At 39.8% G+C, this 288,358-nt stretch overlaps 9 protein-coding genes across 31 annotated transcripts in view; 5 read left to right on the top strand and 4 right to left on the bottom strand.

The window, feature by feature from the left end:
- LOC125254009 (suppressor of tumorigenicity 7 protein homolog) overlaps positions 1–9,668 on the bottom strand; it is a 17,894-nt gene extending 8,226 nt beyond the window's left edge. For 4 of the 9 annotated variants that reach the window (XM_048168351.1, XM_048168354.1, XM_048168356.1 and 1 more), the window contains exons 1-5: positions 9,521–9,668; positions 7,479–7,720; positions 2,019–2,101; positions 1,324–1,483; positions 1,147–1,201 (exon numbers count right to left, since the gene is read on the bottom strand). In XM_048168351.1, the coding sequence (XP_048024308.1) occupies positions 1,147–1,201; positions 1,324–1,483; positions 2,019–2,101; positions 7,479–7,500 (320 nt within the window). In that variant the 5' untranslated portion in view covers positions 7,501–7,720; positions 9,521–9,668. Of the gene's footprint in view, positions 1–1,146; positions 1,202–1,323; positions 1,484–2,018; positions 2,102–2,213; positions 2,464–7,478; positions 7,817–9,520 lie in introns of those variants that run through there. The other 5 variants (XM_048168353.1, XM_048168357.1, XM_048168352.1 and 2 more) reach the window with 5 other exon arrangements.
- Positions 9,669–10,151: 483 nt separating this feature from the next.
- Positions 10,152–45,664, top strand: ppfia1 (PTPRF interacting protein alpha 1). 10 transcript variants are annotated; one of them, XM_048168341.1, is made up of 33 exons: positions 10,152–10,964; positions 13,321–13,581; positions 14,094–14,195; positions 14,464–14,628; positions 14,706–14,780; positions 14,864–14,965; positions 15,710–15,931; positions 16,008–16,154; positions 17,300–17,434; positions 19,360–19,443; positions 19,741–19,872; positions 19,952–20,014; positions 20,089–20,171; positions 20,256–20,397; positions 20,664–20,887; positions 21,160–21,391; positions 23,137–23,166; positions 25,074–25,198; positions 25,295–25,464; positions 25,803–25,899; positions 26,525–26,536; positions 28,116–28,197; positions 28,366–28,566; positions 30,265–30,327; positions 30,435–30,461; positions 31,232–31,407; positions 35,141–35,238; positions 35,315–35,490; positions 35,646–35,714; positions 35,787–35,946; positions 36,086–36,154; positions 39,660–41,777; positions 42,560–45,664. In XM_048168341.1, exons 2-31 carry the CDS (start codon positions 13,321–13,323, stop codon positions 36,142–36,144), a joined length of 3,714 nt encoding a protein of 1,237 aa, XP_048024298.1. In that variant the 5' UTR covers positions 10,152–10,964; the 3' UTR covers positions 36,145–36,154; positions 39,660–41,777; positions 42,560–45,664. The 10 variants fall into 10 exon arrangements, with proteins under 10 accessions (XP_048024298.1, XP_048024299.1, XP_048024297.1 ...); XM_048168342.1 differs by having other exon boundaries at positions 15,707–15,931; positions 20,670–20,887; XM_048168340.1 differs by having other exon boundaries at positions 10,153–10,964; positions 15,707–15,931.
- LOC125253945 (protein Bouncer-like) lies at positions 41,758–42,983 on the top strand. The gene is made up of 2 exons (XM_048168204.1): positions 41,758–41,777; positions 42,560–42,983. Exons 1-2 carry the CDS (start codon positions 41,758–41,760, stop codon positions 42,981–42,983), a joined length of 444 nt encoding a protein of 147 aa, XP_048024161.1.
- Positions 45,142–45,664, top strand: LOC125254010 (protein Bouncer-like). The gene has a single exon (XM_048168361.1). The coding sequence runs from the start codon at positions 45,142–45,144 to the stop codon at positions 45,541–45,543; it is 402 nt and encodes a 133-aa protein (XP_048024318.1). The 3' UTR covers positions 45,544–45,664.
- An 11,264-nt stretch (positions 45,665–56,928) lies between these two features.
- reln (reelin) lies at positions 56,929–146,410 on the top strand. Of its 4 annotated transcripts, none has more exons than XM_048168055.1 (65): positions 56,929–57,280; positions 76,167–76,274; positions 88,548–88,683; positions 98,309–98,379; positions 105,487–105,519; positions 105,620–105,698; positions 105,827–105,923; positions 106,096–106,147; positions 106,870–106,966; positions 107,100–107,340; positions 107,483–107,628; positions 107,873–108,024; positions 108,109–108,224; positions 108,787–108,995; positions 110,713–110,841; positions 110,923–111,032; positions 111,616–111,682; positions 111,769–112,002; positions 112,081–112,242; positions 112,339–112,575; positions 113,118–113,310; positions 113,561–113,673; positions 114,229–114,366; positions 114,820–115,006; positions 115,294–115,499; positions 115,698–115,869; positions 115,947–116,153; positions 116,954–117,189; positions 117,314–117,471; positions 117,547–117,760; positions 117,861–117,937; positions 118,262–118,420; positions 118,713–118,907; positions 122,038–122,311; positions 122,549–122,689; positions 122,769–122,946; positions 123,205–123,289; positions 123,380–123,562; positions 124,083–124,251; positions 124,422–124,524; positions 125,569–125,795; positions 126,193–126,416; positions 127,208–127,358; positions 127,439–127,697; positions 127,781–128,030; positions 128,120–128,288; positions 128,450–128,590; positions 128,661–128,838; positions 131,657–131,850; positions 132,038–132,288; positions 132,519–132,673; positions 132,878–133,092; positions 133,179–133,356; positions 133,444–133,619; positions 134,451–134,557; positions 135,064–135,306; positions 135,464–135,639; positions 135,723–135,796; positions 135,980–136,141; positions 138,044–138,201; positions 138,287–138,506; positions 138,600–138,797; positions 139,766–139,864; positions 140,477–140,482; positions 145,243–146,410. In XM_048168055.1, the coding sequence occupies exons 1-65, from the start codon at positions 57,052–57,054 to the stop codon at positions 145,337–145,339; spliced, it is 10,401 nt and encodes a 3,466-aa protein (XP_048024012.1). In that variant the 5' UTR covers positions 56,929–57,051; the 3' UTR covers positions 145,340–146,410. The 4 variants fall into 4 exon arrangements, with proteins under 4 accessions (XP_048024012.1, XP_048024011.1, XP_048024010.1 ...); XM_048168054.1 differs by having other exon boundaries at positions 144,767–145,386; XM_048168053.1 differs by having other exon boundaries at positions 133,441–133,619; positions 144,767–145,386.
- Positions 146,411–149,353: 2,943 nt separating this feature from the next.
- LOC125254032 (src substrate cortactin-like) lies at positions 149,354–164,691 on the top strand. The gene is made up of 15 exons (XM_048168386.1): positions 149,354–149,543; positions 149,894–149,977; positions 152,572–152,645; positions 152,963–153,092; positions 155,074–155,184; positions 155,264–155,318; positions 155,700–155,810; positions 155,889–155,999; positions 157,653–157,763; positions 159,657–159,712; positions 159,882–159,951; positions 160,037–160,203; positions 161,962–162,097; positions 162,188–162,256; positions 163,672–164,691. The coding sequence occupies exons 2-15, from the start codon at positions 149,894–149,896 to the stop codon at positions 163,806–163,808; spliced, it is 1,422 nt and encodes a 473-aa protein (XP_048024343.1). The 5' UTR covers positions 149,354–149,543; the 3' UTR covers positions 163,809–164,691.
- Positions 164,692–164,966: 275 nt separating this feature from the next.
- shank2a (SH3 and multiple ankyrin repeat domains 2a) lies at positions 164,967–199,985 on the bottom strand. Of its 3 annotated transcripts, none has more exons than XM_048168382.1 (20): positions 199,765–199,985; positions 199,346–199,417; positions 198,386–198,494; positions 197,933–198,084; positions 197,188–197,355; positions 196,871–196,987; positions 194,746–194,823; positions 190,233–190,299; positions 182,921–183,191; positions 182,640–182,779; positions 182,452–182,565; positions 179,165–179,246; positions 178,536–178,618; positions 175,794–175,918; positions 174,279–174,414; positions 172,903–172,983; positions 172,573–172,688; positions 172,096–172,207; positions 169,051–171,268; positions 164,967–167,273 (listed from the first exon to the last, which is right to left on the bottom strand). In XM_048168382.1, exons 1-20 carry the CDS (start codon positions 199,960–199,962, stop codon positions 166,760–166,762), a joined length of 4,953 nt encoding a protein of 1,650 aa, XP_048024339.1. In that variant the 5' UTR covers positions 199,963–199,985; the 3' UTR covers positions 164,967–166,759. The 3 variants fall into 3 exon arrangements, with proteins under 3 accessions (XP_048024339.1, XP_048024341.1, XP_048024342.1); XM_048168384.1 differs by having other exon boundaries at positions 172,096–172,204; XM_048168385.1 differs by lacking the exons at positions 190,233–190,299; positions 194,746–194,823; positions 196,871–196,987; ... (3 more) ...; positions 199,346–199,417; positions 199,765–199,985 and adding an exon at positions 187,737–188,222.
- Positions 199,986–248,257: 48,272 nt separating this feature from the next.
- rap2b (RAP2B, member of RAS oncogene family) lies at positions 248,258–253,372 on the bottom strand. The gene is made up of 2 exons (XM_048168387.1): positions 252,455–253,372; positions 248,258–250,746 (listed from the first exon to the last, which is right to left on the bottom strand). Exon 1 carries the CDS (start codon positions 253,046–253,048, stop codon positions 252,497–252,499), a length of 552 nt encoding a protein of 183 aa, XP_048024344.1. The 5' UTR covers positions 253,049–253,372; the 3' UTR covers positions 248,258–250,746; positions 252,455–252,496.
- Positions 253,373–281,008: 27,636 nt separating this feature from the next.
- p2ry1 (purinergic receptor P2Y1) lies at positions 281,009–284,592 on the bottom strand. Its single transcript, XM_048169207.1, has 2 exons — positions 284,340–284,592; positions 281,009–282,998 (listed from the first exon to the last, which is right to left on the bottom strand). The coding sequence occupies exon 2, from the start codon at positions 282,969–282,971 to the stop codon at positions 281,904–281,906; it is 1,068 nt and encodes a 355-aa protein (XP_048025164.1). The 5' UTR covers positions 282,972–282,998; positions 284,340–284,592; the 3' UTR covers positions 281,009–281,903.
- Positions 284,593–288,358: the final 3,766 nt, after the last annotated feature.

The raw sequence follows: 288,358 nt of genomic DNA, 5'->3' as shown, positions 1-288,358 counted from the left end.
TACAATAAACGTTATAAAACTCATTGGTAAAGTCGAACGGGGTCTGGTAACAGGCTTGTACTAATATAGTGGAAGACGACAATATAACTTATAGCTGTAATTGAACTAAACTATACCTGTTGTATCTCCATGCAGCGTATATTCACAGTTTCTGACATTATAGCGCGTCCTGACTGAATCCTGACACCGGAGAAACAGCTCTTGAAGCTCCGCCCTCTCAGGCCGAGAGCAGCAGCTCATTTGCATTTAAAGGGCACTCACTGAAATGGCACTTTTTTGCTTAACCCCAAAAATTGGCAATTTTAACATGCTATAATCAAGTATCTGTGTATTTTGTGCTAAAACTTCACATACACACTCTGGGGACACCAGAGACTTATTTTACATCTTGTTAAATGGGGCATAATAGGTCACCTCTAAAGGATCATTCACCGGAAAAACAAACATTCTGTCATCAAACCCATGAGACACGATCGCTTTATATGAACAGGTTTATATTAGGCTTCTATTCACATATAAACATTGATCAGGGAACATAAACAGAAGCTCAAACGTGCCATGTGACTCGTGAGAATGAACCTCATTGGTTCTCATGCTTGAGCTTCTGTTTGCCATTTTTTCTCTTTATGAACGTTTTGAAGCGTCAGTGTTTTGGATGAATAGACAGAAATCTCTCAGATTTCATTAAAAATATCTTCATTTGTGTTCCAAAGATGAACAAAAGTCACATGGGTTTGGAACGACATGAATGTGACAGAATGAGTGAACTATCCCTTTAAGAGCTTCAAGCAGGTTTCTGACAAAATAAAAGCTTTAATGTTTGAAAATGAGGAAATTAAGACGGCCATTATTATTTACGGTAAAATGAAACGATTATTATTATTATTTTTCTTGAATACTCAATTTTAGATTTTACAGTGAAATATTACAATAGTAATATGTCTAATTTTGTTTAATATTTTTTATTTAATAATAATAATAAAAATAATAATCTATATATATGTTATTTATATAGTTGTCAAATTGATATATAATCAAAGTTTTTGGCCAGTTTTTGCCTGACTTACTAGACAGTTAATGATAGTTTGGCTTGTTTTGGCATCAGATGAAGCACTTCAACACAGAGAATGTTTGACGGTCACTCACCGGTTATATTCAGCTCCTCTGAACAGATTGAGGGGATTTCTCCACACCTTACATTCTACACACACACACACACGAAAACATTATTAAATCAACACAAGCTCAAACTGCCTAGTAACTGTGTGCTAATGACTTCACTAGGCTTCGGTTGGTGCCGTACGGTGTGAGCGGAGGTCTGACCTGACACACTCTGCCGGCTGGAGTCGGCGTCTCCGTTGCTGGCGCTGGTGTTGCTGGGAGAACTGTTATCAACTCCACCTAACAGAGGACGCAGATGACTGACAGACACCTGCTCGATGAACGACGTCCCATACTTCCGGAAATACCACCACTCGAAGATCTACAACACGCAAACATTATATTATAGACACACACACACATCAAGAACATGTTCAACTGCTCAATAAATCATTAAATCATTACAACTGGATAAATATAACTTAGTAAAACCCACAGAGCTGCTTTACTGAAGCTGTTTGACAGAATCAGTGTGGTTATTCAACTGAGGAATTAATACAATAAAATGATAAATACAATAAATAAAATAGAGAAAAAAATAGAAAAATACAGCAGTTTAAAATTATATAAGATGTTTTATATTTTCATATGCTAAAAAACATTTCTGGTAAGATCTTTTTAAACACATCCTTAGGAGAGTTTACTAAATAAAAACATCATCTACTTGCATTAAAAGCAGGACAATAAAATATGATTTGTTTAATAGAAAGGGGATCTTGCAGAACATACATAAAGATGGACCTTCGTCCTTCAGCAGAAATGCATCTTGAATGTCCTAAACTTGATCAAATCTTGGGAATTACCGAGGATTTCAGGGTGGGTTTCATGTCATTTGTATCATGTACAGCGTAACTCACCAGTATGAGTCCTGAAATGAGGGATGAGGTGCCCGTCAACGCCACGTAGAACTTGGGGGTCAAAGTGTTGAGGAACATGCTCACTGCAGACACAACAGAGACCAATCAGAGCGTCTCACTGATCCCACACGTCACACACACAGAGAAACGACCCAACAGACACGAGAACAAACGAGAAACAATCCTCATGCTGACCTATCTTATTCATTCACGTATGAAGCGCTGACAGCACATGACGCGTCGTACCCGTTTTACGTGTATATTTACTCATTTACCGCCCCGGTCGCTCTCCGAGAGTAAAACGCTCATGATGTTTCTCTGAACACGACCTGCACATTCATCTGATACTGGTCCATCATCTCACACTCGTGCTGAGCTCATTCACACCTCATGAACCACACATGACATCACTTCCTGTTTTTCTGTCCATACAGCTGAATCAATGAACACCACTGACTCTCACTGTACACAAAAGTCATGCAAGTCATGTGGGTTTGGAAAGGCATGATGATGGAACCTTTATTTTTGGGTGAACTTCCTTGTTAACTGGTGAACGCTGACTCGAGACGTGACGGGCGTTCGGCCTGAGAGGAGCGACACACTCCATTAACAGCCAAACACACGGCGGCCGTCCGACAGCAGCTGCGCCCATTCATTCAGCTGGAGAGACTCTCCAACACACAAGATCCATTCATCACACACTGAAACTACAGGCCACACACACACACACACACACACACACACACACACACACACACACACACACACACACACACACACACACACACACACACACACACACACACACACACACACACACACACACACACACACACACTCACTCACTCACTCACTCACTCACTCACTCACTCACTCACTCACTCACTCACTCACTCACTCACTCACTCACTCACTCACTCACTCACTCACTCACTCACTCACTCACTCACTCACTCACTCACTCACTCACTCACTCACTCACTCACTCACTCACTCACTCACTCACTCACTCACTCACTCACTCACTCACTCACTCACTCACTCACTCACTCACTCACTCACTCACTCACTCACTCACTCACTCACTCACTCACTCACTCACTCACTCACTCACTCACTCACTCACTCACTCACTCACTCACTCACTCACTCACTCACTCACTCACTCACTCACTCACTCACTCACTCACTCACTCACTCACTCACTCACTCACTCACTCACTCACTCACTCACTCACTCACTCACTCACTCACTCACTCACTCACTCACTCACTCACTCACTCACTCACTCACTCACTCACTCACTCACTCACTCACTCACTCACTCACTCACTCACTCACTCACTCACTCACTCACTCACTCACTCACTCACTCACTCACTCACTCACTCACTCACTCACTCACTCACTCACTCACTCACTCACTCACTCACTCACTCACTCACTCACTCACTCACTCACTCACTCACTCACTCACTCACTCACTCACTCACTCACTCACTCACTCACTCACTCACTCACTCACTCACTCACTCACTCACTCACTCACTCACTCACTCACTCACTCACTCACTCACTCACTCACTCACTCACTCACTCACTCACTCACTCACTCACTCACTCACTCACTCACTCACTCACTCACTCACTCACTCACTCACTCACTCACTCACTCACTCACTCACTCACTCACTCACTCACTCACTCACTCACTCACTCACTCACTCACTCACTCACTCACTCACTCACTCACTCACTCACTCACTCACTCACTCACTCACTCACTCACTCACTCACTCACTCACTCACTCACTCACTCACTCACTCACTCACTCACTCACTCACTCACTCACTCACTCACTCACTCACTCACTCACTCACTCACTCACTCACTCACTCACTCACTCACTCACTCACTCACTCACTCACTCACTCACTCACTCACTCACTCACTCACTCACTCACTCACTCACTCACTCACTCACTCACTCACTCACTCACTCACTCACTCACTCACTCACTCACTCACTCACTCACTCACTCACTCACTCACTCACTCACTCACTCACTCACTCACTCACTCACTCACTCACTCACTCACTCACTCACTCACTCACTCACTCACTCACTCACTCACTCACTCACTCACTCACTCACTCACTCACTCACTCACTCACTCACTCACTCACTCACTCACTCACTCACTCACTCACTCACTCACTCACTCACTCACTCACTCACTCACTCACTCACTCACTCACTCACTCACTCACTCACTCACTCACTCACTCACTCACTCACTCACTCACTCACTCACTCACTCACTCACTCACTCACTCACTCACTCACTCACTCACTCACTCACTCACTCACTCACTCACTCACTCACTCACTCACTCACTCACTCACTCACTCACTCACTCACTCACTCACTCACTCACTCACTCACTCACTCACTCACTCACTCACTCACTCACTCACTCACTCACTCACTCACTCACTCACTCACTCACTCACTCACTCACTCACTCACTCACTCACTCACTCACTCACTCACTCACTCACTCACTCACTCACTCACTCACTCACTCACTCACTCACTCACTCACTCACTCACTCACTCACTCACTCACTCACTCACTCACTCACTCACTCACTCACTCACTCACTCACTCACTCACTCACTCACTCACTCACTCACTCACTCACTCACTCACTCACTCACTCACTCACTCACTCACTCACTCACTCACTCACTCACTCACTCACTCACTCACTCACTCACTCACTCACTCACTCACTCACTCACTCACTCACTCACTCACTCACTCACTCACTCACTCACTCACTCACTCACTCACTCACTCACTCACTCACTCACTCACTCACTCACTCACTCACTCACTCACTCACTCACTCACTCACTCACTCACTCACTCACTCACTCACTCACTCACTCACTCACTCACTCACTCACTCACTCACTCACTCACTCACTCACTCACTCACTCACTCACTCACTCACTCACTCACTCACTCACTCACTCACTCACTCACTCACTCACTCACTCACTCACTCACTCACTCACTCACTCACTCACTCACTCACTCACTCACTCACTCACTCACTCACTCACTCACTCACTCACTCACTCACTCACTCACTCACTCACTCACTCACTCACTCACTCACTCACTCACTCACTCACTCACTCACTCACTCACTCACTCACTCACTCACTCACTCACTCACTCACTCACTCACTCACTCACTCACTCACTCACTCACTCACTCACTCACTCACTCACTCACTCACTCACTCACTCACTCACTCACTCACTCACTCACTCACTCACTCACTCACTCACTCACTCACTCACTCACTCACTCACTCACTCACTCACTCACTCACTCACTCACTCACTCACTCACTCACTCACTCACTCACTCACTCACTCACTCACTCACTCACTCACTCACTCACTCACTCACTCACTCACTCACTCACTCACTCACTCACTCACTCACTCACTCACTCACTCACTCACTCACTCACTCACTCACTCACTCACTCACTCACTCACTCACTCACTCACTCACTCACTCACTCACTCACTCACTCACTCACTCACTCACTCACTCACTCACTCACTCACTCACTCACTCACTCACTCACTCACTCACTCACTCACTCACTCACTCACTCACTCACTCACTCACTCACACACACACACACACACACACACACACACACACACACACACACACACACACACACACACACACACACACATTTTTACTTTCTCAAAAAAACTCATTCTGTATGATTTATAAGCCTTTTGAAAAGTGGGGACATGGAGTAATGTCCTCATAAGTCACCTCTTTTTGTAATACCTATGTCATTATACACATGTGTGTCCTGATATGTCACAAACACACACACCAGTGAATGCTGGGAAATGAGCTGCAGAGGCCAATCAAACTACTCACATCACAATCTCATGAAGCCGTTTTGAAACTGTGTGTGTGTGTGTGTGTGTGTGTGTGTGTGTGTGTGTGTGTGTGTGTATGTGTGTGTGTGTGTGTGTGTGTGTGTATGTGTGTGTGTGTGTGTGTGTGTGTAATGCTCTTTTCAATACCGTTCAAAAGTCTGGGGTTAGTAAGATTTACTTCTTAAATAAAATTAAGACTTTTATTCATCAAGGATGCATTAAATTGATCAAAAGTGTCAGTAAAAACATTTATAATGTTACAAAAGATTCTATTTCAAATAAATGTTGTTCTTTTGAACTTTCTATTCACAGTATCACAGTTTCCACAAAAATATGTGTTAAAATATGTGAAAAATAACTGTTTTCAACATTGATAATAATCATGAATGTTTCTTGATCATCAAATCATCATATCAGAATGATTTCTGAAGGATCATGTGACACTGAAGACTGGAGTAATGATGCTGAAAATTCAGCTTTGATCACAGGAATAAATTACACTTTACTATATATTCACATAGAAAACAGCTGATTTACACTGGAATAATATTTCACTGTTTTTACTGTATTTTTGATCAAATGAACACAGCATTAGTGAGCAGAAGATCTTTCTGACCCCATGTAAAAGCCTCAGACACACTCCTGTAACAATATGGTCTAAAGCCTCACGGTAAATACATCTGAAAGCACGTGAATGTGATGTTGAACCAGAAGTGCTCTTATTGGATCACGTTCATGAAGCTCAATCACTCGTGTTCGTCCTCATGATGATTGACAGCTCAAACACGCTCGAGTCAGAAGTTTCTCAGTCTATCAGCGGCTCACAAACAGTGACTGTGAACATGAAAGATCATGAAAAGAGATCCATCCGATATCACATGATCCTAATTTACTACTGATAAAGAGCACATGACTCTGCAACTGCTCTGCTAATGGATCGATCCAACAATGATCCCAAAACACTGAACTCAAATAAGAGCTTCTCGGAATGATGAAGTGATCAGCATCAGCCTCACACACACACACACACACACACACACACACACACTTCTGATGTGATGAACAACACAAACACAGCGTTCAGAGCACAGGCCCACGAACCCTCACTGACTGAGCAACACGACGCTGTGCATCCGTGTGTTTATCTGACGCTTCGGCTCCGTAGCAACAAATATCATCAACACTGTCATAGGCAATCTAGAACGCTTCGGTCAGACACACACACACACACACACACACACACAGCAGAGAGCAAACACGCAGGTGTGCGACTCGAGCGCATCACTTTGTTTATGTAAGGTGAACAGAGTCTGGCCTTCAAATCACACACACACACACACACACACACACACACACACACACACACACACACACACAGACGAGGCAGAGCAAGCCACGAGCAGCTAATGTGCAGCACACAATGCATGCAGGATAAAGACAGCTGCGGTGGAGGATGGGCTACTTACATGAGGATTCGGTGCCAAACATGGCTGATCCAGGAGCTGTGATGGAGAAAGAGAGAGGGGAGACGGGAGGGGTGGGGGTGAGCGGACGGGCGGGCGGGCGGCTAAACAGCAGGGGTCATCAACGCACAATGCAACCAACCGCGCCAGATGCTGCGCTGCCGTCCTCACGCAGGCTCCTGCTGCATCGACGCCGCGGCCGACGGCTGGCTCTCCACCTCCGGCTGTCCGGCCGATCCCGAGCGCTGCGGACCAGAGCCACGGATCAGGTCAAGACAAAAGCCCAGCAAACACTGGATGACGTCACGAGCCGAGAGACACGGCCGACTGACAGACTGATGCTGATGATGGAGGAGGAACCGACCAATCACAGCGCGCACACACACACACACACACACACACACACACACACACACGCTCAGGAAGAGAGAACATGAATCAACACACTGAACCAGAGAGAGATGCAGAGACACGAGTGACGTCAGTCCAGCTGATCCATATGATTAAACAACAACAACAATAATAATGTTATTTTAGGAAAAGGGATTTAAAACAACAAAACATTATTTTAATGCAACCTTTAAAACTAGAACATTCTAAATCTCAATCTCGGCTCATGCTGATTTATTAATATACATTTGTTAATTCATACAACATAAAATGTTACGAATGTTTAAATCCATGCAGAAACTAACATTAACCAAAACTAATGAATGCTGTATTTTTAATCAATGACAATTAAGAGTGAGGATAAAGAAAATAAAGCACAAGCGTCTCGCTCTTATCTGCTCGAATTAATGACAAAAGCCAGAAAGTAACTTAAATCACGCACATAATTATTTTTACGATAGATTTTTCCATGAATTATTAATTCACAAATATTATTACATTTTAATGATCTGCTGTCTTAAAAGATTATTATTTCACACTCTTGATTCTATGATATAATTTATCATTTTTCCTCCATGACAGTTGCACCACATGACTTTAATTTGGAGCCAAACAAATGTTTTTCAAATATTAATAACAAGTGAAGCAGACTTTTTATTATTTACTTTTTACCTAAGAATTAGTATTAATAGATTATGGCAAAAACCAGGAACTTCATTATTTTTTCCTCGTCATGATCTCAGTTGACAGTTTTATCACCGTAACATTTTTCACTTTTTGCCCCCCAAAAATATTAAACTACTTCATTTTAAATGAGAAATTAAAAACATGCACACAAGAAAACATCACTTCAGGTCCTGCGTGAGCTCATATATTAATATTATTATTATTGTTAATGTAATTATAAATGTAATGTAATGATATTATTATTACCAACTTCCCCTATTTGAAGAGTCACTCAATGATTTTACATTTTCACTTTCTATATTTCTCAGATGTAAATTCACCCTCATGACCTTCTCTCTTCTGTAGATCACAAAAGAAGATATTCTGAGTTTTTGACGAAATTCAATGGTCACCATTCTTCGAAATATCTTTTTTTGTGTCCCACAGAACAAAGAAAGTCAAAACACAATGTTTATTTCGGGCGAACAATCCCTTTAGTTCAGCAGGCAATATGAACACCATTATATATTAGATCTAGTATCATTTCTGCTAAAATATGACTCATTTCACACATCATTTCTCATATATAGAGATGAGTGAACTATGTCAGACTGTACAGCGGTACAGTTTAAAGTACAATAGTTTAATAATAACGACAATAACTAACGTTATATTAATAAATGAGGTCTTTAGTGACACGTGTCGTGTTGTTTTTCAGGAACTTGATCTCCATATACTTCTCTGACTTACTAATGAACAGTTTGTAGAAGCACAGCAGGAGAAACACGCTTAATAATGTCCATAAACACTAGATTTATGGCAGATATTCATGTTTACACACTTCACAAGCACAGTTAGCATTGCTAAGACACAATAACACCTAAAGTTCATAAAGCCTGAAAGCAAAAACACGATCATAGCGATTATGAGCTGCAGTGGACTGTGTTTGGTCCATGTTTGTGTTCGCAGTCCATCATGTTTGATCTCACCTGCAGTCTGAAGATCGCTCGATCAACGTGGCACGACAGAAATCAGCAGCCGAAGAAAGAAAGACAGCAGACATGACACACAGCGAGACCACGCCCACTCGACCAGACCCCGCCCGCTTGAGATAAGCCCCGCCCACTGGTGTTCATTCCCTGTCCTCCTTTCTGTAGCAATATTTAGTTATTGCGAATGAAAATGTTTTTATACAAAAATAAGAAAAGAAGATTAAATCGATAAAATTAAGATTAAATCGATTAAAATGATAGTTAGTGTGGTCTCTCTCTCTCTCTCTCTCTCTCTAGTTTTATGCCTTTATAAAGCGAGATCTTTTTATCCTTATATAGAGTGAGATCTTTTTAGAAAGATTAATTTAAATCTAAAAAGAGTCATATAGTTCACACACATCACTAAATGCAAGGAATGGTTAGACATTATAGAGGTCCGGAGATCCTGCGCCCTCTAGATTTAATACAATTATTCGCATAAATTCACACAAAACCATCTAATTTTATTTACATTATTTACATAAATTAAATAAATAAAAGCAGTACATTATGATGAATTGATAACATCCCTGAAAACTTGGATTCGTCCCGCTTATCATATTTTTCTTTTCTTTTTTCAAACATGTCTTTGTATCTTCCATGGGATTTGGCGTGGTGACGTCAGCACGTCCTGACCTCTCGCGAGCGCAGGAAACTGGAGCAGCGACAAACTCTCGCTTTAAATTTAGTTTTAACTCTTTTTTCCCTTTTAATTGTTGTTTTTCGAACCCAAACCGGCCGACGAAAGGCTTTGTTTGTGGCCAGTGTCGTTTAAAGAGCGCGCTGTGCTTTAAAAGTGGTGGATTTGTACTTTTATCCCGGTGTTTTTCCTCATGGATCAGATGGTGACGCGTCAGAATAATTGACACTAATAAACGCGATTCATTAATTCATATTTTCTAAATACAACACGTCATTAAAGGTCGGGTTTGGGCGTAGATTTTAACCGCTGAAGTTGTTCTATTCCTGCGCTTTAAGGATTATAATTTTGATTACTCTTGTTTAGCTGCTAATGCTAACTAGCGCAGGCCGCTGTTGGAGTTTATTTATATTTAAGTATTTGTATATTGATGAGATTTATAGGTGTGTGTGAGTGTATATGAATGGCAGTGAGAATCTGATGGGCTTTGATCGATCAGGGATGTCTTCTCCATCACTTCAGACTCGGATCTCTGGGAAGGAGTGATGTTTCTCACTCGTTATAAAGGCCTCGTTTATTTTCTTTATTTTTTCGCTCACTCTGCGATCTTTTTAAAAGTGATCGGTGACTTATTTCGCTCATGTCGTAAAGTTTGATGGCTTGACGAACAATTTGCGTCTTAGTTTATCTTTTAAATGTATTAGCTGTGATTGAACTGGACATTATAGAGAAGAGGAGAAACAAACCCTGCTGAGAATCAAGGTAATTAAATACTTGTTACTGATCTGATCTTTCTTGTTACTGATCTGATATTCTGCCTGTTACTGATCTGATCTTTCTTGTTACTGATCTGATCTGATCTTCTGCCTGTTACTGATCTGATCTTCTGTCTGTTACTGATCTGATCTTTCTTGTTACTGATCTGATCTTTCTTGTTACTGATCTGATCTTTCTTGTTACTGATCTGATATTCTGTTTGTTACTGATCTGATCTTCTGTCTGTTACTGATCTGATCTTCTGTCTGTTACTGATCTGATCTTCTGTCTGTTACTGATCTGATATTCTGTCTGTTACTGATCTGATCTTCTGTCTGTTACTGATCTGATCTTTCTTGTTACTGATCTGATCTTTCTTGTTACTGATCTGATATTCTGTTTGTTACTGATCTGATCTTCTGTCTGTTACTGATCTGATCTTTCTTGTTACTGATCTGATCTTTCTTGTTACTGATCTGATATTCTGTTTGTTACTGATCTGATCTTCTGTCTGTTACTGATCTGATCTTTCTTGTTACTGATCTGATCTTTCTTGTTACTGATCTGATCTTCTGTCTGTTACTGATCTGATCTTCTGTCTGTTACTGATCTGATCTTCTGTCTGTTACTGATCTGATCTTTCTTGTTACTGATCTGATCTTTCTTGTTACTGATCTGATATTCTGTTTGTTACTGATCTGATCTTCTGTCTGTTACTGATCTGATCTTCTGTCTGTTACTGATCTGATATTCTGTCTGTTACTGATCTGATCTTTCTTGTTACTGATCTGATCTGATCTTCTGTCTGTTACTGATCTGATCTTCTGTCTGTTACTGATCTTTCTTGTTTCTGATCTGATCTTCTGTTACTGATCTGATCTTCTGTTACTGATCTGATATTCTGTCTGTTACTGATCTGATCTTCTGTTACTGATCTGATATTCTCTGTTACTGATCTGATATTCTCTGTTACTGATCTGATCTTCTGTCTGTTACTGATCTGATCTTTCTTGTTACTGATCTGATCTTCTGTCTGTTACTGATCTGATATTCTGTCTGTTACTGATCTGATCTTTCTTGTTACTGATCCGATCTTCTGTCTGTCTGTTACTGATCCGATCTTCTGTCTGTCTGTTACTGATCTGATATTCTGTCTGTTACTGATCTGATCTTTCTTGTTACTGATCTGATCTTCTGTCTGTCTGTTACTGATCTGATCTGATCTGCTGTGTGTTACTGATCTGATCTTCTGTCTGTTACTGATCTGCTCTGTTTCTGATCTGCTGTGTTACTGATCTGATCTGCTCTTTGTTATTGATCTGATCTGCTGTGTGTTACTGATCTGATCTTCTGTCTGTCTGTTACTGATCCGATCTTCTGTCTGTTACTGATCTGATCTGCTGTGTGTTACTGATCTGATCTTCTGTCTGTTACTGATCTGATCTGATATTCTATCTGTTACTGATCTGATCTTTCTTGTTACTGATCCGATCTTCTGCCTGTTACTGATCTGATCATTTTTGTTACTGATCTGATCTTCTGTTACTGATCTGATCTTCTGTTACTGATCCGATCTTCTGTCGTCTCTTCTGTGAAATATTTTTTTTCATTATGTCATAAAACAGCTTCCACAGCAAACAAACTAGGGCTGGGTGATATATCGGCATTTAATAGACAGAGCCGTAGTTCACTGACAAGCTACGCAATATCGCGTTCATTATCACAGATGAATCGCCTTCGATAATGAACGCGATATTGCGTAGCTTGTCAGTGATCTACGGCTCTGTCTATTAAATGCCGCTTTATTTGAAAGCAGGTGATGGCGATTTCGCGATAATCAGGGAACCGGCTTTACTGATGAAATGCGCGTGACAGTCGCATGCGATATATCGCCCAGCCCTAAAACAAACCATAGAAAAACAATTTGGGCAATAAAAAAAAAATAAAAAAATAGGTTTTTATATTACACTGACAGTAAATGCTCAGGCCTCTGTTACTAGTTCTGAAGTGAAAAACTAGTTCTGAAGAGTCTTTTTAACGAGTCGTGACACGGCGACTTTGGCTGTATTTTAGGGTTAAGGTTGGTAACTGGTAAAAGCCGACTCTGGTCTATTCTTTACAATAAATCTGTGAGACTGTAGCAGAGATGAATGCTGTTCTGGAGCTCTCAGTCAGAGCCGGTTCCTTCAGCAGCATCAGTTATATGACAGACAGGTTTGCTGAGGGCATGCAGAAGGAAGCAGAATCCTAAATGCATTCTTTGAAGAAACGATACACTTGTTAAACTCTTGTTTTGTTCAGCAGCTGTATCTTCAGAACGAGTCCAGCGTCAGTGTGGTAATGCTCTGCTGTCTGTGTGTAGATGATGTGCGAGGTGATGCCCACCATCAGCGAGGCGGAGGTCGGCGGTAACGGAAGCGCTCTGGGCTCCGGCTCTCCCGTGCAGACGGACTCTGAGGGCCACTTTGAGTCTCTGATGGTGTCTATGCTGGAGGAGAGAGACCGGCTGCTGGACACGCTCAGAGAGACGCAGGAGAACCTGTGTGTGACGCAGAGCAAACTACACGAGATCAGCCACGAGCGAGACTCGCTGCAGAGACAGCTCAACAGCGCACTGCCACAGGTAACACACGTCATCTGGGTCTGTTAGGACCCGCTCACACCTGCCGAGCCCGACGACAATGTTCTGTTTATCGTTATGATCGTGGCTGCAACGCCTAAGTGCTATAATTGATGAAAATTTACAGCAAAGGATCGATTTATCAGGTCTGTGAATGGAAAACTCCAGCCAGTAGCATGAAATCACATCAGTGAATGATGCATTTCTAATGACACTTTTGAAAGGTAGCAGAAGTCACAGAGTGAGGTGCTGCATGACCCGAGCGGCCCAAAATGCTTGATATTAAGCACTTCAGACTAACTCAAGCATATCACAGCACTTCAATACAGTGAAATATAGACCTGCAGAAACGGCTTTGGTTCTTTTGATGATAACCTGATGGATGACATTACTGTCAGCTGACGGATGACACTAAGTGCCGTTTGTCTGATGGATGCACAGGATCACTGTGTGCCACTTGAAGTCGAATCATCATTAGTCCATTTAATGTTGTTTTGTGTTTCATGGCGCTGAAGGAATTTGCTGCTCTTACGAAGGAAGTGAATATGTGTCGAGAGCAGCTGCTGGAGCGAGAGGAGGAGATCGCCGAGCTCAAAGCAGAAAGAAACAACACGCGCGTGAGTTCTCAGACCTTTAGAAGTTTATTTAAGTTTTACATGCAAGTTATATATATATAATTACACATTTTTTCTTCATCATTAGGAGTATCAGCTTCTTTGCATTCACAGTTATTCATTCAGCGGATCACAGTAATTTACCATAGCACCATAACATTTTCTTTTTTCCTCAAATTACCATTCACTGCAGCAAAATGTCTGGCGTCAAAACGTGTGAGAATGCCGTTCAGATCAAGCTGATCGGTGCGTGTTGTTTTCTGATTCTCAGTTGTTGCTGGAGCATCTGGAGTGTCTGGTGTCTCGTCATGAGCGCTCCCTGAGAATGACCGTAGTGAAGCGTCAGGCGCAGTCTCCCGCCGGCGTCTCCAGTGAGGTGGAAGTGCTCAAAGCTCTCAAATCTCTCTTTGAGCACCACAAAGCCCTGGACGAGAAGGTAGCGCATCAGGAAACTCACAGGTGTGTCGTTCCGTGGCACGTTTGGGCTGAGCTTCATGTGTGTGTTTTCATCAGGTGCGGGAGCGTCTGCGCGTGGCTCTGGAGAGATGCAGCGTGCTGGAGGAACAGCTGACCGCCTCTCATAAAGAGGTGAGACCACACACTCGTGCAGGATTATACTGACTACAGTCATCGTCACAGCTGGGTTAATGTCTGTCGTTGGCTTGTTGTAGCTGGCGTTTGTTAAGGAGCAGAGCAGTCAGAGGAAGGTGTTTATGGACGGATCAGCAGAAGTGAATCACAGCTCTGATGACGCACCAAACACTAATGGCAAGGTAAACATTTCTGTCCGTCCACTGAAAGTCCACGCAACCAAAACTTTCACGCTTCGAAATGAGATCTGTTGCCATTTTATCAGAGTCTTCTGAAGAGACACGATCACTTTATATGATGAACAGATTTTATTTAGGGTTTTATTTGCAATAAACATGATCATCACATACATGGAGCTCATCAGATATGATCAGCAGAAGCTCAACTGCACATGTTTGATGTGGAACAAATCTGAATCTGTCCAGTACTGAAGAATAATGTAGCTTTATCCCATAATCCAAATGATATATTTAATGAAATGGAATTGGAAATGGCTTTCTTTTTCCCTAACCAATCTTCATATCTGATGACACACAGTCGACTGTACCAGTAATTAAAGTCAGCTTTATTTCTACAGCGCTTTACACAATACCGATTGTTTCAAAGCAGCTTCATAGTAATAAAGGTGAAGGTCGTCATTTAAGAAACATTCAGTTCTTCAGAAGACAGTAGTGTGATTATTCAGCTCATTCAGGCAGTGTTCATGTTGCAAAGGTCATCAGTAATCCAGCTCAGTTCAGTTTTGCTCTTACCTTGCTGAATTCAAATCCATAATCATTTCTAATGAATAATTGACTTTTATGGCCCTAATTAAAGGAATACTCACAAAAAAATCAATCAGAATAATTGACATTAAAATGTTTGAAGTTTCCCAGAGTCTTCATGAAACAATCGGACAGTGAGTGGTGTGTGTTTGCTTACAGCAGCGCTTGTCAGACGTCTCTCTGGGTCCAGAGGAGGATTGTGGGAAGAACGGGGACCTGCAGGAGGCGATGGACAGACAGAGTAAAGAGCTCCTGCACATGAAGGAGCGTGTGGCGACTCTGAGCAGCCGCGTCGCTGAGCTGGAGGAGGACCTGGACACGGCCCGCAAAGACCTCATCAAGTCAGAGGACGTCAACAGCCGCCTGCAGAGAGACATACGCGAGGTACGACCGAACCTTGATCCCACAGAGTAGCGGATCTGCGGAGTGTGTGACCGTACGCTGTTGTTGTTTCTCTCAGTCTCTGGCTCAGAAGGAGGACATGGAGGAGAGAATCACCACGCTAGAGAAGCGCTACCTGGCGGCTCAGAGGGAAGCCACGTCTGTCCACGACCTCAACGACAAACTGGAGAACGAGATCGCCAACAAGGACTCTCTGTTCTGCCAGGTCTGCGGCACCTCATGTGTTTTCACGCTTGTAGAGAATAGTTCATCGTCGGGTTGCTGTTACAGTAGTTCACTTTTCCCAGCGTCCCTCACAAACACAACACCCACAGCAAATGAAGTGCTTCAATTACCCACAAATCTCATTCTGTAGATCAGCGGTTTTCAGTCTTTTAGATTTAGCCACGGACCCCCGTCCTGACATTCAGACTGCGGCTCAGTAGTTTCATTAGAGATTAACACTGTGAAAAAATAATATCATTGATAGTTTTTTTCCCCTCACTTTATTTTGATTTTCTCAACATTAACAGAATGCATCACACAATTACAGATACCACTGAAATATCACATATATGTACTTATAATCCTTAATATGTATAAGAATTTTGTCTCTCTTGTTAATAATATAAAGGGCCATGCAGCAAACAGAGACAGAACAAGGTTCATTCTGAGTTGAGAAGGTGCTGCACAATTATGGATCTGTCATATGATGCAAGTTATGTTCAAACAGCATTCTGCATGAACTAAAAATAAAGGGAGGTAGAGAATAAAATAATAGATGTACACAAGAACAGCAATCATAAGCCAACAAGCAACAACCACAAAAAAATAAGAAAAATAAAATAAAAACCAGCACAATGATAGAAAAATAAATAAATAAGGGACCGGAAAATATTTAGTTTTTATTACGTTTTTACACATTATAGTACTGCACTGTTAGATGTATTATTTATTTATTTATTTAAATACATTTTATTTATATCAATCAATTTATTTAAATGAAATTCATTTATTTATTTATTTTTTATCAAATGTATTTATTTAAATCAAGGTGTATTCATTTATTTATTTGAATCAATTTATTTATTTTGTATTTATTTCTTATTAAAAATATTTAATTTAAATTTACTTTTTTTTATTATTTATTCATTTTTACATGTTTGTTTTTTTTCCCCGGGACTTCCTTCCTCTAAATCGACCACAGTGGCTTCTTTCTAATTTAACAGATTTTCATTACAGACTGAATTATCAGCGATTTAAGTGAAAAGTTGAATTGCACGATGCTTTTGTAAAGTTTGAGTCATCAGTGAGAGTTGACTGTAATCAGCCAGTGATATCTTCTCTGATGAGCGTGGCGTGTTCGTGCAGGTGGAGGAGAAGAGCCGGCAGCTGCAGGAGCGACTGGAGCTGGCCGAGCAGAAGCTGCAGCAGACCCTACGCAAGGCAGAGACGCTGCCCGAGGTGGAGGCAGAGCTGGCGCAGAGGGTCGTGGCTCTCACTAAGGTACGGCTCGCTGAACACGTGCCTTCATGATGCTTTGAGACAGAAACAAATTCAAGCTGATCACATCTCAAACCACGGTTGGGCCCGCTTTGACCACGGTAATCGGCGGCGGCCTGAGGAGACACGATCAGGCCCCGGAAGAGACGAGGGAAACGGGCTGTGAAGGCCACAGACGGGTGTAGCGACAGCTGGTTTTATTTAGTTTAATTCTTGATTTGTGCAAGAGAAACACTCTTTAAAGCATCGTTTGTGTGTGCGCAGCATTAATAACAGGAAGCTTCCTGGAAAGAAAACTCCAGCTCAGCTGTGATGGGAAAATTGCAAAACAAGCTAATATACTTTTTTTTTTTTAACACTACGATGTAAAAACACTACAGTGTAACTTTTTGCCCACAGATGGCAGTAGAGAGGTCGAAGTTCATAGTGCAGCTTTAAAGGGGCTGTGTGTAAGAATTGCCATGTATTAATCGCCTTTTTTATTGCCAATGTGTGAACAGCTTGTAACAGAACTTAAAAACCAGACATTCCCTGACTTACTAAGTCGTCTATGAAAGCCTGTAGACTGATTTACGTGAAAGTCTCTCAAATGACACATGAAACTAATGCATATACAATGTTAAAGATAATGCTGAAAAAGCTGTTCTGTACTGTAATGTCAATGCAAAGAAATTTTCAAGTTCCTGCTGCAGTTCACTTAACAGCCACCGGTGTCGCTAATAACAAGAGTTTCTGAATTCTACATATAGCTCCTTTAATAATTGCCATAATGAACATCAACATGAAGGGAAATTTTGATCATTCATCTGCTAACTGAATTTACACGTGATTGTGTCAGTCCTGATGTGTTGGCTTGTTTTGTAAGACGTGTGAGATTGACATGTATGTAAGAGGAACAGCAAGAGGATATGTGTGTTTAACGCAGCTCTGTCTGCATCTGCACTTCCTGTCATCTAGTTCCTTTTTTCTCTTTAATTTTGTGTTTCTGTTGTCCCTCCTGTTCTAAGAGCTGAAGTCTTTCCCATGTTCCCTCTCCTCTATGACCGCAGCACCTGTCTGTCCTTCTCTCTCTCTGTGTGTGTGTGTAGCGTGAGCGCTCTGCGTTCAGTGTCTCTCAGGACAGTCACTCTCAGATGAAGGTACACGAGCTCATGATGTCGTTCTGTCGATGGACATTTCAAGCCATTTTCTAGTCGAGTACTTGAGAGGGAAAAAATCAGTTAAAAGTGAGTGATGCATTTAGTTGGTAAAAGTCGGCATGAAAGGGGAAGCGCTCGTCTTTTCTTCTCTATAGTGCCGTATATCCGAGAGAAACTCTTCTGGAACAAGAACAAATGTAGGGCGGGGCTTGATTTTGTCTGTGGGGAACTGATTGGATGGTTGTGGTTTGCTATTGGTGGATCTCATGTGAATGACAGGTTGCCCCGCCCTCATCATCAGAGAAGAGAAGAGATGCTGCAAGAGGAAGATATTCTGATTCAAGATTACCAGAACATGAATTTAAAACTGATAAATCATTTATAATAAACTATAAAATATTTTGATGTCATCAGGACTTTAACATAACAAGGTTTCCTTTCCTTCTTAAAAGCGGATCCTCATCTGTCCTGAGCAATTGGCCACTTTTACTAGCTGTTGTAGTTGCGTAACGAGTACTCGACTAGTCGGTGCTTGTGCACGTCCCTAATCGTGCCTGACGATCATCATCTCATTGTGATCTGGATGGTTCCGCTGCACGTGCTCGTGTTCATCATTTCACCTGTGATCCGAACGCAGGAACGCCACACTGATGTCTGGATCGAGACTGTCATTCTCACGCATCCGTTCGTCTTCACTAACTCCAGACGGATCGAATGACTTGTTTTCTGTCACAGCATGACGGATCTCTTGTATTTGTTGCCGTTTTCTCATGCGTGTGTCTCTCGCAGGCGGAGGAGCGTCATGGGAACGTGGAGGAGCGTCTCAGACAGATGGAGGCGCAGCTGGAGGAGAAGAACCAGGAGCTGCTCAGGGTATGTGTTCATCAGATAAAACTTCAACCCTTCTGAATCAATTCTGGGTTTTTCCCTGCATACACGCAATGACACCTGTGAGCTCTAGAGACAGACGTGTTCCAATCACACACACACACACACACACACACAAAACCATTGAACAAGTATATGAACTTGCATAAAGTTTCATGATTGGAGCGAAACACACAAGCAGTCGCAGCTTCATCACACACAACATGCGCTTGAAAATATGCAGGAAAATATGCCATATAAATTCTGTTTTCAAATGCTAATATTCCGCACACTGTTTTTAAGGCGCGTCAGCGAGAGAAGATGAACGAAGAGCACAACAAGCGTCTGTCGGAGACGGTGGACAAGCTGCTGTCCGAGTCCAACGAGAGGCTGCAGCTGCACCTGAAGGAGCGCATGTCTGCGCTGGAGGACAAGGTACGGCCTCGGTTCACGCACCGCACCGTCACACGCCACCGTCCCACACGCCTCACGCTTGTGTTTCTGTCTGACGCAGAACGCTCTGATCCGGGACCTGGAGCACACGAAGAAGCTGATCGAGGAGGCTCATCACGAGAAGGTCAGTGACTCGCTCGCTCGCTCTCGCTCACCGCCCGCCGCTGTTTGTTCACACGTGTTGGTCTGTGACCGCAGGAGCAGCTGCTCATCCAGATCGAGACCATGAGGGCGGAGCACGAGAGGGGCCGCAGCAGGAGCAACTCTCTGCTGCATCATGGGTAACTCGAAGACGTCTAATGAGAATCAGCCGCGGTGTTCTTGTCTTTGCTTTGCATTGTGATGGTGGCTTTTATTTCACGCAGGCGTTCTCATGCGAGTGGCACGCCTGATTTTAGGTACCCGGTGTCTGTGTCGTCAGCGATGGACAGTCACTACAGCGGCGCGCTGGTGCTCAGACGACCCCAGAAGGGCCGTGTGTCTGCGCTCCGAGACGAACCCTCCAAGGTGAAGTCCCGTCTGCTGCACGCCCTGCAAAACACCCGTCTCTCCTCTAAAACATAAGCCCTACACACATGATTTTGAACATGAGAGAGTGTAAGTTGAGTGTCCAGTGTCATTTCAGCTACTTCAGCCGGGACTTTCACACAAATAGTGGGAGAAAAACCATGACAATCTGGATTCAGATGGCAGTAAAAGCACAGACTAGCTGCGGTAAATGTTGAAATAACGTTATGATGCGGTTGATGTGATTTCTGCTGTGATGTTGTCAGGTGCAGACGCTGGACGAGCAGGAGTGGGATCGGCTGCAGCAGGCTAATGTTCTGGCTAACGTGGCTCACGCGTTTGAGAGCGATATGGACATGTCAGACGTGGAAGATGACAGAGAAACGGTCTTCAGCTCCATGGACCTTCTGTCTCCTGCTGGACAGGCAGACGCTCAGACTCTCGCCCTGATGCTGCAGGAGCAGCTGGACGCCATTAACAACGAGATACGGTACTGAGACGTGTGACGTGCTAACTAGAGCTGAAATGTCTTTTACTATGCTGATGCGTATATAATGCACACATAAAGCAATCTGAAATCATACTGGATTCATTCGGACTGATGAAAGTGAGTGCATGTAATCATCTAGTGACTGCCTGCTCGAAGTGTTGAAGTCCTGCTATTTCTGGTTCAGTGTTTGTATGTTCCTCTGTTGTGTGCAGTAAGCAGCGCTGCAGTGTCGCTCTGACCCTGTGCGTGTGTGTGATTGTGTGTCCTGACAGGATGATACAGGAGGAGAAGGAGAACACGACGCTGAGAGCCGAGGAGATCGAGAGCCGTGTGGGCAGCGGAGACGATCTGGGCGGCCGCTTCCGCTCCCTGGCGTCCCTCCCGCCCTCCTTCCACGGTTCATCTCACGGCGAGGCCTCGCCGCCCGGATCGGGTCACTCCACGCCCCGCCGGCCGTCCCGCAGCCCCAGCCGAGAGCTGGACCGCATGGGGGTCATGACCCTGGTGAGCCGCTGCCCTTCAGCGTGTCAGTCACGTGTGTGCTCCGTGAGCGTGGTGTAGTAATAGATCCGTGCGTGTGTGTGTCCCAGCATTCCCGCTGTGAGCCGTGTGTCCTGCCTCTGCTGACCTGTGCTCATGTGTTTGTGCAGGTATCGCTCACTACAGACCCAAATAAAGCGCTTGACCGTTTCCTGCTCTGTTAATGCTTGAGCTCTAGAGGAAGTTTACTGAAGCACTTCCTGCTTGTTCCCTCGACCGGGAAATGAGCAATTAGACCTTGAGAAGATAAAGCCAAACGACTGTTTACTCTGGACAGAAGAAATTTCAGTAGAAATATGAATAAATCTAAACACCTTCAAGTCTTAATGTTTAGATGTTCAGCACTAAAAGACAAATAATAATCAACAGAGCGAAGAACTTTAGAAAGACACAAAGTACAAGATTTCCACATTTTACTGCAGCATCAAGTGACGTACACAAATCGACAACATAATCAAATGCAAAATCAAAGTACTTAATAAACTGCGTTTGTAAATCAAGCCAAGAATAGATGACAGGAAGCGCTCATAATAGACGCGCAGCTTAAATTTGATAACATCTGTCTTCACTGCAGCGCTCGGGTAATTGAGTATTACCAATGAAATCCTTGCCCTGAGCCTCATGATGTACTTCTGATTTGAAATAGAACGGCTCGATATTTTCCAGTTGTATGTGTTTATGATGTGCCGCTGCTGCCTCGTTCCTGAAACTCATTTAAAATGAGCGATCGGAAGAGGATTTTACAGTCTGTAGATTCAGAGACAGAAGAGGAAATGAACATGACTGTTGTCAAGATGCACTGGGTTAAACGTTTTTTTTTTATTCAAGCCGATATGAGGAACTGGCTGATAAACACTGGAATCACATTTTGCGTGTTCATGTGCTCAACAGACTCGTCTGTGATTGGCTGCAGTGCTCAGTTCAAAAACACTCTTCACTGCGCATTCACAGAAATTAACGTCTTAATTTCTTTTCTTTCTTTTATATATATATATATAAAATATGCAGCCTATATGAGAGACACAACATTGCAATCATATGGTAGAATTTCACTGCAGCTCACTGTTTTAAGGCCTGTCGTCATTGAGAAATGCAGGTTAAAAATATTTGATTTATTATTCAGGAGCTCATTTGGAAAAAATATATTTAGAGGCAAATTCCAGTCCGGCCACATTCATGCCAAACTTTGTTTTAATTAACTGACAACCCTAAAAAGCTGAAAAAGTCTGACAATACTGGCAGCGTCATTGCCCCATCCACGACACGTTAATTTCCGTTTAACCAGTGTTCTCACCCAAAGAAAACATTCATGACGTTAAGCTTCACGCTTCCTTCCGGTCTGTGCCGCATCTTTGTCTCAAGTGAAATCACTAAAGAGCTCCCGAAACCGTTTTCTGTGTCAGAAATGCCACTCTTTCTGACAAACAGCTGCAGATATGCAGTCAAATATTTAGGTTGGTTCACTGGTGGTCCCTCCTCCAGTTTGACCCCTCAGTATCAGTGTCTGACCTCCAGAGTGAACAGTCTGTGGTGTTCCCGTGTGTGTGTGTCTCAGCAGTGACCCTGTGTGAAACCAGCGTTGATGCCTCTCATGCTTTTCTCAGTGTGTGTTTGTGTGTCTCTAAATCTCACCAGCTTCTGTGCTTTTATCTGAGCTGCTGCTAACTGCCTGTTTCTTCTCTTTCTCCATCTGCTTGCGCTTCCAACAGCCTAGCGATTTGCGGAAACATCGTAGGAAGGTAATTTAGAGAAACTCTGCCGCATGTGTAACCCTCCTCTAACATCTGCACCTGAGCGGTTCCAGACATGTTAACATGCGTGACCGCACACGTGTCGAGCGCCACACACCAGAACACGTGCACAGATGAACATCACTGAGAGATATTGATATCCTCCCGTCACATGACACACACATGATAAGCAGGGCTGAGTGCCATGACCAGAATCTTCCTTTTAATATATGCATGTTTAGATTTTATTGTGAATGATGTTTGTTTGTTTGTTTGTTTTTTTGGACCTGGTACAATTATCAGCTCAAGCTCCGCCCCTTTCTTACAGTACACTGCACTATCACATCCAGATCCGCCTCCATCCAATCAGTATGCGACGGATTGAATCAAGCCTCGCCCCACTTTTTTTTTTTTTTTTTTTTTTTTTTTTTTTTGGGATAATTCGCTTTATTTAGATGTACGTCACAATAAGATTTGTTCCTTTAAACATCCATGTGCTGATGAAAATGTGTATTTCATTTACAGTATTTCAACTCATTTGATGTACTTTTGATGGACATAAAGCAAAAGATCAGATTCACATCAAAGGAATGATTCAAGCACTAGCATTGAAGTGATGTTATAAATCAGATATGGCATCATCACAACACCCAGCCCTGCTTATTAAAGGGTTAGTTCACCCAAAAATGAAAATTCTGTCATTAATTACTCTCCCTCATGTCGTTCCACACCCGTAAGACCTTCGTTCATCTTCAGAACCCAAATTAATATATTTTTGATGAAATCCGATGGCTCCGTGGGGCCTGCATAGCCAGCAATGACATTTCCTCTCTCAAGATCCATTAATGTACTAAAAACATATTTAAATCAGGTCATGTGAGTACAGTGGTTCAATATTAATATTATAAAGAGATGAGAATATTTTTGGTGCGCCAAAAAAACAAAATAACGACTTATTTAGTGATGGCCGATTTCAAAACACTGCTTCAGGAAGCTTCGGAGCGTTATGAATCTTTTGTGGCGAATCATGATTCGGATCGCGTGTCAAACTGCTGAAATCACGTGACTTTGGTGCTCCGATTCACTGATTCGATTCATAAAGCTCTGAAAAATCAGCCCATCACTATATTGTTGAAAAGTCGTTATTTTGGGGTTTTTTTGGCGCACAAAAAGTATTCTTGTCACTTTATAATATTAATATTGAACCACTGTACTCACATGAACTGATTTAAATATGTTTTTAGTACATTAATGGATCTTGAGAGAGGAAATGTCATTGCTGGCTATGCAGGCCTCACTGAGCCATCGGATTTCATCAAAAATATCTTAATTTGTGTTCTGAAGATGAACGAAGGTCTTACGGGTGTGGAACGACATGAGGGTGAGTAATTAATGACATTATTTTCATTTTTGGGTGAACTAACCCTGTAATGTTATTATACACAACTTTTTTTCAACCATTATGGGACGTAATCAATAAGAGAGTGTGTACTGAATCTGACATTCACACCATCAGACGGTGTTTTAGCTGTTCTATACGTACTCAAGTAATCATCTGACCGCTGTATCATGTTACATTCATAGATTATGATTCTGAATGACCGTCAGTGTCTCACAGAGGATTAAAGGGACGGTCACCCAGAATGACAGACCCAAAACTTGTTTCCAAACTTGTTTGAAGATGTTTAAAGGTCCAAAAAACCCTACAAACTTAGTCATGCTGGTTTGAGATAACAGTAAAACATTTTTTATACATTTCATTTCTTTTTTTCTCTACATTACAAATAAATTTTACAAAATTTTACACCTTACATTTTCATCAAATTTAAAATTAGCTACAAAAATGATAGTTCAATCAGCCCTAATTTGAGTGTTTTAGGTTTGCGTGTTTGACTGATGTGTGTGTGTGTGTTCAGTGTGCTCAGGACGATAAAGCCACTATCAGATGTGAGACGTCTCCTCCGTCCACCCCGTCCTCCATCAGACTCCATAAAGGAGCGCTGCACACCGCCAGCCACGAGGACATCAGAGACGTGCGCGGGTCAGTGACGCTCACTCGTTCATCATCGTTACAGTCAGTGTTAATGCAGGATCAGACATGTGACGTGTGTGTGTGTGTGTGTGTGTGTGTGTTCAGCGCCGGGCTGCAGGACGGAGCGGGCAGTAATCCCAGCAGCAGCAACAGCAGTCAGGACTCGCTCAACAAGGGCGCCAAGAAGAAAAGCATCAAGGTCTCCATCGGCCGTCTGTTCGCAAAGAAGGAGAAGAGTCGACCCAATCCTGTGGGAAAAGAGTCTCCTGTCCCAGGTGTGCCATCAGCCATATACGTATCAGGGTCTACGGGTCCTTAAAACATGTTGCATTTAGTTTTGTCAAATTTAATGTTTTAAGTCTTAAATGGTTTAAGAAAAGTCTTGGGTCATGGGTTCGATTCCCAGGGAAAGCAAGAGCTGATAAAAATGTAAATGTGTACCTTGAATAGAATGTAAGTTGCTTTGGATAAAAGCTTCTGCCAAATGCGTAAACGTAAAATGAGAATTATCATGCATTATATAGTAGCTTTCACATGCTGTTAACATGCGTGTTTGTGATCAGCACTGAATACATGCAGTAAACTGGGATAATATGTTCTGTGATCGAATCAGTGCCGGCAGGAACGCCTGACGGAAGCGGCTCACCGGACGCCATGACGCTCGGCAAACTGGGCGGCCCTGCAGAGAAGAACAGAAAACTGCAGAAGAAGTGAGTGACGTCAACAGCATTCATCATTCATTTCTGAAGGGAAACATGACTTAAAACACATATAGAAATGACTCCAGACAAAACTGATGCTTCACTTGATCTTCAGTGGTTGAGATTGTGCTTCATCACCTTCACTCAACACCATCACTGACCTGCCGTCACGTCTGCTTTCGTTGTTCAGCCATCGCTACACCGCTTTAATTTTGCTCACCATGAAATGTGAATGTGAGGTGTTAAGGCCCCGATATACTCAGTGAAGTTTTTTTTGTTAGCGAACATCCCAGTGTCGTCCATCAATAACAAAATAAACATGAGAAAACAGAAAGCGTCGGATCAGAGTGATGTGGATCTGTGTGCACCAGCTCTGAGATTCGTTTATTTGTACAGCAGCAGCTTTACAGCATTAAACATGATTAAAGCCTGACTTTGTCGAAATGACGTCACATCGGTTCCTCCTCCGATCTCTCCTGAAGTGTATCGGGGTCTTGATCATGAAGGCGCTGTAGTGTTTGTGTCCGACGCTCTGTTGATGTCATTGTGATTCATGTCTCATTACCCATCAGTGGCTCATTCTGGTTGTTTTCCCTCCTCTCTCCTCACTCACTCTTTCATATGTCATTCATAGCCCAAACTCAGGGTAAGTGTCCGCAGACCGTCTTGATCATGTTTGGACCCGTGTGGAGCATGACAACCACCTGCACGTCTCATGCTTGCTGTGATGCGCTTCAGCACTACTAACATATACTGACCTTTACAACAACACACATGGTTTCTTCAGCTTGTCCGGCCCTTTAACCGCAGGGTGGGTTGTGGTGCTGGTTGAGATAACCAGATGGTGATGGTAAAAGTTTCATAACTGTATGGGTGAACTCCTAGATTTATGCATCACTCTCTCGCAGAGAAATCAAGTGTTAGGAAGAAAACTTCATACCTAGTATATTTGTGTTTCATAACAGCCTCCATACATAAACACAATCGCTGTTTCCTCCGTGAGGTGTATGTATGACACGAGAAAAGGAATAATCTCTCCTGTGATATACTGTATTTTATGAATATAGTTTTTTTTGTGTTGATGCCAGCCAAAGGAAGAGGTGCAATCACTTTTTTTCTTAGAAATTTGTAGTTATTCAAAATGAAACGGGAGTTACACTAGTCTTTTCTTCTCTATTGTGCCGTATATCCGAGTGAAACGCTTCTGGAACAAGAACAAATGTAGGGCGGGGCTTGATTTGATTGGATGGTTGTGGTTTGCTATTGGTGGATCTCATGTGAGTGACAGGTTGCCCCGCCCTCATCATCAGAGAAGAGAAGAGATGCTGCAAGAGGAAGATATTCTGATTCAAGATTATGAGGAACATGAATTTAAGACAATAATAATGATGATGAATGAATAATAATGAAACTCTGCAATATTCCATAAAAACAAGATTCTCTTTTGATTTCATGGTGACTTTAAGGCCCGTTTACAGTGAGGAACTGGCTCTTGTGTTTGAGTAAGTACACTAGCTGAAGTGCACTATGAAGGGCGTCAGAGCCTCATTCATGTCGAGTCCTGGACTGAACGCTTCTCCTCATTCTTCAGCATGTCTCTGAGACGCTTGATGTCATGCATGTTTGTCTGCATTCTCCTTTCATCTGAACACTTCAGTAGCTGCATCAGGTAATGCTGTGCGGTATGGATGGGAATCCTGCTGCATATAGTGTTGTTTTCAGAGCATTCACATCGTCAGGTGTCACAGGTGTCATGCTACCTTCTCTGCATTCTGTCATGATGAAGACATTATTTAGAGGAGCAGAAACTGAACAGAATGAACTACAGAGTGTGTGAGAGGAATATATTTGTCAGTTTGTGCAAACAGGTTGAAGATTCACCATCTATCATGAAAGAAAATTCACTTCTCTCATTTACTCCCTTCTAGAATAAATACATAATATAAATAAAGTCAGTGTTTATTTTCATTTTTGACCTTTGATATCAGAATTGAGATGGTTAAATCCCTGATTGTTCTGGCGATGTGTTGTTGGTGTAAATGAAGACGTCTGGATTCTTTCTCTCAAAACTCTTTTACTAATCCAGCTGCTGTTTCCTCACATCTTCACAAGCGCTGTTCGCTGACCGTACGACTGCTTCATATAAGTGCATATCATTCTTCCATGTTTGGCCCATGCCCTTTGCACACACATGCATGTTCCTAATGTTTCCTCTGTATTTTCAGACATGAACTGCTGGAGGAAGCCTGTCGGCAGGGTCTGCCGTTCGCTCAGTGGGACGGACCCACCGTCGTGGTGTGGCTCGAGGTACAGCAGTTCGGAAAACATTTCCAATGCATTTGCAAATCATAGATTAGTGTTGGCATGACAACCGAGACGAGTACAGGATGTGTGATAGTAAGGAAAGCACCCTTGTCCAGATGATGGCGTGTGTCTGGTGGATCTCATTGACCGCTGTCGTTGTGTTTCTCTCAGCTGTGGGTCGGGATGCCCGCGTGGTACGTGGCAGCGTGCCGTGCCAATGTGAAGAGCGGTGCCATCATGTCCGCCCTGTCCGACACCGAGATTCAGCGTGAGATTGGCATCAGCAACCCTCTTCACCGCCTCAAACTACGTCTTGCTATTCAGGAGATCATGTCGCTCACGAGCCCGTCGGCGCCACCTACCTCCAGAACGGTAGGAAACAGCCTGGTGTTCAGATATCTGACACTGTCAAACACATCTCAGGTTTTAAAGCTAAATGTGATTCTGTCAGTGTTTTGTTATCAGAGTAGATACTGCCAGACATCAACACACCAATGAAAATGAACTTTCTCACTCGAGCTTAGCGCTTTCAGAAACTGAAGTAGGCGAAATGTTGAGGGTCGAGCTGCACGATTAATGCAAATAAAACAGAAATCGCGATATGACTGCGATTTGCAATTGACTCTTTCCCCGCCAGCATTTAAAAAAAAAAAATTTGCCAGCCAGCGACAGCATTTTTGATCATATTCACAAACTTTTCATGGCTCCTAGTCAATATACCAAAAGAAAGAACAGAGCCTCTGCTTTTAAACAAACAATCAAAAAAAATATTCTTTTTTATCAACACTTGAATGTGGGGAACATTTCGCTCATAAAGCTGAGAAAATCATGTTTTTGTAACAGACTTCATCCGGAAGGGATTCAAAGCGATGAGCAAAACACAGAAGGAGTAGATCAACTTAAAGCTTCAGTCGTTTCCTCTTCATTTCATTCAGTAACGTCAGGCAGTTTTGATTTATAAGCTGTTTAATGTTTGATGATCGTGTTATTTTACATGAGCGTCAGCAACGCTTCTGTTTCTGCTTCTCCTTCACCTGTGTTTTGATTCTGCACTTTTTCAAGAGATGCATAACAGGGATTTTCGGAAAAAAAAGAGAAAAAGTTGAATAATATAAGTGCTGTGTGTTCAGAGTGAAGCCAGCACTGTGTTCACTTACACTGTTTTCAGCGTCTCGATTCACATGAAGTGCGTTTGCTCTGAGTTTGTCATTTTAACATGCATCCGAACATCTTCACAAACAAACAAAACAAAAGAGAAGCTTTAAGGACTTCATGCAGTTTTATATCAAAATAAAACTTTGCTTTATCATTAGAAAGTGGAGAAATTAAGACATTTTTATTTATTTATTTATTTTACATTTATTTGAATTGTTTATTTAATAGTTAATATTAATATATAATCACAAAATTTTGCCAAAATTCTGCATCCCTACAAACAAGCACAGCAAACCTGGAATGGTTTCATTTTAAATTGCAATCACAGTTTTTATCAGAAAAGATGCTGTTCAAATGGAGCAGCCCTAGTCGGAGATGGTCCTCACTGCAGAACACGAGATCCAGATCCAACTCCTCCCACTTTACATATCCCTAAATCTCCACCTCCTGGATCTGGATCTGGTGTTCTGCAGTGAGGAGCTGCTGCCTGCTCGAGGGTTATTTGGGTTTTCATTACCTCAGCGAGTTTCAGGCATGTTGATGTGAAATCCTCAGGTTTCAGAGGACTCGAGTAGAGACCGTTATTCATCAACAGCAGAAGAGCCACTGATAAGAGTGAGACAGGAACTGATGATCTGATAAAGCAGCACACTGATGTCAGGGAAACACACACACACACACACACACACACACACACACACACACACCTCCTCCTGTAGCTGTGAACTGGAACACGTGTTCACACCGCAGCACACGTCTGTTCTCTCTCTCTCTCTCTCGCATGCCTCACACATTAACACCTGATGGGATGTTTGACCGCTTTCACTAATGTTCCTGCTGCTCAATAACACATTCTTCCTCTTTCACTCCATCTTTCCTCACTTGTTTTCCCATCCTCACTCACGGATCATGTAGTCTTCTGGGAATGTCTGGCTCACGCATGAGGAGATGGAGAGTTTGGCCGCCACGCCGCTCACGGTCAGTCAGCTGGTATAGTTGTGTGCGTGCTGTGATGTTTTACTGTATTTTACCTTCTGATAATGACTCGCCTCCCCTCGCTCCACATGCTAACCCGCTAACACCAGGAGGACGAGGAGGGCGGCTGGGCCCAGGTTTGACCCTCTCACACACACACCTCTCTGCCTGATGCCTTTATTTTTATTGCACATGAATCACACATGCAGGAATGGACAGCGGCTGAATCTCGAGATCTGTCAGGAACACGTTCAAGTCACGTTTTACTTCACAATCAGACCAAAATGAATCAGACATATTTAGCTTTTGGAAAATCAAGCTTACAGTTTGACATGAAAGAATTGTTTTTGCGTCTCTCTGAGAATCTGCTGAGACTTGTGACCTGGACGTGTTCTCGACGGCTTTTGTGAGATTCACTGCAGTTCATCATTTTAAGGCAACGTTTGCTGGTCTTGGTCTTTGAAACCCTCGATCTGAACAGCCTGTGTTTCTGGATCACACTGACAGCAGGATCTCATGATGCTTTAATGTTAGGAAAGGAGGAGCTTTCTCTAATCTCATGAGATTGATCCATCATCACTGCTTCTGTATGAACTCAGTGCTGAGGTGGTGTTCTTGATGTATTTTGTTATTTTATGTCAAGTCAGCTTTATTTCTATAGCACTTTATACAATACAGATTGGTTCAGTTCAGTTCAGTGTAAAGTTTGTCATTTATGAAATGAGTTGAATTCGGCTATAAAGCAGCTCTACAGAAGACATTATTAGATCAATTCAGTTCAAGTTTTCTTCTCTTCTGATAGTCATATCAATAATATCACTGAATATTAAGTGTCTTTTAGGTAAGTAGCATTTGATTTTCATCATTGTGGTTTTGAGTGGACTGAATGTGTGTTGTTTGCTCTCAGACTCTGGCCTACGGCGACATGAATCACGAATGGATTGGTAACGACTGGCTGCCGAGCCTCGGCTTACCTCAGTACCGCAGTTACTTCATGGAGTCGCTGGTAGACGCTCGTATGCTGGATCATCTGACCAAAAAAGACCTCCGCAGTCAGCTCAAAATGGTGGACAGTTTCCATAGGTCAGTCATGGTCAGCTCACTGTCTCTTGCATCTGTCCATTTATTTCTCCAGTCAGAGTTTCCAGTCTGGGCTGCTGTTTTTCCCTTTGATTTTCAAAAAACCGAACCAGCCAGATTTAATTGACTTAATGCCTTTAATGAGAGGATGAACTACTTGTGTATAATAAAACTAGGATAAGTGAAGGTCATTTTCCAGTGGTTTCCAGTATTTGGGTGCTGATTTATGAATAGTATCTTAACGGTAAAAAGACGTGAAGCTGTTTTTCTCCCAATTTTTTTTTTATTGCCATTTTGTCAGGACAACATAAATGGTACATACACTGATGATCAACAACAATATCTCCTTGCCATAAACACATTAAACCCCAACCCTTAACCACCCCCACACAACGAGGGAAGAAGCTGTTTTATGTGTGAGTGGTAATGGTAACGAGTTGAATTTGTGAAAGCAGCTGTAACTGAATCCAAAACCAGTTATTTTAAAATACCATATTTTATACACATGCAAGTAGTTTGAGAATATAGGGGGACCAACTCCATTACATGCTCTGCAGTGCTTTGTAGGAGTGAGTGGTCTCCATGGTAACAGTGGCTTTTCTGATTGATGGATCTCTCTATTGGATTGTAGATGGTGTAGTTACATCCATACACACATGCATTCAAACATCCATCCATCCATCCATACATGCATCCATACATACATGCATTCAAACATCCATCCATCCATCCATACATGCATCCATACATACATACTTCCATAATCCATCCATGCATCCATACATGCATGCATCCATACGTACATACTTCCATAATCCATCCATGCATCCATCCATGCATCCATACACGCATGCATCCGTCCATGCATGCATCCGTCCATACATACATACTTCCATAATCCATCCATGCATCCATCCATCCATGCATGCATCCATCCATCTATCCATATCCATATATCCATACATCCGTCCATACATGCATCCGTCCATACATACATGCATCCGTCCATACATGCATGTATCCATCCATCCATCCATCCATCCATCCATCCATATATCCATACATGCATCCGTCCATACATGCATCCATCCATCCATACATACATGTATCCATACATGCATCCATCCATGCATCCATCCATCTATATATATATATATATATCCATGCATCCATCCAGCCATACATGCATCCATGCATGCATCCATCCATACATGCATCCATCTATCCATACATGCATCCCTCTATCCATACATACATGCATCCATGCATCCATCCATCCATCCATACATGCATCCATCTATCCATACATGCATGCATCCATGCATCCATCCATCCATCCATACATGCATCCATCTATCCATACATGCATCCATGCATCCATCCATCCATCCATACATGCATCCATCTATCCATACATGCATCCATCCATCCATACATGCATCCATCTATCCATACATGCATCCATCTATCCATACATGCATCCATGCATGCATCCATCCATCCATACATGCATCCATCTATCCATACATGCATCCATGCATCCATCCATCCATACATGCATCCATCTATCCATGCATGCATCCATCCATATATGCATCCATCCATCTATCCATACATGCATCCATGCATCCATCTATCCATACATGCATCCATGCATCCATCCATCCATCCATCCATACATGCATCCATCTATCCATACATGCATCCATGCATCCATCCATCCATACATGCATCCATCTATCCATACATGCATCCATGCATCCATCCATCCATACATGCATCCATCCATCCATACATGCATCCATCTATCCATCCATACATACAATGCGTTCCAAATTATTATGCAAGAGACAAATCAGTAAGATTTCTGTACAATAAACATTCAGATTTTAGTTTTTCTAAGAAAATGTTTGTTTGTTTATTTATCCATGTCTTTTTAGATAACTGGTATCAATCTCAGACAAAATAATTTGCCAGATCTATGGAAACCCTTTATTAAGCAAGTCACAGTTCTCATGCAATATGGAGAGGAAGAAAGATCTTTCTGAAGATGAAAAGCATGAAATGGTGCAATGTTGTGCAAAAGGCATGAAAACAACTAATATTGTGTGAAAGTGAATGGAGATTATCAAATTATCATAAGATTTGTGAGTGATTTAGAGCACAGCAGAACTCGGTCAGATAAAGGCTTATTGAGGAAAGTTCCTGTCAAAAAAATTAATTGTATTAAAAGGGCAGCTATAAAAAAAGCCAGTGTTGAGCAGCAAACAGGTATTTGAAGCTGCTGGTGTCTCTGGAGTCTCAAGAAGCTCTCCATGCAGGCTGGCAGTTGTGCGAAAAGATGCATTTCAGCCACTCCAAACCAAACTTCACAAAGAGAAACATTTACAGTGGGTTTAGAAATACATACTCAGACTCATTTTTAGATAGTTTTATTCACTGACTAATGCCGTACTACAATGGATGTTCTAAATGGATGGATTTCTGGATGGTTGGTGAATGGCCACCACGTTCCAACAAGACTGTGACGTCAGCAAGGAGTTAGAGGGTGATGATTTGGGCTGGAATATTGGGAAGTGAGATGGAGGGTATTAAAATGACTTTTGCAAGATATGTGGAGCTCATAACTGGCCATTTTCAGCTATGGTATAAAAAGGAGGATAGTGCATAGTACAACGCACTATTGTACAATGCACTATGCACTATCCCATGCTGCAAAAAAACACCACAGCAATAAAACTGTTTGAAAATGTATTTCTAAACCCACTGTAAATGTTTCTCTTTGTGAGGTTTGGTTAGTGGTGTCTAAAATGCATCTTTACGCACAACTGCCAGCCTGCATGGTGAGGCTCTCAAGACTCCAGAAACACCAGCAGCTTCAAATACCTGTTTGCTGCTCAACACTGGCTTTTTTTTATAGCTGCCCTTTTAATACAATTAATTTTTTTTAATAGGAACTTTCATTAATAAGCCTTTATCTGACCGAGTTCTGCTGTGCTCTAATCACTCAGAAATCTTATGATAATTTGATAATCTCCATTCAGTTTCACACAATTAGTTGTTTTCATGCCTTTTGCACAACATTGCACCATTCCATGCTTTTCATCTTCAGAAAGTTAATTCTTCCTCTCCATATTGTATGAGAACTGTGAATTGCTTAATAATGTGGAACAACCTCTAAGTAGGGTTTCCATAGATCTGGCAAATTATTTTGTCTGAGATTGATACCAGTTATCTAAAAAGACATGGATAAATAAACAAACAAACATTTTCTTAGAAAAACTAAAATCTGAATGTTTATTCTACTGAAATCTTGCTGATGTGTCACTTGCATAATAATTTGGAACGCAGTGTACATGCATCCATACATGCATCCATCTATCCATCCATCCATACATGCATCCATGCATGCATCCATCCATACATGCATCCATCTATCCATACATGCATCCATCCATGCATGCATCCATCCATACATGCATCCATGCATCCATCCAGCCATACATCCAGCCATACATGCATCCATACATCCATACATCCATCCATCCATCCATGCATCCATCCATCCATGCATCCATCTATCCATACATGCATCCATACATCCATCCATCCATCCATCCATACATGCATCCATCTTATCCATACATGCAACCATACATCCATCCATGCATGCATCTGGCATATTTTCAGGGCTGATTCGTCCTCACTGTGTTTGTGTTTCTCTCTCTCTCTGTAGGAACAGTTTTCAGTGCGGTGTGATGTGTTTGAGACGACTGAACTACGACAGAAAGGACCTTGAGCGAAGACGTGAGGAGTCACAGGTTGAAGTCAAAGGTGAGCGCATGTTGGTTTTCTCCCAAATTTCCCCCTCTGTGTGGTCATGTGTCCTTTAATGCTTGTGTCTGTGCAGATGTGCTGGTGTGGACGAACGAGCGCGTGGTCAGCTGGGTTCAGGCCATCGGCTTAAAGGACTACGCCAGCAACCTTCTGGAGAGCGGTGTTCATGGAGCGCTCATCGCCTTAGACGAGTCCTTCGACCACAACGCCTTGGCTCTGCTTCTGCAGATCCCTACGCAGTGCACACAGGTCAGACGCGCACCGTTTCAGTGACTCGTTGAGCTCACTCGATTCATGTTGACTGTTCTGTGCAGTCAGTGCGGACAACACAATAGAATCTTTCACTTGTTGCATTCGATTTATTGTTTTTCACACTATCTCCGTTGACTGTTGACTGTCCGCAGGCGAGAGCGTTACTGGAGCACGAGTACGGTCACCTGATAGCCGCGGGAACAGAGAGGAGACTGGAAGAGGTGAGTTGAGTCAGGTTCATCAGTCTGTCGTATCAGATCTGAGCTCTTCACATCACAGCCGTTCCTCCGCAGGATGACGACAAGAACTTCCGCCGCGCGCCGTCCTGGAGGAAGAAGTTTCGCCCCAAAGACGTGCGCGGGATGAGCGTGAGCGCCTCTGACACGCTGCCTGCGAGCTTCAGGGTGAGCGCCGGAGACACCGCCCTGCTGGCTAAGAAACCGCAGCTGGACGGTACGTGAGTGAGCGATGCACCGCACGCTTGATTCTGCTAGTCAGCTTGTGTTACGCGTGTAGCTTACGTCAGCGCATACGTGTGTTTAACATGTTGCCGTGTGTGTGTGACTAATGCGTGTGTGTGTGGCGGCTGCAGGCGGCGTGAGCGGAGTTCAGCGTCTGGACTCGGCCGCAGTCAGAACATACTCCTGCTGATCTCAACCAGGTGAGCCTCCATTACTCACATGATCTGAGCACAAGAGCATCTTCGTGATGCTACGCCTGAAGGCCCTGATATACTCACAGCGAAGTTCTTTGTTAGCGAACATCCTAACACTGCCCACACTGCTGAGAGTGGCGTTTAGACGAATGTGCTGCACGCTTTCCTCTCAATAACAAAAAGAAAACATTAGTTCAGAAAGCATGTGAAAGTTTGCACCAGCTCTGCAGTTCAGCGCTCCAATCACATCATGTTTATTTTTACAGCACTTTATACAATAGATTGTAAAGCTGCTGTTTTAAAGCAGTATTTAACATGAAAAACTGTGTCTGTGTCGCTCTGTTAGAATTACAGCTTCAGCATCCGCCACGCCCACCTATTACATCATCACCACAGACCAATGGTAGTTCAACTCCAGAAACAAACTCCAAACGAACTTCAGTTTGGCCTGATTTAGTTAGAAATGATGTCACGAAATGATGGAAATGACGGTTACTGTATGATTAATGAAATGATCATTTGAAAGCATGAAATGGCCTTAAACAATTAATAAATAAACTGCGAAATGTTTCGAATACATTTATTTCATGCACTGATAACTTCTGTCAGTGCTGCACGAGCTCGCAGACGAATGGGAGTAAAAATGCGCTGTTGAAACGGTGTTATCCGCCAGTTGCCCAGCATTTCAACAGTTCATGTTTGTGAAGAATGTTATATGACTTACAGTGATCATCAAATTTCAACGGTGGTGATGTAATTAATATAATTAATAGTCTGACGCGCTGCATGTTTCCGAGTAAAGCGCAGCACTGTGTTCACTTTCAGTTTCTATTCACAGTAAATGCTGAAAATGAAAAGCAAGCACACATTCAAGTGTTTTCAATACCCCACATGTTGAGAGCGGCTCCCTGATGCCCGCAAATTAAAATAAATTACCCAACTGTATAATTGTGGGAGAACGCAGAAGCATTGAAATATATTTTTTTTTCATCACATCTCATCACCATGTCCCTTTATGGCCTCCGTAGAATGCGTCATTTCCTTTCTGAACATAGTATTCATCTTCGGGCACATCACTAGTAACTGGAACTCTTTTTTGTTTTTATCATTATTATTATTATTTAAAGTCAGCATACATGGTAGCTCCCATTGGTCTCGTTGGTGCTCGTTTGCATAAAGTTGACTTCACTAATTAATGTTGTTTTACGTGGTCCAGAAACCACCAGCTGCTGTGTGTACAGGCCGTCCTCTTCAGCATCACCACATGCTCTTTAAAGTGCACTCAAAGTCATGAATTCTGACCCGTTTCTATGATAAAGTTCTGCAGTTCTTCATATTATTCCACTGGTGGATCCGTATCCCAGAGTTCAGTGCTTTGGATTCAGTGTCGTTCAACTGACCAAACACAGATTGTAGGTTTGAGGCTTTAATGACAGCCGTTTGTAGTTTCAGTTCTCTGTGTGTAGAATGTGTTGCTGTTTAATAAACAACAACATGGTTACGGGTAACCTGTCACTCACATGAGATCCACCAATAGCAAACCACAACCATCCAATCAATTCCCCACCAAATCAAGCCCCGCCCTACATTTGTTCTGGTTCCAGAAGCCACAATAGGGAAGAAAAGACTAACACTAGTGACAGATATTACACAGAACTATTTAGAGCGGCACGATTCTGGATAAATTGCGAATCACAATTTTGTTTCAAACACTGGTGTAACGATGTCATTGAACAATCTTTATTTGAAGCATCAGTTTACTTTTGAAAGGTGCTTTACTCTATTTTGATCGCTACTGTAGACATCAGTGTTTATATCTGAACTATAAACTTTTATCCCAGTGCTTCTGTGATAATCTGAATTATTGTAAGACAGAAATAATGACACTGTGGTTGAAAAGAGAGTTTCATATCTATACATGACAACGTCTCTCTCTGGATCAGAACACAGATCCGAATGTTCGCTGTGATCGGACTTTACACAGACAGAGCCGTATTGCTGTCATTTAGGAATAATATTGCGTGTTTTTGAACCGAGATCGCGATCTTTTAGCGATTAATCGTGCAGCTTTTATTAGGACTGGGCAATAAAACGGTATCGACGATAGAAATAGATAGAAAAAATGTTGGATAAAACTCTCAAAATAGTTTCACTTAAATGCATTAAAATGTAAACAGACATGCAATTCGGTTGCATGAACAACTCTGAAGCTCGCTCCGCCCCGGATCACAAACGGACGCGCTGCGAGCGACACGCAAACAAGCTGCTGTGGAGTTCAGTTGTGCAATCAGAACACACAAACACATGAAAATGAGTGCTGTACCTGCCCGTGACGAGGAGATAGTGAATAAAAAAGGACATATCAGCTCGTCACTGTGGCGGTGTCATGGTTTCCTTACGTCTTACAGTTGATCTAGGCCTACTTCAAAGTTTGTCTTGAGAGAGACAAACACAAACAGTGCTTTCAATCACACTCCATCTTTATTTCTGTGCTACAGATATTCAAATGATCACAGAAGTACTGAGAAGTTTATGGTTTAGATAAAACACTAATGTCTTTCTAAAGCTGAGCAAATTTACATTTACATTTATGCATTTGGCAGACGCTTTTATCCAAAGCGACTTACATTGCATTATACTATACATTTGTATCTGAGTATGTGCAATCCCTGGGATCGAACCCATGACCTTGGCATTGCTAGTGCCATGCTCTAACCACTGAGCTACAGGAAATCAGCTTTAGAAAGAAACTTGAAAATGACGCATTTATCAATTACATTGTTTCACCACCAGGTGGCGACAAGTGACTTTTAAAAAATGTATTTGACGTTGAATCTTCATTAAACAGATTCTTTCAAATTCACTGATTCATCCAGTAATGAAACAAGAGTATTAATGAGCGTGTCATTTAATCATACATCCAAACAGAATTTTTTAAAAATAATTTATTCTAATATATTTAAAATATACTGCAACAATTAATATTTTGTAAGAATTTCTAGTAAATTACGTTATTTCGTTTAGTTGACATTCAGAATTGTGATCTCAGTTTGAAACAAAAAAGTTTCTCATTTTATCCAGAATTGTGCAGTTTCTTTAACACTTGTATATTTAATCTTCATATAAAATATATTTAAAAATTATTTGTTTGCCTTAATTAAAAATGCATTAGTTAAATTCAAACATTTTTTCTACTAAAATTCTCAATAATTATCGATACCGATTAATATGAAACATTATATCGTGATAATTTTTTTAGCTCTAATACTATTATGTGCAGGAATACTCTGAAGTGATCAATACTGTAAATCGATCAATAACTGCATTAATGTTGCTGAATTCAATCATGAAAGTCGAATCTGCTATAAATAACAACATTCTTAGACTTTATCAGAAGATTTTGGTTAGTCCGTGTTTCATCCTCGCTGTATTTCCTGTCTGGGTCTGTTTTCCTCTGTTTCCTGTGATGATGATGATGATGATGATGATGATGATGTCGTTGCTTCCTCAGGTGACGCAGCAGAAGATCACGAGCCCCGTCAGGCTGGAGTTCCACAGCATTCCTTTGGGATTTTCCCTGTTACAGACCCATAATCCCATCAACACAAACTCTTAGCGTCCCGCGGGTTTTTACTCTAGATTTCAACTCTTCTATTTATTCCTCCAGAGGGACGTCTCACTAATTCAGCAGTGTTTCATATCAACTTTTGCTTGATTTTATTCGGTCACCTTTTAATTCACGCGTCCTAATCCAGTTCAATCTTCTAGATGTAATTTATGTATCACGAGAGTCCAGAGTTTGTACATTTACGTCTGTAGGCATAATCTCATTTTTATCATTCTCCATGAGTATTTTTATCGTATCGGCGACTTATTGATTTTGTTTTAAATCTTCCAGCTAAAAGTACTTTGTGTGTTTGATCTTAACTCTCTTAATCTTCTCTCCTCTCCCTGTCGATTCTGAGAAAGTGGCCCGCGTCAATGGCATTGTGTGAATATCGGGGTCGGTACGTGTTTTATATCCTGATACCAAAATCAGACCCTTGGAAAAGCCATACTTTGTAATAATTATGAGGGCTATTTTGAATACATCTTTCTACAGATCTGATGTTGATGCCAGGATTCTCTAGCATCTGTTTGGCTGAAAGTCACTGTTTATCCATTCCCTTTGTGCTGCATTACAGGTGTGTGTGTGTGTGTGTGTGTGTGTGTGTGTGTGTGTGTGTGTGTGTGTGTGTGTGTGTGTGTGTGTGTGTGTGTGTGTGTGTGATTCTCAGACGGACCAATCCTCCAGTGGCCTCTCTCTGCTCAGTCCTGATCTCTCTCACTGTAATCAAGCCTTATATTTGTAGCCACTCCTTTTGTTTCAATGACCCTTTTTGATATCGTATGTATCGGCCTTTATGTAGGAATTGTCATTTTTGGATGATATCAAAGGCTGGAATCATATCCCAGTCTTCTCGATTTTGTAATTTTACATTCTTTAGTCACATGTGTACAATTAAAGTCATGTTACTATCTTTTTATTGTCCTTTATTTAAACAAATCTTCTGGTCCTGTAATAGAAATAATGTACAGTCTAAGTACTTATGAACTATTTTTATCACAGTATTATTTATTTCTTTCATTTCAATAAAATACTGAAACTTATTTTCCACTGCCAATAAAAATAAGTCTTTATGAACAGATGATTTTTCCTGAATCTTTTCTTCTCTCTGATGTCTTGTTTGATAAATTTCTGCCCATTTAATGCTAAAATATGATAAATCAGCATTCTAATAATTAAAAAAGAGCCGCTCTGAAAAGACTCGTCACCAAAGATGATATAAGATGCTTCTGATTTAATCTTGATAAAACACCTCTGTGATGAAATAGTGTATTGATTTAATGGAATCTATTCATGAAAATGAATTGGTGTGAAATAAAGCTCATCCAATTTCATTCATGAAATGCAAGTCAATCTGTTGTCTTTTGTTTAGTTGTGAATGAATCTGAGGAGCTGCAGTCAGTCAGGGTCAGAGGTCACTCCTGGATCAGCTTCAGATGGACTGATGAAGAACAGATCCGGTCTGAAACATGACGCTTTCCTCTTGATTCTGACCAACTTCTGCTCCACTGACCACCTAAATTCATTCATATGTTTTATTAAAATCATACTATCATGAGAATAACACATTCTTCCTGATATTAAATGCGCAGTTCAGTTCAATTGTTTCAGGCTGAAATTGCTGACATGAAGTATAAATATTATTTATCAGTTTAACTTGTTAGGGTTTGAGTTCTGTGAGAACCAGGTTAATTTCAGTCAGATTTATGATCTGTGTATTCTTTGCATTGCATTTCTATACAATTTTAAACAATGTAAATGTAAGATGTCTTATTTCTTGATTCCTCGTCACATAAACTCACTTTCTATTAAAAATGTCACATGATCAAATAAAAAAACATGACATGAGAGTGAACGCAAATGATCTGCCATGAAAGAAAGAACATTTCTGCTAGTAAGTTAATTCACTGCACCTGATTTCCTGATGATTAATTAAACTAATTACAAATAAACTGAAGAATCAATCAGTTGTTCCTCTGACTGACTCAGATCCACAGCGGCGATGGAAACACACCTCAGCAGGTGAATATTGTGTTCAGAAACTAAATCTCAGTCAAACACTGTGTTGATCAAAGCTTCATTTCATCATCATCATGTGATTCCATTCATTTCCTCCTGCAGCACGACTTTAATTCAGTCCAGAACTTAAAGTCACCATAAAATCAAATTGACAATTCTTATTTTTTATGGAATATTGCAGAGTTTATTCTAAATGATTTATCATTATTGTGTTAAATTCATGTTCTGGTAATCTTGAATCAGAATATCTTCCTCTTGCAGCATCTCTTCTCTTCTCTGATGATGAGGGCGGGGCAACCTGTCACTCACATGAGATCCACCAATAGCAAACCACAACCATCCAATCAATTCCCCACAGACAAAATCAAGCCCCGCCCTACATTTGTTCTTGTTCCTGAAGCGTTTCTCTCGGATGTATTTGAAAGACTGATTCCACCATGAAATAAAACAATTTAGAAGATAAATGCGACTTTTTATCTCACAATTCTGACTTTTTTCCCTCACAATTTTGAGATATAAAGTCGTCTTTACTCTGTTTGTTTGTTTGTTTGTTTTTTTGTTTTGTTTTTTTATTCAGTAGCGGAAACAAACTTCCACAGATGTCATAGAAAAATAGAAAAAAAAAGACCAGCACAACTTCCTCTTCTTCGTCATTTCACTGTAAAATGACTGTTGTAGCATCCGTCCATCTCCCTCCATCCAGTGTCTCAGTCCTCATTCTTCACTGACTTTTATTGTAAAGTTCTAAAAGAAACCTATAAAACATTTGTTGTGTGTCCGTCCAGGTCCGGGTTCCTCCAGGCTCTCCTGCGGGCCTCCGCGCTCTGTCTCGCGGGTGTGTTTGTTCTGTCGGGTCGCTCCGGCGGCGTCCTGCTGTGCTACTATCGCCCCCTGCAGGCCAGAGGCGGCCTCTGCACCAACATGACCACGGAGTGCAGGCCGCACGAGCGCTGCTTCTCCGGCTGGAGGCGCTACGGTCCGGTGTCGGTGCTGGCCGCCCAGGGCTGCGCGTCCCCGGAGCTGTGCGGCTCTAACCACACGGTCACTCTCGCGGGCTCCGACTATCAGATCAGCTACACGTGCTGCTGTCACGACCGCTGCAATGAAGCTCCCGCACCGGAGAACCGTCTCAAGCAGCTGCTCGGGGTCACGGTCAGACCGACGGACAGCATCACCGCGGGTGACCCGCTTCACTGTCCGGAAGAGTGACGCACTAAACCCTGGAAATGAGTTTTACTGAGCGCGTGACACAAGCAAATGTCGCGTGCACATGATGGTTTGTATTAATAACGTGACGATTTTATTAATGCGACGGACTGCCGTTTCTTCCCTTCATCAGCAGGTTTACAGTCAGGGAACTGAAGAACCTTTGTTGAAAATAAACCATGATTGAGTCCATTTTATCACTCAATGTCTATAATGGTAAACCATTACTGGTTATGAGGGTCTGGTTCAATGAAACACCATTATGTGGTGAAATTGTCAAGATGGAGTATTTGTGACTGTATTTGTTCTCATCTAACTACCTTTTTTCAACTACAGCCAGTTGTTTTAACTCTGTTTTTGCACTATTTATATCCAAACATTAGTTTTCCCACACACATCTGCTATAAATGAATGTTTTGACTTCTACAGCTCATCCCTAAACTACTGTATATGAAACCATGCTTCAGTTTAAATACTGTACATTTAATTGGTTTTGTTCATTTCTACACAGTCTTTAACTCCATTTAAGCATTTTAATTAAAGTGGGCAATAAAATTGGAAACATATTCCAAAACAGCAAAAAAGTTGGAAAATGAAACGTAAAATGTGGGATATCAAATTAAACTTGTGTGTTCATCACTTTCACAATTACAGCACTGACTGATGTTCGTCACCAAATCTCATGAGAAAACCGAAGTATTTTTTGATTTCATGTGGATTTGTAAAATGTGATTTGTGTGAAAACTTTTTTTTTTTTTTTTCTTCTTCCTTTTCTAATAAGCATGAAGGTCCACTCTAAATCTGACCATCAGTGGGTTTAAGCAGATCGTACAAATACAGATGATTTGACCACAATTTTGCCAAAATGTAATAATTACAAATTTCCATGACGTTGTTGCCTTTTGTTCAAGATTTAGTTAGTAAATGGGTAAAATTGTTTCAATCCCTCCATCTGATCCCACATGACATTTCTAGTTTAAGTGAAAGTTTTGGGTAAATTCTAATATCATGCAGCACTGCCGTTAAGGCGTCATATATATCGTTTTAATTTTTTAGTGATTCTTATTTATTTCCAGTTTCAATTCCAATAAGGTATAAAGTCAAACATTTAGATATCAATCGTGTGTCTTTTGGCAAAACATTTTGTTGAATACCATGAACAAAAATCAGCCTAAAGAACACTTACATGAGGAGCTTGACTATGGTTCATTAAAAATATCAGAAAAAACGACTTACTAATAGCCTATAGATTTCAAACTTTATTAAAGACAATTAAATAGCAATAAAATGAGAACAAATAAATTAGCAATAGCACAAATACAAGAAAATAAATATAATCAAATGTAAAATAATGCCGCTCTTTTTATAAAAAAAAAAAAATTAATCTTTATTAAAGTGAAAGTTATTCAGTCAAGATCAGTGACTTTAGATATTTTGGCTTGATTTTGTGTTTGTCCGTTCAAGTGCAAGAAGATGCTAAAGAGAACTTAACTCAGTATTCACACAGGCGAGTGCTGCATCCGGTGCTTCAATAGTTTAAAATCACATTCAATTGTGCACACAGTCAACAAGTGGAATAGAAGTTTTAATTTTAATCAAGTGTCCATTTCCAGAATGGGAATTCGATTCCCAACCGCAGTGCCGGTGTGGGACGACCTGGATCTCATCAGATGTTTCAAAATTGTACACTTTGGTAAACTTTCTGTATTGGATTTCTTCTCTTTTGTTTTCTTTTTGTGGTTCCTAAAGTCTGCGCATGTGTTTGTGTGGAGAACATACTGTTAATCTGATGAAGTTACAACCGTCTGACTGGATCGATTTGGTTGGTGCCACTAGTGTGGATATGAGAACCAAAATTCAATTGTAGTTGAATACAGAAAGTAAACTCACCCTGTTCACACACTTTCAGTTTCCAGATGTTAATAACAGAACATCATTAGTCTTGAGGAACTGAGATGTTCAGGAGATCAGCTCGTGCAGAGCCTTCATCAGGTCCGGTTACACAGACTAACCGTGTGCTGATTGAGCTGTGCAGCAATTAAAGTAATTAAGGCAACAGCTCACACCTGGATTATGGATGTGTGTCTTATTTAACACACACACGACCTCTCATTTGAGAAGCTGTTTGTTGCAGTGCACTTGTGTGTTTTTCTGGGACAAAATGCAGTCTAAATCTGTTCTTCAGTGGATCTCAGGCCTGGTTTTCTTGGTTTTGTGTCTTCAGCCTGGCGTCGTCTGTCAAAACCTCATGTGTTACTTCTGTCCTCTGACGTCCTTCAACAAGACCTGTAAACACACTCTGTCCGAGTGTCCGCCGCAGCAGCTGTGCTTCACCTCCGACGGACGCTTCGGACGGGCCTCCCTGCTGTTCTCCAAGGGCTGCATAACCAGGAGCGACTGCGTCCGACCCAAGAGTTCTGTGGTCCGCGGGAACAACGTCACCTTCACGTACTCGTGCTGCAGCCGGAGCTACTGTAACTCCAGCGGGCGCGGCGCGGCCCGTCCGGCTCTGCTCGCAGTGACTGCTATCGCTGTGAGTGTGTTTGCAGCCGGACTGTGGTGATCCTCTAGAGACATGGACGAAACACGGCACTCATCTGCTACTGAGCCTTTAGGAAGCTGTGTGGAAGTATTTTAATGTGCACTTCTTTTAACTGAGCCTCATTAAATGTGTTGATCTTAAACCCTGTCATCTGTTGTTTAAGGATGGAGGTTTTGTGTGGCTCTGAACTGTAGTCTCAACATGTGCATATACTGCATATTTTACATAATGTTCATCAGCGTTCATGCCACATGGTTTTTCCCATGCATAGATGTACAATTAACACAAACTCCGGTAACACGTTTTCAATAGTCCACTTCAGATCTTCTACAAACTACAAGTTGCTTTGCAACTTCAAGTTATTAACTCTAAACTAACAGTCTATTAATACTCTAATGAGAGTTTAGTTGATGTTGCAAAGTTACTTATAGTTGAATGTCTGAAGAGGACCATCAAAATAGTGTTACCCAAATTCATAATGATTAGGACCCAAATCTAATTAAACGACTCTTTGAAGCATTGGACAGATTCTCATGCCCCTAATCATGTTTTCTCAACTTCACTTGGAAATGAAGCTTACGTACGCTTCTAAACTAGCAGTTCTGAGTATTAGTGTATACTTCGATTTATTCTCTTTCACATAAAATACAATTTATTTTTTTTAGTGAGTAATGAGTTTTTTGGGGTGGTTTTTTGTCTCAAACTGCAGTCCATCCTGTTACTTTGGTGCTACTTGCCCTTCAAAATAAGTGTATGCCCTAAATCACATGACTTACTAGAAGTGACATCATTTCCTTGGAGGGAAAGCAACTCAGAGCAAAGTAAGAATCAATCATAAACTTTTCTTTTCTCTCTCTTCCTCCTCTTTAGAAGACTTATCTAATAGCGTAAAACATGACATGTCCACCCTGTTGTCTGTTTATACTGGACATGAAAATGTTTATTTTTTAAATATCTGTTAAATTTCCCTAAATGTTAATCTTCTGCTAGCATGTTTTTTCTATTAATGTGCTTCATTAGCTTAAAACGTCCACCCTGTTACACATCGCATTGTAAAAATGTCGTGTAACGGTGGACAGATGTCAGGATATGAGATATTTGGTCAGATGATATTAGGCAGGTGGTTTTAATTTTATGTAATTATATTAAATCTGGGGGAAGAACAAACACTAAACTTGGTTCAGGTATTTATCTCATGCAGGTTTTATTTTAAAAATGCACAGAAAATAAAAAGCTGAGAGGAAAAGCAAACATTGACTACATCATAATCAGTTATTAATATCTGGTTGTTTCTCTCTTGTTTTTGAATGTGTTCATAATTTCTGTATGACAGTCTGGACAAAAATTATGTCGCACAATTTGTCATGTTTCATTGTGTTATTATCACAAATAAAACAGTCGACTCCACGCACAACTACACAATATGACCACAACATCTTTCACACATTTATATTGTAATAAGGCTGATGTCAGTTTTCCTCGGTCGGACGTCACTTTCGCCCACTACTGTATCTGTTATGTACATGTTGATATATATGTAATATATGTTTAAATATGTAAACAAATTGATCTTGATAGTGAAGGCTGTTTTATAGTCATTCAGCGTTGGTTAGAAGCTCTTCTATGATGGGACAGTCTGTCTCAAAACATGATCTGACCGTCTCTGATGGACCGAACCACCGTCACCAGCATCTCAGATCCTTGTTCTCTAATGAACAAGCTCACGTCCACGATCATAACTCAGCATCGTCTCATTAGAACATTCAAAAATCTGACATTTTTACATGAATAATATTTATTCTTTATGGTTCTGAAATAATGGCGTGTCAGATGGGAGTAAAACTATGAAGAATGGCTGGTCGGTTTAGTATCGGGGCAACATTTATAACTATATGGCAACAGTGAACCTTCTCTATCATCATTGAAATATCGCTGGCAGTTCTTTCGGTCCGGATTGAGGTTCTAATCATGTATTGATTTTTGCACTCCAGAAGGGGGCAGTAGCATCTGACCTGCTGACCTTTACATTTATAGCTTCAGATGGTGACAGATAACCCTGGGATGATTAGCAGGATTTAAGGCCAGTGAATGTGTGGTCAGTCCATTCAAACCAGAGCCATTTCACTGCTTCTGTCAAATGATGCAGAAAACAAGAGCTGCGTGAGTTCATCACGTCCATGATGAAAACACATCCCACAGACTCCAGCTCTACATACAGTGGACAAAAATGGGAAAACTGACATCACTTATTCAGAATGTGTTAAAGATGTTGTGGTCACATTGTGTAGCTGTGCTCGGAGTCGATTGTTTTATTTGTGATCATAACGCAATGAAAAATAACAAATAGTGCGACATAACTTTTGGCCGGGCTGTCATACAGAAATTATGAACACATGCAAAAACAAGAGAGAGACAATGAAATATTACTAACTGATTATGATGTAGTCAATGTTTGCTTTTTCCTCTCAGCTTTTTGTTTTTCTGTGCATTTCTTTATCATAGTAAAATAAAACCTGTAGCTGTAGTTTGCCTTTTTTGCCACATAATTTTGTCAGATAAACATCTTAACCAAGTTTAGTGTTTTATTGTTCTCTCATATTTGGAATATTAAAAAATCTAAAATATTCTCCTCATATAATTAGATTTGTAACGTCACTAAAAACAAATTCCCCCTCCAGACATCACTTTTGGACACAACTGTAACTCAAACATACATTGAATTTCCCCACGACCTTTATATTATTAGCCTGCAAATACATGCATGTAAAGCAGATTTTGTACTCTGTACACAGTTCAACTGCTGTATCTTCAGCGGCCACTAGATGGCAGGAGGCCGTGAGTCTGATCTGATCTGATTGCTCTTCATCTCCTGTGGAGTATTACAGTCAGAAACACTCTATCTATCTATCTATCTATCTATCTATCTATCTATCTATCTATCTATCTATCTATCATCACAAAGAACATTTCAGTGAACAGTTACTTAAAACAAACATTTTTTTTCCTAGTGTAATGAACATTTTAATAATCTAAAGAACCTTTTTTTCACTGTAAACAACCTTTAGTGCAATGGAAATGTTCTGTGGATGTTAAAGGTTCTTCATCAATGTTGCCAGTGAAGAATCTTTATTTTTAGCCTCATACACAGCAAGACATCATTACATTCACTTGTATGACTAAGTTTGGTAACAGCCTGTGTGCATAATGCCTTATACGTATTCTTATGCATGCATAATTATAAAATACCTCATAACATGTTGTATCATCTCATGAATCATCGTGACAACAGTTATAATACATTACAATAGTCTACATCTTTACGCCAGTAGGTGGCGACAAATGAGCGTCTTTTCCTTGAATTGATTTGTACCAGCCTACTGACAACAACTGCTGAGTGTGACTTTTATAACTATAAAAAAAGACAAAAATAGTCCAAAAAAGATTTCAGAAACATCTTTATGGCATTGCCAATGTCATCAGTCACATTTACACTTTTTTGTATTTTATTATTTTATTACTAGTTGGTCTTTAGGGCTATTTTATTGCTTTTATGTTGTATTTATTATTGTTAATTTAATGGGCATTGTTTGAGGAGCTGCTTTCCTAATTTCCATTGTTTTTTGACAATAACAATAAAGATCATACAATTTATAAATCATTCATTCTGTCCTTGCTGAGAAAATTAATGCCACTTTCGTCAGTCTATCAGTTCATGTTAACTTCCTCATATTCTCCATTGCTGCAGCTCCTCTCTTCCCAGTCTGTCAGTAACGCTCTGTTTAGTTCCTGTCTCTATGAAGCCCCTCCTTCTGAAAAGCACAGTGTGCTCTGATTGGTCGGCTGGAGCAGTGTGTTGTGATTGGTGTTTGGGAAATGTCCCGCCCCTTACCATAACCGCCAGTTTCAACACACTACTAACTAACTCAACCAGGCCCCGCCCCTTTATTCTGCGCATTAATTATTTAAATGAGGAATATTGTGAAGAAACTCAAGATGGAGTTCAGAAACACTGACACTGATATAGAGAAGAACTCCTGCCTTTTTCATGCTCAAACATCAACACTAGAGAAAGATGGAAAACAGCAGAATAGATCCTCTTTAATGTGTCCTTGTTACAGAGTTAACTCCACAAGTAGGCACTGAGTAATGTTCATTAACAACAAGTGGCCATTTTTTTGTCTTAAGATGGCGTGAGGATTATATCTGACAGCTGAACACAAAAATGAATTTCCACTTGTTGTGAGACTTACATTAGAAGTGATTGTGGTCAACTGATCCAATAGTTCATCCACGTGAACAATATGTGTGTTAACATGATTTTAATGTGAAAAAAAGTAGTTAAATCTAATTTTAAAATTACATTGTCACCATGACAATTTAATTCCAAAACGTTGCCTTTGCCTCTTATATTGACATGTGATAATCAACATTTATGCTGTTGATTGAGCTTAACTTAATGAACCTGAAATATTCTACAAAGTCATTGATATAAAAAGAAAAAGGTCCTTCCTTTTGAAAGGTTTTCTGTGCGAATAAGCATGTGACCTCTTCTTTGAGCCCTTCAGAACAGGAGCCACAGATCAGGAAAGGTGATTTAACACTTCCACAGCCGTCTACAAATAACCGTTTAACCTTTCCTCAGACTCTTTATCTGCTCAGACACCTGAAATCAAGGCTAAACATCGACTGTTGCCCTCAGCAACCGTGTGAAACCTATTTATTCATTCATTTTTGCCACAATTTTGTGTTGCTTGGTTACTGCATATCGGTTGAAGATCTGCTAAAAATCTATACTTTGTATTGCAGGTTAATTCTATTTTTGCACATCAAATTGCTAATCACAGTAATATCAATAAACAATTCATTAACACTGAATTATAATTTCATAAATAAATGACAGAACCATGTTAATTAACAACTGTGTGTGTGTGTGTGTGTGTGTGTAACTGCATGTCCTTGACAATCATATCTCTCCGTTTCCCTCCAAACTCTTTTCCTTCCTGATGGCGTTTGGCAGGCAGAAGAGAGATGGCAGCAGAGGCAGAGGGATCGGATGGAAACTGCAGATGTCAAAGGCTCTGTTACAACCTTGAGGTAGAACTTAATGAAGATAAAAATAATTGCTGCCCCAAAGCCCTTGTCCACCCCACCGCCCCTCTCCATTCCCAAGACCAGATCTCGATCTCCCTGACCTAGTTTCCATAATGGAGAGCGATAGCGCTGTCTTCGGCTGAGAAACTTCATAACAATTAGACGAGAATGACATACTGTCTTTTAATATGGATGGATGACTAGATAAAACACTAGAGTCAGAACAATCGAACTCTTGTAGATCGTTTGTCATCTCACAGTTGTTTAGTTCCGGCCTAATTTAGATCTTGGACACATGAGGGTCAGGCGGCTCCTTCTGGAACAATATTCAGATTACACGTTTTCTTTTCCTCTCTGTCATCATGACAATAGTCTGTAATTATGTATTAGTGCTGTCTCCATAATACAGGACATGCATAATCACGTCTGCTCACATTGTTGAAGAGGTGACATTGAATGTGAATGTGTACCTCCAGGCAGAATATTAGCAGTTTAATGGGCTGCCAGTTTTTTACGAGTGATTTGCAAGTACTCGACATCGGGTCGGTTTACATTTGGTCGTTTCACACATTATCACTGATTGGATGAAAAAATCTGATCCTGAAAAAAAATTCAGGTTTAAATGCCTCCCGAAAGGCATTCGAGACAGATCCGATCAGGCAAAGCACTTCAGCAGGTGGTTAATGGATCTGGTTGTTCAAGCCACATATGTAAATGTTACTGTAAAATCACAAACGTAGGTCAGGGAGGAGCCTAATCATTCAGTCCTGTCAATCATCATCTCGACTCTCGAGCGTATATAAGCAGCTGTCATTGAGCTGTCAATATGACAATCCTTCCACCTTCCCCTGTATTATATTCCTATTTCTATAATATTTTTATTTATTTCTATTGCTATTTCTGTTTCTATTCTATTCTTCTATTCTGTTCTACTTCTGTTCATATTCTATTATCCTACACTCTAAAAAATGCTGGGTTAAAAACAACCCAAGTTTGGGTTGAAAATGGACAAACCCAGCAATTGGGTTGTTTTAACCCAGTGGTTGGGTTAAATGTTTTTTGGGTAGTTTTATTTAACTCAACTATTGTTTAAAAATTACTGTATTGCTTAATTAAAATTAACCCAAAGTATGTTGGAAATGAACATTTATTAATGTTCAATGAATAATTATTAAACAATAAACATTTATTAAATTGCTTATTAATACATTTATATTAATAAACTATTAAACTATTAAATTTATATTAATAAAATATTAAAGCTTATTAATAAACATTCACCTTTTGTCTATTATTGTTGCCTCTAATTGCATCTGGTTTTTAATTTCCCAACTATTTTGGGTTCATTTTAAGCTAGCCATATAGCAATTTTTAAACAATAGTTGCTTTAAATAAAACTACCCAGCAGGTTGGGCAAACATTTAACCCAACCGCTGGGTTAAAACAACCCAATCGCTGGGTTTGTCCATTTTCAACCCAACTTGGGTTGTTTTTAACCCAGCATTTTTTAGAGTGTATTCTATTCTTTTCTATTCTATTCATGTTGATGCCATTAAATGGGGGTTTAGCTGAATTGTGGGATCGAACCCTTCCTTCAAGAGCAGCGAGCCAGATTCATTTACCATTAGTTATTAACACTGGATGGCTGTCACATGATCAGCATTCAATCACGCAGCTCCACCCTGTCATTCACAATCAGCTGAATACTGACACACTGCATCCTATCATCAGCGCACACTATATCTGCAGTCACTATCCACACCTCAGTTGCCTGGTCTCGTCATTGCTACCCAACGCTAAACCAGCTACCTACTGACCTGTCTTCGCCTTCTTCAGTCATCTGTCTTCCGTCGTCCTTCACCAGCCTCCCGCAGTCATGTTCCATGGTCCGGTCCACACCATCTCCATTCACCTGCTCCATCTGCAATACAAAGAACTCAGTTACCTGCAAGCTAAGTTTGACCGAACTATCAGACTGCTGTATACTCACCCATTCATCTCTCCTGCTACTTCTGCGCTGCCTGCTAATAAAGATACCAGTTCTGCTGCTTACCTGTCTTGTTCCGTGACAGAAGACACAAGATGCAGCGTACCGCTGAAGCTAGCAGAGATCATCAGCCGGATCCATTCTCCAAACTTCTTCATGCAGTTCGTCAATCATTTCAACCCACAACACCATCTTCTTCACCATGGCCCATCCAGCGACATAACCAGTGAGGCGGAGGATTGCAGCGGGTTTCTACTTCAGTGTTCGCTCTACTTTGAAATGCAGCCTCAATCATTCATCACAGATGGCTCTAAGATAGCCTTCATGACTTCCCTGCTCTCTGGATGAGCGCTGCAATGGGCACAATCAATCTGGGATGCCTGGCTACAAACTTGTATTCCTCCTTTAGTAACCATTTTTAAAGAGGTGTTTGGACAAACTGTATTAGCACTGTTAGTGCACGATCAGCTTCATAGATTGCGACTCAAATTTTGCACCTTAGCAGCCTCCAGTGGTTGGAATGAAATAGTTCTGATCACTGCCTTTCGCCAAGGTCTCAACACCAAATGGTCATCTACAATGATATCATCGGCCTCAAGGGTTTCATTCAACAAGCCATTCACTTTTCCAAATGCCTGACAGCCTGAACCCGCTCCGCATCCTTTGCCCGCCACTCCATCTGTCGCCCTTCCAGCACCTGAACCTATTAAGTCCGACTCTTACCATCTTACCCATGCGGAGCGTCAAAGAAGAATCCTCAACCAGCTTTGTCTGTATTGTGGGGGAGAAGGCCATATAATACCAACTACCCTATTCGACCACCACGCCCAGCGGTGAGTATGATTCCACTTCCACCTATGATTGCTCCTCTTAAATTATAACCCCTGAACTCTCTGTTTCAGTGCAGTCCAGTTCCACAGGGAACTTCATCTTCCACCAATTACTCCAGAGGTTCAACCTTAAGAGGAAACTCTGCTTCCAGAAATGAACCACTAAGTATACACCATCATCAGGGTCGTGATCACATTCGTCATTTCTCCCCCACGGTGATGCTTCGCATCGGATGTCTCCATAAGGAACGGATCACGTTCATGGTGCTGGAAGGTTCCACCGCTGACATCGTCCTGGGACGTACATGAATCAGGTGTTCCAGGAGTTCAATATATTCTCATCTACTCCTGGAACCAGGCCGAACATTGCCAACACATCACGCAGGTCCTGCAAAAGAGATAACACCACCTCTACCTCAAGCTAGAAAAATGCGAGTTCCACAGAGACACCATCCATTTCCCAGGGAATGTCATTGACCAGTATGGGATCCAGATGGACCAGATGAAAAGTGGAGACTATCCGAAAGTGGCCCCTACCATCTTCAGTTAAGGAGTTACAACGCTTCCTCGGATTTGCTAATTTCTACCAACGCTTCATCAATAATTTCAGCCTCATTAGTTCACCACTCACTTCTCTACTCAAAGATCGGCCCAAGTCTCTGTTCTTGCCAGCCAGCCACACAAGCCTTCCATCACCTTAAAGAACCCTTCCTAACAGCTCCTATCCTGGTCCATCCCGATTCTGACCTCCCATTCATCATTGAAGTGACCACTTCCACTACCGGGGTAGGAGCTGTACTATCTCAGCGGCAGGGTGACCCTCAACGCCTCCATCCATGTGCCTTCTACTTCAAATAGTTGTCCCGGGCGGAGCGCAATTATGATATTGGCAACCGAGAGCTTTTGCCGATCAAATTAGCCCTTGAGGAGTGGAGACACTGGCTGTAGGGAACCAATCATCAGTGTGAAGTTATTACAGATCACTGTAACCTCAAATACCTCCTTGACGCTAAGCCCTCGAAAAGATTTAATTCACCAAATTTAATTTCACCGTCACTTATCGCCCTGGTCACAAGAATGGCAAAGCTGATGCTCTCTCCCATTTGCACCATCCATAACTTGAGTCATCTCCTCCAGAATCCACCCTCTCTCCAGCCATGATCGTAAGTCCCATCATATGGACCCTCGACAGCCACTCACTCTGAACCTGCTCCGCCGGAAGGTCCTGAGGGACAAATTTATGTTCCATCCATCGTTCGTCCGTCCCACATGGACTTAGCACTCACCGCTGGACACCAAGGTGAACCCTCTGGTGACCCAGGATGTCTCCCCGATATGTGTGGGATTGCTCAATCTGTGCCATAATGAACACACCGTAAAGGCTGGTCCCACTGCCTATACCTCAACGACCTCAACGATCATGACATTGTATCAGATAGAGGTCCCCAAATTAATTTACCGAGTTTGGCAAGACTTCAGGTTGTTGGGTGTCTCTGTGAGCCTGTCGTCCGGATACCATCCGCAAACAAATGGCCAGACTGAGCAAAAGATCTAGGAGATACCTGTGGTCCTACTGCCACCAGCACCAGGACTTCCATGGTCCATTTCCTCCCCTGGGCCAAGCATGCCCAAAACTCCCTACGGCAACCCACCACGGGTTTAATACCTTTTCAGTGCATGCTCGGCTACCAGCCACCTCTGTTCCCCTGGTCTAGTTAACCTTTGGAAGTTCCAGCTGTCAACCAATTGTTTGAAGAAAGCGAGAGGTTTGGGACCCAGCACACTTACATCTCCAGCAGGCAGTGCGAAAACACAAGAGCCAAGCTAAAGCATGAAGATCTGCCACTCCCCAATACCACCCAGGGCAAAAGGTCTGGCTCTCAATTAGAAACTCCCGTCTTCACCTGCCTTGTCGTAAGCTGAGTCCCTTCACGGTGCAGAGGCAGCTCAATGAAGTAACCTACAGGCTCAACTTACCCTCGCACTACGGCATCACACCCTCTTTTCATGTGTCTCTCCTCAAACCCCACTTTGAATCTCTGTTGTCTTCTCCTCCAGGAACTAGTGATGTGGACGTACCTCCTCCTCCCCCGGAGATCGCAGACGAGGAGCTCATCTACCGAGTTCATGCCATCCTTGACTCCCGACGACGGGGCACCTGACTGGAATATATTTCATCGACTGGGAAGGATACAGCCCCGAGGAACATTCCTGGGTTGCCTGTGAAGATATCCTGGATCTGTCACAGGATCTGCCACATCACCAGACACTCAATCAGCACCGAATCACCCAGCTCCACCCTATCATTCACAATCACCTGAATACTGACACACTGCATCATATCATCAGCACACCCTATATCTGCAGTCAACATTTTTTAAATGTTTTTACTTGTTTCAGAACATTCAGAGAACATTCAAAAGTAACATTCCCATAATGTTTGAAGAACGACAAAATAGAATATTTCCTTAACTAACCAAGAAAAAATGTTTCTTAAACACCATGGTTGCACACTTCAGGCTGGTCACCCATATTTTCCATTAGTGTTTGTCTGTTGGGAAACAATAGAGATGCATGAATTGTTTAAAAGTCTTCCTGTGGTTTTTGTGTCTGTTGTGTGTCACAGATCAAGGGTTTGATAAACAGCAGCTCTCGACTGTCTGAATGGGATGAAGTATGCAAACTTTGTTCTTTGTTACTTGACAGTTATTTGGTGAAACATCTCTATATTCAACTTGAGCAGATGTCTGGGTGTGTTCGGTCAGGAGTGTGGGAGTTTCTCAGTTTAATTCCCTTGTCATTTTAGTTGCTTATTGTGAACTTTGCAGGACAAGTGCATGAATTAATAATGAATGTTACAAGTAATGGCATTTGTCTTTTCCACAGTGAAATCTTTGATCCATATTCAAGCGTTTTCATCTTCAACGTCTCAGATGGATGGATCATTTTAAGTCATAGACAAGAGTAGACAGATGGAGAAAGTGTTAAGTGTGTGTGTGAGAGAGAGAGTGTGTGTGTGTTTGAGAGACACAGACAAGATGAGAAGGTCGGATTTTAAGGGAAACATTGAGAAAGAGAGCTGAGAGAACGCAAAACAAAAAGAAACAAAATGAGTGAATTGAGCACAAAGAGGCGTCTGAGCTTGAGAGGGTCCTATCAGAGACGATGGGGGAGAGACGAGGAGGAGGCGAGGAGGGAGGAGGTGTGATCTTTGGGTGGAAAAGCAGGGAATCCGCTTTGGGGGATGGAGGGAGATGAGAAGAAAAAGACAAAGGCAGGCTGTCTTGGACAAAACACAGCACTAAAGAGAGAGACAAATCACTAACACACAGACATATTAGAATGATTGACAGAAACGAGGCAGGGAGGAAGCAGACGAGAGGCTTTTTGATAGAGTACGAGAGAGGGAGAGGGAGAGAGCGAGGGAGGGGAGGTGGGAGGAGAGTGAGGCGGAGGGAGGGAGTGTTGAGAGCTATTTAAGTGTCGGAGCGGGGCTGAACACCAGCCTCTGAACTCCCCGTGTGTGAAGGGAGGACAGACACACACACACACACACCTGTGAGACCCGCACACACACACCTGCCCGCTCTCACACTCTCTCCTCGAGCACCTGGAGCAGAGATGCTCAGGGTTCAGGCCGTCCTGCTGCTGGCGCTGGTGTCGGCCGGCGCCGTGGATTTGGGAGGCGCTCCGGCCGGCTTCTATCCGCGCTTCAATCCCTTCTTCTTCCTGTGCACTCACCACGGTGAGCTGGAGGGGCCCGCGGGGGCCGACGGAGGAGGAGAGGTGCTGCTCACCTTCCAGATCCACGGGAGCCCCGCAGCCTACGTCCCGGGACAGGAGTACCAGGGTGAGTACAGGAGGCAGATGACCATCATAATGCATTATGCTCCATAGCAGTCTTACTTTGCACTTCATGAATAAAAAGGAGTTTTCCTGGAGCAGTAAATATGTGAAATATATGTGAAAACATCTCAGTGAAGTCCACTGAATCAAAAGGGAAATTAGGGGTTCACTGGAGTGTTTTATAAGAAAATACGATTTCAATCTTTCTACTTTGACATTTCAGCTTAAACTCAATGTGTTGCTTTGTAATTACTTGTGAAATTTACTAGCAGTTGCTGAGTGAAAATTGTTTCAAATTGCTCGTGAAGGTAATAATTGCACTTTTTTGTCTGAAACAAAAAAAAAAGTTTATAAAAATGCATTTCATTATAGGTATGGATGCAAAATCACAGTTGCTGCATTTGAAAATAGATCCAGCTCTGTATATGTGAGTGAGATGCTTGTGTGTGTGTTTATGTAACTGAGTGCAAGTATTGACGTGAAGTCGAACCGCTCTATTCCACTTTTCTCGGTTCCTCAGTGCCGTCTGTGTGATCCCGGCGCTCGTGTGTGGGTGGTTTATCCTGAGGCCAGAACCGCTAGATTCACACAAACAACTCACAAGAGCACAACAGGTGCAGCACAGACACAGTTTATGTGAATATGAGAGAAAATCAGACTCAACAAATTACATGCAACTCAAATGAATTCCTATAAAGAAAACAATCGCACTTTGCTAATGTAAATACGAGACTGTGTGGAGCAAAGGTTTCTGTCTTGTTTGAAGCAGTTGTTTAGAGCGTCCGAGAGCCTTGCTTTCTGCCCTGATCCGCTCTCAACTCTGGTTTCTGCTCCTGTTTTGATGTTTCTGAAGACCAGCCGCTGTTCTTTGTGTGAGAACAGAAGCGTGAGGTCTTGTGTTCTCAGCTTTATCTTTCTTATCCAGACCTGTGAGATCTGCAGGGACGTGTTCACACTCAAACACACACGCGAGCCGTGCGCGGGCGTCTTTGTGTGTTCGGGGGTCGTGAGGATTCTGGGGGATTAATGGGGATGGAAGGGCTGAAAGACAAAGAGAAAAAGCCAAAGTGCTGCAAATTTATAGAGTGTCAACATTCTGGAAACAAATACAGAAATAATCATGCTGAGAAGATTGAGACAGAAATGCAATTACACACTGTAATAATAACATGCATTAGTGCGAAAGGCATTGATAATATCTTTATAGAGTTTATTCACCAAACATGAGAAGATATCACACAGAGCTGTTTGAGGGCGTAAGACATGAATCTGCCCTCTACGTGTGCTGGTTGTTTTCTCTTCAGTTCTGATATAAACAGCCTATCCCTGAAGGCTGTATTTCATTAGGACTGAGGTCACATGGCTTGTGGCCAGTTGGATCTTGAATCATGTGATCCGCATGAGTTTTGAGACTCTTTGACAAAATCAAAGTCAGAGTTTATTTCTCAAATAAAGCAGCAGTGCTTGTTCACAGTGAAACGTGTTGCTCTACGAGCCGGTTCATAGAGGTAAACAAGAATATTGCCTTATTATTGGTTTGGTATTGATCCTTGACAGGTGAGAGAAGGCGATGTGTATTATATCTATATGAGGTTAACATGGTGTTAAACTTTAGCTCATATAGACGAGAAGGAGCGGAGCTGTTTCTGAGCGATCGGACTAAAATCATCATCATCATCATCATCATCATCATCATCACTGAGCGCTCTTCTGAATATGCTGTAAAACTTGTCATTGTTCACTCTGTCCACTTTGCATGCTGGGATTTTAACGTGCACCTAGTTTTTTCACGAGCTTTACAATAGAGCACTGATGTGAAGCCACTCCATAACCTCACAGTTTGACATGCTCTAATGTCCCATGGGAAATCAGATTTACATTTTAGAAGGATATATGCTTTTGTGAACTGATAAAGTGTGATTTCCGTTCCCTTTTCACCGTTCATCCACTGACTGCATTCTGATCAGACACTTATTACTGTCTTTACACCCAAACGATGGAATCAGTAACTTTAGACACATATTCAAGACTCTTTCCTTAGTTTATAATCATGCAGAAATAAAGTTTTTTTTAATGTATCAAGGGTGCTATGTATTTTGGATGGGATAGTTCATCTAAAAAATGTTGTTCCAAACCTGTATGTCTTTTTTCATGTTTGGATTGCAAATGAAGATAATATTGTTTCATCATTTTTGTCCAAGCAGTTTGAGCTTCCATTTACCATATTTGATGAGCTCTATATGTGAATAAGAGCATATTAAATCTGTTCATATCTTCATGTGTGTTTTGAAGATGAAAAGTAAATGATGAGAGAATTTTCGTTTTTTTGGGGGGGGGTTAACTATCCCTTTAAGTGTTCTAACCTCTTATTTTGATAGTTTTCACTATTGTAAACACACTGATAGTGTTTTATTAGGGCTCCAACTAGGCCTACTTATCATTTTGATAGTTGGTTAATCTGTAATCGATTATGGGTTCTTTTAATCAGATAAAAATTTACGGCATTTAATTAAAATATTAATATACTCAAAGATAAAATTACTTGTGTTAAATCGTAGCATTTTAAATCGGACTCCCATTCTTTCGCGCTCTGTCTGTTTGACGCGCATGCGCACGCCGGTGCTCGTTCACTGAAGCCTGAAGGAAGATGGAAAAACACACGAGTGACTTTCTAACATTTACAGGTAAAGATATGACCGTCAAATGTAAGTTATACGCTGGGGAAAACGTGTCTCAAACGCTTTAAACAACGGTTAAAGCACCTGACAGGACTAGTGGTGTTAATGAGTTTCTGTGAATGAAACTTTGTCATGTTTTGAAAAAAAATTTGAAATGCGTTATTCACTGAAGAGATTTGACTGGCGGACATTTCCCGCAGACTCGATTAATCGATAATGAAATTCATTGCCGGTTATTTACATTATAGACTATTATCGATTTTATAGATTAATTTTTGCAGCCCGTAAATAAATAAATAAATAAATAAATAAATAAAAGTCTTGCGCTGGCTTGTTAGATTGAAAATCCTTGTGACAGAAAACTTTATGAATTTCTTGTTGGCCACCTGTCAACAGTAAAGTTCAAGGCCCTGATTACAAACAATATTAAAGTCACCATGAAATCAAAAGAGAATCTTGTTTTTATGGAATATTGCAGTGTTTATTCTAAATGATTTATCGCTGCACATCATCATTATTGAGTTAAATTCATGTTCTGGTAATCTTGAATCAGAATATCTTCCTCTTGCAGCATCTCTTCTCTTCTCTGATGATGAGGGCGGGGCAACCTGTCACTCACATGAGATCCACCAATAGCAAACCACAACCATCCAATCAATTCCCCACAGACAAAATCAAGCCCCGCCCTACATTTGTTCTTGTTTGGGAAGTGTTTCACTCGGATATACGGAACAATAGAGGAGAAAAGAGCAGCGCAACTTCCCTTTAATGCCGACTTTAACATGCGTCTCAAATGTGACGAGTATGATCTGATTTAATTGGGGGATGAGGCTCTGATTTCATAAGTGCGTCACTTAAATTGTTTTGGAACACGTGTATCCATATTTTGCGATTGGATCTCCTGAGGAGGATGTTAATACCAGGTGAAAGCAGTTCTAATTTTATAAAAATGCATTTTAGATTACAAAGCCCATTCTCTGACATTGAACAAGTTCAGACTGCACATTTGTGAGGCATTAGATAAAGAAAAATGACTCTCCTCAGTGGAACCGAATGAATTCACTCGAGATACTTCCAATACGATGCAATAATTCATGAATTGTTTTGCAGCCCATTGTGATGGTTTTCTGCATAATGTGATAGCTGGCTAATGGGCAGGGCCTGCGCTGACGGCTGCCTGTTTGGCTCCGAATGTGACAGTGAAACACGGCTCAGAATTAATCCGTTGCATCTGGCCATGGGCTTCACCCTGGATAGTGATGATGGCAGTCTAACATGCCAGAGAGATGCTAATGCTGTGCCAGGTAGTCATTAAACTCAATACAAAATGGCCCACAATGATGCCAGTGTGCACAGAAACCTGCAAGCCATCTGTAAGTGCCTGTGCCCGGCTTTTCCAAGCAGCCATTTCAGTGTCTTGCATTTAGAAATTAAATGATCCAGTAGTCTCTAATGAGCAAATGTTCTTGAGGGTCCTTGAGCACAGGGCGATTGTTTTGGTTTTTGCTTCAGTGAAGTTAGGGAAGTTACTCACACAAATACTCAATTACATTAATTACTTCTCTGCCACTGTGATCAGTTTACTTTCAAGTCAAGCTCTTTATTGTGATTGTAGACGAAAAAGATTACTGAGTGTTTGATGGAAAATTAATCATGTTACTAACTACTTTTTAAGTGCTTTCAAAAATCCCCTATAAACCTATAGAAATACATGAACTCTGTCGTTCACCATGAGTTACTCTGTGCAAGTATTAATGATTGGGTGAGTCATTGATTGATTCATTCAGGAAAGAAGTGAGTGTCTTTTTGAATGGGCAATTGAATCATTGACTCATCTGATTCATTCTAAACCGTGGATACATTGAGTAATGAAACGCGGCTGTTTGTTGTTCTGCTGTGGTTCTGGTTTGTTTGGAACTATTTAAGAAATAGAGCAAAAATATTGTGTATTAATATAATATTAATAATATTGTGTCTGAAATTTAACTCACAATATTAACTTCGTGTTTATTGAACTGTTGTATGAAATCAATTTCACATTTGCAGTTAGCTGAAAACAGCTCTCCTGCTTGTGCAATATTGCTTAATTATAACATATGATATAAATATAAGACAAAAACTCACTGAATCCAATGAGTTAGAAAAATGCAATCAAAATCATCAAAAACGCTGTATGTTTTCTTGATTGATTTTTCCTAATGCGCAATAGACTAAAGGTTCAAGCAGGACGATAACTATAAAGTTTTAATAGTTGCTCTAACTCTAAAAGAATATCAGAATCCACAGCACAACTGTACCAATAGTTATCGATATAGTTATGGATCTTGGTGTGAACGGGCCTTTTATAAAACTCCCAGTGTTTGTGAAAGTGTGAGTTGAGTCGCCATAGAGAACTGGAGAAGCAGTTATTCTCATTTGGTGCAGTAATTTCACATGTTCCTCGTCCTCGTCCTGTGATCGCAGCCTCGGGCAGCCTGTCATTCCAGCGGAGAGGCATCTGAGCGCGTTTCACAGCCAGATCAACGCCAACTAAACCACAGCGAGAGACAGAACTGTGAAGCTGAAGCTTGAACCCGTTTAAAATCAGTAGATGTGTTTCTTTTTTTCTTCTTTTATTTCTTCTTTTGCCTCGTTTATTGAGAGGACAGGGAAGAGGTGACAGGACATTAAAGGATTATTTCCCTTTAAAATTAAAATTAGCCCAAGCTTTACTCACCCTCAAGCCATCATAGGTGTATATGTCTTTCTTTTTTCTGATGAACACAATCTGAGAAATATTAATTAATATCCTGACGCGTCCGAGCTTTATAACGGCAGTGAGCGGGATCAACGAGTATGAGCTGAAGAAAGTGTCTCCATCCATCATAAACGTACTCCACACGGCTCCAGGGGTTAATAAAGGCCTTCTGAAGTGAAGCGATGCGTTTGTGTAAAAAATTAAGTAAAATATGAAGTAAAATATCTAGCCTTCTGTATTCTACTTACGAAGAAAGTGTAAAACTCTCAGTTCAAATCACTTATGCTACGTCCTTACGTGACGTCAGTTACGCTTTCTTCGTAAGGTGAATACAGAAGGCGGTCTGGTGGAAGCTAGATATTTTACTTCATAACTGGTTAAATATGGATATTTTTCTTACACAAATGCATCGCTTCGCTTCAGAAATTCATATACACCTAGGATGGCTTGAGGGTGAGTAAAGCTTGGGCTAGTTTTAATTTTAAAGTGAATTAAGAAGAGAAGATGGGATCAGAAAATGTGTTTAAATGACAAATGTGGCCAAATGACAACAGTTGCATTTCTCACCAATAACTTCTGCTGCTTCTCCATCATCCTCATCCCTAACCAGCTGTCGTCAACATTACTCTGAGAGCTGTTGACCTCGAGGGACAAAAAGACGCTCCAAGAGGCCAAACTCTTTGTGAAACTACAATGGCAGGAAATGCGAGTGGTTATTGTAATTTGCACTTCTACTTTGTTTGCTTTATTGACAAGAATAGCTCAGATCATGTTATGGTAATTAAATCTGGTTTGTGATTTATAGTGAGTTCAAGCCATGTGTGTTATATGGACATTTACACACAGCCAAATAATCTGTTTATAATGAGATTGATTACAAGGCAAAGATGACAGTTATACTCACAGTAAGTGACATTATCGTCTTCGTTAGACATATAATTAACTGTGAGTCTGATTGCAGTGTTTAGGGTTCAGATAAACAGAGCTATCAGAAACTGAAGTCAGATCAGATTCGTTCAGACTGATGAACATTAGTGCACGTGAACATTAAATTTTTCAGTTCACATTTATTTGTATAGCGCTTTTCACGATGCATATCATTTCAAAGCAGCTTTTCAGAGAATGCATGTCAACATCACAATTTAAAGAATGCAGTTAGCAAATAATGTAATAATTTAGGCAATTAATTTACAATCACTGTTAGCAGTTTAACTGAACGTAGAAGCAATATTAACAATAATTAGGATATAGAAATTGGGCAATGTTCATGTTGATCCAGATGATTGCGTCTTCTGAAGTCCTCGCAGGAGTTGGCGCCGTCTCTTCATAGGTGTTGGTCTTAAGAGGCTGGATCCAAACTGAAGCTGAAGTCCTCTCTAGTCACAGAAAAGCAAATGGAGAATAATTAGCGCAGCTGCTGTTCATAACATTAAGCAAAGATAGTCATGTGCAACTGATCTGGTATGAGATGCATTATGTGAATGCTTGGCTAACATACCTAGTGAAGGTTCAGTTATGTGCAAAGCTTTGAAATATGAACTCTATGAATGCAGTGTTTTCATGCATCTTCGTAAGAGAGCAGAACAGCTGCGAGTTTAGGGTCATAAGTTAACTTTGAAAAGATATTACTGCGCTTCAAGCCGTTCAGTGTTCACAGGGCTGGTGGTCTGTTGTAAATACCGTGGCGATGGTGTAATGTGTCAGAGATTCTGCAGTGTAATTGTGTGATTTTGACGTTATTTATATTAGTGCAACAAAGAGCTGCTGCTTCTGTGTGGATAATTTAACATGAGTGTGTGAGAGACTCTCTTCTACCTGTGCTGACTGACTGACAGATGGCCACTTGCTTACTGTGTGTGTGTGTGTGTGTGTGAGTATTAAATTATGCATGTTCAATTCAAAGTCAAAATAGTTCTAATTCTTTCTTATAGAGCCTGGTTTAGTTTACTCCAAAATGTTATTGAATGCATTAACGATATAGCATGTAAATGTATGTTATGTTATTCACACATGAATCCATATGACTTCAGTCGTAGTTAGTTTTGGTTCTTGATTAGTTCATGCCTTCACTAATCATTTGTTTGTGTTGAGTATTAATTCAGGTATTAGTGCGAGATTATCCATTTAAACCCTTGTTAATCGTCATGAGTGGACTTACACACAGGTCACTGACGAGTAAAGATGACATATGATGCAGACATGTTTCATATTAAAAGTATTGTAATGAATTAGTTACACACAGGATTAAGCATATTAGATTTATACAAATTGTAGTCAAACATAGTCCTTAATAAAGTCTGTTTTCTTTAAAAATAAATAACTGGATGAATGAAATGATGTCAAACAATAATGGCAAGCTAAAATAAATAAGGCAGATTTGTGTTTCGACTCGAGGGTCCCTCCAAACTCCCCTAATGAAGAATTACTCAACGCTCGAGTTCAGCTTCGTGTTTCAGACGTTCTGAATCGTGACACAACAATCAATCATACAGAACTCATTATTTCCACATGCTGGAGGTTTTAGGGAACAGTGTGGCAGAACTCCTGGTGTTGGTGGATCTTACTTACAAAACACCAAAAGAATGAGTTTCTTCTTTGGAGAAGAGCAGTCGGTATAACTGAGCTGTGGCTGATGTTTGCATCTCTGTGAATGAGTAGAATATAGATAATGTGCTAATGTTGAGCTCATAAAAACTGCAGTTTGAAATATCAGACCTAAGAAGGGCCGCGCCAAGAGCAAGGCAGGTGAAAGCTATTTACTATTCTCTTTCATCTTTGTGCTTTTGTTTCATACACAGATCTTTTCTCTCCCAGGAATCACGTTTTTGAGATGCATGCGCTGAAAATGTTCCACTGCACTTATATTATAACTGAATATTTCCCAAGGTAGATAAATTCCTAACATAGTTTGTATCAGTGATGCATGTGTTATTAACCAATTCGTAATTTGAAATATCTAGTCTTCATCCATTCCAGGCGATCCATGGAACAAAATAAAGCAGTAAATGGTGTCTGTGTGCACTGAGCGAAGCTGAAAGCCATTTCTGTCAACGTTACTCCATGTATTCGATCAACAGCGAAGAACGGCCTACTCATCTGTTGGTCAACCACTGTGCTGAAACAAGGTTATAACATTTCCAGTTGTGAAAATAGCTGACCAGTCAATGGATGTTGAGTTCATGCAGGTGCTTCATGAGAATAACTGGAAATTCTCCCTAAAGCATCATTTGTTATTGCATTACAGTCAAGTAAAGCAAGTGACTTTCATAGCATGTCCAGATCACATACTGTATGTGAGAACGTTTCCAGTCGTCCCTTGTGCTGACTGCTCCACAGGCACAAAGATAAAGAAAAGCATGACACGACCCTGGGCTGAGTTTCTCCGTGTTTCACAATAAAATTCCCAGTAGTTTCCACAGCGGGTTTGGAGTGTGTTTATGGAACAGATTTTGAATGTGTTCTGGGTGTTTAGTGAGTTTTATCTGTCCGTGAGGAATAGTTGGAGCTCTGGAGAAGGAAATGTTCTGGCTTGTGTGGGTGTGTGGAGGTCTGTCCGGGGTCGAGAAGAGTGAGACTGACGTCATCTAGACATTTCCTGTTTTCTGTGAGAGACGGTGTTTTATCTACAGGTGTAGGATGAAATCAATCAATCTATCTATCATCTATCTGTCTGTGTGTCTACAGTCATGTGAAAAAGAAAGTACACCATATTGAATTATAGGCTTTTATGTATCAGGACATAATAAAAATTGATCTGGTCCTTGGCAGGTCTTAAAATTAGGTAAATACAACCTCAGATGAACAACAACACATGATATATTACACTGTGGCATTATTTATTTAACAAAAAACTATGGCAAAATGGAGAAGTCATGCATGACAGACTAAGGACACCCTCACTGCTTCCATAGGAATGAAGAGAGTCATTAGGAGTCAGAAAGTGTGATCACCTCTATAAAAGCAGAAGCTCTGGCAGTTTGCTGGTCATTCAGGTGTGTGTTAACACAATGCCAAGGAGGAAAGACATCAGCAATGATCTTAGAGAAGCAAATGTTGCTGCCATCAATCTGGGAAAGATTATATGGCCATTTCCAAGTCCATCATTCTACAGTGAGGAAGATTATTCACAAGTGGAAAACATTCAAGACAGTTGCCAATCTTCCCAGGAGTGGACTTCCCAGCAAATTCACCCCAAGATCAGACCGTGTAATGCTCAGAGAAATCACAAAACACCCAAGAACTCTATCTCAGACTCTGTTAACATGTTAAATGTTAAAGTTCATGGCGGTACAATTAGAGTATGGCATGTTTGGAAGGGTTGCCAAGAGAAAGCTTTTCTAAGTTGCATCTGAACAAGCCATAAGACTTCTGGAACAAAGTCCTTTGGACAGACAAGACCATAGTGGAGATGTTTGTCCATAATGCACAGAAAACCAAACACATCAGATCAACACAACTGTCAATCACGCTGGCGGAGGAGTGATGATTTTGGGCTTGTTTTGCAGCCACAGGCCCTGGGCATCTTCAGTCATTGAGTCAACCATCAACTCCTGTACACCGAACTATTCTAGAGTCAAATGTGAGGGGATCCGTCCAACAGCTCAAGCTTGGCTGAAATTGGGTCATTAGGCAGGACAAAGATCACCAGCAAATCTACAACAGAATGGCTGAAGAAGAAAATAATCAAGGTGTTTCATTGGCCCTGTCAAAGTCCAGACCTCATCCAGACTGAAATGCTGTGGCAGGACCTTCAGAGATCTGTGCATAAACAAATGCCCACAAACCTCAGTGAACTGAAGCATCGCTGTGAAGAAGAACGGGCCAAAATTCCTCCAGAATGATGCGAGAGACTGATAGAGTCATACAGAAAATGATTACTTCAGCTTATTGCTGAAAGTGTCTCTACAAGCAACTGAATCACAGGGTGTACTTAGTTAGTCTCACATGGCTTTAACATTTTGGCTTTATTTTTGTTAAATAAATAACGACAAAGTGTAATATGTCTTGTGTTGTTGTTCATCCGAGGTTGTATTTACCTAATTAAAAACTAGATGATTTTTTATTACATAAAACCATATCTATCTATCTATCTATCTATCTATCTATCTATCTATCTATCTATCTATCTATCTATCTATCTATCTATCTATCTATCTATCTATCTATCTATCTATCTATCTATCTATCTATCTGTCTCTGTCAGCCGTCATTGCTCTGAATGTTTTGACTGTAATCTGTTGCAGTGTTTCAGCACATGGAAGTGATTACAGTCATCTTGCTGAGTTCAGGCATTCAAGCTTGTGCTGGCAGAGATCCTGAACCAAATAATCCTGAAAACTGTCATTTTTTCCCTCTCATAAATGGTTGTTAGTTTTGTCATTCTCAGTCACGAGAAAAGAGAAAAGCAACATAGCGGTGCAAATGGATTGGGTGGTTTTCTAAAAGAGGGCTTGGAGTAGATTTATTTGCATAGTTCATTTCAAACGCAGTGAGCTCTCTGCTTATCACTGTCCCAGAATCCCTTTCCCGCAGCGTCACGCTGTGGGAGCGTAAACACATGGAAAATCTCACAGGGATGAAACTTCAGTGACTAAAAACTGTCACTGACTCGAGTAGCACACACACCGGATTTTCTTGCTTTTTGAATAGAGGAAAAACTATCAATGTGTTTTGTGCTATCATACATTCCACACAGCGTACAGGTCACCCTCAGTTCATGTTTCTAATTTCCCAATGTGCATCTGTGCACTTTCACAAATAAATGTTAGTCAGAGTTTTTCTCATTGACTCTTGACCTTTCAGTTTAGAAAATAAACCTTGTGTCTGAATGGGAGCAAATCCCTGCATTCGTGTTCATCTTATAGTGGAAGGCTTTCCCTGGAGAACAGGGAGGGATTCATGCTTTTGTCATGCTTTTGAAATTAATGCTCAAGAAGCAAGAGCATCAGTCGGGTCAGGCTCCGACCTGTTCACTCCTTTAGGAAAAATGTGCAAAAATTGTACCTTTAGGGGCACAACAGCTGTCATTGAGGCCTCAGAGGACGCCTTTGTACCTTATAAAGGTTTATAGTAGTGCCCTAAAGGTACGTGTTACTTAGTACAAGGTACTAAAATGCACCAGAGTGTGTGCATTTAAGGGTGCTGCCCCAGTGACAGCTGCTGTATCCCTAATTTTGCAAAAAATGTTCTGACATTGAATCTTAAATGTAGACTATCCATTCGACCAGCACTATATATCTCTCAGTGTGGGCTATGAGGCATAAATGTATTGGAAAGATTATGAATTCCTGCAAAGCTGCTCTGAAACAGTGTGTGTGCTGTTAAACTCAATGATGGCCTGGATCATATCAGGGGTTTTCAGTAGGGGTTCATGCGTTGTGCAGGTCAGTTAAGTTCTTCCTCGCTGTTTCTTTATGGATGTTGTTAGAAAAGAACAAAAAGAATAAACTCCACTAACAGATTCCAAAGCACGAAATTCTCTAAAATGTGATTGAATGAATTTACTGGAACAGCCAAACTAGAAGGGGGTTTCCATGTACTTTTGGCCATGTAGTGCATCAAGAGTTGAGGAAATGGAGAACAAGTTTGTTGCTTACATATTATTGCAAGCCATTAGATAACAAGACGCACAGTGGTCAGAGAGCCAATGAAACCGTCTCAGACTCAGTGCTGTTATCTTGGGTCAAAGGATCTGAGGAAGTGTTTTATTCTCGTTCTCATTAGTGTCACATATGCAGAATCCCGCTCTGTTTCGACTGAGATATTAGCCAGATCAGAGGTTGCACAATTTAAAACTGCAGTCTGCTTTATCTATATCAGGCTTCCTTACGGAATCAGCAAACGTCAGAATTACGCATTTTTGGGGGGAATTTTAAAGAAAGGTTAGCTTCTATCAAGAGGTTAGGAGCATCATTAAAAGAAGCTGTTATCAGGAAGCCGACCTGCTAATGTTTGTTAGAGCGATCGAGCGTGTTTGACAGCAACAGGCCCTCGCAACAGCAGATGGCGCGGCCAGCAGGGCAGAGAGGCGCGAGAGGGTTACGCAAGAGAATCATCACAGTTTGAGAAGTCCTATCCAGCTGTCACTGACACACGTACACCCGTCACACGCTCCACACCGATGCTGATTGACACGGTGCAGCTCGGTGTCTTCGGCCGCACGGCGCAGGTTCAGCAGCGTTCGGCCTGAGAGGCAGGGAAATGTGTCTTTGATACTGGCCCGGCCGGGGAAACAGATGGCCCAAGCCGCTGCTGGTGGCCTCTCGCCGTTTCCGGCTTCTCAAGGGCACACGAGGTTTCCAGTGGGATGTCAAATGCGGCTCAGATGGCTACAGGGTTACGCTTCTTCCATAGAGCGAGCATCTGTACCTGCTGACCTACGCAGAGGTGGAAGTACGGCACTGTGGTTTTGATGGCTGGAACTAAATCTGTGGAGGGCGGAACCTCTTAGAAATAAAAGGTGTTTTCACTACGATGCCATACTGTGTTTCCCAACCCTGATCCTAGAGGCACACCAACACTAGATTAGATGCCTCCCTTATCTGACCCATTCGTTTAAGGTCTAACGAGCTGATGAGTTGAATCAGGTGTGATTGATTGGGAAGAGTCTGAAAATGTGCAGCGTTGGTGTGACTCCAGGAACGGGGCTGGGAAACACTGACATCGACGAACCATCTTTTTCCTTAGTGTGAAGAACATTTTAATAATCAAAACAACCTTTTTACATTATGAAGAACATTTTGTGCAATGGAAAGGTTCTGTGGATGTTAACGGTACCATCAATGCCAATAAAGAATCTTTATTTTTAAGAGTGTATCTTTATGATATACAGAAACAAAATGGCCATTTCCTTTCATCTCCAGTCTGATCTCATATTTGGGAACCAGAATCACCAACGGGTCTCGGACAGAATCTTCTGGTTTCAGACTACACTCATAGAAAATAAGGTTCAGTGGGGTTCTGTAGAGCTTGAACTAGAACGATAGTACTATCGTTGACTCCTTTATATCCAAAAAGATTCCATATAAGGAGGAACGTCTTAAATAATTGCATAATACTTTCACGTTTAACAGGTTAACAGGTGATAAAGTATGTTTACCAGCTGTTTAATTTATAAAATGTTATTAAAATTAAAACAAATTAAAACTAAATCCATAAAATGATCCCATGATGGGAACCCTTTACGGTTCCATGTAGAACCTTCTAAGACTGTAGACTGGTTCCTCCCAAGGTTTCTTTCTCATTCTCCATTTTTTCTTCTTCTGTCCCATTGCCTTGCTCACTGGAAGTATCTGCTTTGAATCTAAACGTATTAGAAGCGCTGTACAAGTAAAACTTGCTGAAATGGAAAGGGCCGGACTGTTGCACACAAACGCCTGTGCACACGAAGGTTTGATATTCATTGCACACTGGCAGGCGTTGTTCTACTGCCATGCTGTTAACTAAGAGTGAGGTAATGCGCAGGCCTGCCAACTGCTCTTCAGCTCCTGCGTCTGGCGTTCAGGGTGCCACCAGGTGCTGCTCAGATGACGGCACCACACACTGGAGTCTGAACCTGCTGAACCTCAGCGACTCACGGCCTCTCGTACTACGCTACGTCCCAATACGGCCGTTCCTCTTCTGTTTGTTATTCTTCTACAACAGAAAACAGCCCCTTCTGTTAATGTCAGCGTGTCCGGGGATGCCTTCCAGACCCAAGGTTTATCAATACTTGAGTAGGAGCGTGGCGGTGAGTGTTGGTAATGAGGCGTACCACATCGCACCATCTATATTGCATGATGTGCATAGAATGGCTGGATGGACGAAAGAGATCGCACCGAAGACATGGACGAGAGCGAGCGAAGTAAAATGGCAGGCACGTTTCGGTTCATTTACTATGTTCCGCATCTCTCTCTCCCAACGGCACGTCATGTCTCTTTCTGCTAAAGACAGTCAAATATTGCTCATCGGGAGAGTTGTGTGAGTGTGTGCGGGTGTGGAGTGAATGTTAAGAGTTCTCATCAAAGCGCATGCAAACCCCCGCAGGTGAATACGTCTGTTTTTATGAGTTACTCTTACCAGGTTCTCCTCTTTTCTCCTCCCTTCCCCCGCTTCTGCTCCCCTTTCAGATGGATTTCTGAATTATTTACGTCTTTCATTTTCATCGATCACTCTTTTTCCACGGGCCTCTCCAGACATCCCTCCATCCCTGTTTTCTCCCTCCTCCACCACGCTGTTTGTTGCTCATAATAACCTCTTGGCCCGATCGCTGGCGTTGCACTCCCACCCGCCTTCAAACGCTTCTCCTGCATGAAAAGCGCTGCGCTCTTGAGGGACGGATGCTCTGAGCCTCAGGGGTCTCGTGAGGAGAGCAAACGCTACTCGGCTCTGAATTTGTCAGCGTGCCGTTGCGTTTTCTTGAATAGTTGCCGATTCTGCCAATATTGATTCCCTCGTTTTTCCCCCACTGTATTTGCATAAATCTTTTACATCTTTTAAGCTCCATAAAGGATAAAAATACCTTAAAACCAGCCCATACGGCTATGTGCACTGTATTCTTTTCTTCTGAAAAGGCAGAAATTGTCTTTCACTGACCAAATGTTTATTTCAGCCTTTTCTATGTATTTCTCTCATTGATATCATGACTTGATAATTCTGAGTATACTGGATATAAAGCCAGTTACAGTTCTGTGCTGATCTGTACATACTGAGTTGCACTTGTTCAGAAGGCGAGGTAAGGAATAATGTAGTTAAAAAAAAAATGGAGAGTGAGAGGACTAGATATTACACTGGCAGTAAGAGGATGAATTATTGAAGCTGGCATGTGGGGAGAGAGAGGCAGGAACGAGGGATATGTTTTTAATCCAGAGTGTATCCATGTCTAGACAAACTACACACACACCCACACTCTCACACACTCTCACACACTCTCACACTCTCACACTCTCTCACACACACACACACACACACACACACACACACACACACACACACACACACACTCTTTCCCCTTAAGCACTCAAAGAAAAAAAATGGTGAGCGTCTCTAGTAATTTGTTTTTATAAAATAGTAATATTTATAATCATACTAGAACTAATATTATTAATAATGAAGATGATTTTCTTTCACTCTTTCATGATCTGTCTGCCTGGGATTGTGTTAAACAGTTGGTTAAACCAGCAGCAGGCTTTCCAACCGGATCTGCTGTTGGCTTGTGGTTTTGTACCACATTTCTTGTCAGAAAAATGCTTGTCTCAACAATTACCAGCAAGCTTAAGGAGTGCTCATGAAGTACTCTATCTTTTCACAGAACAAAGATCTTTTACTGCACAAAAATGTCCATCTTCAACCTAATCATGAGCCCTTGACTCCAACCTACAGATCATTAAACACAAACACATCTGCTCTTTTGTTCATGTTGCTCAAAAACACATATAAATAAAGTATAACATAACAACTCATCATTTACTCTCCCAATCCAAGAATAAAAATCCTCTGCCCGGTTTCAGTGAAGCCATTATAATGCCAAAATAAAATCAAATGCATTGCAAATTGTCATGGTACTGATTGAGTCCAAACAACACACTTTTTAATATAATCCACAAGGAAGATGAAAGTAAACACAGGAGAATCACAAAAAACCACATTGTACATCTAATTTAGTCTAACACCAGACAATGAGAGAACTAATGCTGAGCATATTTCAAACAATTGAACTGAATTATGAACACCTGAAATGAATGCTCAATCAATTAGTTATCAAGAAGCGGGGAACAGAGGAGTACAAAACCAATTAACAAACTAACAGCAGATACTAGAACATACAGAACACAAAACACGTAATACAGACTGAAACTCTTACAGTACTCCCCCCTCCCGGAAGGCGTGTCCTCGCGCTGTATAAAGTCCAACTGGAGAGGAAGTACGGGTGCCCTGGAGTTGTGGTAGGACACAGGCAGGTGACCAGAGCACTGGAGCTGGAGCCATCACTGGACTTTGGTCTGGTCTGGAGCCATCACTGGACTTTGGTCTGGTCTGGAGCCATCAGTGGACTCTGGTCCGGTCTGGAGCCATCAGTGGACTCTGGTCCGGTCTGGAGCCATCAGTGGACTCTGGTCCGGTCTGGAGCCATCACTGGACTCTGGTCCGGTCTGGAGCCATCACTGGACTCTGGTCCATCCCCAGCTGCAGCCGATGTGTGTGTGGCCCAGACACACACAAATGCTAGCGCCATTATGTGCAATGCAACGCTCTGGGCTGAGCTCTGTAACTGAGGCGGCTTCTGGAGAGCATTCTGGAGCGGACTCTCGAGAACTTTCTGGAGCGGCTTCTGGAGAGCATTCTGGAGCGGACTCTCAAGAACTTTCTGGAGCGGCTTCTGGAGAACATTCTGGAGCTGACTCTCAAGAACTTTCTGTTGTGGGCTCTGCAGAACTTACTGGAGTGGGCTCATGGGCTGGACGTACTGAAGACTGTTTCTTCTTACTCAGCCTTCTCTTTTGGGCTGAGGTTTACATGCATCTTTGACTGAGCTCTGAGGGTTGAGCAGGACCTGGACAAGGCTCACAAACTGGATTTAATTCTGGAATGGGCTCATGTGCTGGAGTGGAATCTGGAGAGGACTCTAAAAAGGACTCAGGAAGATCTGGAAGGAATTCTAAGACAGGTTCTGGAGTGAGGATGGTTGGTACCAGAAGAGCTGTAATGGTCTGGGGATGAAGTGGCATGCTGGTTCTTTCATCCACCTCACTTACCGTGTAAATCGAGCCAAAGCACCTCAGCACCAAATCGAGATACTGCTCAAGCTTCATGCTGGCATCTCCCACAAGAATGACTGGCCAGAATTCTGTGTCCAGTCCACTCCAAAATAAGTCCATTAACTCACCCTCAGTGCACAATGATAAATCAACAAATTCTTGCACATACTCCTCAGTCCTCCAGCCGTGTTGGTAAGGAGAGCACAGCTTCTCTATAATCAAAGAAGGCATCAATGTAGATCCTTGGTAGATAGTTTATCCAAGGTAGTTTATCCCATGTTTTCTGTCAATCTCACTCTCTTTTAACTCTTTCCCTGCCATTGACGGAATTTTCCGGCAATCCATGTTTTCACTGCTATACACTATTACACATCTTCTGAAAGAGTACAGAATCTCTGGATCAAAACACAGGCGAAGAAGAAGCAGAAACAAGCGATAGAAGCGTTGCTGACACTCATGTAAACTAACACAATCATCAAACATTAAATCAAAACTGCCTGACGTTACTGAATGAAATGAAGAGGAAACGACTGAAACTTTGAGGTGTTGATGGACTCGATCTACTCCATCTGTGTTTGATCATCATTCTGAATCCAATCCGGATGAAGTCTTTGACAAAATCACAAGTTTCTCAGCTTTTTTTTTTTTTTTTTTAATGAAACTTGCCTACATTCAAGTGTTGATAAAAAAAAGAATGCATGAATAAGCTACAATAAATGTTTGTTGATGTTCTTATTTAAAAGCAGAGTTCTTTCTTTTGATATATTGACCGTTTACATATTCATACAACAAAATATTCTGGAGGCCATGAATGTTTGGTGAATATGATCAAAAATGCTGGCAACTTCAAAATAAAACGCTGATGGAGAAAGAGTTAAGAGGCGTTTTCTCACAGTGTTTGGTGACATCTTCACCATGCTAACGTGGCTCTTTGACAGCCGCCGTCTGTGCTGTGAGGTGTTGCGTTGGTTCGTTCGCCCCCGCCGCCGCCTGGACTCACATCTGCTCTCAGAGCTGCTCTAGGGAGATTCAGGGTTATTTTCAATGAAGCGTCTTTGGACCACATCTGTGCCGTCCTGTTGATTACTACAGACAATGATTTTGTCTGGCCCCTCAGTTTGTACAAAGCCATGAGAAACACATGTAGAGTAAAGCATTTGCAGTGGAAGTGTGTGTGTCTGCCGTGCAGAGCGATTACACAGTGGGCGTGGGAGGGTCAATCACAGTGGTGAATGGTGGACTTTTTAAGAACTCATGTGCATTCATCTTTAATTTCCATTTGATGCTTTTTGTGTTGTTTTGCAGACCATTTATGAGCATGATAGGTGGCATATCTCATCAACACATTCATGAGCCAATCTTAGCGTGATTGAGACGTTGCTTTCTCTCGTGTCATCCTGTATTCTTTGTCTATAGGACCTTACAGAGAACAGAGACGCAGCGTTGCTCCGAAGCATCATCTGCTGGTCTTGCCCGTTGGACTGCTTAGTTTAGAAGAATTTTAGTAATTTTTGCTTGGTTTATTTGTGTAAATCTGGATTTTTCCAGGGCAGAGGGACTGCTTCTCTTTAAAATATTCTATTAATGTTCTACTATATTCTCTACTGGATCATAACATTAAGAAAACCTTGCCAGAACGTTTCCTCTTAGCTGGGATTGTGATAATTGTGATCCTTCATTATCTCATGAGTGTTTTGTGGTGAATTCTCACACTTGTCTCTCCTCTCTGTGTCTCTGCAGTGACGATTTCGACCAGTACCTACTTCGATGGACTGCTGGTCACGGGTCTCTACACCTCCACCACCGTCCAGTCGTCTCCCATCCCCGCGTCTCCAGCCTTCGGCTTCGGTAAGTCTTCAGTGAATGCATTTAACATTTGCAAGAATAGATTAACACATAAGTCACATTCTATCAATGAATACTCATAACCAGGGTTGAGTCCTCTTGAGTCTTATTATCTGTTAGTTAAGTGCAGAATCCATGGGAGGAGGACAGCTTGATGGACTAGAGAATTGTTTGAGAGCTTGCTTAATGTTTCTGAGAATTCATTAGGATACTCTCCTCTGTGTCTGTAAGAGAGCTTGTGTAATGTGGACATGACATCGGCTTTTAAATTCTTAAATCTGGGTCTGTTTGGTAAGAGAGAGGTTAGAGCGGGTGAAGAAGAACCTTCAGCAGCTTCAGATACACATATTGAGGATGTACATAAGGTATTTTATTGCAATTTGACAATACCTCTTAAAGAGCTTAAACATGTTTGCAGGATCTTGTTATGGGCTGATGATTATTTGCAGTTTAAATAATTAAAAGGCCTTCCTCGTTGTTTTATTTTCTTTCTTTTCCACTTGGCTTTTCATAATGCAAACTCTTCCCAATCTCTTTTACTCTTGTAGAACAGCACATTAATACACCCAGCATTCAATACGAGATGGGCTGGTTATGAAATCATGTCATGGACTCATGAATATTAATTATGTGACGTTGTTAGGTAACCTTCCTGGAACATCCACCTACATAATCTATTAATATTCATAAGCCGAACATTAACAGTAGTAGGTGACTGTCCAGGTGACTATAGCATCCACTTACCAAAAAATCAATTGACTGAATGCAGTTTTTATGCCAAATGTCATTAATCTCAAAAGGGAATTTGTTCATTTAACTCAGCATCTGCGTTTCCATAATGTTTGAATGAATCCAGTTCCACTGCGATTGGGAAGCTTCCGGTCGGATCTGTGCCGTCGACAGATTCAGTGCTGCTTAAGTCAAGCTGAAGATGCCGGTGCAGATCCTGCATCAGAGGCGGCTTTGGTTCGGCATACACAAAACTAATATATCAGCTTTTTCGTCTTTACGCAGCTGTACTGAAGGAGCTTCATTGATCAATTGAAGAATATGCATTTTATGTAAATGTATGAGCTGCAGTCGTGAGGCTTTTTTGTTTTTGTTTTTAATGACCCTACAAACCTTTAAAATATGATGAACATATTTTGAAATATTCTTAATATGAGGGAAGAACAAAACACTAATCTTGAGCTCATCAAGCCATTTCTGAATTTCTCTTCATCAATCTTTAGTGACGATATACTTTCTGTTTTTAGGGTTTCCTAAACTGAAAGGGGAAAAGGGAAATGAAGTCATTATTTACACACCCTGGTGTTTTTCTGAACTATCTGAAATCGCCTCATTGACTGTTTCCCTACATTACGCCACTAAAACCGTCCACTGAATGAGTGAATGAAAACCAACGAGCTCTTCAGTATGTAAATGACATCATTGACATTCGTTTCCATGCAAATACGCCTCCTTTCTATGTAAATTAAGCTCATTACAGAAGTCAGAGCGGTTTGCATCTGTCGAACAGATGTTTGTGTGCTCGTTCTTTTGCTCAGTTTTACATTTACACGTCATATTTTGATACGTCATTAATGACATTTGATGTGATGTGATGAGGTTGGATTCACCCTAACTTTAATGTAGGTCAGATGGACACATGCAGTCATCGAGAACAGGATAATTAAACCTGGTGTCACTTTTTTTGTTTATAATTCTCAAAAGAAATGTAAATTATGCTTTTCTTGAGACAAATGACAGTCTGTTGTTAATGGTTTCAGAATGTGTTGTGCTGTATCTCAGTCCAGCCGCTCAAACTGTATTTATGGTTTGGTTCAAATCTTACATTTTGATTTAATATTAATCAAAAATATATTTTTTCCCAAAGACAAAAATATCAATACAAAGTAAAAGCATTATTTATTATACAGACCATATACTTAATATTTTCCAGCCAAAATGTAGGTACAATTTTTTTTTTTTTTTTTTTTTGGCTTTTTCACTATAAACAAAAGCTAAATTAGCTATAAAATGAAAGAAGAATTTTAACTTTTAGAGAAAACATTTTATTACTCACTAGTCTACTTACTATAAATAAAGACAACTTTGAAAGACCTTCATGTTTATTGTGATGACAATTGCATATATTTTCTGGGTAACACGTTAGAATACTGTTCTGTCCTTAATGAATAATTACACAGGAACTAATGAGTAACACCATATTATCATTCTAGTAACTATTAATTAACAAGAAACTCTGATTGCGAAATTAGTAAGTATTCGCACTCAGTTAAATGAAGTAGTTCACTATTAGTTAATCAATAACTACTATTTTTCATACACCTCCCAGAGGACTAGAATAACAGGTTCATAATTAATGTGAATAATGCATAATGTATAATGAAGTCTAAAGTGAAGATCAACTCACTAGTAAAGACTCAAATCCATCAGTTGATTGAACTAATTGAATGAAGCAGTTGGACTGTCATGAGTAAGTTGTGTTAAATGATTCATTCATGCAAACGAACCTAATGAGTAACTGACTGAAAAAACATGTCTGATATGTGGATCCTCACGCCCAAATTAATGTTAAAGAAGACCTGTTACGCCCCTCTTCAAACTCTTGATGTTGTTTTTGTGCTCCACTAGAACAGGTTGATTATTTTCCTCATATTCTCCATTGTTGCAGCTCCTCTCTTCCCAGTCTGTCAGTAACGCTCTGTTTAGTTCCTGTCTCTATGAAGCCCCTCCTTCTGAAAAGCACAATGTGCTCTGATTGGTCGGCTGGAGCAGTGTGTTGTGATTGGTGTTTGGGAAATGTCCCGCCCCTTATCATAACCGCCAGTTTCAACACACTACTGACTAACTCAACCAGGCCCCGCCCCTTTATTCTGCGCATGAATTATTTAAATGAGGAATATTGTGAAGAAAACTCAAGATGGAGTTCAGAAACACTGATATAGAGAAGAACTCCTGCTGGAGGAAATCACAACATTTCCTGTTTAAGTTTCAGACACTGCAGCTTCTTTGGCTGTAATTTCAATGTCATTATCATGAACGAGCCAATCACCATCTGTTATGAAAGGATGAATATAACATCCAGTGAAAAGAAACAAAAGACTGAGGAAAAAAGTATTAATAGAGCGGATTAAATGAAGGAGAAAAAATGGAGTAAAACAGAGTGTGTGTTTGTGCCGTTTCCTGTATTTACTCTCTCGCTCCGCTTTCATTTGCATGCTGCTTTATGCCATCATTCTTAGTTCACATTGTGTGTGTGTGTGTGTGTGTGTGTGTGTGTGTGTGTGTGTGTGTGTTTGTGTGCTCTCATGGGGTTGAAGAGCTGTCAGTCCCTGAGAGACTTCAAAAGCTCAGCAGCTCTGTGATCAGTCTGCTCTTTGACTCCTCTGACAGCTACACACACACACACACACACACACACTCCCCCGCTCACCCACTGGTGAACATTTTACACATGCTTCTCAGTAACAGCGCTGTAAAACACAGATACAGTAGTGGGCGAAAGTGACGTCCAGCCTGGGAAAACTGACATCTTCACCTTTATTACAATATAAATGTGTTAAAGATGTTGTGTTCATATTGTGTAGTTGTGCGTGGAGTCGACTGTTTTATTTGTGTTAAGAATGCAATTAAACATGACAAATTGTGCGACATAATTTCTGTCATACAGAAAAATTATGAACACGTTCAAAAACAAGAGAGAAACAGCCAAATATTAATAACTGATTATGATGTAGTCAATGTTTGCTTTTGTTGTCAATGTTTTTCTGTGCATTTTTTTGAATAGTAAAATAAAACCTGTAGCTGTCGTTTGCCTTTTTTGCCAAATAATTTTGTCAGATAAACACTTCAGTGTTTTATTCTTTCCTCATATTTAGAATATTTAAATATATAGAATATTTTCCTCATATTTTGATGGTTTAATTGAACTCGTAGCATCATTAAAAGCAAATACACCCTCTGGACGTCACTTTTGGCCTCTACTGTGGTCTTTAATACTCAAGTTCATTAGTGTAGCTGTTGTCTGACACATACTGTAATGCTGTATGTCGAGTCGGGATCCGCTGGGAGTTAAAGAAACACAGCAGAACATGCTCTCTGATATATATCTGATTTCCACTGTATCTCGTGTTTCCACTATTAAAAGATGTTGTGAATGTAGAGGTCGTGACCCTTTTAAACACACCCATATTTTTGCAGTGTTTATCTGAATATTTTTCCAGGTTGAGCCGTCTGGAATGGGCTTATAAACTACATGTGTATAAAGACCAGCTGCGGTGTGTTTTCATGCAAATGCCTCCCTTTTTAGTCAATAATCACACTGTCTTTCATGCTTTTAGCCAGATTTTTTTATATCAGCTCCATATTTCTTGTGTAAAAGCAGAATTATTTTTAGATTCTATAGTCCCTTATTGAGAGCAGCGTCATGACGGGAGTGAAGCGAGGCTGTGAGTGACAGACTTACCGTGTTTTCAATGGCATTAGCTGAAAAAATCTGTATAAAGCTTCTGGATCAGTTATAATAATCCACAGCTCATATTGTCTGGAGTTTTTTTTGTCTGCTGAAATTCCTTGGAAAGATATTTTTTGAGTCTTTCGTCAGCAGAAGAATTCAAAAACACATTAAATTACAGTACAACACACTTTCATTCACGTTAAAAATGTGAATAAGGTCTATTTGTCTCCTCCATACAGTCAATGTAAGTGAATAACGTTTATGCATTAAAGGGCATGTTCTGAGCTCAATGAATGTAGTTAATGCCGAACAAACTAATGATGCAAATACTTCAGTGTGGATATTTATTCATTCACAGTCATATCAATAACCTCTTAATTTTAAAATCCTTGCCAATACTCTGACAAGAATTTTACATGGATGCTTCCTGGTTTTTACAGTTCATTGTGAGATTTTCTAGGGAGCAAGTGAAGGATTTTGTGAATGAGACAGCATTCAAATGATCCCTAATCAGGGCCCTAATCTACTGAACTAGGGAGCTGATTGAGACACAGCCACCGTTAATCAATATTGATCCAGTCAAATCAAGTCAGCTTTATTTCTATAGCGCTTTAAACGGTAACAGAAAACAGGAAAATGACAATCAGCGATCAAACTTCATCAAATATGAGACAAATTCAAATTCTCTACAGAAGACAGTAATGTCATTATTCAGATCAGTTCAGTTACTGTGTAAAGTTCATCAATTATGAAACGAGTTGATTCAGATCTACATTCAGCTCGAGTCTTCTGGTCACAGTTCACTGGTAATACAGTTATCTCTTGTGATTTTTCATTGTCGTGAAGACCTGCACGTTTTCTAGGATGCACTTTCACTTTCTGATCAATTTTTAAAGGTTCTCTGAGGATAACAGAAGAAGAGCCCTTGAAAACGGCTTCTAATGGAGAGGAGAATGAGGTGCACTCTCAGAGAGCTTTAAAAGGCTCTGTTGAGAGCAAAACCGTCCTTAAATTTCTCCTTCTAAAAGCCCATCCGTCGCAGTCGTGTCCTCCAGTTTATATAAGGCGTCCACGGGGGCACTACTGACCCAAATGTTGTTGGAAAAAAGACACTTTTCACTTATTGGCAACATCGTCCTGATTTGTTAATTATATAGTGGCGGCTGCTGGCACGAAGCTGTCATGTGCAGAGGGCATGTGTGTCGAGCGAGCCTCAGATGCGAGCCGTTCTCCGAGGGCTGCCCGCGTCCCACCTGTCTCCGCCGCTCTGCGTCTCCTCGGACGTCTCCGCCAGCCAGGCCGTCTCGTGTTTGTTTGCGGCCTCCGAAGGGAACGCCGCGTTGTGGCCGTCGCAAATTAGCACGAGTCAAGTCAGATTAATTAATTTCAAGCTCGCACGATTAGCCGAGGAGTCACGTCAAATTAAACTTCAAATTAGTGCTAATGCCTCCCAGGAGAGCCCGTGAACAAGAGCTTCAGCTGCGTCAGTGGAGAAACAGGCCCTCCGGCTCGCTGGAGACTTTTGACATTGCGTCCGTCTTTCATCTCAACTTTATTCTGCTCCTGATTTCTTCTGAGCTGCGTGTGAGGGAACGGAAACTAACGGGGGGCTTGAATCTTGTAAAGAAGCAGAACACAGTTTCTGAAGCAGAGACAAACATGATGGAGAGAGAAATGAGAGGAGTTGAGAGAATGAAAGTGAGACGAGAGGTGGAAAAGAAAAGGGAAGAAGAGAGAATCGAGCATAAATACTGAGATATTAACGTCATCAATTAGACGTCAAAGTATCCAGCCATGTAAAAGTTTCCACATTTTTTAGAAGATTTGTAATGAAAAGAAAAAAATGTAGGTTACACTTTATTTCGATGGTCCACTTCAGACATTCTACTAACTACAAGTAATTTTGCAACTACAGGTCATCTTATTCTACTAACCCTAACCTAACAGTCTACTAAAACTCTAATGACTGCTAGTTGACATGTAGTTGCACAGTTAGGGGCCGTTCACACAGAACGCGTCTTTGCGTCTAAAAACGCTTTCTCAGGAGTGGTTTTGAAAAAAGCGCAGCACAGAACGCGAGAGTCTCGAGACGCGCATTTGAGACGTGATACAATAACGACAATAACGGAAATAATAGAAATAGGCAAACTGCAGAATTTACAGATACAAGTTTTGACATGGAAAAAAAAAGAAAATAAGATAATAATGAGCGCCTCCTCCGCCATGTTGCCATTATATAAAACAGTTGTCATGCCAACTCGCAACGCTTGCCCCGCCTCCAAGTTCTTCTGATTGGTCCACTGTTTTGGAACTGACATTGATGAGCGGTGCTGTGTGTAAAAGTTGAAATTCTTTTAACTTGACACGGCGTCTTAAAACGCGGCGCTCCTGTGTGAGGCGCTGCAAAAGCCGCGAGACGCGAGCGTAACGGTCATGCACGTCCATCAAGCGCGTGTTTACATAGAAAAACAATGGGAAAGTAGCGCATTGGAATTGAAAAACGCATTCTGTGTGAACGGCCCCTTACTTGTCGTTAGTAGAAGTGTTAATTTTTGATGGAGTATCTAGGAGTATCCTGTCTTGTTGGCAAAGGCTATTTACACTAACTCCGCCCACTAATGTCTGATTGGGTCACACAAGATTACAAAAGACGTGCACTACTCAGTGTCTGCAGTGGTGTAGGCTGTAGGGAGCACGGCGCGAGGAAGCGCGCTCGACCCGAGTTTGAATCCGCCTTTTGTCGAACTCGCTCTTCTCCCTTTCCCCATCACATATCAGATCGGAAAGGCATTTATTTTCAGTAAAAATGAAGAAAATATTTAAAAGTGGAAATAAAGTGCCTCACGAGCGTTTAATAATAAAGTATTTCTCGGTTAGGGTTAGGTGTAGGAGTAGGGAGGGCTTTATTGTTCCAATAAGACGGCATCCATTTAATAATTTTAATAAATATAATAATTTACACTTTGTTATTATTGCATCCTGTTAATGTACAACAACACTGAGACTGTGCTAATAGTATCTGCACTATTTATACGTATAAATATAGAATCTAACAACTATTTTCACTTATTGCAAAGAACTGCAACTTTTATAGAGGGTAAATAGAATAGATCGCTATTTTTACTCAGTGTAAATAACCGCTGCCTAATTTTGACTGAAAATTTTGATTTAGTTTGAGTCATATTTTAGTCTTTTTACTTATTCGTTGACGAAAAGGTCAATAGATTTTCATTATAGTTTTTGTCATCATAACCTGGTTTTTATTTAGTTATCATCTCGTTTTTATCAGTGAAAAAATTTAGTTGACGAAAAATATGATGAAAATAATTTGTCAATTAAGTAGATTGACTAAAATAAAGATTTACATTTATGTCATGATGAACACTTAAAAAGATGTCTAAAAGTCACATGATTTGATATCACATAATCAGAGAGGACTTGACTTGCAACGACTTGAACCTTGACTTGTATTTGAGCCTCTGATTGGGAAAGACGTGAATTTTTTAATCATTCATTTGTTGGTAAAGAGTGAGAGATCTGGAGAACCTCATGATTCTTCTCAAAGAGCCACAGGTTCCTGACCGCTGACCTCCAAGAACCATCGATTCCTCAACGAGCCTTTCACTGAACAGTTTTCATAAGAACCATTTCTCTTTTTTAAACATTTAAAAAATCTAAGAAACCTTTTTTTCCCACTATATAAAGAACCTTCATGGAATCATCAATGCCAGTAAAGATCCTTCACGAGACATTAGATGACCCGAATTAATCGTTGAATAATGAACTATTGATCCACACGCTTCACAACATCATTTCTGAAGCAAAGACAAATCACGATTGACCCGGCACCGGTTCAGGTCAGGGGTCAGGGGTCACAGCTGTAGTGCAGCGATTAGTCTATGTTTGTTTGTATATTAATAATAATAACAGTGATGATACTTAATGACGCTTCAGAGAGAAATGAAATGTTCAGTGTTGTAGATTAAAGGCTTTTTTGGAGCTGCTGCCAACAAGACTTTCACAGAAAGCGCTTCAGTAGTTTGTGACTGCTGTATTTCTATAGTATCGCCGCTCACTGGGCGTCTGGTGCCGATCCAAGCCCTTCAAAGCGGCCCACAATTCAACATTCAGAAAGTAGCAAAACAACTGCAGTGTAAAGGGCATCAGCAGTCATGTATGCTGCAGCGAATGAATATGATCAGTGATTACAGACGCACACACACACACACACACACAGATCTCCCAGGTGGTCGAATTGTCTTCTGGCCAGTAATGGTGTGTGTATTGTGTCGGCCCTCCTCCCTCCCGCGGCCCCGGGCTCCTGCGTCTCAGAGTCGGGCACACAGCTTCTTCCTGGCAACACAAAGAGCACTTCTGTCATCGCCATGACAATGGCAGCATAGAATGATTGGCAGATTATGAAATGGACCAATGGAAACGCAGGGAAGGGTTGCCAAGTGATTGAGAAGCTTCTGGACCTCCAGTTTCTGACCTCAGGTCAGTTTCTCAGGGGAACAAAGTGACTTTTGGCCATATAATGCAACACTATATCAAGTATTTAACATAAGTGCTCTTCATATGTGTTTCTCAGATTCTAGCGAGCAAGTCTAGGCCAGACACGTCTAGATCTCACTAACATTCACATACTGTATGTTTGATTAATAAATATTCATACCCTGCTGTTAAGATGGATGATGAGACGCTTCTGTGCGAGTGGAAACTATATGTCAGAGATGCGGAGAAAAGACTCTTTTCTTGAACTGACACTTGATAGATGACCAAACATCCCGTTACTACAAACACACTATTAATGCTAGTGATATTATTAAACACGTTTCGTTTAGAGATCGCTCGCATACGTGTCAGAAAGCGTCTCAGTTTCACGTGTTGGAATCGGTGAAATGTTTGTTAATGGCCCGTCGCAGAGATCTGACCTGATACACGGCAGCACTGAGTCGTCCGGGTTAACGGTAATGAGATTGTGCTTTATCCTACTAATATGTGTTGAGTTGAAATTATGAATCTGCATTTTAATGAGCAGCAGTGAGCATCATGCGTGCCAGTCTGTGCCACCCCGTGCCCATCTGTTGTGCGCCAAATCATCTTTCCTCTCGTTTTAGAGGCCATTTGGAGTGAAAATCTCATAGAGTCTGCAGAAGGAGAGGAGAGCATGTAGTGTTGTGTGTACGTGAGGGAGGACGCTCTTTCAGCTGGAGCGCGGGTGGCCGTGGGAGATCGCAGGTCGTCCGACTGCCATTAATCACGGCCGACGGCTCTCTGGTATTCTATCTGCATGTGAAAGGAAATGCACACATTGTTTATGCCTTTGACTGGTGCCATTATTTCAGTCCTGTGAGAGAAGTTTACTCTGAACATCATCAATGAAAGGGAAACAATCACTTTTCTCCTCAAGTGAGTAACGCCTGGCGAGATCGGTCATCCACAGCACATCCGCACTACAAAACACGAGAAATACAAACTTTTAGCATTTTTAGTTTTTTTCTTCTTCTAATTTTTGCAGCATGACTTGCTTGTTAATGTTGTTTCATCTATAGTCTATAGATCTACAGAAACATGAACAGCATTATGACATTTTGGCACCAATAAAGAGTCACAAACATTTCCTGTCTGTTGCCATCCATTTGCACGGTTACTTCCTGGTTTTCATTAACCCAGCTCGGGCATTTCCGGTGAACTGTTGGCTGTCATTCTGTACTCGCTGTGTATGAACAAAAAAACATCAATGGTTGACTTTTAATGTTGTATTTATATTTGAATCACACTTGCCTAATTTGCCAATAAACCAGTTTATTGATTGCAATAAAGACGAAGCTAATGGGAACGTCTGAATAAGAAACGTGGTGTCTGTAATTGGACGTCAAATGTTACTTTTAATGTGATGACCATGAACATTATTTGTTCATCCTTGTGAGATTGTCCCCATTTGTAAAACCGAATTTTTCAAGATGTAGGACATCCAACATTTGATAGAAAACACTATTATAAAAATTAAAAAACATTAATTACCACTATAATCATTTATTGGCTCACATTAGCCATTTCCTGTAATAGTTTTTCACTCGGTTTCGCTTTTGAATAAATATTACACATTATAAAATCACTAGGTTTAAAAATACATTTTGTCAAAGTGAAGTATGAAGTACTCATAAAATCTCATGAAAAACAATAACTTTTCTTGTGAATGAATGACACAGAAAGTGAGCCGCTCTCCCTTTATAATCACAGCAGCTGTCAGTCAGTGCAGATTCAATGAATCTAATAAATCCTTAATTTACAGTAATTTGATGCTTTTTTTCACACGAAAGTGTAAAAAAACCTGATGTTTGTAATGAATTTTGCTGAGAAACACTGAGGTACGTTTTTTTTTTATGTCGTCTTACATTTGAATAACTAAATGAACACTAGGCCTGAATATTTACATGACTATATTCTGATTATAAACTAAGTATTACACTACTGAACACCTGGAAGTTTATCATCTGGATTATTTTGAACGTTCAGTGCATATGGCCAATTATGAGCATTAAAGGGGCAATATGTAGAATTCAGAAGTTATTAGTGACACCGGTGGCCGTTAAGTGAACTGCAGCAGCAGCTTACCGCTCGTGCTCGCACACACGTAACGCCTCTCAATAACAAAATAAACATTAAACACTCAACAAAAAAGAGGAAACAGCAGTTAAAGCATCTGATCATAGTGATGTTGATATCTTTGCGTTGACATTACAGCACAGAACAGCTCGTTCAGCATTATCATTAACATTGTAAACGCATTTGTTTCGTGTGTCATTAGAGAGCTTCTCAGGAGCGCATGTAATCGTCACATCCTTATGATTTTCCTGCTAAAAACATCCCGAGTCCTTCACATAAAAATTTCATTGACAACCTAGGAAGTCAGGGAAGGTCTCGATTTTTAAGTTTCATTACAAGCTGGCAATAGAAAGCGATTAATACATGAAAATTCGTACATGCAGCCCCTGATAGAATGTGATCAAAAAGATTCTGCTATTTATAAAGAGAGATGTCTGAAATGATCGCATACTACTTTCATGTTTAACATGTTATTTCATTGTTTTCTAGTGATAAAGTATGATGTTTAATTCATAAAATTTAATTCAAATTAAAAATTAAATGAAAACAAAATTAATTTATTAATTAAAATTAAATCCATAAAATGATCCCATGATGGAACCCCTGAAAGCTTCTATATATGACGAAACCCTTTAAGATTTCATAGAACGTTTCTTCTACGAGTGCATGTTCTCATTCTCTCAGTGTTTGGATATTCTATATTTCTTTTTAAACTTTTCAGGAACTGTAGCACAGAAACACCACTGACAGTGTGAATGCAAAGAGAACTGCATTGCTTTTTACTCACATTTTGGTTCTTCTTGAGTACTCAAGAAAGGAATAAACTTGGCAGGATTTGTGCATTTGTTTCACATTCATAATGAGTTACTTTATTTAAATAGACAAAATTTGGCTGGGACAAATTGTGCATTGGTGAATAGTTAATTTTTGTCCATGTTCATCTTTCTTTAGTGCGTAATGTTGCTGTTTGACATGAAAAAGTCCCTCCAGCAGGAGTTAATTCTGTATATCAGTGTCAGTGTTTCTGAACTCCCTGAAACGCCTCCATTGTAGTCTTGAGTTTTCATCTGGGAAAGAACACGTCACAATATTCCTCATTTTAATACTTTACATTTCTGGAAAACAACTTGTAACTTCTTTGTTTGCATGTAAACCACACTGCATTGTATTGATACCATTTGTACCGTGTGTGTGTTTCTCAGGCGTGATGTCGGACAGACAGTTCGGGACTCAGTTCGTGTGCAGTGTGGTGGCGTCTCACGTCAGTCACCTGCCCTCCACCAGCCTGAGCTTCATCTGGATCGCTCCTCCGCCCGGCACAGGCTGCGTCAACTTCATGTGAGTCACTCCTCCAACAGCTACAGCTCATGCGTGTGAGAAAAACAAAACCTCATGGCTCTATTTCAGTCATGAGGAAATCTCTGGAACACATCTGACACCAGGCAGATTCTTCACGAGTGAGTGAGTCCTGAAAGGGTCGCCTCATTGTGTTTGCATAAAACATTCAAACCTTCCAGAAACCAAACACGCATCAGTTTCAGATCACCAGAAGGGCCAGTCCGTGCTTCTCAGAAATGCAAAGCAAACCCTATCAAAAGCATGCCTAAAAGCTCCACAAATCTAGACGCCAGAGTTTCTGTGTTGGGCGACCATAACCTCTAAACATGCTGAAAGATGCTAGTTTTCCCCACAACTATACAGTCTACTGCATATAAATAACCATTTTAATGCAAATTGTATTTAATTTATACAGTGAAAACAGCATGTTTTGGCCTGGAATTCCAGAATCGCAGGATTAATGTTTTTATTGTTGAATGTGATGTACAAAAATATCCGCTAAGAAAATGAATATGTTAAGGAATGGATGCACTCAACACTTCCTGTCTGATTGTGCAGATGCACTACAACCTGATATCAAGGATAACTGTCGATTGCGAGGCCAACAATCAGGCGCTGTTTGCGGTGAACTATAGCGGTGCGCTGGGAGAACACAGACGGCGACAGCGCCGCGGATCGTCTACCGTGTCGGTTCTGCTGCTGTTCTGTTCAAGCTTTCAGAGCGAAACCCTTGAGAGCAGACACTCGTTTAAAGAGCCGTTTTTCAGCACTCATGATGTGGCCGTACGCTGCCACGCTTCACAGTTTCTCCCGTCAGGCGCGCCACTCACAAATCTGTGGTGCGAGGCCGCGGGTTGACAGCCGCGGGTCAGGAGAGGATCTGTGCCGTGCTCGTGTGTGTCCGTGTCTGTCCGCCGTTTGTCACTCTGAGAGTTTATGTCGGGTGTTTCTGAGCATTCAAGGCCGAATGTTCAGTCATTCGTAACCCTGTCATGAAGCCATGATGGGAAAAAAGCCACGTCGCTTCAGAGGCGGCGAGTGTTTAGGCATTTCTGTTATTACGATTAATTGACATGGACTGGAGTCCGGGCTGTTTGTGATGAACCATCTGTTCAGGGCAGGCTGTGTGTTTCTGGATCATGTAAAGCAGTTTTGTTCTGTGTGCGTATTGTTATTTTCCTTTCCTGGAAAGAGTCAATCTTATATACTGTCTTTGACTATTTAAACAAATACCAGATGCCAAGTGAGTGAGCTGGGGCGAGAGACAGCGGTGGAGGGCAGTCTGAACAAACGAAAGTTTCCATTGTTTAATAGTTCAAAAACACAATGAGCTCGACAGCCAGCGAACACTCATTTAACTGTGAAATTCACTGTCAACAACTGAAAAGTGGCAAATGGAAAAGTGCACAAAGGCCACTTAAGTGCACTTAATGAGTGTTTAAGTGCACTTTTAAAAGTGCACTTTGTAATAATGTCAAATTAAAATATTTACTTACATATTTACTTACATTTTAACTCTTTCCCCAACATTGACTGAATTTTTTCATGTTTTCACTGTTATACGGTAGGGGGCGCTATTACGCATCTTCTGAAAGAGTAGAGAATCTCCAGATCAAAACACTGGCAAAGAAGAAGCAGAAATAAGCGATAAAAGCATGCAATCATCAAACATTCAACAGTATATAAATCAAAACTGTGAAGCTTTGAGGTGTTGATGGACTCCATCTGTGTTTGATCATCGCTCTGAATCCCATCCAGACGAAGGCTGACAGAAACATTGTTTTTCTCAGCTTTTTGTTCATAATGTTGCTTTTTAAAAAACTTACCCACATTCAAGTGTTGATAAAATAAGAATGCATGAAGCTAGAATAAAATGTTTGTTTGTTTGTTTGTTTGTTTAAAAGCAGCGGCTCTGTTATTTCTTTTGATATATTAACCGTTCAAATATTCATGCAACAAAATATACTGAAGGCCATGAAATGATCAAAAACACTGGCGGGATAATCTTTTGTCATACTTTTGTTTAACTGTAGTTAAACTGTAATTTATGGTTACATTATAGTTAATCAACTTTGAAACTTCTCCATTACAGAGGTGTAATTACAAATATATACAAGTTTCAATAGAAATCACATTAAAATATATTTTAGTTGACCATAAATGCTTGTCGGTACATTCAGCAGTAACTTTAACCATATTTCAAAGACAATAGAAGTTATTATGAAATTACTTTAGTGAGTCTCCTTAAAGTTCAGCTAATTGCATCATTTTAAACTACAATAGATTTTCATTTAATTGCAACTAACGTGAATTTAAGCGTCTGAAAACATTACATTGAGTTCATGCTTCAGTACAATATAAAGCATTAGTTGAGCTGTAAAGACACACTTCAGACGGCAAATGAAGTCAGACCGCCTTAATGTTCTTGTTTGTAATTAGCTCTCAACTGTTGTCAAGGTCATTTCATTTTCACCTTTACTTAAACGACTTCCAATGACCCGGTATAATGAGCAGGTAATTTGCCAACAACTCCCTGGAAGCCTCCTCTAAACGCTCATTAAATTACCATGCGCCGAGGGAGCGCTTCCTCGCGACAACAAACGCTTCCTCGCCCTCTATTCATTTGACAACACGCTGTAATTTGATCAACGCAGGCGCTCAGACTCTCACGTCTTTCAGACAAAATAAGATAAGAGGAGAGGAAAGGAGGCTAAATATTGTTTTCCCTCTTGCTGATTGATTACTCGTCAGCCGTCGCAGCTGGAGCCCAACAAAGGAAATCAATCAGCCAATTAAACTATTATTTTAAAGGCTAAATCCAAATGTGCAAAATGAGCACGAGTAACAGGCGCCGACGCTGGGTGTAATTCCTGTTATTAATCACGATTAGAGAGCAGTGCGATGTTGAGGGTTTTCAACAGCAGATGTTTCATGGATGTACGAGTGATAAGGTGTCGTTCCACACGTGTGTGTGTGTGTGTGTAAGTGTGTGTGTGTGTGTGTGAGGTCAGAGAGGATTTGCATGGTCTAGCTGTCAGACGTGACGACAGAAACATGTAATCACATAACAACATTCAGCATAATAATCTGTTTCCAAAAGCTTCTGTGAGCGACTGACATGCTGTGGCTTTATTTATGGGAACGGCTGGTGTGTGTGTGTGTGTGTGTGTGTGTGTGTGTGTTACACATCTAACTCCTCCAAGTTACCTAGCTGACCTGGGTGACGATAAACAACTACAAAACAGATTTTAAGAGGGCGGGCGATATAAATTGTGAGCTGCAGGTGTGTCCGTGTCCTCTGGTCTGGGATCAGGCCGTGGGGTTGAGATCTGAATGACTAGTCTTAGATGTAATGAAGTCTGTGTTTGCTCGATGGACTCGCTGAAGTCATCATGATCGCGCTGGTTAGTATGAGAGTGAATGAAGGTGTCAGTGTGTCCGCAGGTCTTTAGCACTTCATGTCTGGATATGTCAGTGTTCTGCTGTTCACTTATTAATCATGAGTTTATTAGCGTTCCTGTAGATCAAATATTAGAGCACGACACTATGACAAGAAAATGGGTTTAATATCCAGAGAATGTATGAACTGATTTAATGTATATCTTGAATGCAGTGTCATGTGATGTAAAGTTTAAAGGCGGTGATGACTGATTTATAAACACAGAAGCTCCAGTGCCATATGACGCCATATTATACCCTTTCTCTACTAGATTGAATGTTGATTATTCTCCTCATATTCTCCATTGTTGCAGCTCCTCTCTTCCCAGTCTGTCAGTAACGCTCTGTTTAGTTCCTGTCTCTATGAAGCCCCTCCTTCTGAAAAGCACAATGTGCTCTGATTGGTCGGCTGGAGCAGTGTGTTGTGATTGGTGTTTGGGAAATGTCCCGCCCCTTACCATAACCGCCAGTTTCAACACACTACTAACTAACTCAACCAGGCCCCGCCCCTTTATTCTGCATATGAATTATTTAAATGAGGAATATTGTGAAGAAAACTCAAGATGGAGTTCAGAAACACTGATATAGAGAAGAACTCCTGCCTTTTTCGTGCTCAAACATCAACACTAGAGAAAGATGAACATGGACAGAAGCACAACAGGTCCTCTTTAAGACAGTAATGCAGCTGGAGGTACAGGTTTGGTCTGGACTCACAGGGTCAGATTCTGACTCCTACGGTTGCGATTCTGTCTCCACACCTACTCCTTCACTGACACATGAAGTCCTCCACGATAAACCATCTGGGAGAGACACACACTGATTCACCGCTGACTTTCTCCTCTCTGCCTTTGAAAATCACATTTGCAGCAAGACGCGTTAAACTTCCACATCAGACGTCCTTGAGTCACTTCAGTGATTTACTCAATGTGAAGTTGGTTGTCAGTCCTGTAAATGAGTTAAGTGCCAAAGTCAGATCGCCGATGGAAATGACGTCCTCACCTGAAATCATGAACACACTTCTTCAGTATTACAGCAGCATTTATTAATGCCAGACCAAACATGAATGCGTGAAAATAACTAAACATGTTTTAATCCTCCTTGACACCAGAGCAGCGTGAGTAAGAGCATTAAACATATTAAATGAACCACATTACTGCATGTTTTCCTCTAATGTTGCCATATTAGCGAACAAGCCGTCTGGGACTCGTTTCATAAATATTGAAGTGCCTTACTCCGACGTAACCTCCTGCTCTTCATTATGCTCTATGTTTTATTCATAAAACCCATTTCCAAATTTGTCTTTACCAAGCCCTGAAAGATGAATGTGGTTTTGTTGTTTTGTTTTTTTTTCCTTCAGCATCCTTCATCTCCCCCTTTTGCAGTTTGTTATTTATTCATGAGATGTTGTTTGGTTATTCATGAGACCAGAAGCATAAATGCCTCACAAGCATAAATGCTTTCGGTGTCAGACTGAATCTGAAACAACAGTCCAGCAAAACTCAAACTCAAACATTTGCATTCTTTAACAGTTTACTATGATTAAAGCAATACTTCATATGAGTATTTATATTGTTTCTGCAAGCTCTCCATATTCCTAGTGCTGATGAGATTGTAGATTTGTAAGTGTGTGTCTTTTATTTTGAAGCCCATCTTTCTTTCGTTCATGTCTTGCATTTCGAATGTTCTTTATAGATTTCTCTAGGGCTGGAGTGAAAATATTGATTTCTTGATTTTAATCGATTCTCATTTTGATGAACCGATATTGATTCTTAAATCCCAGGAATCGATCTTTTAATCCATGCTGTGCCAATAATCACAATAATCTTTGTAATATAAAACAAAGTCTCAGCTTTCAAATTCTGTCCGTATCTTATAATGTGTTTTAGTGTCTCTTTAATGTGGTGTTGAACCGATCCTCTCTTCCTCTTTACTTCGAGTTTCAGGAGAAAATAAACATGAATGAACATCAGAAGGTGTTGAAAGATACAGAAGAACTTCCTGAAATGAATCATATCTCATGTAATCAATCAATCATGTATGGTAAACTCGATAATAACTCATCTATAAAAATAAGCATTTTGATTAATATATGCACATAGTGCATATATACTTTACCTGTTATTAAATATTTCATGTGTAATATTTAATAAATCTGCCATGAAAACAAGTTGAGAGCCATGTTTAAATGTTTGTATTTCAACAACGAATTGGAGTTGAAACAAAAAGTTGTTATAAAAACTGCCTTATGTGCAATTTAAATCTTCGCATCCAAATCAGTTGTTACATTTAACCCTTAATATTACAATGTGACAAATGATTGTTGGTTAAACTTAAAGTATATAACCTAGTTGCCTTTAAGATTTTGAGTTCATTGATATACGAAGAAAGAGATCAGTTTAATCAACAGAAACCTAAAATATATTAAGTTGATTTGACAAAAGAAAAAAGCTGTGATGGCAAACCGTGAGAATACTGTTTTACAGTGATGATGCAGTGACTGACAGGGTTCCTGTATCGTTTGCATCATTAGATGAGAGAGATTTTATTCCTGACATGTACTGTACCTGTTATATTCCCAAATGAATCGATATTGGCTTGAACTGAATAGAGATCAGAACTGAATTGAATCACAAGCCCTCTGCAAGATAAGGCTCTGTGGGAGACGGCAGATCAGCAGGCGGGTGAATGCGGCTACACCTCGACCTTTGCAGCTCTCTGACCTGAAAACCAGCTATTCATGTGTGTAAAAGCAAAGGAAAGCAGCACAAAACCTCCATCTCTCGACGAGAGTTTGAGACCGAGGAGAAAGCAGCGGGTCACAGGATTGAGCTGTAAGAGCTGGTCTTTATCACAGATGATGTTAAAGCCCAGAGCTGCTGTTAATATGACCGCGTTACATCCACATGCTCCGCTCCAGCTTCTCTTACTGTTTATTTATGCTTAATGCAGTAAAGGAAAATGAAGATTGAGGACAAACATAAAGGGGAAAGAATCATCACCAGACTTTCTGGGTCTTTATTCTGACCGCCGGCTCAGAGAAGTTGAAAAAATTAAATGCATTTCTGATTTTTTTTTTCTCAAACAATAATGAAATACGATGAATGAAACGAAGTCCACTAGTCTGTCTCTCTTTGTGTTTTTGTACATGTGCTTTTAACACTGATTTCACACGCTTTGCTCGAGGAAGCTTTTTGTTTGAACTGTAAAATCTCTCATAAACAGAGCTGTGTTCAATTAGAAGATTATGATATCAAATGATTTTCACCCAGTCAAAGCCATGCTTACACACGCCATCTGAAAAATACATCTTCAAAAACATACATCACATGTCACACATAATTAAACATAGATAAGTGTGTGTGTGTGTGTGTGTGTGTGTGTGTATGTGGTATAGTAAAGGGAGTTTTTTTTTAATTGTATCATAAATTTAAATATTTACCCAAAGGATTCGCTTCCAGCAGTCAACTCCGTTACATTCATTCAAAGTCACCTTTATTGTCATTTTTAGCACATCACACAGCAATGGATGAAAAACAAAACACTGTTCTTTCAGGAAACAACAGTGACGAATGTAGAAGACAGTAAAAGATATCAATCATTACAGACAACAGTTTCATGAGGAGTAAAAACAGAATTGTCTGTTAACGTTTTGATGTGAACTGAAATGGTTGTAGTTCATGAACAGTTCAGAATCCAGACCTAAAGTTGATCTCTTTTTAAAGAGACTCTCAGCAGATGTGAAAACAGCTTCAAAAATATGAAAGTGTAAAAGTTATAGAAGTTTAAAGGGATAGGGATGTTTATTTCCCCCAGAGCATCCAAGATGTAGGTGACTTTGTTTCTTCAGTAGAAATGAGGATTTTTAACTCCAACCGTCGTGGTCTGTCAGTCGTATAATGCATGTCAATGGGAACTCCATCTATGAGAGTCAAAAAACATGCACAGACAAATCCAAATTAAACCCTGCAGCTCGTGACGACACATTGACGTCATAATACACGAAACGATCGGTTTGTGCAAGAAACCGAACAGTATTTATATCATTTTTACCTCTAAAACACCACTATGTCGGTTAGTGAGGTCTGATCGCGCTCTGACAACAGCAGTGATGTCTCGCACTCATTGAAGCAAAGCGCGGGAGATCAATTCCGTCATCAGAACGTGTTTTCTGACCTCACACACCGGACGCTCAGGGCAGTTGGACATAGTGGTGTATTAGAGGTAAAAAATATAAATAAATATAAATACTGTTCGGTTTCTCGCACAAACCGATCGTTTCGTGTCTTAGGACATCAGTGTGTCGTCACGAGCCGCAGGGTTTAATTTGGATTTGTCTGTGCATGTTTTTTGACTCTTATATACACATACATTCTTATATTCACATGCATTATACAAATGACAGACGGCAACGGTTGGAGTTAAAAATCATCATTTGTGTTCTACTGAAGAAACAAAGTCACCTACATCTTGGATGCTCTGGGGGTTAGCAGATAAACATCACATTTTCATTTTTGGGTGAACTATCCCTTTAAGTTTACTGAAAAGCAAATGCACTGAACACAACATTTTTAATTTATACAAAATATGTATTTTGCCAAATAATTTGGAATTAAAATGGCTAGAAAATCATACATCTAACCAATTTGTGTTCCAAATTTGACAATGATATCACAAAAATTGAGCCACACTGTAAAAAAAAATCCCAGTAAAATTTACGGTAAAAAAACGGCAGCTGTGGTTGCCAGAACTTTACTGTAAAAAATACAGTAGCAACGTAAAAAAAATCTGTTAAATTTACGGTAAAATAATGTATTTCATTAACTGATATAATGTTAATTTACCAACCTAATGAAGTACTAATATCTGTTTGGTACCTTTATAATACACTGACAGTCACCAAACACAGTGGTGATGAGAGTCACATGATGAATCAAAGTTCATCACAAGCAGATTTTCCACAAGCTGAGGAGGACAACACTAACATATAGAAGGTGCACACAGTGTCATTCACACACACACTAAACACCATCATGGTAACATGCATGAAATTTTAAAAATGCAATAAACATTAATTTAACAACATTAGATGTAACATAAAACCCTAATGTACATTAGGGCTGGGCAATATATCGCATGCGATTGTCACGCGCATTTCGTCAGTAAAGCCGGTTCCCTGATTGCCGCTAAATCGCCATCACCTGCTTTCAAATGGAGCGGCATTTAATCACTGACAAGCCACGCAATATCGCGTTCATATCGCAGATGAATCGCCTTCGATAATGAACGCGATATTGCGTAGCTTGTCAGTGATCTACGGCTCTGTCTATTAAATGCCGCTCCATTTGAAAGCAGGTGATGTCGATTTAGCGGCAATCAGGGAACCGGCTTTACTGACGAAATGCGCGTGACAATCGCATGCGATATATCGCCCAGCCCTAATGTACATAACTGATTAGAAAAAAATGAGAAAAACTTGTGTCACGCAGGGAAGTGTGGGAATGTCAATTTACGTTTTTTCACTGTAAATTTTACAATTAATTATTATTTTTCACTTCCAAAAACTGAATTTAACGGTATTTTACCGTAAAATTATATTAAATGTACCGTTAGATCTATTACAGTTATTCACCGTATATAGTACGGAAACTTTCTGTAAACCAATTGACAGTTTTTCACCGCAGCATTTTTACAGTCTTTTACTGTTAAAAAAAGTCATTTTTTACAGTGCATGGTGATGCAATGTTCAATTTCAAAATGTTTTTCACAGGCTGAATTTTGAGTGTTTAAGCTTTTGAATGATTTATGATGATTACAAAAATATGTGATAGTGAAAAAAGGCAATAAAAAGGATCTTTAAAAGGCTGTAACATCCCTATAACATGATGAATCTGAGAAGCTGCCATCAGGGAGTGCCGTAGCTACACACAGCAAACGCTGTAGGTTTGACGTACACGTACAAATCATCCCCGTACTGCGTTTTTGACACGTGTATAAAGATGCTCGGCACATTCAGCTCCCATCAGCCTCGTCCTCTTCCTGACCTCTTGACCTCTGATCGCCGTCTCTGACATGAAGACCTACGGCCCGATTTCAGAACTTTAATCCACTTTAAGCACTTCATCTTCTTTGGGGTTATGGCTCTTGTCTCCTAATATTTCTCTCTTTCTCTGGGTGTGTTGTCCCTCAGGGCCACAGCGACGCACCGAGGACAGATCATCTTCAAGGACGCTCTGGCTCAGCAGCTCTGTGAGCAGGGAGGTGAGGATCCAAATCTCAGATTTTCAGATAAATGATTAAGACACATTGAAAAAGCAGTCTGGTCTTCAAGAGGTAAGGTGCAGCACATCCAGTCCCAGAACGCAAGTGGATTACACATAACTATAACTAACTACAATGCCTCTCCATCTGTATGGGTAAAAACAATTGATCCAAACGCTCGAGCTGTCAAGCACACCGTAGTGAATAACACACAATATAAGGGCATGAAAGTTTTTCCAGCACTCACACATTAAGATTTTAAAGAAATCCATTTCAAGTTTCAAGAGCTTAAAGCTCTGAGTGGTTAAAGGAATTATAAATATCCCAGCAGGACTGAAGACGTGAAATAGAGAAACGGGGCGAATCTCCGTCAGCGATGATGAGACATGAGCAGATTAGCACTCGGCTCGAGAGAAGATCTGAGACCGGGAGCGGTGAAGGTTTAGGGAAGTAGGCGAGGACGGCACAGACATTTGACTGTCTGATAGTGTTTGAGAGCGGGGTATGAGGATGTAGGGTTAAGGGTTAGTGAGACTACAACCAGTGAATATGAAGTGTGTGAGCGGCTCCTTCTGCAGCGCTTCGGCCTCCTGCTTTCTCCATTGAACATGAGAGAGACCAACTCTGAGATGAATAACATTATAAAGACATTTGAAGCGAAGTGATCTTTTAATGAGGGGATTGCTGATTGGACAATAGAGAGTTTCAGTCATGCTAACTGTAGAGAAACACACTGCAAATAATGATGTTCTTCCTCAGAGTTTTCCAGCACAAATATCTAAACATTCTTAAATCAAGATACATTTACTGGAGAAGCAAAACGACTGAACATATCCAAAATGAGTCAAAATGAAGTGAGTTTGTGCAAGAACAAATATTTGCCAGTGAGGTCAGAAAAATAATTTTGTTTTCCCTTTAAATTAAGATTATTTTTCTGACCGCAGTGACAGATATTTGTTCTTGTTTGAAGTCTTTTTGCTTCTCCAGTAAATGTATCTTGATTTAAGAAAGTTTAGACATTTGTGCTGAAAAAAAAAAAAAAAAACTAAGGAAGAACATGATTTTTTGCAGTGTAGAGACTAGTTTAATGACGAATGATCACTGAATAAATGAATAAATCACCAGTTCACTGAATAAATGACGCTTCATCAACCTGATCCAGATAAGAATGATTTTATGAAAATTTGTCAACCTTTGTGAAAAAGAAGCTCACTTTTAAAAATAGAACTTATTACGTAAAAATATTATACTTTAAAATAATATACTTGAGTGTGAGCTGAATGTAAAGTCAGGTAATTGCAAATGAATAAATGTATATTAAATGTAATTAGCTGAACTTCAGTGTTTTTTTTTTAACCAAATTAAAGTAAAAACTTTAATTAGACATTATTACAAAGTGCGCTTTTTAAAATGACTTAAGTGTGTTAAGAAACAGTCTTACACACTTTTGTGGCCTTTTATTTAATTAATATTATATTATCTATAAGTACAGTTTTTTTTTTTTTTTTTGTCAGATTCAATACAATTAAGAGCACTTTTTCACGAGGAGACTTTTATTATTTTTTTATTTTAAGTAAGCAACCTAGACACATCATCAGTAATGTAACCTGGGATCATCGGGTGTTCCGGGTCTTTTAACATCATACACCCTCGCCCAGGTGACCCAGCCAGGGATGATCAGCCCCCGACTTGTGTCTAGTGTCACCCCTTTTGATCCACAGCCATCTAGATGCCTTCTCAGCGGCATCCATGATGTTCCTCATGGCTTTCTGGTTCCTGATTCCCAGGAGTTTAAGGACCTGCGGAGCAACTGGCCGGCAAACCCTCAGCAGCGGGTCTTCCATCCCCTGCTACGGCATTCACTTGCCAACTCTGTCTTCCGTTCAAACACCTCTTCCATCCAGTCTTCCCAGGGCACAGTCAATTCCAGTAGGACCACCTGCCTTGATGATTCTGAAAGGAGGGCCATGTCAGGCCTAAGCGTAGTCATGGGATGGTTTCTGGGAGTTTGAGCTGGAACTGGATCTGGTGTGGCTCCATTTTCCACAACCCAGACAACGAGATCTTTCAGTCCATCACATGTTCCCATCAAGTCCACGCCCCACCATTCTGCTGATGCATCTTTCCTCCAACCCTGCTCAGATTTCTTCTTGGACCAGTTGATGCCTGTCCTTTCCCTGGGCCTTGTTGTATTGAGGTCTTTGGATATAGCCAAGCCCTTCACGTCCTGACGCCACTGTCCCCACCAGCACACTGTGCTGGTCAGCTGCCTCCTGGGCTCTCCATTTCCTACCCGTCCTCACCTCCGTGCCAGCCGAGGAGACTCTGGTGTCAGTGGACTCTCTGTACAGCTGCACCTCTCTTGCTCGGGAAACCATGAACTCCTCCTACAGGCTACTGAAGGGAAGTTGTAGCTCGTTCTTAGGCTGTGCTGCTGACGCTGTGAGGTAGACCCAACCACCTACACAGAGAGTGGCTGATCTCCTCTCCAAGCCCTCGGCGGTGGTTAGGGGGACGACGTAAACCAGCAGTGGCCAGAGGAGTCGTGACAGGATGCCATGCTGGTCAATCCAGGCTTTAAACTTTCCTGTCAGTCCTGACTTGTCCACTGCAGCAATCCAGGTGTGCAACCCTTTTCATGAAGTGTGACTGTGTCCCAAAGTGTGTTGTGAAAGACTTTTCCCGGGCTCTTAACTGGCTTCTCTGTGATTGATGGAATTTGGACTCCTCCCAGGGAGAAACGGAACTTGTTGGTTATGTTTCCCTTCCTCACCACAAGGGATCGGGACTTGGCTGGTTAAAAGTCCATTCGGGCCCGGCTGATGAGGCGTTCCATCTGGAGCCTGGCACAGATGTTGTGGTCACGGTCGGTTGGCCTCTGCTGACTGAACTAGCATATTCCTGGCTAAGGTGAACAAGATCACTGAGATAGTGCACCCTGTGATTATTCCTTTCTCCATCCGATGAAATGCAGATGTTATTGATCCAGAGGTGACTCTCACACTAAAGCAGTTATAATAGTTCAGAATGATCTTGTCTGGAACATGGTGTCGGATCAGTGAGGTTTCCACCAGCTTGTGCGGGATTGACCCATAGGCATTGGCAAGGTCGAGCCACAGCACTGCCAGATCGCCGTCGCCTTCTCGAGTCTCCCGAATTAGCTGGGTGATAACTGCTGTGCGCTCAATGCGTCGGGCAACAAGACTGAAAAATATCTTTTCCTCCACACTGAGGAGTGAGATGACCCTGAACTGCCCAGTGTTGCTTGAGTTCTCCTCCTTAGGAATCCAGACACCTGCATGTCTCCACTGCTGCACCACTTTCCCCTCCTCCAGATGACTTTGATGGCTTTCTATAGTCACTGAAGGAGCCTCTTGTAGACCACCTAGGGCACTCCACTTGGACCTGGTGCTGAGTCAAAGCACCTAGGACCTCTCTCAGGGTTGGATACTTTAGGCTGGATGCCACACTGGGTTCTGGTGAGGTGATCAAAGTGCTGCATGGTCCGAAGTCCTGGTCACTGTAGCTGAGGTACTTATCAACCTCATCCTGAGTGCTGGTGAGTCGACCGCTACGCTTCTGCTCGAGGAGTCTCCTGGTGACTCCGAAGGGATCTGTGATGAAAGCTGCACGTTTGTGGGCTCTCTCCTTGCCTCTCTTTCTGTGCCACTCAGCTCTACGGGTAGTATTGAGCTAACTTCTTACAATGTTCTGGAGCTCTGCCAGAGCAGCCTTATCCTCCTCCTTTGCCTGCTTGAACTGATTTCTGAGCACACGGAGCTCCGTCGGATCTTCTCCTCCTGACAATTTGGTTCCACAGTACCGCTGCTCCTTCAGGCCAAATCTCTCAGCGGCTATGTTGATCATCATTGACCACATTGTCTGCAGCCTCTGGTCAGCATCTCCTCCAGCTGTTACTTGGAGGATCTGGTCCATTTCTCATCAATCTGATGCCACCTCATTAACGGTGGGCCACTGAACCTGCCATTGTTCTGAATGCCTGGCTTGGGACCGGCCTAGTGTTGCATGGAGGGTCTGAGTACTGTGGGGTGGTTCCGTAATGTACTTTGAGATCAGTTACAGTGATTTCTGTGATACTAGTGATTCTGACTGATGGATTGTAAGATCTCATCATTTAACCACTTCAGAGCTCACGGTGGGTCTGTGCTAAAAGCTTTATATGTTATTGTTAGGGAGAAAATCAATGGATTTGTTTATCTGAAACCAGACTGTTGCATCTTATTGTCCACTGTTTATGCACTCAATTAATTTCCATGCAGAAAGAAGAAAATCATTAAGTGCATGAAAGTGAAATGAGCCAGAATGAAATGACAAATGACAGCATGTAACAAGAGATAAACACATAAAGGCATGCTAAACAGAAACGAGAGACTATCAGAGCAGAAGAACTTCACTGAGAGAGAGAGCGGGAGAGCTGGAGGTGACGCTAGTATATCAAAGAGTGATATCTGTGACAGCTCGGGATGAGGGAAGGCGACCAGAGAACTCTGCAATTTCCAGCCGCTCCATAAATTAGGGCTTTATGGGACACATTGGACTCGTATCCCTGAGGATTGATTATCGAAAAGTGACTATAACTCACGATGGGCGATCGGTGCTGGGCAGAGGAGAGGAGGACGATCAGAACCAGAGCAGATATACGACAGCAGACGCCGCGGCCTCTAGATGGAGAGACGCGCTAGAGATGAAAGATGCGGCGCTTTGAAATAATGTCCTGCGCTTAATAACATCCATCGCCAACTTTCATCTGAGTGTCCGGCTTTGCATTAGAGAAGTTGGGGAATGAACTGGCCCGCTCCAAATCGCTCTTTGGGAAGCGGAGGGCTGTTAAACTGTCAGTGTAAGCCGGTCGCATTAGCACAGATCTACAGCGAGAGCGCCGGAGGTAATTAAAGTTCTTAAGGAAGCCATCGAGGATTAAACTAAGCCTGAAATGAGTGTGACTGTCTGCTGTGTGAACGTGTGACGCTAGACAGAGGAGGAGATCGACAGAGAACCAGAGCAAAACTCCACTGACAAAGATCATGTGCAGAGAGTTGAGAGAGATAAGCTCTCATTGTGTGTGTGTGTGTGTGTGTGTGTCCGCCTGACATGTTAGTAAACAGTGTCAGTGAAATAATATTGAACACACACTATGAAATCTGCCTGTTAATTCAAACACTTGATAATGTTTTTCTGCTACAGATGACAATGAGAAAAGCCAGAGCTGCTGCTCCCTTTCCCAACATTCATAACACACAATTCACCAAAACATTCTCGCTCTTTAATTTCCAAACTGATCACATGGCATACATTTTTCCAAAAGCCACAATTCAGATACGCATAACAAGCTGAATATATACATACAAATAATGATCTGTGTTTACATTTCATTTAAAGGTGTATTTGTAACACTTTATTTTACAGTCTCATTGTTACATGCAGTTACTATAGTAATAACTATAAATTATGCCTAATTACATGCAACTAACCCTAAACCAAACCAAACCCTAATCCTAACCCTATAGTAAGTACATGTACTTACTTAATGTTACTCAGTACTTAAATATATAATTACAGTGTAACAAGTGTATTTGTAACAGTGTAATTATACATTTAAGTACAGAGTAATATGTAATATTTATTAACAGCTTGTACTTACTATAGTATTAGTGTTAGGGTTTGGTTTAGGGTTAGGCATTTACTGCAGTAAGTGAGTACATGTAACGTGTAACAAGACACTGTAAAATAAAGTGTTACCCGAACCGAATTAAATCAACTAAAAGTTAAGCCTAACTCCACTTGGATGTTACATTAGATTTTGAAATCTGAATGAATGTATCAGAGTGTTTCTTGATCTGAACCCATCAGGAAACCCTTACCAGACATATTCACCCAAATATATGCATTGGGAAAACTGACTGCAAACTATATATTCCAGAGTTATTATAGTTAACTAAAATTAAAACCAAAACCACAAAAACATTTTCGTTACATTTTGTTATTGTCATAAAGTTTAAACTAATTGTATTGCAGCTAGTTGCCAAGGCAAGGTTTCTTATTTTCTTTTAGTTTAACTTGAATTACTAAAATAACTAAAACTAAAATTTAATTAAAACTATATAGACATATTTTTAAAAATGAAAATGAATAAAATGCATTCAAAAGCATTGCTAAAATATAAAATATAATAGTATCTGAGCGATGCTGGTGTGAGACTCACTAATCTTCAGTAACTGCTGATCCTGATTCAGCAGTCGCAGAGCTCACAGCGCCTCTCAGTGGACGCTCCCTGTACCTGCAGCTACTGAAGTAATGCATGAACGGTCACATGTGCTCCTGAGTTCTGGAAGAAATAGGTCAGCAAATGAAGAGGCTGCTGCTGCTTTATTATTATAATGTGATGGATTATATGAGGTTTATTGAGGAAAAAGACTTACTATATGGTTTTTGTTCTATCTGCACGGTTGAGAAGATAAAAAGGTTTTCCAGGGAAGATGAAGGTTCCTGAGTGTGACGTTTAAAGTGGTTAATCTCAGATAGAAGTGTCAGAGGCTTTAGATAAGGACAGACTGGACGTCATGCTCAACGGAGAAATAAAGAGTTACAGTCAGTTATGAATTCATATCTTGTAATGTTTCATTTCATCTGTCAAACAGGAACATCAAAACATATAAAGAGAAAAGCATGCTTAAAAAAACTAAACTTACAAAACATTTTGGAGACTTTCATACATTTATATCACTTATATCACTTTTTTAATCTTCAGATTTGAACACTGATTAAAGTTTCAGGCTTTTTTCTGAGAGAATAAGAAGATGCACTGCAAAAATGATGTTTTTCTCTTGTTTTCCAGCACAAATATCTAAACATTCTTAAATCAAGAAACATGACAAGACAGAAACACTGAGGAAGAACATCATGTTTTGCACTGCAGCTTCTGCTCTCTAACAAACTCTAACCTGCAGAATAAAAGACCACCACACGTATAATAAAATGTTACTGATCAGACATTCTCATTTATTTATGCAAATTAAGTCTTTAATGTGCACAAATTATAAATGTTGTTAAAGACGTTTTTGTGTTCTTCATCTGTCTGTCTCTCAGCTCCCACTGAATCTCCTCTGCGGCCCAGTCTAGGTGAGAAGAAGCATCAGCACACACACACACACACACACACACACACACACACACTCTCACTGTTGCTCTGTCTCTCTCACGGTCTTCTGCTGATGTGAAGCTGTGGTTCACGGTGATCACGCTGTTCTCCGAGATGATTTCGAACACAACACACAAGAAGAGCTCAATCTCAGTATCTGGTGGGTGACGCTCGTCTTTCTCTGGCAGTTCAGCTGCTTCCCTTCTCCTGCTCAGTGTTTTGGACTGACTGCATACAGACAGAAGAAGATGTGTCTGTTACTCACGCTCATGAATGTGTTTCTCTCAGGTCGGACTGCAGTAACTGTGAGGTGGGAGAGCAGTGCGGAGCGCTGATGCATGGGAAGGCAGTGACGTTTTGTGAACCCTTCGGACAGAGAGAACTGGTAATTGCCTTTTAAGTAAATATACAAAAGACACTTCCCTTGGTTTTTCCATTCACTCATCATTTAGTTTGGATTGAATAATGTGTGGAGTTACACCACGCCACCACATACACTAACACATCACTGAACGAGGGAACTGAGAAGCTCATGATTTTATGATCATCTCTTTCAGACGTCAGTGGCTCTGAACACGAGCACAGCTTCAGTCCTGCAGTTTGCCTTAGGTGAGCATCACCATCTTTCTGCACTGATACTGTAGGTCAGCACTGTTCACACAAACAGTGTGTTCTTCTGCACTATTTCTGTCTTGTTTTCCAGTACTAATATCTAAACATTCTTAAATCAAGATGCATGCATTACATACATGAATTAGTTTCACTGGCAGATATTGTTCTTGTTTTAAGCACAAACTCATTTCAGTTTGATGCATTTTTCAGAAAAGTCATTTTGCTTCTCCAAATGGATCTTGATTTAAAGGTGCAATGTGTAAATTATAAGAGGATCTATTGACAAAAATACAATATTATACACATAAGTGGTGTATAAAGACATTATATAATTTATAAGACATTTAGAATGAGTCATTTCTATCTCATACACCGGGGGTCGCCATTTTGCGCCGGCATGTTTCTACAGCAGCCCTAAACGGACAAACTGCTCAACAGAGCGCGTTTGTTTGATTAGCTTCTCTCTGCTGTCTCAGACAACAACATTTTTGTCCTGTGTTGGCCACCGTAGCTTCTCTTTATTGTAATTCGCAACCTCACCACTAGATGCTGATAAAATTTACACACTGCACCTTTAAGAACATTTAGATATGTGTGCTGGAAAACAGACAGAAACGCCGCGGAAGAACATCATTTTTGCAGCTGAATGTCTGTTTTCAGTGTAAGGCTATGGAGCCGAGCGACGGGTCATGAGTTGTGTGTTTGTGTTCCTCGTTCAGGATCTGGTTCGTGTCGGTTCAGTTACTCAGACCCCAGTATCATCATCTCCTGCGGTCGGAACACCTCTGATGACTGGATCACCTTGGAGAAGATCAGGTTTTTACTTATTTTAGGAAACAGATCCCACACACTCATCACTGCACAGCTGATCCAGTGCTATAAGTCACGTGTGTCTGGATGTGCATGAGCTCTTGTGTGTGTGATGACAGTGTTGGTCTCGGTCTGGCAGGGCTCCCACTAACAGCAGCACAGTGGTTCATCTCGTGCCGCTGCCGGCCGGCTGTAAAGGCGAGTCTGTGCACCTGCGCTGGAGTCAGGAGCCGCCCGTGGGGCCCGACGGCTACGAGTCCTGCTGGGGTCTGGACAACATACTGGTGCTCAACAGCGCTGACCGGCCCCCGCTGCTGGAGGACAACCTGGACCCGCTGGACACGGCCAACTGGCTCTTCTTCCCGGGAGCCACAGTCAAGGTCACATGATCAAACTCTGGGATCCCGCTGAAAGAGAGCTTGTTATGCAAATAATATACGTTTAAAAGACTATACTAGATGGCACTTTATTTATGCAACATGGAGAGATCTCAGTAACACTTACTCTCGATTCATTCAACAGCACGCCTGTCAGTCGGAGGGAAACGCCTTGTACTTCCACGGCGGAGAGGGGCTGGAGCACAGCTTCGCCTCCACACGTGACGTGGACCTGCACCGTGAAGAGGGCCGCAGTTACTGGGAGGAAGACTTCGAGAGTCCACTGAGTGGGTGAGTCTTATGATCGTACGCAAATAATACTGCAAATCGATTTTAACAGCAGTGTTCAGAGTAGAGAACTGCTCTCACAACCAAACCAATCTAAAATCACAGCCAATCAGAGGAGAATGTGGGCGGAGTCTTTCTGCAAACACACTGCAAGCTATACTTCAGAACAAAATATAGTTTGGGTAAAACGCTGTGTGTCATGTCACCTTTTATTAATTAATTTCCGTTGTGTGCTGTTGAACTGCAGATGGGAGGTGGACGGAGCGGTGTATGGAGCTCAGTGTGGGGAGGTGGAGTCCGGATCAGCGCTCGTCTTTCTCAGAGACGGACCGAGGAAGGTTTGCACTCCGTACCTGAACACCAGCGCCTACGGAAACCTGCGGTTCCACTTCGCCATGGGTACGTCTTGTTCTGGCACCTGTACATGCACATTATCTTGGCTCTGACGTGTGATCAGCGTTGGTCTCTGTGTGATCGCCGCAGGGGCTGGAGGCTGCGACCCTGGAGAATCCAGCAAGAATAATGTCGTCCTTTTTGGCCGCTCAGAGGGCAGAAAAGATCATGTGCTTCTGGACGTACTGCCATACTCCGCCTACAGGGTATAGACCTTATGTACAGATAGAGGTTAAAGAGGATCTATTCTGCTGTTTTACATCTTTCTCTAGTGTGTAATGTTGATGTTTGAGCACGAAAAAGGCAGGAGTTCTTCTCTATATCAGTGTTTCTGAACTCCATCTTGAGTTTTCTTCACAATATTCCTCATTTAAATAATTAATGCACAGAATAAAGGGGCGGGGCCTGGTTGAGTTAGTTAGTAGTGTGTTGAAACTGGCGGTTATGGTAAGGGGCGGGACATTTCCCAAACACCAATCACAACACACTGCTCCAGCCGACCAATCAGAGCACATTGTGCTTTTCAGAAGGAGGGGCTTCATAGAGACAGGAACTAAACAGAGCGTTACTGACAGACTGGGAAGAGAGGAGCTGCAACAATGGAGAATATGAGGAAAATAATCAACCTGTTCTAGTGGAGCACAAAAACAGAGTTTTTAATAAGCCATAATAGATCCTCTTTAAACTAACCATTTTCAACAATTACATATTTCTCTTTCCTCTGATGTCTCATCTGTTTACTCCTCGACATCTCTTTGCTCTTCCCAGACTCCTACAGTAGTCTCCATTGGTTTGCCCACAGAGCTACAGACTCCGGCCACTCAGTTTTGTCTAGAACAGAAGGTTCACGGCGGGGCGAACCGTCACGTTTGGGCTCTGGACTTCCTGCAGCTGCTGCCTGTGCTGCCCGGTGCCAACACTCACCTGGTGCAGTTCTCCATCAACCTCGGGTGTGGCGCGTATCAGCCGGCCAACAGGTGCTCGCTCCTTCACCCGAACATGATCGCTCTGTCATCATCTCTCTTCTGTGGAACATGAAGGAAGATATATCTAACCCTAACAGAGGGATCCCGATAGCACTAACATTCATACTGGTTTGAAATACAGAGTAAATGATGACAGAATGAAGAAATAACCTTTGAATATGAGAAAAGACTATAAATAGATCCTCGCTTTGGACAAAAATGAATGAAAATAAACACCAAATTAATAAAAGTAGAGACAGTAGTACAACAGAATTCTGAGATCCATGCACTAAAACAGAAAAAAACTGAAAAAATGAGTGAGGATATAAAAACCTATTTCAGCATTTATAAGGTAGTGTTGACATTATATGTACAAAGATGTAAATTCAACAATTTGTTTAGTACTATTTTACTCTAAATAATGAATGGAAATAACTGGATACCCAGAATAGAATAGAATAGAATAGAATAGAATAGAATAGAATAGAATAGAATAGAATAGAATAGAACGGTATATAGTAGTATAGAATAAAATAGAATAGAATAGAACTGAATAGAATAGAATAGAACAAAATAGAATGGTATAGAGTAGAATAGAATAGAATAGAATAGAACAGAACAAAATACAGTGGAATAGAATGTATAGAATAGAATAGAATAGAATAGAACACAATAGAATAGAACAGAATGGAAGAGAATATAATAGAACAGAATACAGTAGAATAGAATGGTATAGAGTAGAAGAGAATAGAATAGAACAGAACACAATAGATTAGAACAGAATAGAAAATAATAGAATAGAACAGAACAGAATACAGTAGAATAGAATGGTATAGAGTAGAATAGAATAAAATAGATTAGAAGAGAATAGAACAGAACACAATAGATTAGAACAGAATAGAAAAGAATAGAATAGAAAATAACATAATACAGTAGAATAGAATGGTATAGAGTAGAATAGAATAAAATACAATAGAACAACTAGAATAGAACAGAAAAGAATACAATAGAACAGAACACAATAGAGTAGAAGAGAATAGAACAGAACAGAATACTGTAGAATAGAACGGTATAGAGTAGAATAGAATAGAATAGAATAGAAAAAATAGAATAGAATGTAACAATAGAATAGAACAGAATAGACCAGAACAGAATACAGTAGAATATAACACAACACAACAGAATAGAACAGAACACAATATAATTGAATTGAATTGAATAGAACAGGGCAGAACAGAATAGAAAAGAATAGAACAGAACAGAACACAGTAGAATAGAACAGAATAGAATATAAAAGAACAGAACAGAACATAATAAAGTAGAACAGAACAGAATACAATAGAATAGAACAGTATAGAGTAGAATAGAATAGAACAGAACAGAATACAATAGAATAGAACAGTATAGAGTAGAATAGAATAGAACAGAACAGAATACAATAGAATAGAACAGTATAGAGTAGAATAGAATAGAACAGAACAGAATACAATAGAATAGAACAGTATAGAGTAGAATAGAATAGAACAGAACAGAATAGAATACAATAGAATAGAATAGAATAGAATAGAACTTTGCAGGAATGGTGTAAGTTGTTGTGTGTGTGGCAGTGATTAGGGTCCGGGTCAGTACAGACACAGAGGTGACTCGAGTCAGAACACAAGTCATGTTCCCTTTAAAATAAGTGCATTAAAGACGGTTGTTTCTCCTTCTTCATCCGTGAAACTCACAGCATCAATCTGGAGTTCTCGTCGAATCACGGGCGCTCCTGGTCACTCCTGCACACCGAGTGTCTCCCTGAGCTGTGTGCCGGCTCACATCTGCCCCATAGCAGCATCTACTCCTCAGAGAACTACAGCGGGTCAGTGCCTGCGTCTGCTCATGAATCTGACCTGTGCCTGTTATCACGACAGCACGGTTTAACCTCACTGTGTGTCTGTAGATGGACCAGGATCACCATTCCTCTGCCCAACGCCGCGCTGACCGAAAGCACTCGCTTCCGCTGGAGACAGACCGCTGTGGGAACCAGCAACATGTGGGCCATCGACAACGGTACGAGCCAGTCCTACACTGCTCACGATTACTGCTGGAGTCATGATGAGCAAACAGATGATTATGACACTTACCCAGCGAACAGGGAACGTTCTCAGAACGTTCAAAGTTATGAACAAATGTAACGTTAATAGAACATTTGTTCAAAGTTATCTGGTCTTTAATAATGTTCTCAAAACGTTAGCATGAAAACATTATTCATAGAATGTTTTTTCTGAAATGTTTCAGTTGGACGTTCGACTAATGTTTTTAAATGTTACTAGTTTCAGAACGTTCAGAGAACATCCAAAAGTAACGTTCCATGTTTTTAAAGCATTTAAAAATGGGATGTTTTGAACATTCAGAGAACGTTCAGAAGTAATGTTTCCATAACTACTTTAAAAACATTTTCAGAACCAGAGGTGAGCAAATAAATTATGATCAGTGCCAGTGATGATGATGTGGTTTAATTGTGTTGTGCACGTTTATGGATACAATGTAACATTTATCCTTTTGACATGAAGGAATGTCCCTCAGATCAGTTTTTTAATGTATGGATATTTTAATTGACAGACACTGTTCACTCTTGTTGTGTGTGTTCCAGTGTATATCGGGCCGTCCTGTTTGCGCTTCTGCTCCGGTAGAGGACACTGTTCACGCACGGGCTGCAAGTACGAGTATTCTTCAGTCGAAACACTCTTTAGACTGAGAAACAGCAACACCTTACTGGAAAGTGTGTGTTTTCACATCTCTTCAGGTGTGACCCTGGTTTCAGCGGTCCTGCGTGTGAGCTGGCGTCTCAGACCTTCCCTGCGTTTCTGTCCGAGAGTTTCTCCAGCGTGAGGCTGTCGTCCTATCACAGCTTCTCCTCGCTGCGCGGGGCAGAGGTCAGCTTCGCCTGCGGGGTTCTGGCCAGTGGGAAAGCGCTGGTGTTCAACAGAGACAGTAGAAGACACATCGTTACAACACCGCTGGACAGCTCACAGGCCAGGTACACACACACACACACACACACACACACATACACACTGCAAGTGTTTCACGTTCAGTCTGTGTTCGTCTCTCTCAGGTATCTTCAGTTCACGCTCAGACTGGGCAGCCGCAGCACCTCCAGCTCGTGTCCAGCTCCGGATCAGCCGGGCGAGGGTGTGCTGTTGCATTACTCCTCAGATAACGGCATCATCTGGACGCTGCTGCAGCATTACTCTTATCAGGGCTTCCATGAGCCCAGGTGCTTCATACTCAACACACTGTTTCAACGCAGCTTCACAGAATCAATCATACAAACGTCAAATATGAAATTCACTTTTGGACTCTTTTCTCTCAGGATTGTGTCTGTGGAGCTTCCTCCCGGGGCCCGTAAGTTCGGGGTTCAGTTCCGCTGGTGGCAGCCGTATCACTCGGGCCGCGGCCAGGACGTCTGGGCTGTGGATGAGATCAGCATGACCTCTGTCCTCTTCAACATCATCAGCCTGGACTTCAGTAATGTGTTAGATGTGACGCAGAGCCTGGGCTTCTATCTGGGGAACGTGCAGCCGTACTGTCAGCACGACTGGACTCTCAGGTACTGCTTCACCTGCAATACGCTGACTTTATTCACATTCACTACAGTCACTTTAGCCAGGGGTTTTCAATCACAGGCTGCGAAATATCATCATCATCATGATCCCCATCCTAAAATATAAAAGGCAACTACTTTCATGTAGGTTCAGTGGGGTTCTCTATGGAACTCTAGGGTTCTTGAGTCCATTTTGAAGAACTCATTAATTAAGGCTTAATTAATGTAAATAAAACTTCTAAATTCATCTAATGAATATTTATGAGCTCAGTCATATCCATGCAGTGACATCATATCCTGCCCGACTACTGACGCCACGTCACCAAGAACATAGAAGCACAAAAAAACGAGCTTCGTTTCAGACCTGAAGTTTGTCAGCATCTGCCAGACGAGCAAAGGAACGGAAAATTGCTTCTGTATGCAGTGCAAAAACAGGCAGAATATTTCTGCAATTAATAATGCATTGATATCCAAACAGTACCAGCACTTCCCTTCGGGGCCCGATCCGAATGACAGCGAAAGCCACAATGATGTAAATATTTGCTCAGTTTTTCAGGCGATCATGGCTCGGCCTCCAGTATTCGCTATGTGGAAACACAGTCCATGCAGATCGGCGCGTCCTACATGATCCAGTTCTCTCTGGTCATGGGCTGCGGACGGGAGCCTTCGCCGCACATCGACACGCAGGTCCGGCTGGAGTTTTCCACCAATCACGGCTTGACTTGGCATCTTGTCAAAGAGGTGAGGACACATAAATATCCTGTAAAGCACCAGACCTAAACACACTGTAGTGTTACCATGTTTTTGTGATAAGAAGTAAATACCTTGATAATCAGTGGTTACAGTACAGTCTTTGTTCCTTCTTGTAAGGACTGGAGAACAATTATAACTCAGATTATAGATTATTCTTTGAGAAAACACAGTTTGTAGTTTTTCTGGGCCGCTCCATCAGGGTGTTTCAGGTGTGTTTTCTCATGGTTTGTTGGTGTAGGCCTGTCTGCCAGGCATGCCGAGCTGCTCCGAGTTCACGGCCTCCAGCGTCTACCATCCGTCTGAGTTCACAGACTGGAGACGGATCACGCTTCCTCTGCCTTACAAGACCTGGTAAGATACAAACCATAAACTGATCTTTAACTTTAATACCTTTGCTTTAATTCACTGATTCCTGTGAGATTATTAAATGTTACCTCAAGGAGGACCGATTCTGCTCTTTTCCTGCAAACACTTTATTTTGATGCTCCTCAACAGATATTCTGCTGACTATAAGTAACTTTACAAGTACAGGTGAACTTATTCTATTAACCCAAACCCTAAACTAACAGTCTACTAATACTCTAATGAGAGTTAGTTGACATGTAGTTACAAAGTTACTTATAGTCAGCAGAATGTCTACAGTGGACTATCGGAATAAAGTGTTTTTGTTTTTTTCAATGATTTGACTTTAATTAAAGATTAGGTTTTTGTGAATATTTTGAATGAAGGACCCAGAGGATGAACACCATAGGCGTTTTCCTACGGCCTGTTTTGCTCATATTGATCACTGTATAGGGAGGAATGATGGGATTTTTCCAGTGTTCGTGTCTCTTCATCTGATCATATTCATTTGCAGTGTTTTCTTCTCATGTCTCACTCTGGTTTCATGCTGTTTTCTGGCTTCAGGTCGAGTGCGACACGTTTCCGATGGATCCAGAACTACTACCAGGAGCAGGATGAGTGGGCGCTGGATGACATTTACATCGGGCAGCAGTGTCCGCAGATGTGCCGAGGACATGGCTGGTGTGACCACGGACACTGCAGGTCAGAGACAGACACAAATTCAGCTTTGATCACAGGAATAAATTAAATTTTTAACATATGAAGAGTTCAGATGAAAAAGCTCCATGATATTGAGCGAATGCTCTCCACATATAGTATAGCCTACGTTCATCAAATACTTTCACTTCAAATCCGCTAAATCCCAGCGTCAGCCCAGTTCGATGGCAGAAACCGCTAAACGCCACTTCCCTTTGTAAGCAAAAGCCTCTAAGTCCTGAGAAGAACCAATCAGAAGATGTGAATCGAAACATAAGATTTCATGATGAATGTCAGTGTGCATATGAACCGGCTTTCCATTGCCCAGCTGCAAGTTTTTATCGTGTTTTGTCCATCGTCGCTTAATATCTTACACAGTGTAAAGAACAGTAGGTGTTTTGAGGATGTTTTTGCTGGACGAGCAGCAGTGTTTGAGCTCATCATCTGCTCTGCTCACAGGTGTGATGAAGGCTTCACGGGCTCAGACTGCCAGCCCTTCAACACTCTGGCCTCCAGTGTGCTCTCAGACTTCGAGTCGCAGGAAACCCTGATGTCAGCCTGGCAGGAAGTGACCGGAGGCGAGATCGTGCCGCCCGACCAGGGCTGTGGCGTGGTTTCCTCGGGATCCTCTCTGTACTTCAGTAAGGTGCGATTACAGTCGTCATACTCACAGAATGAGCGGTCTACTAAAACATTTCTGAAAAAACCTTCCATGAACGATGTATAAATAACATTTTGAGAGCATTATGAAAGACCAGATAACTTTGAACGAATGTTCTATTTAAGATACTGGAAGAACGTTTGTTCATAACTTTGAGAAAACGTTGACAGAACCTTCTGAGAACGTTCCCTGTGAACACATTTGATCATTATTCAGATGACTTTCAGGTCTGTGGTCACTGATATTGTGCTGCTGTATGTTGGTGTCATCAGGCCGGGCTGCGGCAGCTGGTCAGCTGGGACTTGGACACGGAGTGGGCGGAGTTTGTGCAGTTCTACCTGCGAATGGGCGGAGACGGAGCCGAGTGCAATCAGGCGGACAGCAGGGAGGAGGGGCTTCTGCTGCAGTACAGCAACGATGGAGGAATCAGCTGGGGTCTGATCGCAGAGATGTACTTCACTGACTTCACCAGACCGCGGTGAGAGGACTAATACATTCACATTAAACTGTGCCAGGAAAAATCACCTTCTGTGTGACTGGCCCTAAAATTCACTGCAACTCTAGGTATTTAATCTAAACTGCTGATATATTTCTATAATGAAGAGTATCAAGTGTCCACTTGTGTTTAGCATCTTTATATGAGTGTTTGTGACTGGATGATATTGTTTGTCCACAGGTTTGTTCATTATGAACTTCCTCTGGCCTCTAAAACGCCCTGCACCCGTTTCCGCTGGTGGCAGCCGCTCCACTCCGGCGAGGGCTACGATCAGTGGGCCATCGATGACGTGATCATCCTGTCCGAGCGAGAGAAGCATGTCATCCCGATGGCCGATCCCACGCTTCCTCAGGTGAGATTCTCCTCACAGATGATCCTACTGCCGTGTTCATGAAGAGACGAGAGAGAAACTCTGGTGTCTCCCTGCAGAACTTCTATGAGAAACCGGCTTTTGATCATCCGCTCAACCAGATGAGTGTGTGGCTGATGCTGGGAAACGAAGGAATGGACAAGGACCGTAACGGCAGTTTCTGTGCTCCCACACCCTCGGCCATAGTGTTCGGACGATCGGATGGTGACCGGATGGCGGTGACCAGAGACCTGTCTCTCCGTCCGGGATACACACTGCAGTTCAAGGTACTGATGTAAGGCTACGTGCAGGAAGTCTTAATTCACACACACACACACACACACACAATCAATTAAAAAATGTAATCACATTGTTGACATAATAAACTGATTCATTAACCCAATTAACTGAAAATAATCACAAATATCAGTTTGCAGAGAGAAGCTCACAACTGATAATAATGACATGGTTGTGGCACAGAATATGACATTTTTTTGGGATATTATCTTTCATGTAGTGTGTAATAAAGCTGTTTGTGACTGTAAAAGCTCTGTTTCAGAGATCAGATAAATGAGTTTTTGTCTCCTAAAAGAAAGAATCGATTCTGAACTGAAGCGAGTCGTCAGTAATTCAGTAATTCTCACTTCCTGCTGAATCTATGTAGGTTTGGAACTAATTTGCATAATGCCCGCCTCTGGTGTTCATTGGCTGAACAGCGTCTCTTTGCCCCGCCCTCAATCACTGTAGTTGTATCTGAGACTGGAAGAGTTTGGTTCGTGTTGTTCGTGTCGAGAAGACGCTGTTTTCTGCTGAGATTGATACGGTAAAACCGACGCCGTCGTTACTGTTCATATCACTGTGAATCAAGAGCTGAGATTCAGATATGATAATGAGCGTTTGGTTTCTGACCAATCACAGCAGAGCAGCTCTCAGAAAGGCGGGGTTTAGAGAGACCGAATCCTTGATCGAAGCGTTTCAGACACTGAGAGAAAAGAGCTGATGCTGCAGTGGATATTATGAGAGAATTAAAGTGATTTTGACCTTGAATGAATGTAAATCTGTAACCTGTGCTGTGTTTCTCCTTCAGCTAAACATCGGCTGTGAGTCGGTCTTCAGTGCATCTGCGCCCGTCCTGCTCCAGTACTCTCATGACGCGGGCCGCACGTGGGCTCTGGTGCGCGAGGGCTGTTACCCAGCATCCCCTGGGGCCAGCAGCTGTGAGGGGAGCGGCCGCGAACTCAGAGAGCCCACGGTTTACAACACAGGAGACTACGAGCGCTGGACCAGAATCACTGTTGTGCTCCCACGAAATGTGGCTGCCAGGTAACTGGACACTGGGATGGTTCCCAAGAGACCAAAGACCAAAATACTAAGCAAGAACAACATTGTTTGCAGTGCAGGGGTTGATTTTAGCCACAGTTTTGATGAACTCATCTGTCGTTTTCAGCAAGACACGCTTCCGCTGGTTCCAGGAGAGCAGTGTCTATCGGGACGCCCCTGCGTTCGCCCTGGACGGCGTCTACATCTCTGAGCCCTGTCCCAATCACTGTGGAGGTCATGGAGACTGTATCTCAGGCGTCTGCTTCTGCGACATGGGGTACACAGGTAACGCTGACCTGAGTCAGGTGTGTGTGATCAGGATCTTCCGCTGTGTGTGATGTTATGTGTGTTTGTGTTCAGTCGAGATGGATCGGTCGAGCTGCGTCCCGTCTGCACCGAGTCCCACTGAACTCTCGGAGGACTTCGAGGGGAAGCTGAGCTCACTGTGGCAGAGCCTGAGCGGAGGACAGATCGGTGACGGCTGCGGGACCATCAGTGAAGGCAAAGCGCTGTACTTCAGCAGCCTGGGCCGACGAGAGGCTCGCACCGCGCCGCTGGACACCACCAACACTCGGTCCGTGCCACGACTCAAACTATGAAGCTTCAGACTGTCATCATTTTTTGTTTCTCTACTTATAACCTGCTGTCTTTGTCTGTTTTCTTCTTCTGCACAGTCTGGTTCAGTTCTACATTCGGATTGGAGGGAAAAACATGGGCTCCACCTGCACTCGCCCCCGTTCCCGAAATGAAGGTGAATGTGGAGATCATATCATAGTATGATCTCATGGGAAAATGTTACGAGGGGGCGGTTTCGTATAAAATCGTATGATATGAAATGTACAAAAACGTAAAATAATCCCACTCCTAAACATACTTGAGCAGGTTGTATAAAAATGTATGACTGAGATTGCACAAATTCATACGAATTAGCCAAAAATTCACCAAAACATAAAATAGTTACGAATTTTCATGAGATTGTGTTGGTCAGCTGGAAGAGGCGATCATGCATGAAAAATTCTGCGGCTTGTTTCTTTTCCTCATTTTCTCAGTTACTCTGCTTATATTTCTTTGTCAGGTGTGATTGTCCAGTTTTCCATAAACAACGGCGTGCAGTGGCAGCTCTTACGAGAGTTGGACTTTGGCTCGTTCCTGGAGCCTCAGGTGGTCACCATCGAGCTTCCGCCCGCAGCAAAGACGCCCCACACCGTGTTCCGCTGGTGGCAGCCGCAGCAGGGTGAGAACCGTTATGGTGAACGTGATTTCACCAAGTACAACATGTTCCCATTTGTGTCAAGTTTAGGCTTACAACCTGGGTTAGGTGCGTCCACAACAGTGTTATTCAACTATCATTTCCTCTGATTTTAGGGATAAGTTATTGGTAGGGTTATTTTTAGGGGTTGGGAAAAGGTTAGGAAAGGATAGGAATGTTGTTCCAGGATCAAAAAATATGTTGATCCAGGAACATGTCTTGGTGGAACAAAATCACGGTGACCGAACAGTAATGTCATCTATCTCTCCTTTCTCAGGGAAACACTCGGCCCAGTGGGGCCTGGATAATATTCTGATCGGAATGAACGACAGCGCCAGAAGTGGATTCTTTGACACGTTTGATGGCACTTCTCCCTTAAGACACAACTGGTATCGAGTTGTAGGCGGAGAGGTGACCGCAGACTGCCTGAGCCGAGACTCGGTGCTGAGCTTCAACTCTGAGCTCATGGACAGTGAGTTTCCGTTAAGATATCGCCAATCTCATGAAACATGAAGTTTTCATTCATCGTTTAGACATTTAAATGAGCATTTTCATCTGGAAAGCTACGTCCATTTTCAGGCCTTCCCACTCTGATCTCTGATCATAACCTTTCTTTTTCCAGTGAGCTTTTCTCTTTTTTATAATGTCTCTCAGCCATCTCTCCTTCTACAGTCTTCACATCTCACTCTCACTCACTCTCTCTCCTCCCCAACATGAGTAGACACGCCCCCTACTGCTGATTAGCTCACTCTCTCTCCTCCCCTACATGAGTAGACACGCCCCCTGAAGCTGATTGGCTCACTCTCTCTCCTCCCCATCATGAGTAGACACGCCCCCTACTGCTGATTAGCTCACTCTCTCTCCTCCCCTACATGAGTAGACACGCCCCCTGAAGCTGATTGGCTCACTCTCTCTCCTCCCCAACATGAGTAGACACGCCCCCTACTGCTGATTAGCTCACTCTCTCTCCTCCCCAACATGAGTAGACACGCCCCCTACTGCTGATTAGCTCACTCTCTCTCCTCCCCTACATGAGTAGACACGCCCCCTAAAGCTGATTGGCTCACTCTCTCTCCTCCCCAACATGAGTAGACACGCCCCCTACTGCTGATTAGCTCACTCTCTCTCCTCCCCAACATGAGTAGACACGCCCCCTACTGCTGATTAGCTCACTCTCTCTCCTCCCCTACATGAGTAGACACGCCCCCTACTGCTGATTAGCTTACTCTCTCTCCTCCCTTTCATGAGTAGACACGCCCCCTACTGCTGATTAGCTCTATCTCCTCCCCAACATGAGTAGACGCGCCCCCTACTGCTGATTAGCTCACTCTCTCTCCTCCCCAACATGAGTAGACACGCCCCCTAAAGCTGATTTGCTCACTCTCTCTCCTCCCCATCATGAGTAGACACGCCCCCTAAAGCTGATTGGCTCACTCTCTCTCCTCCCCAACATGAGTAGACACGCCCCCTACTGCTGATTAGCTTACTCTCTCTCCTCCCTTTCATGAGTAGACACGCCCCCTACTGCTGATTAGCTCTATCTCCTCCCCAACATGAGTAGACGCGCCCCCTACTGCTGATTAGCTCACTCTCTCTCCTCCCCAACATGAGTAGACACGCCCCCTAAAGCTGATTTGCTCACTCTCTCTCCTCCCCATCATGAGTAGACACGCCCCCTAAAGCTGATTGGCTCACTCTCTCTCCTCCCCATCATGAGTAGACACGCCCCCTACTGCTGATTAGCTCACTCTCTCTCCTCCCCTACATGAGTAGACACGCCCCCTACTGCTGATTAGCTTACTCTCTCTCTTCCCTTTCATGAGTAGACACGCCCCCTACTGCTGATTAGCTCTATCTCCTCCCCAACATGAGTAGACACGCCCCCTAAAGCTGATTAGCTCACTCTCTCTCCTCCCCATCATGAGTAGACACGCCCCCTAAAGCTGATTGGCTCACTCTCTCTCCTCCCCAACATGAGTAGACACGCCCCCTACTGCTGATTAGCTCACTCTCTCTCCTCCCCAACATGAGTAGACACGCCCCCTACTGCTGATTAGCTCACTCTCTCTCCTCCCCTACATGAGTAGACACGCCCCCTACTGCTGATTAGCTCACTCTCTCTCCTCCCCTACATGAGTAGACACGCCCCCTACTGCTGATTAGCTCACTCTCTCTCCTCCCCATCATGAGTAGACACGCCCCCTACTGCTGATTAGCTCACTCTCTCTCCTCCCCAACATGAGTAGACACGCCCCCAACTGCTGATTAGCTCACTCTCTCTCCTCCCCTACATGAGTAGACACGCCCCCTAAAGCTGATTGGCTCACTCTCTCTCCTCCCCAACATGAGTAGACACGCCCCCTAAAGTTGATTGGCTCACTCTCTCTCCTCCCCAACATGAGTAGACACGCCCCCTAAAGCTGATTGGCTCACTCTCTCTCCTCCCCAACATGAGTAGACATGCCCCCTACTGCTGATTAGCTCACTCTCTCTCCTCCCCAACATAAGTAGACACGCCCCCTACTGCTGATTAGCTCACTCTCTCTCCTCCCCTACATGAGTAGACACGCCCCCTAAAGCTGATTGGCTCACTCTCTCTCCTCCCCAACATGAGTAGACACGCCCCCTAAAGCTGATTGGCTCACTCTCTCTCCTCCCCAACATGAGTAGACACGCCCCCTAAAGCTGATTGGCTCACTCTCTCTCCTCCCCAACATGAGTAGACACGTCCCCTACTGCTGATTAGCTCACTTTCTCTCCTCCCCAACATGAGTAGACACGCCCCCTACTGCTGATTAGCTCACTCTCTCTCCTCCCCAACATGAGTAGACACGCCCCCTACTGCTGATTAGCTCACTCTCTCTCCTCCCCTACATGAGTAGACACGCCCCCTACTGCTGATTGGCTCACTCTCTCTCCTCCCCATCATGAGTAGACACGCCCCCTAAAGCTGATTGGCTCACTCTCTCTCCTCCCCATCATGAGTAGACACGCCCCCTACTGCTGATTAGCTCACTCTCTCTCCTCCCCATCATGAGTAGACACGCCCCCTAAAGCTGATTGGCTCACTCTCCTCCCCATCATGAGTAGACACGCCCCCTACTGCTGATTAGCTCACTCTCTCTCCTCCCCATCATGAGTAGACACGCCCCCTAAAGCTGATTGGCTCACTCTCTCTCCTCCCCATCATGAGTAGACACGCCCCCTACTGATGATTAGCTCACTCTCTCTCCTCCTCATCATGAGTAGACACGCCCTCTACTGCTAATTAGCTCACTCTCTCTCCTCCCCATCATGAGTAGACACGCCCCCTACTGCTGATTGGCTACAAGTGTGTTGTGCTGCTCAGTCCACTTTCAGCAGCGTTTCTCAGAGTCACTTACCGCACCTTTAAGCAGACGGTCTGATAATATGATTCTGTAATGAGAGCCATTTGACATGTTGATGCATCGTTTCTTATTGCATAAACGGACCATCAAAATAAAGTGTGACCATCATTTAGTTCTGAGCTTGCCCTTTGGCACTCACAGAAGCTCATGAAGCACACGTGTATGACTGGATCTGTCTGATGTGAATGACTGCACTGCGCTCTGTCCCGCCAGAGAGGCCGCGTTACGCTGAGAGCTGGGACTTCGAGGTGTCCGGATCCTCCTTCCTGCAGTTTGATCTGAGCATGGGCTGCAGTAAGGCAGCGTCTCCAGCCCACGGCGTCCGTCTAGAGTTCTCCACCGACTGCGGCCGCCGCTGGACTCTCGTCACGCCCGAGTGTGTGCCGCCCGCCATCGGCTGCTCCGGATACAGCCAGCGGTCGGTGTACAGCTCGCCTCAGTATCTGCAGTGGAGGAGAGTCACTGTCTACCTGCCCAGCGCTGCCATGTATGACTCTTTACACTGTACAGATGATTTTGCACAGTCCCATTCACTCGTTTATCACTAAACATTTATACTGCCCTCACTGTATAAACCTTGATATTTTCCTAGGTGACAAGGTACTTATGAATTTGCTTATATGCCACAGTGTGTCCAAAAAGCTTTACAGTCATGTCATGCTACTTTGTTAGTGTGCTCTATTCACATGTTCCAACTCTAAACCCTTTTTTCCGAATCCTGTAGTTCTCCTAGAACGAGGTTCCGCTGGATTCAGCCGGTTTTTGCTCCCGGAGCTGATGGCTGGACGCTGGACAATGTGCTGCTGACGCCCGGCTGCCCGTGGATGTGCTCTGGACACGGCCTGTGTGACAGCGGACACTGCGTGTGAGTCTCGACACCAGCTGATAACCTCAAACGCTCCTCAGAGATCCTGCAGTTACAGTGGCTTCTCTCTCTCACGCAGCTGTGACAAGGGCTTCGGCGGGGCTCACTGTGTGCCTCTGGTCGCTTTACCGTCCGTTCTGAAGGAGGACTTCAATGAGAACCTGAAGTCAGATATCTGGCCGGAGGTGTACGGGGCAGAGCGGGGAACGCTGAGCGGAGAGCCTCTGAAATCAGGAACGGCTCTCATCTTCAAAGGCGTGAGTATAGTGTCATGCAATGCCTTATGCATCAAATATATAACATAAAGTATTGAGCTTGAGCATTTATAGTGACAGACGACTAACTGCTGGTTTCTTTTAAAGGATCCTGATGTAAAGTGTGACCGAACCACTTGTGTCTAGCATTAATTTAATGTAGTAGGACTGTAGATCGAAACGTTTATAGAAGCTCTAGGGTTTCGTCAGTAAATCAGCATGTTTAGTTTTCCTCCAGATGACTGTCCTCTTCTCCTGCAGGAGGGACTGCGGATGCTGGTTTCAACAGATCTGGACTGCACAAACACCATGTACATCCAGTTTTCATTCAAGTTCATAACTAAGGGTGAGTGTGGCGTTAGCGTGTTCGATCTCCAGCCTTTCTGCTGGTCTGCTGTTGGTTGTAAACACATGTTGTGTGTGTTTGTGTGCGCAGGCGTGCCCGAGCGCTCTCACTCCGTGCTGCTGCAGTATTCAGTGAATGGAGGGATCAGCTGGCTGCTTATAGACGAGTTTTATTTCCCCACTTCCACAGACACGCTGTTTGTTCACATGTCTTTGCCTCCCAGTGCGCAGACGAACGCTACACGGTTTCGATTGTGGCAGCCGTACAACAGCGGTAAGAAACACAGACACCTCACTGACACAATCACAAGTGTCATATGGAGATGAGTTCGTGACACAGAAGAGTTGTGTGCTGCTTTACACTTTAAAGAGGACCTTGATGGTGTTTTTGTGCTCCACTAGAACAGGTTGATTATTCTCCTCATATTCTCCATTGTTGCAGCTCCTCTCTTCCCAGTCTGTCAGTAACGCTCTGTTTAGTTCCTGTCTCTATGAAGCCCCTCCTTCTGAAAAGCACAATGTGCTCTGATTGGTCGGCTGGAGCAGTGTGTTGTGATTGGTGTTTGGGAAATGTCCCGCCCCTTACCATAACCGCCAGTTTCAACACACTACTGACTAACTAATCCAGGCCCCGCCCCTTTATTCTGCGCATGAATTATTTAAATTAGGAATATTGTGAAGAAACTCAAGATGGAGTTCAGAAACACTGATATAGAGAAGAACTCCTGCTGGAGGAACTTTTTGAAGGGAGTTTTTCTCATTGTTTTGATTCTTCAATCTCTTCAATTCTTCAGGTAAGAAGGAGGAGGTGTGGGTGATTGATGACCTGATCATAGATGGCAACAGCATCAATAATTTGCCGGTTATATTGGAGAGCTTTGAGGCTGGACCTCAGGAGGGGAACTGGCTGTTTTATCCTGGAGGAAACACTGGATTCTACTGCCCGTATCAGAGAGGAGGACTGTGAGTATCTCCAGCGTGTTTCCCTCATGCAGTGTAAGACGATGAAACGCCCTCAAGGAGATGAACTGTAGTGACTCAATATATACTGAGTCCAGCTTGTGTCTGAATCTGCTGGTCAAACCTTCCGGTTCAGTGTTGATGGTGTCATGTGACCCTCACTGTGTTTGCAGGGAAGAGGACTCCGCCATGGTGTTCATGTCCAGTGAGTTGGGCGAACACTCGATTACCACGAGAGATATTGATGTCAACGAGAACACCGTCATCCAGTTTGAGGTACGGCTTTCTGAGATCAGCACTGGCATTTAAAAGGCCCTTTTCCCTAAGGCAATGTGCGCCCAAAAATTAAAATTTAATAAATTTGCTCTCCTTCATGTCATCTTCAGAACACAAATGAAGATATTTTTAATGAAATCTGAGATATTTCTGTGCCTCCATTTAAAGTCTATTCATTCAAATCTCTGACGCTTCATTGTAAAGTAAATCCACACACTGAAAAAAAATTGTTTGATTTTCCAGTAAAAATATACTTTCTTAATATAAGTCATGTTTTCTGAAAAATCTATCAAAATTAAATGAGTTTGTGCTTAAAACAAGACAAAATATCTGACAATGTGGTCAGAAAAATAATCTTGTTTTCCCTTTAAATTAAGATTTTTTTTCCGACTCCAATGGCAGATATTTTGTCTTGTTTTAAACACAAACTCACTTCATTTTGAAGATTTTTTTCAAAAACAACACTTAATATCTAAAGTCATTTTGCTTCTCTAGTAAATGTATCTTGTATGGAGCCCCGGACATGACATGCAGGAAAAAAATAGTAGGCTAAATCGTGCGCACGATTTACTAATTCGTTCACTTGATTTACTAAAATGTGTGCATGATTTACTATTTTGTTCCCTCGATTTATAAATCATGCATGATTTATAAATCGAGGGAACGAACTAGTAAATCGTGTGCACGATTTAATTTTTTTTTCTTGCATGTCATGTCTTGATTTAAGAATGTTTAGAGATTAGTGCTGGAAAACAAGACAGAAACTCTGAGGAAGAACATCATTATTTGTAGTGTATGAATCAAGTCTTCTGAAGAGACATGATCGCTTTATATGATGCACAGAATTTTAAATGGAGGCACAGAAATCTAGTTAAAAATTATCTTCATTTGTGTTTGGAATGACATGAGGGTGAGTAATTAATGACAGAATATTCATTTTTGTGTGAACTATCACTTTAAGTGTAAAGTTAAAGGCAATATTTGCTATATTGAAGGATTATCTCGGTTAAGTGGGATCATCAGTAACTATGATTCCTGTTCTAGATCAATGTGGGCTGCACAACTGAAAGCTCTTCCCTGAACCCTGTGCGTCTGGAGTTTTCGCGGGACTTCGGAGCCACGTGGCATCTGTTGGTCCCTCTGTGTGCCGGCGGCCCGAGGCTCAGCTCGCTCTGCTCCACTGAACTCCACCCTGCCAGCGTCTACTATCCTGGAACCACGCAGGGCTGGAGAAGAGAAATGATCCACTTCGGCAAGCTGCGGCTGTGTGGGTGAGTGGGACACACCGGCTGCCCACATAACAAAATGACAACCAATGAACGTTCTGCTAACGTTCCCATTGAGTTATAAAACTGTTATTTCAGAATGTTCTCTGTCCAGTTTTTAAATGCTTTAAAGATGTTTTTCATGTTTATGTGAACATTAAAGGAACATGTTACTTCTGAATGTTCTCTAAACGTTAGTAGTAACATTTAAATAACGTCCCATGAATGACGTATACATAATGTTTTTGTGATAACGTTTTGAGAACATCAGATAACTTATTACTGTTACTGGAAGAACGTTTGTTCATAACTTTGGGAACGTTCCCTGTCAGCTGGGCTGCTGTTTGTTTTGACAGTTGACTGTTGCGTGTTCAGTGTGTAACAGAGTTTCTGTGATTGGCAGATCCGTGCGGTTCCGCTGGTACCAAGGGTTTTATTCCAGCGGCACGGCTCCGCCCACCTGGGCCCTGGACAGCGTCTACATCGGCCCTCAGTGCCAGAACATGTGTAACGGCCATGGCGTGTGTGTTCGAGGCACTCACTGCGACTGTGATCCGGGTTACTCTGGTTCCGACTGCTCCATTCCAGATGTGCCGAACCCAGATTTCCTGAAGGAGGATTTTGAAGGTACAGAAGCAAACAGATGATGTACAGTATGTTGTTATATGACTGTGAGTAACACAATGATATGCATTTCAAACACGTTTATCATAAGTACTGCTGGGGAAGTTACTTTTAAAAGTAATGCGTTACAATATTGCATTACTCCCTAATAAAGTAACTAATTCTGTTACTTAATTACTTTTAATAGAAAGTATTATGTTATGTTACATTGGCATTACTTTTTCTCGTCTGGGCTGGGCTTGCTTGTTTGTTTTTAATAGCAAAAAATAAAATTATCAAATGTAAGTGAAATTAATCAGTTTAAAGGAAATGCAAAGTCAGTCAGTAAATGGGAAAAAAGTAACTTTACTTATTCGAAAATGTAACTCAGGTATTTCGTTTTCAATTTAAAAGTAATCCATTACTTTACTAGTTACTTGAAAAAAGTAATCTGATTCTGTAACTCATGTTACCCTCAACACTGATCATCATATTTCACACAAAACCCAGAGAACAGGGAACGTTCTCAGAATGTTCTGTCAAGGTTCTCTCAAAGTTATGAACAAACGTTCTCTGAATAGAACATTCGTTCAAAGTTTTCTGGTCTTTAATAATGTTCTCAAAACGTTAGCACAAAAACGTCATTCATGAAACATATTCGTCAAACATGTTACGTCTGGTTTCAGAACGTTCAGAGAACATTCAAAAGTAACAATGTTTGCAGAATGATACAATTGAATGTTTCCTTACAGATTGTTTGCAGTGTATCTCTTGACTTGATTCTTTGGGATATATCTGTAATGATTGTCACATAGGTGGAGTTTTGGATTCTGAACATTTCAAGCTGATGAGTGGAGGAAAACCTTCCAGAAAGTGTGGCATCACCACCAGCGGGAACCACCTGTTCTTCAGTGAGGACGGTTTGCGGATGCTGGAGACTTTGGATCTGGACCTGTCTAACGCTAGGTATTCCACAAACACACGAGATATTCACCACGAAACCGTGTCTCGCACCATTATTAATGCTGAAACGTGTCTCCGATCAGGTTTATCCAGTTCTTCCTGAGGCTGGGCTGTGGGAAAGCGGCCCCTGATCCGCGCTCCCAGCCGGTGCTCCTGCAGTTCTCCGTGGATGGAGGGCTGAGCTGGGCTCTGCTTCAGGAGTTCCTGTACAGCAACAGCAGTAACCAGGCTCACCTGGTGGCCCTGGAGATCCCTCTGCGAGCGCGGACTCCGGCGACACGCCTGCGCTGGTGGCAGCCGTCTGAGAACGGACACTTCCATAGTCCCTGGGTTATTGATAAAGTAAAGAGCTTTTACTGCAGTACACTCATTTAAACATGAGGTCGATGTATATCATGCTGACGTGTGTGTCCGTCTGTGAGCAGCTGGTGGTGGGCGGCAGTGCCAGTGGTTGGGGCCCGCTGGAGGACGACTTCTCCTCCACAAACGGCCGCTCTTGGCTGCTGCACCCCGGCGGCACGCGGATGCCCGTGTGCGGCTCTGACGGCGAAGCCTTCGCCTTCATCGAGAAATCAAACACACGCTACGGCATCACCACCGACATCAGTCTGGGCCCGGACGCCTTCGTCCAGTTTGATTTCTCTGCCTCCTGCTCGGTCACCTCGTCCTGCTACAGTAGGTCCCTGACACGAGCGATTCGTTCTGTGTTTGTCACGAGCAGAAGAGCTTTTCTCTGACGGCTGTGTGTGTTCATGTGTCCGCAGCGGTGGAGCTCGAGTACTCTTTGGATCTGGGCCTCACGTGGCTGCCGCTGGTCAGGGATTGTTTACCCACAAGTCCAGATTGCTCTTCTTACACACTGCAGAGGTTGTTGGTGTCTGATACTTACAACAAGTGGGGCAGAATTACTTTACCCATACCACACTACGCCAGGTAAACACACACATCAGTGACGTCTAACACTGTGTCCTAACCAGATGCGACCCAACAAAACCGATCACAAATCACAGCCAATCAGAAGAGAGTGTTAGGACATAATTTAAGAAAACACTTGAATTGAAAGTTTTTTGTGTTGTTTTGTGGCGAATGCTCAGGTCCACAGCCACACGGTTCCGCTGGTTCCAGCCGGCGCCCTTCGATAAGCAGCAGACGTGGGCTCTGGATAACCTGTACATCGGTGACGGCTGTCCTGACATGTGCTCCGGCCGCGGCCGCTGTAGACAGAGCTCCTGTGTGTAAGTCCGTCTCACGCTCACGCTCACGCCTGCAGGATGTCTGCGCTTCCTCACGGCTCTTCTCTTTCAGATGTGACCCGGAGTGGGGAGGCGAGTTCTGCGATGAGCCGCTGGTCTCTCTGCCCGTCCAGCTGAAGGACAGTTTCAGTCGAGCTCCGGCGCTCAATCACTGGCACCTGCTGACCGGCGGCAAGATCAGCAGCGTCTGTGGCGCGGTGGCCTCAGGATCCGCCCTGCACTTCAGCGGGGTAAAGCCCTCATCCCTCAAAGAGTTTCTCACATTCACACTTCAAATCTCACTATCTAACAGGGAACGTTCTGGGAAGGTTCTCTCAAAATTATGAACAAACATTCTTCCAGTAACATTAAAGGATTAGTTCACTTTCGAATTAAAATGTCCTGATAATTTACTCACCCCCATGTCATCCAAGATGTTCATGTCTTTCTTTCTTCAGTGGAAAAGAAATGAAGGTTTTTGAGGAAAACATTCCAGGATTTTCTCCATATAGTGGACTTCACTGGGGTTCAACGGGTTGAAGGTCCAAATGTCAGTTTCAGTGCAGCTTCAAAGAGCTCTACATGATCCCAGACGAGGAATAAGAGTCTTATCTAGAGAAACCATCAGACATTTACTAAAAAAAAATAAATAAAAATTTTATACATTTTAACCATAAATGCTCATCTTGAACTAGCTCTCCTCTTCTTCTTCTCTATTTGAATTCCGGCAGTGTAGACACTGCTAAGTGTATTACTGCCCTCCTCAGGTCAAAGTTTGAACTAATTTGTCATATACAATATGCTAGTGCAAGTATATAACAATTAGTTCAAACTTCAACCTGAGGAGGGCAGTAATACACTTAGCAGTGTCTACACTGCTGGAATTCAAATAGAGAAGAAGAAGAAGAAGAAGAAGAAGAAGAAGAAGAGGTCAAGATGAGTATTTATGGTTAAAACGTATAAAAAATTTAATTTTGTTTTTTGTTGAGAAAATGTCCGATGGTTTCTCTAGATGAGACTCTTATTCCTCGTCTGGGATCATGTAGAGCTCTTTGAAGCTGCACTGAAACTGACATTTGGACCTTCAACCCGTTGAACCCCAGTGAAGTCCACTATATGGAGAAAAATCCTGGAATGTTTTCCTCAAAAACCTTCATTTCTTTTCCACTGAAGAAAGAAAGACATGGACATCTTGGATGACATGGAGGTGAGTAAATTATCAGGAAATTTTAATTAGAAAGTGAACTAATCCTTTAATAGAAAGTTATCTGGTCTTTTATAATGTTCTCAAAACGTTTGCACAAAACATTATTTATACATCGTTCGTCTAGCATTTTTTCAGAAAACATTCAGAAATAACGTTTTCATAACTTAATGTGAAGGTTTTTTGAGCATATTTGTGTCAGCTGGGTCATGAAGTAAGAATATGACCAAGTATAGATGAAAACTAAAAACAAAGTCAGTGACTTCATAAATATTCCCGCTTCCACAGATAATACTGAGAACAACCGTCGGCAAAGAGCTTATTTTCCTGAAGAATCTGTCCCAGGAGTCTTGTGGATTGCAGCTTGTTTTCCTCTAAGGCTTTTTTATAGTTTACTCCATCCATTTTTCATCGTGTCTTTATGAGTTTGGCGTCCCTGCTGTCCTTCTCCGTAGGGATGATGTTCTCAGAGGAGTGTGAGCTTCACGATTAGGCACAAAAGCTCAATTTTACTTTCATCAGACCGTGAAATCTTCCCGCAGATAGTCGTGTCTCTCCAATGCCTCTGAGCAAACTGCATCTCAGATATCATACGAGTTTATTCAGAAAACTTTCACCCTGCAAGCTTTCCATAAAAATCTTGCTGAAGTCAAATCTAACTATCTCAAGTCTAGTTTATGTTTAGAGTCCTTTACAACCACACTGTAAACCAAAGGACTGTCTCACCTAACAAAAATATATTCTAAGAACATTTCGCTAAAGTTCCCATTAAGTTATTTCTGAATGTTTTCTAAATGTCCAGTTTTTTGCAAGCATTAAGGGAACATTCCATTTTATCATCTTCAAGCATTATGTGAATGTTACTTTTGAATGTTCCCTGAACGTTCTGAAACAAGTTATAACATTTAAAAAACGTCCAACTAAAATGTTTCAGAAAAACTTTCCATTAACCCTTGTGCGGTCTTCGTTTGGGAAGTACACTCAGGGTCTCCAGAGACCACAGGCAACAAAATGTAATTTTGTAACAGAATAATTGTTTTTTTTTTTTTTTAAACAAATGTAATTTTACTCTATTTATTAATGTTTTTATTCCAAATTTGTGCACACATGTGTTTTTGGAGGATTTATCATATTTTTTAAATTTTAGCATTTTTTGTAATGAAATGAAATTCATCCTCAAAATCAACATTTTTGAAAAACTTATTTTTTTTTTCAGTACAAAAAAATACTAAACTTTGACAAAAAGTAATTTTTATTGTCATAATTGTGATATCATAATATTTAGATATGAATCCAGCTGAAAATACTTGTGAAAAGACGTCTTTCAGTCAGTCAAACAGCAAATAGTGGAGCTCTGCTGCCATCTACTGGATAAAGTGATGATTTTTTACTTTTAAAACTGCATTTTCCAAAAGATGGGCAAAAATCTCACACTAAACCATGTCAAATTATCCATGTTATCCCCATGAATGAAAGTTAGAAATGTGGGTCTTTTATAAAGTGATTTTTACATAAAAAGCTGCTTTTGTATAAAACCTATTAAAAAATATTTGTTTATTTTTTATATAAATTTAAAAGATGATAAATCCTCCAAAAACTGCACAAATATGAAGTAAAAACATTAATAAACAGAGTAAAATTACATTTGTTTTTTAAAAAACAATTAATTTGTTACAAAATTACTTTGAGAACATTATTAAAGACCAGATAACTTATATTAACGTTACTGAAAGAACGTTTGCTCATAACTTTGACAGAACGTTCTGAAAACGTTCCCTGTTAGCTGAGGTCCAGTCTATCCACCTGTCTGATGCATTACGGCACACATGACAGTTTTGAGTTTCTGTTGTTTGTCTGATGTCCAGAGCTGCTCTCGTCAGCTGGTGACGGTGGATCTGAATCTGACCAGCGCTGAATTCATCCAGTTCTACTTCATGTACGGCTGTATGATCGCGCCCAGCAACCGCAATCAGGGCGTTCTGCTGGAGTTCAGTGTGAACGCTGGCATCAGCTGGAGTCTGCTGACCGAGATCTTCTACGACCAGTACAGCAAGCCTGAGTAAGTCTGTCAGCTAGGACTGTGTCCTCGATGTGAACGAAGCCAATATCCAAGATCCATCATGATCTGTGCCGATTCTCTGGCTCTGCGAACATATGACACTGTAACTCTATCAGAAATACACTACTGTTCAGAGGTTTAGGAGATTAGAATCTGATTGGGTGAATTATACCGCTCTGGTCTGCAGGTTTGTGAACGTGTTGCTGCCGGCTGCGGCGCGGGTCGTGGGCGTTCGGATACGCTGGTGGCAGCCTCAGCATGACGGTGCGGATCGGAGCGACTGGGCCCTGGATAATGTGCTGATCTCCGGCTCAGACGCTCACGCTCAGATCTCAGACACGTTTGGAGGAGTGGCACTGCCCAGTCATGAGCGAGCGCCCGCCGACGGCACACACACCCGCCACAGCGGCTCGCTCGCCCATCAGGAGGAGACCATCGGTACGAAATAACTCTAGAAGATGTAGAGAATAACTCCCGCATGAGGGACTTTGCAGAGCTTTTTCATGCTCAAACAGCAGCATTACACACTAAAGAAAGATGCGCATGTGATGTTGGTCTAAGTCAGTTTTGCATGTGCAGGTCACGGGGTCGCTGGCCGTAACTCATTCCTGCTCTCACTTCCTCTCTGTATACAGCACACATATTGACTGGAATCTGTTTCGTTTCAGTGAGCGATCACTGGCTGTTTTCTGAAGACTGCTCCGTGAAACGTTTCTGCAGCTCTCCAGACGGAGTCATGGTGTGCGGAAACACCGATGGACAGGAAGTTTACGCCGTTACGCATGACTTAGTTCCTGCCAAAGGCTGGGTCATGCAGTTCAAGGTAAACTAATGCACGCATGCTCCTATGGAGTAGATGTTAATTGTTTAGTTACTAAAGCATTATATCATCTTTCATAAAAACATGTCGTTCCTCGCCTTTGAACTGAAGAAATCACCCGCTCCGAGACGTGATCGCGGCACAGATCAAAACGACTTTGAGTTCACACGTATCCCAGCTCCCACGGTCATGTGTGTTTTCTGTTAGATTGCGGTCGGCTGCAGCGTGCCGGAGAAGCCTGCGGAGAGACAGGTTCACGTTCAGTACTCGGTGAACTTCGGTGTGACCTGGAAGTACCTGGTGCCTCAGTGTTTGCCTGCAGACCCTCGCTGCGCCGGACAGGTGTCGCAGCCGTCCGTCTTCTTCCCTGCCGACGGATGGAAGCGAGCCGTCTACCCTCTGCCAGACAGTCTCGCAGACACGTGAGATATCGCAGACACACACTCGTTTGTGTTTCTATACATGCATGTGCAGGGACAGAGTTTGATTGTCCTGCTGTCGTCCACAGAACGGTGCGGTTCCGCTTCTATCAGAGGCACTCGGATACGCAGTGGGCGGTGGAGAACTTCTACATCGGTCCAGCCTGTGAGAACCACTGTGGAGGTCACGGAGACTGTCTGGACCAGCACTGCCTGTGCGACCCCGGGTTCACGGGGCCGAGCTGCTACGCCAGCAGCACGCTGAAGGTAAAGCAGAGCACAGCGCAGCCGGACAGACGTCTGAACGCACGCGCGAGCGCCGCACACATCAAGCTGTCACTGTGTCTCCAGCAGGCCTCGCTGAAGGAGCGCTTCGACTGGGACGGGGCCCGCGGGCCGCAGTGGCAGATGCTGGAGGGCGGCTCCCCCTGTACCGACTGCAGGGTGCTGGTGGAGGGAACGGCTCTGTATTTCAACGGGGCGGGCGCCAGACAGGCGGTCACTAGCGATCTGGACTTGCGTGGGGCGAAGTAACTACACATTTTTTCATTCTGCCACACACATGCTGCATGTCAAATCCTTCACAGAGACGCTTTGGTGTCAGCATGATGGAGCTGTTTAGACCCAACCAACAGGTTTTGCTTCACAGAATGTTCCCAAAACTCACGTTTAAGGTTTGTTTTTGGTTATACAGGAAAGTTTTCTTTACGGAAGTAGGCCGATTTGTTTTTTTTCCCCTAGAACGCTCATGAAGCCGAGCACATCAATAATATATAAACAATAAACAAACAAATCTCAGTTAACCTCAGGCTCTCTTCAGTGTGAGGCGGTTAAACAAAATGACATTTAGTTTTAAATGACACGACTGTGAGACTTTCTGACGGGAGAAAACGTGTGCTGGACAAACACATGAAGATATAATACAGTATATGAGGCTTTTATGCTTCTCATATTACGCTTAGCCTGGGTTTAAAACTTTCAGCTATAAAGTTTTATTTATTTATGGCAAATTTCTACATTGTATTAATTACAATAATGTCAGTCATGAAAAAATGTTGAAAAATAAAAAAAAAAAATTATGAAAAACATTATGAATTATGTTCTGTCAAAAAAAAAAAAAAAAAAAACTTCCTGCAATTTTCTGTAAACGTTATTTTATGGTTGTAAAAAATATAACCTAAAAAGAACAATCCTAGATTTGTGATTATTTGGTTACCAAAAACAAAATGAAAACAAATGGGAATCAAAAACTAAAGTATTGGGAACGTTGTGTGTTTGCTGGGACCGTGTTCAGGTTTCAGGGGTCAATAATAGGCAGTAATTAAGTATATTCTCATATTAATAACATGTGCCTGTTCCAGATTTGTGGAGTATTGGGCTAAAATCGGCAGTGAGGAGAATGTTACGCTGTGCCATCGTCCAACCTGTCGGAAAGAGGGCGTGTTATTGGATTATTCTATTGATGGAGGTATGTTTCATTAGTAATAACACAAACACACAATAATTCCCAACATCACTTTTATTAAAGTAGACCTGTTACGCCCCTCTTCAAACTCTTGATGTTGTTTTTGTGCTCCACTAGAACAGGTTGATTATTTTCCTCATATTCTCCATTGTTGCAGCTCCTCTCTTCCCAGTCTGTCAGTAACGCTCTGTTTAGTTCCTGTCTCTATGAAGCCCCTCCTTCTGAAAAGCACAATGTGCTCTGATTGGTCGGCTGGGGCAGTGTGTTGTGATTGGTGTTTGGGAAATGTCCCGCCCCTTACCATAACCGCCAGTTTCAACACACTACTAACTAACTCAACCAGGCCCCGCCCCTTTATTCTGCGCATGAATTATTTAAATGAGGAATATTGTGAAGAAAACTCAAGATGGAGTTCAGAAACACTGACACTGATATAGAGAAGAACTGAATTTAAAGACACAAGTGTTATACATGGATGCGTTCGCTTCACCTCATGTTCTCTCTGTAAGGTGTGTCCTGGACTTTGCTCCATGAGATGGACTATCTGAAGTACGTATCTGTGAGGAGAGACTACATCGTGTTGCCGGAGAGAGCTCTGACCAACGGCACGCGTCTGCGCTGGTGGCAGCCGTTCTCACTGTCGTCAGGCCTGGTCAGGCCCAGCGTGGAGCGCGCTCAGTGGGCTTTAGACAACATCCTCGTGGGCGGCTCTGACATTAACCCCAGCACTCTGCTGGACACCTTTGATGATGGTTAGTCGTCATATGTGATTCCACTATTATCCTGAAGTTTAAATCGGTGATCCTAGAATCAAGGAAATCAAACTGGGGCATTTGTGAGATGCATGTCATCGTAACTTAGAGCTACTGTCCGTATTACAGCTCTACAGTAATGTTCTCCTTCCTCCAGAGGGTGTCTCTCATGAAGAGAGTTGGAGCTTCTATCCCAACGCTGTCCGTACGGCCGGATTCTGCGGAAACCCGTCTTTCCACTTGTATTGGCCCAACAAGAACCAAGACGGCTCGCACAACATCCTGGCAACCCGTGAACTCATTGTTCAGCCTGGATACGTCTTACAGTTCAAGGTTCGAGCACGAGATGTTCAGTATCATTCAGATTTCTCACACACACACATATATGCAGTGACACTGGTGTCTGTCCACTGTAGATTGTGGTCGGCTGTGAGGCAGACAGATGTGATGACCATCATTCAGTGCTTCTGCAGTACAGGAAGGATGCCAGGTGAGTGACGCTGATCTCGATGGAACATCGTATGTACTTGTTACAAAGCCTTGCACTTTCATTTTTGTACCAGCTAACAGGGAATGTTCTCTGAACTTTATATAATGTTCTGGCAACAAATGTTCTTCCAGTAATGTTAACAGAATATTGGTTCAAAGTTTTCTGGATTCTTGTCTTTCACAGGTCAGACGTGTGGCAGTTAGTCCAGTCCGCCTGTCTCCCTTCCTCCGTCAACAACGTGGGTTGCTCACCTTTCCAGTTCCACGAGTCCACGATCTACAGTCCTGTCAACAGTTCAGCGTGGACCAGAGTCACCATTCAACTGCCTGACCATGTGTCTTCTGGGTATGAGTTATTCTGTCCCCATAAATGTGTACAAACCCGATTCCAAAAAAGTTGGGACACTGTACAAATTGTGAATAAAAACAGAATGCAATGATGTGGAAGTTTCAAATTTCAATATTTTATTCAGAATACAACATAGATGACATATCAAATGTTTAAGCTGAGAAAATGTATCATTTTAAGGGAAAAATAAGTTGATTTTAAATTTCATGGCATCAACACATCTCAAAAAAGTTGGGACAAGGCCATGTTTACCACTGTGTGGCATCCCCTCTTCTTTTTATCACAGTCTGCAAACGTCTGGGGACTGAGGAGACAAGTTGCTCAAGTTTAGGAATAGGAATGTTGTCCCATTCTTGTCTAATACAGGTTTCTAGTTGCTCAACTGTCTTAGGTCTTCTTTGTCGCATCTTCCTCTTTATGATGCGGCAAATGTTTTCTATGGGTGAAAGATCTGGACTGCAGGCTGGCCATTTCAGTACCCGGATCCTTCTTCTACGCAGCCATGATGTTGTAATTAATGCAGTATGTGGTCTGGCATTGTCATGTTGGAAATTGCAAGGTCTTCCCTGAAAGAGACGACGTCTGGATGGGAGCATATGTTGTTCTAGAACTTGGATATACCTTTCAGCATTGATGGTGCCTTTCCAGATGTGTAAGCTGCCCATGCCACATGCACTCATGCAACCCCATACCATCAGAGATGCAGGCTTCTGAACTGAGCGCTGATAACAACTTGGGTTGTCCTTGTCCTCTTTAGTCTGGATGACATGGCGTCCCAGTTTTCCAAAAAGAACTTCAAATTTTGATTCGTCTGACCAACAGTTTTCCACTTTGCCACAGTCCATTTTAAATGAGCCTTGGCCCAGAGAAAACGCCTGCGTTTCTGGATCATGTTTATATACGGCTTCTTTTTTGACCTATAGAGTTTTAGCCGGCAACGGCGGATGGCACGGTGGATTGTGTTCACCGACAATGTTTTCTGGAAGTATTCCTGAGCCCATGTTGTGATTTCCATTACAGTAGCATTCCTGTATGTGATGCAGTGCCGTCTAAGGGCCCGAAGATCACAGGCATCCAGTATGGTTTTCCGGCCTTGACCCTTACGCACAGAGATTGTTCCAGATTCTCTGAATCTTTGGATGATATTATGCACTGTAGACGATGATAACTTCAAACTCTTTGGAATTTTTCTCTGAGAAACTCCTTTGAATGAATGAAACAGCATTGGGGGAATTGGTGATCCTCTGCCCATCTTGACTTCTGAGAGACACTGCCACTCTGAGAGGCTCTTTTTATACCCAATCATGTTACCAATTGACCTAATAAGTTGCAAATTGGTCCTCCAGCTGTTCCTTATATGTACATTTAACTTTTCTGGCCTCTTATTGCTACCTGTCCCATTTTATGAGATTTGTAAATTATTGCATTCCTTTTTTATTCACAATTTGTACAGTGTCCCAACTTTTTTGGAATCGGGTTTGTATAAATCATCCTTTAAAGCCATTTTGATGTGTCTTGATGTTGTTTTTGTGCTCTACTAGAACATGTTGATTATTTTCCTCATATTCTCCATTGTTGCAGCTCCTCTCTTCCCAGTCTGTCAGTAACGCTCTTTAGTTCCTGTCTCTATGAAGCCCCTCCTTCTGAAAAGCACAATGTGCTCTGATTGGTCGGCTGGAGCAGTGTGTTGTGATTGGTGTTTGGGAAATGTCCCGCCCCTTACCATAACCGCCAGTTTCAACGCACTACTAACTAACTCAACCAGGCCCAACCTGGCTTTTGGAGAGATTGCATTATCATTGAGATGTGCAGAATTAGTTGATTGTTAAAGTGAAATATCCATAGGCACACACTGTGAATCTCTGTGTGTGAATATCTGACTCTCCTTTATGTCTTCAGCGCGACACAGTTTCGTTGGATTCAGCACGAGGCGGCTGGCGAGCGCTACAGCTGGGGCGTGGATCACGTGTACATCGGGGAAGCGTGTCCTGGTCTGTGCAGCGGTCATGGGTACTGCACCAGCGGACCCGTCTGCATCTGTGATGAAGGGCATCATGGTGGGCATCAATTTTCTCTGACTCTGTGATTCCATGAAGTTTACAGTACAACAGAACAAACAGGAACAGGTTTTGTCTTCCTCAGGTGACGACTGCTCTTTGTCCAGCAGTGAACTGCCCAGCTCTATAAAGGATAACTTTGAGTCGGGTTCAGTGTCTCAGGAGAGCTGGAGTTTGATTCAAGGGGGCGGGGTGGGCAGCGGATGTGGTCAGCTCTCTCCTCACGCTCATGGGGACTCGCTGTACTTCAACGGCTGCAAGATGAGACAAGCCATCACTAGACCTCTGGATCTGACCCGTGCTAGGTATAGCAAAAATCTATCCAAGACATCCATTTGTTTTCTTGTTTTTTAGTCGTTAATACAATCAGTCACCATCTACACATCTCTCTCCTCCAGTAAGATCATGTTCGTGCTGCAGATAGGCAGTGTGTCTCAAACAGACAGCTGTAACGCTGCCCTGGATCAGGCGGATACAGTTGACCGGGCCGTGCTTCTCCAGTACAGCGTCAATAATGGAGTTAGTTGGCACGTCATTGCGCAACACCAGCCAAAAGATTTCATCAAAGCCCAGAGAGTGTCCTACAACATCCCACTGTGAGTCTGCAAACATGTATTACACACAGAATTACATTACATGTTACAAATAATGTTCACTTCTCATGTATGTTGCTCCTGTAGCTCAAACAGTAGAGCAGGGTGTCAACAACTGAACTGAACTGATAAAACTGCGCTTTAAGGGTACTTGTAGTTCTCTTGGTTCTTTTGGTCCGGACCAAAGGAAGAGGAAAAGAAAATGCCACTGAAAGTATTCTGAAGACAGTTCCCTTTCATAGATATATTCATATAAACCCCCACCCATATTTCAATATTTCAATATTTATTCTTATATTTCATGAATAGTGAGCTCTCTGTGCCTGGTACAGATTTTGCTCTGCTGTGTTCTCCTCTTTGCATCTGTCTTTAGCATCTGGCCTGTGTTAATGTCCTGTTTACAGACCTCATAATATTCCCACACAAATTACATTTTGGGAAATGATTACTAAGGAATTTGTGTGCAAGTCTGGAATTGAGGTCAAAATAAAACCGTTCTGATTTATGGCCGGTCGACTGGTGCATCTCTATTTTCTATTATTGTTCGTATCATCCCCTGGGCCGGATTGGACACCGGCGTGGGCCGTATGTTTGACACTCCTGGTGTAGAAGTATGCATGTGAAGATCTGTCCTTTCTTAAGCCGAAGGTTTACTTTCCTTGTCATCTATGAACAAGACCTTATTGGGATGTCTCAAAGACTCCTGTGGTTATCACTAGTCCACTTTCTCCCATCCCTCACACTCTGCAGAAGTCTCACATATGTCCATTTGTGCTTCCACATCATTGTGGACCCTGAGAATTATGAGAAATCGGTAATTCAGCAAAATGTTTTGTGCACCTGTTGGGAACACCTAATCACTGTCAACAAACGTCATTACACCTACATGCCACGAGTCATTCTTCTTTCAAGGGCCGTTGTTATATCTTAAGATTGAATTGCATTGACTGGTGTGTTTGTCTTTGCTGTAGGGAGGCTCGTGTACGGGGGGTACAGTTGCGATGGTGGCAGCCACGCCATGAGGGCGCAGGTCATGATCAGTGGGCGCTGGACCATGTGGAAGTCATTCTGTGAGTACAAATTAACAAGTCTTTAATTATGACAATGAACCATCCTTCACTCAGACATCAGTACAATCTTTCAGCACAGCTTGATAACATAATATAGAAAAGTACATAGAGAAAAGAAGCTGACTCTTGTGAAACGAGTAAATTCTCCTGTTAGGCTAATAATAATGAAGTTTGTCACCATAGTTTCTACATAGTGCTGCATTGGCCAGTAGAGGTTTAGCACTCCCTGTACTCATCCTATGCACACACTCCTGTTTCTACACATATCTCCCGTCCCTCTCACTCGAGTTCTTGTCCTCACACTGCGCTCTCTTTCTCTCTCGTCACTGTCACCCTTCTGCCCTCCACATGTTCACTGCACTCACTTGTTTGCCTCCACCATCCTCCGCTGCTCTGCAATAACCTTTCCCTTTCCTTACCTCCACCTAAATGTATGTTTCTCTTTGGCCCCCGCTGGTTTCACTCCCAACATTCCCTCTGTTGCTCTGGTCCTGCTGATGCAGGTCAGGGTTCTTCCACCCCCAGACCTTTGTGCAAGCCAGCAGCAGCCCTGTCCTGCATCTTATAACCTTTCCTCTCTTCTGTATTTTGCTCCCTATGGCATGGCTGTAGTGTCAGGTAAGTGCTTTGCTGTTCCCAGAATGCTCCACTGTTCCCTGCCTTTGGTCGTCCTTCGTGCATCACTATAGACCTCATCTCCCCATACATGTGGAAACAGCACATGAAAAAGTTACCTAAAGTTCATTATCATTTAGGTAACTATATTAAAATTGCAAACACAACACTGTAGGTTCATTGGCTTTTACCAATATATTGTCTTCTTGAAAAATATCCAACAGCGGTTACACTTTATTTCAATAGCCCACTTTAGACATTCTACTGACTATAAGTAACTTTGAAACTACATGTCAACTAACTCTCACTAGAGTATTAGTAGACTGTTAGGTTAGGGTTTGGGTTAGTAGAATAAGTTGACATGTAGTGGCAAAGTTACTTATATATACTGGAACTAATCTGAAGGTGTCACAATATACAGTACTGTGCAAAAGTCAAACATTTACTGTACTACTTTTATTTAAAAGGTATTTACTTACACCTTTTGCTTTAGTATGCCAGTAGGGAGTATCAGTTTTAGATTTAGTTTTAGAAGCACCTAATGTACCTAAAACTAATGCACAGTACTGTGTGTGTGTGTATACATACTGTGTGTTGTTTCCATTGTTGTTGTTCCCTGTATCCTACCCATCTAATTTAAGGATTCTTTCCCCTACACAGCTGGAGGTTAATTTCACCCAAAATAGATCTAACACTTCATTTAGTTTTTGGTTTTAGACAATAATTAATCAAATACTTGAAAACATTATGGACAGGTGTATGTACAGAAACAGGTCATCCAGGTCACTGGAGAATGTGACAGTTTCAACAATATACACCCATCCCATATACAGTGTCAGAAATAAATATATACTTGTATTCCTTACACAAATGTCAAACACAAAGCAATATAGTGAGGCAGTACAGTGAAATGAAAGACTCAACATACACTCACTGGTCACTTAATTAAGGTACACCTTTCTGATACTGTTGGAGACACTTTGCCCCCAGAATAGCCTGGATTCAATCCCTAGGAACAATCCCTATTGATTCTGGTCTATGTTGACAGGATAGCCTAGACATGCAGTTACTGCATATTTGTCAGCTACATGTTTACTATGCACCTCTGCTGATCTGCCACATGCCAAACATGCTCCGTGAGATTGAGTTTTGGGGACTGTGTGGGACACTGTAATTCCAAGATAAAGGCCACGAGTAGCTCACAGGAGCCGTGATTGGCTGATTAGTTATTTGAATAAGCATGCAGATCCTCCTGCCCCTAGAAAAATGGCTACTGAGTGTATAAGAGTGAACCCTTCTGGGCACAACTGAACATGTGAGGACAAAAGTGACAGCGATGTAGATACACTATATGGACAAAAGTTTTGGGATACCCGATCATTACCCCAATAGGGACTGTAATGGCATTGTATTCTAAATACATTGACATTTACACCTGTAACAGCTTTTACTCTTCTGGGAAGGTGTTTCTGTGGGTATTTTTACCCATTCATCCAGTAGTGCATTTGTGAGGTCAGGCACTAATGTTGGACGAGAAGGTCTGGCTCGCAATCTCCGTTCCAGTTCATCTTAAGGTGTTGGATGGGGTTGAGGTCAGGGGCTCTGTGCAGGCCAGCCAGGTTCTTCCACACCAAACTCATCCAACCATGTCTTTATGGACCTTGCTTTGTGCATCAGTGCACAGTCATGCTGGAATAGAAAAGGGCCTTCCCAAAGTTGGAAGCATAGCATTGTCCAAAATGTCACAGTATGCAGAAGCATTAAGATTTACCTCTTTACTGGAAGTAGGAGGCCTGGTTCAACCCCTGAAAAACAACCTCATACAATTATCCCTCCTCCACCAAAATGTACAGTCAGGCAGGTGACGTTCTCCTGGCATTGTCCACAGAACAAAAGGTTACTGTTGTAACCCCGGTTCCCTGAAACATCGAGTGGAGAGATCCACCTATGGGAATGGCATCCGTACCTGACCTCTGCAGAAGCATCCAATTGCATCAAGTCTGGCAAGACAGATAGAAGCGCGCAGCCAATGCCTGGCAAAGTCCCTCGTGGTATGAGCTCTGATGTCTCCTGGGGGCTGCACTCCCTTCGATTCATGCCAAGTCAATCAACAAACCAATGTGAGAGGCATTGTTTAGATGTAGGACTCCCCCTGTGAAGGCGCACCCATGAAATAAAGAGATAAGAGCTGGTCGCTCTTCCGGAAAGCACTGGTCCTGGTCATATGCATCCATAGGGCATGAATATGACATGAGGATTCAGCCTCTGATCCTCCGCGGAGGAAAAGAACACACAACGTCCACTGAACACATGGGCTGGGCAGCCTCGGGAGGGAGGTGGCTGACCCCTCCATGAGAGACTCTCCGTCTTTCAGACAGGGGCTCTGGGGCAGAAAGAGAATTTAATGGGCTTGTAGCCCGTGAACGAAGACTCTGTGACCCCATTGGCCGAACATCAGGCCGGCCACTTGCGTTTCAAGTTGGTGGGGGTAGGGTTTGAGGGTTTTCTGGCTGCGGGAGTCATTTTTCCCCAGGGCTTCACAGAGGGTGGGTTACTCTGCCTTGGAGGGGGTTTGTTGCGGGGCCTTTCCTTGCCCTGTTGGAAGTTTCGTCCCGTGACAGGTGGGGTAGGCAAACGTGCAGGGGGCACCTGGCATGGAACCGCCTTCCTGGGAAGGTATAACCTGAAGGCCTCATCCTCCTTTTTGTCATCGCATCGTTGCTGCATCAGTGCAATCTACCGGGATCTACCGGGGTGCGCCTCTTCTCACTGTCAGGGAGGTCCGACAGGTTAAGCCAGAGTGCACACTCTACCACCACAGAAAGCGCTTAGACGGCCTGATGGGCATTACAGAGGACGAGGTCGTTAACCATGAGGATTTCCTTCCACAGGGTTGGCGAGGGAGATCCCTTGTCCAGCTGTTGTCCTAAGTTGTCCAAAATCTTCACCTGGTAAGTGAAGAGGAGGGTGGAGATGTTGAGGGCCCTGACAGCCAAGGCCGAGGACTTGTATTTGGCCTGATGAACTGAGGCAGAAAAACGGTCCATTTTGTTTGGCAAGACCAGATTCTCCACTCTGTAGAGCCAGCCACTCAATGTTGAGCCTGGGGAATGCCAAAAGGCGGGATGGCCTCCTCATCCTCTGAGACCTCGAGAAGGCCTGGTTTGTCAGCGAACGAGAGGTTGCCCACAAAGATATCCTCTTCAGAGAATGCAGGATCGGGCTGGTCAGCCCATTCAAGAGACGTTGCGCCTCTGGAGGCCCTCGGTAGCATGTCGTCGTCACCCTGTCCCCCATCCGACCCAGAAAGGCTGAGCTCAATGCACTGAGTCACAGCAACTTTAAGATGGCACCGCTGGAGCTTGTTAGGCGACATAAAGCAATGGCTGCAATTCTCCGGGTTCTCCAAAGCCTCCTCTGCGTGCTTGAGGCCCAAGCAGACCACACAGAATGGGTGAGGGTCCTTAGCGGTGATCAGTGCACCATATGCGGCCGGACAGGCCCGTCATAAGCTGTCCTTGGGATAAGCGTCAGATTTAGAGAGCGACATACCGGCGAAAAACTGAGTAAAATCCATGGCGGGCAGTTATGGAAAGGAAAGCAGGTGAGATGGGGAAGAGCAATGGGTCTGATTGAAACACCTGAATTCCAGCATTGAGATGTGTGTCCCAGTACTTTTGTCCATATAGTGTATGTTGAATAGGTTGGACAGATGACTTGAGAAAGAAGCCATCAGTTTCTGAACCTTAATTTGCACAGTGATCACAATTCAAGGAGTCAATTCCCACAATTTACGAGTCCTACTGTGGTGTGATACTGTATGAGGTTAATCTCCATCTCTGTCATTCTACAACTTGAAGCCACATTGATGGAATGGAAAAGACTTTGCATCATGTCATCTAAACACCTTCTAAAATGGCTTGCATTTGAAACCTACAGTGTAAAAATGTTTTTACTATAATAGTGAAGTTGTTTTAAGGTTACCACTTTTTAAAGTGTATTATTATTATTATTATTATATTATGGTGACAAAAGCCTTTCAATAAATATGATTAAAATGCCTGATAGGATATGTGAATACAGTCAAATCAAACATTTGTTTGCATGCTTAGTAACCCTCCCAGGTCGCTTAATTTTGATCGTATTTGTCCATAAGCCATTGCTAACTTTGTGTGTCGTGGCTGTATCTCCACTAGTCCAAAGACTCACAGATAAGATCCCTTTCACCGGTCCTTCACCCTCATCACAGCACCATCTCCCACCCTCCTGTCCCTTCATGCTTTGCAGACGCCCCTTCCTGTCCTGGCTGCGTTCCTGGCTCATTGGTCCCAACCTGACGGACAGAAGAGGCAATGACAGGCTAAGCAATAGCAACTCTCAGAATCTTTTCCACATTTAATTTATTTATTTTTAACACTGTCAGTCTGTCTCTCCTCCTCACAACCTCTCACTGTTATTACGTTTGGTCTCTTTATCCTTTTTTTCATCTGTCAGTCTTTCCTCAAGCTCCAACCTCAAGCACTGCTATAGATGTCTTCAGTCAAAGTCTCTGTCGATTACAAAACAATTGAGATCCATTAGCTCCAAAGGACCATAAAATGAACTATGATGACAGTGTTTGAGGTTACGAGTGAACGATCGATTTGATTCTGTAGTACTATGTGAATTCTTAAAGAAGGCTAGTTACGAATTAGAAGAGAGATTGAGAACTCCTTACCTGCACTGTTAACCCAACCTGCCTCTGTCTGCTCTCTTCTTCACAGCACCCGTAAACAAAACTACATGATGAACTACTCCAGACAGACGGGTCTACACCACTACTACAACAGGAAGAGGCGAGCATTGCGGCAACGAACCTAACCGCTCGGAAAGAACAACCTGCCGCTCACACGTTATTCCGTTGGCTACGATCCGCTTTCCCTGATGAGAAAACACCATGTCAGGTCACTTCTGTCAGCATATGGCCATTCTCTCTCATCTGAACGATACATCGGACCATCTAGTCCCATTTCTAGCCAATCAATGCCTTCCCAGAGCAGTGTGATGGGAAAGACAAGCACCTAAACGTGGCGATTTTTGTATACTATCTATGAACTATTGGGTTTCCTAATTCTGTTTGTTATTATAATCTTGTTTGAATTCTCCTGATGTGAACTACTACAAAGCTCTCCTGCTCTCACCTCACTTTCTACCACACTGTGAAGTTATTCTGATGGTTATGATGATCATTACTAGTGCTGATAAAGTTCGAGCACAGAGGAAAACTGAAGAAGACTCATTCTGAAGCAGTTTCTTGGATGAAGATAATGTGTTTTGCTGTTGTGTGTCTGTGGGTTTGTTTTGTGATGCGTTGATTGTGGTGTTCCAATCATTTGTTAGTTTTATACTAACTCGTATCTTTTGGGCTTTGATCATTTTTCCTTTGGGAGAAGTCAGCCTTGGAGAGGGGGGAAAAAAAGAAAAGCAGAGAATGAAAAGAAAGAATACATTTAAAAAGAGAGACTAACAATGTTTTGTTGTTGTTGATAAATCACTTTTTTATATATCTTGGTTCCTTAAAAATATTTATGGTAAATGGTTCTCCACTTAACCTATTTAAAATACACTGTGTGTGAAATCTGTGTTTTTTGTTTGTTTGTTTTTTATTATTTTTTTTTACGTTTAAGTTATTAGGTCAGGTTTCTTAGTTGCGATCAACACCCTTCCCTTCTCATTCAGTGTCATCCAGTTGTGCTGTTAGACATTCCCTCATTTCCCTTCTTTCTTTGATTACCTGTCAGTGTTGTTTATGATGTTACCTTCTCCCCTTCTTGGTGTAGCTCTCCAATATAGCAAGTTCTTGTATATATATATATAAACATTGTATATATATATATATGCAGGGATCCATCAGCCTTATAAAAGGGAATAAAGTACTGTCAAAACCTCCAACAGAAGAGTGTTTATTTATTGAGGAGTTAAATTCATTTCGCTTCAGTAATCACAGTAATGAGCAAAAAGAGCACAAGACCTCTCCGTGTCAGTGCACAGGTAATTAAACTTCGGGAGGCTCAGATTTTGCATATAATTACTAAAGGGTTTCATTGGTAAGGATTTACTATTTCTTTTGCTTGCATCATTTGCCTGTTTCTGTATGTGGTCCATGTTCTTTTCTCTTGTCAGTCTCAAAGGACTGAACTTATTGCACTTCAGGTATAAACAAGGCAAGAAAAACCCTCGGGAGATGAAACAAGACTCACAGGGATCAGCCATCCTCCTCTAGTTTGATCCAAGTAATAAAACTAAACCTTAATGCTCAAACTATTTTATATTGCAATTATTTGTATCCAGTCGGGGAAAATTAAGTCAAATGAAAATTTGCAAAAATGGTAACACTTTGTTAGTGCTAAACATGCTAAAAAATGGGTAACACTTTATTTTAAAGGTGTCCTTGATTATGATTTGACTTTTTTAACTTCAGTTAGTGTGTAATGTTGCTGTTTGATCATAAACAACATCTGCAAAGTTACGACACTCAAAGTTCAATGCAAAGGGAGATATTTTCTTTTACAGAAATCACTGTTTAAGGACTACAACAAACGGCTGGTAGGGACTACAACGAGCTTCTTCCTGGGTTAGTGACATCACTAACCCTAAAATTTACATAAACCCCGCCCCCGAGAACGCACAACAAAGGGGGCGGGGCCATGTTGGGCTGCTTTAGAGAAGAGGAAGAGTTGTTGTAGTAGAGTGTTGTTGACATGCTGTCATTTTACGCCGGACTGCTTCACAAACGAGGGTCAATTCAACACAAAAGATGAACATGACGGCACATGCTAGTGGATGAGTTGAATCAACTCCACAGCAACTACATCAATTTATCCACTAACCATTCAGAAACGTCTAAAAGTTGTAACTTCTTCCTGAGTCTCTCCATCAGTGTCGACTCCGGTTTGAACAATGTAAGGCTGAACACCGTTACTGACAATCCTCATTTTGGCTGCGTGAGATTCTCCAGCTTTGTTAAAGCTCCGCCCTCTTCTGGAAAGGGGGCGGGAGCAGCAGCTCATTTGCATTTAAAGGGACACACACAAAAAGGGTGTGTTTTTGCTCACACCCAAATAGGGTCAAATTCGACAAGCTATAATAGATGATCTGTGGGGGATTTTGAGCTGAAACTTCACACACACATTCTGAGGACACCAGAAACTTATATTACATCTTGTATAATAGGTTTTCTTTAAGGTGACGTAGTTACATTGTACTTACTCAAATAAGTACTGAGTAATATTAATTAACTACATGTACTTACTGTAGAGTTAAGGTTTGGTTTAGAGTTAATTCTATAGTAAATGCATGTAGTAACGTGTAACTATGTCACCTTTAAATAAAGTTTAACCGAAAAATCTTATCAAAATATAAAACTGTTAGCAACTTTACCTTAGTAATGTACTAAAACATGTTAATAATGTTGCGCCATGAGGCCCTGCACAGCCTTGCTGAGATAGAAGGGCATCTTCAATTGGCTGATTTTTGCGCACATTTTGTGGTTGTGAGGAGGATGTTGGTTTGTATGCACGCACTGGTTTTGTAACATGTCTTACGTTAACAAGGGTTTGAAAGTATGGTTTGCAGCAGAAGAAATGTGGATAGAAATTCTGTTGTAAGTCACATCTTAAAGGGTTAGTTCACCCAAAAATGAAAATAATGTCATTAATTACTCACCCTCATGCCGTTCCACACCCGTAAGACCTTCGTTCATCTTCAGAACACAAATTAAGATATTTTTGATGAAATTCGATGGCTCAGTGAGGCCTCCATAGCCAGCAATGACATTTCCTCTCTCAAGATCCATTAATGTACTAAAAACATATTTAAATCAGTTCATGTGAGTACAGTGGTTCAATATTAATATTATAAAGCCACGAGAATATTTTTGGTGCGCCAAAAAAACAAAATAACGTCTTATTTAGTGATGGCCGATTTCAAAACACTGCTTCAGGAAGCTTCGGAGCGTTATCCGTGTTTACGTCCGAACACTGGCTCAGTATTGACATATGCGTGTGACGCTGACGCAGGAGCCGGCAATAATGAGCCGGCGTTCTGACGTAAACGTGCAGCGCTGCAATGTGTCTTTAATGTAAACTGCGTAAGAGGTAGAGAGGGAATTGTTAAACAAAGTCATTATTTTTGTTTTGTTTTTGCGCACAAAAAGTTTTCTCGTCTCTTCATAACATTAAGGTTGAACCACTGCAGTCACATGACTGTTTTAACGATGTCTTTAGTACCTTTCTGGACCTTGAAAGTGGTAATTTCATTGCTTTCTATTGAGGATAATATTAAAAATATCTTAATTTGTGTTCTGAAGATGAACGAAGGGGTGTGAAACGACATGAGGGAGAGTAATTAATGACATAAACTTCATTTTTGGGTGAACTAACCCTTTAAGTGTCAGAAAACATTAGGCTACATTCAGTTCGCACTTGAAGTATTCTTTAAAAGTATATTATTTACGTAATTCTCTTATTAACAGTATGTTAAAGTGTTCTTCGCACACAAGAGAACAGTGTTAAAAATATTGTGTAGCAATTAGACACGATCACACACGTGAATCAAAAATATTAGTTCAGAATCGACTCTTTGAATCGACTCCATAGATTCCTATACCTGGACTCGGAGTTGGAATCTGTTCACGTGGTTCAGTTCGGCTCAGTTCGGTCGTACTATTATATGATGAGGGGGAATCTGCTGACCCGAGACCCGCTTTTCTCTGACATGTTTCTATCTTATCCCGATCTTGAGTCAGATAATGATTTTCTGATGTCATATGAAATAATAATAAAAATAACAACGAATAAAACAAACGATGACTCTGACAGTAAATCCCGCAGAGTCTGTGCCGCTGTGAAGCTCCGGACTCCCCCGCTCCCGGCGCAGGTGGTGCGGTCGGGCTGGAGCAGGAAGTGGGAAGAGGAAGACTGTCCGCAGGAAAACTGACGACTTTCTCTCTGTAACTATTATCAGCTTCTCCAAACGCGTGATTCACTGAAAGATCCCCTGCGTTCAGGAGCTCATCGAAGCGACAGTAAGTCGAGATTGTTCGTGTTTTCAATCAAAGGCGATCAAAGCTTCAGGAGCACGAGCGCTGATTTCCACATTCATTAATGTGTGCTGACTGAAATCTGTTCATATCGTGTCAAATACTGCTCAGAATCACCAATTCAGGTGTCATGATCGTTCACTAACCAGTTACAACGACAAACGACCTGTTTTTTAATCTGTTATCTACACCTAGTAGCCTAGATAGACGTCATCCTGTGTGAGTTTAATTGACACCCTCAATAGTGAGCGAGTCAGTGTGAATCTGGGGCGTGTTTCAGTCCCCACATGAACACTAGACCTGTGCTGATTTAATGTGTGTGTTTGTGTTGTCAGATGTGGAAGGCAGCTGCAGGTCAGTCCGTCTCTGTGTCAGTGGACGATGGAGGAGATGACTGGGAAACTGACCCGGACTTTGAGGTTCGGACACAAACACCTTCATTCATGCTTTAGTCCAGAGGAAAAGTCTAGAGACAAACTGTAGAAAATACATAAATAATAAGATTAGATGGAAATATATAAATAAAGGAATAAAAAATAGATATAAATACATAAAAATCGATTAATATTAATAGAAATTAGATTAAAGTTAAATTAACAAATAAGAAAATAACATATTTATATAGTGAGTGGCGAAACTATATATTAATGCAACTTAAAGCTGCAATATGTAATATTTTTGCAGTAAAATATCCAAAAATCACTAGGCCAGTGTTAAATATTTTGTTCACTTGAGTACTTAAAATATCCCAAGTGTTTGCAACTATAGGTGCGTCCGGTTTGAACAATGTAAGGCTGAACACCGTTACTGACAATCCTCATTTTGGCTGCGTGAGATTCTCCAGCTTTGTTAAAGCTCCGCCCTCTTCTGGAAAGGGGGCGGGAGCAGCAGCTCATTTGCATTTAAAGGGACACACACAAAAAGATGATCTGTGGGGGATTTTGAGCTGAAACTTCACACACACATTCTGAGGACACCAGAAACTTATATTACATCTTGTATAATAGGTTTTCTTTAAGGTGACGTAGTTACATTGTACTTACTCAAATAAGTACTGAGTAATATTAATTAACTACATGTACTTACTGTAGAGTTAAGGTTTGGTTTAGAGTTACTTGAGTACTTAAAATATCCCAAGTGTTTGCAACTATAGGTGCGTCCCAATTCGCGTACTTGTGCACTATTCTATGACGTTTTTAAGTACAAATAGTGCAGTAGTGCGTTCACACTGAAAATTCCAAAAAGAAAAAGTGCACTTTAAATACCCGGATGATGCACTAAATTAACGGAAAAAACGAAGTGTGGAATGTTGGACACTTCGTGCACTCAAATGTCGTAGCTTTAATTACGTAGCGGAGGGGAAGGGAGGATCGGACTCCGTTGTTAAATGACAAAATAACCTTATACAATTCACGCACTACATGGATGAGTGCATACTGCACAAGTACATAGTGTATAGTGCGTCATTTGGGACGCAACTAATTTGTAAATCGTGAGAAAATTGCAATTTTAACGTGTGAGGAGTTGCCTGTCGATGGCGTCATACCCGCGTTACCCTCGGTTTCCGGTTTATTTTGTAGTAACCATGGAAACTCCAAAGACGCTTTAATATTTACATGTTTTAATAGACAAGGGGACAAGTGTTTTGATATATTTATAGACAGAAATCTAATTGTTGTTATATAGCTCAACATGTTTGTTTAAATCAAATTTTCTTGATTTTTTGCGAGTCTCATGCTTCACCACGCCTCAGAGAAAAACACTATTTTGTGAAGTAGCTAACATAGCATAATCAGATGCAGCTTTATTTTTAGTAACAGTAATACAGCATTTTCTCCATCATACGATACGTTTTAAAATGAATTGCATGTCATTTATCAACACAATCATCCAGCATTTAATATGATATTGTAAAATCGATCTATCTTACTGCAGTGTGTAACAGTGTCTCACAGCAGCCGCCGAGCGAACGCACAGAGTAACGTTATAACATCATTTTCAACACTCTCAAATGTATCTAATATGATAAACAGAGCTGTGTTTCCTCATACTCATGACCGGAAAAGGCGACTGTGTCATAATAAAAGTCCCGCTGCTCGTGAGGCGTGTGTTGATCAATCGCTCCAGCTCCTCGTTCAGCTCCACAACACTCGCTCCTGCTCTGCTTCACACTACAGTAACATTAATAATCACATCCATGAACATGATTTCTTCACGAGTCCAATCCCTATTATTTAGCACCATCCATTGAGGTGGAGACCACATATCCCAAGATTCCGCGCTCAAACTTGGCATCATCAAGCTACGCCTTTTTGAATGGACCTCTAGCGATGTCTAGCGGGCAGAAAATATTACATATTGTACCTTTAATAGAAAGTAATTTATATGATTTATAATTTTTGTTTCAGTGTATATAAAAGATAGATGCCTTTTGAATTTTCCCTCACATGAGGATGATCATATTAGGGGTCTGTGGATCTGAACGATTGAAAACCCCTGCATTACGTTACTGTCAAAGTCTCGTGTTTTTACCAGAGTAAAGGCCCGTTCACACCAAGAACGATAACTACATCATCACACAAGCGCACAATATCGTTCTGTTTATGTTATAAGTGATGCAGCTCGTCGTCTGTCGCTTTAAATGCTGGATCTCTTTAAAGCAGGATGGATTCTGATTGGCTGTCAGTGTTTCTATCGTTCATCAGCTGGATAATTCCAGTGATATCGTTTCTCTACGTCGTTATCGTTATAGTTGTGGATTCTTTTACATTTAGAACGATTTTTAGAGCCGTTATCGTTCGAGCTGGTGTGATCGTATCGCTGGAGTATATGAGAAAACGCTTGTAGTGAAACATTAGTGTGTAAGACGCAGTCTCTTGAATATTTACACTGACCTCTTTCTTCTGCTCACTCTTCAGTCATGCTGTTTCTAATTCCAACCTTTATATTGTAATTTTCTTGCATATGTGTGGTTTTTCTCCGCTGATGTCTCACTTTTTCCCTCAAATCCCAGAATGACGTATCAGAGAAGGAGCAGCGCTGGGGAGCCAAGACTGTGGTCGGCTCCGGACATCAGGAACACATCAAGTTAGTCAGGCTGACATTATATAAACCTTTGATTTAGATTTTAAAAGAGAGAGAAAATATATATACTTGTTTTTTTTTTGTCAGTTCAGTTTTTTTTTCAGTGATTATCTGAACATCTGATCTGTTTATGAAGCATTTATCTCAATTTATTAAAAAATTATTTAAAGTTTTTAAATTTTAAAGGTATTTATTTACTGTATATAAATATAATCTGTAAATATATAAATGTTAGAACAAATGGAATAATTGTCATGAAATGCATCATTACGACATGCGTTATTATGATAATGTCCGTGTATATTTCTCTCATTTGTCAGTATTCATAAGCTGCGTGAGAGGGTGTCGTCTGAACACAGTGACCTGAAGCAGAAGGAGCTGGAGAACATGCCCAAAGCTTCCCACGGCTATGGAGGGAAGTTCGGAGTGCAGCAGGACCGCATGGATAAGGCAAGATGCTTCACTCTTTGAATCAGATAATGGTACTCTGATCTCAAATATAATGAATAATGAATGATAATAATGTTGACCAGGTGAACACACACACACACACACACACACACACACACACAAACACACTTAAAGGGTTAGTTCACCCAAAAATGAAATTTCTGTCATTAATTACTCACTCACTCTTATGTCGTTCCACACCCGTAAGACCTTCGTTAATCTTCAGAACGCAAATTAAGATATTTTTGATGAAATCCAATGGCTCAGTGAGGCCTGCATAGCCAGCAATGACATTTCCTCTCTCAAGATCCATTAATGTACTAAAAACATATTTAAATCAGTTCATGTGAGTACAGTGGTTCAATATTAATATTATAAAGAGATGAGAATATTTTTGGTGCGCCAAAAAAACAAAATAACGACTTATTTAGTGATGGCCGATTTCAAAACACTGCTTCAGGAAGCTTCGGAGCGTTATGAATCTTTTGTTTCGAATCAGTGATTTGGATCTCCTATCAAACGGCTAAACTGCTGAAATCACGTGACTTTGGCGCTCCGAACCGCTGATTCAATTCATAAAGCTCTGAAAAATCAGCCATCACTATATTGTTGAAAAGTCGTTATTTTGGGTTTTTTTGGCGCACAAAAAGTATTCTTGTCACTTTATAATATTAATATTGAACCACTGTACTCACATGAACTGATTTAAATATGTTTTTAGTACATTAATGGATCTTGAGAGAGGAAATGTCATTGCTGGCTATGCAGGCCTCACAGAGCCATCGGATTTCATCAAAAATATCTTAATTTGTGTTCTGAAGATGAACGAAGGTCTTACGGGTGTGGAACTACATGAGGGTGAGTAATTAATGACAGAATTTTCATTTTTGGGTGAACTAACCCTTTAACTCTGGGCAAATTATTGTAAAGTTAGACACACACGTGTGTATCTTCAGTCCAGTGGATGGCCCTGTTACCAAACCTCACATCTCAGCTCAAGTCATGGAACTAATCAATCACACCAATTTTCATTTCATTTAGACGAAGCATTACCAAGATACAGCCATGTGATCTGCTGTGCATCTGCTGTTTCGTTGTCATTGCCAAATTATTTCATAATTTGGTAATAATAAATCCATAAATAACTGAATTACGATAAATGAATTGTGCCAAATGTGGTGACGATTGGCCAAAGTTTGAAGGAGGATCTGCAAAAAACAGCTGATGTACTTTTGATACATTTGACAGTATCTTTCGATTGACTCGTGATAAATTTAACACACCTGGATCAATGATCTGAGAATCAGAAGCGAGATCAGGAACATGGCTGCGTCCGAAATCACATGATCTCTGGAGTAAGTACTTCATATGGAATCCTATGTTCTATATAGTATGAATGTGTGTAATGTGAATATAATCCGGACGTACTACATTTGCCATGTTGTCATCATCATGTGACTTATGTCGCTTCACCGGCATTCACAAATCCTCTCCCGTGGCCTCATGGGATAGTAAAGTGTTCATCGTATGCACACTTCAGAATCTCGCCAGAAGAAGTAAGTCATCCGGGTACTTTTTGAGTGCTGTGAATTCGGACATACTACTTTTGTCACCTGCTGTTTTTCACCTACTGTATAGTAGGAAAGTGTGTGATTTTGGACGCAGCCCGTGTTTCTGCATCAAAGGATTCAAGAGTTACTTTAACGTTCTCAGATTTGAGCAGTTGGTGGCGCTGTAGAGTTGGACTGAGAGACTGGTGATCATTCACACACTCCACAGTCACTGCGCTCACAGTGCCGTCTATTTAGGGTGCTTGATAATTAAGTCAGCTTTCTTCAGTCACTTCAGCTTGTCATTTTTATCTCATGATGTTGGTAATCAGTTAATCAGCTCACAGACTGTAATGCATCAGTTCTGAGAGGATTCTGTGATGTTGTCGATGGCTCGGGACTGAAGTGTGTGTTGTGTTTCCGTGCCGCAGTCTGCCGTAGGCCACGAGTATCAGAGCAAGCTGTCCAAGCACTGCTCTCAGACCGACACCTCCAAGGGTTTCGGAGGGAAATTCGGAGTGGAAGCGGATCGTGTTGACCAGGTAAAGCGTCAGATCTTCAGTGATGTTTCTGCAGTCAGATTCTCCGCTGCGCTCTTTCACTTGTGTGTGTTTTCTGCAGTCTGCCATGGGCTTCGAGTACGCTGGGAAAACTGAGAAACACGCCTCGCAGAAAGGTCGGTCTCACTTTCTCTTTCCTTCCTTCTTTTTATGAACTTTCTCACATGCAGGATCAACAGTCACTTCCTTTCTGCTCTTGATTCTGATCTTACACTGTTTGACATTCATTCATCCGTTGGTTTATTGTTTCTGAAGCATCACAAAGACACTTGAATCTTCAAAAATCACAATCAGACTTTAGCTGTTTATTCTCTGAAAACGTCTGACAATCAGCCGAGCAGTTATCCCAGTAATCTCAAAATGAACAAAGATCGTCTCGTATATCTGTCTGTCACTTAATTCCATACGGCGAGAAACATTTATTAAGATTCTCTAGTATGATTTCCATTGTTTGTGTAGATCTCTCAGTAACATCTGCTCATGTCGTGTTGTTCTAGATTACGCCACTGGGTTCGGCGGCCGCTACGGCGTTCAGGCGGATCGCGTGGACCAGAGCGCCGTTGGCTTCGATTACCAGGGGAAAACGGAAAAGCACGAGTCTCAGAAAGGTTCGTTCACAGTTCCCCGGCCTCACAAACGTGTCCGTGTTTGTTCATGTCTGCATTATTGACGTCTTGCATCTACAGATTATGCCAAAGGCTTCGGTGGCAAATTTGGAGTGGAGACGGATAAAGTGGACAAGAGCGCCATGGGCTTCGAGTACCAGGGCAAGACGGAGAAACACGAGTCCCAGAAAGGTGCGGCTTCACTTCAGTTTAAACGTACAGGTTTCTAAAAGATTTTAGTGTTTTTAATTCCTTTAGAACAGAAGGTAGGGATAATAAATAAATATAGCCGCAGGCGGCAATCATGTGGATGATCAGCAATCCAACTGAGAACAATTTCATTGATCATGCGGTTGCAGAGTTGTAATGTTTTTTTTATTTCCTCCTATTGGCAGAATTGTACGAAACTTGTTGTGTGTCCTCAGACGGTCATGTTGTGTATGTGTGTCAAGTTCTGTTAAGATTAGACGTTGCGTTCAGCAGATATGGGTCAACTTGGCTAATTAAGGCGAGACACCCCAGGTGAATAGGGTAAAAATAATTAACTAATAGATATCAGCATACTTTCCCAGCTGATTGATTACGTTAAAAATTGCAAAAAATGTTTGTATTACAAGTTTTCTAAAATGTTATGTTTAAATATGCAATTAAATATGTGCTAATTTGCATAAATTTCTAGAAATACTGGATGATGTCAGGTTCAAAATTCTTGTTTAATTTTTTTGGACATATTAAATTCAAAGGTTTTTTACAGAGGGATTTTTGGATATCTCTTTATCACTCCATAAATCAGAAAATACAGAAAAATACAGCCAAAAAAAAAAATCACCACTTTTTAGGAATAAAATGTTGTATAAAATCAGGTTAATTATATATCAACAAATCCCTCTGTAAAAACCTTCAGAAAATAGACAGGAATAAACTGTAAAGTTTGCTGTGTGTAAGTTCAGCTGAAGTGGAGATTTCTGATTTATTTTGAGAAAACGGCCTTTAAAGATATTTACTGTAATTGAAATCTATAGATGCAAATAGATAAAGTGCTATAAAATATACACTTGAAAGTGTTTTTTGGATATTTTTTTTATTTCCACCAGTCTGAAAAAACACTTTATGAAAAGCCAAAAAGAGCAATATCTCAAAATTGACAGGTGTCTGAAAACAGTGTTTTTCCCCTTAATTAACACATCTTAGCAATGCTTTGACGAAACACAATTCCTTAGATAAATGTTTGTCAGCACCATCACCAGCTGCTGTGTGCCTGTTTTGGTGAAGATCAGACCAACAGTTTAGGAAGAGTTCGAAAAAGTAGGTTTTTAGATAAGAAATGAAATCGGAGATAAACATTTTGTAGGGCCTGACTTGACTGGGGAGGGGAAGTATTTTATTTGTAGGTCTTAGCGTTTCAAAGTTATGATCCAAACACAAATCGGCTTGTTATAGGAGTGTCTGTGCGTCTGAATAGCGGTGTGCGATCCTGCCAAGTTTAGGGTCTCTGCGGTTTATGGTCTCTGACGCCATACACTTTTAGGGACAAAAATAAGGAAGAAGAAGAAGAAAATTGGTAGAAACACAACAGGGTTCAGCATTATTAATGATAATAATTTTGGTTACACTTTACAATAGGGTACAATTTATTAACATTAGTATTAATTGACTATATGAGCTAATATGAGCTAACTATAAACTGTTGTTTTTTATTGACTAACATTAACAAAGATGAATAAATACTGTTACTCATGTATTGCTCATTGTATCATGGAGGTGGCAGGACTTTTATTTTGTAGATTTGTTGGTTAATGTCACATTTAGATGGTGACCGTCTTGTTGTTTGTTTGTGCTCGTCAGACTACGTGAAGGGTTTCGGAGGGAAGTTTGGCGTTCAGACGGACCGTCAGGATAAGTCTGCGATGGGATGGGATCATCAGGAGAAACTGCAGCTGCACGAGTCACAGAAGGGTAACACACACACACACACACGCACACGCACACGCACACGCACACACACACACACACACACACAAACACACACACACGTCTTCATATCTTAACTCTGTAAACCAGCTGTAGCATTCAAGTACTTTCGTATCGTACCTGTTAGAACAAGCTCTAGGTGTCTAGCTATTCTGATGCCATATTAGTTTGCAATATTATTATTATTATTATTATTATTATAGTGAATATTAATTATAAACTTTATTTTATAAAGCGCTTTTTAAAAGCAGCTTCTCAAAGCGCTGTACACAAGATAAACAACAGATAAAACAATAAAAAAACAGCATACGCTAGTCTAAAAATGTTTTAAGTTGAGCTTTAAAAATCCCAAAAGTCTGAGTTTCCCTGAGTTCAGGAGGAAGAGACTTCCAAAGAATAGGAGCATAAGAAGAAAAATCCCAACAAGTTCAGTTAGAGAAAAGTTTAGCATTAATCTTGCTATATTTCTGAGGTGAAAAGATCAGTGCTCTGCGTAAGACTGGCATCACAGATTACTTCAAGGTTCCTCAATGTTCTCTGAGGCTCAAACAGAAGCTTCAACAGACTGAGCTGTGGTAAGAGGAACCAACTAACATAACTTCACTTTAGTATATTCAAACCGAGAGCCATATCTTGATCTCAGAAACACAATCAGAAAGAAAACAAACATCCAGATTTTCACCAGGTTTAGATTTGAGTGACTTTGAGTGTATAAAAATGATAATGAAAGCAGAGCGATTGCAGCAGATGCTGAAGTGGAGACGAATAGATATTAAAGAGTAAAGGGCCTAAAATCGAGCCGAACTGACCTCAGACCTGTAACCAAGACAATGAACTGGGAACGGTCAGTAAAATAGGATTTAACCCCAGAAACACCAAAGGCACTGTCAAGGCGAGTATCAGCAGTATCGAAAGAGACTCTGAGATCAAGAGGGATGAGAACGGAAATACTGCTAGAATCAGAAGATCATCGAGTCGTTGGCAACCCTGAGCCGTTTCAGTACTGAGAAATTCACCAGAACCTGAATGAAGGGGTTTGAAGAGATTATTAACGGTAAGATGGGTAAGATCTAACAATGCGGTCTAGTATTTTTGCCAAAACTGAAGATTTAAAACGGGGTGGAAATTGTTAGTTGTTTTTTAGTGCTGCTGGAACAACCCCAGCCTGATAATGGAGCACAAAACACCAAAGCAAGATGTCAATAAACTTGTGCGAATAGGATCAAGTTCAGCGGTAGATTTCATTCTTGATTTCCTCCTTTTGAGAGCCTCAGAATCAAGAGAAAGAACCAGAAAAACCAGAGGGTTCAGAAAGTGAAGCAGGACTGACAGAGATTTGTCAGTTTAACAAAGATACTGTTGAGAAGCAGGAAGGATGACGTCAGCATTAACGTGAAGAAATCTGTTTATAGTTTGAAACTAATTATTGATGTTTCAAAACCTGATGGAAATATCGTTGTGGACGCAGCAAGCCAGCGTTTCATTCATAAGAGTCTGCAGATAATAAGAGTTGTGTGCAGTATACCTCAGGGACACGGTCTTTAAATCCGTGCGGTTCGATGCATGAGAGAATATGATCATAAAATCGACGTACGCAGCCGGATCGAGGCCCTGTTGTGGCTGCAGGTTACTGTCAGAGTAAAAACAACAGTCCAAAATATATAACACGGCTCCATCACATCACAACCACGGATAACTCATGAGCCGAGACAAACGGGAGAAGAGCCAAGCGTTCCCTGTCAACCTTATGCTGGGAATTATATTACTCAGCAAACACTTTCTAAGTTTTGATGACGGAATGATGACTTTTGGGTGAACGAAATGTTTGTGCAAAAAATGTATAGCATTTAAATATATAACATTTTATCATCATTATAGATTATTCTAAAGGCTTTGGAGGGAAGTATGGTGTGCAGAAGGACCGAATGGACAAGGTACTTTAATCAAACCATTATATTACACACACAGATTACATTTCTGTTTTTATAACATGACATTCAGAACAAGAAATACGGTTGTGAAAACTTTGTGTGTGTTCACTTCCTGTTTGAAAACGCCGGTGGTTCTGCAGCGTGATGATGATTTGTTTGGTGTTTTGATCAGAGCGCAGGCACGTTTGAGGAGGTGGAGAAGCCGAGCGCGGCGTATCAGAAGACCCGTCCCGTGGAAGCAGGTCAGAACAAAGACGTGTTCAGTGACGTTCACGCTTTATAAAGCTTCACGGCACTCTATAGTGACGCCCTGCTCTGTGTGTTCAGCTGGAAACAGTGCCGGCAGTATTAAAGCTCGCTTTGAGAACATCGCGAAGCAGAAGGAGGAGGAGGATAAGAAGAGAGCAGAAGAGGAGCGCGCCAGACGGCAGGCCAAGGAGAAGCAGGAGCAGGAGGAGGCGCGCAGTAAAGAGGAGGCGCGCAGTAAGCAGAAGGTGCGCGTTTCTGTCTGACTCACACAGATTTCATCATTCAGTCAATTCCATTTCAATGTATTAATAGAAAGTTAGTAAATGATTTACACAGTTTCTTTTTTTTAATAGTATTACTGTGAAGGCGTGTACGGCAAACCGTTTTGACTTTTATTCATTCTCAGGATATAAATATTACTAAAATATTTTCACTTGTTAAAATGCTAATTTTTGGATATCAAGAATTTCCACTAGTAAAAACTTGATATCTGTAATTGTATTTTCACTAGTGAAATGTCACCATAGGCTGCCATTCAAATTCAGTTGTTAATATCAAGAACTGATTTCTTACTAGTTGAAATTCCACATATCAGAAATACAATTCTTACTATTATTTTTGATATCAATAATTCAGTTGTCACTAGTTGAAATGTCAGTTCTTGATAACAAAAATTGAATTGGTACTAGTAAAAATGTTAATGTTAATGTGATTGTTACTAGTAAGAAAGCCATTTTAGATATCTGAAATTATACTGATATCAGAAATAAATTTTCAGATATCAAAAATGAAACATTTTTACTAGTAGCAATTCAATTGTTGATATCAAGAACTGACATTTCAACTAGTGACAATTGAATTCTTGTTATCAAAAATTTGCATTTTACTAGTAAGAATTGTATTTCTGATATGTGAGATTGGAATTTCAACTTGTAAGAAATAAGTTCTTGATATCAACAATTGAATTTGAATGGCAGCCTATGGAGACATTTCACTAGTGAAAATACAATTACAGATATCAAGAATTCTAGTTTTTACTAGTGAAAATTCAAATGTTGATATCAAGAATTAACATTGTTACTAGTGGAAATGTAATTCCTGATATCAACAACTGAATTGTTGATATCAAGAATTCATATTCTGAGATGCGAATAAAAGTCAAAACGGCTTGCCATAGGCCTGAGCATTTATGATATAGTCATGCACACTTACTAGGGCGTCTCATTCTAGTGTTTAGTGCTCTAGGAAGGTCACAGCTGTTTGACAAACAATAAAAACACAGTTTAGTGTTTGTGTTCATTGCGCCCTCTTGTGGACTGATTTAAACGCTGCTGTTCACTGATAGTTCTTTAGAATTTGAATAATTCACTTAAACAACTTCAGCAATTCAAAAGAAACAAAACACATATGAATAAAACAACCAATATAAATGGAAATATAAATATAAAATGTGTATTATTAATTTTGTTAATAGTGCACAGTTGTGCTGTTATTTTAGTATCATTGATATGCCATTATAGTTTCAATTAATATTTTGAATTAGATTTATTTTTTGTATTTTTATTTTAGTTTTTTAGTAATTTTGTTGCGTTTTTGTCATTTTTATTAGTTTTATTAAACTGTGTATATATAGTTTTTTTTAAAGGATTTTCTTTAAGTACTTTTAGTATTTAAAACCATACGAAAATGAGAAATGATGCCAACTAGCTAAAATAGAAATAGATTTACATTTTTATATATATTTTATTTCAGTAAATGATTATTTGAAGTAATAAAGCAGACAATGTAAAAGCCTTGACATGTGATACAGAAGCGTCTCGTTTCTTTTAAAATGATTTTGAACACCTGCACTGATGTGTCCTTTAACAAGGGTTAGCGTGTCGTAGTGTGTGATGACCACACGCGAGCTCTGGTGGCTTTCATTTTCGCGAGTCAATGTCGGCAGAATGCAGCGGTTCGTTTGAGGCAGACTCTGATGGATTATTTCCTGTCTGGTTTGTCAGGAGGAACCCGTCACCGAGTCGGTGGAGAACGGTGCAAACGTGTACGAGGTGGAGCCGGTCCCAGCAGAACCCACATATGAAGAACCGGTTCAGGAAGACCTGTACCAGAACACTGAGCCGGACGACCAGACCTCAGGTGCGGCCAACACATCTCCACAGCAGAACGATAAAGCTATACATTTCCTTCGAAACTAACTGAATCTAAACGTGTGTGTGTGTGTGTCAGGTGCTCAGTCGTACGAGTATGGAGAGGATCTGGGCGTGACCGCCGTGGCTCTGTACGACTATCAGGCTGGTAAGAGACTTTGAGTTTACGAACTGCCTTACAAGTAAGATCAAAGTATGGCACTGAACCTCAAGTTATGTTCGGGTCATTTTGACCCAGTTCTTTTTCTAGTTAATGTTATCGCATAGGACTAAAACTTACTGACATGCTCAAACAGGGCAATTATAACAACTTCCCAAAAATTAATTGATAATTTTTGTACTTTTTTGGGATTTCCCCCCCAGCCTGTTAGACTTGCTAGACAAAAAAGACATGCCTTTTAAACATTTCTTGTAGATCTTTCCTTATGCTTGCATTGGCATCTTGTTTTCTCTCAGCTCTCCAGCGTATTCACTGCGTGAGCTCAGATCAGCGAGAGCTACGGTCATCAGTTCCAAAAACAAATACAAAATGTGCTTATTGAAAGAAAACAAGTTGACAAAAAGATTGAATCCAGTATTTAGTGATAATGTAGCATAAGAGATTTACAAGCAATTTAAACAGCCGGACCCGGAACGCCAAATTAGGTGGAGGATTTTCAGCACGGCACAAGGAGCCGTTTTACACCGTCTACACTGTACGTGAGCGCCATAACACCAAAAATAGATAATTTGTGCTATAACAGACCAGTCTGTCACTGCAGACGCACTTGTAGAGGCGACAGATTGATTATAAAGCGGGCGAGCGCTCACTGGCAGTGCAGATGTTTGGTGTCGCGCTGACCTTTAAAATTGTGCTTCATCTTGAAAAATTATTGAAGTTGCAAATAAAACATAATTGGAGAACATTTTACAAGAAAATACCATTTTATCAAAATTTCATGTTTAATTCAGTGTGTTTCATATGGAAGTGTTTCTGTTATGGAATAAAAAAATATTAAAAAGTTGGTTGCAATTTTATTTATTTATTTTTAAATATTTCACAATTCTGATTTTTTTTTTCTTGCAATTACAAGATTGTCGCAAATGATAATTTCTCACAGTTCCGAGATTATAACTCACATTTTTGACTTTCTCAATTACAAGATATGAACTGAATTGCAAAAAAAGAAAAAAGTCTGAATTGTGAAGAAAAAAAGTTGTAAATGTTTTTTTTGTTTGTTTTTTTGTGTCTGGCATGGAATAAAAAATGAAAAAGATAATTAACTTTTTCTCAACTTTTTTTTTTTTTTCACACAATTCAGTTTTTATATCTTGCAATTCTGACTTTGCATTCCTGATTTTATAACTTGCAATTCTGTGAAGGAAAAAAGAAAAAGTGATGGGAAAAAAGTCACAATTATCACAATCTTCCATAGTTACTTGCCGTTATTTGTGAAATTTACTGTGAATTTTCAAAGTAACTCCTGCACCTAATTATTTTTCAGGGTTCACAGTTTTGTTGATGTTATTTTAATGCTTATCTGTAAGCAGGAAGTGATGTAACATGCCTCTGTTTTTCACCAGCGGGTGATGATGAGATTTCCTTTGACCCAGACGACATCATAACCAACATCGAGATGATTGACGAGGGCTGGTGGAGGGGCGTGTGCCGGGGCGCGTACGGACTCTTCCCAGCCAATTACGTTGAAGTTCGACAATAGACTCACTCTTTCAGCGGCAGAGCGTCACGGGAGGAGACGTCAGCCCTCCATTTCATGCTTCCAGTCCTTTATCAGCCCTGCTTTCTCTTCTTTCTCTGTCTCACGTTGAGTGTTCGGCGAACGCTCGCGTCTCGTTTCATGTCAGTAGTTCTGAGTAGATGCCTCTGCCAATAGAGATTTTATGAGAGCGTTTATATACACACACACACACACACACATTCGCACTCAGTGTGTGAGATAAGAGATGGTAGACCAAAGATCAGAGGTCTTCTGGCATGTCATGCACATGGGCGGCTTCTTTATGACTCTTAAAGCTGCGTCCGTACGAACACTTTGTTCATTTTAGTGTCTTTTTGCAGTGTTGGAATATGGAGTAAATGAATTATGTTTGAAAATATGAAGGCCAAAATGTGATGCCATAATAGATCACTGCTAGAATTCTGCATCAGGATCAACAGACATTCCATCGCAGTGTTTGAAACGTTTATAAAAATCACTTTAATGGTGTTTGAAGGGTTGTGTATTAAATCAGATGCTGGTGTCTTATGTGTATGTCTGATTTGCGTCGTCTCGTGCTTATGATTCATCTGTAAATTCTGTGCAGGTGTTCGGCTACATCTGGACGTCGATGTCGATCTTTCCGTGAGTGCATGACATTTCTGTTTGTGACGGCTGAATTATAACGAATGATCTGGTGACAAATGACAATCCGCACCGGTGCAGTGGAGTTAATAATGGCTTGACAACAGCTAATGACATAATCCGTTTTGCATTTTTAGTTAAGTAGTCTTTTCGAACAAATTGTCTGTGCTTATCTATACTGGCTCTCTTTACAAGGATGTTTTATAAGAAATATCATTTAAGAATAAAAAAATAAATAAAACTAGTGTTTTTAGTATTTTTCACAGCCACATCCTCCATGTTTGAAGCTTTATTTCTCTCTCTGTTTCTGTTCGTGGTTTTAATAAAGTGCACGTTTGCAAGACACATCGACACACGTGACCAGAGCTCAATTAGAGTAATATTTATTTCTTTCAGATTTTGTTGCCATACAACTGTACTCATCCCACAAATCCTACAATAAGTTTTCTTGGTCATTGTAATAAGTTACTACTTCCATTTTAAAAGGTCTTACAGCAACATTAACAATGTGAACACAAGTCTTTACATGTCGTAGAGCAAATTAGGTTGAAGTCGAAGGGAAAAATCATAGCTAAACAATAGGACATTGACAATTCAGAGGGTTTAGGGCATGTTTTATAAGGTAAATATATTGTGCTTGTTTTATGATGTGGCAGGTACATTATCTAAATATATACAGTGTGTGTTATTCATAGTATAAATATATTGCATTTTGGATTTGCTATATTAAATATCTAACAAATATAACCATTTTATTCAAACATTTCACTTTTTTTGGCAAACCACAGTTCAGTGGGAACAACACCATTGAAACAGCATTATAAAAGGCAATAATTATATAAATCCAAAATACTCTCTTATTCTATTGTATGCTATCTAAAGAGGATCTATTTTATAAAAATTATTTCTTCACAGTAGCAGCAGTATATAAGCAAGCCTTTGTTCAAGAAAGGCTTGCAATTTTAAAATTCTGGCCCACATTTGAAAAATATTGTTCTATATTCAAACTCGGATCTCAGCAGCAGGCGACGGCAGATATCGCTTCTCTTTTCAGACGTTACCACTATCAATACTGCAATGAGTGGCACAAACAGAATAAAAAAGTAATCTCACACAATCAATTTGCATATGTATACTGCATGTTGCCTAGCATCATTTATATATTAATAAACATGATTCCAAGTTGTATAATAACAAAAACTGCTTAATACATCCTCTGTAAACTCACTTATGGAATCTCTCCAAAACTGCAACTCATATTAAAGCAGGGTGAATTTACACTTCATGCCGATCTACTTTCTAAATGTGTATCCATGCATACATTTAATTTAACATTTCTTACTATAATTTTTTAATCACATCTTCTCTCTGGTGACACATACAGGACTTTAATCATCTGGTGCACTTAAACCCCATCACATATAATCGACCGCAACCTTGTATTTAGATACGCCTCCATCCAATCAATAACCAATGAATTGAACCAAGCCACAGTACGAAATAAAAAAATCCCTGTCGCTACTTTAATGTGCAGCAGCAGTATTATAGATGTTCTGTGATCCATATTAGACCTTAAGCACAATAATTAGGCCTGATATCTGAACTACACCTCAAGCTCTCATTTAGAAACGCTCTTCCTCTCAAAATTTACTTCTTTTATTTTTATTCTCTTGTTCAACAGGTCTTCACATCCTATAAACAGTTTGATATCAACCTTCAAACTGCAAAATTACCTAAAAGAAATAGGTGAGCCAAAAGAATGCTGAAAAAGGTTTGTTCGGGAAAGCTTATGTGTTTCTGTAGCATTCATTTTTGCCATCGGAATCAAACAACATGGAAGACGAGGCTGAACGTGACTCTTGTCCTCATGCAATCTCGTTGAAACCAAGAAGCATCATGAACAAAGGTTCGCATGCACTTGTCCTGAATGTGTGGACGTACCCAACATTTGTTTAGGGTATGATATACGTTCATGTTCAACAGAGAGCTTACAGACAACATCTGAAATGAAATATTCCTGTATCAAAGGTAAAAAAGGACCTCCCAGCTCTGCTGGTTAGAGATGTCCTCGTGAGACAAGCTCCTGACATTAAAATGAAGCTTCTGATCATAAGAACGAGTCCACATAGACTTGTTCCCGAATGCAGTTCTGCATGTTCCTTGGTTGTTATTGTTACTCTGTTCGCATCATCCCACAACTTCCAACAGGAGATGCAGCACAGCGAGACTGATAAATGTTAGCTAAAACGAGGGATTAATTGAGTCGATATCCATGCCCAAGTGGGATGCACAGTAGAAGAATATCCCTTTTATCTGTCCATTAGAAGTTTGAGACCCCTTTCAATGTTCATCCGGTGACCAACACGGGTGACACCCAAGTCTACAAGGTCTTCCTTTTGGAGGTTGGGAAGGTGGGCGCCCTCAATTTCATTGTCCAAGAAGGCCTTCTTGTGTTCTGCCAAGTTGAGGCTTTCAAGCCAGTCGGCTACATCATGCTTGGTCCAGACTAGGACAGGTTTGTCAGCAAAGGGCTTGTCGGCAGCAGCCTGAAACAGTGTAAGGGGGGACAGCGATTGACTGCTGACTGAGCTCAGGCTGTAGCATTGCTCTGAATTCACGATGGGTGGAGATGGCAGGCTAAACACATCTGTTAATGTAGGGGAGGCGGCAGAGCCTGGCAGAGAAGAGCTGCGACAGGATTCAGGATGAGGCGAGGCTGGACTGGAAGCCTGAGGCGGCAAGTGGCTCTGTGTTGTTGAGGTAGCAGCACATGAAGTCACTGTGTTGCTGCGCTTGGTACCTGAGGCTTGGGCCGTCCACTCTCTGAGAACACACACACAAACAGAAGGAGAAATCAGGTGCTTAACTGGTAGTACAACTCTTTGAGGCTCATTCAAAGAACAAAGCCCTAGCATAGTGTTGACAACAATAAAACTCCCTATTCTGTCAATAAATGTGGCTCAAAGGAGACCACCGCACTGTCAAGTCAAAGGGAATCAAGAAATGAAGCAGTAAGAGGGAATCAAATGATCACTCAAGTCCAGTGTAGAGCCTCCTTTATCGTTACAAATACAAGGACATTTGTCTAGGCAGGAATTCCAGTCTCAGCATGTGCTCTCTTCTTCTGAAACGGGTATAGGGACCCTGCTTCCACTCTTTTATCTTGTTAGCCTGTCACAAATTTCATGAGATTAACACATGGAGAGCTTGTAACCATGCCCCTGTATTAAAAGATTACTTCACAGCTGTAACAACATTTGGATAACATTTAATCCTTTTTTATTTGTGTTGTCCTGGATCTACCCCAGGCTTGTCCAATCTACACATCAATATACACGGCTTTCTACTTCTAGTGTACAACTGACCCGGTCCTTTGCACTAAAGGCCAGACACAGTCCTACATTTGAATATTATTTTGTGCAGGGATTTTACTTCCTTTTTCAATAAAGCCGTGTTTCCACCGCAGGAACTTTTCCCAGGAGCTAGGGACTTTGGGGTCATACTCTGTGTGTTTTGACCGCAGGGACCAGGGTCTAAATTAAGTTCTAGGGTAAAATATCCCCCTTTAGAAAGCCCCTGCTCACGAGGTAGTACTTTTTCAAAGTTCAGGAACTTTCGGGGGTGGGACTTGAGCACTGAACATGCTGATTGGTCGTGTTCATGCAACATTTTGATTGGTTGACTCCGTGCAGCATTTTAGGGTGTACTCAAACTAGGCACGGTTGCCTTGAACTGAGCCCGAGTACGATTGATTTTCCCCCGCTGGCCTGTACTCACATTGCCCTTAATATTCCGAGCCGGAGCACGCTTACGTCATAAACGATGCAACTTTTTGAATGGAAGAAAACGGGAAGAAATGCACTTTCGCTAAGATATTGCCTAATATATTTATCATTTATGCCATGCAGTGATTTTCTCTTGCACGTATTACAGGATTACAAAGGCAGCTGACGTTAATGGAGGAATTTGCAGTTTTACTCGCAAACTACAATTCCTGATCATCAAAGGTGAGAAGCAGACCGGTTATAAACCCAAATACACTCGAATTAATTACATGAATTGATAAGTGTACTATCAGAGTAGTTATAAAGATGTTTGCCGTTGTAATGATAACAGTAGTACACACAAAAGTAGCAGCTGTTCTGTGCTCCGGCGCCCGGGCACGGAACGGAGCGATCACACTTGTCAAACGAACCAGGCTTTGGGGGTCAAACATGCTCAGGCACTGTTCAGAGTGCCTAGTGTGAGTACACCCTTATTTTAACCACCATTTTTAAAAGTTTGTTGCGGTGCATGCAGTAAGAGTTTTTGCTATTCGAATCAGTTTAAAAGATACGACCGATGGACCGACAACGAGGTTCAGGCTTTATTAAGCTTATATGCGGAGGACGGAATCCAGCGAGAACTGGAAAGTAGTGCACAGTCCTATGTCACATGACTAATTTGCCTAATCTTCACGGTATTTTAGACCGCAATAGAAATGCAGACAGTGACAGTTCTGGGGGAAAAAGTTCCTAGGACAAATTGTTCTGAGTAATTTCAGTGGAAACTTGGCTTAAATGTGACATGAGACAGGCTAGGTTGTTACTGTGCTGCTCACCTTGATCCAATGCTTCTGGATCCTGCAGGTAGGTCAAGAGGCCCTCCCCGTTTCGGAAATTTGTCCTTGTTCATCTGCTGAAGTTTAGAATTGAGTTCACTGATCACATTGACTTTAGGATCTGCATTGGGTACGAGGGGGTTGGGGAGCTCATGGGGGTCCCCCCACAGTTTAGTGCCTCGCTGTGCAAGCGTTTTGTGAGGCTCAGATTGTGCTACACAATCCACGGGTGGAGGAGGGGCTGGCAGTGGCTGCCCATAGGACTCTATGCTCTCCAGTATCAAAGGGTCCCTGTAAAAGGCATTGCTTTTGTTGATTACAGGCTTCGATTTTGGCTTCGGCGGAACAGGCGGTCGGTCCAGCAGAGTCTGCCCGTCTGCATAGGCTATGCATGTGTCCTCAATCCCCTCTGATGAAAGAGTAGAGATACTGGACACTGTGGAAATTGTGCTGTTTGCCTCAAAGTGAGGGTACCCACTGTTTCGACTATCAACTTCCTCAATGCCTGAGTCCGTAACAGACTCAAAACCCTCTGGAGGTGGTGGAGGGTAGGTGTGGGGAGTCATGCAATTTATAAGCCCTGAAAGACTCTTGGACTCCACACTGTTTGTTGTAGAAGCACGAGAATGATAAACAGGCAAGGGTCTCCTTGTTGCATTATCCTTTTTCTGCTTGAGGATCTCTGCCACCTGGTCCTCAGGAACATCAATGCTGTTGGCAAACTCCAGAGGTGGAGGCAAGGGTACAGCTATGTCAAACTCCTCATCAATATCTACTGAGGTCAGTGGGGGAGGAGGAATGCTACAGGAAAAGTTGACAGGTTCCTCCACGGAGGTGGCAGAGGTCCTTGTATGAGGTGGCTGGGCTGAAAGTTTGACATTCGAATCAATGGTTGCCCTGTCCATAACAAGGGACTCTTGCTGTTCGAATCCATCAGACTGACTGTTCACTTGTGGCTTGGCCTTATCTAGTGTGTGGACCATGAGGAGGCCCTCTGACTTTTGTTGTGATGTGCTATGGGTGTTCTTCAACTGCTCAGATGGATTACTTTTCTTCACCTTCTTTGTGTCATGATTGGACTCTCTTGTGTGCCTAAACAAACCTCCACCATCGTTTGGTTGACCCACTGCAGCTGTGGCAACAAAGTTGGCTTCAATATTGGACCGTAGCTTGGTGTCAATGAAGAGTGGCTGGTTGAGGTTTGCTTTGTGATGTTCTCCTTTAGGTGGAGGAAGAGGGGGTTGCACTTGCTCTTTCAGAGCTCTGTTACTAGCAGCTAGACCCAGAGCCTGGGGTTGGAAATCTCCATCATTGAGAGTGATGGGACTGCCTATATTGGGGCAGTTCCCGGTGCGTGTTGTGAGGGGCTCGGTTGTTGGATCGGGGAAGTTGCCTCCACTTCCAATTTTCTGGACCCCTAAAGAAGCCGGTGGAGCCATAAGCTTTTGTAAACTCTTATCATGAGCAAACATGCCTTCATCTATGGACATAGACTGGCGTAAACGGGGGGTAGGGATAAACGAATCCTCGTCTCCGAGATCCATTGACAGGAAGGCCGGAGAGTTCTTGCGTGCTTCAAGGCGCTTCTCGCGGTCACGTACTGCCCCTGCAATAGCAGCTGCAAAAGGGTTGCTCACGATGAGACCTCCAGTGTCCTCCGGCCGTAGTTGGCCTGGTAGCTCAGAGGCAGTAGTCTCAATTTCCATGCTACTTCCTCGGCTACTTTTGCCACTACTGCTAGTTGAAGGCTCTTTGACAATAATGGTTGGTATGGGGATTGAACAGGTTTTCTCAGGGCTATCCTCGACATTTGGCTGCTTTATCAGTATACCCTTCCTACGGGCTGGTTTTGGTGGGACATACAAACATTTGCCAGCTATGTCTGAGTATGGGTTCTCTGGCACATGGGCCCTGTTGTGGGTACACATGTTTTGCTGGCTGGCTGGATAAGTCTGACAGTCATATTGTTCGAAGTTCTGCCGATGGTACCCTACCTGGTCTCTTTCTATAGTGTGGCATCTGCCTGTCGAGCTCTGTGTGTAAATGGACTGGTTGGGCTCATATTTTGGTGTCATAGGAGTACTGAGGTTGTAAGGTGGGGATGGAGGAGAGATGCCTGGAGGTGGGGGAATATCCTCAGATGTGTCAGGCATAGAGAGACTTCTGGTGAACTTGACATGTGGAGGTATCAGGAACTTCTTTTCTTCCCCTGCGATTCCTGGGGAAAGAATCATGGAACGTTTAGACTTTTTTTGGTTTGTTTTTTACAAACATATCTTCACATCTTCAGTTGAGTTGTTATAAAACCATTATTGAGTCATTCAGTGAGTCAATGTTGAGTCATTTTCATTTACTGTAGTCAAGTAAGTCCTTAAATTCACAACTCAAGACAGTCAAGTCATGTAACCTGAGTCTCCCACCTCTGGAAAATAGAAAGTACTGTGATGGAAAACATCAATAAATAAACTACAAATGATTGCAATACATTTTTTGACCAAATTTTATTTTGCTCATCCAAAATGAAATTGAAGGGTCATAACACTTACCATTGGACCATTGGAATAAAGTGTAACCAATTGAAGAACTGGTTATAATTATGACATAACAGTGCTTATCAGATGTGTTATAAAACATTAACCCTAATATTATGGGCATTTTTGTGAAAGTTCTCTGTGAAAATCTCATCTGGTTACATCCCTAATGAGAAAGATAAAGAATAATAAAGAAATCTTAGGGACTCAAAACTTGAGGTTCAGTAACTACATCAGTGGACCACTGTTATAGAAACATCTGTGGTTCGCTTTGCATTATCACTGTGAAATATGCATCCAGTTTCTATAATTCAACATAAATTAGATGAGGTGATTTTTTGTATCTGTGGTTTCAGCTGGATCTACATTCAGTTGGTTTAAATACAGATTTACTGATGAATTATGGATTTACACACACATATGTGTGTGTATTAGTTAATGGCTGTATGAATTGCAATTTTAATATGTTTTTGAATAACATTAATGAGAAGGAAGCAATGGATTTTTCATTTACCAATGGATTTTTGTCTTCTCATGGAGCTTTTTGGCACACGAACACAACTTCCAGATCTCACAGGAACATTTGGGGGAACTATAGCGACTCCTGGCCTTTCAGATGTGGACTGCTGTAAATCAGATATATTGATTAGAGCTCAATGAGATTTAGATATAATTACAATCACAATTATAATCTAACCCAGCTAACAGGGACCATTCTCAGAAGTTTCACTAACGTTCTGGCAAGTTCATGAACAAATGTCCTTCAGTAACAATAACAGAATGTTTGTTTGAAGTTATGTTACCACAAAAATTTAATTTATACATCGTTCATGGAGCGTTTCTCTTAGATGTTACTGGAATGTTCAGAGAACATTCAAAAATAATGTTTGATGGGAACATTAGCAAAACGTCCTTAGAACATAATTTTGTTAGCTAGGAAAACCGATGCTCACATGTAATTTCAGACTACAAGACAACATGTGAAACTCACATTAAAATCCACGGATGTGGCCAAAAAGCGACTAGAGGGGCGGGGCTTGATTGTGGCCACCGCTGAGGTTTTTTCATGCGCAGGCTTCTGCGGCTGCGCAGTCTCTTCCACTTTATCTGCAAAAGGCTGTGCTCAGTGCTTGCATTCAAGTAAACAACAAACAAGGAACACTGACAGAGCCATGGACAAAAACAGGACTGATTCCAATGTTATAATATGACTAGGACAATAAAAATGTTAACTTCAAGAAAACAAACATTACTTAGCAAACACGACTCAAAAGAGAGAACTTAAAGTAAGGGATTTAACAGTCTAGCAGACTGAACTTACCTTGTTCTTCTAGTTCGGATGTCATGGACTTGGATCGCATGGAGAGTGCAGTTGTTGGAGCTCTTTTGGGTGGAGGAGGTGCTGCAACAACACAAACACAAAACGTGCGTCTGTCAGTATAAACACATGTGATCCCTTACTTTCTGTATCATTTATTCTGAATATAATTTACGTTAGGTTGCTGCTGGGAGGATCAATATAAAGTTGACTATTAGTCACAGTCGTGATTCACTGATGGATAAACAACAATAGAGTCGCTCAGAAACACAGTTCAGCTTGATTCGCATGTGCAGCTACATCAAATGAAGTAAAGGACATAATCCTGCAGCCCTGTCTCCATCCATCGCTTGCCCAATATATATGATATCACAGTTTAATTTCTGTTCTGTAATCCTGCTGACGATAAGCTTCAAGTATACATTTCCTTCAATTTTTATGACTGAATGATTTAAAAGATTCACTGTCTCTTATTCAAAACTAATCAGAGACCGGTCTTTGAATAGAGAAATATGCCATTGATTACAATTTCTGTGTAAATCACACAATGAATATGTGTAATAGCATTACATAACTTTAGATATCATTCATTTATAATTACAAAAAAATAAGTAATGCACTGATTAAGAAAAGCTGTCTGTTTACAGAAGTCGGTTCAAACCTGCAGCGCTCCAGTACAAACACAGAACGCTGGACGAGGTTTATGATGATTCAAAAGATGAACATAATCCATTAGCTGGATTTGGCAAAGCTGGAATTAAATCTTCATGTGTTTACATGACAGGACTGCGTATTTCCCAAATGCATAAGACAGAGTATCATAATCTTTGCTGTTTCATAATTAGACAATACTTTAAAAAAAAAAGACTATTGTGGAGGGAGAAATGAGGCTTCATCGTGAGCTCTGTGTGTCTGAGATCAGCTGTCAAAAAAATAAACAAATCTCCTGCTTCCCAAACAGGAAAACATATCAACTGATGCCAATGATTAACAAAAGCCAAATATCGGAGGGGAAACTAAACCTAACCCTAACAGGGAACATTCTGGCAAAGTTATGAACAAATGTTCCTCCAGTAACGTTAATAGAACGTTCATTCAATGTTATCTGGTTTTTAATAATGTTCTCAAAACGTTAGCGCATGGAACGTTTCTTTTAGTTGGATGTTCATGTAACGTTTTTTAAATGTTACTGCTTGTTTCAGAACATTCAAAAGTAACGTTTCCATAATGTTTGAAGAATGATACAATGGAATGTTCCCTAAACGTTCACATAACCACGAAAAAACTTTTTAAAACATTTTAAAAGCTAGACATTTTGAGCGTTCAGAGAACGGTGGAGCTCTATCAGTGTTGTGGGTTTCCTGGAGGGATTGTGGTACCTTTTTTACGGGTTTTGTCGTCTTGCTCAAGATTCCTGCTCACCCTCACCACTTTAATGACGAGTCGATTTCCTCCGTGTTTAATCATGTTTACGACCTGCCGGTGCCCCATCTTCACCACATTCTGATGGTTGACCTGTAACAGAACACACACACACACACACACACACACACACACACACACACACACACACACACACACACACACACACACACACACAGGTTTGTTTTTCTATCAAAGTGAGGATATTCCATAGGTGTAATGGTTTTTATGATGTACAAACTGTACATTTAGTATGTTTTTAAAGCTATTTTAAATATGAGGACTGATGAAATGTCCTCATATTTCACGTTTATGTCGTATTACCAGTGTAATACCTATGTTATTATACAAATTTGTGTCCTCAAATCACACACACACACACACACACACACACACAGGTCAGGGTGTTACTGGTGAACAGTGATTACATCATGCAGCTTAATTCTGCATACGAGGGAAGAGATTTAACTAGATTTAACTAGCGATGGAGAATATTCATTACTGCGGCTGAAGTCCAGAAGGAAACCAAAAGCGGCCCGTATTTACTGACTTTTGCTGTGCGTAACGTCAGCGCTCTGACTGACCTGAGAAACGTTTTCCTGCAGATTATTTCAGCAATTACAACATCCGTCCCTTAACCAGTGATGCCAGTCAATCATGTGCACATTAATAATTCTGTTCAGTGAACTGGCTAAATGGTCTGAAATGATTTGTGATTCAGTTCGATTCGTTCAGACTGATCTCAGTAAGATGGTGTCAGGATGCGTGTGAACACAGAGAACCAACAGGCTGCTGATGACCAGGATATTTACCCACAATCATTACAGAGATTTCGTTTGAGTTTACATCTCACAATTCTGACTTGTTTTCTCAAGTTTATATTATATCAACTCTGAGTTTATATCTGAAATCTAAAAAAAATGTGAGATAAAAAGTTGTTTTGTTTATTTTACTCAATAAAACAAACTTCCACAGTTATGACTGATGTATTTCAGCTCATGTATATGAGAACATATGGTAACTTGACCTGCTTTCTAAACGCGTTGCTGGTCGACCTACATTTGCATTACAGTTCTGACCATGTGTCCAGAAAATAGCTTAAACAATTAGTAAAACATCACATAATAACACATTTAAATGATTCAGTCTCCAATAGTACTCGACAGGGAATTTTAGTATTGAACCACCAAATTGTGTTGATCTAAATTTGATCATGAAGACCTCGTTAACACTGATTACCGCTCTGACCCAACTGTGTCTGACAAGATCTATGCATTACAGCATTACACAAGAACTGGAATTATTTACAATTAATTTGTGATTTTTCATTATTTCACAGGCTTATGAAAACAGTGAATGCAATATTTTATTTAAATAGTGTTAATTCGTCATTAACAGAACCATTAAAAAATGGGATAATTAAGTGTAATGTGAATCAGGTGTTTGTTTTGATAGTGTGGCGGCGCTCTGACCTCGGTGAGGAAGTCCCCGGTGCGGAGCCCCATCAGCCAGGCCACACCGCCCTCATCCACCGACTCCAGGTACTGCAGCGCCGGGAACGCCGGCGTGGGAACGAACTCCTCGATGGGCGTGTCGGCTGTGGGACGACAAACACCTGACGCTTCATCATATGACGCCTCATTGATTAGTGTTGTATGGTCTCATGCTTTAACAGCTTATACTCACAAAGACAACAAATTAACTCGTGTCACTAAAGATTTATGATTTTCAAAGTCTATTCTGCTCACCAAAGCTGCGTTTATTTGATCAAAAATACAGTAAAATTGTGAAATATTATTCCAGTGTAAATCAGCTGTTTTCTATGTGAATATATAGTAAAGTGTAATTTATTCCTGTGATCAAAGCTGAATTTTCAGCATCGTTACTCCAGTCTTCAGTGTCACATGATCCTTCAGAAATCATTCTGATATGATGATTTGATGATCAAGAAACATTTATAATTATTATTAATGTTGAAAACAGCTTTTACTGTTTTATAAACAGTACAGTCCAAAAGTTTGGAACCACTAAGATTTTTAATGTTTTTAAAAGAAGTTTCATCTGCTCACCAAGGCTACATTTATTTAATTAAAAATACAGTAAAAAACAGTAATATTGTGAAATATTATTACAATTTAAAATAACTGTTTTCTATTTGAATATATTTGACAAAGTAATTTATTCCTGTGATGCAAAGCTGAATTTTCAGCATCATTACTCCAGTCTTCAGTGTCACATGATCCTTCAGAAATCATTCTAATATGCTGATTTGCTGCTCAATAAACATTTAATGTGTACAATTGTACAAAATATTTGTGTACAATATTTTTTTTTCAGGATTATTTGATGAATAGAAAGTTCAAAAGAACAGTGTTTATCTGAAATCTAATCTTTTGTAACATTATAAATGTCTTTACTGCCACTTTTGATTGATTTAATGCATCCTTGCTGAATAAAAGTATTCATTTCTTTAATTTCTTTTCAAAAAAATAAAAATAAAAATTCTTACTGACCCCAAACTTTTGAACGGTAGTGTATAATGCTACAGAAGCTTTGTATTTCAGATAAATGCTGTTCTTTTGAACTTTCTATTCATCAAGGAATCCTGAAAAAAAAAAGTACACAACTGTTTTCAACATTGAAAATAATCATAAATGTTTCTTGAGCAGCAAATCAGCATATTAGAATGATTTCTGAAGGATCATGTGACACTGAAGACTGGAGTAACGATGCTGAAAATTCAGCTTTGATCACAGGAATAAATTACTTTGTCAAATATATTTAAATAGTACACAGTTATTTTAAATTGTAATAATATTTCACAATATTACTGTTTTTTACTGTATTTTTAATTAAATAAATGTAGCCTTGGTGAGCAGACGAAACTTCTTTTAAAAACATTAAAAATCTTAGTGGTCCCAAACTTTTTGGACTGTACTGTATATATATATATATATATATATATATGTTTGTGGAAACAGTGAAACACTTCCATTCAAAGTAAGATCAACTAAATAAAATAAATACTTTTATATTAATAGTTTTATTCAATGCAATAAATTGATGAAAAGTGACATTTATAAATTTACAAAATACTCTATTTTCAAATAAATGCTGTTCTTTCCAACTTTCTATTCATCAAAGATCACTGAAAAATAAAATGTATGACTGTTTCCACAAAAATATGAAGCAACAAAAACTTTTAAACGTTGATAATAATATGAAACATTATTAATATTCACTACTAAATAACTGAGAATGATTTCTGAAGGATCACGTGACACTGAAGACTGGAGTTCGGGCATTATAGGTATTATTACAAACTGATAAATTGTTCAAAAGCAAACTACATTAAGAAGCACACAGAAGTGAGTGTGTTAAATATGAAAGCGTCTGCATGTATTTTTAATGTGGAGTGTGTGGATTTCATCGAGTCGCTCCTTCCCTTCGGCAGAGCTCTGAAACTGAAACACAAACCAGCAGTGACAACTGACACTTCCCATAAATCAGCGCCGAGACTCGCTGTGCTGAGAATACACACTGATCCACACTATACAGTACGCATACTGAGCGCAGGATATGAGCTGAACACAGTTCAACCGCAGGATCGATCAATCAATCAATCAATCAATCAATCAATCTGGTGTTGTGTGTTTGATCATACGGGCTGTGACCGAGCGACCTGTGATTACAGCTTTACTCTCTTTAATGACAAAATGTGTTGGACCCTGATAGTACAGTATGTCTAATGTGTGTGTGTGTGTGTAACTAAACAAATTTATGGTAAACTAAAACATACTTTAATGTCATTATTAAAATTTTAAAATATTTGTAATTAATTACACATTTGCAATTTAGAACATTTAAAATATATGAATGCAAATGTAATATCAAACCACACTACAGTGCTTCACTTGTGCTTTAGTATGTTAGTGCACACATCAGCACTATTATTTCAAATGTACTTTAAAGTAAAACGTTCAATCTGACATTATTACAAAGAGAACTTATAGTCATGAAAGTGTCTCTTTTATTTCATTAATTAATATTATATTATTACCTGCAAGTTTTTTCAAATATAGGCCTACTTTGAAGAACACTACAAGTGTAGTTAAGTGCACTTCTACAAGAGTCATCTTCATCTTAACACTATCAGATGGGCTGAGCACGTGGTTCAGTGATGATGATGAAGATGATGATGAAGATGATCTCACCTTTAGCTCCTCGCAGCACAAACCCGAAGCCTTCGTTGTCCTGCTTCTGAAGAACCACAGTTTTCTGCTCGGTCACACAGTCACTGTGGAGGAAATGACGCGCGTTATTCCAGCTCTTCATCATCATCACCCTCCTCATCCTCACCGCCGCGCAGTTCGTCATGACAGATCATCGGTATCGATCAGTACTCGATCAACACCGGATCTTCCATGATGAATGACGAGGAGCGCGCGCGTCTCGCTCATCGCCGCACAGTGGAGATCGAACGCGCTTTTAAAAGCTCCACTCATTCGCGAGACGCGACGCACCGACGCATGTGTCACAGACGCGCGTCATTTGTGTCGCTGATCTGCGTACAGCGCGCGCGTCTCTCTCGTAACTTTGGGAACGCGCGCGTGTCACTCCTCCTGTGGTCATTCATAATTTAAGGATGCGCATAATTTATGTGTTTGTTCTGCATTAAAGGGCTCGTGACACGATGAGGAATAACATTGTGCCTGATCTTGAGATCGTGGCATATGAAGAACACTTAGAAACTCAAGTAAAGTCTGTGTTGTGTCATTAATTTCATGTCTAAATCTGGACAGCTGAAGGCACAGAACACCTGCTCTCTCTCTCTCTGTCTCACCTGGACGCGTCAGCGCTGTCGTACGAGCCCACAGTGAAGTGTCTGAAGAGCTTCCTCCTGTCGCTCCGCTCCATCCTGCTCTCTGGCGAACACACGACAGCATTACAACCATCAGACTCTGCTCAACATGTGCTTTCTCTCACACAGTGTCAGTGTTGTTCACTATTAAAATTCATTCCACAAAAATCACATTCTATAAAGCAAAGAGCAAACACGTATTTATCTGCACTAAGAGTAAATAACAGTGTTACTAAGATGTTATTTATACTGGGCAGATGCTGTGTGCACCTCATTATAGAACACTAATAATAACATATTCATTGTATATGATCATATTTATTAAAATCATAAATGGATGCTTATTTTGCCAACAAGATGTTAGTGTTTAGGAGGTGACTGAGCTGCTTTTCTATTACAAAGAAATTGATTTCAGTACATAAACAAACCTGAAGTACAATTTAGTCCCATTTAAAGGCACAATATGTAAGATTTTTGGATTAAAATATCCAAAAACCCCAGGACAATGTTATATATTTTGTTTACTTGTGTACTTGCATGATCCCAAATGTCTGAATCCAGAGAAATAAGCAATTTTAACCAGGACCGTGTCTGTGCGTCGCCTATCAGTGACATCAATACCCTTTGAAATTTTATTTTGCAGAAATCATGGAAACACCAAAGACACTTTAATATATCAGGGTCCTATTTGAACGATCTAAGCTCATGGTCTGAAGCGCACTGAGTGCATGTCCGAATCCACTTCTGCTAGTTTAAGGATGGGGAAAATGGTTGGTGCACCCGGCAAATGGTCTAAAAGGGTTGTCCCTATTCTATACCCTTTAAAAAAAGCCAGTTGCGCTCGTGCCATGGTGGATTCACTATTTACATGGCGGAATTTGCAAGCGGAAAAACTGAACGCTTCTCTAGTGAGGAAACGGATCTGCTCGTGTGACCATCTACAGGAAAAGCCGCATTCCACTAAAGCATTTTTATCTTTATGCACACAATAATAATCTTTTACATTGTAATCCTTTTATTTTTAATATTTGGCATGTTTGTGTCCTGCTGCACGTCCCTGTGTGTGTTGTGCACCCGCCTATAGGTGCATATTACTAACGCGCTCTTTAAAGGTGCCCTAGATTCAAAATTTGAATTTACCTCGGCATAGTTGAATAACAAGAGTTCAGTACATGGAAATGACATACAGTGAGTCTCAAACTCCATTGTTTCCTCCTTCTTATGTAAATCTCATTTGTTTAAAAGACTTCCGGAAAACACGCGGATCTCAACATAACACAGACTGTTACGTAACAGTCGGGATCATTAATATGTACGACCCCAATATTTGCATATGCCAGCCCATGTTCAAGGCATTACACAAGGGCAGCCAGTATTAACGTCTGGATCTGTGCACAGCTGAATCATCAGACTAGGTAAGCAAGCAAGAACAACAGCGAAAAATGGCAGATGGAGCAATAATAACTGACATGATCCATGATATCATGATATTTTTAGTGATATTTATAAATTGTCTTTCTAAATGTTTCATTAGCATGTTGCTAATGTACTGTTAAATGTGGTTAAAGTTACCATCGTTTCTTACTGTATTCACGGAGACAAGAGCCGTCGCTATTTTCATTTTTAAACACTTGCAGTCTGTATAATTCATAAACACAACTTCATTCTTTATAAATCTCTCCAACAGTGTAGCATTAGCCGTTAGCCACGGAGCACAGCCTCAAATTCATAGAGAATAAAATATAAACATCAAAATAAATACTTTACTCACATAATTCGAAGCATGCATACAGCATGCATGACGAACATCTTGTAAAGATCCATTTGAGGGTTATATTAGCTGTGTGAACTTTGTAAATGTGCTGTAATATAATCGAGAGCTCGTGTGGCAGGGAGCACGCGAATTAAAGGGGCGGCGCACTGAAAAAAATCAGTGCATAGTTAATGATGCCCCAAAATAGGCAGTTAAAAAAATTAATTTAAAAAAATCTATGGGGTATTTTGAGCTGAAATTTCACAGACACATTCAGGAGACACCTTAGACTTATATTACATCTTGTGAAAAAGCATTCTTGGGCACCTTTAAATAACAAATAAATACTGCACCATTGACTTTAGAGCAGGTTATTGTTGGTCAATGGCGCAGTCGTTTTCAGTTCCTCAAAATAGCAACACTCCAACAGTGCGCCTGAACACACCTCATTTTCACACCAGCGCACCCATGGGTGAACAGATGGGCGCGAGTGCATTTGCTATTGCAACAACGCGGCGCTGGACGTGAAAATGATAACTGCGTCAGGCTGAAACTAGCAGAAAACTCTCGCGTCGCACCTGGTGCCGCATTGCGGCGACTGTATGATATGTGTTTTATTAAACAGGTGAGCAACTGTTTGGTTTCATTCATCGACAGAAAACGAATCATGTTATGTAGCTCAACACAGTAAGTCTTACTGTTTAACTCTTGTTTTCTTGATTTACCACGAGTACCATGTTTTACCATGACTAATATCGATTGATCTTACTGCAGTGTCTCACAGCAGCCGCTGAGCGAACGCACAGAGTAGCACTATAACAACTTTCAACACACAGATGTATCTAATATGATAAACAGCACTGCGTAACACATGACCGGAAGAAGTGGAAGTGCTCGTCTGCGTCATAATAAAAGTTCCTCTGCTCTCGAGGCGTGTGGCGCTCGTCTCTCGTTATCCTCGTTCAGCTCCAGCATCACTCGCCTGCTCTGCTTCACACTGCAGTAACGTTAATAATCTCATCCATGAACATGATTTCTGCTCGAGTCCCGTCCCGATTCTTTTCCCCCGGCTGTGAGGTGAAGACCACATCTCCCATGATTCCACACTCAATCTCTGCATCATCAAGCCTTTGTTTTGAATAGGCGACCTCTAGCGGTGAGAAATTACATAGTGTGCCTTTAAGATGGACTTCTGAGTCATCCATCAAGAGCAACTGAAACACCTCATTTAAATAAGGGGCGGGGCCTGGTTGAGTTAGTTAGTAGTGTGTTGAAACTGGCGGTTATGGTAAGGGGCGGGACATTTCCCAAACACCAATCACAACACACTGCTCCAGCCGACCAATCAGAGCACATTGTGCTTTTCAGAAGGAGGGGCTTCATAGAGACAGGAACTAAACAGAGCGTTACTGACAGACTGGGAAGAGAGGAGCTGCAACAATGGAGAATATGAGGAGAATAATCAACCTGTTCTAGTAGAGCACAAAAACAACACAGACACGCTTGAGGGACTTACTGGGTCTCTCTTTGTCAGGTTTGACGGGAATTTCTTCCAGACACCTGGCAGGGAACCAGCCCACCTGACCTCGGCAGTTTCCTTCCCAGTATCCTCCTTCACCGACGCTTAGAACTGCACACAATGAGAGACGAATGAGGAAGGATCAGAATCCAGACTCCAGCTCTCTGGGATCGGACTGCACTGACCTCTGACCCGCTCGTTCTTGTGGAGGCTGATTTCTCCTCCAGCTTGAGGTAGGTATGAGCGAACCGCCACGAAATGCCGGCCGGGAACGGCGCTGTACAGCTTCCTCCTGGCGCTCTGGACACACGCTCGGCCGTTGGCACTGCAGGAGCAGAACCATACGAGACTGAAACTCCTTCACAGGTCAGAGTTCTCATAATAATTAAGCAAAGCCTGATTAAATATTTACAGACAGCCGTATGATGGTAAGGGATCAGCTGTATGTTTGTTTGGTTCACTCTACCATTTCTGTTGAGCGCTGTGATCGTCCTCCAGGCTGACGGACAGGGAGCGGCTGCTCGGGACGGTCCTGCCGCCGCGGCCCGTCGTCATCATCTTCACGCGGGTCTTCTGCGGGGACAGGCTGAGCGCGGCCCGCTGCTCGGGGCTCACGGCTCTGGCCGGCAGACTGTTGTCACTGTTGGAGCGCAGCAGCAGCCGCCGCGACACCGTCAGACTGTTCTTCTGCAGGAGCCGCCGCTGTCTGGAGAACGACGGGCCCTCGTGGAACGGCACTGAAACACACACACACACACACACACACACACACACACAGGTCAAAAGATAGTGAGGATATTAGGACAAAAGTTGTGGTTAAAAATGGACTATAAAGGGGAAGGATGAAGAAATGCACTGACAAGAATCAGGCAGATAAAACACAGCTGAAACTGCAGTAACATCATGATTCAGGTGTAAAAGTGTTACATTTGAAAGCAAATGATCAAATATGAACCTTTCCTCATAAGATTTAGTACTGTGCAGATTTTAAATAATGTCAAGATATGAGGCGTATAACACAACTATGGGAACTATAATCCATTATAACTTGCGGTCAAATGTTTGGGTTCGGCAAGTTTTGTTTTTGAAAGTCTCTTCTGTTCATCAAGGCTGCATTTATTTGATCAAAAACAATTGTGAAATATTATTCCAATGTAAATCAGCTGTTTTCTATGTGAATATATAGTAAAGTGTAATTTATTCCTGTGATCAAAGCTGAATTTATTGGATTAAAAATACAGTAAAAATCACAAAATATTATTCCAATGTAAAACAAATGTAATGTAAATGTAATTTATTCCTGTGATCAAAGTTGAATTTATTGGATTAAAAATACAGTAAAAATCACAAAATATTATTCCAATGTAAATCAGCTGTTTTCTATGTGAATATATAGTAAAGTGTAATTTATTCCTGTGATCAAAGCTGAATTTTCAGCATCATTACTCCAGTCTTCAGTGTCACATGATCCTTCAGAAATCATTCTGATATGATGATTTGAAACATTTATGATTATTATCAGTGTTGAAAACAGTTGTGCTGATTCAGATTCACTTTATTTTTCAGAATTATTAGAAAAATTAAAAGAGCAGCACTGATTTGAAATAGAATTTATTGTGACATTAAAGTGTCTTTAGATCAATTTAGTGGATTCTTGATGAATAAAAGTCATAATTTCTTTAAAAAAAATCTTACTGGGCTTAAACTTTTGAACAGTAGTATAAGTGGATATAACGCATTTTATAAATCATCATACATTAAAATGTAGGGTATTATTAATTGCACTGTAACTGTTGTAACAATTATTCATGAGATGATTAACATAAGCCTTAAGAACACCCTTATAACTCATTATAAATGCAGAAAATATCACACATTCATACAGTGAACCTTTAACAGGCAGTCGCTGATTGTTTACAGTTAGTATCTTAGGAAGTTACTCCCATAATTCAATTCAATCATGAGGTGTAGGAAAAATGTGGATACAGCTATAGATATGACTGGGAAAAAACTCTTACACTAACAAAAATGATAAAAATACAATAAACACTCATGTATGTTTAAAGTGTCTCTCGTATCACATTAAAGGGTTAGTTCACCCAAAAATTAAATTCATCTGTCATTAATTACTCTCCCTCATGTCGTTCCACACCCGTTAGACCTTCGTTCATCTTCAGAACACAAATTAAGATATTTTTGATGAAATCCAAGAGGTTTATGACTCGTCCACAGACAGCAATATAATCAACACTTTCAAGGTCCAGAAAGGAACTAAAGACATGGTTAAAACAGTCATGTGACTGCAGTGGTTCAACCTTAATGTTATGAAGAGACGAGAATACTTTTTGTGCACAAAAAAACAAAATAACTACTTTTCAACAATATCTATATGGGCCGATTTCAAAACGCTGCTTCAGAGCTTTACGAATCGAATCAGAGAATCGGAGAGCCAAAGTCACGTGATTTCAGCAGTTTAGCCGTTTGATAGGAGATCCGAATCACTGATTCAAAACAAGATTCATAACGTTCAGAAGCTTCATGAAGCAGTGATTTGAAATCGGCCCATACAGATATTGTTGAAAAGTTATTTTGTTTTTTTGGTGCACAAAAAGTATTCTCGTCTCTTCATAACATTAAGGTTGAACCACTGCAGTCACATGACTGTTTTAACAATGTCTTTAGTTCCTTTCTGGACCTTGAAAGTGTTGATTATATTGCTGTCTATGGACAAGTCTCTCGGATTTCATCAAAAATATCTTAATTTGTGTTCTGAAGATGAACGAAGGTATTACGGGTGTGGAACAACATGAGGGAGAGTAATTAGTGACAGAATTTTCACTTTTGGGTGAACTAACCCTTTAAATTAGTTTTTGAGTATCAGTGTGTGATTGCCTGAGGATAGAGAGCGTTTCTGAATCTGATCACACCAAGTTTACTTTGAATAAAAGATAGAGAAGTTTGCAAATGATTATTTTGTGCTGCTGTGGCCAAATTCAACACTGCTTCTCATTCTCTGCAATTTGGGCAAAAAAAGCACAAAAAAAAAAAAAAAAAGGCAAATCATTCATGTTTACAGGCAAATCAATCCATCTATATGTTGCATAAGGAACTTTTTTATGAAGACCATGCTTATAATGAATTAAAGCCCAATTTATACTTATTTATAAGTAAGTATTACTATACTATAAATATATGTATAAAGACTCATTAAGACCTATATTGCATTATAAGAACAGTTATAGTTGCATTTATATTATTTTTTTATACTGAAATACACACATTATGTGTTTTCAGTATAGACGTACTTATATGTATTTATAAGCCATGCATTTGCTTTTTCAATGCACATAGTCATAATGCATTATAAACATGATTTATAAATAATCAAGTATAAAATAATTCCAGTGACACTTGTTTGTTGTACCAGTTAGTTATTAATAATTATGTCTTTAACAGCTAATGTTTGGATTAGAGGTCATGAGGTCTTACAGGTGTGGAACGACGTGAGGGTGAGTAATAAATGACAGACATTTCATCTTTGGGTGAACTAACCCTTTAACAAATGTAAAGTGATTTATAATGTCCCTAAACAGAACCAATGTCCTTTACTAGACACATGCACACATTACACATGACACAAGAGTCTTTGCCTCTTTCTGAAAGTATGTTTGTCTTTTCTTCTTGTATTTTGTAGCCAATAGCGAATCAGGAACCAGAGAAAGGACGTGTGGATTCAACTGAGCATAAAACACGACTGTAGTTCATACTGGAATCAGACAAACAGCTGCGGCTACAGCAAACACACACGCTCCCGCGTTTCAATCCTTTCTCACGGAGCAACAGGATTTTGAGGGAAATCTGTGCATTACGCAATGGTTGGAGCAATCAGTGTTTTCTCAAGAACACAGGATCAGAACTGGGATCAATGAAAATCTGGTGAAAATCCTCTGGCCAAGCGTACAATGACTGAACTACAGTCAACAGAGTTAAACATCCTAATATTATATAAGAGACGAGTCTTTCCACATCTCAAACAGGAGACCAGCGATCAATCTCTCCAGAAAAACACAGCTGTAATATTTCACCAGGCAATATTTGACAATAAACATGAAAAATTAAAACTGGATTTTGTTGGAAATTGTCTTTGAGAAATTCACATTGCTTTATTTTGAGGATGGTCTGAGAGAAGAACGATATTAAAAAGTGCAAGTTGTTAGAAAGCCGAAGAAGCGTGTCTAAGTCTCGTTTCACAAGTTCATACGGGAGCGTCACGTGTGTTTCCATGTCTCACGTTATATAAACATCCAGCTTCTCTTCTGGAAGTGTTCGGATCAGACACAATATCAAACAGTAAAATGTTTCATACTCGGACATTATAATAACCAAAATGACAGAAACTACCACCTGTGCAGGACATGGTTTCAGGACAGCTTGTATTGTATATATATATAAAGATTAGTTCATGTTAATTTCAACATTTACCAGTGTTGGCTAAGTTACTCTAAAAAAGTAATCAAGTACTATCAACTAATTACATCTTCATCAGTGTAATTAGATTAAATTACTCTCTCTAAAAAGTATTGGAATATTTATTACTAATGACTAAAGGATAGACATGAAACTGCTCTATTAATTCATTCAAATAAATAATATATAATTGCATAAATACATAAAAACATACATTTTAACATTAGACATTAAATATTGATGTTCCACTGTCGTTTTATATAGAATATAATGTTTTATATACAGTATTTAATGCAATTACATCAGAAGTAATTAAATTACAGAAAAATTAAGAATAATCCCTTAGTTTACTTTTTCAAGTGTGTTAATATTATTTAAATGAGCTGAGCTAAAATTCATGAATTATTTTTAGCAAAGATTAATAAATACTGTAACAAATGCATTGATCATTGTTAGTTAATGCATTAACTAATGCATCATTACTGTAAAGTGTACCACAAACTATTTATGACTCTTGCAAATGATTATGGACGGTGCAGATGATCTCTGAGCAAACACAGTCAGGCTTTATTAAACTCAATCATCTTTCTGCTAAAAAAAAAGAGATGATTTTCACTGAAAACAGTTCACTGGCTGTTAGTCATTTGTGTTTCCCATTGCTTTCTGCTGCGAACGGAGTGTGTTGAATGCAACAGATTAAAACTGAACTCATTTCCGTCATCTCAGCAATCTGCAGATCATTTCAAGACAACACACGAACAAACACCTGGAGGAAGCTCCTGCTATAGGGATGAAAGCAGCGTAAATCAACACACCTCTCTCTGCGGTGCAGCAGGCAGAACCCATGGCCAAGAGGTTTCCAGACACTACAAAATCCCATCCCAATCCATGAGCGGAGGCGGCGGGTGGATGCGGAGATGCTGCTGTGTGGAGGCAGTGGACGCCGCTGCGCTGCTGGAAGATGATGAGTTCATAATCCCTCAATGCTGCTGTCGCCACTTGCAGCTTTTTTCATTTAGTCTGCAGGACAGCTGTGTGCCGCTCCGGGAAACAATCACGGATTATGCCTCCTCAGATATTTATTTCTGTTCCTTTTGATTGATTTATTTATGTGAACGGCTCCGGTATAATCCAGCTCTCACTGAACTTTTTTTTTTTTTTTTTTTTGCTTTTATAAAAAAAGCGTACTAAAAAGACAATTCTCTTTAAGTCAAGTCAACATATAGAGCAGCATTGCTTGTTTGATTTTTCCTTTGGAAAAGCCCAACCCTCTTTTGATAGAGTCCAGCCTGCCTATATTACACATATGAATAAAAAACACTTTACAGAAAGTGTTAACATAGTTAATGCATTAACTAACATTAACAGGAGCAGTGCATCTGTTACAGTGTGTATTAATGATGATTGTTAGTGTCAGTTCAGGGCCTTTACATGATATTAACAGATACAACTTTTGATTTTAATAATGCATTAGTAAATGTTGACATTAGCATTAACTAAGATTAATAAATGCTTTTTTTTTTGGTAACACTTTACTTAAAGCCTTTATGTATGATGCATTATAAAGGTATCGGTAACACTTTAGAATAACTCACGCTATGAAGCATTAGTTAAGCATTAGTAAATAGTTAATTCATCATTTATAAAGCATTAATAGACATTAGTAAGCCATTTATAAATACAGCTATAAATGCTTTGTTCTTGATTTATAAGCATATCTATAATGAGTTTAATCATTGTATTTTCATACTTTATTAATGATCAATTTATCATTTCTAAATTAAGTATTACATTATTCACAAACCAGTTATTTAGGAGTTGTCAGTGGTTCATAAGATCATTTAGGAAGTGTAAGTAAATGATTAATAAAATATTTAAATGCACATTTATGCATCTTATTATTTAGACATATAGTATTAGTTACTCAGTGTGTTAATAAATGCTTTATTAACATATTCCTAGTGTCAAAACTACCTCGGTACTAACTTTAAAACATTAGAGAACAGCAGTGCAGAAGATCACTGAACCTTTAAATCTCATTTATAAAAGCATAAATAGTCGTCACTTTAGATGAGCTCACAACAATAGTTAACTAAACACTTTTAAATGTTTTATAACTACCTGAATAATCATGAATTACAGTAGGAATATGTGTTAATAAAACATTTACTTACACACTAAGTAACTATTACTATGTGTCTAAATAATAAGATGTATAAATGAATGTTTAAATAGTTTATTAATCATTTACTTACACTTACTAAATGAACTACTGACAACTCCTAAATAACTGGTTTGTAAATAATGTAATACTTAATTTAGAAATGATAAATTGATTATTAATAAAGTATGAAAATACAATTATTAAACACATTATAGATATGCTTATAAATCAAGAATAAAGCATTTATAGCTGTATTTATAAACTACTTACTAATGTCTATTAATGCTTTATAAGTGATGAAATAACTATTAACTAATGCTTAACTAATGCTTCATAGTGTGCAGTTATTATAAAGTGTTACCAAGGTATCATATATGTTATAATGCATTATATCTTTTCACAAATAATTGTAACGAAAGTTTAAAAATGCATTATAAAATTTGCAGATTCCTTGTTGATCTGTTTTTTCATGTCTTTTAATGCATTAGACTTCATGAAGGTGTAACAAATATTATAATGCATTATAACTGTGGTTATAATTATTCATGAGATCATACAGTGCATTACAAGGCATAATTAATGCATTAAATAAAACATTAAATTATATATAAAGGCTTTAAATAAAGTGTTACCCTGTTTTTCATTGTTAGTTCATGCTAACTAATTAACTAAACCAATGGAAGCATGTTGTAAATATCTTAAAAATAAAAGTTTCAAAAGCAGGTTTTCGCAGCGATGCCATAGAAGAACCATTTTAATAATCTAAAGAAACGTTCGTTGTTCTGTGGATGTTAAAGATTCATTATGGAACTATAACAAAGAACCTTTATTTTTAAGAGTGCTGAATCATATTTCATAAAGAAATACACACATTATGTGTTCTCAGTGTAGACGTACGGTATGTTTAGGTGACACTGAACATCTCCAGACCTGTGCGTTTTGTTTGTGTCCAACATCATCCACTCAGAAAACAAGAGCATTTGCAGAGGAAAATATCTTCAGTGCAGCTTTGGCCGGTCATCAGTCTTAATCCTGCAGTTCCTGGGATTAGTCCAGCCGTTTCTTTCACATTAAGACATGCCCTATATATGTGCAGCACACACTGCTGTCTATAGAGCATCTGATACGGGCTCTTACAGTCACTTACCAACATCACTGTCTCTGTGCTTCTTAATGAGCTCCGCCAGCTCGAAGTTCCCGGAGATTATCGCCACCTGAAACACACGGAAGGAGAAGCTGCTGTAATTCATAAAGTGTCTGAGTCTGTTTCATTCAGAGTGCTGTAAACTCATAAGGATACATCAGTATTGATGCATCAATCAAAACGACTAACGATATGATGCAATGTGAAATCTATACATATTTTTATATATCTATAAGACTTGTTTGACTGTTATATAAAGATTTCACTGAGCTGTTATCAAATATTTGAAGAGTTTTAACAACTTTATTAAAATTTAGGTGAAACTTTACAATAAGCTTTGATTAGGTAACATAAACTAGTGATCAAGTCAAGTTTCCTTTATTTATAAAGTGCTTTTCTTTTTACAATACAGACTGTTTCAAATAACAGGAAATAATGTAACAGAGTTTGTTTAGTCTGTACAGCAGCTCGAGAAAAAAACAATGACTAATTCTTCTACAGCATTTAATAATCTTAGTCCATGTTAATCTCAACATTTACTAAAACATTATTAAAATCCAAAGTTGTATCTGGTAATATTAGTTAATGCAATGTGAACATGAACAAACAATGAATAATTATGTTATATTAAATAACAAGAACAAAGTAATAAAAGCTAATGTATTGCTCACTGTTAGTTACAGTTTTTCTTAATCGACTTGACATTTCTACAAAGTAATAGTTAAAAAAAAGTTTTAAAGGTGCCCTAGAATTAAAAATTGAATTTACCTCGGCATAGTTGAATAACAAGAGTTCAGTACATGGAAATGACATACAGTGAGTCTCAAACTCCATTGTTTCCTCCTTCTTATATAAATCTCATTTGTTTAAAAGACCTCCGAAGAACAGGCGAATCTCAACATAACACCGACTGTTACGTAACAGTCGGGATCATTAATATGTACGCCCCCAATATTTGCATATGCCAGCCCATGTTCAAGGCATTAGACAAGGGCAGCCAGTATTAACGTCTGGATCTGCACAGCTGAATCATCAGACTAGGTAAGCAAGCAAGAACAATAGCGAAAAATGGCAGATGGAGCAATAATAACTGACATGATCCATGATATCATGATATTTTTAGTGATATTTGTAAATTGTCTTTCTAAATGTTTCATTAGCATGTTGCTAATGTACTGTTAAATGTGGTTAAAGTTACCACCGTTTCTTACTGTATTCACGGAGACAAGAGCCGTCGCTATTTTCATTTTTAAACACTTGCAGTCTGTATAATTCATAAACACAACTTCATTCTTTATAAATCTCTCCAACAGTGTGTAATGTTAGCTTTAGCCACGGAGCACTATCAAACTCATTCAGAATCAAATGTAAACATCCAAATAAATACTATACTTATGCGATTAGACATGCTGCACGACAAACGCTTTGTAAAGATCCATTTGAGGGTTATATTAGCTGTGTGAACTTTGTTTATGAACTGTTTAAGGCAAGCGCGAGCTCCGGGGGCGGGAGCACGAGAATTTAAAGGGGCGGCGCGCTGAATCTGCGCATAGTTAATGATGCTCCAAAATAGGCAATTAAAAAAATGAATAAAAAAAAATCTATGGCATATTTTGAGCTGAAACTTCACAGACACATTCAGGGGACACCTTAGACTTATATTACATCTTTTAAAAAGACGTTCTACGGCACCTTTAAACAGTTTCAACTTTACTGCAAAATTAAGCACTGCATTTTTTTCTAGTCATTTATTTATTAAAAGTAAATACTAACAAAACTACAGTCGTATTCTCTGATGATTTTAGATGATTTTAATGTTTTTCCAACAGGTTTGGTTATATGGGTCATTGAGCAAATAATGCTTCAAAAACGGTATTTTTAAAAAATCTTTTCAAAACTGATGATATTAATGCATATTTTTGAGTCAAAAACAATGGGTTTAAACAAGTTTCAGTTGTTACATAACATTTTGAAGTGTTTAAATTCTTTGTTACTTTTTTGTCAGGTGGTACAACCAAATATTTGTAAATATATATCTTCCCATACTTGAAACGAGCTGTTTTTATCAGTATTTGAGAGATTTCTGCAACCCTGTTCATGTTCAATGATCAGAGATCCTCTGGATGTTGATCACAGTACAAGGTTTAATGTTATTACCCCGTCAGTTGATAATAAAATATTTGCAGTTGTGCCACCCTGACATTTGAGAATATACAAATTGCCAAGCAAACGTTTTTCAATGATCTCATCATCTTTAAATCTCTCGCTCTCTTCACGACACCAGTGTCGCTCAGCTCTTCTCCGATCCTCCTCATATATGATCTCCTTCTATATGCTCCACTTTCCTTTCCTTCTCCTTACACCCCCCTTTATTTTCCCCTTCTCTTGCATATTTTCTAGCTCCATTTATACTTTCCCTTTTTATTTTGCTTATTGCATAATGCAGTTGTGATAAATGTGTAAAAAATTGTGAAAACAGCATTCCCTGTGTTGTGTGAATTATTAATCAAGCAGATTTCAGTTCGGGGCTGATTGTGTATGTGTGTTTGATAATACGACAAATTCCAGAGTTTTGTTTGTTGTTTGGAAAAATGGTACATTAATGTTTGTCAAACCAATACAAATAGCTGTGAATGTTTTTTTCCTGAAAGTTTTGGTTGGATGTATGAACTATTATGAAAACATCAGATACTTTTGTGCGTTGTGTTTTGAGAAAACGGTTCGCGTGATTTGCTATTTGTGTGAAATTAATGAAAACGTACAATCTGTTTAGGACAATTACAAAGTGTTCAGATCACTGAGTTCACTGTTTTGAGAACAGAAGAAATATGTGTAAATCCATTGAGAAAAACTGTAAACTAATGTTAATAAATGAAACCTTATAGTAAAGCGTTAACTAAAATTCTATATTATTATAAAAACTGAAGTGTATTTTCGGTTGTGGATGTCACATCTGCGATACAGGATTTGAAAATTCATTTAAATGTTCATGTTATATATTCTGGTTGCATTTGTGAGTTAATAAAAATGTAAATGGTTGTGTAATAAATCGGCACATAATATTGTAATATCAATATACTGATCACAGGCCCCTGAATCTAATCAAATTTAATCGTATCTCGTTTTGAGGCATCACAGATATTGTATCGCTGGCTAAGAGAATCGGTGTCGCATCACATCCTAATGGAACGTCCGATTTACAGCCCTTGGGATGGTTTTTAGTTTAAATAATTCACACTACACCGCGCATCTAAAGTGATGTGATGAATGGATGTTAAAATCTCGGAGGGTTTAACAGTGAATCTCTTCCTTGAGGTGATTATTTTCATTCTGCTCAGTTGCTTCTTGTGAACGTGCTCGTTCGAGTGAGTCTGCACATGCGTGCTTGATCTGTAATCCTAAGAGGACTTCTAACAGGAGATTTGTACCTCACCATCTGTAGCCTTTAATCACAGTTCATCCACAAACTACTGTAACACACACACACACACACACAGAGGACCTGAAATCCTCAAACCTGACCCCTTGATCTCCAATCAATCCCTGATCTATGTCAACACACCAGCACATATTTACACACACACTGCCTTCAGAATATGAACTCCTGAATAATCTCAGAGCGATGGAGATGAATGATGCAGCAGGACAGGAGGGCACATTCAGGTTTCAGTCTCTGTGTAAATGCAAATGCCACATCATACATAGAAAAATCCCAATCGCAGCTCACTGTTTAAACATTATGATGACATCACCAGTTAAACCCCGCCCCTGCAAGATCCCATTCAGACCCTCCTCCATCTTTGAGTCACGCCCACATCTTAACATCCAATCAACCACTGATGCACAGAATCAAGCCCCTCCCTACATTCAGATGTACATCACAAAACGGAAGAAACCGATTTCCATTTCATCATCAATGCATTTTTCATAAATCTAACCCCAAACCTAACCCTAACCTAACATATTTTAGTTTTAATTTTAAATATCCAAAAGGCAGAAAGCTATGCCTAAACAATCATTCAAGTCAATGGGTGAGTTTTGCACACTAGATGCATGTAAAAGATGACTTTTGCATATAAAGAAGCATGAACTTGTGCTATAAATACACAAATATTTGTGAGAAATATTATATAATGAGGTCACTATACTGACATACTAATCCATGTATCAGAAAACTATGCTGCCACTCTTAATCCTGCCATGCAGAGCAATCCATGGCAATAGGATTCAATGATATATTATAAATAATAATGCACTTTACCTCTTTAATGTGTGATAATCTGAAATAAGGGGTGATGCTTTATAGTAAAAAGCACTATCATTGTTCTGAAAATGTGTGCCAAGTGGCAGTTACCTCTTTGATTTTTTATTCCATGCTGTAAACAGTTAAAACTGTCCTTGTGAAGGTTAAAGCATGTGGAGAAGAGAAGCTACTGAAACACACTGAAGCCGGTTGAAGCTCCAGCATGAGTGCTCGGCCTTCTGTGATGTTCAGGGAACATGAATGAGACGTTACCTGAAACGGACTCTGGCTGTTGTGGTTCTTCAGCTCCTTGTCGGCTCCTCTGACCAGCAGCATCTGCGCACACTTCTCCTGCGGGAGTCACAAACACATTCTCACTCTCTGACAACATCACGTCTCTCGCTCCTGATGTTTCTGACCAGATGCACGAGTCCACGAGACTCACACTTCAGTTTGAGACACTTGAACAGGATCTCCTCGAGCACACCTACATATTCCACTATGTTTTCTGAATGATGCATGAAATAATCAGTATTTATTACAGTTATTACATTATGCATTTCTTTGAACAAGCTACCACTCTTTTCCCACACTGCTCTATGATGTTCATAAATGTTTTGAAGGTATTTTATTTCCATCCCACCTCTGTGCAATCCCTAAAAATCCTGCACTGCTTTGTGCACAAGAGTGTTTGCTTTTGCATAAGCGCCACCTACTGTCAGAAAGAGATTCTACACTTTCATTCGACCCCTATGCTGCCTCTGTTCAGATCAATGCAGGAAAAAAAAAAATATTATTTAATAATAATAATTATATTATTGAACACAAAATATAATCATTTATAATTTGACTCATCTCTTTTCTTAAAACAATGGTTTAAAGGATGAAATGTGAGGTTTATCTTTTTATAGAACTTTTTATGGTCAAATCTATTGTAAAGTTGTTTAAATCATCATTTTTACCATCATTTTATGGTACAGGATGATACCAGACATTGGAATTGTTATAAAACCACATTGCACCCTCAACATCTACAGTACAGTCCAAAAGTTTGGAACCACTAAGATTTTTAATGTTTTTAAAAGAAGTTTCGTCTGCTCACCAAGGCTACATTTATTTAATTAAAAATACAGTAAAAAACAGTAATATTGTGAAATATTATTACAATTTAAAATAACGGTGTACTATTTAAATATATTTGACAAAGTAATTTATTCCTGTGATCAAAGCTGAATTTTCAGCATCATTACTCCAGTCTTCAGTGTCACATGATCCTTCAGAAATCATTCTAATATGCTGATCTGCTGCTCAAGAAACATTTAATGTGTACAATTGTACAAAATATTTGTGTATAATATTTTTTTTCAGGATTATTTGATGAATAGAAAGTTCAAAAGAACAGTGTTTATCTGAAATCTAATCTTTTGTAACATTATAAATGTCTTTACTGCCACTTTTGATTGATTTAATGCATCCTTGCTGAATAAAAGTATTCATTTCTTTAATTTCTTTTCAAAAAAATAAAAAATAAAAATTCTTACTGACCCCAAACTTTTGAACGGTAGTGTATAATGCTACAGAAGCTTTGTATTTCAGATAAATGCTGTTCTTTTGAACTTTCTATTCATCAAGGAATCCTGAAAAAAAAAAAGTACACAACTGTTTTCAACATTGAAAATAATCATAAATGTTTCTTGAGCAGCAGATCAGCATATTAGAATGATTTCTGAAGGATCATGTGACACTGAAGACTGGAGTAACAATGCTGAAAATTCAGCTTTGATCACAGGAATAAATTACTTTGTCAAATATATTCAAATAGAAAACAGTTATTTTAAATTGTAATTATATTTCACAATATTACTGTTTTTTTACTGTATTTTTAATTAAATAAATGTAGCCTTGGTGAGCAGACGAAACTTCTTTTAAAAACATTAAAAATCTTAGTGGTTCCAAACTTTTGGACTGTACTGTAGTTTTACTCTAATATCAGAATTTTCTGAAATGATTTCCACTGCTGATTCCAATGCATTTGAAAGAATTTAAAGAGCATTAATGAGCATTATTGTAATTACATACAAAATATCTATTAATACAAAATAATTATTAAACTCAAGACTTTATGCAATTACATACATACACTGCATTTAAAGAAACTGATAAACAAGGATGCATAAAATGGATTCAGACACATTGCACATGGTCACATTCACTCTCTGTGCTTCAGAAATAAACAATTCCAAGGTAATGACGTGAATTTGTGTGTGTGCATCATTCTTCCTGCCTCAAAGTTATACAACAATAGCCCACTTAAACAGACCCAAGTTCAGTAGTTTACCTGCCAATAATCAGTATATAATCTAATGCTGTAGGTAAATATACAGCTATGATCACACACCTGGTTGTAGAGAGCACAGATGTGCAGGGCCGTGTTCCCCGAGGCGTTCTGAGCGCTCATATCTGCGCCGTAAAACAACAGATGCTCAAGGTGTTGGACATGACCATGACGACAAGCCTGTTAGAAAATCCACACAAACACAGAAAGAACAGCATATTGCATTAGAACAACACCAGAGTGAGTAACTAACGATGTCATTTTCATTTTATGGTAAACTATCCTTTAAGTAGCTACAGTAATGAGGTATGATTGGGACGGTGTGTCCTGACCCCTCGTTCTGTGATTAAGCCATGGATGTGTGTGTGGCTGAAGTTCACCTGGTGGATCTCATGCCAGCCGTTCTCGTCCTGGCAGCAGACGGACGCGTGTTCGTTCAGCAGCAGCTCGCAGCACTGCGTGTCTCCATCCACCATGACGGTGTGATACAGAGCCGTCAAACCACGGCCGTCTCTATAGTCCGGCGACGCGCCGAGCTCCAGCAGCGTCTGAAGAGAAGACACAAGTTCACAAGATGTGTGAAAATACACCAACCATTCTTTATTCTTCTTTCCTATTTGTTGCCAGTTTGCGGTTTCAGTTCAGCTGGCACTTTCCCTGAATAGAGTACCTTTTGGTATCACATTTGACAATTCAGTTGAAGTTTATTTGTATTGTGTTTTTCAAAATACATGTTGTTTTAAAGCAGCTTCACAGAAAATGTCACAGACTCCCTGATCACTGCAGCAATTGGTCTCCCATGATCGGTCACACCTGAGGCGTTCCCATAGTGAGATACTGAACGAATGTTTGAAAGAGAACCAGAGAGCGCGCTCAGAAATGCAGTGTGACACTTATAAGACTTTGCCAAGAAAGACAGAAGACACGGGGCTGATAAAGGCAGAGTTAACCAGGTAACGAGACACCGCTGAAAGTAATGAAGCATAACGAGTCCAGGCAAAGGGTTATGGGAAATGCAGTTCATGATGGGAAAGCAGTACAGGAGACAGAAGGAGTGCCCTCTGGTGGTTATGCTGGGCACTAGAGCAGCTAATAAGATGAATAATTATAATGCAGGTCGTGTACCTTGAGCGCTGGCTGGTTGTTAGTGCGAGCAGCTTTGTGTAGAGCAGTCATGCCGTCTTGAGCCCTGAAGTCCAGATGAGCTCCTCCGTTCCTCAGAGCTTTAATAAACTCCAGCTTATTCTCCAGCTGGGCGGCGAAGGTGAGCGGAGTCTCTATGACACACACACACAACATCTGCTTGATTCTTTATTCCGGCATAATAATTTGGCCAAATGTTCTATGCCATTTTTAATTAAATTAATTCAAGTCTGTTCTTCCTATGACTTCAGAAAACTTACAATATATTAATACACTGCACACATGGACTATGGATAGAATTATCAAATCCAGAAATGTCCTATATACTGGTAAGGAATAAAGTGATAAGAGGAAAAGAGTGAACATTCTCAAAGGCTGGAAAAGTAAATAAGCAGAGCACTAGATCAGACGCGTGTGGATCTGTTCCGCTGGTACCTCCAGTTTCATTGTCCTGGTAATTTGGGTCCAGCCCTCTGTCAAGCATTTTGGAGAATTTCTCCAGCTGATGATGCTGGATGTAATCTATGAACTTCCTCAAGCTGGCCTGGAGAGAGAAAATAAGAAAGAAAATAAAGACTTAACACAACAAAACACATTGTGAACAATTAGATGCATTACTGTACAAGTGTTTTCGCTTATGTAAATTACAAATCATTACTTTAATCAGATGATCAAAACGAACCCAAACATGTTCTAAAGAATGTTTCAGTAACATTCTTATTAAACATTATTTCTGAGTGTTCAAAATGTCCAGTTTTTTAAATGTTTTAAAAACATTTTTTTGTTTGGTTATGTGAACGTTTATTGAACATTACATTGTATCATTCTCCAAACATTATGGGAATGTTACTTTTGAATGTTCTCTGAACGTTCTGAAACAAGTAGCAACATTTAAAAAACGATAAACGAACATCACGTTCCGTGAACAATACTGTTTTTGCACTAATGTTTTGAGAACATTATCAAAGACCAGATAACATTAAATGAACATTCTATTAACGTTACTGGAAGAACGTTTGTTCATATCTTTGAGAGAATCTTGCCAGAACGTTCTAAAATTTACACATTAAGAATAAGTGTGTAAGCTCTAAAATTGCATGGAAACACAAAACTCGTCTTCTCTTTCTCTACCCCGATTATTATTTAAATCATTAAAACAATTTTTTTAATAATTAACAAGATGCTTTCTGATATTTTGACAGACAAACAACAACAAAACAAGAAATAACATTTAAACCTAGCGCTTTTATTTTACAATAACTGCCTGTACTGTATGATGAGAAGCGTGTGTCATGGCAGAATATCTACATCACATTCCCATTCCCAACTGCATTATCCGCATCACCATGGATCTATCAGGGTGGGAGCTAAACTCTCCAGGACTGAATCTCTCACCTTCGTGTGAAGTTTGGCGATCAGCTTCTCGTCCACACTGGGCTGATTGTACAATCTGGTTTTGTAGCGAAACTGAAGCGTACAGGAACACAGAAGCTTCTCAGGGTTTCATTGTAGCAATTGCATGATAACAAATATGTATAAACCCTCAGAATAAAGACACAGTTTAAATAATTCACAAATGCGTGTGCGCTGCGTGATTGTTCTGCTAATGCATTTCATGACAATGCTCCCCCTAAATGTTAATTAATGCATTAAGTATGAATTCATATGACTCCAGTTGCAGTGAAAGTTAGCTCTTCATTGATTTATGATTTGTTATCAATCCTTAGTTAATGTTGAAGTAAGTATTCATTCAGGTATTAGCACAAGATTATTCATGCACCGTTATTTTAAGGTGTGTCACCGCTTTTCTGTACCTCCAGTGACGGGACGCCCTCGCAGGCTGGCAGTGGATATTCCCCGATCAGACTCTCTTCATCCAGGAATTCTCCTTCGCTGCCATCGCTGGACGGCTGGAAGAGGCCGTAGTTCAGCACATCCTTCAGATTCTGACTCAATGTACACAGGATTTGCTGTTTAGCAGCCCACACAGTGGCACTGGGGATAAAGCTCATGCATTTCTGTTGACGGAAAATGAAGGGGACATCATTAAAGACAACATGAAATCAAAAGGGACAATGATTTTTTTATGGAATATCGCAGTGTTTATTATAAATGATTTATCGTGCACATCATTATCATGTTAAATTCATGTTCTGGTAATCTTGAATCAGAATATCTTCCTCTTGCAGCATCTCTTCTCTTCTCTGATGACGAGGGCGGGGCAACCTGTCACTCACATGATCAAAAACATTTGCATATGACTGCCTCTAGGGCAAGACATCAACCAATAGTTTTACATCATCGCACCACAGGCCCTGCCCACACTGTAAAAAGTAATACGCTAATCCATAAAATTTTGGCAACAGATTGCAAGCAATATTATTAATTAAATTCAACAAATAGAACTGAGTTAGAATTAATCAAATTAATTCCTTAAATGTCAAGCATTTAAAACGAGTGAAATTTAAACAAAAATATCTGAAGATGAATTAAGAACTCTTTATTTTTTATTGCCAGCATTGAAGACACCTGATGATAACAAGCAGAATCACTGACGGAAAGAGAAACACATGAATTAAAGGCAGGGTAGGTAAAAAATGTATAAAAAACTTTTTTTTCAAAATTTTTTTAAACTTTATTTATATATCAATACATAATTAAAATGTAAGTACTCTGAAAAAGAAAGTATAAAAATCGAGTGTCTGTAGACCTCTCACGACTGTTTTAAAGACAGCTCATTATTTCCATTCACTCCACCCCCTCCCTTCTGGGCTCCTTCCAAAGCCACGCCCCCAAAACGCATGAACGTGCGACTCCGACCACTGAGCTGGAAGACGCATTATTTACCTGAGATGAGCGGAGAGGAAGGAGCACAGTGCATGTAGTGACATCATGTCAGAATCACATGTAATAAAAATAACTTTATAATTATGAAGATAAACATAATTTAATTCGCTAACGAGTTAGTTATCTATAAGGCAAAGCTAAAAACAGGTTGCATGATACACGTTTTTCCATTACCATCATTTACACTGTGATGAAGATGAATTTCGTGTAAGATTCATAACATATACGTTGTTCTACAGATAAACAGAGTAACATACACTCAAATATCAACTCACAACTGCATTGCAGACACAAAATAATAACACACACATACAACAAAGTGTGTACGACACACACAGATACAATATAAAGACATCAGTAAACATAGGTAGAGAATATAAAAACAAAACAAAGGCGAAAAAAAACGTGCAGGTAAACTTACAGGTGAACATGGTAAAAGAGTTAGACAGAGGGTAAATATAGTTCTAAGAAAAGTTCCTAGATGCGGAGTAACGTTAGGCCTACTATCTGTTAAACATGTATTTAGTTATCTAAAGCAAAATTATGCACAATTCAACACTATAGCTATCATCTTGAGCTAGGCCTATAGATTATTTATCGTCTCTACTACGGCTCGCTAAGTAATGTTATGTTAGCTATATTACGCAGCTACGTGTGCTAATGACACATGCTTCATGAAAAAATAAACAAAAAAATATGTATGATCAAAATACAAAAAGAAAGATTTACCTGTCCAGCAGAAATAAAGCCATCAAGGAGTCACTTTTCAGCCCCTTGAGTTCCCTCAGTTCTCGCCATCGCTGGAAAGCCACGCCGATATTAACTCGCGTTTTATTTCTTTGTTTATCCAAAGACTTTTTGTTCATTGCCTTTTCTTGTACTGTTACTGTCTTCCTTTTTTGCCTGGTTTGCCTTCACTAACTGCATAGGCCGGTACTGTGAATTTTGCTTGCTGTTTCTCTGCCATTGTTTTGGTATTCCTAGGATCCGTGCCTCTTGGATTCCCCAAATCAAACGTGCGCGCGCAAGTGGGCAGGTCATGTGTGGCAAAAGGGTGGTTGCCATGGTTGCGAGAGAGTGACAGCCGCCTAAGCCAATCCTATGTTTCGTCCCGGATGGAAATAATGAGCTGTGTTTAATACAGATTAAACGGTCTAGAGTCACTCGATTTTTATACTCTTTTTATCAGAGTTCTTACATTTTAATTATGCATGTATATATATAGAAAGTTTAAACAAATTTGGAACAAAATTTCTTACCTACCCTGCCTTTAACAGAGGTTTGGATGTTGATGTTGATTTTATTAAAAATGTTTGATCACCATTATGGTGATCAGTGTTTCATTTACTTGGGCAATGTGACTCTTTGCTTTTTATGTCAGTTTGCAGTTTTTGCAATGATGTTTGTTAATTTTACACATTTTAAATGGTTGACTTTCAAGGAGTGAATTTGATTAATTCTAACTCAATTCGTACATGTTGAATTTAATTTACAGTATTGCTTGTAATCTGTTGCCACAATTTTATTGAGTAGTTAGAGTGTATCACTTTTCACAGTGCACAATCAGCCGCTTTCTGGCTGACATTTATCTAAACTGGATGTGCATATCACGTCAAAAGCAAATAAAAGCCATTATAATGACTGACGCTGTTTACACTGATACAGTATACAGATGTGTGTTCAGTTTCTGACATGCTCCACACACTTGAGTCTGCCGACAGGACAAAAGAAGAGTGAAAGAACGTTTGTTTTGACAAGTCCAGTTTAAACAGCTGGTTTGCGGCTTCAAAAGGATCCCAGTGTCAGAAACAAGTGTTTATTTTAGTTGCATCTGAGGATTATGTTTGTTCGGAGCATTTCGTTTTGTAAACGAGGAACAGTGTAATGGAGAGTTTGCAAAGAAACTTTAGTTGAAAGATGAAGCACCAACTGTATCACAAACCGCAAATAAGTGATTTCATAATGCTTTGTCTGTAAATGACGAATTTTTTTCAAAACATTGATACTGTTTCCTATGCAAAGATGTTAGCCAATCATAACAGTGGGCGTTTACTGACAAGCCTTAAAGGTTAAATGAACACTGTGTTCATATGGGAACCAGCAGCAGGATGTTAAAAGAAACACAGAAGCAGCGTTAGAGTTAATTAGGTACTTAAGTGGTTAATTAGGTGATGATTGCTTGATTATTGAAGACACCTGATGATAGAATCACTGAAGGAAAGAGCAACACAAGAACTACAGCTGACTTCAGCTACAAATCCACTGAAAAGACATTAAATCTCTCTTATTATAAACCAGACTGACTTTATCTACAGTTCTTTTTGAGGATTAATTAAATTGATGTTTATCGAAAATGTTTGGTCACTATTATGGTGATCAGTGTTTTCTTTAGTTGGGCAGTTTGACTTGCTTTTTATGTAACAGTGTTTATAGAAACACATAATTTGGTACAAAGATGATGGACAAAACGTGTAAGTATCATAAACCTTTGTTGATCACAGAGCTTGTTTTTTTGTGATAATCCAAAAGTCCTAATGGGTTTTTGTTGAGGAACCAGAGTGACGCTAACCGCCGACTGGCCTACAAAGTGACGTCATGCCTGTTTTCCTCATTCACTCAAGGAAATGTTCATGATGTTTCAAACACAATGAGAGCAATAGAGACACACTCACTGTCTGCTGCAGGTCAGGGATGAACACTCGTACGCTGAGCGAGCTGCTCTGGGGGTCCGTCATGTGACCGGCCGGCCGTCCTGCTCGTATGGTCTCGTAGACGACCTCGTCTCTGGAACTGTGTGAGCTGCAGTCCTGAGAAGAGTCAGAGAAGCTCTGGGCCATCTCCTCCTCGCTGGACGTCGGGCTCCGCGGCATATTCAGCTGAAAAACACACATATACAAAAGCAGCATTTGAGATTTGACCGATTCTCCTTCCTTACTAGTAAAGAAGAAAGCACCATATGTCATCCACAGAAGCATTTTTATGAAATTCAAATTGTGTGTAATGCATAACAGTGACTGTATTTCAGGGGAGGGAGTGGCATGTTTTGAGTTTGGCTGTTTGGGCTGGTTTTGATCGGTTTTGTTACGCAGATCTGGCAACCCCGACTCTCTTCCACGCAGTTTCTGCTAAAGGTTGCAGTATATAGGACACGACACAGTGGAGCGCTTCCAAATAAAGAGTTTCTAATTGGAGCTGTGCAGCAGATCTTCTGCGCTCTTTTCTCATGTAGTCCATTCATCTCCACACTCATGCCATCACAACACATGAGTTTGCTTGATCACACAGAGCTGACATGATGTGACGTGCTGACCTTGAGTTGAGATCTTGATCTCTCTGATTCTGAAGCAGTATAAAGAAAGAACTATAGGCCACACATTTATAAATACAGGCTGAAAGAGAAGATGAGGAGGATCAGATGTTATACTGTATAATAAGCTTCTCGTGAACTTCATTATGGGTTACCACACCCTTGTTGTGCTTTCTGAAGAGGTAAGAAACTGTATACAATCAGTCAACCGCAGTAAACAATAAGGCTGTATTTGTTAAAAATGAACAACATTAAATGCAACAATGAAAAGCAGTTATTCAGTTTACCTGAAAATCTTCAATGCTTCTTTCTGTCTGTGTGTTTTAATCCACAGAAAACACTGAAGAGGAGAAGATGCTCTTCATCAGCCACTAGAATCCAGAGTGAGTCGTAATAAATCCTTGATGTCACTTGAACGGAGCACCTGACCGATGAAAAACAAAAGTAGAGTTCACAGTGTTCGGTAGAAAAGGCTCGTGCCAGTGAAGTTCTCTGAAAATCCTAAATGTGTGAGAAGTAGGTGAGATACTATTAAAATAAATGAAATCCAGAGTTGCTCCTGTTCAGTTCGGCCCCCTAGTGACGCTCTGCAGAAAACACGCAACTCTCTGCCAGGCTGAGATGAATGTGTGTAGGTTATTTCAATATCAATAAGAGTTAAAGGGAAAGATCACATGAACATTTGAGAGAATGACCTACTCAGGACATGCAGTTACTTTCAGATCAAGATATACTAAATTTGTCATAAAGCAGGTGCACAGAAACATTTTGAACAGAAAATCATTTAAGGGCACACAGTGCTTGTTTATCCTAAAGCTCTGAAATTTTGCTTCAAATATCACTGACATGTCATCACCCATGCCAATTAAAATATATAACTTAATTGAGCTGATGTTGCATTTATAACCCCCAATATACAATCTAATGCTTGTCAGAACATATGATCAGACTGAAGCACAGGCTCGAAACACGACACGTCTAACACTCCGTCCTTCAGTCGTTCAGTCGTTCAGTCGTTCAGCCAGTGTTATGCAGAGTTTTCAATTTATGGAAATTAAAATTACAGCCCAGCATGACTTGCTTTGCACTCCCAAACCAGTTAAAAACAACAACAAAATAAAGTAGAAATGTAATGGATGAATTAAAGGCATATTAATGAGTTTAGTGTTGCATTTCTATCAGTTCTCTTCTATAACCAAAGCAGTTCAAAAAGCCACTTCTAAAGTGCTTAATGCACCACATACATCTTCAAAACTGGATGGAGATTAAACATTAAGGAGGTTACAGTGTTGGGGAACTCATAAATCAGCATTGATTTTTCATAGGATGAAAACACATTCTCTTCCTCCTAACCTGAGACAGAGCTCATGTTAAACTGGGACATTATTTAGGTCACTGCGAAGGGTTGAAGCAGAAGAACAGAAGTGACTGTAAGGACAGTCGCAGTTACATGATGCAACAGAATAATCCAGCAATAATCAGACTCATGGACCAATCAGACTCCTGCAACTCCATCGATCTGACGGACAGGAGTGGTGAAGAGCAAATCATTTCTGCTAACGTTCTCAGAACGTTCTGGCAAGGTTCTCTTAAAGTTATACACTTGTGAAGGAATATCTGAATGTGTATGTGCTCTCCTGTTGTTCCGGATCATGACATCAGTAGACTAGTACAAAACACAATCATGTCATTCATTACCTGACCTGCACTGTATGGATTCAGTGTTCAGTGTGGAAATGACACAGATATGAAGAGTTGTGCTTCACTGAAATACTCACAGCTCAACAAATAAAAAACAACAAATTCAAACATTTTCAAATTCAAAAATTCAATTTCTCCAGCACATGAACTTTATCTCCACTGTAAGAGTGTTTTGATCATCTGATCACTTTAACTCGTGTTAAAAAAGCAGAGAATCGAAAGGTTTTCTTTACTTCTTATGCACTATTGCACCATTCTGTCATTTTCACAGATATCAAGCTAAAAATATTCAGGATGAAAACACCAGAGGGCAGCAGAGCATCACTCACTGACAAACACCTCTGAACTGCAAACACTTCAAAACTCAGTTTTTATTTGAAATTCATTTTTAAATACAAAAAAAAAAAAAAAAAAAAAAAAAAGTAGGCTATAGCCAAGAGCAAAAAATACTCCCAACTGATCCCCAAAATGTGAAACAGAATCAAAATATGTATTCCACTCATAAAAAGAGTTTTTGCAATTTGTGAATTTACATTTTTTCCTTGCCTAAGAACAATGTGAAGTCTTTTTGCATATTCTGAAAAACAATTTGTCTAAAACAAAAACTAAAAGTACAAGCAAAAATGAAGTTTAAATAATGATTTGAAGAATTTGTTGATAATTCTGATCAGTGTTTGGTTGCGACATCTAAAAATTGAGCTGGAATAACACTCTAATATTGGAGAAAATCAATCAGTTATTGATCCGTTTGTTTGGGACGGGAATAAGTGAAATTGCCTTTTTTGATCTTTGTCAGACAAATTCTGATAATATGAGATTTAATGATAAATCTTTTATTGCATTACAAAAATATATTATTTTTGTCTTTGGTGATGTAACTTATATCTAACCAGAAGAAGAAGAATTAAGTGATTAAGTAAGACTTTAAGATGTTTCATCTCTGCTTACACATAAACACTGACCTCAGTTTGCTCTGAAAACATATTTTTGTTTTTGTACGTGTGAAACGACACGCAGCAGCTTTAATTACCTCTGCTCTGCTCTTTCTAATTGGCATTAAATATTAAATTCCCTTTCCTGTTGTAATGGTGTGAAAAATTGGTTGTATGAATTTGTAGTTGACACCAGGCCAAAGAGGTGAGAACACAAGCTCAGAAAGTCAAATACTGACGGGCAAGATGATCTGTGTTGGTTTAATTATCCATTCTAATTAAAAAACAGAGCTAAAGTAGTAAACAAGATGACCAATCTCTGTCTGCTGTATATATATGACTAACTGAACTGACAAACACAGGAAAATCAAGGTATTTGAATTACATTTACATTATTCCTTCAGCAGATGATTTTATCCAAAGAGACTTAAATGAGGAACATGAGCGGTTCATCTTAAAGAGGCGATGAACACCAGAAGTGCTAGTAATGAAAGTTCCAAACATTTGCATTTATTCATTTAGCAGATGCTTTTATCTAAAGCTACAAACCAAAAAAGTTGGGACACTGTACAAATTGTGAATAAAAACAGAATGCAATGATGTGGAAGTTTCAAATTTCAATATTTTATTCAGAATACAACATAGATGACATATCAAATGTTTAAACTGAGAAAATGTATCATTTTAAGGGAAAAATAAGTTGATTTTAAATTTCATGGCATCAACACATCTCAAAAAAGTTGGGACAAGGCCATGTTTACCACTGTGTGGCATCCCCTCTTCTTTTTATCACAGTCTGCAAACGTCTGGGGACTGAGGAGACAAGTTGCTCAAGTTTAGGAATAGGAATGTTGTCCCATTCTTGTCTAATACAGGCTTCTAGTTGCTCAACTGTCTTAGGTCTTCTTTGTCGCATCTTCCTCTTTATGATGCGCCAAATGTTTTCTATGGGTGAAAGATCTGGACTGCAGGCTGGCCATTTCAGTACCCGGATCCTTCTTCTACGCAGCCATGATGTTGTAATTGATGCAGTATGTGGTCTGGCATTGTCATGTTGGAAATTGCAAGGTCTTCCCTGAAAGAGACGACGTCTGGATGGGAGCATATGTTGTTCTAGAACTTGGATATACCTTTCAGCATTGATGGTGCCTTTCCAGATGTGTAAGCTGCCCATGCCACACGCACTCATGCAACCCCATACCATCAGAGATGCAGGCTTCTGAACTGAGCGCTGATAACAACTTGGGTTGTCCTTGTCCTCTTTAGTCTGGATGACATGGCGTCCCAGTTTTCCAAAAAGAACTTTTGATTCGTCTGACCACAGAACAGTTTTCCACTTTGCCACAGTCCATTTTAAATGAGCCTTGGCCCAGAGAAAACGCCTGCGCTTCTGGATCATGTTTAGATATGGCTTCTTTTTTGACCTATAGAGTTTTAGCCGGCAACGGCGAATGGCACGGTGGATTGTGTTCACCGACAATGTTTTCTGGAAGTATTCCTGAGCCCATGTTGTGATTTCCATTACAGTAGCATTCCTGTATGTGATGCAGTGCCGTCTAAGGGCCCGAAGATCACGGGCATCCAGTATGGTTTCGCGGCCTTGACCCTTACGCACAGAGATTGTTCCAGATTCTCTGAATCTTTGGATGATATTATGCACTGTAGATGATGATAACTTCAAACTCTTTGCAATTTTTCTCTGAGAAACTCCTTTCTGATATTGCTCCACTATTTTTGGCCGCAGCATTGGGGGAATTGGTGATCCTCTGCCCATCTTGACTTCTGAGAGACACTGCCACTCTGAGAGGCTCTTTTTATATCCAATCATGTTGCCAATTGACCTAATAAGTTGCAAATTGGTCCTCCAGCTGTTCCTTATATGTACATTTAACTTTTCCGGCCTCTTATCGCTACCTGTCCCAACTTTTTTGGAATGTGTAGCTCTCGTGAAATCCAAAATGAGCCAATATTTGGCATGACATTTCAAAATGTCTCACTTTCAACATTTGATATGTTATCCATATTCTATTGTGAATAAAATATAAGTTTATGAGATTTGTAAATTATTGCATTCCTTTTTTATTCACAATTTGTACAGTGTCCCAACTTTTTTGGAATCGGGTTTGTACTTACAAATCAGAAAATGAGAAGTGTGGCAGGGCGGATCAGATAATTGATATTGAAAAGCATTCAGCTCCTGACCGCTTCTCTCATTTGACTAAATTACACATCCCTCACTGCAGTTTTGTTCTCTGTGGGATACTGTAGCACTGAAATTTTGAAAGTAAGTGAATGGAAATTTGTTTGAGGATCATACAGTATAAGGGCAGATGATCAAGTATTAGTCCAACAGGGAACATTCGCAGAACGTTCTGGTAAGGTTCTCTTAAAGTTATGTTTGAACATTTATCCAGGAACGTTAATAGAGCATTTGTTCAAAGTTATCTGGTCTTTAATAATGTTCTCAAATCTAAATCTTAGAACAAAAACATTATTTATACATCATTCATGGAACGTTTTTTAAATGTTGCTTGTTTCAGAACATTCAGAGAACATTCAAAAGTAACGTTTCCATAATGTTTGAAGATAATAAAATGGAATGTTCCATTAATGTGCATATATAACCAAGAAAAACCTTTTTTTAAAACATTTGTTTTGAACATTCAGAATAATGTTTTCGTAATGGGAATATTGGGAAATGTTCTTAGAATATATTATTGTTAGCTGAAATATATAATTACCTATAAAGACACAATTTTGCTCCAGTTCTTTAAAGTGGCATCTACATTTAACTACACTAAAACCAACGGTTGGGTCTGTCCATATTTGACCCAAACATTTTTTTGTCTTACATAATCCTATAGGATTTTATATACATTGTGAGGAGTGTTTTCCTCTCATTCGACTCTGACTTAAATAGCCAGTCCTACTCCTTTTCCTTCCTTCATCCTATATGTGCTCAGAGTAAAAATAGTCCATGTATGCAGGCGTGTAAACGGCGTGTAGTGCTGCGTGGGCAGTGTGTGTTTGTAGAGAGGGCACATATGCCAAACTCCACACACCCACACATCAGCTCCTCTTCTTCAGCTCCTCCACTCCTTCCTTCAAATCAAACTCTGCCATGTTGGCTCCAGCAGATGTAGTTTTGTAGATTTAAAAAGAAGAAGCGTTTGGCAGCAGCATCTTGATGAGTCACGGAGCACTCAGAAGGGCCTGACGCCGCGTTTCTCCAGCTTCAATTGAGCGTGGGCTGATCGTCTGAGTAAGTGGATGCAAATCAGTCTGAGGATCAGGCGTTTCGGCAGTAAAACCCGTCCGGATTCAGATCTGACTGATAATTATGCTTCGATGCCAACCAAAGAAAGTTTTGCTCCTCTCAGTTCACCTGCACCTGCTGTTGAAGAGAACACTGACTCAGCACATTTCTGCCACAATATAAGAAAAAAAATCATGCATCATTTTAACTTTTGATCAATTTTTTGTAATTATGACTTAGTATGTCATAATTTTAAGCTTGTATCTCATAATTGATTTAGTATTTCATAATTTTGACTTAATCTCATTGTCATCTCAATTTATATTTTTAATGACGTAGTATGTCATAATTTCAATATTTTATGTCATAATTTTGAGCTCTTATCTGATAAATGATTTAGAATGTCATAATTTTGACTTTTTATCTCATAATTATGACTTAGTATGCCATAATTTACTTTTTGTCATAATTAAGACAACATTTCAAAAATATGACTTGTGTCATAATTTTGACTAGTCTTTCCTATCATAATTATGACCCTGTCATAATTTTTACTTTATCAATTTTGACTTTATGTAATAATTTATATTTTTAATGACTGTCATAATTTTGATACTTTGCCATAATTTTGACTTTTTGTCTCATAATTATGATTTAGTGTGTCATAATTTTGACTTTTTATGTCATAATTTAAGCTGAAGCAAAGCATAATTTATTTTCCTCATGTGGTGGAGATGGGTCAGGCCAGATTGGCAGTGCGATCCCATGTTTCCCAGCCTCCCAAGAGTATCCGGACGTCCCCGTCCCTCTTCACCTCACATCCAGCTCTGGTGGTTGTTATAGAAACACTTCTGTAAATGATGGAAAGCGGCAGCAGAATCAGAAGAAGTATTTTTAACCGCACTCTTCTCTGTGGGTCGAAGCGTTGAGGAACAGGTGGGTGGATTCTGGGAATGTGATTTTTGAGTTTGGCATTAGTAGATGTGTAAGAGATCATGTCTAAAATGTCATAAAAGAGTTCACACACACACACACACACACACACACACACACACACACACACACTCAAAAACCCTAAATATTAAGCATTTACATATGTATACTACATATCTTATACAATATACTGTTGAAAAGAATATGTTTTGCTCTTGAATGTATGGATCATCACAGAAACGACTCCTCCGTATGGAACACCATAAAACCAGAAATGGGATCATGAAGTTTTCATCCTGTTTCAGGTATTGTCTGAGTTCAATGCATCTGTGTTCCTTCCTCTATTGAACAGAAGCTCCTCTCATAAACAACGGATGTATATTTGAGATTCTGGACGTTCACATAATGAGGCAGATACAGAGGGACGGACACACATGAATATGGATAACTGCAGAAGCTGCTCAGGTCAGCTTGTGCACAGCAGCAGATGCAGTTTTCAAGGCCATTTCAGCAATTAAATGAATAAAACACACACAAACTGACTGAAGGTGTTTAAGAGGCCAAAACAAGCACCTAAAGCAACATTTTAGTTTGTTAGTGTTCTTATCATTATTAGGGGCCAAGAACGGAAAAAACAGAGACCTATTTGTTAGTTTTCTTCATCATCATCATCTGACTGCCTCTCTCAGACAGCATGAACAGTCAAATACACACAGAAAACATCAAGTTTTCATGTAAACACAGTCAGTTATGTCTTAACTCCCTGAGGTCTGAAAACGCGCCGGTGCATTTTGCAGTTTTTCACATTGCAGCAAAACAGACTTAAAATACTCCGTCATTTTTTGTCATAGAGACATAAGTAATATATCAATTGAAACTATAGAATATCTTCTTTTATTTGTTTACACTCAGAGTAAAAACAAAATGTTGTGCTTTTTGTAAAATAAAGAAAACTAAAATGATGCATGATCTGTCGTCTCCCTCTGAACAAAGTCCAATCTGATAGTTCTCAGAAAATAAACTATAACTTAGTGAATACTAATCACAAAAAAATTACACTTATGTCTAAAGACACTTTGAAATGTCAGGTTTTAAATCGTGTAAGTCATATCGAAAACAAAAATTCTGTGTTTATGTAATCTGTATGAAAATAGACATGTCAGAAGTCCGTGATTCAGCTCATTATCTGCTAATGCGGCCACGCCCACGGAGCCAGCGCTATTCAGAGGCAAATTATGAGTCAATACAGGCATTCATCGTCTCAATCGTGTATTTATTGTCTTGAAAAGTGTTTATCTGTATGTAAAAGCCATGGTTAACAACCTTTGGAAGACATGCCGTTAGTTCCTGATATGTCCTCTTCTTCTTTAGAATAATTTGTGGACTAAATGTGTACAGAGAGCGCCCTCCGGCTGCAAGTATGAATTGAAAACATCATTCCTGAAATGTCCTCTTCTTCTTTAGAATAATTTGTGGACTAAATGTGTACAGAGAGCGCCCTCCGGCTGCAAGTATGAATTGAAAACATCTTCCTGAAATGTCCTCTTCTTCTTTAGAATAATTTGTGGACTAAATGTGTACAGAGAGCGCCCTCCGGCTGCAAGTATGAATTGAAAACATCTTCCTGAAATGTCCTCTTCTTCTTTAGAATAATTTGTGGACTAAATGTGTACAGAGAGCGCCCTCTGGCTACAAGTATGAATTGAAAACACCATTCCTGAAATGTCCTCTTCTTCTTTAGAATAATTTGTGGACTAAAGGTGTACAGAGCGCCCTCCAGCTGCAAGTATCACCTGAAAACACCAGCGCTCATAGTTATGACAATTAATATAGAATAAATATAACTCCTCTGTATAGAAAATTGACATAAACATATGAGAATCCATCAATATTTCTCCAAATGTGCATGCTTTTAAACTAGAAGCCTATATTCAGACTCTTTGCATCACAGAAATACATTATATTTTAAAGAATATAATAGAATACCATTATTTTAAATTGAGCTGAGACATGATTACAGAGGGGTTTTTTCACAGCCTACCTGACTGAAAGGCCTCATTAATATGCAAGTCATTTCAGGTCATTATTATGCAATTCTTTTGTCTTCTCAGGTGTAAATGAGCCATTATTCATGATGATTCATGCCTCCACGCATACTGTGTTTCTTGACAAAAAGTGTCTTGCAAAAACTAAATCAATATATTGTTTTATATGGAGTAGGCATTATAATTTTTACATAATTTTGAAGCAAAAACTCTAGCCTACAACCTCCAATACTCAGAAGTCTTGTAAACACAGATTTAATATACTTTTTTTGGCTTTATTTCAGTGACTTAAGTTTTTTGTTTTTTCAATAACCACGCATAAACGTTATTCCTTCAAAAACACAAACATGTGCATACATGTTCCTCACATATTATGGTAGCCTAGTTTGTGCTGAATACAGTGTAATGACAATTTTGTCATTAATATGTTTATGAACAACTGAAAAAACACAAATGTCAGGGCATGCCAAAACTTCTCCAGGCCCCAAATCAGCCTCAGACTCCAGAGGGTTAAATGAACACAAACAGGTGGAAGAGACCAGTATATTAGATCAGTGCGTTCGCTCTTAAAGTGACAGTAGCCTAATAAACCTGTGTCATTAATGTTCATCAGTCGACAACAGACTAAGAGAAAATCACTCACATAAGGCTCAATGTGTATTTAATTCATACAAAAATTACTATATTATCACATTTGATTATTCGATATCTGTAGTATTTCTCACAATATAGCATATACTGTACCTGAAAAACTTGTATTTTTGTTATATTTTAAGTGTCATGTCGTTTGTTATTTGCATCTTTGTTCTGATTTTAAATAAAAAAGGTAACTGCAACTTTTTATCCCACAGTTCTGACTTTATAACTAGGAATTTTGAGGGGAAAAAAGTCAGAATTTGTGGGATGAAAAGTCGCAGTTACCTTTTTATTTTTTATTCAGTGGCGGTAACAAGCCTCCATATACAGATTTTTAGTAACACAGATAAAATAACAATAACAACTATACTGTGAAATTAAGAGAGTGTTGTGCTTCAATATCAATAACTATAGGCGTATATTAATAATACCTGAGTCAAGGTCAGAGATAAGAGGAACGGGAGATTTTTCACTCTTCTGTCTCCAGAGGACAGAAAGTGTTCAGTGCTGGAGTCTGTATTCTCTCTCTCTCTCTCTCGTTCTCATCATCTCGAGCCCCTCAGGGCTTGGAAATGTGTGTATTAACTCCACTTTGCAAAGTCGATCCTCAGAGGGCACAGCCAAATAAAGACATCCATTAACAGCCAGATTTGCTAATCTTATTCTATCTAATATGATGTATTATAATAATTCCACTGCACCTCACTGGGGAGTTTCAAGGGAAGCTGTTCTGAAACGCTCTTTATTCTCCTTCTGCTAACTCAAGGAATGCCTGAACATCGGCAAAACATGAGGAAGGACATACAGTCATACAGTCATGTTGGTGTGGATGCATGTAATGCAATAAAGAGACATTATTTCTTCATCTTTAACTCATAGTTATTAGTAAATAAACAAAAGGAGTAGCAAATAAGGCCAGTTAATACCAAAAAAAAAAACTATAACGATATTTGCGTTTACACCAGTGCATGATATTGTTCTGTTTATTATAAAAAATGCTGCAGTTTGTCGTCTGTCTCTTTACATGCTCGATCTCGTTAAAGCAGGATGGATTCTGATTGGCTGTCAATCTGTTGGGATGGGAGACTTTACTAATTTACTCTCAAAATGCTTTATTTTGCATTTGCATATTTAAAATTACAAAAAACTATGCTCACATTCACAAACAGCCACATTCTTCTATTACTTGTGCATTAAGAAAGTCAATGAGATATGACTTTTTAATGAAATGGAAATCATTTCCTTGCAGAGAAAACCAAACAAATCCCATTTTCCAATTAAAGACTCTAAGATACAGTGGATTTGGTGCAAAACCTCCAGCAGGATTTGAGAATGATGCATCTTGTCCTTCATCTGACCATAGAACATTCTGACCTAGAAAAACTGCAGAATCTGAATTATTCATTTTTTTATCGTAAACCTTTCGTAAACTTTCGGGATATTTCAAGTTTATTCCCAGATGTTTGGATATCAGGAATTGGGCTGACGAAGCATCTGCGAGAGAGAAATTCTCCAGAGAGGAGCTTCAACAGAGAGACTCACAAACGTATTCAAAGCTGTCATAAACAGAGCCGTGAAACAATATCCGTCAGGAGAGGAATCAAACCTCCCTGTCCTCCCAAAGACACAGTCCTCGTCTCTCCGACTCTCTTCATTCCCAATCCCATCAAAGGTACAGTACATACATATTCAATTCGTATTCTGTACTGTTTCCTCACTGGCTCCATCAGTCTCTCAGTATACATTTGACAGCGTCGGTTTATGATACTCGAGGGATACAGGGAAGATTTGAGAGAAACAAAGACTTTACAAAATGCATTTTTAGGGCTGTCAAAATTTGTATTAACCTTAAATATTATGAAATATATATATACATCCAATCAACAACCGACCCCACAGACTAAATCAAGCCCCGCCCCGCATTTGTTCTTGTTTCAGAAGCGTTTCACTTTATCTCTTCGCTTTACTACATGGAGGAGGAACAAGACACATGACAGCATAAAGAACAAGAAGGATGAAGGATGGCAGCAGACAGGAAGACAGCTCAGATTCAGACAGGAAGTCACAGTCAAACTCACAGCAGCTCCTCGTCTCTGTCCTCTGGGATCTCCTGTCTCACACCCTTGACTGCAGTCAGACTATCCAGATATCATCCTCAGGACTAATTACCAGTGTTAATTGGCAAACCTGCCAGCCCGTCCCATATTGCCCTCTGAGAGGCTGAGAGAGGCGATGAAGGCGGCAGGTGTTCAGGAGATAAAAGGACATCACAAACCCTTTCTGAAGCTGACCACATCAAACAGCATCCGCTCACAGGTGCGTCCAGCGAGCAAAGTTCACGTTCCCCATGGCGCAGGAATCGAGTTCAGCCAGGTCGTGACCTTTACACCTCTGCGTGACACTGGAAGCAGAAGCAGCGGAAACGGTTTCTATGGCAACCACTTCATTCCTTCCACCTTCACCATGACAAACACAGCGATGGGCAGGAGGACATGAGCTTCACATCGCTAAACAAATGTGCACAAGAATCATGCTGAATTAAAGAGCAAACTTTCTCATCTCTCTTTTCATGTACAGTGCTCAGCGTAAATGAGTACACCCCCTTTGAAGAGTAACATTTACTACAAATGTCTAATTTAACAAGAATTCAACCTCAGGTGAGTCTAATTATTCATTACACAGGTGTCCAGCAGACATTGACTATAAAAGGGTGTTAAAACCCCATTTCTTACTGTCAGCAATGGCACTACATGGAAGAGAAATGTCACAAGTAATAATTTCTTTACACAAGAAAGGTGAAGGCTACAAGAAGATACTTATCAGTCAGAATACTGTAGCAAAAGTGGTGCAAACATTTAAAAAAGATGGAAATGCAACCATCTCACAGAGACGTCCAGGTCGTCCACGGAAGTTAACACCTCGACAGGAGCGTCTTCTGATGAGAAGGGTTGAAGAAAATCGGCATGCAGGTTCATTGCAGTTAATAATATAACTTAGATTACACATTTTTCAGTTTTACTCAAATTAGGGTGATGCAAAAATGAGCACACCCCACAACAAAAACTACTACATCTAGTACTTTGTATGGCCTCCATGATTTTTAATGACAGCACCAAGTCTTCTAGGTTGGCGACATTTTGCAACATCTATCTTTTTCCGTTCTTCAAGAATGAGCTCTTTTAGAGACTGGATGCTGGATGGAGAGTGATGCTCAACTCGTCTCTTCAGAATTCCCCATAGGTGTTCGATTGGGTTCAGATCAGGAGCCACTGAATCACTTTCAGAATTCCAACAGTGGCCTTAGATGTGTGTTTAGGATCATTGTCATGTTGGAAAAGTGCACGACGATCAAGGGCACGGAGTGATGGTAGCATCTTCTCTTTCAGTATAGAGCAGTACATCTGTGAATTCATGATGCCATCAATGAAACGACACCAGCAGCACTCCTGCAGCCCCACATAAGGACACTGACACCTCCATGTCTCACTGTAGGCACCATGCATTTTTCTTTGTATTCCTCACCTTTGCGACGCCATACAGTTTTGAAGCCATCAGTTCCAAAAACATTAATCTTGGTCTCATCACTCCAGAGTATAGAGTCCCAGTAGTCTTCATCTTTGTCAGCATGGGCCCTGGCAAACTCTAGACGGGCTTTTTTGTGCCTGGGCTTTAGGAGAGGCTTCTTTCGTGGACAGCACCCATGCCATTGCTCTGCAGCGTACGCCGTATTGTGTCACGGGAAATAGTCACCCCAGTTTGACTTTCTACTTCTTTAGATAACTGCAGTGAACTTGCATGCCGATTTTCTTCAACCCTTCTCATCAGAAGAAGCTCTTGTCGAGGTGTTAACTTCTGTGGACAGTTCCGGTTGCAGTTCCATCTTTTTTAAATGTTTGTACCACTTTTGCTACAGTATTCTGACTGATAAGTATCTTCTTGTAGCCTTCACCTTTCTTGTGTAAAGAAATTATTACTTGTGACATTTCTCTTCCATGTAGTGCCATTGCTGACAGTAAGAAATGGGGTTTTAAAACCCTTTTATAGCCAACTGTCTGCTGGACACCTGTGTAATGAATAATTAGACTCACCTGAGGTTGAATTCTTGTTAAATTAGACATTTGTAGTCTAAAATTCAGCTTTGCTCCAGAGACTTTCAGTGGGGTGTACTCATTTTTGCATCACCCTAATCTGAGTAAAACTGAAAATTTTGTTCTCTAAGTTATTTTATTAACCTTACTTTCATGTTATAAGTTAAACAGATGTTATATTAAACTTAGTCTAGTCAACATTTTGGAAATTGTTTTTGTGTTCATTGAGATATTGTTTAAAATGTTACTTTTATGCTGAGCACTGTACACACACACACACACACACACACACACACACACACATGGTGTGTGTGACGCCATCTTCACCACCAGAGACCGGCAGGAAGCAGAGAAACTCTATGAGGGAATGGAAGTGGAAGTTCCTCAGACACATATCCGTACAAAAGGACTTTTTCCCAGGATGCACTGTACTCAGAACAGCCAGGAAATGTCTTTCATCTTTACAGGTTGACCTCATCGTGGGAACTGTGACTGCTGTAACAGCAGAGAGAACGGCAGGAACTTCATTTCTCATGAGACGTGTGCGTCAGCAGACATTCACAGCATGATCATGTGCTGTAATTATGTGGAGCTTAATCATGCTTCATCAGCTCACTAAATGCTTGTGTGATTTTAATACACATAAATTGTTATTCTGCAGCGAAACACAAAGTCAGCATCTGCTTATCAGAGCACAACAAGGAAGTAGATGAACCGCAGGAAGCTGACGGCCAGAAACAGGAAGTGGCGAATCTAGGGTAGCAGGAAAATGCAGAAGACATCGTAGCACACAGTGAGCATTTGATTGAGCTTCCTCAAAAAGGTCAAAGGTCAAACCCTGAGGGGTCAAATCAACAGTTCATCATACAGCAATGTCCATTAGGGTCATTTATAAGGGTTCCTACATAGTAAACACTGAAACCTCTAGCACATATCCGACTCATTTCTTACTTACACTGCATTATTTTTCGCTGACCAAAATACATTTCAAATATATGCTAAATAAATGTTCTTAAAAGTAAGGAAACCTAATTTTTTTTTAAAATATAGGTTTATGTTGGCAATTGGCAATAAATGAAAGATGTATTTTGTAAAACACTTCAGTGTTCATCAGTGGAATAATCACAGCTGGTGTTCATTCACTGTGATTCAGCTCAACCCGTCATTACGCTCCATTATGAAGGCCTGAGAGAGCCGCATCTGGACCCACGCTTCCCACGCAGCGCTCCATCTTCACCTCACCTGTCTGGAGGAGCACAATAGAGGCCATGAAAAGATTGTGTTATGCAGTACACTTAGGGAACAGAAACAGCCGCTGAAGTGGAACTACGACATCCATTCTGGGTCCATGAGGGACTCAATCAGCCTGACGAAGGAGAAGTGGAGGGTTTTGTTCTGTGAATAAGGAAGAGATGAATTACATGCATTAAATAACACGCATGTTCAGGCTCTCTCAATCATCTGCACATTCTGATTCAAAACACACACCGCATGGGCAGAAACCATGGTAGCGCTGTACTTGTGCCATCTGGACGTTGTTTAACATTAGTTCACTGACCCGTGATTGACATCCGGCACCCGGTCACTGTCGTCCGGCCGCGATGAAGATGCCACTTCCCATATAGTGAACTCTGTGCTACGAGTCGCTCTCAGGATTGTTATGAATATGAACTTCCTTTATCATATATGTTAATCAGGATTTGAGAGATTTATTTTCAGCTCTTGATGGTATTTATGAGAATAATTTGAGTCTTAAATGACTGTTAGAAAAGATGACACAAGGGAAAATGCACTGCAGTACGGATGAGCGACCAGCAGGGGGAGCATCACATCTGGACTCCACAACCAGAATCACCTTTGATGAGGTGGAGGATTGTTTAGCTATGATGATGTCATAACTACATCATCAGGACACAAAGAGAGGTTACACTTTATTTTACAATGTCATTGTTACACATGTTACACAGTAATAACTAGAAATTATGCATAATTACATGCATCTAAACCAAACCAAACCCGGTAACACTTTATTTTACAGTGTCATTGTTACATATATTACATGTACTCACCATAGTAATAACAGTAAATTGTGCATAATTACATGCAACTAACCCTAAACCAAACCCTAATCCTACCCTAACCCTATAGTAAGTACATGCTGTTTAATTAATATTACTCAGTATTAAAAATTATAATTACACTGTAACAGTGACACCTCAAAATAAATTGTAACCCCAAACCTTAACCCTATAGAAGTACATGTAGTTACTAATATTACTTAATTACAGTGTAACAAACACACCTTAAAATAAAGTGTGACCCTATATTTTAATGCGTCCTTCTTACAGTGCAATTATACATTTAAGTATTTAATAATATTAATTGTACTTACTATAAGGTTAGGGTTTGGTTTAGGGATAGTTGCATATAATTATGCATAATTTACTGTTATTACTACTGTAAGAGCATGTAACATGTGTAACAATGACACTGTAAAATAAAGTGTTACCTAAAAAGAATATTTTCCATTGAGAAACATTGAAAATTAGCCATACAGTACAGTCCAAAAGTTTGGAACCACTAAGATTTTTAATGTTTTTAAAAGAAGTTTCGTCTGCTCACCAAGGCTACATTTATTTAATTAAAAATACAGTAAAAAAACAGTAATATTGTGAAATATTATTACAATTTAAAATAACTGTGTACTGTTTAAATATATTTGACAAAGTAATTTATTCCTGTGATGCAAAGCTGAATTTTCAGCATCATTACTCCAGTCTTCAGTGTCACATGATCCTTCAGAAATCATTCTAATATGCTGATCTGCTGCTCAAGAAACATTTATGATTATTTTCAATGTTGAAAACAGTTGTGTACTTTTTTTTTCAGGATTCCTTGATGAATAGAAAGTTCAAAAGAACAGCATTTATCTGAAATACAAAGCTTCTGTAGCATTACACACTACCATTCAAAAGTTTGGGGTCAGTAAGAATTTTTATTTTTATTTTTTTGAAAAGAAATTAAAGAAATGAATACTTTTATTCAGCAAGGATGCATTAAATCAATCAAAAGTGGCAGTAAAGACATTTATAATGTTACAAAAGATTAGATTTCAGATAAACACTGTCCTTTTGAACTTTCTATTCATCAAATAATCCTGAAAAAAAATATTGTACACAAATATTTTGTACAATTGTACGGATTAAATGTTTCTTGAGCAGCAGATCAGCATATTAGAATGATTTCTGAAGGATCATGTGACACTGAAGACTGGAGTAATGATGCTGAAAATTCAGCTTTGCATCACAGGAATAAATTACACTTTACTATATATTCACATAGAAAACAGTTATTTTAAATTGTAATAATATTTCACAATATTACTGTTTTTTTACTGTATTTTTAATTAAATAAATGTAGCCTTGGTGAGCAGACGAAACTTCTTTTAAAAACATTAAAAATCTTAGTGGTTCCAAACTTTTGGACTGTACTGTATATTCTGATGAAATCACATTTTGAATTCAAAAATTTGTTAGTGTGAAAGATTTATATTTTTCCCTGTCTTCCTCTGTTCATTCTTGTGATCAATTCGAAGAAGGCATGTGATCGGTCCATAAATAAATAAATAAATATCAAAATAAAAAAAAATGCAAAAACAAAATAAAATGCTTTATCTGCTCTCAGGAAACTTTAATAAACTGCAAGACAAACATTGCCTGACAAAGACCTTGTTTGTTCGAAACGCTTCATTTATTAAAGTTTCATGTGAGCAGACAAAGCAGTGTGCCGTTTTTTCTCTGTTTTCTTTGATTTTGATTGTGATCATCAGTCGATCATCAGGTTCAGCCGATCGACTCAAGAAGTGTGTAAAGACGGCAGATTTCACATCATGTTCGTCCGGGTGAATCTGCACTGGAGCACATGAACACTAACAGATGCTTTTCTCTCAGTATTACAGACCTCTGATTTGATCCATACTGTACAAGAGAGCTGACAAATGAGCTCCAACACTCGTGTGTCAGAGACAGGCAGAGCTGAAAGGTCAGTGCAGGACTTTTGCAATCTCACTGCGAATCCGCTTCTATTTCTACATAAATGTCAAGTGTCGACAATGAATTTGTAATTCTGAAATATGTAGAGATGAAGTCTGTCGGTTTGATCTGGTTTAATGTGTGTGTGTGTGTGTGTGTATTTAGTTCCACTTATTGCAGTCATCCATCATCAGTGTTGTATTTTAATGATCTAATCGAGCTCATCTCAGTCAGTCTGACCACACTGCGCACTTTCACAGCTTTCGGTTCCTCATTAGAACAAAGACTATTTAGATTTTGCTCAGAAAGAAAGCGTTCTTTTGTGTCGATGAAACATGATGATCTGCGAAGAGTGCGATTGCATTAGACAGATTAAATAATTGAGCTGCTGATGCATTTAAATCCTCATTCAAATATATTTTGTTTAAACCTTCAAATGACAAAATGTACAATGTGCAAAATACTATATCTTCAATCTTGATATACATTTTGATAAATGCAAATGCAATATATTTCTATAAATTATTGTTATAGAACATATAAAAGTTACACTTTATTTCTACTTTACACCCAAAAATGAAATTTCTGTCATTAATTACTCTCCCTCATGTCGTTCCACACCTGTAAGACACATCTTCAGAGCACAAATTAAGATATTTTTGATGAAATCCAAGAGACTTGTCCATAGACAGCAATATAATCAACACTTTCAATGTCCAGAAAGGAACTAAAGACATGGTTAAAACAGTCATGTGACTGCAGTGGTTCAACCTTAATGTTATGAAGAGACGAGAATACTTTTTGTGCGCAAAAACAAAACAAAAATAACCACTTTATTCAACAATCTCTTCTCTTCTGTCATTATCTTACGCAGGTGACGCAGTAACACAGTGAAGCTTCCGTGTTTATGTCCAAACGCCGGCTCAGTATTGGCCAAAGCTGGTCACATGATCAGCACGACACACACATGTGGCGCTGATGCAGGAGCCGGCCAATAATGAGTCACGTTCTGACGTAGACCCTGGAAGCGCTGAATGTAAACAACGTATGAGAATGACACAGAAGAGAAGAGATTGTTGAATAAAGTGGTTATTTTTGTTTTGTTTTTGCGCACAAAAAGTATTCTCGTCTCTTCATAACATTAAGGTTGAACCACTGCAGTCACATGACTGTTTTAACCATGTCTTTAGTACCTTTCTGGACCTTGAAAGTGTTCATTATATTGTCACATACCTCTTGGATTTCATCAAAAATATCTTAATTTGTGTTCTGAATATGAACGAAGGTATTACGGGTGTGGAACGACATGAGGGAGAGTAATTAATGACAGAATTTTCACTTTTGGGTGAACTAACCCTTTAAATATGAGTAGTTTTGCACCTACATGTCAACTAGCTCTCATTAGATTATTAGTAGACTGTTAGTTTAGGGTTCGGGTTCAGTTCAGTAGAATAAGTACTTGTAAAGTTACTTATATTCGCTGGAATAGCTCATATTGTTGTTCGTTGATACAGACGTTTTAAATCAGTGAATGTTTGGCAGATTTCTGGTTGTTTCTGCTGGTGGGAAGAAAAAAATAAAAGAGGAAACATTACAACAAAGCACTTCTTATTCCTGCCAGTCATGAGACCACACAGCGCTTGACATGACGCACTGAAGTGTTTCTCCCTCTGGAAGAGCAGCATTCCAGCCCAAATCCAAGTGGAAGGAAACGGTTAATGGCCGTAATGTGTCTCTCGTGACAAAAACATTCAGCCTGTTAGTAGTGAGGGAGTAACATAACACACACAAACACACACTGTTTCTAATAACAACAGCAGCCGAGACGTTTCTTAGATGGCAGACTGTTAACTGAATAACCTCAACACGCAGGGTCAAAGTTCACAGCAATAAAGATGTCACAAGTTTAACAGCCAAGAGCAGATGAAAGCAGCGTTACAGAATGAGAACGACCAGCCGTCCGAACCGTTACAACAAAGACTTGAACGGGAGCAGAGGAACACATCTGAAACGCTCAGATCCAGGCTGAGACAGACGCTTGAGGTCACGCGGGGGTCAAACCCGGCGCTCTGAAGCCCGATCGGGTGTCTGTTTCTGCTCGGACGGGAGCTCGGGGCTACAGGGAAGACGGCAGAGAAAAATCGCAAATCATATATCGAGTGAGAAACATCTGAGACAGAAGCTGGTGCTGTAAATCAATCATAACTGAGCTGCAGGAACATTCAGTTCATGATTCCCTCTCATCTGTGCTTCACTGGGATTATGGTGTAATATCATCACAGCTCCAGTGCTCCTGCTGGGCGGTTCATTATTGTATTTACAGTGGTGTATTGTTGAAGCGAGTGTGTGGGAGGGTGGAGATCTCTGGATCTGTGCATCATTACATCACAATCACAGAGCAGAAGAGCTGACAGACTGTGAGGAGAAACCTCAGGAAGACTGAGTGTGATATGCTTCTGCTCGATTGCTCTGTCAAACGAGAGATGACATGTTCATTCATACCCACACCGCTGCACAGTCTACAAGAGCTTTGGGAAATTATATATATATATATTGAGGGATTTTGCATTATAAGCTGTGCTTTGATTCAGGACAGAGTTCACTGTTTCTACCTTCACGGATTAGGGGTTTGATTTGTGAATAAGTCAAATAAATAGAAATATACTGAATATGAAATATAAATAAATATTTTCTATGTGAATATATAGTAAAGTGTAATTTATTCCTGTGATCAAAGCTGAATTTATTGGATTAAAAATACAGTAAAAATTGTGAAATATTATTCCAATGTAAATCAGCTGTTTTCTATGTGAATATATAGTAAAGTGTAATTTATTCCTGTGATCAAAGCTGAATTTATTGGATTAAAAATACAGTAAAAATCACAACATATTATTCCAATGTAAATCAGCTGTTTTCTATGTGAATATATAGTAAAATGTAATTTATTCCTGTGATCAAAGCTGGATTTATTGGATTAAAAATACAGTAAAAATCACAAAATATTACTCCAATGTAAATCATCTGTTTTCTATGTGAATATATAGTAAAATGTAATTTATTCCTGTGATCAAAGCTGAATTTATTGGATTAAAAATACAGTAAAAATCACAAAATATTATTCCAATGTAAAACAGCTGTTTTCTATGTGAATATATAGTAAAATGTAATTTATTCCTGTGATCAAAGTTGAATTTATTGGATTAAAAATACAGTAAAAATCACAAAATATTATTACAATGTAAAAGAGCTGTTTTCTATGTGAATATATAGTAAAGTGTAATTTATTCCTGTGATCAAACCTGAATTCATTGGATTAAAAATACAGTAAAAATCACAAAATATTATTACAATGTAAAACAAATGTAATGTAAATGTAATTTATTCCTGTGATCAAAGTTGAATTTATTGGATTAAAAATACAGTAAAAATCACAAAATATTATTACAATGTAAAACAGCTGTTTTCTATGTGAATATATAGTAAAGTATAATTTATTCCTGTGATCAAAGCTGGATTTATTGGATTAAAAATACAGTAAAAATCACAAAATATTATTCCAATGTAAAACAGCTGTTTTCTATGTGAATATATAGTAAAATGTAATTTATTCCTGTGATCAAAGTTGAATTTATTGGGCTAAAAATACAGTAAAAATCACAAAATATTATTCCAATGTAAATCAGCTGTTTTCTATGTGAATATATAGTAAAGTGTAATTTATTCCTGTGATCAAACCTGAATTTATTGGATTAAAAATACAGTACAAATCACAAAATATTATTCCAATGTAAAACAAATGTAATGTAAATGTAATTTATTCCTGTGATCAAAGTTGAATTTATTGGATTAAAAATACAGTAAAAAACACAAAATATTATTCCAATGTAAATCAGCTGTTTTCTATGTGAATATATAGTAAAGTGTAATTTATTCCTGTGATCAAACCTGAATTTATTGGATTAAAAATACAGTAAAAATCACAAAATATTATTCCAATGTAAAACAAATGTAATGTAAATGTAATTTATTCCTGTGATCAAAATTGAATTTATTGGATTAAAAATACAGTAAAAATCACAAAATATTATTCCAATGTAAATCAGCTGTTTTCTATGTGAATATATAGTAAAGTGTAATTTATTCCTGTGATCAAAGCTGAATTTTCAGCATCATTACTCCAGTCTTCAGTGTCACATGATCCTTCAGAAATCATTCTGATATGATGATTTGATGCTCAAGAAACATTTATGATTGTTATCAATGTTGAAAACAGTTCATATTTCAGTGGAAACTGTGATATATTTTATTTTTCAGGATTCTTTGATGAACAGAAAGTTCAAAAGAACAACATTTATTTGAAAAAGAATCTTTTGTAACATTATAAATGTCTTTACTGTCACTTTTGATCAATTTAATGCATCCTTGATGAAAACAAAAAATATTACTGACCCAAACTTTTGAACGGTATATTATATATATCATAAATAATTTCAAATGCACATCTACATAATAATGACTCCTGGTTTAATCCATATAATATATGCATGACCTGTGCTGGCAAAATGAGTCACAGTGAGAACATTTTCAAAATTTAGTTATTGTTATTTTCACAATCTCTATTAACAAAACTTCAGAATGATTATGATCTGTTGGAACCCAATAATAAGTGACTGAACTACACCTGCTGATAGAGTCAGAGGAAAATCAAGTTAAACTTTTCTCAAGGTCCCAAAACAACACCTAATTTGGCACAAACCTTGTCAAAACCAAATACCTATATATATATATATATATATATATATATCTCTTTGTGCGAGTGCTTCAGATCTGTCAGTGTGAGTAAGATCGATCGATCGTTTACATTTCGTTAGTGTGAAAATCACATTTCATTGGTTCAGACTCATGCCATCGAGAATTCACTATAAATATTCACAAAGTTGAAATGCTGCGCTTTAAAATGAAACCAAACTTGAACTAATGAGGAAGTAGTTGAGGGGAAGCGATCAGAGAAAAATGGCATTTTTCATGGACGAAGGAAAGGTACTCCTCTCAGAAAACATACAAATAAAGATATTTTTAGATGTTTAATTGATATTTGGAGCACTGGGATCTCTACACTCTAAAAAATGCTGGGTTAAAAACAACCCAAGTTGGGTTGAAAATTGACAAACCCAGCGATTGGGTTAAATGTTTGCTCAACCTGCTGGGTAGTTTTATTTAAACCAACTATTGTTTAATAATTGCTATATGGCTAGCTTAAAATGAACCCAAAATAGTTGGGAAATTAAAAACCAGATGCAATTAAAGGCAACAATAATAGACAAAAGGTGAATGTTTATTAATAAGCTTTAATATTTTATTAATATAAATTTAATAGTTTAATAGTTTATTAATATAAATGTATTAATAAGCAATTTAATAAATATTTATTGTTTAATAATTATTCATTGAACATTAATAAATGTTCATTTCCAACATACTTTGGGTTCATTTTAATTAAGCAATACAGTAATTTTTAAACAATAGTTGAGTTAAATAAAACTACCCAAAAAACATTTAACCCAACCACTGGGTTAAAACAACCCAATCGCTGGGTTTGTCCATTTTCAACCCAACTTGGGTTGTTTTTAACCCAGCATTTTTTAGAGTGTAGACGAGGGCTTAATGAACTCATTTTTGTGAAAACCTCAAATACGACCAAAATTGACATTTTTGACCTGTGTTGCCTGTAGCTTGAAATTAACCCGTGCGCACTGTGACTCATTCTGCCAGCATGGGTCACACACACACACACACACACACACACACACACACACACACACACACACACACACACACACACACACACACAATCCATTCCTTCAGACATTGTAGGCCTACATGTTTAAACAATGCCCAGTTAAAAAAACAGGCACATGAAGTAAAACAGGAAGTCATGATAACATCACTTCCTCCCTGATGGCTAGTGCTGGAGCGTGACTGTAGGAATGATCAGAGAATGATGTGGATTCTATCAGCGCTCTGAGTCACTGTTCACTCCCGTGTGTGTGTGTGTGTGTGTGTGTGTGTGTGTTTGCTGACAAACACAGAGTTGTAAAGCTTTATGGAAGCACTCTCACATTCCCAGGATTTCCCTGCACTTCTCCTGTTCTCTTAATTGCACCTTTAAATTCCTTTTCTCCTGTTCAAACTCTTGATGACCCTCAAATCCACAGAGAAGTCGTGTTTTTTTAGTTGGATATCTCTCTTTGCGTGATGAACATTTCAAAGTTTGAGTGCTCCAGCCTTTTGGACTCACACTAGGGACTTTCTTCTATCATTACGAGCAGAAATTACCTCTCATTAGCACAATCTCACGAGTCATCAGAACACATGCATGAACACACACATCTAATAAACATGCCATACTTCACACTATCACACTGCTTCACTGCGGTATCTGTGAAACTCCATCAACAGACTGTAAACATCCTGAGCGTCTGAACATATTTATCATACCTGAGGAAAAACTCACGGCATGTGCTTCGGTCCGGCCGAGAAGAAGAGGGAATCACACACACGTGTTTCTACAGTCACAAATACACACAAACTGAACACGGAACACGCTCATGGAATGTTCTGACCTGAAATGTTCTAGTTGGACGTTCATTTAAATGTTTCTTCTTGTTTCAGAAGGTTCAGAGAACATGCATTTTTGTCAGCTGGAGCACTATAACATACACTATACATTCTCACTTCACTCAGAGAGAGAGAATGAGTGAGACTCTGATATCTGCTGAAATCCTGCTATTAACAGGAAACTCGTGTCATTACGGTAATTATGAGTCGGCTGAGAATGTGACCGAGAGATAAAGAGGAAAACAGAACGAGAGGAAGGAGCGGAGGTGAGATCTGTGTCACACACACTCACTGTGAGATTTAATAAGATGTAATCCATTCACTTCTACAGCTGAGTGTGTGTGTGTGTGTGTGTGTGTGTGTGTGTCAGAGGCAGTGAAGGGTTAAAGCACTGGAGTGTGTGACTCTTCTCTCACACAGCAGGTTTGAGCCGTTAAGGCCAAAGTAAACGTCATAAAAGTCACATTTTAGTGTTTGTGGCAGAAAATCTAGCAGAAAATATCATCAGTTCCACATCTGAAGATCTACACTCACAACAGAGTTAAAGAAAACATCATGGAAATGAATCATTGACATTTATTCTAAAATACGTGATCGTGTAATTCATACACACAGTGACTTGAGTGCACATCTTACCTCATTTCTGAATTAAAATTCATTTTTGGTATTTTTTGGGGGCATTTATTTAAAAATCATCATATCAGAATGATTTCTGAAGGATCATGTGACACTGAAGACTGGAGTAATGATGCTGAAAATTCAGCTTTGATCACAGGAATAAATTACACTTTACTATATATTCACATAGAAAACAGCTGATTTACATTGGAATAATATTTCACATTTTACTGTATTTTTGATTCTTGATAAATAGACTTGGTGAGCAGAAGATACTTTAAAAAATATAATTCATATCATATTCATTAAAAAATATTGTTGACCCCAAACGTTTCACTGGTAGTTTTTTATTTTATTTTATTTTATTTTATTTTATTTTATTTTATTTTATTTTATTTTATTTTATTTTATTTTATTTTATTTTATTTTATTTTATTTTATTTTTTATTTTATTTTATTTTATTTTTTTATTTTTTATTTTTACAGTTATTTTAAATTATAAAAGTATTTCACATTTTGACTTTTTTTTTTTTTTTTTTTGATCACAGAGACTTATTTTTAAAAACATCAGTTTAATGTATTTATTTGGTAAATAGGCATGTATTAAGTGGCTGTAATGATCTTTGGTTCACATTTTCAGTCCTTATATTTTGTTATATTTTGATCTTTTATTTTTATTTTACGGTTTCTGCTTGTTAATAGTTTCCAGGTCTGAAGTCACAGCTTTCATTCTCACTGAGATTTAAAGTCTTCATAAAAAGGGAAGTTGCATCTTCTTTCCCTTATTGTTCCGTATATCCGAGAGAAACGCTTCCCAAACAAGAACAAATGTAGGGCGGGGCTTGATTTTGATTGGATGGTTGTGGTTTGCTATTGGTGGATCTCATGTGAGTGACAGGTTGCCCCGCCCTCATCATCAGAGAAGAGAAGAGATGCTGCAAGAGGAAGATATTCTGATTCAAGATTAACATGAATTTAACACAATAATGATAAATCATTTAGAATAAACTCATGCCGTGACTTTAAAACATTCTAATATACAGAGAATCATGAATGTGGATTCATGCTACAGATCTAAAGTGTTTGTGTGTTTACATCTGTGTGCAGATTATTAACATCTGAGCGAATGCAGCTACACTGTAAACACTGCCTGACAACACACACACACACACACACACACACACACACACACACACACACACTCAAACTTCTCCATACAACTGGTGATTGTTCTATCAAATCTGAAGTCATTAACCTCTTCTGCTCAGAGACAGAACGCCGGTCTGCCGTGAGGCGCCCACACACCGGATCTGCTCACATCACATCAAACACCAGCGCTTTTACACCGATCGCTATAAAACACTCCATATTCCATTTTAATGGGAGAAATGACGATATGGAAAACTCCGAGCGTTCATGGCAGAGGCGTGTGGATCTGAACACATTCTCTCTCTCTCTCTCATTACTGCATGTTAGAATGCTGTTCCACTGCAATTAGCATCTTAGTCACACTGCCTCGGTCTATTTTGGTCTCCGTCCCCCGTTCTCTCCTCTTCTCCACATCCATTTCTCTCTCCTGATGTCCTTCATTCCTGAAGCTCCATTTTTTCACAACATTGTGACGTCATATCTGCTTTCTTTTCCTCTATTATGAGCTCTCTTCCTTCCTCACTGTACTTCACTAAAGCATTTCTTCATACTCCGGATGTGATGTGATGCAATAAAGAAATAAAAGGTGTTTATTCCATGTAAACCTTTCTCAATGGGAAGTCAGTGTTACTCATATTCATGTTCATGTGTTGTTTTCATTTATCCCTTTAAAGGCATTTTTTAAACCTCGTAAAACTACAGTATAATGCATAATTATTATTTGCGATCAGTCATCTGAAGATCAGAGAGAAAGCGTGTTGGAATGAGAGACTGTCATACATGCATCTGATCTCCACATGTTCGGTTTGGAACGTCACAATCCCGATAACATTTGGTTTCCATAACGGAGCCAGTGTTAGACGCGGCACGCATCCGTACAGTCGTGGAATGAGTTTAAGGCTTTCAGTCCCACACAAGCCACGGGTCATCTGAGCTCCAGATCTGACCATCACCTCTTCTTCAGCACAGAACACACACTGACAAGAACAACAAATCCACCTACACAAAAGGTCATCGGTGAACTAACTGGACAACGATTGTGAGTGTCGTCCAGTGTGGGCTGATCATGTGACGGACAGTGAGAGAACTCTGGGTCAGTCTCCATCAGTGATGAAACGAAACCGCTTCAAACTTCGTTTCTTCTGTGTTACAACAGAAATATGATCATCATGACCTTGATCAACAGCGGAATGGACTTTTTAGAACTAATAATTAAAAATGTTAATCAGTTTCAATAATTGTAAAAAATATTTTAATCATTTGAAATAATTTTAATACTATTAAATTAAATTACTTCTGGATTCTGTGTGACGGTAATGACATTTTTCACTCAGGTTACTACTAAAACTAAAAATTGAAATAAAAAAGTAAAATATAAAGAATCTTGTCAAGATAAAATTTACATTTAGTTTAATTTGATGTACTAAAATGACTAAAACTAATGTAAAAAGTTAATAACTATATAAACATAAAAAAAAAAAAAAACTAAATTACTAAAATTTAAATGAGCAGTGTTGGGGGTAATGCATTACAAGTAACTTGAATTACGAAATTAATTAAAACACCAGAATGCAATCTCAGAATTTTACGCAATCCAGTAATAATTTTGGTTTGTTTGAGCTGCGCCCTCTACTGTACAGGCGTAAATATGCATTACCTTCAGCCGTCGAAAAACATTTGCCAAAAATAGAACTTTTTTGCTGTTATTAAAAAACAAACAAGCAAGGTGAGAAAAGTAACACAAAAGTAATGTAACGCATTACTTTTCATAAAAAGTAACTAAGTAACTACAATTAGTTACTTTTTTAGGGAGTAACTCGATATTGTAACGCATTACTTTTAAAAATAACTTTCCCCAACAATGAAAATGAACATTTGAAATTGAACACATAAATGCCAAAAATGAAATTAAATCTAACTTTTATGAAATTATTATAGATGGGGAGTTGGAGAACAAGCCCAAATTAGTGAAATTGTGAAATTAAACATTTCAGTGGCTTTAAAATTAGAAAAAGCTCATACAATCTGTCCTTCAAAAATTGATTTATAGGTTAAACTTTATTCAGACATTCTACAGTACATCATCTTATTCTACTAACCTGAACCTGAACCTAACAGTCTCTAATGAGAGCTAGTTGACATGTAGTTGCACAGCCACTTATAGTTAGTAGAATATCTGAAGTGGACCATAGAAATAAAGTGCAACCCTGATTTCTTAAATCTTAAATCACCTTGGGATATGAAAAGCGCCTCCTAATTGAAAAATCGCTCACATACACACAACTTCACACTTAATCAAGAGGGCATGAGCAATAATTTGACACTAGTAAGCTAATATGTACACATGCTGAACGTGTGTAATGTCACAACACTCTGAGACGGACGCGCCTCCTGAACAAACTCTCCGAACAGGGAGAAGTCAGGAGATGAGGAGATCCACCAAACCGTCACGACAGACGATTCACATTCAGATACGGGCGCTGTGTAAGGACTGACAAACTTAGGAGAAAGAGTTCACACGCCCACAGAGTCTCACATACATATCAACACCTAACTCACACACACACACACTATATTGCATGTTCAGATACAACAAACTATTCTGGGCGGCATGAACGTTTTTTTGAAACTGATGAAAAATGCTGCTGGTGAACAGGATTTCAAAACACTTTTACCATAGTACATGATTTGTAAACTATACATTTACACATCACATGCATGCATGGACGTTATGGTAATATTTTCATAAGATTACAGACCAATCCAACCATTAAAATAGTTTTCAAATGGCATATTCTCATCATTTCTAATTGCACAAAATGCACATAAAGTGCACAGGAAAACAAAACTCTGACAGGAAAAAGCAAACATTGACTACAGCATAATCAGTTATTAATATGTCATTGGTTCTCTCTTGCTTTTAAATGTGTTCATAATTTGTCTGTATGAGATCCTGGACAAAAATTATGTGGCACAATTTGTTTTATTGCGTTATTATCTCAAATAAAACAGTCATCTCCGAGCACAACTACACAATATGAATACAAAATATTTAAAGTCCCCCTGTGGTGAAAATCAAGTTTTTAATGTAGTTTATATGTCTATGTGGTGATTTTAATGTGCTTTAAGACAAAGTGCAAATTCATAAATCAACACCATTACTGAATATTTTCTACTTGAAACTGCAGTGATCTAAAAACGCGGTTTGAAATCGCAGGTGTTTCTGACGTCACAAACTACCTTGTAACCAATCACGTCAACGAGTGGATCTCTGAGCTGGTGTGAGCAAGTGGAGGCGGGGCTAATTTGCATATTCATAGAACACATAAACTAAATGAGGCGAGGGTGTAGCGTTACATTCAAGCTATTTTAAGGCATGAAGGACGAAACATTTAAATATATCATTTTGGAGTTTTAAGGGATAAAATGATTGAATACAGGGGGACTTTAACACATTTCTATTTGAATAAAGCTGAAGATGTCAGGAAGCTTGTTTCCGCCACTAAATAAAAAATAAAAACATAATTGCGACTTTTTATCTCACAATTCTGACTTTATAACTCACAATTCTGACTTTATAACTCACAATTCTGACTTTATAACTCACAATTCTGACTTTATATCTCACAATTCTGACTTTATAACTCACAATTCTGACTTTATATCTCACAATTCTGACTTTATAACTCACAATTCTGACTTTATAACTCACAATTCTGACTTTATATCTCACAATTCTGAGTTTATATCTCACAATTCTGACTTTATAACTCACAATTCTGACTTTATAACTCACAATTCTGACTTTATAACTCACAATTCTGACTTTATATCTCACAATTCTGACTTTATATCTCACAATTCTGAGTTTATATCTCACAATTCTGACTTTATATCTCACAATTCTGACTTTATAACTCACAATTCTGACTTTATAACTCACAATTCTGACTTTATATCTCACAATTCTGACTTTATAACTCACAATTCTGACTTTATAACTCACAATTCTGACTTTATAACTCACAATTCTGACTTTATATCTCACAATTCTGACTTTATAACTCACAATTCTGACTTTTTATCTCACAATTCTGACTTTATATCTCACAATTCTGACTTTATAACTCACAATTCTGACTTTATAACTCACAATTCTGACTTTATAACTCACAATTCTGACTTTATATCTCACAATTCTGACTTTATAACTCACAATTCTGACTTTTTATCTCACAATTCTGAGTTTATATCTCACAATTCTGACTTTATAACTCACAATTCTGACTTTATAACTCACAATTCTGACTTTATAACTCACAATTCTGACTTTATATCTCACAATTCTGACTTTATAACTCACAATTCTGACTTTTTATCTCACAATTCTGACTTTTTATCTCACAATTCTGACTTTATATCTCACAATTCTGACTTTATAACTCACAATTCTGACTTTATAACTCACAATTCTGACTTTATAACTCACAATTCTGACTTTATATCTCACAATTCTGAGTTTATATCTCACAATTCTGACTTTATAACTCACAATTCTGACTTTATATCTCACAATTCTGAGTTTATATCTCACAATTCTGAGTTTATATCTCACAATTCTGACTTTATAACTCACAATTCTGACTTTATAACTCACAATTCTGACTTTATAACTCACAATTCTGACTTTATATCTCACAATTCTGACTTTATAACTCACAATTCTGACTTTATAACTCACAATTCTGACTTTTTATCTCACAATTCTGACTTTATATCTCACAATTCTGACTTTATAACTCACAATTCTGACTTTATAACTCACAATTCTGACTTTATAACTCACAATTCTGACTTTATAACTCACAATTCTGACTTTTTATCTCACAATTCTGAGTTTATATCTCACAATTCTGACTTTATAACTCACAATTCTGACTTTATAACTCACAATTCTGACTTTATAACTCACAATTCTGACTTTATATCTCACAATTCTGACTTTATAACTCACAATTCTGACTTTTTATCTCACAATTCTGACTTTATATCTCACAATTCTGACTTTATAACTCACAATTCTGACTTTATAACTCACAATTCTGACTTTATAACTCACAATTCTGACTTTATATCTCACAATTCTGACTTTTATCTCACAATTCTGACTTTATATCTCACAATTCTGACTTTATAACTCACAATTCTGACTTTTTATCTCACAATTCTGACTTTATATCTCACAATTCTGACTTTATAACTCACAATTCTGACTTTATATCTCACAATTCTGACTTTATAACTCACAATTCTGACTTTATATCTCACAATTCTGACTTTATAACTCACAATTCTGACTTTATATCTCACAATTCTGACTTTATAACTCACAATTCTGACTTTATATCTCACAATTCTGACTTTATAACTCACAATTCTGACTTTTTATCTCACAATTCTGACTTTTTATCTCACAATTCTGACTTTATATCTCACAATTCTGACTTTATAACTCACAATTCTGACTTTATAACTCACAATTCTGACTTTATAACTCACAATTCTGACTTTATATCTCACAATTCTGACTTTATAACTCACAATTCTGACTTTATATCTCACAATTCTGACTTTATATCTCACAATTCTGACTTTATATCTCACAATTCTGACTTTTTATCTCACAATTCTGACTTCTTTTCTCAGAATGGGCAAGATATAAACTTGCAATTGCAAGAAAAAGTCAGAATTATACTTTTTTATGTTTTATTCAGTAGCAGAAACGAACTTCATAGTTTTCCCAGGCCGGACGTCACTTTTGCCCACTACTGTACATTCAGTTCACAGTTCTTTTAAAGTATATTCTATAATCTATAATATGTACTCTTTTTTATATGCTAAAGTGCACTTCTTGTTCACAAGGGATTCGCTGAGGATTTCACACTAAGCAGAAAGCACCAGTTTTGTCCTCTGATGAAATAAATCTTGTACAATCTCAGAAAAAAACAAAAAAACATCCAGTTTGCAGTTGCAGTTTCTTGTAGCCGTTTATCTGCACTGGTGTTTTCCAGATGTGTGATTCCTGCTCTTTGGAAACAAAAGGCCTGCTAAGAACATAAATGTGTTGCAATTAAATGATTTAATACAACAAACAAACCAACAATACACCAATCCATAGAAAACAATGATTATTGTCCAGATTGATCAATGCTATCCAGTGAAGATCTCGTACCCTAATGAGTGTGCTTAGTACTGATGTGACGCCCAGAAACCACACACACGCCCAAACACACATGCTGGAACAAGACAACACTGTCAAACTCGAAAGACGTTAGCATATAATACTCCCACTGTCCGCACGCAGAGACAAACGCACGCTTGTGACTGCAGTCTGTCAACGATCTGATGCCTTTGAGCGAGAGATACGAGAGAGAAGACTTGTGTTCGCTCTCAAGAAGACAATAGTGCCAGCCTCCCCACGACTCTCCTGTCAGCTCTGCTTTGGCTTGACATTATTTACACTGGCGATGAATACGCTGCGTCTAACCATCTGATGTTTGGGCCAAAGCATTTGCTAGCTGTCTTCTTCAGCCTCCGTCTCAGACATACACGATTCATCTGAGCGCTCTCAATAGTATCAGCTTGCAGGCGTGTAACCCAACCCAATCTTATCAGCTGCAGGCCAAGAAACAGACCTACAAGAAACATAGGCAGGGCTTCACTGCTCACTTCAGCAGAAACACATGAGCGCTGAATTCACCGGTGAAGAATGTGCAGCTGAGCCTGTGTGTGTGTGTGTGTGTGCGCTTCCCACCCGTTACACTAACAACATGTGTGAAAAGACTTGTGTAAGAGAAGGATTACTTCATTTATGAATTCAAATTCCCTGATAATTTACTCACCCTCATGTCATCCAAGATGATGTCTTTCTTTCTTCAGTGGAAAAGAAATGAAGGTTTTTGAGGAAAACATTCCAGGATTTTTCTCCATATAGTGGACTTCACTGGGGTTCAACGGGTTGAAGGTCCAAATGTCAGTTTCAGTGCAGCTTCAAAGAGCTCTACATGATCCCAGACGAGGAATAAGAGTCTTATCTAGAGAAACCATCAGACATTTACTAAAAAAATAAAAAAATAATATACTTTTTAACCACAAATGCTCGTCTTGCACTGCTCTGTGATGCTCCACACATTATGTAATCATGTTGGAAAGGTCACGCGTGACGTAGACGGAAGTACAGATTCAGTGTTTACAAAGCAAACGTTCAAAGACTAAGTCAAACACACTTTACAAAAAAAGGTAAAACAACGATGTCAGACGATTTTGAAGTTGGAGGAGAAAATGAGATGGAGTTTTTCGCTCTACGTCACGCGTGACCTTTCCAACATGATTACGTCATGCGTGGAGCATCACAGAGCAGTGCAAGATGAGCATTTGTGGTTAAAAAGTATATTATTTTTTTATTTTTTTAGTAAATGTCTGATGGTTTCTCTAGATGAGACTCTTATTCCTCGTCTGGGATCATGTAGAGCTCTTTGAAGCTGCACTGAAACTGACATTTGGACCTTCAACCCGTTGAACCCCAGTGAAGTCCACTATATGGAGAAAAATCCTGGAATGTTTTCCTCAAAAACTGAAGAAAGAAAGACATGAACATCTTGGATGACATGAGGGTGAGTAAATTATCAGGACATTTTCAACTAATCCTTCAATGACAGACAGCAGTGGGTATATTAGGCCGTTGTCACTTTAAGAGCTAATGCACTGATCCAATATAACGATACACATCTGTTTTTTTCTCAATTATTTATGTTAAGCCATATGTGACTGAGTTCACGAGGATATTTGCAAAGAAGGCTATTTTTACATTGTTTTGCATGCATGTGTCCGTTCAAACACAAATAGAGGAGGAGGTGAACTGAATTCAGTGTTCGTGTGTGTCTGCGCACAGCGTGTGAGATCTGAATTGAGTTCTCTTTCACGTCTTCTTGCTTAAAATCACTTGAATGTTTAAACAGACAGGACCTAAAACATGTGCAAATGATAAACGTTCACTCTATGAAGGTTAAACGTTGCGATTATGTGCAATCATGTGACAATCTCGGATGCATCGCCATATCAATGCTAAAATGATTTATGGTGCAGCCCTAACATGATGTGTTCAAAACTAGTTAGATTAGATCACAGTCAGATAATGAAACAGAACAGAACAAACTCGTCTCTCTTGGCTGTGTGTCATATTAAGATTTCACACATTTCTGGTGCAGATTCATCTGAGGCTCTTTCCTGTGTGAAGAGATGTGAAGGAAACGTTCATGATGTTGGAGATCCTATTATTCATGTGCCGACGCCTTTATGTATACGGGTCATTACGAACCTTATAAATCCTGGATTTACTTTAATCTCATATATATTCACACAACCTCAACTGAACCTTTCTTTTCTTAATACAAAGACCCTCAAGACAGCTTTAATTATTAATTACAGTCATTTATCTAACACTCAGTCGCGGTGTGTACAAATGAAGCTGATAATAGACTCACAGAAGCCCTCGGTTACAGTGTGTGAAGTTTATCGCCATAGCAACCAATAGAACCTCTGGAATTTAGCATCACAGCTTGTCGTTTTGTTCCATTCATCATTAACTCATCGATTTCTGAAATATAACACACAGAAATCCTGCGCCAGTCTGACTCTCTCTGACCTGTCAATCACGGGTTGTAATGAGCCTTGAGAGGGTAATTCGCTCAGATTAAGAGCAATTAGATTCATGATAATAAGATCTGATGAGGGTAAAGAGTGTGAAGGGCCAATCTTTAAGTGTTTTAACGGTCTCCTACAACACTTTTACATTCATTCAAGGTCAAAATCACTTTAATTCTCTCATAATATCCACTGCAGCATCAGCTCTTTTCTCTCAGTGTCTGAAACGCTTCGATCAAGGATTCGGTCTCTCTAAACCCCGCCTTTCTGAGAGCTGCTCTGCTGTGATTGGTCAGAAACCAAACGCTCATTATCATATCTGAATCTCAGCTCTTGATTCACAGTGATACGAACAGTAACGACGGCGTCGGTTTTACCGTATCAGTCTCAGCAGAAAACAGCGCCTTCTCGACACGAACGACACGAACCAAACTCTTCCAGTCTCAGATACAACTACAGTGATTGAGGGCGGGGCAAAGAGACTCTGTTCAGCCAATGAACACCAGAGGCTGCCATTATGCAAATTAGTTCCAAACCTACATAGATTCAGCAGGAAGTGAGACTGAATTACTGACGAATCGTTTCAGTTCAGAATCAATTCTTTCTTTTAGGAGACAAAAACTCCATTTATCTGATCTTTGATCTCTGAAACAGTCACAAACAGCTTTATTACACACTACATGAAAGATAATATCCCAAAAAGCACTTCTAAAAAGTGATTTTAAAATCAGGTCACATGGCTGAATATGACTTGATCCCTCCTGCTATTGGACTTTGGCTTGTGGAACAAATGAATTGTTGAGTGTGAATAATGCATAATGGCATTGGTCAAGAAAAGTTTTGCTTCACATGACATTAATGTCGGTCTGAGTCACAGACGTCCAGCGACAACACACAGGTGTTCACCTCACCTACGGTCCGCTGCTTCTCTGCGGAGAAATAACAATCCACTGAGATGAGAGAAGGGATGATACTGCCAAAGTTATGACTATCTGCAGTCCTGGCCGTGTTAGTGTTTAATGAGACACACATGAGTCTGAAACACACACAGCTGCACATGAAGATATCAGACTCTGACAAGCTGAGGTTAAATCTCTTCTGATAAAACAGCTTTAGTGTGTATGAAGAGGGTCGTCAGGTAGAGATCACAAATACTGCCTTCATCACTGTAACCCTTCAGTTACTGGACATTTTTCACAAAAATTAATGTCTCGGAATCAGGTGGAATGTCAAAATTTGGATTAATAATTTAAAGTACGACGGCAAACTTAATCAAATGGTGAATATTACAGTGCAAAAAGACTGCTGATGTTTCATGCTTTCATTTGATTACCATCATTTTTGATAATACATTTTATATTAAACCATACATCCAGAAAAATTAAAACACACAACAGAATTACTAAAAAAATAAAACATTTCATAGGGCTCTATTATTGTTATATATATATATATATATATATATATATATATATATATAAAGTTATTATTAATATTAAATAATAATTAATAATAATAATTAATAATAATTAATGTTTTATGAATTCAATATATACTAATATATATATATATATATATATATATATATATATATATATATATATATATATATATAAAGTTATTATTAATATTAAACAATAATTAAAGTTTTATGAATTCAATATATACTTTTTGATTATTAAAAATTAAAAAAGCAGAATTTCAGGAAAAAATAGAACAAATGTATAGGGCCATAAAAAAGCTATTTTCTTTTGTTAAACTTTTAATAAATTGTGTCAAACTGTATAAGTTTCATGATTTCAATTAATTAGACATGCCTTTTGATTATTAACATTTAATTAATCCATTAAATTGGAGTAATAAAAAAAAAAAAAATAACTGAATCTAGAAAAATGTAAATGTAAAATACAGAATTTGGAATAATAATAATAAAAATGATTATCATCCAAGGGGGATTTGACCTAAAAAAGGTAGGAGTGTCACTTCCAGACTGAAATCGGAAGCACTTGACCGCACTGAAGACCAGGGAAAACAGCAAGACTTGACCTGACGTACTGTATTGAGATGATCCAGAGGTGAAAGTGTTTGAGATCCCTTGTTCCTGAGCAGTGAAGCCTGATTAGGGCACTTCCTGCTTGGAGAAAAACAGTTTGATGGGTAAATAAATTAAGATCAGTCACATGATCCACCGCAGCAGCTAATGAAACCAGTTTGACACCATTACTGCGTCTCACACAGATAACGTGATTCAGGCCTTCAGCATTAAAAACATCCGTCAAGTCGTGTGAGTTCTGAACGCTTTCCTCGTAATCACATGATCAGCAAACGCTTGCTGCAAATACTATCCTTCTGAGCACTTTCTGCGTTAAATTTAAATTTAGCACTTTAAGCGTTAAAATTATCCCAAAAATGATCATTCTGTCATAATTCACTCCCTTTCATAACCACAAAGGTTTGATGATCATTGACTTTCACTGAAAGTGTAACCCATTTTAGTTGTAAAATAAAAGTAATGTTACTTTACTCATTATTTGGAAACAAGTAATCTGATTATGAAACTTGCATTACTTGCAACGTGTTACCCCGACACTGTCAAGTGCAGTTTTCCTCTCTACACTCACTGACAACCCCCATCTCCAGCCCCGAGTGACCTCTGACCCCTGGAACATCCCCCTGAAGAGAAGTGACGGCTGGGAGAGAGCAATGAAGCTCTGCTTCTCTCCAATGACAGAAGGAAGAGAGGATCAGCATACAGTCAGTCACAGTGCAAGACAGGAAGTCTCAAATGGAAACACCCTTCCTTCCTGCCAGCGCTGGGATCACAGGCAGCCGTTCGCATGACACATACGCACACACACACGCACACATACGCACACACATACACACACGCGCACACGCACACGCACACACCTAGCTCTGGTATTGAGAAATGCAAATCACAGATCATGCTTCGAGATAAACCATTCAACAGAAGAAAACACAGTCAATTCCAGTGAAGCTGCACTGCATGCAGTGACTCGTTTACACCGCGGTAACATCTCAAACACCTATAGAAGAATGTCACAAGAAATGCACTTCCTCGTCTCTGGAACAACAGGAAACTGGCTCTCACATGATCTCCAGATGACCTGTATAAACACATCCTCTGAACGTCCGATGATAATATTAAAATCTTCACTGACCCACTTCATATAAGTCACTGAGCTCAACCCTCATAAATATACAAAATCACACACTCCTTACACTAAAAGGGATTTTTCTCATGTTCAGTGATCAGTTCTTAAAATGACCTTCTTTTTAACATTTTAATAATGAAAAGAAGCTTTTGTGTAATGGATGTTAAAGGTTCTTCATGACTTTGATTTGATTTTAGAGTGAACACACACACAGTAGAGCCTGTTTCCTCTCCTCCAGCTTGAGCAATACTCCACGATGTTGCAAGAACGTCTCCGCCGAGAGTTCGCTGTCAAATCCCGTTCCATGCAATGATCGAATTAGGAGAAAACAAAGAAACACAAGAAGACGTCAGCCAGGCTTTTTAATGTTCTCATAATCAGAGAAATAATCAGAGCTCGGATGTAATCGGCGTTCGCGCCTTCAGTCACACGTTTGCATTTCAGCAGCATTCCAGCAGTGGCTGAAGCTGGAGATCCTCTGATCTTCAGAGATGTGGTGAACCACGAGGTGTGGCTGCTGATGAATAACCACTTCCACTTCCTCTCTGGAGACCCGAAACGTCATCATCAAACTTAACTTCTTCCTCAACACACTGTTTTTAAACTAATAGAGGCACTTACACTGAGTTTACACTGAGATGTGTCCGAAAAACTGGCAAAAACAATCATTCTGTCATCATTTACACACTACAATGTTGTTCAAACCTGTATGACCTGCTTTCTTCTGTGAACCACAAGATTTTTAGTCCATCAGTGGAAGTAAATGGTGACCAAAACATGTTTCCATTATTTGGTTTGGTATTGGAATGACATGAGGGCAAATAAATTACTGTTTCATATCCTGCACTCTAAAAAACACTGGGTTAAAAACAACCCTTTGGTTGGGTTAAATGTTTGCCCAACCTGCTGGTCAGTTTTATTTAACTCAACTATTGTTTGAAAATGACTATATGTCTGGTTTAAAATGAACCCAAAATAGGATGGAAATTAAAAATCAGACACATAATTACTAGAGGCAACAATAACAATCAAAAGGTGAACATTTATTAATATGCAATTTAATAAATGTTCATTTTCAACCTATTTTGTGTTCTTTTTAAGCACTCAATTTAGTTACTTTTAAACAATAGTTGATTTAGGGAGGTATAATGCTATTTCATGTATTCAGACTTATTTACACTGTTAAAGAGTTGGATTCTCATGCTAAATGTGGCCAAAGTTTCAAAACACGAGATTTCACGCAGTATTTCTGTGCCAAAAATTCTCTTCTTTTTTTTCAAGTATGGGGCTGTGTGATGTAAACGGGGGTGGAACTCCTTGTACGGTCATTTCTCCCGGAAGAGGGCGCACGGGCACACGTCGACCAGAGAGGGAGCAAGAGCACGCCCATCAACACGCGTTCGGCTTTACAGAAGTCGTCGGCAGCGCTGCACAGGTCACAGGACTTCACGAAATCAATGTCACCAAAGAAGTGTGTTTTTGGTTGTGAGGGAAAGATAACACTGGGTTCTTCGGGAAGCAATGTTAAGTGGAGCTGAGAGTTTTGTTCTCTCGCATTACATTGATGCGCTCTCGATATCTGTCATTAAAATAACCATAGAAACTGATAGTTGCAATCACTTTTTTATTAGTTAAAATGAATGGAGAAAATCTTGTGTTTTCCCCTCTGCTCGAGCCCTCAGGATCAGCGCTTATGGTTTCATAAACAAGGTCCAGTTCAGCGCTGGATTTACAGATCGTTTGAAACTGAGAGATGGAGCGGTCACAGCGATAATGATCCCGCTCAGGAGTCGGAACAGCAGGAAAACTGCTTCAAATGTCTGTTTAGTTGGCAGTAGGCGCCTGAGTGCATATAATGTAAACAACACAAACATAGTGAATTCATAAATTCGTTATTCATCATTCATACGCTATATTCATTATAGTGATTCAAAAGTTAATGTGATGGTGTATTGTGTGTTTAGCTGACCATTGATAGCTTGCAGACGATCTCTACACAAAAGCTGCGCGTGCTCGTGACTCTTTAGCTCCGCTCACACGGCACGCCTCCAGGCGCTCGGCTGTTTTCAGAAAGACTCGGTACAACGTATGTATGTTTTATAAATATTAAAGACTTTTCGGAGATATGAAGGATGCACTACTACTCTATAGGTACTCAAGATTAACATGAGATTGGATTTAACCCAATTTTTAACCCAACTTGGATTATTTTTAACCCAGCATTTTTTATAGTGTACGTTTAAATGACACTACATGGAAAAAGAATCAGATGGTCTGGTGCACACTCTCCAGTTTATGCTGGTCTAGCATCGGTTATGTGTTGCACTTTTACTTTATTGGCATCAATGCTTCCATGAAGAATGTCCACCGAACCACTAATGCTTCTTTATAGTGGAAAATGTTCTTCACACCAAGACAAAATGGTAATTTTAAGAACTGATCACTGAAAGGTTCTGACATCATTTCCTGGTGAACTATCCCTTTAACACTGAAACATCCCAGTAATTTCTATAACATACAATGTCCATGAAATTACTTTTGGGGTCCCAGAGACCTCAAGAAATAAAATATACATTTTATAATTGTTTTGAGCAGAGTCATATGATTGAGTGTTAGGGACTGGATTGACACCAAACAATGTTACTTTATGGCATTTCTGAAATGTTCACGCCTGTTTTGTCAAACAACAGCTTGAGTAATATCAGCCTACTGGGTGTTTTAACATGTTTTGAGGAACATATGAAAAGGCAAAAAAGGGAGAATGATTTAAAGAAGGTTATTTTTGCACATCGTGGTCTCTGGGGCCTGAAAACAAAGACCGCAAAGTGAATCTGAACAGATCTCGAGGGTTGAAGGTTCCTCTTTACGTAGAAACAGCTAAATAAAGCGTCGCCACCCTGAAGGCAACATCGCTTCTCCCTGAACATTACTAACAATTTAACCTCATTCCTGTGGGCTGGAGCGCAGAAACTACAGTGAATAATGACTCAGCTGCTCTGTGGAAGATGTGGGTCACTGTTATGAGCGGAAGACCGTCGGCTGGAGGTGATGCAGACAGAGAAAAGGGAAGCGGATGAAGACCCCAAACGCTGCCTACAGTTTACCTCACAGAAACACCAAAACCTCTTACACAAGAAGACTCAAAGAAAACAACAGACTTTGTCCCGAGAGGATCTGGATGTGAACTTTCGACAGGCGCTTTACAAAAGCTTTGTTGCGCAAAGACACTCATTTCTGATGAAACGCAACAGGAAAGAGAGATGAGCATCTCTGTATTCTTTCACCTCCTTTCCTGGCAGCGGCTGAACAGAAACGCGGACTTGTGTCACAGCAATACTTCCTTATTCACCGAAACCTGCTCAGCAAAGACTAAAATAACAAACGGGCAGCTGCCAATCATCACGACAATGCTGATGAATATCATAACGACTCTCTCGTCGAGTGAAATCTGTGGAATTTCTTCACACAAACTCCATGAACTTTGACATTTGTTAGAAATGTGTAAAGTCAAGTCTTTAATTTGCAGCTGAAAGCCTCGTCACATTATCAAATGTTTAATAAACCACCGAGTCATATGGCATCTTCAGGACAGCACATGTGCGGTGGATTCAGGGCATGTCACGGCATGTCAGACTGTGGTCTGTTGAGTTCACGCGCACCCGGTCACCGGTGTCACATGACCTCCGGCCTCGGGCCGAGTCTCGCCACACGCCTGGTGCGCAGAAACAATGACTGACAGGATAAAATGCCAACAATGCCATCGTTTACTGTGGCTGAGCATACAAAATGTTCTGCTAAATCAACTGAGTATCTTCATGACACACCAAAATAACCTCCACAGTATCTTAAAGAATCACAGTAAGATCCATCAGTTCATGCATTAACTAATGAGCAACACATTTCAGTATTTATTAATCAACTGTTAGTTCAGGTCCATTCTTAAATAACATGAAGATTCATCTTTTGATTTTTAATAATGTATTAGTAAATGCTGAAATTAACATGATCTAAGATTGATAAACGCTTCTTTTTCATTGTTAGTTCATGTTAACTAATGTAGTTTATTCGTGTAAACCTTATTGAAGTGTCACAATCTGAGATCACTAGTGAAAATCGTAGCATATTTGAGATTTGTAGCTGAACCATAAAATGTCATTCTGAATATATTTCAAAAGTTAAGACAAATAATCTGTTTTGTTCCTCAAAGAAAACAAGTAGCTGCTCAGTGATCAATAAATATTAAATGTTAATAAATGCATAATAAAATATGAAACACTTATATTTAATATAACATATTTTGGTAACTCTTTACAATAAGCTAGTATTAAATGAATTAAATAACATGAGCAACACATCCATTACAGAATTTATTCATCTTTGTTAATATTAGATAATGGAAACAACCGTTCATTGTTAGTTCATGTCCATTAAATAATATTAACAACTTTTGATTTTAATAATCCTGCCATTAAGATTAATATCATTGTTAGTTCATGTTAACTAATGGAACATTATTGTGAAGTGCTACCAGTATTTTTCTTTATTTTATGCTAAATCAAAACCAAAACAAAAACAGAAGTCTCTTCTTTGGGACTCCACTGTCTACAAAAACACCTGACAGCCCAGAGGACGCAAACACGACAGCTGGAAATTATTCTGCAGGATTTGCGTCTTTGTGTGTGGAAAGCAGAAGCAGATTATTGTCCATCTGAGGTCCGGCGAGGAGCCGCACCCTCTGAAACACACGGACACGTCAAACCGGCCACACGCTTCCGCTTCACACTTTCTATTGCTTTGGTCTGCTGTTTTCAAGCACTCAGCTTCTCTCAGTTCACTAATTAACTGTATAATCATTCCCAAGCCTGCAGCTGTTGACATATTCAACAACAAACACCGAACAGAACAGAACTCAGCGTTCAGAGCAGCTGAGAGTCGGTCTGGTGTGTGTTTGGACAGGCCTTCGTATGAAAGCTCTTTACTGCCGCAGACAAGCCCGGACGCATCGGCGGCAGGAATGAGAACAATGACTGGAATCCCAGGGTTTTCCCAGATCTGGCCTGTAGGCACGAGCGCCTCATCGCGCTCCAATCCTCGCGATACTCCGGCCCGGACCACACCTTAGGGATGAATTATTTAACGCGGTTTGTTTTCATGTCTGGATGAGACCCAAACCACACCGCTTACCAAACGAGCGCGTGTAACCCAGCAAAACGGGTTTCGATTACTGATGCAAAATGAAACAAGTCATGTGACTCATATTACAACTACTGTCATAAGACTAATAACTGTTTGTTTATAACTTAGCACCATGTCAGCAACTACTAGAGACAAGAGACGAATAAAAACAAGATTTTCCCAAAAAAATCTGCCCATCATTCCATCAAAATATGCTTCAGAGATATTGAACTCTGCCAAAGCTATTATACACTAGAAAAAAAAAAAAAAAAAAAAGCTTTTCTTACAGACTTTTTGTCTTGTTTCCAGTCAAAATATCTAAAAACTCTTAAACCATTTTCTAAACACGTAAAAATGATTGAAAAATAAGTCAATATTATTCAACTTTTTGCATAAAACAAGCAACATAATCCACCAATGTGGTAAGCAAACTAATTTTCTTGCATTATTTAAAAGTAATTTTATGCAAAAAGTTGAATAATTTTGACTTATTTTTTCTGAAAACAAGACAATAATTTTTACTTGTTCAGAAAATGCTTCTTGATATATATATACACACACATATAGCGCTAATATTTATAGTTCACTGATGCACTGAGCAGCTACTTAGGAACAAAACAGATTAATTGTGATATATTTTTGAAATAACTTTTGAAATATATTCAGAATGTTATTTTCTTTTGGTTCAGCTTCAAATCTCAAATATGTTATGCTGATAATATTGGTAGAAAAAGTGATTTTCACTAGTGATCTCAGATTGTGACACTTCAATAAGGTTTACATGAATAAACTACATTAGTTAACAAAAACTAACAATGAAAAAGAAGTGTTTATCAATCTTAGATCATATATATATATATATATATATATATATATATATATATATATATATATATATATATATATATATATATATATAAAGTTTTAGTGTGTTTTTTTTTTTTTGGCTACTAATTATATATATATATATATATATATATATATATATATATATATATATATATATATATATATATATATATATATATATATATATATATATTAGTAGCCAAAAAAAAAAAAAAAAAAAAAAAACACACTAAAACTTTAAAATTGGTAACACTTTATTTAAAGGTGTCCTTGTTACACTGTAATTATACATTTTATTACTGAGTAATAATAGTTATCTTCATGTACTTACTATAAGGTTTGGTTTAGGGTTAGTTGCATGTAATTATGCATAATTAATAGTTATTACTATGTTACATGTAGTTAATATATGTAACAAGGACACTGTAAAATAAAGTGTTACCCACTTTAGTACCCTAAACCAAACCCTTCTCCTGACCACATAGTGAATATATGCGGTTAGTTAATATTACTTGGTGCTTAAACGTACTCCGTAACAAGGACACATTAAAATAAAGTGTAAAATGTAAGTGTAAATAAAAAAAAAAACACAAAACAGCATCTGAATGATGATAAAATAACACTGACTGCGGCACAGAGGAGGACAGAAGTCAGTGTGACCAAAGAAAAAGCGCTGAAGATGGTGAACTAAACCCTCAAAACCCTGAAAATCAGAGCTGATGATGATGGTGACGGGCACACAGGAACAACACCCACACGCTCTCAAGCTGCGCTGCAACACTTCCTCTCGCAGCAGAGGACTGAACAACAGCACATCTCACACACGAGGACAAGAGCGATCGATACACACGGCCCTGATGCTGATCGATAGCGAAATCAGACAGTAACATGCATGGATCCAGAGAAAACAGCGGCCCGGCTCCACAGACAGGGCTTAGATTAAGCCAGGGTTAGGCCTTACTTCAATCAGGCTCTTATAAACATTACTGAAGTTACTTTCAGCTAAAGCCGCTCAAACGTGCAGTTTAATTTGAGAAACTGGGCAAGAATCTTCACACGACGAGACCACATGACACCGACACCAGAAGACCTGTGACTGCGATAACTGACTACAAATCAGCTGATGAGCACTTCCTGTTAGTCAAACACATAAAAAAACAACAAAAAAACAACAACAGTGTGCCAACATGTGAGCTCGAGGAAGTGAAACTTGCACCATTGAGAGATGCTGAAGGAGAACAGCGCTCGATCTTCACTTCCTCTCTGAAAGGGACCTTTAAAAGTGTCAAGAGCTTATGGAGATTAAAAGGATCGTTCACCCAAAAAACAAACATCTTGATTCATTTACTCGCCCTCACGTCACTCCAAAACTGTGACTTTCTTTGTTAAAAGATGGAAGTCAAAACCGTTTGGTTCCCAACACAAAACACGAGGGCGAGTGAATGAAGACAGGATTTCTCTTTCTAACAGTCAAACACAGACTGATGGCAAGTTTCCATGATAAAGATGACCCAAACAGGCCAACAAAGTGTTTCTAAAATGGCAACTGGTGACTCCGTTATTACCTTCAGTTCCTGAGGTTTAAGTGAAAAATGCAAGACCGTATATTAACCCGTTTGGGACACAGCAATACTTCACACATGTATAATTACGCGCAGGGCCAACGCCTGATGTTAAACACGGCCGAAAAGGCATCTGCTATTTCTAAGCCTTGACCAAACATTCGTGACACGTGTTTTAGAAGCCGTGCGTCTTTAAGTCATTTCCGTTTGAACCCGCTGGCCGGCATGCGAGTCACGTGACCGCTACACGAGCCGACACCGTAACTCCAAACGCAACGCCTCGTGTGTTCACAGCATCACCAGAGAGCATCGGACCTGTCAATCAAGATAACATCGCAGCTTTCATTTTCAGCGTGAACAAAAGGAGGGCAAACAAAACACTTTTTTTTTTTAAAAATGCATGTATTAAAAGTCTCTTTAAAACAATCAGAGAGCTGTTAAAAGGCTCGTCTGAAATTAAACGTACAATCGGATTAGAATTTCAATGGTACATCACATTTGTTAAAAACAAAACAAAAGATCTGATTTAAAACTGGTCTAGAGACAGTGGTTTGTGGTTTTGAGTCTGGGGCTTCAGTACCTGTAGTTGAGGAAAAAGCCAGAAAGATTTTTACTCAAAGGCCAAAAACAAAAACAAAACAACATTCCGTTGACAACAGGCCTTATAAACGTCGTTCAGCCCCGAGACCATCGGCAAGCGTAACTGTTAAGTACTGTGTGGACTGAGACTCCTGCAGGTTGGCACTAAACTCTTTTTGGAAGGCACTCGACGCGACGACGTAAAGCTCCTCGCGTCAAAATAGTAAAGTCCTCGTGCGGCGCTCGAGGAGGAGGGGAAGTGGCACGTGAAAGTGGTTTGAAGAGCGGCGTCACCCGCAGACAGACTAAAAGCAATACTTTGAACGATTCACAACAAGGGTTTCCGAGTCCACGCGCTCCGTCCGGCCCGGCGCGTCAAACGTAGCCAAACTCCTCCTGTGTGTCTCAGTTTTCCACGTTTTTGGGGTTAAAGTTCCAGTTGTGAGTGCAAGACACTTGTGTTGACATCAATGACATCTTCGCAGAATTCCTGAAGAGTGATTCACTATTCCCAGGCTCTCCTCCTCCTCCTCCTCCTCCTCCTCGTGAGGAGACGCGTAGCTCAACAGTACAGAAATCCTGCGACACCTCCAAAATAGAATAAAAACAAAAAACTGATGAATTACTAGCGCTCGTCTGTGTTGCAAAAGACATACAGCACACAGACAGGCACCTGAACACAAACCCTCAAGTGCCTAATGCGTTGGTTTGTCTATATTTATACATTTATAACTCCAGAACATTCAAGTATTCCGTCATGTAAACACTGGTTTCAATAATCTTTTGTCGTGTGCAAGACATGGTAGGACACTTATAGGAATACTGATGACCGCTGAAGGACGGTTCAGACAGAACGGACGACCCCGTCATCCTCCACGCTCGTTAAAAACCGCATGACTGACTTTCTCCTGTGAACACGGACGGTCCGAGTCACCGTTCGCTTCGACCGTCTGCAAAAAGACGGCATAAAGTGACCGGTGACCGCGGCTGTCGACCGCTGACGTCTCTTTGGTGAAGACGGTCAGTCATGCGGCGAGCGGACGACGACAGAACTTCCCTTTTTGCCTGAACGTTCTCTGTGGAAGTCCATTTCCACCATAAAAGAAAAAAATACTTTGGCAAATCTCAAGTCGAAATGATGAGATAAAAGTCGAAATTGACATACTGTCATAATTGAAACAAAAAACAGATATTAAGATTTAAAAAAAATTAAATAATGAGACAAAAAAGCAGAATTTGACAGTCATTTTTGAGATAAAAAGTAAAAATGATGAGATGAAATGTTGAATTATGATATATTAAGTCATATAATTGCGATTAAAAAGTTGAAATTAACATACTAAAAAAAAATACTGATTTAAAAAAAATGGAAAGTATGAGATAGTCAAAATTGACAAGTCACGCCCTCATAATTATGACATACTAAGGCATAAAACTGAGATTAACATACGTCACGATTATGAGACAAATCGAAATTGACATATTAAGATTAAAAAATTGAAATTATGAGAAAAAGCAGAAATTGACAAACTACATTACTTATTATTATGACATACTGTCAAATAAATGAGATAAAAAACAAAACAAAATGAACATACTAAGACCTAATATTGAGACCAAAAAAAACAAAACTGACATATTACGATTTAAAAATTGAAATTATGAGATTATGACATGTCAGAATTCCTCCTTTTATATCAGAATTTCGACTCATAAGTACTTTGGTAAATCTTAAATCGAAATGAGATAGAAAGTATTTGAGATTAAAAAAGTAAAAATAATGGAGACAAAAAAAATCAGAATTGACAAAAAAGAAATTGAGATTATGACTTCTATCAGAACTCCTTTTATGTCATAATTTTGACTTTCTGTGTCATAATAATGACTTTTATGTCAGAATTTCGACTCAGGTCAGTACTTTGGTAAATCTTGAATCGAAATGAGATAGAAAGTCGTATTTGAGATTAAAAAAGTAAAACTAATGGAGAAAAAAATAGAAATTGACAATCAAAAAATTTAAATTTGAAATTGACTTTTTATGGGAATGACTTCTGTCAGAATTCCTGCTTTTATGCCATAATTTTGACTTTTGTGTGTCAAAATATCGACTTTTAAGTCATAATTTCGACTTTTACCTCAGGTATGTTTTTGTTCTTTTATGGCAGTGTTGGCCTTCCATACTACAGCAGTGTGTGTGTGTGTGTGTGTGTGTGTGTGTGTGTGTGTGTGTTCTGTCCTCGAGCGAACTTCGCTCGCTCGCTCGCTCTCCGCCGTTATTGACGCGCGGCTCACTCACCATGGCAACAAACGAGAAAGAGCCGCTACTGACGCGCTCGCTCTAAAGGATCGCGCAGGACGCGCAGCACTGATCGTCTCCGTTCGGCGCCGAGGCGTAGTTCATCTGCCGGACGATCTCCGCGAACAGTTCGTCCACCGATCCTTTATTTTTGGCTGAAGTTTCCATGAACGGGCAGTTCCAGTCGTCCGCCAGGGCTTTTCCCTCCCCGGAAGAGACTTCCCGCTCGCCCTCCAGATCCACCTTATTCCCCACCAGGATCATCGGCACCCGCTCGTAGCGCTTGACGCGGATGATCTGGTCCCGCATGGGCTTGATGTCCTGGAAGCTCTGCTGGTTGACCAGACTGTAGACGAGGATGAAGCCCTGGCCGTTCTTGATGTACAGATCGCGCATGGAGGCGAACTGCTCGGTGCCCGCCGTGTCCAGGATCTCCAGCACCGACGGCGACGAGTCCACCTCGATCTCCTTGCGGTAGAAGTCCTCTATCGTCGGGTCGTACTTCTCGATGAAGGACCCGGTGACGAACTGCACGGTCAAAGCCGATTTTCCCACGCCGCCGGATCCCAACACGACCACTTTGTATTCTCTCATGGCTCCTGAAGCACGGGCAGTGTCTCTCTCGCGCGTGCGTGCGTGCGCGCTCTCTCTCTCTCTCTCTTCTGAAACGCGCCGCGTGCACCCGCTTTGAGCCGCCCTGCTGTGCTCAATCCGCTGAATCCAGCCCGTTCTGCGCGTTCGGGCGCGGCCGCCGCTGCTGCTGCTCGACGCGAGTTCTGCGGTGAGAATGGACTCGATTCCGCGTCAGAAGCGCATCGTGCTGGAGCGTGTTCCGCGTCTGTGCTCCGCGAGCGATCAATGCGCCTCTGTACAGCTCACACGCGCGCACTCTTCCTGCCCACCGTGCACAGCGCGTCACGAGCTCACGTCACCGACGTCGCGTTTCTTAAAGGCGCAGTCACGCACGCGAGAACTCTGTTGTTGAGTCACATTTATTTCTATTATGGAATTTCCATGTCTGCCACATTAGAAAAAAAAAAAAAAAAAAAAAAAAAATCATGCTTTTGTAAATAATAATTCGAAATTATGACATACGAAGTTATATTTATGAGATGAAACTAAAATGAGTTCTTAAAAAAAATCCTAATTATGACATAAAATTCCATATTATTATATACACACTTAAATATGAGATAAAAAGTCAAAATTATTAAATAGAAAGTTGTAATTATGACATGAAAGTCAAAAGTGTGACTTAAAAAGTCCAAATATGACGTAGCCTACATAATTAATTAGGAGATAAAAAGTTGAAATTATTAAATATAAAGTTGTAATTATGACAGAAAGTCAAATTATGACATACATAATTAATTAGAGATAAAAAGTTGAAATTATTAAATGGAAAGTTGTAAATATGACATGCATTGTAATGATATGAAAAGTTGAAATTATGACATACTAAGTCATATTTATGAGATGAATGTAAAATGAGTCCTTAAAAAAATCATATAAAAAGTCCATATTATTATATACACACTTAAATATGAGATAAAAAGTTAAAATTATTATCAAAATGGACTTAAAGTCAATTATCACATTAAAAAGTCTAAATTATGACATACTACATTATAATTAAGATATGAAAAGTTGAAATTATTAAATGGAAAGTTGTAATTATGACATGAAAGTCAAAATTACGACTTAAAAAGTCAATTATCACATTAAAAAGTCCAAATCATGACATAAAAAGTCCAAATATGACATACATAATTAATTATGAGATAAAAAGTCAAAATTATTAAATAGAAAGTTGTAATTATGACAGAAAGTCAAATTATGACATACATAATTAATTAGAGATAAAAAGTTGAAATTATTAAATGGAAAGTTGTAAATATGACATGCATTGTAATGATATGAAAAGTTGAAATTATGACATACTAAGTCATATTTATGAGATGAATGTAAAATGAGTCCTTAAAAAAATCATATAAAAAGTCCATATTATTATATACACACTTAAATATGAGATAAAAAGTTAAAATTATTATCAAAATGGACTTAAAGTCAATTATCACATTAAAAAGTCTAAATTATGACATACTACATTATAATTAAGATATAAAAAGTCGAAATTATTAAATGGAAAGTTGTAATTATGACATGAAAGTCAAAATTACGACTTAAAAAGTCAATTATCACATTAAAAAGTCCAAATCATGACATAAAAAGTCCAAATATGACATACATAATTAATTATGAGATAAAAAGTCAAAATTATTAAATAGAAAGTTGTAATTATGACAGAAAGTCAAATTATGACATACATAATTAATTAGAGATAAAAAGTTGAAATTACTAAATGGAAAGTTGTAAATATGACATGCATTGTAATGATATGAAAAGTTGAAATTATGACATACTAAGTCATATTTATGAGATGAATGTAAAATGAGTCCTTAAAAAATCATATAAAAAGTCCATATTATTATATACACACTTAAATATGAGATAAAAAGTCAAAATTATTATCAAAATGGACTTAGTCAATTATCACATTAAAAAGTCTAAATTATGACATACTACATTATAATTAAGATATGAAAAGTCAAAATTATTAAATATAAAGTTGTAATTAAGACATAGAAAGTCAAATTGTGACATACATAATTAATTAGAGATAAAAAGTTGAAATTATTAAATGGAAAGTTGTAATTATGACATGAAAGTCAAAATTACGACTTAAAAAGTCAATTATCACATTAAAAAGTCTATATTATGACATAAAAAGTCCAAATTATGACATACATAATTAATTATGAGATAAAAATGCTGAAATTATTAAATATAAAGTTTTAATTATGACATGCATTGTGATTATGATATGAAAAGTCAAAATTATGAGGATACAGATCCACATTAATAAACAGGATTGTTGCAAAATGAATCAGTAATGAAGCAAATGAAGCAGATCCGTGTGGTCAGAGTTATTGTACATGACTGAATTAACTGAATTAACTGGTTGGTGCACAAACTTTGAGAAATAATTCAGTTATCGTATGACCTCTGAGACTCGTGACACTTCACAGGGATTTAGTGTTCACTTTAACCCGTTTTAGGCTTGACATGAAGAGTCACAATTCAATCCTCTGCCTCTTTTTTTCAAAATTGAAAGCGGCTCATTTAATGTTCTGTGAAAGAATTGATTAATTCATGAATTCATTTCTGGCTGAACTGTGCCTGTAGAGTGTTGTTGTTGTCTGTACCACGCCTAGCTGGTAAAAAGTGAGTCACGCTCGACTCCGGCCAGAGGAGAAACCGTGTCAGATTTATGGTAAACTCATGTTATATAATGTTTCGAAACAGTTCAGTCGCTCGTTAATAAATCTGAGATAATATGAGAGTTATGCTGCACTCATATAAACATCACCTGATGGCCTGAGATGTGTGTGTGTGTGTGTGTGTGTGTGTGTGTGTGTGTGTGTGTGTGTGTCCAACAGGAAATCCTCATAAAGCACTTCATGACATCACTTTAACTCAACTCATCAGTTCTGGATTCATGATCAAGATCTGCGATAAACGTTCCTTGAACAACTTTCACACTTTGATCTCAGAACGTTCTGGCAAGGTTCTCTCTAAGTTACGATCAAACGTTCTTCCAGTAACGTTAATAGAACGTTTGTTCAACGTTTCTGAAACGTTTTAGTTGGACATTCATCTAACGTCTTTTAAACGTTACTCCTTGTTCAGAGAACATTCGAAAGTAACGCTCCCATAACGTTTGAAGAATGATGATGTTTCCTTAATGTTCACGTAATCAAGCAAAAATGTTTTTAATATATTAAGAGTACGTTCAGAAATAATAGTGTAACAGAAGTTAGCGTTCTTAAAACATTGTTGTTGGCGTCAGTGTGTGTAACTGAAAGTCTCAAAACATCAAAGTTCAGCTTAGTTCTTTCGTAAGGAAACTCCTGACTCCATCAGGATTATGACTGAAGTGAAACTAAACAGCTAATAGAAGAAACTCTGAGTAAGGAGCAAAATTGCTCAACAATCACAAAGTTTCCACAGTCTTAGACCAGAACAGCGTTTCTAAAGACCGGACAGGGTTGTTTCAACATGTTCACATCACATGGAAAGCTCGGATATTCCCTTAAATTGACGCTCGGATGATTCCCAAACACTGCTGCTGTCAGTGCTGATGTGATTCGGACTATAAATAGCAGCAGTGGCTGAAGAAGACTGACTCATTTCCTGTGTGTGAAGAACAGAGCAAAGGTGATGCTGCTCTCTGAGGTGTGTCTCCTTTATCATGCAGGAATGATGTGGCCTGACCTGTTAGATGAGTGACACAACGTCCCGCGGTTTCCTTATCCGGCTGCAGTCGCCAGGACCAGAAACTGTCGTTGAGTTTCGTTCTTCTGTCGAACGCAAAAGAAGATATTTTGAGAAATGTCTCAGTGTTGTTTTGTGCAGATAAAGTCAGATCTTCAGAATATCTGCTGAACACAGAAAGTCTGACAGGTTTGGAGAGACTTTAGTAAACGATGACAAACATTCAGTTTCCCGTCCATCAGATGTTTATACGGATGAATGTTTGCAGAAACACCCTTTAGCACATGATCAGACCGTTTACATGAAAACACTTTTAAGGATTAGTTGACTTCAGAATTCAAATTTCCTGATAATTTACTCACACCCATGTCATTCAAGATGTTCATGTCTTTCTTTCTTCAGTGGAAAAGAAATGAAGGAAAACATTCCAGGATTTTTCTCCATATAGTGGACTTCACTGGGGTTCAACGGGTTGAAGGTCCAAATGTCAGTTTCAGTGCAGCTTCAAAGAGCTCTACATGATCCCAGACGAGGAATAAGAGTCTCATCTAGAGAAACCATTGCTCATTTTCTAAAAAAAATAAACATTTATATACTTTTTAACCACAAATGCTCGTCTTGCACTGCTCTGTGATGCTCCACGCATGACGTAATCATGTTGGAAAGGTCACGCGTGACGTAGGCGGAAGTACAGATCAAGTGTTTACAAAGCGAACCTCAAAGACTAAGTCAAACACACTTTACAAAAAATGGTAAAACAACAATGTCGGATGATTTTGAAGTTGGAGGAGAAAATGAGATGGAGTTTTTCGCTCTATGTCACACGTGATCTTTCCAACATGATTACGTCATGCGTGGAGCATCACAGAGCAGTGCAAGACGAGCATTTTTGGTTAAAAAGTGTATAAATGTTTATTTTTTTTAGAAAATGAGTGATGGTTTCTCTAGATAAGACTCTTATTCCTCGTCTGGGATCATGTAGAGCTCTTTGAAGCTGCACTGAAACTGACATTTGGACCTTCAACCCGTTGAACCCCAGTGAAGTCCACTATATGGAGAAAAATCCTGGAATGTTTTCCTCAAAAACCTTCATTTCTTTTCCACTGAAGAAAGAAAGACATGAACATCTTGGATGACATGGAGGAGAGTAAATTATCAGGAAATGTTAATTCTGAAGTGAACTAATCCTTTAAAATCAGTTTCTCTGGTCGTCATATGTAGAGATGATCCGCCGACAAACATCAGAGCGTCAGAGATCGGATCAGGCGTTTGAAATCAATCTGATGGTCAGACCGTATTAATTATCGACTGGCCGGCGGTCAGAACCATAAACACTGGTCAGTCATCAGTCTTCACACACTGGATCAGATCTGCTGGGTTCAGGGACTCAGACAGCAGACACAAACGCGATTACGCTGGAGATTCAGTGTTTATCAGCTGGATCTCTTTGAAGCGTCGTCACACACAGCGTCTGTTGTTCCAGTGATTGTGGATTGAGCTTCAGATGGTCTTCAGTAACGAGCTCGTCACACCTTCACAGAACTCTTAATCACTCTCATTCAGGAGACGCTGTCATTGAGACACAGAGCTGCTGAATAAACATTATTTCTGCTTATATATAATGATGAGAAATATTTATTTATTTGTTTACAGTTTTTCACAATCACTAGGACACATTTCTCAATACTTAGGTCACTTTTTCCAAACTCTTCACACAGTTTTCATCTCAGGACAGCAGTTCATTTCACATTCATATATGCACTGAAACTACCAAAACACTTCATTCATGTCTCAAATCAACACGCTTTGTCACTCACAGAACACAGATCTAAAAACACGACATCAGGTAGCATTATACAGTGTTTTAAAATAAGAATAACACTCTCTACTGCTTATAATTCACTGCAGTTTATGTTACATTATCCATGTTTACATTACAGAACAAAATTATTCAGAATTTTTCCCTTTGTATGGATGATAATGAAGGCTATGCTTGTGTTCAGTTTCATCTAATTGCTTTAATAGTATATGATTTTTTAGATTCAGAATATATTTCATTGTAATATTACTGTAGAAATGTAACATATTTTTGTCTTATTCAGTTTTGTATGATGTTATTGTTTTGAACTTAAGTTTAAGAGGTTTGGAAACAGTGTGTAAGTTTGTTGTCTTGAAGTGAGAAAAGATTTAATGTAATTTGAAAGATGTCGTCAATGAATGCATTTTGTGCCAAAGCAGTGATAAACGATCCGGAGTTTATCCCACAGAGACTGATGCTGCGCTCACTGTGTGAAGAGTTCTGGAAAAATGACCCAAGTACTGAGAAATGTGATTGTAAAAGTTATAAGTTATATCATACCATTTCTGTTGGGATTGTAAAATAAATAATATTTTTTTTTTATTATTGTTATGTCATCATAATAAGAATATTATTTATTTATATATTTTTAAATTTATCATGTATTTTCTGTAGAGATTGTAAAAATAAATCATATATATATATATATATTTTTTTTTTTACTGTTATCATTATAATGATGATAATAATATTTATTTATTTATGTACTGTATGTTTGAATTATAATGTCTTTCCTGTAGGGAATGTAAAAATAAATAATAATATTTTACTTTTATTATATAATTATAATTATAATAATATTTATTTTGTTAGTTATTTATGTTTGAATTATAGTGTTTCTTTTCTGTAGGCATAATAAAAATAAATAGTAAAAATGTTTTGTTTTTATTGTTAAATAATTACAATGATAAGACAATAATGAATGAATGAATTAATAATTTATAATAAATACAAATATTTTGTGTATGAGTGTGTGCGTGAGTGTGTGTGTGTGTGTGTGTGCGTGTGTGTGTGTGTGTGTGTGTGTGTGTGTGTTGTGGATCAATGCAGCATCAGTGACTCAGTGAATCAGTGAATCACATGATGTCAGTCACGAGGTTCAGCAGCTGTACAGTGACTCTGAATGTAATGGATCTGCTGGCTCAGCCGGACTCATTAATTGTGTGTATTGCTGCTATAGATTTCCTGCCTGGTTCTGAATCATTCTCTGGGCTCCGATAGGAAAATTCAGGGTATTTTCCCGAAAGTGCTTCAGGATATTCTCTACTATACAACAGCAGCATTAATCTTTATTTTAATGTTGTGAGACTCAGTAAAGAAACCCTTCAAGCATGATCTGAAATTCATGTTTTTTAAAGGAAACTCAACAAATGCTTCAGCAAATTAAACTTTTCATTTAATATTTTGAAAGATGAGGAATTTTGTTAGAGGAAAAAAAAAAATCCAACTATCACAAATACATCAATGAATATTTTCTGATAAAGAGACGTAAAATGTATCCCATCAGGCCATTTCCTAATACTGACCCTCAATGATACTGTAGAGGGATGTCATCATAGTTTACCATAGAAGGGAAGAACTGCATTAGTACAAATTTAATTAACAATTGATGAAAAAGAAGAAGAAGCAAAGAATAAATTCACACAAGACTGGGACTCTTGTGAATTCTGTCTGTCAAACTAAAAGACTCCTTCAGAGATTAGAAATATGAAAAGACAATATTTCCAGAGTGAATAATTTGAGCATGTCATGTCTTTGATTGCTGGAGCAGTGGATCCACCTAGTGGTGGAGAGGAGGAGTGTTCGAGGCTTTTTCCAGATGTATTGAGTGTTTTATGAAGTGATTGCATTGACTGACAGCAGAGTTATACACACAGCTCAGTGTTGGCTCCTGTCAAAAATCATTATGCCAAAAGATGACAAATAGTAGAGATAAATACGCCACCAGTGTATGATCAGCGTCACACCACTAGAGGGCAGCAGCATTAAAACAAATGAGCTGTGGATGTGAAATATGGGCACTGAGAGGAAACAGACTGATTCATTTACTGCGAGAATGATCTCTGGTTTTTATATTGAACCATATTTCTGTCTCTTCATGAGCTGTTTACCACATTTACACTGAGTAAAACTCTTCATGAACATCTTTCAGATGTTGAAGCAACACGTGTCTCTGTGTGTGTGTGTGTGTGTGTGTGTGTGTGTGATGAATGTCTACAGAAAGTTGCACGCAAGATACATGCTTTAGTTCAGCAGAATTAAAACATACTCACTCTGTCCAATTCATTTGTTTGATTTTGTAATTGCATTAATTGGTGAATGCGATGACCTTCACTTCTATAATAACAGGGAAGCCGCAGCTAATGCAGTCCTGACAGAAGCAGCACAAAAGAGGCACTTTATTCCCGCAGCAGTTCTCGGGTCAGTCTGGATCTGTCCGGCTCTGTTCTTCTGGGTTTGAACTGGCCGCTCCTCACAGCGACATGATTGTGGAGATCCGCTGAACATCCGAACAGAGAGAAGAAGCCTTTCACTCTGCCCACAATAAACGCTTTCATGGCTGACATTTCACAGGCATTAATAATACATGCAAAGCTGTGGTCAGAAAGACAGGGCTGCGGTCGAGGCCATTATCATTGAAAGTGTGTGCAGGAGCTGTGGTGAACTAAATGGAGAGCAGGAAGCGACTGTTGTGATGGTTAAATCACTTAATACCAGCTGATGTGTTAGACTCGAGCTGGCGAATACAGGCCAAAGCACTATCATTTGCAACTGTTTTGCAGTTTTCTAATGTAATAGTTTTTTCTTTAGGCTACAAGTTACAATATAGCTTCAAGCAGCGATGAGGGGCCCAAGCCCTGGCACCACCACCACCACCACCACCACCCCGGCTGCTTAAGGATACCTGTGCATGGCGGGCAACATACCATCTTAATTTAATTTAAATCAAACAATGATTTTACATGATATGAGACACTTCCTGTAATCCCTTTTTTTTGTCATTACTTTAATCCCTCGCCATGGCAACGCTGTTCGAGGTCTTCTATAATCGTTCGCAATTTAGCATCTTCAGTGACTTTGTTTCATGTTGACTGAGTTTGGTGGTGATTGCATGAATCTCCTATGAGGAGCGCTTAAAAAAATCAGAGCCTGATTATTCAAAAAAATCCACATTCAAACCAAAATATCTGACTTCCTGTTGGTCGGAGCTAATGACTGTAAAATAGAAAGTGAGAACAATATATGTACCGAGTTTGATGACTGTAGGTAAGACTAACCCCCAACTTTTGTCAAAAGGTGGCGCTATAGAGCCCCTCCTCCCCGCCAATTTCTAAGGCTTTGCCCATGTCTACTGGCCGTCAACTTTGACGTGTGTGTCGATTTTCATGCAATTTGAAGCATGCTAAGAGCCTCAAAAATATTATGAAAGTTTGACTTGTTGCCATGGCAACTGTATTTAAGATATCAAGAATCCTTTCACATGTCTACATTTGCCATGTCTTGACATTATTCTGATGAAGTTTGAAGCGAATAAGAGGGCAATTTCAACGCATTTTGAAAGTGACACACTTCCTGCTGCCAGTTGGTGGCACTATTACTTTGACTCACAATAGTCACATCCATGTGTTCAGCATCCTACAATGAGTACACAGCTGAAGTTTAATCAAAAGCAGTCAATGTTTGCAGAAGTTATAACACACTTCCTGTTTCCCTCTTTTTGTCATAAATATGTTGCCTCGCCACGGCCAAACCATTTGAGATATCCAATATCCGTCTGCAGTTTAGCATTCTTAATGTCTTGACTCCATGTTGGAAAAGTTTGGTGTGAATTGTATGATGACCTTTGCAGCAGTAGTTAAAAATTGAGAGCAGTAGTTAAAAGTTGACTTCTTGTTGGTCGGAGCTAATGATTGTAAATTAGAAAGTTGTCCGGCTTAATGAGACCAATATATGCACTGAGTTTGGTGACTGTAGGTAAAACTAACCCCCAACTTTAGACAAAAGGTGGCGCTATAGAGCTCCTCCTCCACACCCATTTCTAAGGCTTTGCCCACGTCTGCTGGTTGACAACTTTGACGTGTGTCAAGTTTCGTGCAATTTGAAGCATGTTAAGTGCCTCAAACCCCCCCATAAAGAATATTAAAGTTTAATGCATTGCCATGACAACAGTATTCAAGATATCAAGAATCCTTTCACATGTCTGCATCTGCGGTGTCTTGACATTATTCTGACGAAGACTGAAGCAAATCGGGTAAAAATTAGAGGGCGATTTCAAAGCATTTTGAAAGTAATACACTTCCTGCTGCCAGTTGGTGGCGCTATGACTTTGACTCACAATAGTCACATCTGTGTGATCAGCCTCCTACAGTGAAGTTTCATCAAAATCAGTTAATGTATGCAGAAGTTATAACACACTTCCTGTTGCCCTTTTTTCAACATAAATTCATTGCCTCACCACGGCCAAACTGTTATCAAAAATCTGCTCACAATTTTACATCCTCAATGTCTTGATTTCATGCTGACCGAGTTTGGTGGTGATCGGATGAATCCCCTAGGAGGAGTATATCAAATTCCAGAGCATGTGTTTTTCAAACAACCCTAAATAGTCGATTTCCTGTTGGGCTGGCGTATGACTTAGAGTGCGAAAGTTGTTTGGCCCGACGAGATCTATTACTGAATGAAGTTTGGATACTGTAGGTGAAAAGAGGTGCACTACAGAGCCCCTCAAATACAACCATATAAAAGGGTGTGCCACAGAGCCCCCCATGACAACTTGTGCCCGGCCTTGATGGCTGATGATTCCTACGTGTGTGCAAAGTTTCAAGAGTTTTTGAGAATGTTAAGGGACCCAAAAATGCCTGAAAGTAAAAAAAACAAAAAAACAATAGGGCTTTCTCCCTTTTGAGCCCTAATTAAGATCGCAGCAGTTTTAGTGGAACTTGAATAAAAACAATGAACATGAACTTCAGAATATCTAGAAGTGTTTGGGTTCTACAGTTTAACAGTTAGCCTAAAGCTTAAAGTATACTTCACTTTATACGCATACACGAGGGTCAGTGCGCGACACGAATTTCGCCATCAGAAGAGTACGTGCATTTTTTTAATTTTCGTACTTTGTACGCGCAGGTCATACATGCGCATTTAATTGTTTTTGCAGTAATTTGTTTATCCACAAGGTGGGAGCTGTGCCCTGGGGGCGTCGATTCACAAGGTCGTCAGTATTAGTCAGACACGGCATTAAAATTATATAAATATATAAAGTCAGCCAAAAGTATTTGGAACAAGTAATAGATTCATGAAACCAAAGATTGTCCATTAGATCAACCCAAAATGAATGATATGTCATGTTATAATGTAACCACTACAGACATCAGAGCCAGCGGAAAATTCCAGAAGAACTGACCGAGATAAAGCTGTTCTCGGCGGGTACGTGAGCACTGAACGGGTGTGTGATGCTATTTCTCTCAAATATATAAAATATTGTTATTTAATTAAATAATAAAATAAATTAAAATATTATTAATAGGATTAATCAAGTAAGCATTCACAGTACTTCAGATGTCTTGGAGCGCTCGCTCCCTCATTAGTCAAGTGGAGTGACGAGTGAAGGCTTTGACGTCACTAAAAGCTTCACAAACACAAGACATTAGACTCTAATTAGTGTCACAAAAGCTGAGTGTTTCCTGATCTTCCTCTCATACGGTGATAATGGAGACGTCGATAGTGATGGAATTAGAGCTTGTGAAGTGAAGCAGCCGCAGATTTAGTTTGAGAGCATTAGTGCAGCACTCAGACGAGCTCAATTCAATCACCGGCTCTATAATGAGTGTTGTTATGAGAAACAAATTGTTTTCCTTTTGTGATCAGTAAAACTGTTTTCCACATTCATATGTCCTGCGTCTTAACAGAGCATTCAAAACCACTCTGAAAGATGTGGAAATACAGCTGCAAAAAAAACTTTTATGAGAATACAACATGTAGATTTTAAAACATGTGTAAGCTACACTGAAACAAATGCCAAGTAGTTTGGTCACATGTTTTCCATTCACAACAGAGCATTTCTGGAGAACTTTGATGATCTGTGACGTCACTGTTTTTCTCCTTTCACACTGAGATGCACACAAAAACAACACGATTTGCCTTTCTGCATATCACACTTACTGAGAAAGAGCAGAAAGAGGAAAACAAGCGCTCAGTGTTGTAAAGGAATGCTATCTCAGTCATGCAGGGTGTGTCTTCAGACGCTCGCGCTTCAGCTGCACTTCAGGAGCAATGTGAATGTAAGGAAAATAAATCATAAATCACCTGCATATGGGATAATAAACGTATAATGCTTGTCTTTACGATATAAATGAGGTTTAGGTTTAGGATTAGGGGTAGAAAATATCATTAGCGCAGTATAAATATAATAGAAGTCAAAGGAAAGTCCCCAAAACTCTGTGTGTGTGTGTTTTTTTGGTTGTGTGTGTGTGTGTGTGTGTTTGTACATGGCGGCAGCAGAGCACACACACTGTCTGTGAGTTCTATTCAGGGTGAGCGTACGGTTACACAGTGGCATGGATAACTCCAACACAAAGTCACAGAGTCTAATTTAAGACAGATATTCAGTCCAGCCGTATCATCTTCCCCTGCTGACTGAACACACGAGGAGATTCACTGCCCTTCATTCTGCCCATCATGACATCAAATCAAGCACTGCTGGAACAATTAACATCCATTTCTGCTTTTCCACTGAATCAAGATCGACTTATTACTGTGCATTAAAATGAGTGCTAATGAAAATATGTAACGTTCTGCTAATTCTCATATTAAGTTATGAAAATGTTCTCCGAACATTCAAGACGTCTAGTGTTTTTAAAAATGTTTCTAAGGGAATGTTCCATTTTATCATCTTCAAACATTATGGGAACGTTACTTTTGAATGTTCCCTGAACGTTCTGAAACAGCATTTAAAAAACATCCAGCTCAGAAATCCATTCTGTGAACGATGTATAATGTTTTGAGAACAGTATTAAAGACCAGATAACATTAAATGAACGTTCTATTAACGTTACTGGAACAGAACCTTTCTAGAATGTTCCCTGTTTGGTAGTATGGGACAATTATGTGTGAAAAATATCAGTTTGCACTTATTTGTGAATCTTGTAAGCGTGATGTCGGTGGTTTGCTGCGGACAGGAAGGGATTCAGGAAGAGGTCAGAATCATATTAACCTTGAGTCCATTCAACACCCAGATGTGTTCCAGATGTTGTTTTCTCCTTTATTCCTATTGAATTGCAACAGTTTTGACACTGATAATGCTCATGAAGAGAATGATAAGGCTGTTGTTATCTTATATAAGGCAGACTGGGGCTAGTTGTCACAGCCAGGACTTTACAGTATGTGCCAATACATAAATGGAGTTTGATTCTGTATGTCTGTGCACTGTCAGTCTTAAAAATAAAGGTTATTTTTCATAGGTACGAGCCCATAGAGCTGAAACTCTATTGTAATTGTCAAATTTTCCAAGGATCAGCATTCTCCCCTAAAAGTGATCGGGCAGACCGAACCGTGAGTCGTAGAAACTTGAAACTTTGAGGGCTGGTAGAACTCACACCATCTACAGCGTCACCCAGATCAGCCTGATGGGGGCGCTACAGCAGTCAAAAGTATGGAATCGCTCATAACTCCTGAACCGTTAGGTGTAGTAGGCGAAAGAAATTTTCGGGTATTTTGGATTTTTTGAAAAACCTGCTTTTGTGAACTAGTCCTAGATTTTTGGCCCGATTTGGAAAAAAACAGTGCAGCGAGATTCTCTGGAGTCTGACTGTCAGTAATTATCCAAAAAAAGTTGAAATTCCGATTCACGGTCTCTAAGGGCCGCCAAAATGTTTGAAGTGGGCGGAGCCAATTTTACTAAAATGGCTATAACTCGTGAATGGAATGAGATATTTTCACCAATGTAAGATATTTTCACCAATGTTTGCACCAATGTTTACGTAAGAGCTCATTCTGTGGTCGCGTGAAAAAGGACACGGCGACTGGCCACTTGGTGGTGCTATAACATGAAAAAACATGAAAATGACTATAACTACTTCACCGTTAGTCCAATCGACTTGAAAATTGGCATGCAGTGTCTTTGTCTGAGGTGCCATGATTGTCTCTGAGAACATTGACGTATCTCAAAAAACATGTCTGCCATCGGCCAATGAATTTTGAGCAGCTATCAGACTAGGTTAACGGAGGCCGATTGACTCACGGCTCTAGAGACCTGTGAGAAATTCGAAAGAAATCAGCCACCGGGGGGCACCTTCGTGTTTTTCACGTGTGTAAAGTATCGTGTATCATGTGATTGTTTTTTTTTTGCACATTGCCACAACATTCGTACCACATGGTAGAACAACTTTGCCTCTAGGACCGCCGCTGTCCATCAAATCGTTCGTTAAATATTGGAGATTATTTCAAAAACCAACTTTGGCGAACTAGTCCTAGATTTTTGGCTCAACCTCGATAACTGTTAAAAAGCTTTATAAACCATACATTTCTTATGATAAAATGCCTGTATTGGTGGTAAATGGTCTTTTCCAAGAGATCTAAAAGTGGTTACATGCTTGCTAAATAAAAATAATACCGTTTTACACATGTGCTTAAAGGCCTTAAAGTGCTTGAATCCAGATAATTGCTGCTCACAGCTATATTTTGTTGTTGTTGTCTTTTGCAGCTATTTGCAAAATGTGGTCATAAGGATTATATGGGTAACATTTGTTCCAAAGTTGGCATCATCTATGACTTCCCCTGGTTAAATAAAGGAATAATAATAATAATCTGAAATCATTGCAAAGGCTGGATCCAACCCATTAAAAAACCTTTTTGGTTCCTCAAAGAACCTTACAGTGATCAGTTCTTAAAAGAACCTTTTTTTCCTTAGTGTGAAGAACATTTAATAATCTAAAGCATCTAAAGGTTCTTCCGTCGATGCCAATAAAGAAGCTTTATTTATAAGAGTGTATGTTAAACACACAGGGAACGGTGGACCTGACAGCACTGCCAGTTCAAGCATTCAGTCTTTAATTAAAGAGATAAAATATCCATTAGGGATTTGACGAGGAAGAGTTTCTAAAGGTTACAGGTGCAGATGATGCAGTGGCATTAAAACAGCAGCGAAGAAACAGATCCGGGTCATTAATCAGAGCAGGTAGAGCCGAATGTAGTCCAGATCTCTCTCTCTCTCAGTCAGTCTGCAGATGCACAGAATTAATAGAGTCGGTCAGAAGAGCAGGAAGTTTTGATAGAAACTAAAGAAAACAGAAAGAGGAAGAGGGCAATAAGTGTTTTAAATAGCGTCTCCACGCAGGGAAATGTGTTCAATCAGTTCCTTCAGCTCCTGCGGCTCGTCTCTCCCCAAACACCCTCATCCAGCTAATGGAGGTTACTTGGATTTCACTCTCGGAGCCAAACCGCTATATTCTGAGAGCGTGTGTGCTTTTACTCGAGCAGAAAGAGAGAGCGGCAGATGTAAAGGTAATAATATTGTGTGAAAACACAAAGGAACAGGAGCCAGCGCTGAGACTCAGCTCAATCATCCACAGCCTCCAGTCTCGAAATTGGTGCAATCTGAAAACTGACCATGACCTCATCACTGCTATCTTCCTCATTCCCCTTTATACAGTCACATTACTAGATCACTGAAGATTTATAGTCTCAAGTTTGCTCAGAGAAATAAACACCTGTGTGGCTGGTGTTCAGGACGCAGATGTCCATCAAGAATAGATGGCTGCAGATCGTCTCGAAAAAGCCTTTAAACATGAACGTTTTGGTGATACGACCGTCTTTACACACATGCTTTTACCTTTCCACTGATGCTGCATAGACACTTTTCACACTTCCATGTTCTCAGAAGCAGAAGTCGTCATGGTTGGCAGAGAATGGAAACTACAGCAAATATATTTGTTTGCGTTCACATTTGCTTCAGTGAAGTCACACGAATCACACGATCATCCCTTTCTGCTGTTTCCTCCTTATCAGAGGATTCAGTAATACAGTATTTATACATTTGTCTGTTTCAGAAACGTTCTTCCTCACAAAACTGTCATCCTCAAGAACATCATGGGTTAACCCTTGTGCGGTCTTCATTTGGGAAGTACACTCAGGGTCTTTGGGGTCTCCACAGTCTCCAGGCAACAAAATAATTGTATGTAATTTTACTCTGTTTATTAATGTTTTTACTCCACATTTGTGCAGTTTTTGGAGAATTTATCATATTTTTTAAATTTATATAAATAAATTAAAAAATATTTTGTTGAGTAGGTTTTTATACAAAAACAGCTTTTTATGTAAAATTCACTTTATCACTTTATCCAGTAGATGCAGTGGCAGTGGATTATGTTCACCGACAATGTTTTCTGGAAGTATTCCTGAGCCCATGTTGTGATTTCCATTACAGTAGCATTCCTGTATGTGATGCAGTGCCGTCTAAGGGCCCGAAGATCACGGGCATCCAGTATGGTTTTCCGGCCTTGACCCTTACGCACAGAGATTGTTCCAGATTCTCTGAATCTTTGGATGATATTATGCACTGTAGATGATGATAACTTCAAACTCTTTGCAATTTTTCTCTGAGAAACTCCTTTCTGATATTGCTCCACTATTTTTCGCCGCAGCATTGGGGGAATTGGTGATCCTCTGCCCATCTTGACTTCTGAGAGACACTGCCACTCTGAGAGGCTCTTTTTATACCCAATCATGTTGCCAATTGACCTAATAAGTTGCAAATTGGTCCTCCAGCTGTTCCTTATATGTACATTTAACTTTTCCGGCCTCTTATTGCTGCCTGTCCCAACTTTTTTGGAATGTGTAGCTCTCATGAAATCCAAAATGAGCCAATATTTGCCATGACATTTCAAAATGTCTCACTTTCAACATTTGATATGTTATCTATATTCTATTGTGAATAAAATATAAGTTTATGAGATTTGTAAATTATTGCATTCCTTTTTTATTCACAATTTGTACAGTGTCCCAACTTTTTTGGAATCGGGTTTGTATTATATTATATAAAGTTTAGTATTTTTTGTTTTTCAATGTTGTTACATTATGATGAGACCCCACTTAAAAACTGGACAAAATTCATCCTCAAAATCAACATTTTTGAAAAACTTTTTTTTTTTTTTCAGTACAAAAAAATCCTAAACTTTGACAAAAAGTAATTTTTATTGTTATAATTGTGATATAATATTTAGATATGATTCCAACTGAAAATACTTGTGTAAAGATGTCTTTCAGTCAGTCAGACAGCAAATAGTGGAGCTCTGCAGCATCTACTGGATAAAGTGATCATTTTTTACTTTTAAAACTTTTAAAAGCATTTTCCAAAAGATGGGCAAAAATCTCACACTAAATTATCCATGTTATCCCCATGAATGAAAGTTAGAAATGTGGGTCTTTTGTAAAGTGAATTTTACATAAAAAGCTGCTTTTGTATAAAAACCTACTCAACAAAATATTTATTTATATAAATGTAAAAAATATGATAAGTTCTCCAAAAACTGCACAGATATGAAGTAAAAACATTAATAAACAGAGTGAAATTACATTTGTTTTTAAAAAAACTATTATTTTGTTACAAAATTAAATTTTAGCAAACGTCGTTTGGGGTCTAAAAAGACCCTGAAGACCCTATAAGAGTTAAAGCGTTTCGCTCATGTTGAAATCTAGAGAAGCTGCTGAGAAGTGAAATGTGAACATGCTCTATAAGAGGATCAGTTTTGAAGTGTTCTGGTAAACTCTTAAAAATAAAGGTTCTTAAAGGTGTCTTTAAATGTTCCCCAAAGAACCTTTAAACCTTTTTTCCCCCACTAAAGAACGTTTAGTGCAATGGGAAGTTTCTATGGATGTTCTTCATGGGATCATCAATGCTAATAAAGAACCTTCATTATTTAGTCTCTTCAGAGAAGGAAATGTTGAAAATAAAGGAAAGTGAATGCATGAATAAACCGTACACTGGATTTAGAAATAAGGAGTGTCTAGCTCTTTTGTTCCAGTTGTGTCATTGCATGAGAACAGCTGAATTGATCTTGGCAGGGATTCTGTGTCCAGCTGCACTATTTCTTGCCAAAAACATACTTTGTGTTAATTAAGGAAGTGCTTGGGCATTTTATATATCGTAGAATACATTTTATCACAGCACGATTAATTCATTTCTCCCTGACAGCAGTTTGTGGTTTCACAGACAGGTTATAAAAACCTGGCCTCATTATCGTTATCCCTCTCCCTCTCTCATTTTCTCTCTGTCTGGTCTTGATAATTCCGGGATCCTCGTGATGTCAGCAGTTTGTGTCTGAACGAGGCCGGCAGGATTCATCCAGTCTGTTATCTTGACACACAGCCTCGTCTCTCTGTAACTCACACACGTACAGCAGCACGATTTTACCTTGTTCAACCTTTATCGGCGTCTGTCGCTCATCTGTCTGCATGGCCAGTTACTGCCGTCCTGCCTCCTTAATCCTCGCCTCAAATTGCCTCCTTACATCCCTGTCTGGCAGCGCCGGGGCGTCCTTTACGACGCGCTCATCTCCCAGTTCCATCAGGCAGAAGATAGATTCACACACTCCAGTACAGCGAGGCTGAAGGTCACGGTCGCAGAGCTTAGGAAAAGCTTCAGTTATTATCTCACACAATATCATCAACGTGACCTTGGTAAAACTGAAGAATGTTCATATAACTGAAGAATGCATTGCAAAATATCCTGTTTGTCATCAGTGCGATGATCCAAACGGATCTTACTAATAACTGATTATACTGAGCAGAACTAAATAAGTTACTGGAATTTATAACTACTGATTTAAGTCATTTAATCAAGTAGCTTATGTCTATAGTTGACATCAAAATAACATTAAAAATTAATTAAACAAGTAAAGAAACAAGATTTAATGGCTGGTTTGTAATTTTTTTCATAATATTTTCTAAGAAATTACTCTTGTGCAGCCTATCCATATTATAAACTGAAATAATTAACTAACTAATCAAATAAATATAAAGAAATGAATAAATACATAAACCATCAATATTTAAAATAAATAAATAAATAAATAAAATAAAATAAAATAAAATAGTTTAAATAATGCATGTGAGTGGGGTCAGTTATATTGTGTGAGAAAATAATTTATATCTTTAATATTTTTCCTTTAATTTGTGTGAAAATGTCTTTTTTTGGCAGTCTGATATAATGAGCCCAAAAAGAGATGTTACAAAAATTACAAAAAAAAAAAAAAAAAGGTAAAAAAAATACAGATAAAATCATGAAAATAGGCTTATGCTGAACTTTATTCTTCCGCTGTATTAAGCAGTGCATAAAATATTAAATGGAAAGTGCTTGTTTTGCTACATGAAAATGTCTGAAATGACAAATATTGCATCTACACTGCAAAAAAAAAAAAAATAAAAAATCTAGCACAAATATCTAAGCATTCTTATATCAAGATACATTTACAAATGAGAAACAAAATGAATGAAGATATTGTTACCAGTATTTAATTCATCAGAATTAAGTTACTTTATTGCTTAAAACTTAAGTTTATTTTCCTGATCTTATTGGCAGATGTCTGCTCTTGTTAATTGTTTAGCTTAATTTTGATCATTTATTGTTTAGAAAACAAGACTTGATATCTTCCGTCATTTTGCTTCTCCAGTAAATGCATCTTGATGTTTAGATATTTGTGAGGAAGAACATCCACCTAATCTGCGATGAAGAAAGCAAACCCTATACGAGTGTCTCTACAGGAAGCAGAAAGCGACTTGTTGGCTCAATTTTTCTCTCCTCTGCGACTGAACGCTGAGGCCAGCAGAAGTCCAACACAAGAAGGCGTAACCGTGACCCTGTTGACTTTCTTCAGATGAAAATGAAAAGACTGCATCAATCAAAGCTCGGCTTTGGGAGGAAAAGAGACACAGGGCAAGAAATAGAGACTGAAAGAAAAAGAAAGAGAGAATGTGATGGACAAATAATTGGACAATTGGATGGAATTGACAAATAATTTATGCTACTGCCCACTGGATTTAAAGCAAATGTTATCCAATTTTTTGGCTTTCAAACGTCTCAGAGAAATCAGAATCTTCTGATTCTCAAAGCTCAATTTCAGGACCAACATCTGCGTGAATATCTGCCTTTACACTGGATTTATTGTTATTCCCATTCATGTACGAGCTCTTGGAAGGGACGAGGGTTGGGTTCAGCTTGTGAAGTGCAGCTGTTTCTTATAAATCTGTGATTTCAGTCTAATGGGTAAGATTAGTAACAAAAATGCTGAATGTTTAAATCTGGGAAATTGCTAAACTAAGGCGCCTCTCAGTTTATTGCCCTTTCTTTTTGTAAGAAAAACAAAGTCTACAGTTGCACAACAAGTAATTCCACAATAGAAGCCAACTGATAGAAGCTGAATGAAATGACATGCAACAAACACCATAATGCATGTTGATATATGACAACTGTATTACACACAAACTGTGTTTCTTTCACAAATGTAGGAGAAGGTCTAGCCTTCATCTGATAAAAACCTTCAAGTTTAATATAATAAATCATGATTATTATTATAGTTCTCAATGGACCTGTAAGAAATGAAGATGTTCTGGCAGAGCGTCAGCTGGAACACGCTTGTGAAGCTTCACTTTAGAGGTCAAATTCACCTGTTGGCACGATCACAAGTACAGCATCTTTATTCAAAGAACATCACTTTCTGCCAAGGAGAAGAAGAGCCATGTTTACATTCACTAAAATGTGAAAAAGTGTATAAAGCTTTTCTAGTTCAAATAAAACTGGGGCAACAAAAATCAATTCTATTTAGCTTAGAATAGGGTCAAACTCTGTGGGTGAAAACACACAAGTAAACTGTTACAGACCAAGTTTGTCATCAGATCAGAGGCTGAACCCGTCCGTATAAATGCTCCTCGATCTGTGTTTCTCCCTGCACAAACACACCTTGTATAAATAAACAGCTAAATGAAGTCAGATTTCCTTGAAGAATAAACAAAGTGCTTCCGTTTGGTGTCTGGAGAAAAACAGGAAGCATGAGAAACGACTTCCACAACTGAAATCATTCTCGGGGCTTTTATTCAGACTGAGCTTTCGCTCCGCACCGTCTAATATTCATGCAGAATTACAGCATCATAACTGAACTCATTCATGGGGACAGCAGCACATCTGGAGAATTTTAAGCAGTTATAGATGAATTCAAACTTTAGTTATGCTTAGAAATTGGTGGACGAACAGAAACACACTCCCTCAGCGATCTGACGTAAGAGCGAGTGTGACCGTTTGTAAGTTTAATGTGCAAGGCTACAGATGCAGCTTTATATTGCAAACTCGTATTTGTTATCATTTTATTATAATTTATTATAATTCCAGCTAACAAGGAACGTTCTCGGACCTTTGGCTAACGTTCTGGAAAGGTTCTCTCAAAGTTAGGAACAAACATTCTTCCAGTAACGTTAAAAGAACGTTCACTCAATGTTATCTGGTCTAATGTTCTCAAAACGTGAGCACAAAAACATTATTTATACATCGTTCATGGAATGTTTTTTTTCTTAAAGGTTTTAGTTGGATGTTCATCTAACGTTTTTTAAATGTTACTACGTGTTTCAGAACATTCAGAGAACATTCAAAAGTAACGTTCCCTTAACGTTAGTATAACCAAGAAAATATGTTTTTAAAACCCTTATAGGGTCTTTAGGGTCTTTTTGACCCCAAACGATGTTTGCTAAAACAAATGGCATGAAACTTTGTACAGTGGTTAGCACTTTCTAGATCTACAAATAAAAAAAAATTTGATATCTTGTTTATGTTAGTGTAAAAAAAAAAGTCACACTCAGGGTCTTCAATCACAATTATGACATAAAAATTACTTTTTGTCAAAGTTCATCTTTTTTTTTTTGTAGTGAAAAAAAAAAAAGGTTTTCAAAAATGTTGATTTTGTGGATGAATTTTGTCCATTTTCAAAGTGGAGTCTCATCATAATGTAACAATATTGAAAAACTGATTTTCTTCAGTGCAAAAAATGCTAAACTTTGACAAAATTGTCTTAATTGTGATTTGATAATATTTAGATATGAATCCAACTGGAAAATACTTGTGAAAAGATGTCTTTCAGTCAGTCAAACAGCAAATAGTGGAGCATCTACTAGATAAAGTGATCATTTTTTACTTTTCCAAAAGATGGGCAAAAATCTCACACTAAAACATGTCAAATTATCCATGTTATCCCCATGAATGAAAGTTAGAAATGTGGGTCTTTTATAAAGTGAATTTTATATAAAAAGCTGCTTTTGTATAAATTTATAAAATATGATAAATCCTCAAAAAACTGTAGAAATGTGGAGTAAAAACATTAATAAACAGAGTAAAATTACGTTTGTTTAAAAACAAAAAACAACAACAAAAAAAACTAGATTAAAAAGTTTGAAGACAAACTTTAAGTTGGCTTGAAAAAGCCTAGCTAGAAAGTTTGAAGTAGTTTTAAAAGTTTGAAGTTTGAAAGTTTTAGTTAAGTAGTTTTGATAGATAGATAGAGTCTCAATGCTAGGGTACTCAAGGTGGTTGCTAGGGTGTTGCTATACGGTTGCTAGGGCACACAGGGTCGTTGCTAGGGTGTTGCTATGCGGTTGCTAGGGAACTCGGGGTGGTTGCTAAGGTGTTGCTATGCGGTTGCTAAGGTACTCTGGGTGGTTGCTAAGGTGTTGCTATGCAGTTGCTAAGTTGTTTTGGGTGGTTGCTATGAGATAGATAGATCATATTAGAGAGAGATAGATAGATAGATAGATAGATAGATAGATAGATAGATAGATAGATAGATAGATAGATAGATAGATAGATAGGTTTATGAGTTTCAATGGATTAGAAATAGTACATAGAATGGCACTTGAGTCTAATTGAGTTTGAGTCTAATGGGCTTCCATAGTTTAAATTTGAATTTTGACAGTTGGAGTTTGAATAGTCTTGGCTCATTTGAACATTCCGTCAATGAAAGCCAATGGGATTTTGCCGAGCTTTAATAGTCATTTTTAGGAAAACCGTAAGTCGGATCAGTTAGAAAAGATATAGCACACTAAGTCAGAACAGTCTGAAGGTCTGACCCGAGTTTGGAGTTTGTAGAGTTAAAGCTCTAGGAGGAGTTACAGTTGGAAATTTTAGTCTCAGAAGAAAATAGCATAACAGTAAGTTGGCTTTTTCAAGCCAACTTAATTATTTTGTTACAAAATTACATTTTGTTGACCCCAAAGACCCTGAGTGTACTCCCAAATGAAGACCACACAAAGGTTAAAACATGTAGAAAAAGTCATCGCCATCTTTATTTACTTTAGTCCCTGTCGCTGCAGGATGTGTTCATTGCTATCGCAAAAACAGAAAAAGGGAATAGAGTGCCTCAGGGATGACGTGTTTTTATAGGCAAAACCCGGAAGCGAGTTAGCATTTTAGGACTTCCGGTTCCATCGCTGTAAAGTCTATGGGTTTTTTTAATGGGTTTTTGCTAAATCGCATGAAATAAGGTCTGTGGTTAACAAAGCCTCTAAATATTTTCACGTTTTGATCTATGACATAAAACACACCAGTTATAACCCGCTTGTGATTTTTTTAACTTTTACTGTGTCTTAAAAACGGCGGTTGCTAACAAGTTACTAAAAGGGACTAACTTCCTTTGGCAAGGACTTTAGACGTCATCATGACAAACAGGACATTTGGACAGCATTTCTCATGAAAAAGTGGATAAGTATTCATACTCAGTGCAGATCATAATCAGCGAGCATGTTTTTAAATAAAGTTGTTTTCTAAATAAAGTTAGAGGAAGCTTATTGGTGGTGACGTTGACCCGCGACCATGGTGTGCTGTAGTCCGTTTACTGTTAGCTTTTTATATCTGATGACTTTATTTAGGCTTCAAAATGCATTAATGTTGTGTTAACTTGTAAAGATTATCTTGAGAGACAAAACGTGTAAGTGTCATAACCCTTTGTTAAACACAGAGCTTATTTTTTGTGATTTTCCAAAAGTTTATGGGAAAAATGCATTGGCTTTCGATCGAGGGAACCCGCGCGCTGCTAACTTCCGGGTTGGCCTACAAAAACACGTCATCCCTGAGGTACTCTATAGACCTTATTTTCCAGAGAAACAAGCACGCCGCCATCTTTAGAATATTGTCTTTGAACTTCCGGTTTTGCGGTAGCCCTGTATATTTCTATGGAAATAAGAATAAGAATAATTAACTGGTGAAGTGGATTCACCTGTTGTAGAGTCAATGAAAGTTATCATGAGCATTGTTATGTTTAAAGCAGATGTCTTAACAAATGTCAGTAGACCGGGAAGATTTTAAAATGAGCAGTTCATTCATAAATACAAGATCGCTGTGGAAATACAAGCCGGAAGTCAAAAGACAACGAGCGCAGCGCTGAAAAGGGGCGGGGCTACATAAGGTCTATTGCTGTGTTTCATAGACTTCTTAAAGGGATAGTCATCATTTACTCACCCTGATGTCATTCGAAACCTTCGAGACTTTCATTCATCTTCAGAATACAAATTAAGATATAATGAAATACGAGAGATGTGTCTCTCCATTAAAAGTCTTGTAAAAAGAGATCGTAAAATATCGAGTGGTTTAATTCAAGTCTCCTGAAGATCAATTTGACAGATTTAATTTAGGCTTTTATTCACATATAAATATTGATCAGTACATAGAGCTCATCTGTAAACAGAAGCTCAAGCATTAGAACCAACAACCCGATCTCACAGCAATTTGTATGTATTTTACGAGGTGGCCAATTTGTATGAACCTCGTAAAATATGTATGAATTGGTCATAAGATAGCATTGGAACCAATGCGGTTTGTTGAGCTTCTGTTTATGTTTGCATATCAAAGTTTATATGTGAATAAAAGCCTGAATTAAATCTGTTAAACATGATCGTGTCTCTTCATAAAACTTGGATCAAACCGTTCAATTTACATGATATATTTGATGATGAACGTTTTGAAGCGTCAGAGTTCAATGGATGCTCAGAAATCTCCCAGATTTCATTAAAAATATCTTCATTTGTGTTTCAAAGATGAATGAAAGTCTTATAGGTTTGGAATGACATGAGGCTGATTTTCTTCTCTGTTTGAACTATCATGTTATGCTGTAGTGAACACGACTGCTGTCGATCCCAAACACAGACTGTTTGAACGCAGAGAACTCTCAGTTTCATTTAGTTTATAATCGCAGTTCCTTTTCTCTGTGAAGCCTGAGCAGAGGAATCATCAGTTTCTTAAGACAGCGGGCGCTGAATATACGTCATCTTGCTTTGTGGGAAGAAACATGATGCATATACTATTGATTTAGAGAAATGCTGTAGAAATAGGTTCAGAAATGGTCGTATTGACTGACAGATAAGTATTTATCCTGAAAGGTGGCTGATGACTCAACAAGATAGTAATGATTCTGAGAAACGCTTTCAGGACTTTTCATGCCAAGATTTCATCTTTCAATTTTCTTCTCTTAATGGTAATTGATCCTCTTAATTTCAATAATATAGGCTACATCATATTCTGTCAGCATTCAGTCTGTGGCCAAAAGCAGCAGCACATGGTTAATAAAAGAAGAAATTAAATATAGTGGCGATACTAAAAAGCATAACACAATAAAAAATAACATATAAAATATAAAATATTATATATATATTATATATAAAAACATATAAAAATAACATGCTGTTTCCAGTATTAAATAACTGACTTGCAAATTGTCAATGAATTGAAGCCAAAAAAGTATTGACATATTATTTGGAAAATATTTAGTTTGTATTAACTGTCATGATCACATTTGCATGCATTGCTTAATGTTCCAAACTCTCATGATTAATCTTATGATTTCAAGCAAAATAAAGTTAGTAATAATGTCAAAATAGGTAGATGTGTTAAAATACATAGCCTATTATAAATACTATATAAAATAAATATTAAAACAATAGAATGATATTTCATTTTCCATTGATTCCAGTGCACTCTTATTATAGTTTCCACTTCCAAGAGTGTTAATCGTCCAACAGCAGCCAGCGGCTCAGAAGCTGTCGAGTCTGTCCTGTCACTGCAGTAATCGCCCGTTCCGCTCAGACAAATGTAAAGCTTTGTTCTCTCTCTCCTCGCTCCTCCTCTCTCATTCTCCACCCGTCTCCTCTTGACTTCTCACAGGCAGGTCTGAATGGTGTCACAGGAGGAACGAGCCGCAGATGGAGGAGGAGTGACTGGCAGAGCGCGCCGGTTTTCGTGCCTCGGCAGGCCTGACGGAGACTGCATGGCATTGTCGGCCTCTTCCTTCCTGCAAACAGTGAAAGTCCACAGCAGCAGACATACACACTCACATAAGCATGCAGAAGCACGCTCGCTCGCTGGCGTTGAGACATTGAATACAAACTCACACACCTTCACAAAGAGCACAAACGACACAGGTGGTTCATTGTGGTCGGCTGGCACAAAGGTTCAAGATGAACATTTCATCACTCGTTCTAAGTACACAACTCTAAATAAATAGAAAACATGAATCGACGATCACAGAAACAGCCATATCCCCAGCGAACATGGACGCTCTGGCAAGGTTCCTCAAACGTTCTTCCAGTAACATTAATAGAAAATTCGTTCAAAGTTATCTGGTCTTTAATAATGTTCTCAAAATGTTATTCATACATCGTTCATGGAAAGTTTTTTTTTCTGAAATGCTTCTTCTGATGTTTTGTAAATGTTGCTACTTGTTTCAAGAACATTCAAGAGTAACTATGAATTGTTACAAATAACAATTTTATAACTTAATATTTGCAAAACATGTTTTTGTTAGCTGCGAAATAGATTTGCTCAGTTAAGTGCTCTTCAAGACACACACACACACACACACACACACACAGAAGAGATAACTGTTCAAAAGTCATGGAAACCCCCTAGTTTAACAGTGGCCAAGTAACATATAGATTTGAACACGGCTCGTCCAATCAGAGCCCAGTTTGGAGTCAGATCTTTGTTTTACCAAACCCAGCCTCCGATTAAAGTTCCCGGGCCCTTTGCCAAGCCTGTCCAGCATCCGTAACTATTCTGCTTTTGTTCCCCCACAAAGAGAGTGGCTAGGAGAAATCTGGGTGGAAAAGAAAATGCGGCGTTATTTATTCCTCTCTCATTCCCCTTCCCGTCTTGCTCTTTCCTGTGAGAGGGACAAAGAGTCAAAGCGCTTTGGGAAAAGAACAGGGAACTGTGCAATGCGACTCCGGCGCCGTCGCATGATACCTGTTGGCTTGATCTAGATGGGTGTGAAGAAACATGCATGGTAGATAGAACAAAAACCCAGAATAAAAAAGTTGAATGAGAGGAATCTGACACTGAAGACTGGAGTAATGATGCTGAAAATTCAGCTTTGATCACAGGAATAAATTACACTTTACTATATATTCACATAGAAAACAGCTGATTTACATTAGAATAATATTTCAGAATATTGATGTTTTTACTGCATTTTTAATCAAATAAATGCAGCCTCTTTTTTTAATCCAAGCTTTTGACTGGTAATTTTTAAAGGGGTGGTTGATTATGATTTGACTTTTTTAAGTTCAGTTAGTGTGTAATGTTGCTGTTTGATCATAAACAACATCTGCAAAGTTACGACGCTCAAAGTTCAATGCAAAGGAGATATTTTCTTTTACAGAAGGACTACGACAAACGGCTGATAAGGACTACAACGAGCTTCTTCCTGGGTTGGTGACATCACTAACCCTAAAATTTACATAAACCCCGCCCCCGAGAACACACAACAAAGGGGGCGGGGCCATGTTGGGCTGCTTTAGAGAAGAGGAAGAGTTGTTGTAGTAGAGTGTTGTTGACATGCCGTCATTTTACGCCGGACTGCTTCACAAACGAGGGTCAATTCAACACAAAAGATGAACATGACGGCACATGCTAGTGGATGAGTTGAATCAACTCCACAGCAACTACATCAATTTATCCACTAACCATTCAGAAACGTCTAAAAGTTGTAACTTCTTCCTGAGTCTCTCCATCAGTGTCGACTCCGGTTTGAACAATGTAAGGCTGAACACTTTCCTCATTTTGGCTGCGTGAGATTCTCCAGCTTTGTTGTTGTTGAGCTGTTAAAGCTCCGCCCTCTTCTGGAAAGGGGGCGGGAGCAGCAGCTCATTTGCATTTAAAGGGACACACACAAAAACGGCAAACCCTAACCGTAACTCTATAGTACTTAGTACTTATTTGACTAAGTACAATGTAAATACGTCACCTTAAAATAAGAGGCTGTTGTTAGAGGCTATTCTTCCGCAGTCGACCAAACATTGCCATTGGTAGACCTGATAATAAAGAGCCATTTTTCAGATTTTTCATTTAAGTCTCTGTATTTGTTTTAGCTTTAAATAATACAGATCATTAAAGAGAATACATTATGAACATACAGTATTTTTCGACTATTTGAAACACGGTTATAAGAGTCCCTTCATAGTTCATGGGCTGATATTTTTTGATCTACGCAGTCACACATCTTTACAGTAACAGTAGAATGAACAAACTTCAATACACAAACACGTCTCGGATGCTTCCAACAATCTACAGCCACAGGTAGACAATTAATTATTTTAAAATACCTTTAGTGCATCTTAACTATTCACTGAGAACATAACAGAACACAAGGACTAATATGTGCTGCCGTTCACTCTTAAAAATAGAGGTTTCAAAAGGAGTTTCACACAGTGATGCCATAGAGGAACCGATTTTGGCTATAAAAGACACACCGTTTTTTAGTATGAAGTGCATTTTAAACATTTTTCCATTATAAAGAACCTTTACCCTTATGAAAATTAACCATGGTTTTACTATGAATAAAACCAAACAGCCATGTTTCTTGTAGTTATTGCTACAAAAACCATAGTTTTGTTGTGGTTATACAAATGGTAGTCAAAAAACCCCACAGTTTTACTTTGACAAAACCATGGTTGATTTTCGTTAGGAATAGTGGTTAAAGGTTCTTCGTGGAGCCTTCGATGCCAAGAACATTTATTATCTTTAAGAGTGCTCAAACATCCTCAACTAAAACGCCAGTGCTTGTTATGTTTGTTACTGTTAAAACATTGTTAGTCATTCAGTTTCAGTTGCTCCGCAGTTCCATGGAAAATCACATTGACATGTTAAAAGCAATACACGAGTAACACTGACCACAGTACGATGATTTCGAATATTTGAATTCCCTTCAGTGTGAGGGAAGGTGTTTCCGTCTCTCACACACGATTGTCCCCATTCTGGACGTACTCCGGCAGGGTGTTCAGTGCCGTCTCCTCGCTCTTGGACTGCAGAGGCTGATCTCCTTTCCTGGAGGACTTTTTGGTGGCTCTGGACAGCCTGCGTCTGAACGTGTCTCCAGCCAGAAAGTACAGGATGGGGTCCACACAGCTGTTGAGACTGGCCAGGCCTCGGGTCACCTGGTAGGTGGCGTACACGCGGTCATTGAAGGCACACATATCCGGGCTCTGGAAGTACAGTCGCGCCCTCATGTTCAGGTTCTTCATGACGTGGAAGGGCAGATAGGAGATGGCGAAAACCGTCAGCACGATGATGACCAGGTAGATGGATTTCTTCCTCAGCGGCGCGTTGTCCATGTCGTTGCAAATGAGGGCCTTGACGATGCCTCCGTAACAGCTGAAGATGATGATGAACGGGATGCAGAAGCCGAACACCGTCATGCACATGCTGTAGACGAAGTACCCAGGCAGCTCATCCTCCGTCGTGGTGTCGTAGCACGTGGTGTATCCTTTCTTGGGGCCCGTGCGCGAGTAATAGAGGATCGGAGCGATGCCCGCCACCACTATAAACCACACGAAAGCGACGGTGCGCACGGCGTTCTTCTTCTTCAGCCGGCCGAGCGATTTCATAGGATGCACGACGCCGGAGTATCTGTGCACGCTGATGCACGTCAGGAAGAGGATGCTGCCGTAGAGGTTGACGTGGAATATGAACCGCTGCAGTCTGCATAACACGTCTCCAAAAATCCAGTCTGTTTTGTTGAAGTAGTAGAAGATGAGAAAAGGCAGCGAGAGTACGTAACAAAAATCCGCCAGTGCCAGATTGAACATGTACACGGAGATGCTGCTCCACGGCCGCATGTGACACACGAACATCCATATGGCCACGCTGTTTCCAATGAATCCCGTGAGGAACACGATGATGTAGACGATGGGCAGATAGTAGAACTGAAACCCAGTCTTGGTTAGCGAGCATCTCGCCGTGTGGTTTGAAAACTCGGTCACGTTATTCAGGAGCGACGACAAGTTATTAAACTCCGCTGTCATGTTGTCAAGGATCGGCAGGTGTGTGATCTACGGAGAGAAGAGGAACACGATTTAATGGACAACACAGCGATATCCGTCAGTAATGCAAACGTTATTAAAGGATTAGTTGACTTCAGAATTAAAATTTCCTGATAATTTACTCACGCCCATGCCACCCAAGATGTTACGTGATCACGTTGGAAAGGTCACGCGTGATATAGGCAGAAGTACCGCGGTAGGGTGCAAAACCCCCATCTCATTTTCTCCTCCAACTTCAAAAATCGTCCGACATCGTTGTTTTACCTTTGACGTTCGCTTTGTAAACACTGGATCGGTACTTCGGCCTACGTCACGCGTGACCTTTCCAACATGATTAGTGCAAGACGAGCATTTGTGGTTAAAAAGTATATTATTTTTATTTGAGCGATGGTTTCTCTAGACTCTTATTCCTCGTCTGGGATCATGTAGAGCTCTTTGAAGCTGCACTGAAACTGACATTTGGACCTTCAACCCGTTGAACCCCAGTGAAGTCCACTATATGGAGAAAAATCCTGGAATGATTTCCTCAAAAACCTTCATGAAGAAAGAAAGACATGAACATCTTGGATGACATGGAGGAGAGTAAATTATCAGGAATTAATCCTTTAACCCGTTCAGACTCAAAAATGTTCCACAGACACAAAAAGTGCTTCATTTCTACTCCGATTGCACCCATAAATAATACAAAAATATTAATAATAATAATTTTGATGAATGTTATACACATGCTATATAGTATCTGTTGATGGCTCCTCTGTCAGGTTTGAACCTGCAACCTTTCAGAGACCGTCTTAAGGTTGTTGTTGTTGTTGTTTTGCTCCACTCACAGTTTTGGCATCTCACCAAAGTCACAAACAAGTTAATACATAATGCTTTCGGTTGTGAATTATCAAATAGATATCTTTTAGTTTTAACAGGCATGGTCTTCATTTTGGAGCAGATTTCACAATATGCAGAATGGCTTCTCACATCATTTCCAACCAATTGTTAATGTTGTTTTAAATATAATAGTTAGAATTGCAATGTTTTTAATTGTTTAATTTCAAAAGATTTTAAATCAAAAGCATGCATAAGTGATGTGGCACTTGATTTAGCAACGTCTAATCTAATAATCCTGCAATTTGGGTGGCACCAAAATTACAACAACTGTAAAAAAACAAAAAAAAACAACACCAGATGTCTATTAGAATGTGCGCAGAATATGTTAAACTGATCATAACCTTCTCAATTAGGCACATTAATATGAAAACGATATAATAGCAAGTCATATGTCCCCTGATCAGCCATTTCAACGCAAAATACGAATTGCGAAATCACCAGCTCCATGGAGCAAAAGTCGATCTCACTCACCACCTTCTCGCTCGTTTAGCCGGCATTCCTCGAGCGCATTTACTGGAATCCACAGCAGCATGGATGTGAGATCCTGCTTTCCCGCCACAGGAATGTCCAGTTTGCAACAGTCCTCGAATAAGAGCGAGCTGCTCTCTCTCTCTCTCTCTCTCACACACACACACACCACACACACACCGATACCGGCGGACGCGTGAGACTCAAATAGTCTTCTGCACGAACTAACAATCTAAGCGCTCCATGTGAACCGACTCTTTTTCATGACTCGGATGAACCGATTCGCAAGGTGCGAGTGAACATCAAATGAAAAAGATATAGACTACGCTAAACAATACCATATATACATACGGATAAATACTTTATCCAAAGACTCAAGTGAACAGAATCACTTAAAAGAACCGTTCGAACGAGTCGACTCGCTGTAACGAATCCCTGCGCGAGTATGAACTGAGAGCGCAACAGTAGAAGAGTTTCTGCTCGGAGAGAGAGAGAGAGAGGAGGAGGAGGAGCCGAAGATTAACGAAAGTAAACTCTATAATCGCTTCTTGTTTCACTTCTTCATGTCCTCATGTCTCCTGCTGCCGATCCGAGGCTGACAGCATTATTGATCTAAATGTCGCTGCATGTCTGGGCCACCAGAACAGGTTTTACAACCTGACGAGTTTGTGCAAGCTTAGAAATAGATCAGAGTTTCATCACTAGTGATTGTAAATGCATAAATAAACAAGCCTAATGTGTAACTTAAAGAACAGAAGAGCTGCTGTAAAAGTTATAGCATGAATAAACTTGTCTCTTACACACATCGCTTTTAGTGTTTTATGAGGACTCTCCATAGATCTATCTATCTATCTATAAGATGATTTCCTCATGATGACCGAAATTTTGTCAAAATAAATAAAACGAAAAATAAAAAATAAATCATGTTTTAGCCTCTTTGTGGGGACATTTGTTCTCCATAACATAATGACTACAGACTAACATTAACCAGAACAGGGACTTTTTGGAATTAACAAATAAACAAAAAAAAACAACAAAAGGCTTTATTTATGAATATTCTTGTCCAGTTTAGGACATCACCAAAGATGGGTTTTTAGGATTGACTTAAAGGAGACCTATTATGCCCCTTTCACAAGATGTAATACAAGTCTCTGTCTGCAAAGTTTCAGCTCAAAATACCCCACAGATCATTTATTATATTTGGGTGTGAGCAAAAAAACGTCGTTTTTGTGTGTGTCCCTTTAAATGCAAATGAGCTGCTGCTCCCGCCCCCTTTCCAGAAGAGGGCGGAGCTTTAACAGCTCAACAACAACAAAGCTGGAGAATCTCACGCAGCCAAAATGAGGAAAGTGTTCAGCCTTACATTGTTCAAACCGGAGTCGACACTGATGGAGAGACTCAGGAAGAAGTTACAACTTTTAGACGTTTCTGAATGGTTAGTGGATAAATTGATGTAGTTGCTGTGGAGTTGATTCAACTCATCCACTAGCATGTGCCGTCATGTTCATCTTTTGTGTTGAATTGACCCTCGTTTGTGAAGCAGTCCGGCGTAAAATGACGGCATGACAACAACACTCGACTACAACAACTCTTCCTCTTCTCTAAAGCAGCCCAACATGGCCCCGCCCCCTTTGTTGTGTGTTCTCGGGGGCGGGGTTTATGTAAAATTTTTTTCAGAAAGAAGCTCGTTGTAGTCCTTATCAGCCATTTGACGTAGTCCTTCTGTAAAAGAAAATATCTCCTTTGCATTGAACTTTGAGCGTCGTAACTTTGCAGATGTTGTTTATGCTCAAACAGCAACATTACACACTAACTAAAGTTAAAACAGTCAAATCATAATCAACCACCCCTTTAAATGAAACACACACACATCTTATATTTTGGGGTATATGTAGCTCAAAGAAACATTTATAGAAAGCAAAATGTTTTGCACTATAGCATATCTTTATTATCATGGTGAAATCTCATTTATCATTTTTTGAATGTGTATGATGCAGAAAGCTCAGTTTAGAAACAAGGCCACAATGTTTTCCACAATATATGACAGTGACGTATTTTCCCTTCATTTCATGTGTCCTTCATCTGATCTGTTTTGATGTTGGTTTTTGTTCTTTCAAATTAACAAAAATATACAAAAACAAACAAAAAACAATCAGAGATTTAGTATTGTCTCGCATGTTGTAAACTTGCTATGAATGACAGGAAATTAAACTGTTTTCCCTTTCAGCATGTTTAGTCTACAGTCGAGGCTAAAGAGAACTGAACTGTGACGAGAGTTTCACTTTTAGTCTGTGGAATAATGTTCACACACACACACACACACACACACACACACACACACACACACACACACACTCGAGGCTGGAGACGGCTCTCTGCTCTGAAATATACTGCATGCACAATGAAAAATAGACAACTGAAAAGAAGAAATGTAAGTGTTGGGATGAAGAATTGGACTTAATCTTGCCCTATTCTGTTCAATGACTGAGACAGAGTTGACTCCTGACTCAAGTCTAGCAGCACACAGTGTGTGTGTGTGTGTGTGTGTGTGTGTGTGTGTGTGTGTGTGTGTGTGTGTGTGTGTGTGTGTGTGTGTTCCTGCACACATATAAATCCAAGATCCAGCTGTGTACAGATGGGAGTTGGCAGATAGAGAGAGTGTTAGTACAAAAACAGTCATGGACCTGCACCTGTTTCCAGTGTTTGACAGCATGAAAAACTCCCTCACTGATGCTTATATAAGGGAAAGGGCATTAGCTCACTGATTGGACTGTTTTAATTGGATGTTTATAGAGCTATTTCGTGCTATTTTGGTGGAAGTAAACAGATGTTTTCCCCTCCATATACACAACTACAGATTTTAAATACTGATGACACTGTTTTTGGTTTCAGATGCATCCTAATTCTGTCAGAGAAACGGGAACAATGAGAGAATTACATGTGATTGCATTTTCAATTGCTCTCATTTAAGTTCCCCTGGAGTAAAATAAATGCCTAGCAGGTTCAACGGCGAAAGAGTTTTATCAATAAATGCACGCCTGAATGTAAATCACAAGACTGAAATGTGCAAAATTCATATGGAGATAAACGTCCATCCATTTTTCATGAGTTTTGACTGAATCACTTTGATTATTACAGGAACCTGGCTGTGATTTTTCTGAACACATGCATGATAAGAGTCTATTAGCTGCGGTCTGACTGTCCGATTCAATCTCCGAGCGGTCACAGTTTGTGCTTCTGTCATCAGATCCATCTCATGCTTTTCTTCTAATACGCAGCATTATTGTGTTAACTGTGTCTAATATGGTAATAATGCCACAGAAAGATCACATAAATATTGATCTTTTCATGCGGCTTGAGCGCAGCCCATTCATTTCTTCTTCTTCTTCACCCTCTCCTCCTCTTGTGATATTTGTCAAAACTGACATTATTGATCCTAATATCTTCACTGTACAGGAAAGTCCATCTTTCTGCTCTCCGTCTCCTCTCGCAGAGTATCTGTTGACAAAGAAATACATTCTGCACAGGTTCAGTATATTGTATAAACAGTGTTTATTAACGAAGCAATGACGTGTCTTCTTTGGCACACATGGTTATGTAACGTGATGGATGAAGTATAGCCAGCCAGCCATTACTGCAAAACAAACCCTGCGGCTGAAACAAGATCCTTATCACCCTGTCTGGCTTTAGTTTTTATTTTATACATTATATTACACACGAGGCTATTTAATATTACTTGAGTTGAAATTATTAGATTATATAAGCACAGCTGTGGAAGTATAGTTTGCATTTGACAAGAGTCAATGTTGCCACCAATCAGAAACATTCATAAACAGACGTGTGTTGATATTTGAACAATTGGTTATTTTAGAATTTGTAGCCTCTCACCTGATCTAATGAATGAAAACTATTATAACTATAATGACATTCTTTATGGTATAGAGACCTCAGATCATAATATCTCACTGTTATGCTCAATATTATGCTCATGTAACACACGTAAAAACGTCTCATGCTCTTTG

The sequence above is a fragment of the Megalobrama amblycephala genome, linkage group LG19, assembly GCF_018812025.1.
Source record: "Megalobrama amblycephala isolate DHTTF-2021 linkage group LG19, ASM1881202v1, whole genome shotgun sequence".
Classification (NCBI taxonomy): domain Eukaryota; kingdom Metazoa; phylum Chordata; class Actinopteri; order Cypriniformes; family Xenocyprididae; genus Megalobrama; species Megalobrama amblycephala.
Note: the sequence above shows the minus strand (reverse complement) of the source record. Positions and strands in the feature narration are given on the sequence as shown.

What these genes read in the sequence shown, in the direction of transcription:
- ppfia1 (XM_048168340.1), top strand. Translation starts at nt 13,321, where the DNA reads ATGATGTGCGAGGTGATGCCCACCATCAGCGAGGCGGAGGTCGGCGGT. An exon ending in AGGAGGCTCATCACGAGAAG is followed by an intron (nt 20,015 to 20,088) that starts GTCAGTGACTCG and finishes CTGTGACCGCAG; the next exon opens with GAGCAGCTGCTCATCCAGAT. An exon ending in TCCCTACGCAGTGCACACAG is followed by an intron (nt 35,491 to 35,645) that starts GTCAGACGCGCA and finishes GACTGTCCGCAG; the next exon opens with GCGAGAGCGTTACTGGAGCA.
- LOC125253945 (XM_048168204.1), top strand. Translation starts at nt 41,758, where the DNA reads ATGGAAACACACCTCAGCAG. An exon ending in ATGGAAACACACCTCAGCAG is followed by an intron (nt 41,778 to 42,559) that starts GTGAATATTGTG and finishes GTGTCCGTCCAG; the next exon opens with GTCCGGGTTCCTCCAGGCTC.
- LOC125254032 (XM_048168386.1), top strand. Translation starts at nt 149,894, where the DNA reads ATGTGGAAGGCAGCTGCAGGTCAGTCCGTCTCTGTGTCAGTGGACGAT. An exon ending in AAGCGGATCGTGTTGACCAG is followed by an intron (nt 155,185 to 155,263) that starts GTAAAGCGTCAG and finishes TGTTTTCTGCAG; the next exon opens with TCTGCCATGGGCTTCGAGTA. An exon ending in AGAAGGACCGAATGGACAAG is followed by an intron (nt 159,713 to 159,881) that starts GTACTTTAATCA and finishes TGTTTTGATCAG; the next exon opens with AGCGCAGGCACGTTTGAGGA.
- LOC125254010 (XM_048168361.1), top strand. Translation starts at nt 45,142, where the DNA reads ATGCAGTCTAAATCTGTTCTTCAGTGGATCTCAGGCCTGGTTTTCTTG.
- shank2a (XM_048168382.1), bottom strand. Translation starts at nt 199,962, where the DNA reads ATGAGCTTTATCCCCAGTGCCACTGTGTGGGCTGCTAAACAGCAAATC. An exon ending in CGACAAAACCCGTAAAAAAG is followed by an intron (nt 172,984 to 174,278) that starts GTACCACAATCC and finishes GTGTTGTTGCAG; the next exon opens with CACCTCCTCCACCCAAAAGA. An exon ending in TCCAGAAGCATTGGATCAAG is followed by an intron (nt 167,274 to 169,050) that starts GTGAGCAGCACA and finishes GTGTGTTCTCAG; the next exon opens with AGAGTGGACGGCCCAAGCCT.
- rap2b (XM_048168387.1), bottom strand. Translation starts at nt 253,048, where the DNA reads ATGAGAGAATACAAAGTGGTCGTGTTGGGATCCGGCGGCGTGGGAAAA.
- reln (XM_048168053.1), top strand. Translation starts at nt 57,052, where the DNA reads ATGCTCAGGGTTCAGGCCGTCCTGCTGCTGGCGCTGGTGTCGGCCGGC. An exon ending in TACCTGCCCAGCGCTGCCAT is followed by an intron (nt 122,312 to 122,548) that starts GTATGACTCTTT and finishes CGAATCCTGTAG; the next exon opens with TTCTCCTAGAACGAGGTTCC. An exon ending in CCGCCCTGCACTTCAGCGGG is followed by an intron (nt 128,839 to 131,656) that starts GTAAAGCCCTCA and finishes TCTGATGTCCAG; the next exon opens with AGCTGCTCTCGTCAGCTGGT.
- p2ry1 (XM_048169207.1), bottom strand. Translation starts at nt 282,971, where the DNA reads ATGACAGCGGAGTTTAATAACTTGTCGTCGCTCCTGAATAACGTGACC.